Source organism: Rhodamnia argentea, chromosome 11, assembly GCF_020921035.1.
Source record: "Rhodamnia argentea isolate NSW1041297 chromosome 11, ASM2092103v1, whole genome shotgun sequence".
In the NCBI taxonomy this organism is placed as follows: Eukaryota; Viridiplantae; Streptophyta; class Magnoliopsida; order Myrtales; family Myrtaceae; genus Rhodamnia; species Rhodamnia argentea.
The window spans coordinates 14,986,179-15,271,559 of NC_063160.1; the positions used below are offsets into that span (position 1 = coordinate 14,986,179).

At 41.1% G+C, this 285,381-nt stretch overlaps 21 protein-coding genes, 5 long non-coding RNA genes and 2 pseudogenes across 29 annotated transcripts; 18 read left to right on the plus strand and 10 right to left on the minus strand.

Annotated features, from left to right (window-relative positions):
* Positions 1-4,839: 4,839 nt before the first annotated feature.
* Positions 4,840-7,456, plus strand: LOC115736401 (subtilisin-like protease SBT1.5). Its single transcript, XM_030668099.2, has one exon. It carries the CDS (start codon positions 4,900-4,902, stop codon positions 7,243-7,245), a length of 2,346 nt encoding a protein of 781 aa, XP_030523959.1. The 5' UTR covers positions 4,840-4,899; the 3' UTR covers positions 7,246-7,456.
* An 18,465-nt stretch (positions 7,457-25,921) lies between these two features.
* On the plus strand, positions 25,922-29,343 carry LOC115736403 (ethylene-responsive transcription factor RAP2-12). 3 transcript variants are annotated; one of them, XM_030668103.2, is made up of 3 exons: positions 25,922-26,399; positions 28,015-28,959; positions 29,065-29,343. In XM_030668103.2, the coding sequence occupies exons 1-2, from the start codon at positions 26,120-26,122 to the stop codon at positions 28,908-28,910; spliced, it is 1,176 nt and encodes a 391-aa protein (XP_030523963.1). In that variant the 5' UTR covers positions 25,922-26,119; the 3' UTR covers positions 28,911-28,959; positions 29,065-29,343. The 3 variants fall into 3 exon arrangements, with proteins under 3 accessions (XP_030523963.1, XP_030523964.1, XP_030523961.1); XM_030668104.2 differs by having other exon boundaries at positions 28,015-28,955; XM_030668101.2 differs by having other exon boundaries at positions 28,015-29,343.
* A 3,004-nt stretch (positions 29,344-32,347) lies between these two features.
* On the plus strand, positions 32,348-33,951 carry LOC115736469 (annotated as a pseudogene).
* Positions 33,952-39,399: 5,448 nt separating this feature from the next.
* LOC115736345 (GDSL esterase/lipase 1-like) lies at positions 39,400-41,252 on the plus strand. The gene is made up of 5 exons (XM_030668000.2): positions 39,400-39,670; positions 39,795-39,916; positions 40,039-40,269; positions 40,490-40,739; positions 40,835-41,252. Exons 1-5 carry the CDS (start codon positions 39,421-39,423, stop codon positions 41,068-41,070), a joined length of 1,089 nt encoding a protein of 362 aa, XP_030523860.1. The 5' UTR covers positions 39,400-39,420; the 3' UTR covers positions 41,071-41,252.
* A 6,200-nt stretch (positions 41,253-47,452) lies between these two features.
* On the minus strand, positions 47,453-53,481 carry LOC125312761. The gene is made up of 2 exons (XR_007196809.1): positions 53,342-53,481; positions 47,453-47,696 (listed from the first exon to the last, which is right to left on the minus strand). It is a non-coding gene; the product is annotated as an uncharacterized LOC125312761 (long non-coding RNA).
* Positions 53,385-55,501, plus strand: LOC115736343 (GDSL esterase/lipase 5-like). Its single transcript, XM_030667998.2, has 5 exons — positions 53,385-53,643; positions 53,774-53,895; positions 54,009-54,239; positions 54,712-54,961; positions 55,106-55,501. The coding sequence occupies exons 1-5, from the start codon at positions 53,385-53,387 to the stop codon at positions 55,348-55,350; spliced, it is 1,107 nt and encodes a 368-aa protein (XP_030523858.1). The 3' UTR covers positions 55,351-55,501.
* A 1,377-nt stretch (positions 55,502-56,878) lies between these two features.
* LOC115736346 lies at positions 56,879-67,044 on the minus strand. Its single transcript, XR_004014893.1, has 3 exons — positions 66,972-67,044; positions 66,674-66,730; positions 56,879-56,889 (listed from the first exon to the last, which is right to left on the minus strand). It is a non-coding gene; the product is annotated as an uncharacterized LOC115736346 (long non-coding RNA).
* On the minus strand, positions 62,323-64,528 carry LOC115736342 (GDSL esterase/lipase 1-like). Its single transcript, XM_030667996.2, has 5 exons — positions 64,221-64,528; positions 63,981-64,102; positions 63,634-63,861; positions 62,745-62,994; positions 62,323-62,603 (listed from the first exon to the last, which is right to left on the minus strand). Exons 1-5 carry the CDS (start codon positions 64,516-64,518, stop codon positions 62,359-62,361), a joined length of 1,143 nt encoding a protein of 380 aa, XP_030523856.1. The 5' UTR covers positions 64,519-64,528; the 3' UTR covers positions 62,323-62,358.
* Positions 65,786-79,848, plus strand: LOC115736341 (GDSL lipase-like). The gene is made up of 6 exons (XM_030667995.2): positions 65,786-65,793; positions 76,779-77,122; positions 77,205-77,326; positions 77,405-77,635; positions 79,133-79,382; positions 79,459-79,848. The coding sequence occupies exons 1-6, from the start codon at positions 65,786-65,788 to the stop codon at positions 79,701-79,703; spliced, it is 1,200 nt and encodes a 399-aa protein (XP_030523855.2). The 3' UTR covers positions 79,704-79,848.
* Positions 71,911-74,426, plus strand: LOC115736344 (GDSL esterase/lipase 1-like). Its single transcript, XM_030667999.2, has 5 exons — positions 71,911-72,313; positions 72,398-72,519; positions 72,617-72,838; positions 73,561-73,810; positions 73,953-74,426. Exons 1-5 carry the CDS (start codon positions 72,061-72,063, stop codon positions 74,195-74,197), a joined length of 1,092 nt encoding a protein of 363 aa, XP_030523859.1. The 5' UTR covers positions 71,911-72,060; the 3' UTR covers positions 74,198-74,426.
* Positions 79,849-86,993: 7,145 nt separating the features above from the next.
* On the plus strand, positions 86,994-88,748 carry LOC115736470 (GDSL esterase/lipase 1-like). Its single transcript, XM_030668187.2, has 5 exons — positions 86,994-87,270; positions 87,468-87,589; positions 87,761-87,991; positions 88,171-88,420; positions 88,504-88,748. Exons 1-5 carry the CDS (start codon positions 87,009-87,011, stop codon positions 88,746-88,748), a joined length of 1,110 nt encoding a protein of 369 aa, XP_030524047.1. The 5' UTR covers positions 86,994-87,008.
* A 1,198-nt stretch (positions 88,749-89,946) lies between these two features.
* LOC115736471 lies at positions 89,947-91,366 on the plus strand (annotated as a pseudogene).
* A 3,588-nt stretch (positions 91,367-94,954) lies between these two features.
* LOC115736284 lies at positions 94,955-104,697 on the plus strand. Its single transcript, XM_048273030.1, has 11 exons — positions 94,955-95,342; positions 95,557-95,678; positions 95,785-96,009; positions 96,197-96,446; positions 96,548-96,762; positions 96,956-97,024; positions 100,300-100,579; positions 100,707-100,828; positions 100,962-101,183; positions 103,983-104,232; positions 104,438-104,697. Exons 1-11 carry the CDS (start codon positions 95,075-95,077, stop codon positions 104,680-104,682), a joined length of 2,268 nt encoding a protein of 755 aa, XP_048128987.1. The 5' UTR covers positions 94,955-95,074; the 3' UTR covers positions 104,683-104,697.
* A 1,238-nt stretch (positions 104,698-105,935) lies between these two features.
* On the plus strand, positions 105,936-107,900 carry LOC115736286 (GDSL esterase/lipase 1-like). Its single transcript, XM_030667906.2, has 5 exons — positions 105,936-106,260; positions 106,386-106,507; positions 107,016-107,246; positions 107,362-107,611; positions 107,761-107,900. The coding sequence occupies exons 1-4, from the start codon at positions 106,017-106,019 to the stop codon at positions 107,587-107,589; spliced, it is 825 nt and encodes a 274-aa protein (XP_030523766.1). The 5' UTR covers positions 105,936-106,016; the 3' UTR covers positions 107,590-107,611; positions 107,761-107,900.
* A 10,886-nt stretch (positions 107,901-118,786) lies between these two features.
* LOC115736282 (phosphoinositide phosphatase SAC2-like) lies at positions 118,787-129,708 on the plus strand. Of its 2 annotated transcripts, XM_030667902.2 has the most exons (16): positions 118,787-119,238; positions 120,447-120,651; positions 120,726-120,891; positions 121,519-121,741; positions 122,023-122,099; positions 122,280-122,467; positions 122,570-122,667; positions 122,791-122,924; positions 123,014-123,142; positions 123,333-123,681; positions 124,799-124,920; positions 125,049-125,162; positions 125,534-125,713; positions 127,335-127,511; positions 128,354-128,447; positions 129,315-129,708. In XM_030667902.2, the coding sequence occupies exons 1-16, from the start codon at positions 119,149-119,151 to the stop codon at positions 129,417-129,419; spliced, it is 2,451 nt and encodes an 816-aa protein (XP_030523762.1). In that variant the 5' UTR covers positions 118,787-119,148; the 3' UTR covers positions 129,420-129,708. The 2 variants fall into 2 exon arrangements, with proteins under 2 accessions (XP_030523762.1, XP_030523761.1); XM_030667901.2 differs by having other exon boundaries at positions 122,280-122,667.
* Positions 129,709-130,351: 643 nt separating this feature from the next.
* Positions 130,352-132,695, minus strand: LOC115736285 (40S ribosomal protein SA-like). Its single transcript, XM_030667904.2, has 5 exons — positions 132,438-132,695; positions 131,420-131,682; positions 131,090-131,287; positions 130,734-130,941; positions 130,352-130,649 (listed from the first exon to the last, which is right to left on the minus strand). Exons 1-5 carry the CDS (start codon positions 132,589-132,591, stop codon positions 130,549-130,551), a joined length of 924 nt encoding a protein of 307 aa, XP_030523764.1. The 5' UTR covers positions 132,592-132,695; the 3' UTR covers positions 130,352-130,548.
* A 4,143-nt stretch (positions 132,696-136,838) lies between these two features.
* On the minus strand, positions 136,839-138,133 carry LOC115736382 (17.4 kDa class III heat shock protein). Its single transcript, XM_030668074.2, has 2 exons — positions 137,814-138,133; positions 136,839-137,407 (listed from the first exon to the last, which is right to left on the minus strand). The coding sequence occupies exons 1-2, from the start codon at positions 138,021-138,023 to the stop codon at positions 137,147-137,149; spliced, it is 471 nt and encodes a 156-aa protein (XP_030523934.1). The 5' UTR covers positions 138,024-138,133; the 3' UTR covers positions 136,839-137,146.
* Positions 138,134-144,409: 6,276 nt separating this feature from the next.
* On the plus strand, positions 144,410-145,022 carry LOC115736486 (auxin-responsive protein SAUR78-like). Its single transcript, XM_030668214.2, has one exon. It carries the CDS (start codon positions 144,482-144,484, stop codon positions 144,887-144,889), a length of 408 nt encoding a protein of 135 aa, XP_030524074.1. The 5' UTR covers positions 144,410-144,481; the 3' UTR covers positions 144,890-145,022.
* An 8,410-nt stretch (positions 145,023-153,432) lies between these two features.
* Positions 153,433-157,157, plus strand: LOC115736485 (chaperone protein DnaJ-like). Its single transcript, XM_030668213.2, has 7 exons — positions 153,433-153,862; positions 154,224-154,317; positions 154,560-154,627; positions 155,624-155,680; positions 156,250-156,489; positions 156,806-156,891; positions 156,939-157,157. Exons 1-7 carry the CDS (start codon positions 153,758-153,760, stop codon positions 156,964-156,966), a joined length of 678 nt encoding a protein of 225 aa, XP_030524073.1. The 5' UTR covers positions 153,433-153,757; the 3' UTR covers positions 156,967-157,157.
* Positions 157,158-164,754: 7,597 nt separating this feature from the next.
* On the plus strand, positions 164,755-166,152 carry LOC115736323 (dormancy-associated protein homolog 4). The gene is made up of 3 exons (XM_030667961.2): positions 164,755-165,267; positions 165,368-165,467; positions 165,666-166,152. Exons 1-3 carry the CDS (start codon positions 165,006-165,008, stop codon positions 165,691-165,693), a joined length of 390 nt encoding a protein of 129 aa, XP_030523821.1. The 5' UTR covers positions 164,755-165,005; the 3' UTR covers positions 165,694-166,152.
* A 205-nt stretch (positions 166,153-166,357) lies between these two features.
* On the minus strand, positions 166,358-167,177 carry LOC125312843 (acyl carrier protein-like). Its single transcript, XM_048272465.1, is given in 5 exon segments — positions 166,358-166,429; positions 166,431-166,481; positions 166,613-166,732; positions 166,846-166,947; positions 167,036-167,177. Coding segments are annotated over 5 exon segments (444 nt in total). The 5' UTR covers positions 167,135-167,177.
* A 3,838-nt stretch (positions 167,178-171,015) lies between these two features.
* Positions 171,016-175,670, plus strand: LOC115736321 (translation initiation factor eIF-2B subunit delta). Its single transcript, XM_048272463.1, has 8 exons — positions 171,016-171,044; positions 171,090-171,594; positions 172,258-172,392; positions 172,745-173,115; positions 173,854-174,598; positions 174,698-174,794; positions 174,908-174,962; positions 175,203-175,670. Exons 2-8 carry the CDS (start codon positions 171,111-171,113, stop codon positions 175,263-175,265), a joined length of 1,950 nt encoding a protein of 649 aa, XP_048128420.1. The 5' UTR covers positions 171,016-171,044; positions 171,090-171,110; the 3' UTR covers positions 175,266-175,670.
* Positions 175,671-177,050: 1,380 nt separating this feature from the next.
* On the minus strand, positions 177,051-178,800 carry LOC115736322 (transmembrane ascorbate ferrireductase 2-like). Its single transcript, XM_030667960.2, has 4 exons — positions 178,447-178,800; positions 178,041-178,089; positions 177,615-177,814; positions 177,051-177,511 (listed from the first exon to the last, which is right to left on the minus strand). The coding sequence occupies exons 1-4, from the start codon at positions 178,588-178,590 to the stop codon at positions 177,194-177,196; spliced, it is 711 nt and encodes a 236-aa protein (XP_030523820.2). The 5' UTR covers positions 178,591-178,800; the 3' UTR covers positions 177,051-177,193.
* Positions 178,801-191,556: 12,756 nt separating this feature from the next.
* LOC125312817 lies at positions 191,557-192,388 on the minus strand. The gene is made up of 2 exons (XR_007196887.1): positions 192,224-192,388; positions 191,557-192,064 (listed from the first exon to the last, which is right to left on the minus strand). It is a non-coding gene; the product is annotated as an uncharacterized LOC125312817 (long non-coding RNA).
* A 26,581-nt stretch (positions 192,389-218,969) lies between these two features.
* LOC125312763 lies at positions 218,970-234,497 on the plus strand. The gene is made up of 5 exons (XR_007196810.1): positions 218,970-218,980; positions 223,182-223,186; positions 228,358-228,495; positions 231,151-231,157; positions 234,486-234,497. It is a non-coding gene; the product is annotated as an uncharacterized LOC125312763 (long non-coding RNA).
* Positions 234,498-252,015: 17,518 nt separating this feature from the next.
* LOC115731053 (MDIS1-interacting receptor like kinase 2-like) lies at positions 252,016-253,398 on the plus strand. The gene is made up of 2 exons (XM_030661677.2): positions 252,016-252,495; positions 252,759-253,398. The coding sequence occupies exons 1-2, from the start codon at positions 252,016-252,018 to the stop codon at positions 253,002-253,004; spliced, it is 726 nt and encodes a 241-aa protein (XP_030517537.1). The 3' UTR covers positions 253,005-253,398.
* A 2,323-nt stretch (positions 253,399-255,721) lies between these two features.
* LOC125312937 lies at positions 255,722-258,924 on the minus strand (the record flags this gene model as incomplete). The annotated part of the gene is made up of 8 exons (XM_048273031.1): positions 255,722-256,340; positions 256,799-256,838; positions 256,943-257,056; positions 257,830-257,914; positions 258,019-258,139; positions 258,220-258,345; positions 258,507-258,607; positions 258,753-258,924. Coding segments are annotated over 8 exons (912 nt in total), but the record flags the coding sequence as incomplete, so codon positions are not given.
* A 3,910-nt stretch (positions 258,925-262,834) lies between these two features.
* On the minus strand, positions 262,835-263,595 carry LOC125312764. The gene is made up of 2 exons (XR_007196811.1): positions 263,445-263,595; positions 262,835-263,274 (listed from the first exon to the last, which is right to left on the minus strand). It is a non-coding gene; the product is annotated as an uncharacterized LOC125312764 (long non-coding RNA).
* Between the last annotated feature and the right edge of the window lie 21,786 nt (positions 263,596-285,381).

The following is a 285,381-nucleotide window of genomic DNA, read 5'->3' on the forward strand; positions in this document are numbered from 1 at the left end:
TGAATAAGAATGCCCCACAATCTAAACGTTTAGCAGATAGAAATAGTGACTTGATTTACTCCCCTACTAGTCCAAAGCAATAGCGAATTAAACAACCCCGGCATAATCAATCCCATCCCTATTATGAGGATACTAATTTGGTATTAAGCCTTTCAATTTTGTCAATTTATTCATAAATTTTTGCATGAAATGTTAATGTACTCATTCCGGCAAAATTTTCGACGAAAAAAGGTGACGCGATTGTCTATTATTCATCGTTGGTCGTTCTAAGCGACACATCGCCACGTTAGCGACTTCGGACGTGAGTTGGTCGAAATGATTATATTGAAATTTCGCGCAAAAGCTTAGGTTAAATTGGCAAAATTGAAGTTAAAAAACTAAATAGACATCTGTACAATCCGATTAGGACCGATTGCATAATTTCCCAAATAACCAAAGTACGTTGCCCTCTTCAATCCAATGTCCCTACCCTTCCCTTATTTGCTTCCTTTCCTTTCCTTTTCCTTTTTTTTTTATGGGCCCCTACAAATGTTATTCATGTGAAATTCAACATATGGACCCACAAATATTTTTCAGGATGACAATATGACCCACAATTTCTTTCTTTTGTTTCTTTTATTTCTCAAGTGTCAAGAGCGATGGCGATAATGATGACTATAGTCTATTGCATGGAAGTGGAGTTTTTCCCCCATATAGGGCAGAGGCAATTGTGGGCCCACCCCTTCCAAAGTAAATGCAGACCGAATGATGAAACGAGATCATGGACAACTGTCCTGCCCATGCGCAATGACTCCCACCGGATCCGACGAACTCTTCTCCCACGTTTGACGTCCGATTTACTAAAAGTTGCCCATCAGAAAACATCGAGGGCTACCAAACTTAATGGATTTTGCCGACTCAACTCTCTTCAGAAATTACCGAGCTCAACTTGGGTTTTCGTTTTTTTGGACCAACTTCTTCTCCGATCAAGTCGTCGACCGAGCTCCAAGTTACCGGCTGTCCGATTCAATTCGCGTTTATTTCCCTCGACTACCGTTTCACCGGCTCAAGTCGAAACCTTTGAAGGGCTGCTGTGCACGAGATGATGGTCAGAAGCACAGTGAAAGGAGTATGTACGAGTGCGCGCAAACCGTCTCGAAAGTTTCGAAACTTTTACCCCTCCTTTGAAATTCAACGTGTGGTTCAAAGGAAAAGAGTGGAAAGAGTCAAAATTGGGGCGGGTGAAATTCCAATCGAGTAAAAGTGGAAGGAAGAAAAAAAAGAGGAATGTGATGGCCAATTTTATATGATTTCGTCTCTTCTTTTGGGAGTCTTCATGATTTGATTATTTGGAGTTTTGCCATATCTCGATTGGATCGGCGTAGGTACGTCATTTTTCTTTAGTGCATACTTAGGGGATGCGATTCATTGAATACCCACGAGTGGGGAGTGGCCATACCCTCGCTTACATAAGAATTCGAAAGCATTGCATTCATCATTGGCTCTCTTAGCCAAAAAAGGGCACAAAAAATAAAAAATAAAATCAGTGATGTATTTAGATGAAGAGCGCCGGAAAATTGTCCAATAAGTCATAAGCTTATTGTACAGATACCAATTCTATCCTCAACTATTTAGATTTTTCAATTGAATCCTAAACTCTTGCTCGGTAGTCTAGTACAGTCCTTTCAATTAGTTTTCATGATTTGATTATTTGGAGTTTTGCCATATCTCGATTGGATCGGCGTAGGCACGTCATTTTTCTTTAGTGCATACTTAGGGGATGCAATTCATTGAATACCCACGAGTGGGGAGTGGCCATACCCTCGCTTACGTAAGAATTCGAAAGCATTGCATTCATCATTGGCTCTCTTAGCCCACAAAAGGGCAAAAAAAATAAAAAATAAAAAAATTCAGCGATGTATTTAGACGAGGAGCGCCGGAAAATTGTCCAATAAGTCATAAGCTTATTGTACGGATACCAATTCTATCCTCAACTATTTAGATTTTTCAATTGAATCCTAAACTCTTGCTCGGTAGTCTAGTACAGTCCTTTCGATTAGTTTTCGCCGAAAAGGATTAACGTTGCAATCCAATCATTGGCTAATCGTCTTACGTGGAGCATTGCTAACGTTGGCGATTTTCGGACAAATTTAATCGGAAAGACTACGTTGAAATCTCGAGCAAATATTTAGTACTCAACGTTAGATACTTTAGGACCGACTTAGCATCCATAACAGGTTCGGGGTTGATCGGATAGTTTCTCATATTGCTAAATACACAAACAATGAGATGTTTCAATCCACTGACTTCATGTGTGTGTAATTATTTAGTTAACATTTATAGATCAAATAGATCGTGTAAGTGTTTATGATTATGTAATATAGCGTTAAATACGCAAGTAGCACCCGAACTTTGGCCCGTGTGTAATATGGTTCTTAAACTTTAAATTAGTTCAATGTAATCCATGAACTTTAACCTAATGTACAATGTCTTCTCTAAACTTGCAATTTGTTTAACGTGATTCCCAAATTTTTTTATACATGTTTAGTTTGATTCTTGAACTTTATGAAAAATATCCAACATCATCCTTCCATTAATTCTAATGGAGGGACATCATTAAACATTTTCATACATTTTTGAGACTAAATTAAACATATATCAAAAGTGTACAGACGACATTGAATAAATTTAAAAATCGGAAACGATATTGCAAATTGGGCGAAAGCTAAGAGATCGGGAGATTACGATAATCAGGAACAGCTCTAAACCCCGTAATCCGACAATCATTCTTTCCGATGGATCTCCCAAATAACTGGCGAACGAGATCAGGGTCGCCACCTCCAAAATGTTTCATGAACGACCAGACCCATGACGTCATGCTTCCGCAGAAAAAATGTTGGGGAGTGAAGATTGTACTTCGAGTTTTACTTACGCGGTGACAAATAATTGACATTATTGTAGCAAACTCGCAATGCGCATCCGCACGTGCCAAGTGACCAAAAAAAGAAAAAGAAAAAATCTTCATGTTTCTGGCGCGTTGCATCGCCATACGGGGAATTAAGATTAATCAAAACGAAGCTCTACAATTGACAACATAAAGTACGTGTGATTAAATTAAATAAAAAAAAAAGTTTCACGCGTTGGTCGGCTTCAGTTCGGTCCACTGACACTCCCAAAGGAATCATCGAATTAGCACGAGCATGTTAACACTTCTGCTTTAGAGATCAATTTCTAGTTAGAGATTGATTTTTTCACTTTTGCTTTCGAGAGAGAAGTAAATTTTTTTTTTTTACTTCTTCAAATGGTTCCAAAATTAGTTATGGAATAAAAAAAAATATCAACAAGTAAAAAAATAAAATTATATAATCAGATGAATTTATGCTCCAAAAGAACTTATGAAATATAAATTCTACTTCAAAAGTGTTGTCGTGCGCGTCCTTATTTATTGAAAAATTATGGGGCATTTTTTTTTTTTTCCTGTCAGTGGACTAAAGTGCCTATGCATAATTGATTAATTAAATATACTATAATATATTTCGTTTTAATTTTATTTTATCTAATTTATGTTTTCCTAGGTCAGGAGGAGAAGGCGAGGCGAGACCGTATTTGAACGAGAAGATGGGAAATGAGAATTGTGGGGGGTCTGAAAAGGACAGACGCAGAGGGAGACAGAGCAGAAATTGAATTCGCTTTTACACGTGGGGCCGAGTCAGAGTGTCTTCCTTCTTCCTTTGATGCTCGTGCCGCGTCTGACATTGCAATAAACGACAAAGTGATAGTTAAGCACCCCTCCCCGGCAGCATTAGCGAAATTAAACGCTGTAATTATCGAGTCAATCGCACTACAAGAGCACGGATTAGAAAAAAACAGAAAAAAAAGGATGTTTGTGATCGTCTAAACCTTTTGGAGCCCTCTTCTTAGTTTGAACACGAGAGGCGATAGTTGATCCCATTAAACGCGGAAAAAAACATAGACGGTGTCGAAAGCGCGAAGAGAAAGAGATCGCTAATAACACGATCATTGTCTTTATCGAAAAAAGCGATCTTGTTGATATGTGAATTTTTCGTCTAAAGATCGTTTTTCTTTTATGTCGGAAGAAAAAGAAAAATATTTTATGTTGCATTCTCGCAAATTTTTTTGGCCTTATTAGGGCATTCGATTGAGCTTAAACAAATTGGAGCTAGATCTCTTAAAATTTACTCTTGAAACAAAAGAACGCTTGATTGAATTGACTGCATCATCTTAATATCCACGTCGTCTATTCTCGACATATCAACTTAATATAATGCCTCGCGATGAATTCGATATTTTGTTACCCAAAAAATGTTGTTTCTAAAATTTTCGAAAACATAATCGATTTATCTTAAACAGAAGAGGAATCTTTTCCAGTGACGAAAGATGAATGTTGAAGGGGAGGCTTGCCAAGCAACTAGTTAGTTAAGTAAATCGCATAATTTTCATGATTATAATTGTTGTGCTAAGTATATACTCGGATCCTTTCACGAATGTAGGAAAATTTACTTGCTGACTTGGTTAGCAGTAGCAGTAGCAGTAGCAGTAGCAGGTGCGGAAACAAAACAAGAATCCCGTCTCTGAATCTTCCCCGTCCATCCACCACCACCATCTCTCTACTGCAACACTACTCTCAAGTCTCACGCACACTTCCCCCTCCGCCGCTGTATTCTCTCTCTCTCTCTCTCTCTCACATCCACAGTGGCAGCCAACTTGGGCACCGCCACCGCACTCGCTCGTCCCGGGCAGGTCCCGCCCCCCCACCACCCATCTTGCTTTCGCCCCCAAAAATCTCTCCTTTTTATACTTTCGATGTTTCAAATCTCACTCGCCCAACACCACCACCACCACCACCACCACCACCACCACCATCTCTAAGCTCTCTCTCTCTCTCTCTCTCTCTCTGACATGGGTTTGTCTTCCCTCTTCTTCATCGTCCTCGCCATACTCCCACTCTCTTCTTCTTCTTCTTCTTCTCCTTCCTCGGACCACAAGACCTTCATTGTCCAAGTCCAGCAGGACGCCAAGCCTTCCATCTTCCCCACCCACGCCCACTGGTACGACTCCACTCTCTCCTCCCTCTCTTCTTCTGGCTCTCCCTCACCCGGCCCGACCCGGATCATCCACACTTACTCCACTGTCTTCCATGGCTTCTCCGCCAAGCTCTCCCCTTCCGAGGCCCTGAGGATCCAGTCCCTCCCCCACGTGCTCGCCCTCATCCCCGAGCAGGTCCGCCAGCTGCACACCACGCGCTCCCCCCAGTTCCTCGGCCTCAAGACCGGCGACAGCGCCGGCCTCCTCAAGGAGTCCGACTTCGGGTCGGATCTCGTCATCGGGGTCATCGACACCGGCATCTGGCCCGAGCGGCAGAGCTTCAACGACCGCGACCTCGGCCCCGTCCCCTCCAAGTGGAAGGGCCAGTGCGTCGCAGGTAAGGCCTTCCCTTCCACTTCCTGTAATCGGAAACTGATAGGGGCCAGGTTCTTCAGCAATGGGTATGAGGCCACCAATGGGAAGATGAACGAGACGACGCAGTTCCGCTCGCCTCGGGATTCCGACGGCCACGGCACCCACACTGCGTCGATCGCCGCGGGCCGCTACGTGTTCCCCGCCTCGACGCTGGGGTACGCGCGGGGCGTGGCAGCTGGCATGGCACCCAAGGCCCGCCTCGCCGCCTACAAGGTGTGCTGGGACTCTGGCTGCTACGACTCCGACATACTGGCGGCCTTCGACGCTGCTGTGGCCGACCGGGTCGATGTCATTTCCCTCAGCGTTGGCGGTGTGGTGGTGCCGTATTATCTGGATGCCATCGCGATCGGCGCCTTCGGGGCAGAAGACGCAGGGGTCTTCGTGTCAGCCTCCGCAGGGAACGGCGGTCCTGGGGGGCTCACGGTCACGAATGTCGCGCCGTGGGTGACCACTGTAGGCGCCGGCACCATAGATAGGGGTTTCCCTGCGGATGTGAAATTGGGCAATGGGAAGATGATTCCGGGTGTGAGTGTCTACAGCGGCCCGGGATTGACGCCAGGTCGGATGTATCCATTGATTTATGCCGGGACTGAGGGCGGAGATGGGTACTCCTCATCTCTGTGCATGGAGGGGTCCTTGGATCCGAGTCTTGTGAAGGGCAAGATTGTTTTGTGCGATAGGGGGATCAATTCGAGGGCTGCCAAAGGTGAGGTAGTAAAGAAAGCAGGCGGGGTCGGAATGATCTTGGCGAACGGGGTTTTCGACGGCGAAGGATTGGTGGCCGATTGCCACATCCTGCCCGCGACAGCAGTTGGTGCATTGGGTGGCGACGAGATCAGGAAGTACATCGAGGTTGCGTCCAAGTCGAAGTCGCCACCCACAGCCACGGTGATCTTCAAGGGGACTCGGCTGGGAGTCCGGCCTGCTCCTGTCGTGGCTTCTTTCTCTGCTCGGGGTCCCAATCCGGAGTCCCCCGAGATCTTGAAGCCCGACGTGATCGCTCCTGGATTGAACATACTCGCCGCTTGGCCCGATAACGTAGGGCCTTCTGGCGTCGCCTCGGATAAGCGCAAGACGGAATTTAACATACTGTCGGGTACCTCAATGGCTTGCCCTCATGTTTCGGGCCTAGCCGCGTTGTTGAAGGCTGCTCACCCCGAATGGAGTCCCGCAGCAATAAGATCTGCGCTGATGACGACTGCTTACACCGTGGACAATCGGGGAGAGACGATGCTGGACGAGTCTTCGGGGAACACTTCAACGGTCATGGACTACGGGGCCGGTCACGTCCATCCCCAGAAGGCCATGGACCCCGGGTTGATATACGACCTCACCCCGTACGACTACGTAGACTTTCTATGCAACTCGAACTACACGGTCAACAACATCCAAGTCGTCACTAGGAAGAAAGCCGATTGCAGCCGAGCCAAAAAGGCTGGCCACTCTGGGAACTTGAACTACCCGTCCTTGTCGGTGGCGTTCCAGCAGTACGGGAAGCCTAAAATGTCGACCCACTTCATCCGCACGGTCACCAACGTCGGGGACCCTGAGTCGGTATACCGGGTGAGCGTGAGGCCCCCCCGCGGAGTTTCGGTCACGGTGCGGCCGGAGAAGCTGGCGTTCCGGAGGATCGGTCAGAAGCTGAACTTCCTGGTGAGGGTCGAAGTGAGGGCGGTGAAGCTCTCGCCTGGAGGGTCCAGCATGAGGAGCGGCTCGGTGGTATGGTCGGATGGGAAGCACACGGTCACAAGTCCGTTGGTTGTGACATTGCAGCAATCTCTGTAGTTGCGTTTTGAAGTTGTAGGTTGTTTGTCTCTCCTGTAATTTTCCCATTTTGCTATGGCATTAATACTCTCTTCTCTTTCCTTAAATCTCTATGAAATGTATAATGAGCAACGTCGGGGTTGAGCTTTCTGGCTTAGAAAGCAGGCGGGAGTGGGTGGTGGTGTATCTTTGTCGTAAGATCAAGAATCAAGAATCAAGAATGTTTGCAGAATTGCTGTGTCGAGAAAAGTCAAAGTGGCCATGGATGATGGAAACATGTCTTTTTTTTTGGTTTTTTTTTTTTTTTGGGTATGTTTTCTTTTCGTAAGTTGTAATGTGATGGATTCTGACTCGTCCAAGCATTGATTTGGAGTGATGTTAGAGGGGGAGAGCATGTGCCTAGTGCACGTGACATTTGTGCTTTGGAGATTGGGATGTAACTTTCATGGTCATACATCTTAATATCAGAAATTCGTATTTGGGAGCGATCTACTTCAGGAAAGAGACGGCCCCATATGGACAAAGGCCAGAAAAAGAATATCTTCAAACCGAGGTTTTACATCTCAAATTTCAAATTGCATCAACTAAAACTTTCATTTCGAGAGTCACGAGATTTGAAGAAGGAAAGGGCTATTGTCAAAGCTGGTCCTCGTACTCCCTCTCGGTCGATATATAGTTTGATTCTTGAACTTCGATTTCGTCCATTTTGATCCTCTTTCTTGAAAGCAAACTGCCTTGGTAATATTAGGATCGAAACGAGGTAGACTTTATGTCGGTTATCGCATTTTGTAAACGACTATAATGCTAATTGTTACACATCACGTATTTTTAATAGAATCAATTACATGAGGAGGGTGACCCCGCTCGTGAGCTCATGTCCTTAGTCATCCGGGGCTACATCTTTGCCAAAGCTTTAAGAGAAGGACATGCAATTACATGAGCAAGCCCATCATTGATGTTTTGTCTAACTTTTTCCATAGAGAAAGCCAAACCCCAATTGGAAGAAGCCAACTTACGTAAAGCCTTGAAAAGAACAGGTAATGATGTGGAGGATGCTTTTACAACTTTTGCCCAATCGTGTCATGATAGTGTTGAGGTTCTTAGCTTCATCTTACTATTCTTTTTCACTCTCATCCCTAGCTATACTCCAAGAACAATGGATTCTCACTTTAAATCCCAATTTGATCTTTGTTTGGTAGGAGGGGACTAGAAGAGAAGAGAAAGGACTCTAAAAACGCGGTTCTCGTTCGAAAGGAGGGGAAAAGATTACGAGGATTGACACGGTCGATTCCATATGGCATTTTAGATCCCTGTGGATCCATCCAAGCACATTTGTTACATCAATAAGCGAAGACTTTCTTCTTTCCGACTTGTAACGTTAGGTGTAATGTTAGATGTACTAAGACAGGTGTCACTCAATTGGTTTATGAAGCTACATAACAAATCAAACATAGGTTTGGTCTTGAAGTCATCCTCGGGCTCGAGGATGGCCTTTCGGATAATCTAGGGCCCGGCCCGAATGCCCCATTTGGACCTACGCATTTAGGAAGGCCTGGCCCGAGCTTGCTGGTCCTGGGCCTTCTCTCCACAACATGGATAGTCATACGTTAGGCCTTCATTTTCTTTTTGTAATTGATGCATTTTCAAAGGAACCCAACCAATTGTGTGGTTGTGGCAGCTCACGTAGCGACAACGTGGCATTTGGAAAATCAGTCGCGCGTCTCTTGATCGGGCCGATCGTGTTTGTGTCTCTTGTCGACCTGGGGGCATACTAGAAACAAACAAGATCGATACGGACCCGATGGATTAATGGGGCCGATCCACAATACATAGATAGACATGATCTGATTATTAACGTTGGCACGACACCACCTAAGCAACACGATCAGATAATGGAAGGACAGGTGAACCCAAATGCTCAACTCGCGTGGCTCAACTTAGAAATGGGTACGGGTGAGCATGATTTTAGGGTAGAATTGGGAATCGAAGAATCGGATCAGCAACCTACTATGTTGTTCGATTTCCGACGGACGGGGATTGCTACAAAATCTTAAAATAGAAATTGACTTATACACTTTGGCTTTCCCATTCTACAAACCTAATCTTCCTCTCCTTGAGAGTGACTCCTTGGCTTTCTTCTTCTATGAGAAAATTTTCTTCCACTCCTCAATTTTTAATTATTTTAGTTTAATCAACACTAAATTTAGAAATTATTATTAAGTGATTAACTATATTTTTTGTTTCTTTTGATTTCATATGGTTAGAATTTGAAGTAATTTTTCATGAATGATTGAGGATTGAAGTTCTATAATTTAGGTTTTACGTTGCTTGGATTGAACTTTTTATGATTTATTTTATTTTATATGTTCATCTTTTATGCATTGTTGCTATTAACAAATAGGAAATTTTAATTTATATTGGTGCGTTCACTTTCATTTTGCTCACATAAAAATGAAACTAAAAAAATGGAATTTGGCCAATTTCCAAGTAGACCTTGGAATCGACCCTAGAAAATAGGGTGGATTCCAAATTTTAGGTTATGTAAGGCAGGTTCCAAAAAATGGGGAATAGATTTCCACGGACAGGTTGTAGGAACCTAGAACATGGATAGACTCGAAACTGCTCACCCCCTAAAAACGAGGTTCAATACAATTTCTTGACCAGCCATGCCACGAATAAACTAGCCAACCCAGAGAACCTAATATGGAATTGTCTCAGTACCTCATGCAAACACGTTTTAACCTGTAAATAATGCATCATTAAACCAAGCAAACAACTCGTTTACGACACTCAACCATAAAATGGGTCGTGACATTAAGTCCATTATGTCCATGGCCACGTCCGATCCATATAATCAACCGATCAACAAATATGACTATTGACATCACTTCATAAACTTCACACATCACCAGAAGTCTAGAAATATTGTTGGAAAACTTGTCCAAAAAGTCCTAAAACATATTGTATGGCTGCTAATTCGGACCTAGACATTTTAATCGTATCAATTTAGTTCCAAACCTTTTGTAAATTTACCAATTTAATCGTAAAATTTCGAGTTTCAATGACAAATTAGTTTTAAATCTTTTGACGATTTGTCGATATAATCGTTTTGGCCAATTGCCCTAATAATAGGTTTATGATTTAATTGACAAAACTTCAAAAGATTAAGGACTAAATTGACACAATTGAAGAATTTAGGACTACATTGGCATAATTGAAAGGTTTATGACTGAATTAGGCATTGCACAATAATAGGTTTATGAATTTTTAGACAATTATCCCAAATATTCTCTCAGCCAAAATAAGGCAAGAAAAATCCCCAACAACACATACTGTCAAATCTAAGCAGCAATTTCAATTGCATCCTCCGATGCCTCCAATGCTCTATAGGCCTCAACTAAGCCTGTTTACAACATGAAAGAACAACTTGGCATGATAGGACACATGCCATGTGATGCTCTCGGACCAGCTACCGATCATCGCCTTAGTAAGCTATTGCCTCACCAGTGCCAATTTGAGGTCACACCCCGAGCATGGCATAGAACAAGACTGTAACTTCTTTACCAAATGCCAAAATCAGGAGATACGTCAAGGACAATGTCGATTTTCTGTTTAGACACATGGAGTTCATGGTCGTTCGGGTCGTCTTTTGATCTTAAGAACAGTTCGCGGGTACAGGCTCCGTCGTCATCAATTGTAACTCCATTGGCGCGATGCCCGACCTCATCCGATTGCTGGCGGAGAAAGCGACCCTCCATTAACTTTTGCACATGCAATTTCAGGAAGGACTACAATTTGGTCATCTTCTTAGGCAAGCACTTTGGCCCCGTCTTGCTTCGTATGATGCGAATCGCTCCAACTTTGGTCCCAACCCAACGCAATACCATATCGATATTCTCCAACCCTGCCGGCTTCATTTATTAGTTCCTCATCGTCTTCCACCCCATGAAACATCCCCCCCACCAACAACCACCCCCACCCACCCCACAAAAAAAACACACACCTAAAAAAAGGACTGTCATAAAAAATCTCAAACAATACTTATTGTGACACAGTTACTTTAAACTTAATTATGTCTATTGTTATACATTTACCCATTGTCAAGATTTCGTTAGATGATTTTTTAGCCAAAATAATGCCGTTTTCATTTCACTTAAATCTCGTAGGTGCTATGTTAATACCGTTCACTTTCTAGAATCCATGTAGGTAGGAAGGTCTTCATAGACAGATTCTTGATGAAGGATAAATGAGTCACACGGGTATAAGTTTGGAATTTTTTGTGTCACAAAAAAATTTGGATAAATGTGTCACAACTTGCATAGTTTTGGGGTTTTAGTGGCTTTTTCAAAAAAAAAAAAAAAATCGATTAACTGCTTTTTTTTTAATTACATAAATCACTTCCATCTCTTTTGGAGATCGAGATGATTATTAATTTTTGGTTGATTTAAATCGGTAGAAGGACATTAGAAGCGCTAAAATTTATTTACGGCGCTCATTTTAGTACTAATTTTTTTGAAAAACTATTATTTGAGTGCCAATTCCGGTGAGCTTTGCTGGATATCTTACGTGGCATTTACATGGCTCGTCGAAAGATCCCAATCAACAATAAAAATGCTAAAAATTAATAAAAAAATTTCACAAAATATTAACAAATTAAAGAATAAGATAAAAAATAAAAAATAAGCTAAAAACTAAAAAAAAAAAAAGAAAAAAAAGAAATAGAAGTTGCGGTATCAAGAAGGGCTTCCTGGCTGCAAAGATGCAATGGAAAATGAGCTAAAAATAAATAAAATAATAAAATAAAATAAAAAAAGGGTTTCAGCTAGCGGGAAGGGCTTGAACAGCCCTCGTTGCCATCGCCCCACCGTTGCCGGCAATGGTTGACGATGGGTGGGGCTACTCACTGGCAAGGGCCAGCGAGCCTTGCATAGATCTGGAGAGGGTCGCTGGCCCCACCCAGGCCTAGCTGAGGGCCACCACTGGCAGGGGCGGCCTCTTCTTTCCCTGGACGATGCTCAAGAGGGTGGCCACAAACTGCGAGTCCTCCTCATGGTCGCCGGGTCCTGGGAAGGCTTTCTTGCAAGAGGGTCTCGATAGGGCCAGAAAGCCGAGGCTGAAAAGGCGTTTCTGCAAGCGAGCGAACTTCATTTTAGTGCATTGATGGAACGAAGAGCGTGAGCCATTAACGGAGATGCACGAATGAGCTCTTGGGATCTGCTCGTGTTTGCGCAGGTGGAGAAGAAGAAGAAAACCCACGATCGACTCACCGAAGGCGAAGTTGAAGCGAAACGAATTCGTGGGATTGAAACTGAACCTGATTTCTGGGTTTCTTGTGCGAGGTTCACCATGGCAGGGTCTGCTGCCAGTGGCGGAGAGAGTCACCCAGATCTGGGAGAGGGCTTGCTAGCACACGCCATCAGTCAGTGGGGGTTGCCGGCCACTGACTGAGGCTCGGCAACCCCCGGAAATCAGCCCCCATCCATCGCCGGCGATGCTGGGGCAACGATGGCGGGGGCTGTGCAAGCCCTCTTCGCTGCCAATTTTTTTATTTTTACTTTTTTTTAGATTAATTTTGAGTTTAAGACTGAATTTAATAATGAAATTGCCATGTGGCTGATTTTTTTTAAAAAATTGCCATGTTGACTTATAAATGACGAGGCACTAAAATATGTTAAATATAAATGCTACATGTAATTTTTTACCGGAATCTCTTGTTGTTGGCACTTAAGTGATTTTTTTTTTCTTCGATTTGGCACATAAGTGAGTCGGTGAGAAATTTTGGCACCAAAATAAGCGTCTTACATAAATTTTGGCACTTGAGGTGTCCTTCTGTCGATTTAAATCCAACGTTTAGAATATTGACCTGCAAATTCACATGTATGTTGTCTATATTGTTGTTTGAAATTTGAATAAAATTCTGAATTTGTCGGAAAGGAAAAAAAGTTGGTTTTTGCTCTCGCTTAATCTTGAACAAACAGGCTCTAGATTTTGTAAGAACTAACTAGCTAAAGTCAATAATGATAGAAGGTAACTAGTGTAAGATAAAACAAAGATTACAAGGCTTCCATTAAATTTATTCTTTCGGGGTCAAGTGCCATCATCTATAAATCCTCGTGTACCAAAACAAATCTACTTATCTAGTCTAGTCAACGGCGGACGTCCGATCGCGTTAGGATGACTAGAAAATTGGCAAGTGTTAGAACATGATATCGAACCCTTTTCAAGGTGCATTGCAGAGAGTTGCAGACATTTTATCAATCGGATCGGCGCGCGATTTCATGTTACGAAAATAATTGATTTTTGTTCCTTGCGGAAGCTTGAATTTAAATTTCATGGTACCAAAATTGTGTGCACACCATTCGTTATGTGCGTGCTGCCTACGTTTCCCAATTCCCTTCTTTTTAAGATTTTAAAGTAGCAAAACTTCTCTGTCCAAAAAAAAGGCTACGTGACTTGTATTTGTTCCTCTTCAGAAAGTTTAAGACAAAAGTCAAATGAGGAATTTTGTGTTTTTCCTGGCATTTGAGTCGCTTTTGTTCGCTATACTGTCGATGTGGTAAAATTGAACTTTACATCTCACAATTTACGACTTGATTAGCTGAACTGGATAAACAACCGCAAGTAGCGTCAAAATAAAGCAAAAAAATCCCGGCAAAAAAGAAAGAGAAACAACTATTTATGAATAACAAATAGGTTAATTAAGTATGATTAATAATAGATAAATATGTACAGAGGATAACATGGTGGATTCAATGTGGCGGTATAGATTGTAAAATATTCACAAATTAATTCGAGTGTATATGAAAGAATTCAAAATCCCGCAACGAAATGAAACCAAGTGAAAGTAGGGAAAAGTACCAAAAAAATCATAATCCTATTTTATTGGTACCAATTTAGTCCTAAACTTTTTAATTGGATCAATTTAGCCCTAAATTTTTTTGCTTTAATATCAATTCGATCCATCCGGCCAATTTATGCTGGAAATCGCCGACTTAGGGCGCGCATGATAACACTTCAAAAGCAAAATTTCAGCTTCGGAAGTGCTTCTGAAGCTAAAATCCGTTTGGTAAAGACACTTTAAAAGTACTTCTGAAACCGAAATCCGTTTGGTTAAAAATATTGACTTCTAGTAGGAATTTCTACTTCTGAAAAAGATTTCTACTTCTGGTTGGATTTTTGGCCAACTTTGAGAAGTAAAAAACTTTTACTTCTCAACTTCGTAAATCACTTCTTCGACTCCGTCGACCAACACCTGCCTCACGGTCACCGACCAACGCCCGACCTCCGGTCGCCACCCGCCGCCGACCGCCGGCCACCGACCGCCGCTTGCCGGCCAGCGATCGCCGGCCGCCTCTGCCGCTCGACGGGCATCGGTTGCCGTCGCCGCCGCTGCCGATCGCCGCCGCCGGCGGTATTTGATTAAAAGTAGAAATATCAAAAGCAGAAATTTTATCAAACGTCTTTTTTTTATCAGAAATCAACTTTTGAAACAGAAATAGAAAAATCAACTTCTGCTTTTGATAGAGAAGTTGAAAAATCAACTTCTGCTTCTGATGGTGTTTCAGAAGCAGAAGTGTTGCCATGCGCGCCCTTAGATGCCGGTCGACCCACGTGGCACCGCCTGCACCGACGTGTAATTTTTGAATTTTTTTTCCTTATTTCTGTTTTTTCTTTCCTCTTTTTTGTTTCCCTTGTTTTATTGTAGTAGCCGGTGAGGTCCCCTCGCCAGATCTGGCGAGGTCGACCCTCGCCCAGTCAAGAGCGGCCTCACCGAGCCTTGCCAAAACTCGCCCTGGCATCAGGAGGCTTTTCACAAATGGTGGAATGAATGTCCGTAAAGCTGTCAAAGAGGAATGGACGTGTATTGGGTATCTGGGTGTGATGGGAATTAAAGCAAGATCATCATCGTATATTAACGTTATGGATTACGTGTGATTTCATTCCGAAGTTGCTGGGGATGCTGTTGGGGGAATGATCGGAATTCGTCAGATTATTGAAGCGAGGAGAGAAGTCAAAGAAGAAGATGAAGAAACGGCGCCGGGCTACGTGACTTCAGGGGTGGCTTCGCAGTCCTTCACCGGCAGAGTCTCTTCGTATTCCATCAGCAAGTTGCTTTGATCCTGCCTTCTCCTCCCACTTAAGCAATTCCTATTGCTTCTTCACGCTCAGGTAACGCGACCCTAAAGCAAAGCGTCCCCATTATTTGTTGCCGGCGAGGTTCTCCCTGACCTGGGCGAGGTCCGGCCAGGGGGGCCTCGCCAACCCTCGCCGCCCACTGGCAGCAAAACAGTGGAAACGAAAAAAAAGGATAGAAAAACAAAAGTAAGGAAAAAATAATAATAAACTGAAAAAAATATTAAAAGTATAAAAAAAATTACAAGTAAGCGCCGGCAGTCCTACGTGGCACCGCCAACGTTCACGTAAGTGATTTTAGGCTGAAATTAATCGGATGAAATGAATTGGTACTAATACAAAAATGTTTAAAAATAAATTGATTTAATTGAAAGGTTTAGGACTGAATTGATACCAATGCACTAGGTTTATAACTTTTTTGGTACTTGGCCTAGTGAAAATACAATCCATAGTCATGATTCGAAATAATAAAAATATTTACATGTCAAATTGTCTATTCTTTTCGACCAAAAAAAAATTGTCTATTCTTATCTTCTTTGTTTCACGACACCCCGTGCAAATGAAACGCAAATTACCATCATGCTTTGAGTTCATATTAACTTTTAAATCCTTTAATCTTTTTTTTTCCGGAAATTTTTTTACTAAAATATGATGCAAATTTATAGCTATTCGTAACTCATTCTTTTTTGAATTTTATTTTTTGATATATTCACTAGAAGTCTTAAAACTTATCACTAAAGTACAATTAAGTCATAAAACTTTAACAGAATACAATAAAGTCATAAAACTTGGCAAATTGGTGCAATCGAGTCCTTCCATTAATTTCGTCCAATTAGGCTAACGAAAAATGCTAATGTGTCGTTTCTGTTACTTTCTCTCTTCTACCCGGTGCTAACGTGATTTAAACAAGAAAAAATGTCGTTTTGGTCTAAATTTGAGCTGGCGTGACTAAAACAAGAAAAATACGTTGTTTTGGTCTAAATTTGATTTTTAGTATAAAATTTTCAGCCACGTCGGTGCCAAGTAAGAGAGAGAAAGTAATAAAAAATTTCACGTTATCATTTTCCGTTAATCAAAATAGATGGAGTTAATGAAAGGATTCGATTGCACCAATTTATTAAGTTTTAGGACTTAATTATACTTTCTAAAAATTTTAGACCTCAATTGCACTTTGATGACAACCTAAAATTTTCAGCCGCGTCAATGCCAAGTAAGAGAGAAAGTAATAAAAATTTTCACATTAGTATTTTTCGTTAGTCAAAATAGACGGAGTTAACGGAAGCACTCGATTGTATCAATTTTTCAAGTTTTAAGACTTGATTGCATTTTTTAAAATTTTAACATTCAATTACACTTTGACGGCAAGTTTTAGATTTTCTAACACACATATCTTTTTTTTTTTTTTTTGCTTACTCTTTTGAATATCGTGCTCCACTCCTCGTGAACAAAAGCAACGCAATCCGACATGGCAGGACTCAGTGGCCACCCGCTTGCCCCTCTTGCCTGTCGACAATGTCATGCCCCGAATTATCTTCGCGCTTGAAACCATTTTAAGTGGAAAGGAATTAAACCCTCGATTAGTCAGAAATGTTCAAAGTTAACATACCAATTATTTATTCAATTTTTTTATTGAGATATTATCTCTTCTAAATCTCGAATTATTTTCAATAAACATAATACAATTGGATATCTAATCGATCATCTTCTGAGCCCAAAAAAATAAATAATTATTCCCTTCATTCCCTCAAGATAATACACAAGTTGATACAAAAAATGTGTCCTCCCCCATCATGCAAGAGTAAATTGAAGCTAATAATAATGCAGATATCATATTGTTAATGAAACATAATATAAATGGAACTAGTGGTGATTCGATCATCAATTATTGCTTGGACGATGCAACTTTGAATATCCCACGGACCCTTAATTTTTCGGTAACCCGTAATGAAAATGATAGATAAGAGAATGTGAATTTGAATGTGGCTGAAACTACAAGAATATTTATCCATGGCCAAGATAATTAGGGATAGTGATACAAATGGTCCATGAACTTTACTTTTATTTAATATGATCTCTAAATGTTTACCTAATATTCAATGTGATCCCTACACCTTTAATTTGTTGGATGTTGTCCCTGAACTTTTGGTGCATATTCAATTAATACCCGAACTATATGAAAATGTTCAATATTATCATTCCATTAACTTAAGATTAGGGATAACACTTAATATAAACATGAAAAGTTCGAGGAATACACTAAACAAGTTAAAAAGTTCATGGATCACATTACGTGGATCGCGTTGCATAAATTAAATGTTCGGGGATCATATTGCATATTGAACCAAAGTTTAGAGATTACTCATGTCATTTTCTCAGATAATTAATATTTATGGCTAAACAGAGAAAGAGTGGGTCAACATAGTAATGATTTGTTGAGGCACCAGTAACTGTACAAAATAAATATAATAACACCGTCATGGATAAGAACAAGAACGATGTCGACGGATCCGATCATGAGGCATTAGAAATGTTCGACAACTTGGGCGTCGCATCTGCCTAGCAGCTCGGAGATTCGTGTAGAAGAATCATGAGCGACACTTGGAGAAATTAGCTGCAGCCAATGGGAAGATTGCTGGCCGCAAACACCCTTGAAAATACGTGAAATGGCAAAGGAATCGATCATCTTGACAAGTTGGCTTAGTTAATTAAGCTTTAGACAAGCTGGTAATATTTGTCTTTAACGAAGAGGCAAACTTACCTGGCAAGCCCAATCCTTAAGGCATCTGCGACTCCAAATAGATGTTCTTGCCGGCAATGAAAGAAGAAAATATGTTAGGTTTATTTCCGTTTGATTGGAGCATAGGCTTCTTGCAAATTGAATTGGTACTTTGTTATGGTCCAAACGAAGTCGAAATCTCATGCCCCATAGAAACTCGCAATAAACATGGGCAAAACGAACACCTAAGTAACCCTTGTACATTTGAATTACTGGTAAATATGCAATGTATTGAGGAGCTGTCCTAATCCAACTTGGGTGTAAATTAAGGAATGGAGATATGTCCGAGGGCGAGATCAGGATAGAGATGAAGTACAGAAGAAGCGAGCAGCTAAAACCTACTCCAAAAAACAAATGCGAAGGCATCATCTCTCAAGTCAAGCAACTTGGATTAGTTTAAGCATATGATTCTTCCATAGGGGATAATTATGAAAATTTTTATTTCCTCCTCGGCTCATCTAGTTGTTGTGTGATTATTATTATGATAAATATTTTCAAGAACTGAGAGGCAAAAAATAAATAAATTTTCTAACACTCCCATTTACATGCAGGCTGAATTTTAACTTCTGGGCGAGTGTGGAAATTTATAATAATGAAGATAAATATGAGATCTGGAAAAATTTGAAGTCAATACTTCTTACTATGATACCATGTGAAATTTTGTAGGACCATCAAAACTTGATAGTGACCTCACCAAATTTTATAAAACTAGGGGCTTAATTAGATGAGCAACTTTTATTGTAACGACTCATTCGGATGAGGAGATAAGTAGGGTTGAGCATAGTTCCGGGGTAGAACTCGAAACCCGGACCCAGGCCCACGGAGAACTTGTTCGGTTTCGGGTTTCAAGGTATGCGGGATAAGCTCTAGATTCTAAAAGTTTGGAAACCTGTTTCAACGGGTGAGTTTTAGGTTCAACTTATAACCTAGAACCCGAAACTTGTAATCAGTAACAAGTTTTTGTGTATTTCTTGGTATATATCTTGGTGTCATCCTACAGTATTTCATGATATCCGATGATGAATGTGCAATATGAAACCACTAGTTTGAATTTCCATTTTCGATGATATTTATGACCAAGACTTTTGATTTGTAAAGTTTCATATTATTCATTTGTCTAGATATGATTTGTGGTGAGTGGATTGTAGCAGTAAATGTTAGTCATTAAATGTGATGATTCACTCAAATCATTTAATTAAGAATATAGGTGGAACTTGAATAAACATTGAAATCGACCTCGGAGCCTGTGATAGGGTAGGTTTTAGGTTTCATGGTATGTAGGATAAGTTTCAGTTTTCAAAAAAAATTAAGAACGTGTTCTGACGAGTAGGTTTCACATGGAACTTATATGGAACCCGGAATCACTCACCCCTAGGAGTAAGGAAGGGGAATGTTCGCCGAGCCATAAGGTTTGAATAAGGAGTTACTCTTGACAAGCTTATAAGATAACGATTGGGGCATACATAAATCGAATTATGCGCCGAATGTTGGAAACCGTTCTTGAGATGTGCATGCGATACTAGATTTAAACTCAGGAGACTTGCTTTTTGACATAATGGGAAAGCATCAATCTATACACCAAAGAGAGAAAATCGTGATAGTTGGTATGTTAAGGGTCAAATGTGAAAAATACCTCAAGTGATAACCTATACATGTGACTTGCCATCAAGAAAAGAATTGTAATAACTAAATGATCGATCAACCATAGACTCCCAATTACTAGATCTAATCATCCTCGAAAAGTAAGAAATTTTGCATGTTTTGACCAATTCAAGGTAAAAAATGGGGTTGCTCCCTCGGCAAAACTAGGATAAAGTTGAGCCAAAAGATCTCGATTCAAGATAAACAAAGGCATCACGTTTATAGCTCCGTCATCACAAAAACCCCCCAAATCGACACACTTGTGATAAATTTACCTTAAATTAAATTTTTGACCACTAAAATTTTCAAACTAGTATACATGTGACAAATTTATCCTCCGTTAGTTTCCATTAAATTATGTTAATACCATGAAAAAGCCTAAACTACGGATGATAAGAATCCCAAATCGGTACACCCCTCATCACCGCCATACGTCATCTAAATAAGCAAGTCGACGATAAAATTTAATAAAAATTAATGGAAAATAAATTTGTTATAAATGTATCGGTTTGAGTTTCTTATGGTGAAAAAATTAATTCGGCATAAATTAATAATAAGTATACCAATTTGAGATTTCTTGTGATATTAATCTTTTTTTTTTTCTTTACTCTTTTGAATATCATGCTCCACCTTCGTGATCACGAACCACCACCGTCGGATTGGCCAAAATGGACAACTATTGGTCAACAAAAGCAACGCAATCCGACAAGGCGGGACTCGGTGGCGACCCACTTTCCCTGCTTGTCCGTAGACAATGCTGTCCCCCCAAATTATCTTGGCGTTTAAAATTATTTTGAGTGGAAAGAGATTAAGCACTCGATTAGTCAGAACTGTTCAAAGTTAATACACCAATTATTTATTCCATTTTTTATTGAAATATTATCTACTTTAAATCGCGAGTTATTCTAATCGAACATCTTCTGACCCCAAAAAAATAAATAATAATTTCCTTCGTTCCCTTAAGATAATGCACAAGTTGATACAAAAAGCGTGTCCTCCGCCATCACGCAAGAGCAAATTGAAGCTAATAATAATGCAAGTATCGTACAATCTAATGAAAATTAATATAAATGGAACTAGTGATGATTCATTCATCAATTATTGCCCGGACGATGCAACTTTGAGGATCCTAGGTACCCTTAATTTTTGTGTAACCCCGTGATGAAAGTGAGAGATCGGAGAGCGTGAATTTGAATTTGGCTGAAACTACAAGAATATTTATCCAGACCTAAGATAATTAGGGATAAAAACACAAATGATCCATGAACTTTAAATTTATTCAATGTGTCCCATGAACTTTTACCTAGTGTTCAATATGATTATTGGACTTTTAATTTATTCAATGTCGTTCCCGAACTTTTGGTGCATGCTCAATGTAATACCCGATTTATATGAAAATGTCTAATGTAGTCGTTTCGTTAATTTAAGATCAAGGACAACATTAACTATGAACATGTACAAAAAGTTCAAAAATCAAATTAAACAAATTAAAAGTTCATGGATCACATTGCAACGTATATTTGCTGAAGTTCGGGGACCGTATTGAACAAATTAAAAAAAAATCAGGAATTATATTGTCCAAAGCCAAAGTTCATAGACTACTTGTGTCATTTTCTCAGATAATTAATATTTATGGCCAAATAAGAAAGAGTGGGGTCAACATAGCAATGATTTGTCGACTGCAATGTAATTACCAGCACCAGTAACTACACAAGTAGACATAATAACATCATTAAGGATAAGAACAAGATCGATGTCCAGGCATTAGAAGAAACGTTCGACAACTTAAGCGTCGCATCTGGCTAGTAGCTCGTAGATGCATGTAGAAGCATCTCTAAGCTACTGTTCAGTCGATAAGTACATCACAATTTTTGAATTAATTTAGGATTTTAGTGACAATCGTGATTCTCCAGCGACACTTGGAGAAATTCGCTGCACCCAAGGAAAAGATTGCTAGTAACAATCGCCCTTGAAAAAAACGTGAAGGGCAAAGGAATCGATCATCTTGACAAGTTGATTTAGTCAATTAAGCTTTAGACAAGTTGGTCATCTTTGTCTTCAACGAAGAGGCAAACTTACCTGGCAAGCCCAATCCTTGAGGCATCTGCGACTCCAATTAGATATTCTTGCCGACAATGAAAGAGGAAAATATGTTAGGTTTATTTCCGTTAGATTGGAGTATAGGCACCTCGCGAATTGAATTAGTACTTTGTTATGGTGCGAACCGCGTCGAAATCTCACGTGCGGAAGAATCTCGCTGTAGACAAGGGTAAAACGAACACCTTAGTAGCTCTTGTACATGAAATCGCCAATAAATTTGGCAATGTAATGGGGAGCTGTCCTAATCCAACTTGGGTATAAATTAAGGAATGGAGATACGTCCGAGGGCGAGATCAAGATAGAGATGAAGCACCGCAGAAATGGACATCTAAAACCTATTCATAAAAACAAATGCAAAGGCGTCATCTCTCAATTCAAACAACTTGGATTAGTTTAAACATATGATTCTTGCACAGGGGATAATTATGAAAATTTTTATTTCCTCCTCAGCTCGTCTAGTTGTTGTGTGATAATTATTATGATAAATGCTTTCAAGAACTGAGAGGCAAAAAAATAAATAAATAAAATTTCTAACACTCCCATCTACGTGCGGGCCGAATTTCAACTAAAGGGCAAGTGTGGAAATTTATGATAATGAAGATAAATATGACATCCGGAAAGATTTGAACTCAATAATTCTTACTATGATATCATGTGAAATTTTATAAGACCACCGGAACTTGATAGTGGCCTCACCAAATTTTATAAAACTTGGGGGCTTAATTAGACGAGTAGCTTTTATTGTAACAACTCGTTCGGATGACGAGGTAAGTAGGGGCGAGCATGGTTTCAAAATAAAACCTAAAACCCGGAATCGGGCCTGCGAGAGAACCCGCATGGTTTTAGGTTTAAAAATATGTACGATAGATTCTAAGCTCCAAAAATTTGGGAGCTTGTTTCAACGGGGTAAGTTTCGAGTTCAACTTGTTTTTGTGTTTTTCTTGGTATATATCTTGGCCCGATTCTTCATATTCTATGATGTCCGATAATGAGTGTGCAATCTGAAACCGCTTGTTTGAACTTTCATTTCCGATGATATTTATGACTGATATTTTTAATTTGTTGATATTTTATATTTATTCAAGTGTCTAAATATGATTTGCAATGAGTGGATTCTTGCAGTAAATGAATTAAGAATACATGTGGAACCCGAATAGATCTTGGAACCAATCCTGAAGCTTGTGATATGGTAGGTTTTAAGTTTTAGGGTATGCATGGTAAGTTTCAGATTCCAAAAAATTAAAAACCTGTTCCGATGGGTAAATTTCAAGTGGAACTTGTACGGAACCCGGAGCCGCTCATCTCTAAAGGTAAGCGAGGGGGATGCTCGCCGAGTTATAAGGTTTGAATAAGGAGCGATTCATAATAGGCTTATAAGATAACGAATAAGCTATGAAAAAATCGAAATTTGCGCTGGACATCGGAAAATATTCTGGAGATACGCATGCAAACTAGATTTAAAACTCGGGAGACTCGCTTTTTGACATAACAGGAAAGTGTCAATCTGTACATCTACGAGACAAAATCATGAGGTTTGGTATGTTACGGGTCAATTGCGAAAAATACCTCTAGCGACTCAATTTAGAGCCGTCACGTTTACAGATCCGTCTTCGGAAGAGAGAGAGAGAGAGAGAGAAGGGAGGCGTAGAAATCGAAAACTAGCTCTGATTTTGATGCCCGCGATTGACGAAGATAGTGGCGTCATCATGTCATGTCCTCCCCCCAATTCGATTGGAGCCACCCCCCCCACGATGCATCTTTTGCCTCCTGAAATCAAATGAATTTCTTCACCCTTTAGGGATACAATTGGAATTTAAAAAAAAATTAAGTTCACGTCAAAAAGGAGATTAGCGTGTGGGATTAGGAATCAAATCAAAACAAATCAGTACGACTGTACGAGGCGATAGAGAGAGGGAGAGAGAGAGCCACTGGGCCACGGACCAGGTCGGCTCGAGCCCAATTATTATTCACGTGTCGTCTTTTGTCGTAACCCTCCCCAACCGGGCCCCACCCCACCTCTGGGCGGCCGGGGCCCCACACCCTGTCCCATCCTCCCATTCCATCTTTCCGAGGGTTTTTCTTTTTGTCGTGTTCCTCCGTGTTCGCCGCCGATTCCCGGTGCGGTGCATGCACCTCTCCTCCTCCCTTCTTTACTTTACCCCGCAACTTGCCCAAAAAAAAAAAAAATGAAAAATCGAAAGACAAAAAAAAAAAAAAGGTTCGGCGAAGGAAAAACGTTTTGACTCCCTCGGCTGACCTCCCGGGCTGCGCGGTATTACGGTTTTGCCACCGGCGAGCGGGACCTCGCTCCTCTTCCTGTTTTGGCGGCTTTCGCGGTCGCGATTTTTAATTTTAATGATTTGCTGACACGAGTGGGTTGGTGCCTTCCGACCCACCCACCCCCTCCCCATTTCACATTTTCTTTTTCATTTTTTTTTTGGGATTTCGGAAGGTGTCGATAGAAAATTTTTGGAGAGTTCGGTTTTCGACGGGACTTACCAATTTACCACGCATCAACGTGAAGAGTATGAGACGGAAATTAGGGCACTTTCTTTACCGTATGCGCGAGAGGCACTTTGCTTGTTGTCACCACAATCTTCTCGTGTCCTCTTCTTTAAGCTTTTGTATCGCTTCCCGCTTATCATAAAGCAAGTACCTTTTGATTTCGCGTGACGGATCAAATAACGTACGATGAAAAATCAATTCTTATTACGATCAAAACGATTATATGAATCGACTGTCGTGTAGTTCTGATTCGTCTAATCATCTAATCTGGACTTAGAGAGTAAAACATGACTGACATTTTCAATAAGACGTTGATGCTTAAACCGGTGGGCGCATTTTGTTTCTATTAAATTATGAAGTAGCTTTCTTTTAGGGCCCAATAAATTAAATGCCTTATTATTCTATATCGAGGACAGAGAAGAGCCAAACTAAAAGCTAACGCCTTCCTAACTTTAAATCTCCTTTTCATGTTGTTGTTTTGATCGAAGATGGACGCGAAAAATAATTACTTTGAAAATTTCAATCGTTCCACGTATATTGCAGAGAGATCGAATGTCACAATCTATCACACATAAAACGGAACTGTCTTCCTAGATACTTCCGACTATGAACTAGAAGTGATAGAAAACTTTCTTGAATCTTCATCTTAGTTTTCCTCTCGAGCCTTCGAGTCGATGATAACGAAGTGCACGGTTAGAGAAGCATTCAAAGGGGCGACGTCGTGACTTTCGAGAAAGCCATTTCCATTTTCTTGATGCACGTTGAATTTAGCCATGGACGCTTCTGGTCGGGAAACTATTGATCGGACCTTTTACTAATCAGCAGATGCGAAGTGGACGGTAAGGAATTGATCCTCGGGTGCAATGAACGAAATTCAAGAAAAGTTAGGCGATTCGGTTCGTACAGTTGGGTTTGGTCAAATCGGGTGAAACTACTCCTCTAAAAAGATTCGGTGAGGTGAAGAGGTGGACCGGCTGAAAAAAGAGGTGGACCGGCCACGTGCGAAAAATTATTCGACCCGAATTAATCTCTTCCTCTCCCATCCCTCACATATGTCGGCAAAAAATAAGCGACATTACATACGTTAAATTTTCGAAATTCTGAAAAATTATGGAAATTATGAAAAAATAATTGTGTTTTGATAAAAAAAATTATTGAAATTCTGACAAATTAATTGTGTTTTGATCGAAAATTATCGGAATTGATCCCGTCACATGAAATTTAACATGATCAAATATGAATTAAGCAGAAATTTAGTCGCCGCATGATTCGAAATTGTGATTTCTGGAAGGACAAAATGATGGAGCTTGTGATCTACCGACAAGACAACGTTACAAGAGTAGAAATCGAAATCCTTTTGCAATTACTTTGACTAGGCTTTATTACTTTAATGACCGCGCGTAAATTCACTGCCCAAGGAAGGGCATTGTAGTACTTACACGGAACCGGCAGCAATTACCGACCTCACCGGAGGGCAAATCGGTAAAACCGCCCCCCCATTTGCTGCAACACTTGCACTTAAAACAATACACGATTCCCCCACCGCCAAGCCAATGTTGGTTGAAACAAACCCTGAAGAACGAAAACCATCTCCCATTTTCTGCGCAACGTCAAACCCACTCCCTCTCTATCTCTCTTCACAACTCGATCGATCGATCTCTCACCGATTCGAAGCAAAAGCTCTGATCGTCGCCAGCTTCATCCGCTTCTCCTGATACTTCGTCTGGTCCTGTTTCAGCAATGTGTGGAGGTGCCATTATCTCCGACTTCATCCCCAACCCGAAGTCTCGCAGACTGACCGCGGACTTCCTATGGCCCGATCTGAAGAGATCGCCGGGCAAGCAGTCGAGGAACCCGGCCAGATCGGAAGTCGTCGACCTCGTGGACGATGATTTCGAGGCCGATTTCCAGGGTTTCAAGGACGATTCCGACGTCGAGGGCGATTTCGACGATGAGGTCGGTGCTGATGTCAAGCCCTTCGCTTTCTCTGCTGCTGCTTCCAAGCCTCGAAGCTCTAATGGTAACGTAGTCGCCACGACTCCTTGTAGCTCTGAACCTGATCTTTCTTCTGAAAGAGTGCTTTCCTTTCCGTGTTTTTTACGTTTTTTCTTCTGGGTCAAAAGTGTTTTTGCGTTGATTGTGCTCGTTTTTGTGAATACTGGCTTTAATTTGCTTGTTATCGACTTAGAAAACGGGTTGTATTGTTCTTGTTTGATTTTTTTTTTTTGCGGGGTTGATTTTGGTCGTTCTAAACAAGAGGGTTCGTATCCCACCCTTTTGGCGAAGCACCTTGCCCCTTGCCCCAAGATGTTTCCTTTTTTGGGGGTCTCTTTTGCTCAAAGCATTCGCGTGTTTCGCGACATTCTTTTTCCTGGAAGATTTTTTTTTTTTTTTTACTGTTTGAAATCGTTTTTACCCTCAAAGTTCTAAGCCTACTAGTAGTATGATCTTTCAGGGATCTTGGTTTGGTGATTGTAGATCGTCCTCGGCGATCGTTTACTCATTAACTGACCATATTTCGATTGGTCGATTTGCTTATTCTTAGAAGAAATTTCGTCGGTATTTAGGCTTACCCTTTTCAACGTTAGTCCTACCATCACGAAGGAATAGATCTGTTTCGGTATTTTAAATCTTCTGTGAAGAACTCTCATTTTTCCCTTTGTGTTATCGGTCACGCTTCGGGTCTCTATTAAAGAGATGATACATGCAAATTCGTTGTCAGCTTCACGAAATCATCCTCCCCCTGCCATCTTACTCCTAATCTGCACTTAAGATAGATCGGAGCCCTTTTGATCGCGAGGGATATGGCTACCCATTGGCTTCCGTCCAATTATATCGGGTTTGATTTTTGATACACAATTAGGATGTTTTGCGTTTTGGTCGTAGGTGACATGGTGAATAGGATATGTAGCGAGGTGTAGAGCGAATAAACTGCAGATGCTCTGTATAGAGTATCTCCACTAGAGGAGCTTTCTTTGTTGAATTAGCTCGTTAGTAGATATATAAGTTTGTAGTCTGCTGTATAATTCAGAGTCATTGGACCTGCAACTCCGTTGGTGTTAACTTTTGTGGTAAATTACTTTTGGCTTCATGTGCTCTCATCAGGTCTGAATTTGGCTCCCACTTGTGTAGTTTGTGGGAAACTTTAGTACTATAATTGACCGAAAGACATAATTGTCCACAGATAGTACTTCTCATCTCTTAAGACCTTCAGTTGAAAGATTGTTCTGTCAAGTGTACATCTAATGATCTGATTCTGGCGACTTACTCATGGGTAATATGGGAAAGTGATTGTTCTTTTGGTCGATGGTTCATGATAATATTTTGATCTGATTTGTAGTCCACCAGGATTTCTATGTGCTGGCATTTGCTACTATTTAGGGTTCTTTTGTTTTGAGAAATCTGGCATGTGTGTGTTTTTATCTTGCTTTATTGTTACTTGAATGGTGTTGATCTTCTAATGTGAAAGACTTGTCATTGTCAATTACATTTAAATGGAGTTGGATAATGCTGAACAGAGTACTAGTTATAGCTCAATCTCCCGGTTGGTTTGCTGTAGCTCTATTGTCCAGCGTGTGTTATAGCAGTGTCTTCTCTTTATCATTGTGTGATGTTTCTCTCTTCCGACTCTGAAGGCTCTTCAACCACCAAAACTGTGGAGTATAATGGGCAAGCTGAGAAATCTGCCAAGAGAAAGAGGAAGAACCAATATAGGGGAATCAGGCAGCGTCCATGGGGAAAATGGGCTGCTGAGATCCGTGACCCAAGGAAAGGGGTCCGAGTTTGGCTTGGGACATTCAACACAGCAGAAGAAGCTGCCCGAGCTTATGATGCTGAGGCACGGAGGATTCGTGGCAAGAAAGCTAAAGTGAACTTCCCTGATGATTCTTCCAACTCATCATCAAAACGCTCTGTGAAGTCAAATGCTCAGAAACTTCCCAGGACAGCAACAAACAACTCCCAGCCAAATCTGAATCAAAATTTCAATTACGCGAACAGCTCTGATGAGGACATTTACGGTTCCATGTGTTTCGTCGAAGAAAAACCGCCTACTAACCAATTCGGATACATGGATGCTTTTAATGCCCAAGGGGTTTCTGCACTGAAATCTCTTGCCCCTGCTGACAATGCCCCCTTGTGTTTCAATTCAGACCAGGGAAGCAACTCATTCGATTGTTCTGACTTCGGTTGGGGTGAAAATGGCCCAAAAACTCCAGACGTCTCATCTGTACTTTCTGCCACTCTGGAAGTTGATGAATCTCAGTTTGAGGATGCTAACCCAAGTAAGAAATTGAAGTCTGCTTCTGACCACATTGTTTCTGATGAGGAAAACACTGATGCAAAGTCATTCTCCGAGGAGCTGTCTGCTTTTGAATCCCAGATGAAGTTCTTCCCGATGCCATTTTCGGATGGTGGCTGGGATCCGTCAGTGGAAGCCTTATTTGGTGGAGAGACGACTCAGGATGGCGGAAATGCGGTGGATCTCTGGACCTTTGATGACCTCGCCCCGATGATGGGGGGAGTCTTCTAAAAGGAGTTACCATTGGCTGGTGTTTTTATGTAAATAAGGCTACATGTTAGTAAGCCCTCGACTTTCTGCCTGTCGTATTATATTGAGTTTTCCGATGTTGATTATCCTAGTCAATGAGAAAGAGAGCTTGTTCCCTAATAAGCTATGGTTTCAGGAATGGTTGTCTGCTTTGATGGAGGAGTACAAACGGTTGAACATGGTTGAGCCTCGGATGAAGTGTGGTTTCCCAGGCAGATATATGCTATATTGAAGTATGCTGCTGACTAGGCTTCGTTTCAATGTCCAGACCTTATTATTCGAATTTTGAACTTATGTCTGTAATTTGATGATCATGTATGGTAAATGCTGAAACTTTGATGACAGCAAAAGCTTGTTCTGTTGGCCAGTGTGCTTCCCTTAATAATTGCCAGGGCCTGTGCAAATTTTTGTGGCAGTGGATTGGATTGGAATTTTTCTCTTGTATGCTACCTAGGTACTTTAGGCAGTGACACAGATCTCTAGTTCACGCTTCAGTGGTGGAGAAATCGGCGAAAAGGATCACGGGCTCAATGCCACTCTCTCTCTCTCTCTCTCTCCCACATATTGTTTTGTATAGTTTTCACATCTGCGTCGAGTCAGTCACCCTTTGGTCTTTTGGGTTAGACGCTCCTTGGGTCGTCCTCTTGGGTAAACTTCTTCTCATTTCTTTCCCTGGTACTTTTTGGGTTCTGCAAGATGTAGGAGCTTGGCTTCTGGTTCTACTCTGCCCGGGAAAAAAAGTTCTCTCATTTAAGTCGCTGGTAATAGTTGTAAATATTGAACTCAGGCCTGAATTATATCTCGGGATGTGTTTGCTAGCTACATAATCCTTTTCGTTCGTGTAACATCGAAGTTGCTACAGCAACTTTTCTCGATGGCGAGGATGGGGAGCAAAAGAAGAGAAGAAACTTCATTATTAGCAAGTGGGGTGGTCTCTGTCTTTTGGAATCGTAAGCAGAGGCTGCTTCTGTCCTCGACAATGCCGTGTGATGGTGATGGGCACCCACCGTGGTGGGGGATGACTGAGTTCGAGTCACTGACGGGTCACTGATGAATGGTAGGTGAAATGGTGAATGGGGTGGGGGGGGGGGTGGGGTGGTGTGAGTCGGACGGGGACGTTTCTTTTTCCCTTTCTGTTTTGAAGCTAAATTGCATTGGGAGGTGAACCTTCTGCTGCGACTCTGAATCTAATCTTTAGAGACAGAGGAAAGAGGAGAGAATCTTTCTTATGAGGAATTGAACGTGAATATTGACTATGGTCCAGGCAAGAGCGGCGATCATTATATACGTTGGGATCGAATTTGTAAAGTTAATATGTTCACCAACTTGCCTTTTACTGGGTATTAAGATGACTCGTTTGTATTCACTTATGTCTGCCGTATCATGTATCTTTTGATGTCAGTTTTGAGATCAATTTTGAGCTGAAGACTGGCGTTCATATGTGCTCCGCCCGTCACAACCAGCAGATCCTGTGAGTGCCTTCCGTTACGATGCAGTGGATCTCGAATAAATTCGAGGGGTTCAGATGATATGACACAAATTTTATAGTGAACTCCCCGTTTACATGTGTGCCAATGTTTTTTAGAGGGGTCCGGATTTCTTGCAGGAATGATTTCGAAGATCCAAAATCAAAAATAAGGAAGTGCGACAAAGCACGATCAAGTCAATACGTGATAAATATTTTTTCAACAAGTGACACTGTGCTTCTCTTCCTCTCTGCTAGGATTTGCCTCAACATCCTAATGGAGAGAGGGGGGCTTTTCTCTCTCACTCCCTCCCCCTCTTCTTCTCCTTCTTCCTTTCCTTCTCTCTATCTCTCTATATCCTTATCTTCACGACTTCTTCATTGATTTGCGAACAACGCCATCAACTTACTCCATGAAAGTTGAGAGTTTTGTCCTACGAGCACAGAAGTTTGAAACGCGAGCGACTCGGAAAGAATCTCCGGCTCTGATGCTTGCTCCATATAGTTGAGTGTTCCGCAAGCCTTCGAAGCTATTCCGCTGCTACCTTTAGCGTTCGATTTACCTGAAAGTGATTTTGTGATCAACTTGTATCTTCTTTCTTGATCTTCTCTCCCGATCTAGAGCAAAATTAGATTTGGGTGCTCTTTTATTCCAATCTGAAAATGGATCCGGGATTTATAAAGAGTTTTATGTATTCATTCAATATGTTTGTATTGTGGTTATCTCTGTACGGTGATGGTGTTGGGACGTCGTATCTAAGTTCGCACTATCTTTTGCAAAATCGTAGCTATTGGAGAGGAAAATCTCGATATGTGCTCATCACGGATGTAGCTGTGAGATCAATGATCGACCATCGGTTATGCTATGGTGCTATGATAGACTCATCTTTATGGAATGAGCGAGTCTCTATATAATGTATCGAGTTGATTTATCTTTCGGATTTATTTACTTTGCTAAGTGTGCATTTTTATCTTGAAGTCATATGCCTCTCTTTCGTGTGAAATGAAAATTTTCTTTTAAACCAAAAAAAGAAAAAAAAGCAAACAGTTACGTGATAAATAACTCCCTATAGAATTGTATTAACTCAACATTTGTTTGTCTACACTCAAAATTAAGTGAAATTCGATAAACTTTTCCCCCCTTTTCATGCGTAATTGTGGATAGCCAATATCGGTCTCCCTAGACAGAGAGGAACCTCTCTCTCCCTCCCTCCCTCCCCTCTCTCCCGTCTTGTTTCCCACTTTCCTTTTTGAAGCTTTCCTTTCGTGTGCGTGAATAAATTTCTGTGGCTAATTTTGGGTGAACGTGGAGTTTAGTTCAGTCATTCGTCCAGTTGACAGCCGCCAAGGAAGATGTTCATAATGTGGTTCCATAATCTCTCCTTAGATTAGGCTACTTTCCCTTCCCGACTTAGATTGAGGTCAAGATTTGCGGATTTTACTCTTGCGAATTAAATTTAGATATAGATTTGTGAGTTACCTATAAATATTTGATTTGTGTTCTTTCAACAAATTGATGTTGGTGTCTCTTTACGGCGCTGGTGATAAGGACGTTGAAGTTAGACGCACACCGCAATCCGTTGCAAATAAAGGGGGAGATCTCGGAGTGTGTTCATCACCGTATCTGGTGATCGGTTGTTGAAGTTTTTTTATGGTAGATTTGTTACGGACGGATGAGAGTACGCTTCTAGGTGCAAACTGTGCTTTGTTATTTGCTTTCTAACTTTTACCTTGTTCGGCAATTATTTGGAATTTGCTAGATTTGAAAGATATAACTCTTGACCATTGTTATGATATATGAAAGACATCTTTCTTTTGAAAAAAGAAGAACAAGAAAATATCGGTCTCCCTACAATCAAAAGAACAGATTTCCTGCAATATCGGCAGAAAGATGCTATGTATAGAACAAAAGCTTCAGACAAAAATCATTCAACATTTTTCTGGGTCAATGCATAGAAAAAGACTGGGAAAAACGGGGTTATGATCGCCAGACTTCCAACCGGAAAGGAAGAGACACGAATCTTAAAACAGAGGAAACATGGAAGCATTGTCCGAACAAGATCACGATGTTGACTCCGGCTCTCAACCCAATTTTCTCGGCCACTCTCGCAAGCCTATTCATCGCGATTCGCTGCAACAATCCATTGCCAGGAAATGTTGCTCTGTTCATCTTTGGGGACTCCATCAACGACGCAGGAACCAACAACTACATCAACACCATCGTAAACTTCAGAGCCAACTTCTTTCCCTATGGAGAGACGTTCTTCCATTATCCCACCGGCGGATTCGCCAATGGCCGTCTTATTGCCGATTTTTTCGGTAAATTTTCTCTTTGAACTCATGTTCAAAGTGCTCGTTTTCATTTGATTTCATAGATGGTTGTTTTTTTTTTTTTTTGCCATTTCATGATACAGCTGAATATGCAAAGCACCCGCTGATTCCTCCATATCTCCAAATGAAAGATGATGAATTCATGGGAGGGGCGAATTTCGCATCTGCTGGAGCTGGTGCTTTGATCGACACTTACGAAGGATTTGTACGTGATTATGTCATCTCTCTTGTATTTTCCGACACAAGTCCTTATTTAATGTTAACCTTTTCTTGTTGGCTTTGTTTTTTTTTGGTGGTAAGTTTCATGATGCAGCGAAAGCAATTTGAGAAGCCAGAGAAGAAGTTAAGAAAGAGATCAGGGAACGAGGAGGCGAAGAAAGTGATTTCGGAGGCTGTCTATTTGATTAGCGTCGGCAACAATGATTACTTGATGCCAATATGTCGCGATCTCACTCTGTTTCGGCCCACCTCGAAGGAAGAACGCGTTGGGATGGTGATTGGAAACTTCACCGCAGCACTCGAGGTTAATTTCTCGATCCAGTTAAGCAAATGCAAATTTTCCCCTCTAATTTGGACTTAATTTCCAATGATTTAGTATCTGAATTCTTCTTCTTCTTCTTCTTCTTCTTTTTTTCAGGGGATTTATAAAGTTGGAGGAAGGAAATTTGGAATGATTGGGATTAGAAATATCGGGTGTCTCCCATCCATGAGAAAATTAACCGGGAATGTTTCTTGCTCAAAGGACTGCCAATGAGCTTGCAAAGATTCACAACAGAGCTCTCGTTTCAATTCTCACGAAGCTAGAGACTCAGCTACGAGGATTCAAGCACTCCTGCTTCGACTTCTACAATTCAGCCCGGGATAGAATCCGAAACCCATCAAAATACGGTCGGTCATGCAAGTCTTTCTAACCTTAACATATGCTAACATCTTTCTGTAAGCGATGAAAGGTGAAGGGATCTTGTCTTGTAAGATTAATTTTCGGGCTTCGAGGAGGCGAAAATGGCATGCTGTGGTTCGGGTCCATATAGGGCGAATCCGAGTTGCGAAGGCAAGAGAGGAGTGAGAGAATATTCATCTTGCCGTCGTCCCGAGAAATTCTTGTTCTTCGATAACCATCCGACCGAAAGGGCTAATCAACAGTTTGCCCAATTGATGTGGAACGGAAGCTCAAGCATGACCGGGCCATATAATGTAGAAGACTTGTTCAAAGTTGGGCGTACTTGAAGTTTGTCTTGGATCCTTGAGGAAATAAAAGACACTTGAGCGCCGATAGTTGAGATAATTAGATCGATGGATCACTTGATTCTATGCTTTTAGTTGCATTTGGGGCGACAAGACATAGGTATCACGTTTCTCATTGCATTTAACTGGTTAAGAAAAAGGACGGCAAAAATGCTAGAAAATTCCTAAGCCTATTATAATTGTGTCAAGTTAGGCCTAATCTTTATTGTTTTTGCCGATTCAGTCTCAAATATTGTGTAATCGTGCCAATTCAGTCCATACGGCCACTTTTGACCGTCTGGAACTCACATGGATGCCGGCCGTCCGGTGACATAATATTTTAATATTTTTATTTTTTACTTTTTTTCTTCTTCCCTCTTCTTCCTTAGGTCGACGAGACCAACCTAGCCCAGCGCCCATGAGGCTCGCGACATAATATTTTATTATCTTTTGATTTTTTTCCTTTTTTTTTTCTTCCCTCTTCCTCCTTAGGGCAGCAAGGCTTGACCTCATCATGGACGGGCGAGGTGAGTCTCACCAAGAAGAGGGAAGAAAAAGAAAATAAAAAAAGGAAACGAAAAAAGAAAAGAAAAATTAAAAATTTACATCGTTGGCGACTAAAATTGACTGAATGGTCCGAATTGATTTAATTGCAAAAGATTTAGGATCAAATTTGTAAAAAAAAGTTTATGACTGAATTGACATAATTGCAACAAGTTGAGAACTTTTTTGGTAATTCCCCCCAAAATGGTTGAGGATGGAAAGTTACTGTATTGCTGATGGGTTTGATTATGCAGCCCACTAAATTATATGCGAGCTTGATCAGCCGTCGGTCGTCAAGATGGACGGAGCCCGAGCCCAAGTTGCCATGTCTTTGATTCCACGTTGTGGGAGCACGAGCTGTTTCATTGGTGAATAACCGTAACGCTACCTCCAACTAGCACAAAGTGTCTTGAATCGGTAGGACGCTGCCTAGCAATCATCAAGAGCGCATTTCATCGCGCTATAGAGGGATTCGAGTGTGAGCCGTCGACAGTGGTATCAGAGCCAGAATGAGGGTGCTTATCGATTTTAGATATCCGACCACACGATGTCTGTATACAGCTTGTTGTGGTGACAGATGAGTCTCGCTCGACTTTTATATAGACAAGGCACATTGCATGATGTTAGGGCGCGAGTGAGCCATGATCTGGGCAAGGTCCGGGTGAGGCGGCCCCGAGATTGTGCTAGGCTAACCCGTTTTGAATCGTATGAGCATGTGATTTAGTAAAGTGGGCTTCTGGGCTGCTAAAAGTGATTGCAAGTTGGTTAGGGAGAGTCCCCTTAAGGAGAGCCGTGTGGGCTCAAGTGATGCCGGCGTCGGCCACAGTGAAATAAAAAGTTCATAAAAACACGTGTTGTACTGCGACTAGCTCAGACGTATCTCCCAAGCACTGACATCTTAAGATTCATGACAGGTAAGTGGTCGCTTTCAAGACGCAACTGAGATTTAACTGTTTATGCGAATCACATCTCGCGTCTTAAGACACAAGATATTAGGGAGAAAAGTATAAAAACAATCTTAAATTTTTTGCTTTTGCACTGCTATTAATTCAATCTTACATATATTAATAGGATCAGTTCATTCATAAAATTTTTGTATTGATATCAATTTAGTCCATCCGGTTAATTTTGATTGAAAACCTCGAATGTGATCTCTAACTATCTTATGTGGGACATTTTTTTTTAACAATATTTCGAATTTTTTTAATATATTTTTGGTTTTTTTCTTGTTTCCTTTCTTTTCTATTTTTATTTTTTTTTGGGCTGCAGGCTGGCACTGGTCGTCTGTTGATCCACACTCGATCTAGGTATCGTGGCCCTCGCTAGATCCGGGCGAGGGTCAGCCACTAGAGCCGGCAATATGTGTCATGTACCCATTTTATAACTTAGTTTGAGGTGGCCCCATTCTACATGGGTAACTCGCTTTTTTCTAAAATGAGCTAAAATGGGTTGTAAAAATCCGAAGCTCAAAAAACAGGTTAAAATATGTGTCACTTCATTGACCCATATTTTAACCCACTTTTCAACTCTGCAAGGCCCGATGACTAATAAGGGGGAGGCTACTTTAACTTGTTTTCTGGGCAAACTTCATCACTTCAACACAGACACGGTCTGGTGCTAGTTTCATATGCATATGTACGTATGCGTGTGTAAAGAGATGGATCCCGAAGACAATCGAGAGCCCGAAAACATTCGCACCTTCAAGACGGCGGGTCCTCCACTGTAAGACTCTCACCGTACCTAGTGAGTCGTCGGCTTTGTCTCTGCCATTTTCGATCCCGAAGCTCCCGGAATCACGTGAAGATCTAAAGAGCAAGAGAACGAGAGGCGGGTAGAAAGATTGTTTTTGTGGCATGAAACGAAACCGGGACCGTCCGTTCGAAGGCGAACAGGTTAAAAAACTAAGCGTCTGGCTGCTGCTGTCGGCACTTGCGGGGGGAGCTTCATGGTGCGGAAGAACAGCTTGAAGGTGAGCATCCCGAACTCGATGAGGGGCATGTACGAGTTCGTAATAGGGAACTTCAGCGTCCCGCAGTACACGGGGGATGCTTGTTGGCACCGTGCTTTACCCGCATGTGAATCGGAAGGCATGCAAATGCTTTGACGAAGTCAACGTCAGCTTCAAGTCTAAGCCCGGTGGATTTGGCCCGGGGAACGGGATCCGGTGAGCCTCGAGCTCGTTGGAATGCGGGGAATGCCCGGCTCGGCGGCCTCGAGTGAACTCGTGTTCACTTGGATCGGCCGAGCTGTAGTCGCCGAGACAAGACCAGTTGTTGGGGTGCCGGCCATCGCTGAAGCCCCGCAATCGGCGGACGGAAGAGGAGTTGCAGACGGAGGAGGGACGACGAAGGAGCAAAAAAGAAAAATAAAGAAAAAGGAAACAAAAGAAAGAAAAGAAAAACCTGAAAAGAAAAAAGAAAAACGAAAATAAAAATATCTTTAAAAAAGTTCAAAATTTTTACTAAATTTATATTTCATAAAAGCGTTTTAGCAATATTATTTTTTGTATAAAATTATTAGAATAAATATGATTTGATTTAGTTAAATATAGAAATGTTTAAGAAATATGGGTCGGATATGGATCGGGTATGGGTCGGGTCGGGTATGAGTCATTAAATTTGTACTATATAAAAATGGGTCAAAACGGGTTAAATGAGTCAATATAGGTCGGACCATATTCGACCCGACCCAAACCCGACCTGACCCACCCGTTTGACACCTCTATCGCCCATCAACCATCGGCAAAAAAATAAATAATAAAGAAAGTAAAATAAAAGAAAACAAAACAAAACAAAAAAAATAATTAAAAAATTATTTATATGAGTGCCGGTCATGCATGTCACGTAGGATGACGACTACCACTTAGCGATTGCAGTCAAAATAGATGGGATGGACTTAATCTGTACCAATGCAAAAAGATTAGGATTGAATAGATATCAATTCTATAGATTTAGAATTTTTCAAATACTTTTCTCGAATATAATGCTTGGCAAACAAAGCACGGCGCTGCATACCATGACTTCATGAGTCCTGGTAAATGCGCGGGGACAAGAGTTCGTGACAAATACTATAATCGCCACGTTTTAGAGGACGAACGTCATCCAAAACACACGGGAATCATCATGCGGACTCCGACTTTCCACCTCATTTTCTTCCCCGTGCTCGCAAAACACACGGGAATCATCATGCGGACTCCGACTCTCTACCTCATTTTCTTCACCGTGCTGGAAAGCCTCCTCGTCTCCGCTTGCTGCGGTGATCAATCTCGGAAAGATGTCGCTCTGTTTGTCTTCGGCGACTCCCTCAACGACCGGGGCCAATGCCTATCTAAACACCACTGTGGTTAATCGATCAAATTTACCTCCTTATGGTGAGACGTTCTTCCACCATCCCACCGGCAGATACTCCGACGGTCGTTTGATCGTTGATTTCATCGGTAACTTCCCTCTTTTTTTTTTTTCCTCGGTTAACTTGTACGTAAATTCTGTGGAGGAGAGAGAGGAGTGAATAAATTTTCATTATGCTGTCATCCTGAGAAGCATGTGTTCTTTGATGCCTTCCATCCAACTGAGAGGGCAAACCAGCAATTTGTGCAATTGATATGAAGCGGGAGTCTCAATATAATCAGACCTCACAACCTGAAAGCATTGTTCATACATGAAGGTGCTTAAATTTCTTTTTCTTCCCAAAATCATTGGTAAATAACCACATCCCATTCGAACGTCAAATTTTGAATGACGAGGCATGATGTTGGACTGATTGTATGGTTGCACTGGTGTCCAATAAAGGGTATGTTCAAATGAGCCATAACATTGTTAAAACGTCGCAAACTTGAATGCCTTAAAAGTTTTGGAAAAAGTCCAAAAAAAATGAGATTGATTATTGCTTGATTCTATGGTTTTAAATGCATGTTGAGGCCCAAAAAACGCGAGCATTCTTAAGATGTGGTTAAACAACAAAAGAACTGATATAAGAAGAATTAAGAATGAAAAAACTCAGGAAAAAAGAAGGGGAAAGGCAGCCGATTGCATTATGCAGCCTAAAGTCTTGCATTAGATATAGGATGATGTGCTAGCAGTTAACTCTTGTACGACCTTAAACTAAATAGATCCTTATTACAACGTCAGGGTGCAAGCGAACCGCGATCAGAGCAAAGATTGAGGTGAGGCTATCTCCCGATTGTGTTAGCCACTGGTGTGCTCTAGTGCGGACATGAAGAACCCGTTTTGAATCACCATAGCTAGATCCATCAACATGGGTTACAAGTCCATTGTTTAATCAATATATGATAGAGCGAGTTGTTATATGAGTTAGTTATATTCAATAAATGAATTTAAACATAATACGAGTGTTAAATGAGTCATAAATAGGCCGTACATGAATTTGCAAGTGCAACTTACTTAGATCCAACCCATCTCTATGACTCTCTCTTCATTCTTTCTTGCTCTCATTCCATCTCGCGTTCATTCATTCTGCACTCTCATCTTAATGTGGTATGAGTTTTTCTAGATTGGATTAAATACGAAAATGCTTTAGGAATATGGATCGGGTTGGAATTTTTTTTTTTTGGTTGACTATGAGTCATTGGATTGTTGCAATATACGAGTCATAATCAGGTCAAATGGGATGTTACTAGACCAGAACCACCCTTTTGACGGGTTTATTCATAGCATATGATACATCAAAGTGGGCCTCTGGACAGAACTAGAAGCGATCATAAATGGGTTTGGAAGGTTTTGAACTAGTCGGCCGAAACAACGTAAGACCACCACGACTCGTTCGGACGTATTCCCCACGTTGGTCCAACGTATCTCCCGAGTTGCTTGAGTCCTGGTAAGTGCGCGGGAAGAAGACTTTGTGACGACGACTCTGGTCACCATCTTGTCCATATATATGATATGTGGCGAGTACATTCTCACACACAGTTCCATGATGTGGACTCCGACCCTCCGCACCATTCTCTTCGCTAGTCTTGCAAGCCTCTTCGTCTCCGCCCGCTGCGGCGATCAATCTCGGGAAGGCGCCGCTCTGTTCATCTTCGGCGACTCCCTCAACGACGCTGGGACCAACAACTACATAGACACCATCTTCAGAGCGAACTTTACTCCGTATGGTGAGACGTTCTTCCACCGTCCCACCGGCAGGTTCACCGACGGTCGTTTGATCGTTGATTTCATTGGTAACTTCTTTGTTCCACTCCTTTGGGTAACTGGGTACGAGAATTCTATTCGTTTCCTTCATCAGTTACTGCTCAATTCACTTATTGTTCTACTCTGTTTTTCTTTTTGTTTTCGGGTATGCAGCTGAATATGCAAAGCTGCCGCTGATTCCGCCATATCTCCAAATGAAAGGCGATGAATTCATGGGAGGGGCGAATTTTGCATCCGCCGGAGCTGGTGCTTTGGACGAAACTTACAGAGGATTCGTACGTCTCTTATTTATCTATTCATTCTTTCGGCTCGAAGCTATAATTAACATGAACGTTTCCACTTTTTGAGCCTGCAAGAAAGATGGGAAATGAACAAGTTCGTGTTGTTGACTTATCAGGTGGTGGGCATGGAGACGCAGCTGAAGCAGTTTGAGCAGCTAGAGGAGAAGCTGAGGAAGAAGATGGGGAGTGAGAAGGCGAAGAGGATAATCAAGGAGGGCGTTTACTTCTTTAGCATCGGAAACAATGATTACTTCATGCCTCTCACTTTTAATCCAGATCTGTTTCAGTCCGTTTCCATGGAAGATTACGTGGGGATGGTGATGGGAAACATCACCACCGTGCTCAAGGTATAATAAATTCTATCTAACCTCGCAATTTTCAGGCACAAATCGACCCGATTCAAGTATAGAATCGCGCGAATATTTGGGTGCCTGTTATCTAATAGTTAGGTGTTATCCGAGCGTATTCGATAGAGTTCATCTCCTGAGCGATCTTAAAGGCGCACTCCTGTTAATTGTTTTGGCATTTTCAAAGGACTGATTTGACTTTCTGATGTTTCTTTTCCAGGGAATATACAGAGTAGGAGGAAGAAAATTTGCAATGATGGGACTAGGGCCAATCGGGTGTGTGCCGGCCATGAGAGTATTGACCAAAAATGGTTCTTGCTTAGGTGAAGCCAACAAGCTCGCCAGGCTTCACAACATTGCTCTTACTTCAATTCTCACAAAACTGGAGACCCAACTGCCAGGATTTCAGTACTCCTACTTCGACTTCTACACCACAGGCAGTGATAGTATCCAATACCCATCAAAACATGGTAAGTTGTTTTGGCTCTTGTGGATTCACACTTGTTACATCGCCTTGCATACTAAATAGAAGTTCCTTACCTTTGAAATGCGAAAATCGATCTAGGTTTTAAGGAAGCGAAAACGGCGTGTTGCGGCTCGGGTCCTTTTAGGGCGTATCCGACCTGTGGAGGCGATAGAGGAGTGGAGGGTTATTCATTATGCCGTCATCCCCAGAAGTTCGTATTCTTTGATGCCAACCATCCAACTGAGAGGGCTAATTGGCAAATCGCGCAGTTGATGTGGGATGGGAAACTCAGCGTAATCTGGCCTCGCAACCTGAAAGCATTGTTCGAGCATTAGGGTGTTTAATTTTTTTTTCCTGGAATTATAGGTAAATAATCACATCCCACTTAACGTCAAATTATGAATGACGACGCATGATGTTGGATGGGTTGTACGGTTGCACTTATGTTAAAGAATAACGACGTTTAAATGAATCCTAGTATTGTTCGAACGTGGAAAGACTTGAATGCTTCAAAAGTCTCGCGAAAAGTCTGGAAAGTGAGATTGATTATTGCTTCTTGATTCTATGCTTTTAAATGCGTTTTAAGGGGCCAAAACACGGTGAGTGTCCGTAAGACGTGGTTCAACGATAAAGAGCTGATATTAAGGTTTCCGTGTGTTTCGCAAAAAAATGTTCTTTTTTCGTTTTTCTTCATTTGAATCGCTTAGCAAAATGAGTCGACGAAAAAATTAGGCTTAAAATCAGGAAAAAAATGTTTTTTCTCTTGAAAATTAAGAATGAAAAAACTCAGGACAGCCCATTAAATTATGGGCTAGATTGATTATCCGTTCATTTCTCAGAGATGGACCTAGCCCAATCCTACCGATGTGTTTAAAAAATCCATGCGCCCTACGGATAGAGGGGGCCATTTGGGCCCGTGGGCCCGGAACCGGCCTGTTGACCGGCCCGTTGACCGGGCCCACGGTTCCGAACCGCCAAAAAAAAAAATAAATAAAAGTGGGCCCGGGGCGGAGAGTCGTTGGGCTCTCGCCCGGACCCCCCTCTCCTTTGGCTTTGGGCCGTTGCCAACGTGCAACGGCCAAATTGGCGGTTGCTTTATATTTAAAAAAAAAAAATAAAAAAAAAATAAAAATGATTTTTGCCTGTAAATGCATATGCTTCCCCTTTCATTTTTGTCACAAATTCTCCGAACAATCTCTCGAATTCTCTCTGAAATCCTCTCAAATCGCTCAAATTCTCCCAATTCTCTCAATCCCGACTCAATTTTCTCAATCGGATTTCCGATCAATTCTCTCAAAAATGGCAAGTGGAAGCGGAAATGCTGACAATGGCAAGATGGCTATGGGAGATTCCGAGTATCCCATTCATGAATACGATCCTCGTGAGTATGCAAGTTGGGAAGACGACGATGATAATATCAACTATGTCCCGATTCCGAACGTCGAGCACATCCCAACACAAGAAAGTCTTCATCCTCCCACCGGTGTCGAAGAAACGTCAACGGCAAATGAGCCGGAATGGAAGGGCCGAGATAATACATCGGACTTGTGGCTACACTTTGACAAGGTACGTGATGAAGTCGAAGGTAAGTATAATGTAAAATGTAAATATTGTTCGCAAACTTATAAATTCACGAAAGGAGACGGTTACGGAACATTCCGTCGGCATTTGACGAAAAAACATCCAACGCAAGCGGGGATCGACAATACGCAACAACAAATTTCCGGGTACGCCACTTCTAAGCCTCATCCTTTATTTCGTTTCATTGAAGCACTTTATAAACAAACATTAGGTGAATATGTTGCCCTTGATCATGCTCCGTTTAATACTGGTGAAAATTTTAATATGAAATATTTGATAAATACTGCGTTGGTTCCGCATAGCGCCAACTATTCCAAAAAATACTCTTAAAGCGAAGTTTTTCATCTTTATAAAAAAGGAAAAAAAATCTTTAGGAAAATTTTTTGCGGAATTCAATGGACGTGTGCATATAGGTAGCGATATTTGGAGTGATCCTTGGCAAATTCATTCTTATATGGGTGTCACGTGTCATTGGATAGATGACAATTGGATGATTCAAAAAAGACTTATTGCATTCCGAGTTTTTGATGAAAGCCATTCGGCTCATAATATTTATAGAATAATTAGACAAGTTTTAGAAGAATATAATTTAATAAATAAAGTATTTTCAATTGGTTTTGATAATGCCGCCGCAAATATTGCTTCTATTCCCGAATTAGAAAATATTTGCAAACCCACTTTTGGCGGACAATTTTTTCACATTAGATGTGCTTGTCATGTTTTAAATTTATGTGTACAAAATGGTTTACGAACTCTTGACACTTCTCTCGCCCCAATAAAAAGTGCAATTAAATTTTTATGGAGTCGTCCCCAATGTATGAAATCATGGGGAAAATTTTGTAAACAAAATGGGAGAAGGCCAAGAAGATTTCCAAAAGATATTTCGACTCGTTGGAATTCTACGTACGAGTTGCTTCGGCAAACTTTTGAATATAAAGATTTATTATGTATGTTTATTTCACAAAATATTCCCGAAATTACTTTACTTCCTCAACATTGGGACGTTTGCAAGAAAATTTTAGATATTTTGAAAATTTTTAATGATGCTACTAAGACTTTATCTGGTATTTATTATCCTACTACGCATTTATTTTTAATAGAGTGTGTTAATATTAGTAGTGTTTTTAGTGAATATGAAAAAGATACCGAATTAGGTCAAACTATTTTAGTAATGCGAGAAAAATGGTTGCATTATTATTTGCAAATTCCTCTTGTCTATTTAGTTGGTATTGTTTTTGATCCACGTATTAAATTAGACGGTTTACAAGATTATTTGAATGTGTATTATCATGATTGTTTACATTTGGAAGATTCAATAGATATTTCAAATATATTAGGACATGTTAAAGAATCTATAATAGCATTATATGGAGAATTTTGTAGTAGATATGGTTTAAGTGATTCTGGATCTTTACAATCTACTGCCTCACGTAGCGAAGGTGGTAGTTCACTTAGTAGAGGGTATAATATGCTTAAGAGTAGGCAAAAAAAAACAAAAAGGGGCAACAGGTAATATTTCTGAATTAGAAAAATATTTAACCACTCAATTTGAGTTTCGTGATGCAGAACATAGTACAGATTTCGAAATCCTGAAGTGGTAGAAGAGTCACCAAATCGAGTATCCAGTTCTCGCCCTCATCGCTCGTCAAATATTAGCAACCCCTTCTTCAAGGGTTGCAGTTGAACAAGCATTTAGTTCTGGAGGATTAATTTTGGACTCTCGCCGTTCAAGATTAAGCCCGGACTGTGTGGAAGCTCAAGCTTGTGTCGGCGATTGGACGAGGGCAAAATATCGACACCAAGAGTTAGATCGTGAACACGAATTTTTTAGCGATGATGTTGGAGATACCACCGCCATGGGTACCACAACGGGTAGCGACGATTGACGATGAGGTAAGTTGGGGTTCTCAAAGGTAAAAAGAACTACATGGGCTTTGATTCTTCTATCCCCAAGAAGATATGTAGGCCGCTTAATGATAATTCATTAAGTTCAAGCCCATTCCTTCTTTTTTTTTTCCCATATTTTATTACAATGTACAATTTAATTGTATTTTATAATTTATAATTTATTATATTTATTTTATTATTTATTATTTTAAAAATTATTATTAAAAATGAATCGGAATGAACCGGAACCGGCGGTTCCACCGAACCGGCCGTAACTAGGCTACGGAGAAACAATAAGTATTCAAATCACTTGCAAAATTAATATACTCGATCCGTCCGTTTCGCGAAGAATAAATGGTTTAAAATATATATATATTTAAAAATAATCTTTTATTTCTTTTATAAAAATGAATGAACAAAAAATATATTCATCGTTTCCCGAAAATATTTGGATACAAATTATTGGCACTAGTGAGAATATTTTCTATTCCCTAATTATTCTAAGTGATACAAGCGATTATTTTTTGAAAAATATTTTCTAAATCATTCATTTTTCAAAAAATAAACAGAGCCTAAATGATGAGAGAAATTTTTATTGGGTGTCGAATGTGCGACCTCTCTTTGATATATCGATCTTGTAGACTAGTTTCAGCTTGCTTAGTGTTGCTCTTCCGAAAATGGTGGGATTTTTAGTCCTTCTTCAAACTAGTACCTTTATCTTCTTCTTTTTTATGGGCCAGAAATTAGAATATGTATCTGATTTCTTATACTTTTGTAGCTTTTTTATTATATTTAGTTTCCAGAATTTTATGCGGATATTATAGTTGCTGTTAATAAGAGCTAAATATGTCTTTAATCGTTTTTCTCATTGGTTTATTTTTTTTTGTCATATATTGAAACTCTATAGCCTTTCTGCCCCTTTTGCCAATATTGTTTTAGCCTTCGTTTCATGGAAAATAAAAAAAAAATGTGGACAAAAAAAAAATCAGTGCAAAAATCGTCCACCTCAATGCTAGTCAGCCACCAAAGTAGGCAACGTTGAAAATCAATATTGATGGAATTTACTTGGATGGTACAAATGAAGGCACTGTGGCTAGAGTTTCCCTATTCTGGTGGCATCAGAATAGGGAACATTTAAAAATGTCTAAGTCAGCGCTATGTGATACAAATGAAGGCACCGTCCTATGTGGCACCGCTACTATCCACTTTAGCGATTTTCGGCTAAAATTGGTTGGATGTATTGAATTAGTACTAATGAAAAAAGGTTTAGGACTAAATTGGTCCAATTGAAAAACGATTAATGATATATTTAACTAAGTCGGCGCTATGTGCTACAAATGAAGGCATCGTTCTATGTGGCACCGCTACCGTCCACTTTAGCGATTTTCTGTTAAAATTGGCTGGATTGATTAAATTAGTACTAATGAAAAAAGGTTTAGGACTAAATTGGTCCAATTGAAAAGTTTAGGATTGAATTAGTGCCAATGCAATAGGTTTAAGGCTTTTTTAGTACTTTTCCCTAGGGGTGCCAATGGTTCAATTTAGTTCGATTTTTTGAAAAATCGAATCGAACTGAATCATTAGGAAATATGCTTGAACTAAACCAAATCTCGTCTCGAACCGAACTGAAAAACTCAATTCGGTTAGGTTCGGTTCGGTTTTCGGTTCGTATTTCGATTTTTTTTTTTTTTTGCTCCATACCTCACCCTTTACAACCTATGTACTATTGAAATCCAAGTGAATAATCTGGAGTTATTAATTAATTACTGAGTATTAACATGTTTTTTTACATCTCATATGGCTAGCCTTTTCGGAAAATCTCACATAATTTTGCAAGAAAATTTTGAAGCTCCCAACAACTTGTTGGGACTATCATCCTGGATATTGGTATCATGCACAACAGATTTAACATCATCACCAGTTCACTTTGCAGCAACATAAAGGTCGAAACCGTCGGAACTTGGAAGTGACCACTCCTGAATCCCTCAAGATGCACATGCTTAGCATGTGAATCAATTGGAGATGTAACTTGGATGTCATGGGTGAAGGTTGTTTTTGGGACTTGAGGAATATAAACATTCAAATGACATCAGACTAAGACCCCATATCCATCTTCCAGATTTGCGTGAATTCGAAAAGATGTTTACAATAGCAATCAATGTTCCCATTTAGCGCACCACCATCTCAGACCCGCAAGTCGCAAGTACTCGGTCAATTTGGGAGAATCACGACATAAAACCTTCTTTGAGACTACAATCCATCAAGAAAATTCATGAAACTGAATACTTATGCTAATGAGGAGGTCCTGATCAGATTTTATAACAAGTGAGAAGTAACATCCTCAGTCCTTCCAAGTTCCGATACGATTGAACCTTCCCAAGATAAACATCCAGCAATGCAAGGAAAAGCCTACATTGACAGTTTCTCCATAGAACCACAACAGCTTCTCCATAGAACCAATTCTTCTCTCAAAATCTCAATAAGAAAATGGTTTAACAAGTACCAATCTCCAAGTTTGTCAATCTCAATAAGAAAATGCTTCAAGCATCTCCAAACACCGGAACAGTGACCCCTTAACCCCGATAATAAGCAGAAGAAGCAGCAAAACCAGTATAAAGAGGCTTCGGAGTATGCTTAGGATAACAAATATAATGTATGGCTTATATCCAAAATGGACCAAATGACGAGCAGCTACCATTTCATCACCACCATTGTTCCCACGTCCACATATTGCAAGAACACGCTAATGCTCGCTGGCTTTGTAGACCTGCCAACCCATCAGATTTCACAATTAGCCAGACATTACAACAACCAAAATACTAAATGCAAAGAAACCTAAGTAGATTTCAGCCAACAAAAGTTGGAGCAGTAACCACATAATTCCACCCAAAGTTCTGGTGGTAATGTCATGGCAGGTAGCAATGTACTTCTCTTGACCAACAGAAAGAGAAAAACAGAACTGGCAATCTACCGTTAGACTGATCAGGACATTTAATTCTACAGTTACATTATCTCCCAAAATTTTTTTTTTCCAGAATCACAGAACGGACAAGCATCCTGCATACTTCGGATGCTCATAATCCAGTAAAGTGAGACTTCCACATCAACACCATAAGATATGCCGCTTAAAAGGCATTCAAGTCACGAGTGGAAACGAAGCACCAACCTCCAAGTTCATCAATCATTACGAGAAATCAATATCGAGTTAAGCTTGATGGCCGTAGTTGACAAATCTGCATTAAATTCACATGAGATGAATGAATGTCATTCAGATGAATACGAAACATTCTGACCCCCTTCATTCGAATCACCCACGAAACAACTAAAATGCATGAACGATGCACGGATTTCAGAGAACATGAGGGGCTATGAACAGCGAGCAAATAAGATTCAAAGATCAGTTACATATTAGTTAAGACTTCAGAAGCAGTAACTGCAACATCTCCGTGTTTCCTCATCACTGACGGCTCACTTTCACCTGCATCTTCATCATCTGTGTAAGGAGAAAGTACATGGGATAAAGCATTGACATAGGTATCGAGATTATGGTGCTTACTAGATTCTTGTATTTGCTCTCTCCTTTTCAAGAATCTGTTTCTCTGAGACAACCAATCTTACCCCAACTCCATCGACTCGTACCTGCTTATCCCGATGGAAGACCTGCCAATCGGCCACGGGCTCAGGCTCAATGATGTTGACACCATTCCTGTTTGACGTTTGCCGACTCCGACATTCATCCAAAAACTTGTCCTTTAAAAAGCTACCAATCGGGCGTGCACAGCAAAGGTCTCTGATTTCGACAACATTGTCAGTATGTCGGTTTTCCTTCGTATGCATTGGAAATTGCTTGCTCGAAGTAAATTCTTCGCCACTGGGAGGACTGTGAGGATTCTTCCCCCAGGAAGCAGGGAACAAGGATAAAGAAAAAGAAAAAAGCAAAAAGAAAAGTAAAAAAGACTAAAAATTTAAAAAAAATCGAAAAAATTGTTAAATACTGTTAAGAATTGTTAACGTTAGCACCAACTGTACCATGTATGATGATTATCGTCCATATGATCGATTTTTGGCTAAAATTGAACGGATGGACTCAATCGGCAAAACGTGAAAATATTTAAAACTCAATTTTTGCAAAACTAAAAAGTTTGTGACTGAATTGACAAAAGTACTACATGTTTACGACTTTTTGAACAACTTTTCCCATCGGAATACGGTCAGTAATACAAATCTTTCTAACCTTGATTGTGCTTTACGTATTTCAAGCTTCAATGAGCCAAAAATGGCATGTTGTGGTCCGGGTCTATATGGGACAAACCCGAGTTGTGGAGGCAATAGAGAAGTGAAAGAATATTCGTTGTGCCATCGTCCTAAAAAATTCTTATTCTTCGATAACCATCTGAATGAACGGGCCAATCAACAATTTGCCCAATTGATATGGAATGAAGGTTCAAGCACAATCGCGCCTTACAATGTAGAAGAGTTGTTCAAACTTGGGCAAACTTGAACTTTTTCTCGGACCCTTGAGGGAATAGAGGTACTCGAGCGTTGACAGTTAAATAAATTGGACCGATTTATCACTTGATTCTATCCTTTTAGTTCCATTTTGAGGTGACTAAACATAGGAACGATCTAAAATGAAATGTCAGTAATTTATCTCATTGCGATGAATACTCAAGAAAAAAAGATAGGGTATCGGGACGCTAATAGAACGAAGCATTTTAACCCATTAGGCCTCAGGTTAGTAGTGATCAGAAGCGCTCTATATGGCGCTTGAGACGGGTTTCGATCAGGGGCCGCCTTCTGCGGTACCGGAAGCAGAGCAAGGGGTGGTCATCGGTTTTACATACTCCGGGCCCGTCTTCTAGATATAGGCTGTGTTGAAATATGTCTCGAATTTTAGCCCATGAATGATATGAGATTATTAAAGAAAAGTCAAAAATCGAGCAAAGGAAAATATATACGAAATCGAATTATGTTAAAGTTGATGGTGCATTGTGTCTTTGCTCAAGAAATAGAAAAGCCCAGTTGGACTCGATCAACCGAAGATAAAAAGATAAAGGGACACGGAAGTTAGTTACACACGCAAGAATTATCGGCCAAAGAAAGAAAATAAACAATATAAAAGGAAATCATTTATCTTGGAAAAGTTGACTAATGCCACAACATTGACTGTTAGGCCAGCGCCTTTATTTAGGCCTGATAATTTCATTTATTGGGCTCTTTGCTCATTCTTTTATTTTCAGAAAATTGAGATGGATGTGCCGTCCGCCTAGGGGTGAGCATGGTTCCGGGGTAGAACCGAGAACACGGAACCGGAACCTGTAGGATCCGGTCTGGTTCCAGGTTTCAAGGTATGTAGGGTAGGTTCTAGGTTCCAAAAATTTAGGAACCTGTTCTAATGGGTAGGTTCCGGGTTCCACTACTTGGAACCTGGAACCTGGACTCTAGATTTTAAAATAATTTTTTATATTTTTCTTAGTATATATTTTTGCATGATCCTACAATGTTCTATGGCGCCGGATGATGAGTATATAATTTGGAGCCAAACAAAATTTTAGGTTTCAGATTCCAAAAAATGATAAACGTGTTCTAATGTATTGGTTTCGGGTTCTAAATGTAATCTGTACGGAACCTAAAACCACTTATATCTACTTTCTCTTAGATGTTGTAGCGTTCATTCTTATTTTGCTTAACTAAAAATGAAAAAATAAAAGAAATTGATAGGTTCTCGGGTACCCTGGAACCGACCCTAGAACCTGTGACATGGTAGGTTCCAAGGTATGATGGGTAGGTTCCGGGTTCCAAAAAAAAGAGGAACCTGTGCGGATGGGTAGGTTCCGGGTTCCAGGTGGAACCTGTGAGGAACCTGGAACCGCTCATCCCTACGTTCGCCCCACTCTTTGGTATGCCTACTCACTTAAAGTTCTCCCATCGTGATGTAGTGGACGTGGAGAACAATACTACGTAGATTAGAGTCACGATTGTTGTATGGATAGATACTGGAACAGCAAAGACGGTTCCCCTTGCCTTTGTAGCCTTACATCAAAATATTGATGGCGCACTTATGAGCCCTCTATGCAACTTTGATGGGCCATCGGGTTTTCAAGTCGGAATGATGCCTTAGAGTGGAGGTTGAACCGGGGAGGAGGAGGAAAAGTCCAATAAGGGGTAACGGTAGCGATAGGGACAGAATCGTAGTCACTAGTTCCACCTTCCGTAAATTTGATCGTATATAAGATCGGAGGTTAGGTTGTACTATGAAAAATATGTCACATATAATAAATAGTACGCGTGGTTGTAAATGTTTCAGAAGCTGTTATGTCTGCTTAGTTGGTTGCTTTTACATTGCGTTTTTCGTGTTTCGGGAAAAAAAGAGAAAGAAGAAAAATGCGTTCGTGAGGTGACGTGCCTGGGACTTCACAAGATCTCTCCCTCTCCTTCCCTCCCCTCCCCCCATTTGATGAACCGTTTTTTTTTTTTCAATCTGATCTAGATCTAGAAGTTTCTCTCTCGTTTTGGCAAGTTTTCTTATTATATGTTTTCGAGGTTTTGTTTCCCTTGGATTTCGTTAGCATACAAGTTCGGTTTCAAAGGAGATTGGAAGAGTTTCGTGAAGGTTTTATTCTCGGTATTCAATCTGTGCTCGTTCAACCTTTTTATACTGCATGGCGATGGCATTGTGGATACCGAACCTAGGCGTTCACTGCCGAAAGGCAAACTCATAGCAAGATATGAAGATTTCGATATGTGCTCATTGCTGAAGACAGATTCGATGATCAGCCGCCGATCTTGATTTAAAGAAGTTATAGATTTGTTTTTTGAGTATGATAGCCCTATCTTTGTTTTGGTGATTCATCTTGTTATCTGCAATTTGTTTTGGGTTGAAGTTGTAACAATTGGATTGCGATGTTTCGCTTTTTTTTTTTTTTGGCGAATATGAATGAAATGTTATTTCGGGGAAAAAAAAAAAGACAAACATGATACCGCAAATTGGCATCTTGTATTGACACTTACCGCAGTCAGATTTAGTTTTGAAAAATAATCATTCTCGAAGCACACTGTGTCTAAGACGTAAATCTTTGATAAGGCAATGCGTTGGTTTTTGGTGAAGCGAGTATGCTCTCCACCCATCACCCCGAGAACCAGAAGGCGATGCGTCGGTTTCCATCAATTCTTTAACTTCATGCGAATGAGCATGCCTTTTGGTACATATGATGACTTTTGGTTGTAAAGAAACTGAATATTCACGTGTAACTCAACATTATATGGTCAAGTGCTACCTTAAAGTTGCCTTCCCGTTCAAGACATAACTTTTTACTTATCGCCAACTATAACATCCTCCACGAGGAAACCTCCTCGCCTTTTATCAAATTACCCACGATGTTGGAGCAAAAAGATTTCAAGCTCAAAATCGTGCATATCATCGCTGAGAATGAATGGTTCCGAAAGCATCATTCCGAATGTGATCGCTTGCGCCGCTCAAAATAATTAGCTAATAAAAAATGGTGTCTAGACGTTTCCGTGAACCACGAAAATGTTTTTCCGTCCACTCATTTCGGGAAGCATATGAGTGATCGGTTTCAAGAAAATGTTCTCCGAGTTATTTATCTTTTATGAAATAAACGGAGCCTTCGAATGCGTTTGTTTCGCGAAAAGTTCGAGATTTTGGGAGACATTTTTTTTGAAAAACGATGGCTCATATCGCATATGAAGATAAATGAATGAAAATATATTTATTATCCATAAAAATAGCGAGACATAAACTGTCATCAATGCTGAGAATATTTCCCGTTGATTAAATTTTTTTTAATCGACGTTTGACAAGAAAAAAAAGAACGTTTTTGATCGACGTAATTTAATCATCTAGCCATCAAATTGCGCTCGTTTTGTGAATCCCACCACCGTCTAGCCTAGGGTATCTTAGAAGAGGGGTTTGGTGCCAAATTCGGACCCAACAAAATTATCTTCCCATGTATTTCTCCATTTGCAATGTCGCGTAACTTGTACGGGAGTGCAATTCTTGCTAATGTGTTGAAAAATGTCCCTTGGATCACGATTCCTGCCACGGTTTCGTCCTTATCTACGCTGGCCCTCACTTTTTAAGTTAGAAAGCTTCGTTTATTTTGTAAAAAATATTTTTTAAAAATATATACATTTTTTAGAATTTTTGATAGTTAATTCGTGTAAAATAAGCTAATCCCAAAAAATAAACATAAATGACCCAGTCGTTTTCCTTTTATATTGTTTATGTCGTGGAAAATCCAGCCGTAGAGTTGACTTGGACTTGCGTGTCAGAGAAGCAAGGAAATAAAATAAGGGAATTGACTCCTTGTTTGGGTCGGCAAAAGGTTGACACGGTTTTGCATATATATGTGATTTTGTGCGTTGATTCGGAGAGAGTTATTGAAGCGCCGCGCGAGTGCTTGGAAAAGTTTTTTTTCTCGGTGAGTTATGTTCATGATATTACATCAAAAATTCAAGTGTCGAAGCCGATTAAATCTTGAAGTTAGATTTGTATACTTCCTTTGAGAGATTGAGAGATTATTTCGTTAGGAATTGGAGGTTAAATACTGTGTGAGTTCTTAGATGTAATTGGAGCTTAAGAAATACTGAAAGTGTTTGAGTAACTCGAGTGCGATTTGTAATCTCCGTGTATCGCTTGATCTACAGTGAAATTTGTTGCTGCTCTCCCCGTAAATGTAGGTATCTACAATCGAACCACATACATCCGGTGTTCGATTTATTTTCCTATTCTGTTTATTTATTATTCGATTGCTTATTCCGCACAACAGGTGTTATGCTGGTGAATAACTCAAGATGGCGTGTTAGCCAGAAGTGTGCTCTGGTGCTCACACGCAGAGCTCCATTTGAATCATCTAAGCCTATGATTTGTCAAAGTGGGCTTCTGGATAAGTAGTAGAAAGCGACTCTAAATTTGGTCAGACACGTCTCCTTGACGAAAGCCGCCTTGCGCTTCCAAGTGTTGAGCTTAGGCGGCCGAAGTGGGAATAAAATAAGAACACATCGTCGGACTCCGACTTGTCCAGGCATATCTCCCAAAGTTTATCCGAGTCATGGTCAATGCAAGGGCAGAAGACTTTGTAACAATTACTTCTATCACCATACTTTTCCCATATATACGTACCAAACTGAAGAGGACGAACATCGTCCAACACTGTTCGTCATGCTGACTCCGACTCTACACACCGTTCTCTTCGCTGTTTTCGCAAGCCTCTTCGTCTCTGCTCACTGCGACAATCGATCTTGGAAAGATGCTGCTCTGTTCATCTTCGGTGACTCCCTCAACGACGCCGGAACCAACGCCTATCTATATCTAAACACCACTGTGGTTAGTCGATCAAATTTTCCTCCTTATGGCGAGACATTCTTCCACCATCCCACTGGCAGATACTCCGACGGTCGTTTGATCGTTGATTTCATCGGTAACTTCCCTCTTTTTTTTTTTTTTTTCATCGGGTAACTTGTACGCAAATTCTATTTGTTGCCTCCATCGGTTACTACTTAATTCGTTCGCCGTTGTATTTGGTTTTCTGTTTTTTTTTGGTTATGCAGCTGAACATGCAAAGCTGCCACTGATTCCGCCGTATCTCCAAATGAAAGGCGGTGAATTCATGGGAGGGGCGAATTTCGCATCCAGTGGAGCCGGCGCTTTGGTTGAAACTTATAGAGGATACGTATGTCCATTTTCACCTTCCTTTTTTTGGCTCGAGGCTTTTAAATATTTTCATTTTTTGAGACTGCAAGAAAAAAGGGAAATGAACAAGTTCGTGTTTTTAAATTTTATCAGGTGGTGGACTTGAAGACGCAGCTGAAGCAGCTTGAACAGCTGGAGAAGAAGCTGAGGAAGGAGATGGGGAGCGAGAAGGCGAAGAGGATAATTAAGGACGGTGTCTACTTAATTAGCATCGGAAGCAATGATTACTTGTTCCCTCTCCTTTATAATTCCACTCTGTTTCAGTCCATTTCCATGGAGGATTCCGTGGGGATGGTGATTGGAAACATCACCAACGTGCTCGAGGTACGAAACCAATAAGAATTCCCATTATCCGCCCTGCTCTCCAGAAAAGTATTTTCTAGTTTCACTTTGAAAAATAGATTTTGACGAACCTTGTGATTTCTTGCGATTTCCCGGCACAAAGCGACAAATCCTACAGATATATAGACACAAGCTGATGTAATTGGCAAATTCGAAGATGGCACGAGTTCACACTACATTGTCAAACTTGAGTATATGATCCAATGTTGATGATCATTTGTTTAAATCGCTAGGCCGTGATTTGATATTCCACAAAAAATCTGTAATATCACTTAGCTAATTATAAGTTACGTAGCGCCGTGGGTCGTGCAAGTAAAGAGTTATGCAAATATTTTGGGGCCTTATTATCTAATAGTCAGGTGGCATCTTGAGTGTATCATGATTAGTTCACCTCCTTGAACGATCTTAAGTCGCGCTCTTCGCGTTGATTTGGCTTTCTAATTTGTCATTTCAGGGAATGTACAAAGTAGGAGGAAGAAAGTTTGCAATGATAGGAATACTTCCATTTGGGTGTGTGCCAGGCATGAGAGCATTAACCAGAAATGGTTCTTGCTCAGGTGAAGCCAACAATCTGGCAAAGCTTCACAACATTGCTCTTACTTCAGTTCTCACTAAGCTGGAGACTCGTCTTCAAGGATTCGAGTACTCCTACTTCGATTTCTACACGGCCACCAGGGAGAGAATCCAACACCCATCCAAATATGGTGAGTTGTTTATGCTCTCTGTGCACTTAATTTTGATTGAGTTTTAAGCATCATTGCTCCTATAACACCTGTGGATTTGCACCTTGTTATATCCCTCGTGTGCTGAATGGAAGTCCTTATTCGCAATTTGTGAAATTGATTCAGGTTTCAAGGAAGTGGAAACCGCGTGTTGTGGTTCGGGTCCTTATAGGGGAAATTTCACCTGCGGAGGGAAGAGAGGAGTGAATAAATTTTCATTATGCCGTCATCCTGGGAAGTACCTGTTCTTTGATGCCTTCCATCCAACTGAGAGGGCAAATCGGCAATTTGCGCAGTTGATGTGGAACGGGAATCCTACTATAATCAAACCTCACACTCTGAAAGCATTGTTCAAGCACGAGGGGATTTGAATTTCCTTTTTCTTCACAAAATCGTAGGTAAACAACCACATCCCACTCCAACGTCAAATCTTGAGTGACGGAGCATGATGTTGGACCGATTGTATGGCTGCACTTTTGTTAAATAATGGGGATGTTTAAATGAGCCATAGTGTTGTTAGAACGTCGCAAGCTCGAATGCCTTAGAAGTTTTGGGAAAAGTAGGAAAAAATGAGATTGATTATTGCTTGATTCTGAGCTTTTAAAAGCATGTTAAGGGCCCAAAACACGGTGAGCGTTCTGAAGATGTGGTCAAACGATAAACGAACTGATATAAGAAGAATTAAGAATGAAAAAACTCAGGAAAAAGAAGAGGGGAGATAGTTGATTGCATCAGGCAGCCTAAAGTCTTGCATTAGATATAGGATGTTGTGCTAGTAGGTAGAGTTGTCAATGGTTAATTCAGTTTGGCTTTTTGAAAAAAATGGGCATACTTGAACTTTTTCTTGGACCCTTGAGGAAATAAAGGTACTCGTGCGTTGACTGTTAAATTAATTGGACCAATTTATTACTTGGTTCTATCCTTTTAGTTTCATTTTTTTTTGGGTCAAGGTAGCATTTCATTAATATCCACGATAGAATACAACTTCGAAGCAAAACAAGATCCAGATAACAAATAAATCTTCAGAATAATGATGGGAGTCATGTGCTCAAAAAGCAAATTTATGACTTTTTCAAAACGAAATTGATGGCCGATCACCGAATTCGTCTTTAGTAATTAGCACACATTGAGATTTTTATCTATTTTTACAGCTTTTCCTTTCGACAGTGTGCGTTTAGGTTCAACATCCCCAACACTATCGCCATGCAGAATATAAAGGTTGAATGAGCACAGATTTGATAGTGAGAGTAAAACCTTCACGAAACTTTTCCGATCTCATTCGAAACTAGACTTGTACGCTATTGAAGTCCGAGCAAAGCGAAATCTCAAAAACATATACTAAAAAACTCTCCGAAACGGGAGGGAGAAACTATGACTTCCTGAAAATTTTTACCATACCTTATATTGTGTAGAAATTCGTAGGCGAGAATTTAAGTTGGGTGACTTGCATAGTTTAGTGGAGACACGAAATATATTTCAGTGTCTGATTCTCGAGAAATATACTTTGATTACTCGATATTCGTTTCGTATTAATTTTATAGAATGTTGACGAAATACGATTGATTATTAATAGAGATCGATACGCTGCGAGTTTACGTAGTTGATTTCAAATTTACTAATATATATAATTATTTACATCCAGTAAATTTTGCCAAAACGTTTTGATAGGTTTGAAATATTTTTTTTAATGTATCTATGTTTGAAACTGACACCAATTTTTGTTTATGTAGCGATTGTTCTTTTGCCACCCGGTGAGCACTTCATCCCTTAGCTTGCCGATGCAGCTTGGGAGAGATGAGGTCATATATTGTCTCAACTAATTTCTTTAGTCCATAAATGCACCTAATGATTTATCCCAAAACTTGGCCAACGGATAACCATTTCTTCCTTCATTTCATCAAAATATCCCACTTGTAGCAAGTGAAGATGAAGCTACATGCCCTACCTATAAACTTAGAGGCCACTTGAATCGATCCTATTGGGCCACCTGCCCTTGCAATCATTATTTTAACTCCAAGACAATTAATTACTTTAACTACGGTTAAGTCCCCTTCATTCTTCACTTGCCGAATGGACAAGAAGCTTTCTATATAAAAGGCACTGAGGTCTCCACTCATTCACTGTACTTAATAGCTTCCATTCACTCTCTCCACTCTTTCGCTTCCAATTCTATGAATAGAACGAAGGTCCCACGATTGTGTTACTAAAAGTTTCTGCCTTCGTCGTTCGATTTCGGACGAGGTATATTATTGGTTGTTATAACTTTCTATTAAAGAGTTTTTGTCGTTTTCAAAATAAAACGTACATTGATTTTTGGCTTTGTTCATTTAGTTTGAAGGGAACTAAAGCGCTAATTTTCGGCTCAAATCATTTTAAGGTAAGTGAAAACTCTAAGCGCTAAGTTAGAATGATTTACTTGGTGCTCTGAACTTGGTTCTTGTTGCTGGTTAGCTTAGTTACATTTGAAGGTATACATGAAAAAAAAAAAAGGAATAGATTTAGCAAGTAAAGTTAATATACTGAATTATTACGTTTTGATTGAATAAAAATGGGTGTTGGACTGTTATATTTTTTTTAGAGTCGGCAATACGTTGGTGGAAAGAGTGAATATATATATATATATATATATATATATATATATATATGGGTAGTTATTAATTTTATTGTTGATATGGGAATGAAATACCGAAACCTTTTGAGTACCAAAGTCACTAAAGTTCTACATAACAGTTGTTTATGGAAGTTACCGAAAGGGATTGATGGGGTTAGGAAGTCACCCAACTAGATTTGGTGAGGTATGAATTTTTTTTGCTTGGAGGGAGATTTTTCTTTCATATCTTTCGAGATGGCAAGAGCTCGTTTAACTTGAATATCATAAGGAATTTGATCAACCCTAACTTAAATCTTACTACAGAAACTTGATATCAAAGAAGAGTTCGACCCAATGCCTTATTTCTGTCCTAGTTTTCCTTTCCAAGTGAAATCTCCTAGTATATGAAAGCGATCTAAGATTTCAATTCTTCCATGTTTCAGCAGTAGCACACTGTTCCGTGGAGCTACCATGAAAGATATAGTCTGGAGTTTTCTATTCTTCTGAAATAAAAGGAATTTTTTTATAATTTTCTTCTCTTTTCCTTATTTACATTTTCCTTTTCTTTTTTCATTTTCATTTTTCCCTCTTTCCCTCCGCCGGCCACCTCGTCGATGGCTGGTGGCTGTTGTCGGCTTCGTTAACTCATTTTTCTAAGTGAACCAAAGCATCATAAAATGAGTAAAATGTTTTCTTGAAAAATATTTTTCATGAAACAAATGGAGACTTAGGGCGCGCATGGTAACACTTCAGAAATTCCATTTCTTTGCTAGAAGCCCATTTGGCGGAGAAATGTGTTTGATAAAAACCCGATCGAAGTAGAAATCCGTTTGGTAAAAAAATTGACTTATGGTAGGATTTTTCACTTCAAGCAAGATTTTTCACTTCTAATAGGATTTTTAGCCAATTTTGAAAAGTAAAAAATTTTAATTTCTCGACTCCCGAATGACTTTTTGCACCACACCCGCCTCCGTCGATCACCGTTGCTATGACAGCCGACCACGGCCGCCGTGGCCGCAGCCGACCGCCGACCATAGCCACCGCAGCCGCCGCCGCCAACCCAAACCGCCTCCGTCAACCACCGTTCACGTGATTGCCGGCCGCCGACCACAGTTGCCGTGGCCGCGGCCGACCGCCGACCATAGCCGCCGCCGCCAACCATAGCCGCCTCCGTCAACCACCGTTACTGTGATCGCCGCCGCCGACCACGGCCGCCGCCGGCCTCTGTCCATCGCAGCCTCCGGCTGCCGCCGACCGCCGCCACCGCCCGCCGCCGACCATCGCCGTCGCAGCCCACCGACCACCGCCAACCCCTATTGATCGCCGCCGCCGCCGACCACCACTGCTGTCCGTCGCCGCCCGCCGCCTCCGGCAGCCACCGACCGCCGCCGACCGCCGACCATTGCCGACCACTGCCGCGGCCGCCGACCACCGCTACCATCGACTATCGCCACCGAAGATTTTGTTAATAATGTTTCAAAAGTAGAAATTTTCAACCGTTATCAAATGAATTTTTTTGATCAGAAGTCAATCTAGTGCATAAGTAGAAAAATCAACTTTTACTTTTGAGGAGGAGTAGAGAAATCAACTTCCGATCGGAAATTGATTTCTCATGCAGAAGTGTTTTCATGCGCACTCTTATAAACTTGTGAGATACGTTTGAACTAGATGTGACCGATTTTAGGAAAGGAAACCAACAAGGAACTGCCCACTAAGGGCCACTTCCACAAGATGGGAATCGAGAATCACCCGTTGGTTTTGTGGATCTACTCAGAAGCCGGTCTCGAGTGGATTCATGTAATAGATCTAATAGCCAAAGTAGTGTAGGTGAATGGCTGCTGTGTCCGAACAAGTGAACTTTTTGGAGATATTTATTGTACACGTATGTTGAGCAGACACAGTATAGACAAGACTGATTTTCTCCTCTCTTTTTCGCTCCCCTAGGGTCCCCCCCCAAACCACCGCCAAGCCCCTTGCAGCAAATTTTGAGGGAGATAGAGGGATCATTCTCTGTCCCTCCCCCACCCCTCATCTTCTTCATTTTCTTTTTGTTTTCTTATTTCTCGTATCCTCAACTTCCTTTTGCAGTTTTTTTAGTTGATTTCGAATAATCCCGTTGACTTCTTCCTTGTGAAGAGTTTTGTCCAATAAGCTCAAAAGTTCAAAGCGTGAGCGTTTTGAAAGTATTAGCTATTCTGATTCTGCTTGCTCATTTTGGCTTCGGTACTTACTCCATATAGTTGAGCACGGTTTCCCTCTACTGTTTCTGCAGTTGGCTTATTTGAAGTAATTTTGTGATCGGTTGGTTTCTTTTTTACAAATCTTCTCACTCAATCTAAAATTAGATTTATATTTGGACGCTCTTTTATTCCGATCTAGAAATAGAACGGGAATTTATAAGGTGTTTTCTGTACTCTATCAACCGATTAGTTTTGTTCTTATCTTTATTTAATGATAGTGTTGGGGACGTCAAACTTAGGAGCACACTGCCTTTTGGCAAAGCTGTAAGTGAAGAAGCATATCTCGGCATGCGCTCATCATTAGTGCGAGATTCAGTTGGCTGCCATTTGGGATTCGATGCTATGACAGACCCGTCTTTGCCTTTGTGGTGGAATGAAGAATCTCTGCAGATCGTATCGGGTTGATTTATTTTTCAGATTTACTTGATTTGTTTATTTTTCATCTTTGTCTTGAAGTCACGTATCTCTTTTTCAAGTGAAATGAAAATATTGCTTCCAACAAAAAAAGAAAAAAGAAAAACAGACACAGCAAAGAAGGTAGTGAATCGTATTTCTTGAACACCCAATTCATAAAAAAGAAATGAAAGGGAAAAATAAAATCACCACACACCCACAAATCATTAAGGCCAACTCTATCTAATACAAAAGCAAAATTGTCGCCTAAGACGAGATCAAGCAATCATGATTCGGACAACAATCGAAACGTGCGAAAATCACTGCCAAGCGAGGTTGCGACTGCAGAAAGTCACGACAAGAGAGCAGTGAGTCAGGCTGTAACTACAGATCTGCGAGAGAGGCATGAGACTTGAGTGAAGAAATGAAAAGGGGGAAAATAGCATTAATTAGGGTTTTCAACTCACAGAAAGGGAGCGACAACCGACGAGGCTGGTGGTGACAAAGAGCGAGAGGGGGAGGCGAGGCAGTGATCGCGAGGGACGGTCGAAGGCGCGTCCGAGTTGGGACGAGAGAACGAGATGAGAGGGAGCCGGGACAGATCGCGAGAAAGGGTCAAGACAGAGTTTGAGAGTATGAGAAGAGAGCGAGATGCAAGAGTTAATAATTAGTAATTAGGGTTTTCATTTTTTAAATATCGAAAATTTTAAAATATATTTCTATTACCAGTTTGGTCTGGGTGGCAGAATAGCCCGCCCCATGGGAACTGCCGATTCTAGACCGATGCGGTCTGAGTGGTTCCTGATTCTTTTGCACACTCCTAATTTGAACAACTACAAGTTCCCTTCTCCACTTTTTTATAAAAGCGAGCGGTTTGATTGTTCAAGATAGTTTCCAAAAATTTTGATCATTCAACAAGTATGTTAATAAGGCAAAGGGAAAATTCTAATTAAAGGCCCGAATTGCCTTCGTTTTCTCAAATAAGGATATGAAATGGTCATTATTTTAAATAAAGGCATAAAGTGCCCTCCTTATTTGAAATAAGAGTTTGAAGTGATTATACATGTTTTAAATAAAGGCCTGACCTCGCCGTGCCCGCCAAATTTTTTGGCCTGTCAAGGGCATTTTTAGCAAAATACAATTTTAATATAATTTTAGTTAAGTTAAATAAAAATTAAAAATTAAAATTAAAATACATAAAAAGAAAAATAAGGCCCTCTCGCTTGTGTTTACTTTTTTTTACTATTTTTTTTTGTTAGAAAACCAAAAAAAAAAAAGAAGGAAAAAAAAGAATTTTTTTTAAAAAGTAAATGACGAAAATGGCCCTAACTAACTGGTGAGAGGTGCGACCAAAAAAAAAAATGGCAAGAGGTCTTTTTTTTTAGACTAATATAGTCACTTCAAAGCCTTATTTGAAATGATAAGGGCACTTAAAGTCCTTATTTGAAACAAGTTCCACTTCATGCCTTTATTTAAAATTTTCCTTACAGCGAATGATGATGATGATAATAATAATAATAATAATACGGTGAATGATGAAAAAAAAATATCCAATGAAACATCAAAGTAAAAAATGATCGACATACTAAGCGGGTCACAAGTGTAAGGCATCAATTCAAAGAGGATTATAAAGCCCAACATTTTCAGAAGAGCGATGCTAGGCAACCTAAACCTAGTCCACGGGACAGACATCCTAAATGGTTCACACATTCAGTGTCCAATAACAGTCTGTCTTGCCGATTAGCCTTTCCGAGAGAGCCTGTAAACTTTCTAAAATACATTGGTAGGCATGGGCTTCGTACATCTCATAGGAATGAATGGATAATCAATCTGGCCCATCATTAATAGGCTGCATAATGGAATCGAGTCTCTCCTCTCCTGTTTCTTACTTTCAGTTCTTTCATGTTTGACCTAAAATTAAAGTTAAAAAGCACAGAACCAAAGCGATAATGAATCTCATTTATTCGTACTTTTCCCAAAACATTAGAGGAATTCAAGTTTGTCGACGTTTGAGCTATACTAGGGCTCATTTGAACATCCTTCTTATTTAACATAAGCGCAACCATACATTCAACCCAACATTATCGCTCGTTGTATGACATTCTAGAGGGATGTTGCTATTTAAGTACTATTTCAAGAAAGAACAAAATAAAGATTCAAGCACCCTCATGCTTGAAAAATGCTTTCACATTGCGAGGTCCGACTACACTCAGATTCCCATTCCACATCAGCTGCGCATACTGCCGATTAGCTCTCTCGCTCGAATGGCCGGAATCGAAGAAGACGTACTTGTCAGGATGGTGACACAATGAATATTCCTTCACTCCTCTCTGTCCCCCACAGGTGAAATTTCCCCTATAAGGACCCGAACCACAACACGCGATTTGCCCTTCCTTAAAACCTGAATCGATTTCAACGTATCGAAAATAAGGACTTTTAGTCAGCAAACCAGTGATGAAGAGAACAAATCCACAGGTGGTATAGAAGCAATGATGCTTAAAAACTCAAGCAAAATTAAGTGCGCAGTACATAAACAACTCACCATATTTTGATGGGTACTGGAATCTCTTACTGCCTGAAGTGTAGTAGTCGAAGTAGGAGTACTCGAATCCTTGGAGTTGAATCTCAAGCTTAGTAAGAACTGAAGTAAGAGCAACGTTGTGAAGCTTTGCTACATTGTTGGCTTCGACTGAGCAAGAACCATTTCTTGTTGATGCTCTCCCGCTTGGCGCACAGCCAAATTGCCCCACTCCAATCATTGCAAATTTTCTTCCTCCTACTTCATATATCCCCTGAAAAGGAAACTCAGAAAGCCATATCATCCCCTTGAAAAGGACATGACAATTACCATATGTTTGGCAAGTCTGATTATCCGAGGCCAGAATGACGAGGCGCGCCCCCTTAAAATCTCTCGGAATGATGAATTAGTCGAGGTACGCTCGGATACCAACTTACCGCCGACTAAAAAGACGCCAAAATATTCGCATTCTATGCTTGTGCTACACAGGGAGCTATATAAGGAACAAATAACTAAGTGACATGATAGAGTTGGATATCAAATCATGACATATGGACAAGGGAATGAGAAAGAACTACTTTTAGTACTCACTTGCCAGTTCGGATTAAGCACACATGTTTAGTCATGTCAACACCAAAGAACATGTAATGTGAATTCCTTTCATTTTGGAGTTTATTTTGATATACATTAGCTTTTGCACGTAAAGCTGTCGAATTGTATCCACTTATATCAGAAATTTCAGGATATCACAAGGTCCATAAAAATGGGGAAATTACCAAAAAATTCTATACCATTGCAATTGTGTCAATTCAGTTCAAATTTTTTTTTTAACTAATTGGATCCGAAACCTTTTGCAACTAGAAAATACTTTATTGAGAGTGGGTAGATATTGGAATTCTTGTTAGTTTCGTACCTTGAGCACAGTGGTGATGTTTCCAATCACCATCCCCACGTAATCTTCCATGGAAATGGACTGAAACAGAGCTGGATAAGAGAGAGGCATCCCGTAATCATTGGTTCCGATGCTAATTAAGTAGACACCGTCCTTAATTATCCTCTTCGCCTTCTCGCTCCCCATCTCCTTCCTCAGCTTCTTCTCCAGCTGTTCAAGCTGCTTCAGCTGCGTCTTCAAGTCCACCACCTGATAAAATTTAAAAACACGAACTTGTTCATTTCCCATCTTTCTTGCAGTCTCAGAAAATGAAAATATTCATGTTAAATAAAGCTTCGAGCCAAAAAAGTAGGTGAAAATGGACATACATATCCTTCAGAAGTGCCAACCAAAGCGCCGGCTCCGCCGGATGCGAAATTCGCCCCTCCCATGAATTCATCATCTTTCATTTGGAGATATGGTGGAATCAGCGGCAGATTTGCATATTCAGCTGCATAACCAAAAGAAAAACAAGAAAAAACAAAATAGAACAACACATATATTAAGCAGTAACTCATGAGGAAATAAATAGAATTTGTGTACAAGTGACACGGCAAAGAAGAAGTTACCGATGAAATCGACGATGAGACGACCATCGGAGAATCTGCCAGTGGGAATGCGGAAGAACGTCTCGCCGTAAGGAGGAAAATTTGCTCTGAAACCTGCAGTGGTGTTTATGTAGTTGTTGGTCCCCGCATCGTTAATGGAGTCGCCCAAGACGAACAGAGCAACACCTTTCCAAGATTGATTCTCGCAGCGAGCGGAGACGAAGAGGCTTGCAAGAACAGCGAAGAGAACAGCTTGGAGAGTGGGAGTCGACATGATGAACAGTGTTGGACGATGTTCGTCCTCTTCAGCTTGGTACATAAATATATATCGGAAAAATATGATGACGGAAGTATTTGTTCCAAAGTCTTCTGTCCGTACATTGACCAGGACTCGTGAACTTGGGAGATAAGTCTGTACAAGAAAGAGTCCGACGATGTGTTCTTACTTCTATTCTCACTTCGGCCGCCTGAGCTCAACACGTGAAGCGCAAGGCGGCTTTCGTCAAGGAGACATGTCTCTAACCAAATTTAGGGTGTGTTTGTTTTACTGAAAACGTTTGTCTGGAACTGGTTTTTCGAAAAATAATTTTTGGGAAATAATTTTCGAGGAAAACGGTTTCTTTTCCTTTGTTTGGTGATATGTGATGGAAAATATTTTATGATGTTTGATTTTCATTTGGAAAATAATTCCACTTTAATTACTTTATCTTAGGCAAAAAGAAAATCAAATTTTTAATTCTACATTCTATATATTATATATTATATTTTTTCTTCTCCTTCTTCCTTCTCTTCTCCTTCCTTATTCCTTCTGCAACACCTGCCTCCTTCCTTCAGCGATGCTAATGGCCTTGGGCGAGCTCGAGCTCGCTAGCGAAAGGCGAGGTTGAGCTCGCTGGCGGATCTGCCTTAGGCGGCCGGCAAGCCTCGAGGCCGCTAGATCCAACGGCCTCGAGTCTTGCCGGGACTAGGCAAGCCTGGCCAATGGCCTCGAGACTCGCCGGTGGCCGCTGCTGGCCAGTCGCAACAAGGGAGTAGGAAAAAAAAAAGAAAAAGCATAGAAAATAATATTAAAACATTAAAAATTTTAAAATTTTAAAAAAATTAATTTTAAAAAATGTTTTCACCTCTTTAAATTGAGGAATCCACTTTTTTGATTTTATACATAAACTTTCCATTGGCCGGATCATTTTCCGGTGAACCAAACGGATAAAAGTCTGAAAAATTAATTCTGGAAAAACACTTTTCCCCGAAACTAACACACCTTTAGAGTCGCTTTCTACCTGATGCCCACTTTGACAAAACACAGGCTTAGATGATTCAAATGGAGTTCTTCGTGCGAGCACCAGAGCATACTTCTGGCTAACACACCATCTGGAGTTACACGCCAGCCTAATAGCCTATATCTAGACGACGGTGTCCGGAGTACGTTAAGTCGATGAGCACCCCTCGCTTTGTTTCTGGCACCGCAGAAGGGGGCACCGATCAAACCCATCTCAAGTGCCATAGCGTGCTTCTAATCACAACTAACCCGAGGCCTGAAGGGGTAAAATGCTTCGTTCTATTAGTATTACAATCGGAGGTGTCAAATGGGTGGGTTGGGTCGGGTTTGGGTCGGATCGAATATGATCCAACCCATATTGACCCGTCTAACCGGTTTTGACTCATATCTAATGATCCATATCCGATCCAACAACCCGATCCATTTTGGCCCATATTATCAAGATACATTAATATTTTAGGAAACTTGTACAACCTATTTAACCTACTTTACGCTCGTTTCATATATATGTTACCTAGATAAAAACTTTACATCAAATAAAAGAAGCAAATTAAATAATAAAAAATTAATAAATAAAGTAAAAATGTAAAAAAAAATCTATAAGTTGAAGTACTAATAAAAAATGGCTGCCAAAATGGGTTTTGACCCACATATTTTGTTTTATCAGTTGTGAACCATATTTAATGAGGTCAGTTTCGTACGGGTAACTCGGTTTTTTGTTAAAATTCGATCCAATCTGGTCAAGACGAGCTTATTTCACCAAGCAAATGAAATTTCGCAGTGCTCTTCGATTTCAAGACGACGGGCAGAGAATCCAGCATTTTAAGAGAATGATCAGCAAAATCCATCTGCTCCATTCACGCACATCATCCATCAGATTACATCACGGAGCACTTGAATAGATAGTAGATGCTATGTATAGACAGATTCATGCTCTGATGAAGTGGGAAAGACTAATGCAGTTTCCATGTCTCTCATCCAGGTTTCAATAGTGTACACCTATTGAGTGGCCCTCTCCTGTCATTTTTCGCCAGACCTCGACTTAGGAGTTGTTAAAAATTGATCCAATCTGGTCATTAGATCACAATTTATGACAAGCAACGAGAACACATTTGGCATCAAATGCCCAACAACACAAAACGCAAAGACTCGCCAACTTAAAAAAAAAAAAAAAAAATTCCTCCAACGATTCAACATAATCTGGAATGTTCCTCTCATCCATTTGTCAAGAGCAAGAACGTGCAGCTTCTCCCTTGAGAAACATGAAGAGAGAGCCAAAAATTCAGAAGTCCAATAGGAAGAAGCATTATTTCAAGCTGTTGCTATGGACAATAGAACAATTCACTCATTTGTGCATTGATTACAAGATACCCAATGGGTTCAAGTGCAGACACAAACAACTAAAACCAGACAAAATAACTCTAATGAAGGAAAGCCAATACAAAACCAGAGCACAAATGAGGCAAGTGAAAAGGGAAGAAGAGAGAACTCACGAAAGCAACAAATTCAAGCTTCAATTGAAACCCAGTTCAAAAGGACTCATCAGGATTCAGAGTAGATCTAAGAGGGAGTTCAAGTCCAAGCTCGTCAATGTATCTATTTAAATCCACCTTTACTCAAAAACTTAAGCCAATGAGTTATGGGTCAACTTGGATATATTAACTACTTCACACCATATTAATTCTCTAATATGAGACTTCTCTAACACAACTCACACGTGCATTTTAGAGGTGTGCAACCAGATCGGGTTTACCCGGAACCCGGAACGGCTAGCCTGAAAAACAGGATCGAGAATTGGTTCCTGCTCAAATCGGTTCGGGAATTAGTTTCAATTTTTGGGAACCGGTTGAAACCGGTCCGATTTTCGGTTCTAGGTGAAAACCCACCCAAACCAATTTTAGAACCGATTTTTAGTTACTTAAAAAAAAAAAAAAAAGAACTCCTAGTGTACAATCCAGCGTCGCTTGTCCTTTTGTTGCCTCATAGCCCTCACCTCCTCTCGGTTCTCTATTTCTTTCCATCTCGTCGTATTATCTATTATATTTTGGACTATTACTTTTGGTGGATTGTAATTTTTATTGCTTGTTTCATCGATATCATATTATTTTGATTAAAAAAAAGGAAAACAGGTTATCGGGTAGACCCTAGAACCGGACCGAAAAGTAGGGTTGGTTTCAAAATAGATTCCAAGACAAACAGGATCGGTTCTCGATTCTAAAAATTGAGAACCGATTATAACAGGGTCGATTTCGGGGTCTAGGTCCGGACCCGACCCATCTCATCCCTAGTGCATTCTAACAATCTCCCCCTTACGTGTGAGCTCCAGTATTAGGTTTGCTCTCCCATAATTTAAGTATCCTTATGCACCAACATATCTCAACTTGAATCTCCATTAACGTCATCGGGCTCGCATTGCTACACCACAACTCCACACCGGTCCGGAAATCGCATTGGTCACTAGATTCCTTCCTTGAGATTTTCACCAAACATTGAAACAGATTGGAGACCCACCAATCAACCATCGGCTATGATACCATTTGTTGGGAGTGCGCAGCAGAAGTCAGATACCTTCACCTAGGGGGAGATCACCAAGAGGGAGTCCAAGTCCGAGCCCGTCAATATATCAAATTGAACCCGCCTTTACTCAAAAGCTTAACCCAATGAGTTATGGGTCAACTTGAATATATTAACTGCTCTACCCAACATTAATTCTCCAATATATGACTTTTCTAACACAACTCACACGTGCATTTTAACAAGCATCAGCTGGAACAAAACTGTAGAGAAATTGTGCTGCAAAAGAGGCAATTTGTCAACTAGAGAACACGTGAATTAGAACAAGTTGTAAAAACCGAAAGAAAATATAACATCCCCAATTTCCGTTCCCCTTTAAAAGTCATATGGAAGAATGCTAATTCACATAGGATCTTCGTAGGGTAAACCAAAATCACTAAAATAAACATCATTAAGGTAAAATAGAGACTGTAATCTCTCTCCCGCCACCATATTTACACCCCTTGAGAAGAAGGTAATCAACAATATAGCTTACCACACAGAATGCACATATTGATTCTAGATAGCTTTGACCATTAAGTGAGACATAACAGTTTAACTACGATCTCCTTGGATTTAGCACAACTTTCTCGATTATGTCAGCTGCAAGGCCAATTGACAGATTGTCCCTACTTTTAAGATACCTATGAAAACCTACTGCTCCCATAAGTTATAAACCACACTTCATGATGGTAATATTTCAAACGGGTTGGCATATTCCATTGTTTCCTTGTAAAATAAACACATTAATAACAAATTTGGAGAATCACCCCATGGAAACACCATTACTGCCTAAAGCATTGCTCCAGAATAATTTAACTTATAGCTGATGCCTCCTTGATCGAGATTACTTATAAATCACCAGAAAAGCCAATAAAACACTAAATTCTGAAGGCTTAAGAGCAATGCATGTAGCACATTCTGAAAATTATTGGAGCTGACCTCAAACATATGACTCCAAAAAATGAAATTCAAGGACAGGAAGACAAAGAGATGGAGATGGCTTACTTAGATCAGACTTGAGTGAAGAGAAACGCGAAAGTGGCGCGAGACGAAGTTGGGTGAAACGGACGTGCGGGAAGACAGAGGCGAGACGGAGGTGCAACCCGGAGGCGAACGACGGCTGCTTGCAAGTTGCAAGGGCAAGACTATTTGCGGAAGGCAAAAGCTGCGTGTGTGAGCGATAGCAGGACCCATTACTTCACTTTCTGGACGGGTTGAAAGTGGGTCGAAAATTTGACTCATTTAATTTAACATCAACTTTTTGGACCCATATTTAGTGGGCCCTCTAAAAATTAATAATCCACATATAACTCATTTTACAACAATATGGGTCAAAATTGGGTCATAGACCCATATTGACAACTCTAGTTACAATACTGTACATTCCTCTTATCTTTTTTCTTAAGTATCCATCGCAATGAGATATCATTCCGATATTTAGTCACCTCCTCTCTTCTCTCTCCCATCTCTACACAAGTTCTTTCTTCTTTTTCTGTGGAGGGGAGGGTTTGAGCTCGATCTCTTCGTCCCCTTCCCTCCATAGAGAAAGAAGATCTGGAAGTTTCTGCAACGCCCTAGAACATCACGTGCTACACGTGCTAGTTATATTATTTAATAGTATTCGCATGCGGAAGCATAAATAAATTTTTCACATCATCATCCCCGACACAAGATCACACGAGTTTACTAAATACATATGTATCATTTATTTTGTACCACTAGTTTACCAAATTTACATATCAATTATTTATATTTTACAAACATAGCCAGCACATCATATAATGTAGCATAACATAGACCTAGGAAGGGGTTAGGGACACCTATCTCCTCTACCACGTTCCTTGATCATCAAAAGTCCGCCTGTGTAAACGTTAGACAACAACTACGGATCAACGACTTCACCCGTTGATAGGCCATCGTCACCGAACCCTGGAGGACCATCAAAGCCTCTAATCGGTCCTACTAAATTGCCCTCGACGTTAAAGTACCAGGCCACATAGAGATGAGGGACCCATTGCGGAAGACCCACATCTAGCCATAAGAACGTTGTACACTTAGTATATACTAAAGCTTGCTCGACCACAAAAACATCTTCATAAATATACTCTACATGCTTGACGGCTCCAAAAAGTGGTGGCCAATGATCCATCCTACATATCTAAGAAAATAAAGGGGTGAGTCGAAACACAGTAAATGAAATCTCTAAGTCTAAGGTAAGTGATCTTCTTAATGCTCAACTTGGAATTCACCATCACAAGCATTCAAGTAAAATATAAGAATGTATGAACATTCGCATGACGACATATCATGATATTGTCTATATGATGCAGGTCAATGTCATTATGTCCCAATGCACCAGTATCACCACCTAGTGTCTTATTCACGCAATTAAATGTATAAACGTGAGTATACACCGTTTTTATTACTTCATCTTTCATCCCGAAACTCCCAGGGCTTCCCGACACACGGGGCATCTCAACTCCGAGGCATCCCGCAACATCCGTCCACAAGGCATCCCGACACATGGGGTATCGCCACTCCGTGGCATCCCGAAACAATCTTCGGGGCTTCCCGACACACGGGGCATCGCAACTCCGCAGCATCGTCGCCACCTCAAGTGGACAACAGAACATAATCTTTTACATAATTATCATGCAGAGATGTGCTTATGAAATGCTCGAATCCAATCATCATGCACAAGTACGTTCATGCATCACTTTGTTAAGCATATGCATTTTCATTCATTACTTCGGCAACCCAAGAAATGAGCACATCAAAAACTACAGCTCAATCCTTCACGAAATTGGTAAATTCTCCCTTTTTTTTTAATATTATTTCAATCGGGAACTCTTTGTTCGACGACATCACAGCAGAAAAATCAAGAACTTCGACAACAATCAGCTAATTCATAAGAGCGGCAACTTTACTTGTATTTGATTTGATTTGATTTTATTATTATTTTATGTTATTTTATTCTATTATTTTACTATTTATTATTACTAAATTATTATAATATGATATAATTATTTTAGTAATACAATAGTGATCAGCCTCATAATTCGGTGGCATTGATGCAAATTCGGTAAAATTAGTGGGACTTTCGATCAATAGTGGCTTTTTTTTTTGTTAATCAATTATTTTATTATACTACTAGAATAATTGGGACTCCACGTTCGGCACACAAAAGTCGCACTCTGACACATTCACAGAAAAATCTACACCGGAAACTTCCCTTCTCATTTATATATATATATAAATATTAATTTATTGATATAATAACTTTATTATTATTTTAATATTAACATATTAGAAGCTGTAGCACGCCACAGTAAGTCCATGAAGTTGACCGATGACCAACAATACCGAAAATTCGGTGTCTTCATTCAGTAAAAAATAATAACATTTTATTATTTTATTTTTATTTAATAAAATTTTAAAAATATATTAAAATATTATATGAAATTGTCCACGTCAACACCGGCCGTATCATGGAAGACGACTACCGTTTACGTCAATAATTTTCAGCTAAAATTACGTGAAAATAATTAAAACTCAATTGATAAAATTAAAATATTTAGGATTGAATTGACAGAATTATACTAGGTTGATGATATTTTAGATAATTTTTCTAAGAAAAAGATAGATGAAGATCTATACTCATTGGTCATTATTAAGCTACTGGTAAGTATAGAGACGACAATTTTCCCGAGAAAAAGATGAAGTCTCTGTACAATTCTTCTACTTTATTGTAGGGTCGACTAACAATATTAAGAGTCGAGGCATGCCTTGGCGGGCCAACTATAGATCGGTCCAAGTCAACTCCACCGATAAGATTTACGACCTTCTGCCACCGGATTTCTTTAGTCGGGAACATGCGTAAGATAGTACGCGCATTGGCCAGCCAATCCATACTCCCAAAGCCAACCTTTGACGCTGCTGCCAATCATGGGCTTCGAAAATCCGTCCTAGGAAGTTTCTTATAAATAACGAGCTCGAGACCTTCGAAATCGTCCAACACAGCTCATCATGTCGAGTCCGACTCTCCGCACCGTTCTCTTCGCCATGCTCGCAAGCCTCTTCGTCTCCGCTCGCTGCGACAATCAATCTCGGAAAGATGTTGCTCTGTTCATCTTTGGTGACTCCCTTAACGACGCAGGGACCAACAACTACATAAACACCACTGAAAGTTTCAGAGCAAATTTTCCTCCTTACGGCGAGACGTTCTTCCACTATCCCACCGGCAGATTCTCGGACGGTCGTCTCATGGTCGACTTTATCGGTAACTTAACTTGTACACAAATTCTATTTATTTCCTGATGCGTTACTGCTGAATTTGTTTTTTGTTTTTCTTTTGGTTATGCAGCTGAATATGCAAATCTGCCGCTGATTCCACCATATCTCCAAATGAAAGAAGGTGAATTCATGGGAGGGGCAAATTTCGCATCGGGCGGTGCCGGTGCTCTGGTCGGCACTCACAAAGGATTTGTATGCTCTTTTTCACCTTTTTTGACATGGGTATTTCCACTCTATGAGACTGGAAGAAAGATGGGAAATGAACAAGTTCATCTTTTTAATTGATCAGGTGGTGGATTTGAAGATGCAGCTGAAGCAGCTTGAACAACTAGAGAAAAAGCTGAGGAAGGAGATGGGGAGCGAGAAGGCGAAGAGGATAATTAAGGAGGGTGTTTACTTGATCAGCATCGGAAGCAATGATTACTCCTCTTATAATCCAGCTCAGTTTCAGTCCATTTCCACGGAAGATTACGTGGGGATAGTGATTGGAAACATCACCACTGTGCTCAAGGTACGAAACTAATAAGAATTCCAATATCCATCCACCCTCGAGAAAGTATTTTCTAATTTCACTTTAAATGCAAGAGATTTAGAATTTAATTGGCAAATAAAAAAAATTAGGACTGAATTAACACAATTACAATAGATTTATGACTTTTTTTTTATAATTTTCCCACTTTTATGGACCTTGTGATATCTTGAATTTTCTAGCACAAGTGGACACGATTCGACAACTCATGTACAAAAAGCATGAAAGGATTGACATTACATGATCTTTAAGCAGGCTCAATAGAAATATTTTCCATTGGCACGACTAAACATGTGTGCTTAATCCGAACCGGCAAGTGAGCACGAGATGGCGACCTATAAGTTCATTTTAAAAGTAGTTATTTCTCATTCTCTTGTCCATATGCCATGATTTGATATCCAACTCTATTATATCACTTAGTTAAGTGTTCTTTATATAGCTCCATGTGTAGCACAAGCATAGAACTGTGCAAATATTTCGGTGTCTTTCGATACAATGGTAAGTTGGTATCCGAGCGTATCTCGACTAATTCATCTTTTCAAGAGATTTTAAAGGCGAACGCCTCTATATACATACACCATATAGTGCGTGTTTGTAAGGGAACCATCTCGTTCTGGCCTCGCTATAATTAGACTCGCTAAACATGTGGTGATTGTTATGGCCTTTCAAGGGGATGATATGGCTTTCTGAGTTTTACTTTTCAGGGGATATATGAAGAAGGAGGAAGAAAATTTGCAATGATCGGCGTGGGGCCACTCGGCTGTGCGCCAAGCAGCAGAGCATCAACCAGAAATGGTTCTTGCTTAGTCGAAGCCAACAATCTAGCAAAGCTTCACAACGTTGCTCTTACTTCAGCTCTTACTAAGCTGGAGACTGAACTCCAAGGATTCGAGTACTCCTATTTCGACTTCTACACTACAGGCGGTGAGATAATCCAATACCCATCAAAATATGGTGAGTTGTTGGTGTTCCGTGCACTTGATTTTGCTTCAGTTTGAGCGTCATTTTTCTTCTATGCCACCTGTGGATTTGTAGTTTTTGCATCGTGACGGTTCTGAATGGAAGTCCTTGTTTTCGATATGTGCAATCAATTCAGGCTTCAAGGAAGGGAAAACCGCGTGTTGCGGTTCGGGCCCTTATAGGGGAAATTCGACCTGTGGAGGCCGGAGAGGAGTGAAGGAGTATTCATTGTGCCGTCATCCTGAAAAGTACGTGTTCTTCGATGCCGGCCATCCGAGCGAGAGGGCTAACCGGCAGCTTGCGCAGTTGATGTGGAACGGGAGTCTGAGCGCAGTCAGACCTCGCAACCTGAAAGCATTGTTCAAGCATGAGGGTGCTTGAATCTTTTTTTCTTTTCTTGAAATAGTAGTTAAATACTCACATCCCTCTCGAACGTTATATTATGAATAATAAGGGATGATGTTGGGTTTTCATTGTATGGTTGCGCTTGTGTTAAAGAACGAGGATGTTCAAATAAGCCCTAGTATTGCTCAAAATTTGACAAACTTGAATTCCTTAAATGTTTTGTGGAATGTTGCGAATGAATGAGATTCATTATCGCGTTGGTTCAGTGCTTTTAACTATAATTTTAGGGGCCCGGCGGAGTGAATGCTCTTCGGGCGAGGCCAAACGTGAAAGAACTTAACGTAAGAAAAAGAAGAGGGAGGGGAGTCGATTACATTATGCAGCCCACCAGATTGATTATCCATTCATTCCTACGGGCGCTGCTCCTCTGAAAATGGTGGGCTTTCTGGTCCTCTTCGGATTGCTACCTTGCACCCGTGACTCCCTTAGTATATCGATCATTTTTCTTTTCGGTACTCCATTGGCTTGTTTTTTTTTTTTTTTTTCATCTATTAGCATTGTGGATGGATAGAATTCCTATATTCTAGACTGGCCTTTTTTATTTCTTTTTTTTTTCATATATATATATTTGGGTCCATTGATCACCGACCTCAACTAGTTTGGGATAAAGGTGATATTGATGTTGATTCGTTATATTAACATATTTACCTCACATAACTTGTCGAACGATCAAAATTTATAGAAACTATCTCGAACAGTCAAACCTCTTGCTCTTATAAAAAAGGTGGAGTAGCGATGCGTGCGCAAGGGTCGACGAATACGTTTTGAGTGATTCCGAAAGAAGTGTGAATAGATCAAAGTATATGGTGATGGGTATTGAAGGATGAATGCAAATGTAGGATAAATTACGATCGGATCAAGACCTAAAGGATGCACCACCGGCCAAGAGTCAAGACCGGGATTTGAGATAGAAGGTCACCACCGAGATTTAAGGATAACCACCAACCAAGGCTAAAAGACTTTTGGCTCACCACCGAGGAAGAATCTAATTTTCGGGGCTAAAAATGATCGATATAAGCAATTCACCTCAAGTAGAGGAGTTCTCATTCATTCAATCGGATGTCCGTCTTACAATTGAGAACACTCTTCTATTAATAAAGGGATTAAGACAAAGGAAATAGAAAAGGAATTCAAAGACAAATTCATTCACCAACTTGTCCAACTAATAACAATCTTCAAAGGTCAATTAATATGAAAGGAAATAACTCTAATCAGCCTCCCATTGATATGTCTTAATGCCTTAATTTGGCATAAAATCAGCAACTATTCAAGCAAGATATATTTTGAGTATGGCATCAAATCAACAACTAATTTGGCAAGAGGATATCTTGCAAATGCATGGAATTAGCTATCGATCTGGTGAATCGTTAAATCTTATTAGCAAGGAAAGAATCAATACTTTATTATCGACAATCCTAGTTAAGATTCTTCATGTCAACATGATCCATCGAAGCAAGTTGTGATCGAAATATGCTCCGGCTTGAATAGACACCCATATAGCTTAACTTGCTGATGGAATCATATTGGAACTTTAAATTGTTCTTTAGAATCATTTGCTCTCGCATCATTAGTTGGATTAATCGATGAGGACTAAATTGAGCTTGCGAGTTAAACGATTGAGCCAAATGCTTCTGCATCAAGTACGGAAGTTGGAGTTGTTCAAACATATCTCACCATTTTATAAGGTTCCATTTGTTTTACGAAAAATATTTTCTCATTTTCCAACGTTTGGTTCGCTTAGGAAAATGAGTTAACGAAAAGTGTACCCTAATCAAATAAAACCCATGCTTAATTCAGGGAAACATTTCCTTTTTAAAAAAATTGAAAATCATTTTTTTAAAATATGACTAGGTACTAGTGCTTGACCCAAAACTCTATGCTTAGGTACAAAAACTTCAAATGACCAATTTCCAAGTTCCTAGCACCCAAGACCAGGTCTTTGGCGCTTGGGCTCGTGTATATCAAGGCCAGGCTCGTGAACTCGGTGTTGGTGCCCGAATCCATGGTGCCCGCCCTCGAGTTGTCACCTGAGCACATCAAGGTCGAGCTTGGATCCATAAGGTGAGGCTCCAAGCCCCATTGCGCCAATGCCCCAGCACCCAGGCCTAGATCCACCAAGGTTGAGTGCGGGATCCCGATTCCTGAGCTCGGATCCCCAACACCTGGGCTTGGTTCCACAAGGGCCGTGTCCTAGTCGATCAAGGTATGCCCAAACCTCGGTGCTTGAGCTTAGGTCAATCAAGGCTAGGCAGAGCTCAAGCCCAGGACCCAAGTACTCATGCCGCAATAACCGATGCCTTGGTTGGGGTCCATCGAGGCTGGACTCGAGATTCTAGTGCCCCTTCCCGAATTTGGTCTAAGCGTATGTTACTAGGGCTTGCTGAGCATACGGCCGTGAAACAACACACAGGCCAAATGTGGTGTGAAAGTCACAACGCGAATTATGCCAGCAAACTTCGTTAAATGCCCTAAAAAATTTGACTATACCAACTTATGACATCTCCGACAAAAAAACAACAACTTATGACATCATATGTTTGGCGAAAAAGGCAAAGAGCTATCCCGAGCCTTCCTTCTTCACAAGTTTCTTATTTAAGTGGTACAAAAATCCCAGTACTCGCCGCATCGTCCGACCCAAGATCGCCATGTCGGCTCCGAACATACACATCCTTTCCTTTGCCATCTTCGCCAGCCTCCTCCTCTCGACTCGCTGCAGCATCGATCGGCCCCAACACGACGTCGCTCTGTTCATCTTCGGCGACTCCCTCAACGACGCCGGGACCAACAACTACATAAACACCACCGCGTCTTTCAGGGCAAACTTCCCTCCGTACGGCGAGACTTTCTTCCACTATCCCACCGGCAGATTCACCGACGGTCGTCTTATTGCCGACTTTATCGGTACGACTTCTCCATGTCCTCGCCTTTTCTTCCCACCCATGAATGATCGATTGCGTAATCAAAGTCTTTTCGGGCGATTCAGCTGAATATGCGAAGCTGCCGCTGATCCCACCATATCTCCAGCTGAAGAAGGGCGAGTTTGTGGGAGGGGCGAATTTCGCATCCGGTGGAGCTGGCGTTTTGCCCGATACATACCAGGGGCTTGTACGTCGGGTCTCTTTTCTTTGATGTCTTTCCATGTGCCGCCTCTGGGGTCTTCTTCCTTAGTTTTGGCTTCTGTAGGTGGTGGATCTAAAGACGCAGCTGAAGCAGTTCGAGAAGCTGGTGAAGGATCTGAGGAAGACGATGGGGGATGAGAGGGCGGAGAGAATAGTTTCGGAGGGAGTTTACATGGTGAACATCGGAGGCAACGATTACTTGTCCCCGGTTCTGAACAACCCAGCTCTGTTTCAGTCCATTTCCATGGCGGATTACGTGGGGATGGTGGTCGGCAACATCAGCTCTGTTCTCGAGGTAAAATGTAAATCATTAGTTTCCGTGGGCCCACTTGATTTGGTCTCATCCGTGGAGCCCATATTTTAGTTTTTGGGTCAATATTATAAAAAACTTCAAATTAATACGCATGTTACAAATTTATTTTAAATTATTTTTTTGATCGTAAAAAATCTCAAACTGTTATAATTGTGATAAATTTACTTAAAAATATTTTTTTGATTACCAAAAACTCTAAACTGGTACATTTGTGATAGATTTATCCTAAATTAATTTTTTTTACTATAAAAAATTCCAAATCGATATACCTATAATAAATTTACTCTATGTTAAATTTAATTAATATCACAAAAAATTTCAAACTAATACATATGTGACAAACAGAGGATAAAAATCCCAAGCTAGTACATCCGTCAATTGTCACGTGTTATACAACTTAGCACTTTAACGATTAGATTTAACGAAAACTAACGGATAATAAAATTGTCACAAATTTATCGGTTTTGGTTCAAATTATCATAAGTATACCAGTTTAAGATTTTTTGTGATGAAAAAAATAATTTGAGGTAAATTTGTCATAAATGTATCGGTTTGCGATTTTCTGTGACATTAACCCTTTGCTTTTTTTATCCTATTTTTAACTATCATCTCTTTGACTTTTGCCATGCTGTTTTGTAGAATATGAGAGTCAAACTCCACACCTATGATACTAACATTCTCACTCCCTAATCTCTTTAGCAGAAGGACCGCATACCTATTATTGAGCCCATATTGTTAGACAACTCCCATGCATCCTCTAAAATAGCAATAATTTTTCACCCTTTTTTAAACTTAATTTTTATCGAGCCTTTCCTCTATGTAGAAAAATAATTTGAACATTCAATTTTGAATCATGGACATGCTGAAGGATTTAAATTCAAAACTTATTTGAAATATAAATGTCACTCATTTTCCTTTCGGTCAAAGTACATGTCACTCTTCGACCCATAAAAAAAGAGAGTATATGTCACCGATTCAGTGATGGATTTTCCAGGATACTTCTATGGAAATTGAATATTTAAGAATCATAAAATGGCAAAAAAAAAAAAGAGTTATAAAATGAATTATTGGCTTTATCAGTTCGGTTCGCTGGCTCTCTTATCCGCTTTGTCAATGGGGTCGTCATTATCGGGAGGATTTTGTAGGCCAGGGCATGATCTTGTTTGTAGCTCAGTGGGTCCCTCATTTTTTTGTTTGACCCTCAGCAATTCCTTAGAAAATCTATACCGACAAGTTGCCTTTTCCATTACGATTGATTAAGTTTTTTTTTTTTCTTCTTAACGAGCGCTCAAAGAACACTTGGTGTTCATTATTTGTTTCTAGGTCGTGTATTGTCCAATTTGAGTGTGAGCCTATAAATTTGACCTTTTTCCCTTGGCCGAATGATGAATCCAGATGTGATCATCCCTTTGTCGATTATCACAATTGATCTTTCCAGGTGGATTGTGACAAATGGATGACCGAATTTTCTTTTTCCAGGGAATCCATAAAGTTGGAGCAAGAAAATTTGGATTTTTCGCGATGCCGCCTCTTGGATGCGTCCCATACGTCCGATTGGTCACCGGAAACGGTTCTTGTTCAAGACCAGCCACCAAGTTAGCGAAGCTTCACAATGTGGCTTTTCCCGCTACTCTGGCCAAGCTAGAGACTCAATTACGAGGATTCAAGTACTCTTTCTTCGACTTGTACACTTGTCTTGCTAAAAGAATCCAAAACCCATCAAAATATGGTCAGTCACTGGCATACTTTTTGCACGAGTTAAACTCCTCCCCAGATTTTCGCTGATCGCGCGAGTTAAATTCCAGGTTTCAAGGATGGGAAATCGGCGTGCTGTGGCTCGGGTCCGTATGGTGGGAACTATAGCTGTGGAGGCATGAGAGGGGTGAGAGAGTATTCGTTGTGCCCTAATCCCGGGGAGCACGTGTTCTTCGATTCCTACCATCCGAGCGAGAGGGCTTATCGACAATTTGCACAATTGATGTGGAATGGAAGTCTGCGCACAACCAAGCCTTATAACCTGGAAGCATTGTTCAAACATGGGAACAGCTGATCTCTTGTCCTTTTCAAAGGGTTGGGCAAACGATGGGAATTAAGCTTCATCTCATGAATAAGTGGGGCATATTATCACCGTTTAAATTGGGATTGCATTACTGTTGTAATAATGCGAATGAAGGGAATCAAACTCCATCTAGTGAATGAATTGGATCTGGTGCTTTACGTGAAACTTACCAAGGATTCGTACGTCGAGTCTCTTCCTTGTCTTTCCTGCGATGTTTCTTTATATGCACCATTCGAAGGTACCATGATGTGGCATTGCTTGGCATGATCTTGGGCTTCCACGTGGCATTGATGTTCACGCCTAAGAGGATGACGGGTTTAGAGGTAATGTCAAAAGTAGACTAACAGACTTCAATTGACTGGTTCTCTCAAATTTTTACCTCGCACGACTTTGAGATTTTTCGCATAGGAAAGAATTATGTATGAAGAAGTTGCCACTAATCTTTTGGAATCAGCTACCCAGTGACCACGATGAGGTTCCGCCCAAAGCGCATGGGTCGGCGGGACCGATTGATCGCCAGAGGCTCGCCGATAGGACCAAATAGGTCCTTGGTGTTTGCGTCGCCGGTGACCAGACCTTTGGCGATTTCGTCATGTTGGAGGAGTGGTCGCCCATGCGAATTGGTGCCATCCCAAGGTGCGCCGGGTCGCGCTCCACCATACCCATGGGTCAATTGGACTGATCGGGCACCAGAGGGGCGCTCATTGGACCAATTTGTTGCTGGCTGGTTCGCGGAGAAGGAGGATGCCCATACGACATCGTGCTGGCAGGGTGGAGCGATACCGTTTTGAGCTTCGCAAGGGCGCGAGCAAGACGGTGTCGTTTCCCTCTTCCCGTGACAACGCCGTTTCGTGGGCGCCCTCAATCCCCGTGTGCGACGCCATGTTGGCTTGCAGGAGTGCGCATGAAGCGACGCCATTTCGGGTAGTGCACAGTGAACCCGAAACGACTACATTTTGCATTTTTTGAAATGTAAAATAAAAATATTATTTTCAAAAATCCCAAAAATATTTTAAAATTAAAAAAATCCTAAAAAATCCAAAAGATTTTAAAAAATTAGGAAAATGGATTTCATGACCTTTTTACCCCCATATGAATTTTTCAACCCCGCATGAGCGCTCATTGAAGATTGATGTCTAATTCGATCTGATATTGATATGTTCCGACTAGACGTAGTCGGTTCCGGTTCCACGAAAAGTTGGAACCGGAATCGGCAGTTCCGAGCCGATTCCTTCCGGTTCCGTTTTTTAATTTTAATTTTTAAAATAATAAATAATAAAATAAACATAATAAATTATAAATTATAAAATATAATCAAATTGTACATTGTAATAAAATGTGGGGAAAAAAGAGAGAGATGAGGAATGGGCTTGAACTTAATGAATTATCATTAAACGCCTACATATCTTCTTGAGGATAGAAGAATCAAAGCCCATATAGTTTTTTTATCTTTGATAACCCCAACTTACCTCATCGTCAATCGTCGCTACCCGTTGTGGTACAAGTGGCGGTGATATCTCCACAATCCTCTCTAAAAAATTCGTATTCTCGATCCAGCTCTTGGTGTCAAAATTTCTTCTTTGTCCAATCGTCAACACAAGCTTGAGCTTCAACAGATTCCGGGTTTAATCTTGAACGGCAAGAGTCCAAAACTAATCCTCCAGCACTAAATGCTTGTTCAACCGCAATCGTTGAAGAATGGGTTGCTAATATCCGGCGAGCGATGAGGGCGAGAACTAGGTAATCGATTTGATGACTCTTCCACCACTTTAGGATTTGGAAATCTGTACTATGTTCCGCATCACGAAACTCAAATTAAGTGGTTAAATATTTTTCTAATTCGGAAATACTACCTATTGCCCTTGTTTGTTTGGTTTTTTTTTTTTTTTTTTTTTTGCCTACTCTTGAGCATATTGTGCCCTCTAGTAAGCGAACTACCAGCTTTGCTACGTGAAGCGATAGATTGTAAAGATCCATAATCACTTAAATCATATCTACTACAAAATTCTCCATATAATACTACTATAGATTCTTTAACATCTCCTTGTATATTTGAAATATATATTGAATCTTCCAATGTAAACAATCATAATAATACACATTCAAATAATCTAGTAAACCGTCTAATTTAATATGTGGATAAAAAATAATACCAACCAAATAGACAAGAAGAATTTGGAAATAATAATGCAACTATTTTTCTCGCATTACTAAAATAGTCCGAGCTAATTCAGTGTCATTTTCATATTCACTAAAAACACTACCAATATTAACACACTTTATTAAAAATAAATGCGTAGTAGGATAATAAATACCATATAAAGTATTAGTAGCATCATTAAAAATTTTCAAAAAATCTAAATTTTTTTTGCAAACGTTCCAATGTTGCGGAAGTAAAGTAATTTCGAGAATATTTTGCGAAATAAACATACATAATAAATCTTTGTAATCAAAAGTTTAACGAAGTAACTTGTAGGTAGAATTCCAATGAGTCGGAATATCTTTTGAAAATCTTTTTGCCCTTCTCCCATGTTGTTTACAAAATTTTCCTCATGCTTTCATAAAATGGGCACGACTCCATAAAAATTTAATTGCACCCTTTATTGGGGCGAGAGAAGTGTCAAGAGTTCGTAAATCATCTTGTACACATAAATTTAAAACATAGTAAGCACATCTAATGTGAAAAAATTGTCCGCCAAAAAAAGGTTTGCAAATATTTTCTAATTCGGGAATGGAAGCGGTATTTGCGGCGGTATTATCAAAACCAATTAAAAATACTTTATTTATCAAATTATATTTTTCTAAAACTTGTCTAATTATTCTATAAATATTATGAGCCGAATGTTTTTCATCAAAAACTCGAAATGCAATAAGTCTTTTTTGAATGGTCAAATCGTCACATATCCAATGACACGTGACACCCATATAAGAATGAATTTGTCAAGAATCACTCCAAATATCGCTACCTATATGCACACGTCCATTGAATTCCGCAAAAAATTTTGCTAAAGATTTTTTTCCTTTTCATAAAGATGAAAAAGTTCGCGTTTAAGAGTACTTTTTGGAATAATTGATGCTTGCGGAACCAACACAGTATTTATCAAATATTTCAAATTAAAATTTTCACCAGTAGTAAACGGAGCATGATCAAGGGCAACATATTTAGCTAATGTTTGTTTATAAAGTGCATCAGTGTAACGGAATAAAGGATGAGGATTAGAATTGGCGTACCTGGAAATTTGTTGTTGCGTAATGTCGATCCTCGCTTACGTTGATGTTTTTTCGTCGGATGCCGACGGAATGTTCCGTAGCCATCTTCTTTCGTAAATTTATATGTTTGCGAACAATATTTACAATTTATATTATACTTACCTTTGCCTTCATCACGTACCTTGTCGAAGTGTAGCCACAAGTCGGATGTACTCACTCGGCTCTTCCTTTCCGGCTCATTTGCTGTTGACGTTTCTTCGGCACCAGTAGGAGAATGAAGACTTTCTTGTGTTTGGATGTGCTCGACGTTCGGAATCTGGACAATGTTGATATTATCGTCGTTGTCTTCCCAACATGCATACTCACGAGAATCATATTCGGGAGTGGGATACTCGGAATTTCCCATAGTCATCTTGCCATTTCCAGCATTTCTGCTTCCACTTGCTATTTTTGAGAGAATTGATCGGAAATCCGATTGAGAGAATTGAGGCGGGATTGAGAGAATTTGAGAGAATTATTAAGAGGATTTGTGAGAAAAATAAAAGAGAGAGGATAGATATTTATAGACAAGAATTAAAAACAAATCTTTTTTTTTTAAACCAATGGCCAAATTGGTCGTTGCCAAACGGCTCAAAGAGCCGTTGCTCTTTTGGGCGGGCGGGCCCGGGGAGGGGGGTTTGCGGGGCAAAGAGTTGTGGGCTCTTTGCCCCACGCCCCCACTAGGCCCTTGTTTTTTTTAATTAAACGGGTCGGAACCGGCCCGGAACCGCCGATTCCCACAATTATGGAATTGTGGGCCCGGTCAACGAGCCGGTTCCGAGCCCCGGTTCCAATTTGGCCACATCTAGTTCTGACTTTCGAGTCGATATTGTTTGTTTAAATATGTCCATCATTGAATTGGTTTGCATTGCATTCATTTCAGTCTTTATTTGGCATATTTACTTGATTGAATGTTTACTACAAGACTGTCTTTTCATAAATTTCCTGTTAAACTGCTTTCCTAAAAGCTAGGTAAAGGGTTAAATAGGTAATTACATGAAATGATAGAAAAACATTCATCTTGCATTGGTTAGATACCTAGTAAGCTTAAATGATATTCAAAATGTGTGGTCACCATAGGAATATTAACTAGTTAGCTATCGAAAGGACTCTAATTATTCAGTTAGCGTAAACAAATCCCCAAACCTAGAAACTATGGTTGTGTAGGAATCAATATGACACTCCCATGTCTTGATTGGTTTTTAGCCGACCCCAATAGAATAGTGACAACTCCTAGTAACCTTTTAGGCTGCTAGTCATTAAAACGAAATCCAACGTCACGCAAGATAGGACTTGGGAGAGTCCACGCCATTGATCAATGACAATACCTCTAAACCCGCTGGGACCCTCGGGAGGGGCGAAGGATAGGTCGCGACAAGTGATCATGCCATATTTGTAAGAAAAGTGTCTTATTTGGCAATATAAAATATGTATTGTATATGTGATTGAAATTAACAATTAAGTACTTCTTCATTATAGTAATAAAAAGAAATGCAAACATTGTTCATGTGAGTGAAAAAATTATCGAATGCACCGACCATTAAGGAAGGAAAAACACGTAATTGAATGAAAGTGAATTACAATAAATATGATGCCAATTTAGTACATATCCATTGTCTAAATACAAATCTATCAATCAATCACTCGATATATCATATTTATTTTTTCTGGACATGTCTTTCCACCTAAATAATATGTATATATGCATAGTCACAAACTCAACATTATTGTGTAGCGTATTGTGTTGCTTTCCATCTGACCTGCATGTTTACAATTAAACATCTAATTATCCTCCATTTTCATAATAACTAGGACAATTGTTGGCCCAATGTTTGAACAAAGGCAATATTTCTAATAATTGACAGGGAATTAATCACATGGTGTCGACACTCCCCCCTCTCTCTATCTCTCAAAGCCAAGCTTTACTCGGCACAGGATAAAAATGGCGTCTTGCGCCACACCGTCGTCGGTAGCCCTAGCACGCTTGCCGTCCTCCTCGTTACCCACAGCTCAGGAGCTCACCCCCTCTCTCCTCTCCTTGAGGAACCACCGCTCCTCCTTCCTCTCCCCCTTATTCTCAACTCCCTCAACTTCTGCTCCTTGGATGATTCCAGACCCAGGCACTTCGGCGACTCCGGTCACGGCGCCTCTCTCGGCCTCGCGGTGGCCGCCGTCGTCACTGCCGACGCCGCCGACGCCGAGGTGGCCGACGACGGTGCGGAGGAACCAAAAGAAGGCACTGCCGTAGCCACCGTTGCTCCGCCCAAGCCCAAGAAAGGGAAAGCCGCTTTGCCGCTGAAGAGGACAGAGTACGTGGTGTGGGAGTGGAAACGATCTTGGATTAGATCTCTGTTTTCGTGGAATTTCTGTGTAAAACTCTTTTGCTCTTTGATTCTTTTTATCCCTTATTCTTAACTCCCAGGTAAAAAATGAATTAGCTATCAATTTGGCATTTTTCATCTTTTAACTTTGAGATGAGAAGAAGGTTGTGAAATTATGATTGCCGACAATCCACCTCGATTCTGTCTTTTCTCGTGGCTCTCCTTTGTATGGGCTGGACAACAGCTAAAATTTTCCCTCCCAATTTATAATCACAAGTTTAGCATTGCGAAAAAGTCTTTTCTCATGAAAATCAAAATTGTTTGATAAACTGTAAAAGAAAAATGCATTAGGAAGTAACTTGAAAAAAAATTACATTTGATGGAAACATTTTTGAAAAGTCCTTTTTGTGACCATTTTAAGCTTTTTAATTTTTAATTTTACAAAATTGAAACAAAAATGACTGCAACTTTTATATTTAGTATGTGTTAAGCATAATGTAAGAGAGACGTATCAACAAATTTGTAAATAAAAGAATAACATTTCTTTTTTGACAAAAAATGTCAATCGAAAAAAATATATATATCAAAGAGCGGAAAAAACACATCAAAATGAATTCTTTCCCAATTAAAAAGAGGGTAATCTCATCATAATTCTAGAGAGAGAAACTTGTAGAGAGAAGTTCACAATTTCTATTACTTGTGAGAAGATATACATGAGGGGGAGGGAATCCTATTTATAGAAGGAACCTCTAATTATAACCGTAGATTTCATCTTGATCTTATGGTAGAGATTCAATATCCTCATCTACCAACTACCTACGTTCATTACCAGAATACTCTAGAATAGTGTACCTTTTCCATATCGCCTAAAAAATTTTGTACTCAAGAAACCCTAGGTATCGGCAAAGAGAAGTAGATACACGTTAGCACACCATGCAATTTTGAATATCGAAGGTCAATGAACTCTACTCCCATTTTAAACTTGGACGTAGATATTTTTCCGGGTTATCGTAACACAAATGAAATACAATCACATTTTAGACGCTTATCTGGTTATTGACCTATTGTTTAGTGGTACCTGATTAATTTTTTGACACTGAACAATTCCTTTTGAAAATCTATGATTATGAATTTTTATGTTATTGAAGATATTTTTTTAGTTTCATAATGTGTCATACGGATACAAGTTTGGGATTTTTAGTGTCACAAAATTTTTTTTTAAGGTAAATATATCACCGTTATCATAATTTAAGGTTTGTGGCTTTTACTTTTTTATAAATCACGAAGTGATTTTCCTTTTTATAACAGAACTATATCGACGGAACTTTCATTTTGTGCGAGAGCTTTTCTTCTCCTTGTTGTATAAAGAGGGTCGGCAAACAATCGTGAGAGACGACGCACGCCTTGGCGGGCCGACTATGGTTCCGTCCAAGTCAATTCCACCGAGATGATTTTCTTTAGTTCTGAACAATAACTTATATTTTCATACTATTCTCTCTAGAGCAATCAAAATATAGAACAAAAGATAACCCCCCGAAGTGCTCTACAATACCACTGATCCAGCCGCTGCGAGCATGCGTAAGATGATACGCATGTTGGGCAGACAACACATACTTCCAAAGACAACCTTTGACGTTGCTGCCCATCATGGGCTTCGACAAATCTGTCCTAGGAAGTTCCTTATAAATAACGAGCTCGGAACCTCCGATCCCCGACCCAGATCAAGATGATCATGTCAACTCCGAATCTCCTAGCGATCTTGTTCGCTATTTCCGCCACCTTCTTCGTCTCAACTCGCTGCAATGATGATCGACCCCGACACGGTGGCGTTGCTCTGTTCATTTTCGGGGACTCCCTCGCCGATGCAGGGACCAACAACTACATAAACGCCTCCTACTTCAAGGCTAACTTTTATCCCTATGGAGAAACTTTCTTCCACTATCCCACCGGAAGAGCCTCTAACGGCCGTCTCATCGCTGATTTCATCGGTAAGTTTGTAGCAGTCCCGCTGTGGGTTCGCCGATCGCGTCCCCTTTGCTCAGGGCTTCACGCGCAACTCAGGAAAAAAAATCTTGTTTGGAACCGGTCCATGGTCACTTAACAGTCATCCTCACCTTCCTCATTTCCTTTGTGACGATTTCTTCTTCCTCCTCTCTTGTTTTTCGATTTTCGATTCTTCTTGCAGCTGAATATGCAAAGCTACCACTCATTCCGCCATATGTGCGACTGCAAGAACATGGATTCATGGGAGGGGTGAATTTCGCAGGCGGTGGAGCCGGTGCTTTGGTTGATACTTTTCAAGGACTTGTACGTTCAATAGATTTTTCTCCTCGATCTATTTTTCAGTATATTGCGCGATCTCTTTACCATGTCGATGGACCCGATGCTCAACACACTGCTTTCAAGTGCGCTTAACGTCCTTTCCAGATCAACAAATCGATAAATCACAGGGCGATTCTTCTTTTTCTTATCGGTCAGGTGGTGAACTTGCACACCCAGCTAAAGCAAATGGAAGAGCTGGAGAAGAATTTGAGGAGGGAAGTGGGGAATGAGAAGGCAAAGAGAATAGTTTCCGAGGGTGTCTACTTCATAAGCATCGGAAGCAATGACTACGTGGCGAGGGTTGCTGATAATTCGACTCTGCTTCAGTCCATTTCCATGGAAGATTACGTGGGAATGGTGATCGGAAACATCACCGCCGTGCTCAAGGTACCGACCAAATTTTTCTGTCAATTTTCATGCGGGTCGATTAGTTCATAACTCCAGGCGACCTTAACCGCGCAACCTCACGCCTCACGATTAATTAGATTTTGCTTAAACATCTGTCAATTTCCAAGGCATTTCAAGGGGACGATGAGGAATGGCTTTCTGGTTCTTCTTCTTTCCAGGGAATGTACGAAGCAGGAGGGAGAAAATTTGCAGTGATGGGAGTAGGGCCACTTGGGTGTGTGCCAGGAATGAGACCGTCAACCAGAAATGGTTCTTGCTTAGGTGAAGCCAACAAGCTCGCCAAGGTTCACAACGCCGCTCTTACGTCGATGCTCGCAAAGCTGGAGACTCAACTGCCAGGATTCGAGCACTCCTACTTCGACTTCTACACTTCGCTCAGTGAACGAATCCAATACCCATCAAAATATGGTGAGCCCTTCATATCGGAGTGTGTCCTTAACTGCCTCATTCAAAGCACGTAACAATTAGGACTGATTGAAACTTAATTCCAGGTTTCAAGGTCGCAAAAACGGCGTGCTGTGGTTCCGGCCCATACCGCTCGATCTCGAGCTGCGGAGGTATGAGAGGCGTGAGAGAATATTCACTATGCCGTCGTCCCGAGAAGTACGTGTTCTTCGACTCCTACCATCCAAGTGAACGGGTCAACAAACAATTTGCGCAGTTGATGTGGAATGGAAGTCCAAGCGTAACCAGACCCCGTAATCTGAAAGCATTGTTCGAAAGTGGGCATGTTTGAACCCTTTTTTGTTAGTTTCGTTTTTGAAGTATTGATACAGAATAACGACGCACTGAGCGTTGTATCATGAATAAATGAGTCCTATCTCGGCTTGATTTTATGCTTGCGATTTCATAGTGATGAATGATTATCAAGTTGAGAAGGCAATGGTGATGAAGCAAAACGCCGGTCTTGGCTCTTGATCTTCCCCAATAGTCAATGAAGCTTCAAAGTTTCTTGTCTTCTACAAAAGAGAATTGAGAACGTATGGAAGGCTGCCTCAATACTTGATTAATTTACTTGCTCAACAAGTCAATTGAATTCAGATCAAAAACCAAGCTCAAAGCCCCTCATTTTTCCCTTTGAATGGCCAAAGTTCATGCACAAACATGTTCTTATTCTCCATGCAACAACAACCAAAAGAGGAAAGTCATCTGCTAGAAAGTTCCATTTGACAAATTAAACTGAGTTCGTGATCGAACAGGCTCTTAAACCAGAGCTGCTTGATGAAAATCTGAGTGTCATGTTATTATCGCCAGAGTCAACTTCACTAGAATAAAGGGTTTGCAATTTTTTAGAAAGGAAAAATGGCACAAATAGTCTCTAAACTTTGGCCCAACGTGCAATGTAGCTCCTGAACTTTTAAGTTGACCAATGTGGTCCTTGAACTTTTGGAACATGTTCAACTTAATCCATGTTCAATATAGTCCTTCCATTAATTCAAATTCAAAAACGACATTGGACATTTTCATATAGTTTAGGGACTAAGTTGAATATGTTCTAAAAGTTCGAGGATTACATTGAACAAATTAAAAATTTAAGGACCGCATTGTACATTGACCTGTTCGGGGACCATTTGTGTCATTATCCCTTTTAGAAACTAGAGAGAACATACATAAAATTAGCCGCCCTCATGATTGGACGGAAAATCATAATGAAAACCAATATGGGTATATCTTAATTGCGCAAATTTGCTGACATCATATATGCTTGCTCTGTACCTTAGTGATATGATAAATCAAGAACGTGACTTGATTTTAATTGTGCAACTTGCTAATGTCAAATGCCATGCTCTGTACTTTAACGACTATAAATGGAAAATGGGGATGTAGGGAAGTCTTAACACAAGGTCCACCCAACCTGGTTCAAATGGCAAGCTCAAGTTTGGGCGTTCTGTGCATGCCTTCTCATCCGAAGAAGCCGCCAACATCCTGTCGAGATGCCGAAAAGCCGCGTTCTGCTGTTCGTCCTTGGGGACTCCTTGTTCGACTCTGGGAATAACAACTACATCGACACCAATGCCAATAGCCGCGCGAGCTTCTGGCCCTATGGGGAAACTTATTTCGAGTACCTGACAGGAAGGTTTTCCGATGGCAGTCTGATCCCGGACCTCATCGGTAATTTGCAGATCCTGATCAATGCTTACGCTGTAGAGTCAAGTCATAAGACTTCACTGATCGAAAGTCAAGTAATTATCTATTTGCATCGTAGCTCAATTCGCTAAGCTGCCATTGCTTCCGCCATTCCTACAACCTGGCAATCATGAGTTTAAATACGGGGAGAACTCACTTCTGCTGGAGCCGGAGTGATAAACGAAACTTTCTATGGGTTCGTATAGCCTGATCTTTCAGTTCTTCTTCGTGAAGTGGTTTAGAGTTCAGTCAAGACTTCAATTTGTTTGTATCTGTCTTGCAGGTTAATCATAAGCTTAAAGTCACAGTTAGACAACTTTAGGAAGATGGAAATGCAGTTGATGATGAAATTGGGAGATGCAGAGACCACAAGCCTATTGTCAAGAGCTGTTTACTTGATCAGCATTGGAAGCAATGACTACATGAGCACTTTCATGACCAATTCCAGTGTCCTCAAGACTTAGGCTTGGAAACAGTATGCGGCAATGGTGATCGGCAACTTAACAACCGTGCTCGAGGTAGTGATACACCCAACCCCTTCATCGTGTGCATGCAGTTTTCGTTCTTACCGAATCTGTTGTAAATCCCAAAAAAATGGTGACAGTGTTTTGTTATTGTCATATATGCGATGCTTCAGGAGTCGTATAATAAAGGCGGAAGGAAATTCGGGTACGTTGGTCTGGGGCCTTTGGCGTGTCTACCAGCCATGAAATTGTTCCGACCCGCTAATTCCGGTGAATGCCTGGAAGAGGGAATAACTCTAGCTAAGCTGCACAATAAAGCCCTGGCCAGGCTTCTAGAAAAGCTCCAGATGCAGCTAGAAGGATTCAAGTATGCACAGTCCAACACCTACACTGCAATCATGGAAAGAATCAAGCACCCTACAAAATATGGTAAGCGGACGCACCTCACTACCCGTGGAAACGATGCTTTATCTCATGTTTCGGTCCAACAAGGGGCGGACCTTACCATCGGTTTTTGCAAGTTTTAAGGAAAGCAAAGCCGCATGCTGTGGAGGCGGTCCATACAGGGGGGTTTTCAGCTGCGGAGGGAAGAGGTCGGTGAAGGAATTCGAACTGTGCAAGAATCCAAAGGATTATCCGTTCTTCGATTCTGCTCATCCGACAGAGGCGGCAAACAAGCAGTTGCTCAGCTGCTCTGGAGCGGTAGAGTCCGGATGTCGCCCGGCCTTACAATTTGGAAACTCTGTTCAAGATTTCTTATTGAACCATTTTATGATCTGTCCAATGATCTGAATGACTGAACAAATGGGTGTCAAACCAAACTTTCTATGTAAGAGTATGGATCAGCCAGTGCCTGAATCAAAAAAAGTCCAAGTGTCTTCCCTGAGCTCATGGACTCAACCAGCATGAAACCCTTATGTCAATTCGCCGGTCCTATAAACATTCATCGGTCGCGCTTAAGCCAAGCCCAATGAAGCGGCAAGGCGCCATCTTATGACCGATTAAATGCCAACGTACGTGGACCGAACGTCACAAAACAAATGCCCTCCATCTGTGATTTCGCAGAGAAATGAGAAATTTGAAGAACTGCAACTTAGATCTTGAACTTTTTCCTGGAAGAATGTTGCAGATGCATGCCTTAGCCGCCCATGCATATTGCACCCGGATAACCATAAAGAAAAGCAGCGTCCTCTCCGTAACGTAATGACTCAATTTTGGGGAAAATTATCCAAAAAATCATAATGTTATTGTAGTTTTCTCAATTTAATTATAAACCTTTTAATCGTGTCAATCGAGTTCTAAACATTTTTACGTTTTGCCAATTGAGTCCATGCGACCAATTTTTCTTTTTCTTTTTATCTATTTTTTTTTTTACTGTGGCCATCGAGTGGGCCTTGCCAGCCACAGCAAAGCACAAGTACATGAAAAGAAAAGAAATTTCAAAGAAATAAATTATTACTAAAAATTCTCTCCGTTAGTATCGGTTGTGTCACGTAGAACGGCCGATGTCCACATCAGCAATTTCATATCAAAATTGGCTTGATAGGCTCAATTGGCAAAATGCGAAAAAGTTTGACTCAATTCGTAAAAGTGGAATAGATTTATGACTTTTGAGATAATTTTCCCCACAATCTAACATCTTGTTGTTCATGAGTTAGCGGAATTTCAACTGTAGTCAATAAACTTTGATTTATGATCGCTCGATGCACGGAAGTTTCGAGAGTTTTCCCATGCATTTTGATTGTAATTCAACCAGTTTTCCGGGGAACATGCTAACGTGAAAGCCACGTGGCGAGACACGGCATCCAGAAAAATTGCCCGCGTGTCCACCACGTTAGCAATTTCCAAATAAATTAATTGGATTTCTCCCCTTGTTTTACCTAGGGCAGCCAACCCAATTTGTCTCATTATGCTAGTTAAGGGTGAGCATGAGCCGAGTGAATAGATTCTAGATATAGACCTTGAAATTAATTATGTTATAATCGATTCTAAATTTTTGGAATCTGAAACTTATCATGTTTGTGATGTAACCTGTTTTGAAACCTACCTTATTTTCTCGGTTTGGTTCTAGGGTCTACCCAACAACTTGTTTTTCTTTTTTTTCTTTTAATTTTTTTAGCAAAATAATATAAGTAGCACTAAAACGATTTAAAGTAAAAGATAAATAATAAAACTCACTATCTACCAAAAGCAACAATCTCTAATATGAGCAATAGAAATTACAATCCACCAAAAACAGAGAAGATGAGGCAAGCGAGACTTAGGGTTTTTTTTTTAATAGTAGCTAAAAATCGATTTCAAAACCGGTCCAGTTCCTAGATACTTAGAATTGAGAACCGGTCCGATTCCAACAGGTTCCCAAAATTTAGAATCGATTTGAATGGGAAATGATTTCCGAGCCTGTTTTTCGGGTAGTCCGATCTGGATTCTTGGTAAATCCAGTCTAGTTGCACATCCCCAGTGTTGGTGTCCATTGTTTACGTTATTTTGCGTCGTTGTTAGGGGTGGGCAGTGGTCTTGGCTAGACCCTGGAAACGGATCGGATCAGCACTGTGCAGTCAGGTTCAGTCGGATTCCTATGGAAAACATTCCGATCTTAGGTCCAAAAAATGGGGAAACCAACAATGTGTGGACCCATTCTAGGATCAGGATGTTGAACCGGAGCGGACCAATTCCAAGTTTCAAAATCTTGGAACCATCCCTATGCAGGTAGGATCCAAGTTTCGGGGTTGGATCGGGCCAACCAACCTTGGAATCGCTGGCCCCTGTCCGTTGCCAGGAGTATCCGTGCGTCGACAAATCGTTCCGTTTAGTGAAAACGTTAGCCGCACTTGTCGATTTTGAGTGAGTCGTTTTCGCATGGTTACGGACTCAGATTTTTCTAGACAAAGCTCGATTCGTGTTCGAGTCAAACGTCTTTTTTGTGGATGTCAGGAATTAACCAATGACAATTTAGCTGTGCCCTTCTTTTGCTCCAAACGACGAGGATAAGGAGAGAAATTAGACACGATTGACGGAGACCTTAGAAAAGCTTCAACGTAGCAGGTCGTACTCACATGAGCCTTTGTTCTCATTGTAACAAATGCGAAAGCGAACCCAGAACGTAAAAATTTACGTGGTTCGATTAAGGTGATTTATATACATGGACGAAGCAAAATAAGATTTCACTATAATTAAAAAGAGTACAGATTACAAAAGTCGATCTTATCGATTGTAAAAAAGTACACGGCTCACTAGTCTCTCACATAAGGAAAATCCTTAATACCGATGAAAAAACCCTAACCATAGTATAAGTAGAGCCCAAAAATTTTATCTTGGAGGCGTTGCCTCCAAACCCCTATACAAATTTGTTTGCATTGCAATAGAGATTTGTTTGTTTGCTCCGAGTTGAGCCTATCGGCCCAACTCCCCGCGTCACAAACTAAATCTCAATTTTTTCTCCACTTTTGGGCCTCACAAAAACATGTCAGGTTAGGTGATGAACCGGATCAGGTACATAAAATTCAAGACATATTTAACCATTCTTTTTTGTGTGGCTAGCCTTTGCATGCTCCTCCTCCAAGTCAATGCTTTCCCTCGCACGTCACCGGTGGCGTCATTTTGCCCAAACGCCATGGGAACAGTCTAAATTGTCAAGAATCCTGGTAGTGGTCGGCCGTTGTCTTCTTGTCGGCGAGTTCCGACCAGAGTGAACTGAAGAGGCCAAACGTTGACCGCCGTTCTTCAAAGAGTCCAAAGCCATGCACGTGCTTCATGGCAGGTGCACGTGATCACATCACCCAATAATTACCACCCAAGTCTCGCCTCGAGTCCTCACTTCAAATCGAGGACGGCCACTCTTAAGATCGGTGGTCCCCGTAACTGCCCCACTTTTTCTTGGGAAGTTTACAATTTTGGGGACACCGTCCACCCACGAGTAAAGTCATTCAATTTTAGCTTCCGAAAAGAAAAAAGGATGTATTTTATATACGGACAATTTCTCCCTCACACTCACATCTACCAAGAAAAACAATAAATAATGTACAAAATAATGAATTATTTATAAGATATATGCAGCGGAAACATTTTGGGTAATCGCTAGATTTAAACTTTGTTCCTGCACCGATCAATTCGATTGGACATTCGCCATCCGCAACATGAAAACTAGAGCCGAACACGGAACAAAGATGGGACGTGACATTATGTTTTGAAATATAAGTGAGAGCCATGATGTACTTAATGGTCAGAATATCAAAAGTACCCTTTGGAAGGGGGATAAGCATAAGCCTAGTGGGATGGAATGGGGTGAAATTAGTATTTCTCACTTCATTGGGGGCCGAAAATAATAGGAAAAGAAAAAGCCATGGTCGGAGGTTGTATAAGTACAGAACCGAAACGGAGAAGAACCGAGAATGGCGAAGTGTTTAGAGTGAAAAACTCGGACGCACCCCACTCAGCTCGCCAACCGCTGCCGTCACTCTCGCCTGCAGACATGGCGAAGCGGAGCTGCTCCTGCATTTTCTACGCTGCAGCGTTCCTGTGGGCGCTCCTGCTCGGCCCAGCCGTATGCTCTGCCAAGAAGCACAACACTCTGTTCGTGTTCGGAGACTCCCTCTTCGACCCCGGCAACAACCAGTACGTGAACGCCACTCCCGGCGGCCGCGGCGGCGGCATGGCCACTTCCCTGCCTTATGGAGAGACCTACTTCAAGCACGCCACCGGACGGCTCTCCGACGGTCGCCTCGTCCCCGACTTCATCGGTACAGAAAACAGAAACGCTTCTCACCAGACCAATCGTTCCCTTTTAGTTCTTCTGGGGTTGGCGCTATGTCCAGTCCATTTAGGGAAATAGCAATTTTTTTTTCTCGGATTAAACGACACAGCACACGTGACAGCATCATAGGCCATAAATTTTTAGCGGAATTTCACTTGGTATGTCTATGGACGATTTATTGTGTTGTCTTGAATGTGCAGCTGAGTTTGCTAAGCTGCCTATTCTTCCGCCATATTTGCAACCGGGGACCCAAAATTTGACCGACGGAGCTAACTTCGCGTCAGGCGGAGGAGGTGTTCTGCCCGGCGACCATCCCGGACCGGTGAGTAAATTGTAATGCAGCTTTACTATAGTCTTATGTAATGTGCATAGATACTTAATTTACTGTAGACTTGGTATTAATCTGGTCTAACTTGAATCTGAATCAGATTGATTTGGGAAAGCAACTGGGCTACTACAAGGAAGTGGTGAAATCGCTGAGAGCGAAGCTAGGCGATGCCGGGGCCAAAAGGGTCCTCATGAGAGCCGTCTATCTGTTCAGCATTGGAGGGAACGACTACTTTCGCCTCTACAACACAAAACCAAACGTCACTCAATCTTACCGCCGCGAATACGTATCGATAGTTGTCGGCAACATCACCTCGGCTCTCAAGGTAACCGCAACTCGCTGTTTAGGTCCATAGAGCAGATTAAGAGATGGACAAGCATACAAAGAATCAGTGAACTGATCTTTTGCTCTGATTCCATGTGAAACCAAGCAGCCAACTGATTGCGCAGACAATTCTAATCTTTCTTAGTACTTAACATGTTGTAATGGATGTTGTGATCCATCATATGCAGGAAATCTATGGGCTCGGCGGACGAAAAATCGCGTTCCAGAATGCAGGGCCTCTGGGCTGTGTGCCAAGCATGAGAGCCAGGAGCAACGGAACTGGCTGTGCGGAGGAACTGCAAGCTCATGCCAGACTTCACAACCGAGAGCTCGCAATCGCCCTCAGGAAGTTGAAGACCGAGTTGCCGGGATTCGAATATTCGATCTTTGATTACTACAACTCGCTCAAAGACCGGATCTTTAACCCTTCCAAATATGGTTAGGTGCCAGGACCCAATGTTCCATTGCATCATCACATTGCTTATGGCTCAGGACTCTTTTATGACTCTGAACTTCTTCTCTCTCCCTTGTTTGTGAAGGCTTCGAGGATGGGCAGGCGGCGTGTTGCGGCTCTGGACCATACCGAGGATCGAGCTGCGGGGGGACACAGAAATATGAGGTGTGCAGTGACCCGAGCGAGTACATTTGGTTCGACGGTGGGCACACGACTGAGGCCGCGAATTACCAGCTGGCGCAACTTATCTGGAGCGCGGCAGCGCCCGTCACAGGGCCTTCCAACGTGAGGCAACTATTCGTGCATTAGTATAAGGACGTGTCGGATATCATCGCCTTCGGTAGACTTGTCGCCGACCGAGATTAGCTTGGATATGTGTGTTTAGTGCCAGCTCCGACTGTTGTGGCTGATTTAGAGCGCCTGATGTAATCGATGTTGCTTCTATATTGCGGTTTATGCTTCACGACTTTCTCTATATTTTGTTGTGATGAAGACTAAAGGGAAAGGACATAGTGCACGCTTGATTTTGCAGACCGAAATTTCATTCATCCTTGCGAAACTGGTAAGATATTGGTGCAAAATGGAAGAGCATAACTGCCCGCATATATATAGGGAATTGGCCAAATTTCATGGACACTCCATGTATTTTGTAGTCTCTCTTGTCGGAGATGTCGAACTCTTGGTAGTTCCAATGACAATCAAACGTTGGTCGGCAATGGCAAGTGCTGCAGAGGTGGTGGGGTGTCAAAAATACCCGAACCGAAGACTTCGGGTATTTTTTGTTCGGGTCTCTTTCAGATAAGGTAATAGCTGAAGAACGGGTATCATTATAGTTTCGGAGTACTCAAACCGAACCACGTTCCAAAGACTTTGAAGCATCCCAAAATGTCTCCTTAATTCTCTCTTGTCAAAATTGTATCATTACCGGTTCGGTCTAGCTCAGGTGGTTCCTGGTTCTTCTGCACATCCCTAATTGCCAGTGACATTGGGCACGAGGGAAAAGATGATGGTCAAGGAGAAATGGTTAAGGAGGGAGGAGAGAAATGGGTATTAATTGCATAGAGTAGTGTTAAGATGAAGAAGAAGGAGGAGGAGGGGGAGGAAAAAAAAAAGTGAAGGTATCTAAATGAATCGTGTTTTCGGTTCGGTCTTATTCAATTCAAGTTGCGGTTCGGGACACAAGAAGTACACCACCTTCAATGTTCTATTCTGTTCATGTATCAATGATACCCCGAATCGAACCAAACAATTCATACCCCTAGCTCGTGATCATATGTGTGCTCGCAAATAGAAGATTTCTCGTAAGTCCGAGTAATTTTTGTGATGTGGTTTAATATGAGTCGATCTATCAAATTGATGGTATGTCAACCATTCAAAGGATTGACAATACATTTCAAACCAAATCTAACTAAAAATCAAATGAAGTTAATAATTCAAAGAACAATTAAAACCATCGAAGAATGTTGTCCATTTTCTCTTTGTAAGATCCCGATGGGATATTGGTGCAAAAAGCAAAAGCACAAGTTAGCTACTGTTAGGCCACTGCATTGTATCGAACGCACGTGAGCAAAATTCATGTGCACTGTAACTTTGTTAGATCGTGCGATTTCACTTGAAACTTACCTCATTCGTTGCATGCAAATTTGGCTCACACGTCTTAGGAGCATTTAAGATTTTTTTGTTGTATTGATACTTGTTGGAGTTATCCCACATCAATTGTAAAAGGAATTAGTAGTCGGTTTATAAGTGTGAGAGAAAATTTCATCCTTTGAGATAGCTTTGGGGGTGAGAGAAGCCGAAGACCACCAAATATTAATATAAGAGCCCAGCTTTCCTTTTGATTTTCCCTCTACGTACTCCTTTTAATAATTTATTAATTTTTATTGTTTATTTTTAATTTTATTTTTAAAATTTTGATTATTTTTTGTTTTTCTTTTCTTTTGCCTTCTTCTTCAGCCAATTGCCAGCCACAATGACAGTCGACAATCGGCCACAGGTGAGCTCAAGCTCGCCTGGATAGAGTGACCCTAAGCTGGCCGATTTGTGGGGAGCTCAAGCCCCATTGAGAAAAAGGTAAAAAAAAAAAAGAATTAATTAAAAGGAAAAGGAAAAAAAATTATAAAAATATTTTTCTTGACTCATCTATTTTTCATAAAACGAAAGTCGGAAAATTCAAAAATATTTTCTTGGAAGTTATTTTGCGCAAAACGAACGAAGCATTAATACGAGTCGGGTTTATTAGATTATTGATGAGTCGATCATTCCAAGAAGTGAATTTACATCTCAAACTAAAACTATTCAGAATCAGTTGACACGTAAGCTGATCTAATTTATTTAGTTTTTTCTGATGGAAAAAAATGGAGGCCTAATCTAATTTTGTTAACACAGAGGGCTAATCTAATTCAAACGTGCATTTACCAAAAAATGGAGGTCCATCATGCGCATCAACGGGGCTAGAATGTCCCTTTCTTTCCCGCCAGAATCAGGTGGGTCCCCCCCGACATTATGACGCAACATCAAAAGTGAGGTCGTTGATGACATCGTCTGCTGCTTTTATCGCCTTTCGCTTCCATGCCTTATGGGACCCACTCTAGTCAACGAAAACGCGTGAAATGAAACCGTTGACTCACCGACGCACGCTTTTATCCGCTCTTTCTTTCTTTCTTTTTCTTTTGTTCTTTTGAACTTCATCTTCCATTTGATTGGGACAGCTAAAAATGGATTAAAAAGGATTAAGCAGATTTACTTGGATCAGCCGTTTTCAACCCGGCCCGACTCGACACCGCTCATTTGACGGGTTTAAATATGATCTATATACAGGGAGATTTTCTTCCATGGCCTTGGATTATTCGACCGACCAATTTATAACTACCGATTTTGCCATGTGTTGGTGGTCGACCCCGCAGTGTTGCCGATTACGAAGCACTCTAGGACCAGGCAATCACCACACCTGTATAAGTCTCGAAGCTCACTTTGGGACCAGCAACGTTTAGGTTTAGAAGAAGCTAGCATTGCAGTCGACCATCTTATGCGTTCCCACTCTTTGAATAATTCAAACTTTGATGTAACGTGGAACTCGAAATGATGGCTTTGGTCGATTTGATTCCATCAGGACTACATTTAGCGACAATAACTATTTTTCTTTTCACATTGGTAGATTTAGTAGAAGTTTTCGTTTTTCCATTAGGCGATGTACCGGAAGTTTCAAGTATATAAACTAGAACGAAAGATGAGACCAGATAATTAATCTCACAATCACTTTCGGATACTTCTGCTTTCACGGGAAAATGCTTTCTCTAAGAAAGAATACATGTTTGATTCGTTTAATTTGCACTGTTCTTTTCAAATGTATCCTCAAACTTGTGTAATTTATGTGATCAATCTCTTTAATTTCGGCAAAGTAATGTCCATCTATCTTTCGATGTTAATCGAAAATGCAATGAGAAGGACTCTGTTCCACTGTGGACATTCGATTTGTGCCGATCATACCATAGGAGCCATAATTTTTAGGTATAATTGAGCAAATTTTTTGAATAGCTCTTTATTCAACGTTGAAAATTAATTATTTCAACGTAAGATTTTCCTGCCGACAACTATCGACATGTCCTTGTCCTCACTAGATTGCGATGTCGGCTTCGTCCAATAATTTCTCGCCAAGTGGACACGGACCTACTAGTAGTTATTTCTAGTTGCTGTCCTCCAACTGCAAAATTACTTTTTAGACCATCGCCCGTATCTATAGAAACGAAAATACCTCTTCGGCCTAAATTCACATCAACTGGATCTCCCTTTAACTTTAAGTGCTGTAAAGTAACTCTTGACTCTGCCTTTAGCTAGCAATTCGCCACTCAAATGACCATGCTTCACATGGATAGTTTCCGCTCCCTCTTCCTCACATTGTCCTTCTGCGCAATCCTCCTGCTTCCCCCGAGCTGCCGCGCCGAGCTGCCGGAGAACCACGTCGCGTTCTTCATCTTCGGGGACTCGCTCTTGGATTCGGGGAACAACATTTACCTGAGTGGCGGCGGCGGGGCTGATTCCTTGCCCTATGGAGAGACCTTCTTCAAGCGCCCGACCGGACGGGTCTGCGACGGGCGGATCGTTCCCGACTTCATATGTAAGAGTTGCTCCTGCTAATTACATTTCCCTTTTTCACCCCCTTGATTCTATTCTGCCACCTGACTACTGCTAGTGACGAATGCGGACTCTGAATGATGTGATCCTTCTATTTTCCTTGGCAACAGCTGAATATGCAAAGCTTCCATATATCAAACCGTACTTGGAGCCCGGGTTCACCGACTACACCAACGGGGTCAATTTCGCATCTGCCGGAGCCGGCGTTCTCCCGGAAACTCATCCCGGAACTGTAAGACATCTGCACTTCTCACCGTGCTATTCCGGTTAAGATGTGAAGCTGTTCGTTTTCCGGATTTTCTGGATGCGATAGTTGTTGGACGAGTGAACTGCCTCTGACGGATTGTTTGATTGGCTTTGATCAGCTATACTTTAAGCTGCAACTGAACTATTTCGAGGAGGTCGTGAAGGGGTTGAAGCGACAATTAGGTGACGCCGATGCCCACAAGTTGCTCTCGAAGGCGGTCTATCTGTTCAGCATCGGAGGGAACGATTACAATGCCATTCAGAACAATCCCAAAGCAACTGCATCTTTCAGGAAAATGTACATGACCATGGTCCTGGGCAATTTCACAGCGGGGATCAAAGTATAGGACCATCCTCTGCTGACCCAATTTCGTTCTTTGAACTTGAAAAGAGTGTGGGAACTAACAAGAAGCTGTTTTTTGTTGATGATGATGTTGCAGCAAGTCTACGCGCATGGAGGTAGGAAATTCGCCTTCCAGAATGTAGGGCCAATCGGGTGCATGCCGGCCACTCGAGCCTCGACCGGGTCCAAGGGATGCTTGCACGACCCGACCGTGATAGCGAAGATGCACAACATAGCCCTGTCAAGGCTGCTGAAGAGGATCGAACAGGGGCTACCGGGATTCAAATACGCCCTGTTCAATTACTACACTTCCCTCACCATGAGGACTCTATATAGCTATAAATTCGGTAAGTTCCCAAACCAAAGTCCTCTAACTTCAAACCCGCCATTGAAATCCAAGACGTGGAACAACCGATTCGGATCAAAGCATGATCACTTAGCATAATTCACATTGAATTGGACAATTCGTGCGGCTCATCTTTAGTGCACATGTTTGCTGATGTTCTTGAAATTAACTGGGGATGCTCTTGTTCGGTTGCAGGGTTCAAGGTTGGGATGAGTGCGTGCTGTGGAAGCGGTCCGTACAACGGGCAATTCTCATGTGGGAAAAAGAACGGCACCACAAGTGGTTACACTCTGTGCAGCGACCCAAGCGAGTATGTGTGGTTCGACGCTGCTCATCCGACCGAGACGGCCAACAGGCAACTCGCGTCTCTGCTGTGGGACGGACCCTCTCGCACCGTCAGGCCTTACAATATGAAGATGTTCTTCGAAATGCCATAGTAGTTGTTGTTTCATGTCCTATGTTCTTGTCTACGATTTTTGAGAGACTGAGTAATAAAACGCATAGTTTCTCCGTGGTATTGCTGGTGCGCAATGTCTGCAAAGTCAGGGTCCGATGGATTCTCATTGGCGTCCCGTAAATCTGAGTCGAGGTTCGATGTTAGGCAAAGAATCGCCCCGGCTATTAAGCGACGGTCACACGTCACGCTCGAGTGATGATGTGGAGTCCCATAAACATTGATGGAAATGGAATGGTTCGCTTCATCTCCGAAATCAAAATAAAAATCAATGCTAGTATCGTAAGTGATTGCCAGAGGCTGAATCTTTCACAATGGCGCAGGCCTTCCTCCCTTAAGCACAGTCGAGACCCAGCAAGAGAATCGGGCAAAGCGAGCTTGAAGCTTCGGGTCGGCCAGAGCGAAGTAACGGTGCTCATTGATTTTGATAGACTTCCTCTTCCCACGTTCGCTGCATCGCCGGTGGGAACGGGCTATCTGGCTCCTTGAGAAAACCGGGATGGCGGGCAGTTTAGGCAATCTATACGGCAGGTTCAAGAATCTGAGCGAATGTAAATCGAACTTTCCAAGAAATGAGTATAACTCAAGATGGTCTGACAGGGCTCACTGGCCTTCTCGCATGCAATGAAGCCATCTTTTCTTGGGTTCTCACCATAATAAAAGAAGGGTCCAATCACGACTCGAGTAGAGACAGAGTCGATCCAGTTGACCACCATCTGCATGCCCACCATACATTCAACTCGATGAGAGCATCGATGCAGTTGAGACTAAGGCGCACGTGAGCTCATGAGGAGCGTACCCAACAATGCACTTTGGAACCACATTCGACAATCACATGCAGTTGCGTCGGTTTAGGAATTGTCCTCATTATTTACATTGCTGAGAAACGACGTCATAATTAGTGCAAATTCTGATCTAAGCAAACACAGAGTGATTCTATAAATAGTACCGCTTGGTCCTAAATTCATGTCAACCGTCTCCTTTAGGTGCTCCAAAGCAACTCTGCCATTTCAGCATTCAACGTTCGAAAGTGAATATTGCTTCACATGGATAGTTTCAGCTCACTCTTCCTCACATTATCCTTCTGCACAATCCTCCTGCTTCTGCCGAGCTGCCATGGCAAGCTGCCGGAGAACCATGTGGCGTTCTTCATCTTCGGGGACTCGCTCTTGGACGCGGGGAACAACATTTACCTAAATGGCAGTGGCAAGGCTGATATTTTTCCCTATGGAGAGACCTTCTTCAAGCACCCCACGGGACGGCTCTGCGACGGACGTATCGTTCCTGACTTCATATGTAAGAATTGCTCCTGCAAAGTTTTATCCCTTGTTCCCCTATATTCTATTTTGCCAAATGACTAGCCCTACTGAAGCTTTCAATAGAAGAAACTGTAGCTTGTTCTTAGAATGCGAAAGCTAATTATGTGATCCTTTCTTTTCCTGATGAAGCTGAATATGCAAAGCTTCCATACATCAAACCGTACTTGGAGCCTGGGTTCGCCGACTACACCAATGGGGTCAATTTCGCGTCCGCCGGAGCCGGCGTTCTCCCTGGAACTCGTCCTGGAACTGTAAGACTCGCCGTGCTATTCTGGTTTGACGTAAAGTTGTTCTCTTTTTCGAAAATAAGTATTCAACGAGCCGATTATCTCTGGTGGACTGTCTAATTGGCCTTGATCAGCTATACTTTAAGCTGCAACTGAACTATTTCGAGGAGGTAGTGAAGGGGTTGAAGCAACAACTAGGCAACGCCGATGCCCACGAGTTGCTCGCAAAGGCAGTCTATCTGTTTAGCATTGGAGGCAACGACTACGGTTCCATTCCGAACAATACCAAATCAACTGCATCTTTCAGGAAAATGTACATCACCATGGTCTTGGGAAATTTCACAGTGGGGATCAAAGTATATGACCAGGCTCTACTAACCCAATTTCATTTCTTGAACTTGAAAAGAATTTGGGAACTGAAAGGAAGCTATTTTTATGGATGATATTGCAGCAACTGTATGCACATGGAGGGAGGAAATTCGCCTTCCAGAACGTCGGGCCGGTCGGGTGCATGCCGGCCGCTCGAGCCCCGTCTGGTTCCGAGGGATGCTTGCACGACCCAACCGTGATAGCGAAGATGCACAACATAGCCCTGTCGAGACTGCTGAAGAGGATCGAACAGGGGCTACCGGAATTCAAATACGCCCTGTTCGATTACTACACTTCCCTCACCATGAGGACTCTATACAGCTCGAAATTCGGTGCGTCTCCAGCCCCAAGTCCTCTAAATCAAACCCATCATCGAAATTCAAGATGGTCGTCGGGGACCACAGTTTCCAATGACAGCATGGTCATTCAGTGTCAATTCACTTTGATCATTGAATTGGACAATTCATGTGTCCTCTTCTTTGGTGCAGAAATTTGCTGATGTTCTTGCAATATCTATGATGCTTTTGTTTGGTGCAGGGTTCAAGGATGGGAAGACTGCTTGCTGTGGGAGTGGCCCATACAATGGCCAATTATTCTCATGTGGGAAAAAGAATGGCACAACAAGCGCTTACAATCTATGTAGCGACCCAAGTGAGTATGTGTGGTTCGATGCCGCTCATCCGACCGAGATGGCCAACAGGCAACTCGCGTCTCTACTGTGGGACGGACCGTCTCACACCGTAGGGCCTTATAACATGAAGATGTTCTTTGAAATGCCATAGCAGGCGTTCTGTGCTGTATGCTACATCTGTGAACTTTGAGACTCTTGAGTAATAAAAACGCATAGTTTCTACTGGGAGCGCAATGTCTGCAAACCGGGGTCTATGCACTCACGTGCCGTCATAAATCTGAGCTGAGGTGAGATGTTAGGCAAAGAATCGCCCCGTCATTAGGCGATCGTTGCACATCACGGTCGAGTGAAGATGCGGCGTGCCAGGTGTGGCAACCATTCAAATATCTTCTCCTCGTATCGGGTCAGCGGTTTAAATGGGGTAGATCCATGAGTAGTGTTCCTATTGCGGGAAATACTTCTGATCAGTGTTGGCGTTGAACAGGAGAAGAATTGAATAGACAGTTCTGCTCGCATTCACCGCCAGAGGCGCCGGACTCGTCGGATCTTCATGGCCGACCACCGGTTAAAGCTGAACTTCCTTTTCTTGTATTCTCGCCATCACAATCACTTCAGATCATGAGATAAAATAGATTTTGCAGTTGACTAATTTCCCACGATCCCACCTCGAATCAATCCATGCGAATATTTAATACCTGTGAACTTTGATTTAATACACGCGCATTCATGTGTCCTCCCAGAACACACGCCGGCCCACTTCTATGGTTTCTCTAACCGATGCAAGTCACGTTGCATATTTGATCTACCATGCACAAACTCTGTTTCTGCACATGGGTAAACCCGATTGGAAAGGAAAGATCAGAAGTGGTGTAATCTTCACCGGTCGATGATGGGCGACTATTAACCGCTTGTCACAAGTGTTTTCAAAACTGAACTAGAGATCAGGCCGAGCCGGTCGTCTTATACATGATCGAACCGGTCAAAACCCTTTTGAACTGGTCGGAGTTGGTCGAAAAGACCAATGGAAGCCAGACCGAGAGTTTGGTTGAACTGGCCGGTTTGTGACGGTTTTGTCTTGAAACTGTTACCAGCGCGGGATCCACTCCAAATTAAATTCACTCGCCAAGAACTCCACCACATGAGATGTGATGTCTCATTGATCAATCCGGTCCACGGCGGCCCAAACCTATCCAAGAAATTCAAGAAATTCACGGTTTTGCATCGTTACGACATAGAATCGGCTTTAATTGTGATCAAGAAAATTTCATCGAAGAAAAAAGTGAGTGTGAACTTTTGCTTTTTTGTCAATGCTTAGCATTCACTTTCCTAGATGCCCGCGCATTCAATAGATTCTTGCCGATTCTGAGCCCTGAAACGTAAAGTATGATCGCCTTTAAAGCCATACCTCACATGCCACAGAGTTTCTCAACTACTTAGATTCAAACATTTTCACCTACCACAGCACGGCTCGTATCTCCCTACACCATGCTTCGAGAGGTTATTACATCGGTTGCCGTTTGCATAATCCTCCTCCTTCCGGCCACTTGCCTAAGGCGGTTGCCAGAAAACCATGTCGCTCTCTTCATCTTTGGGGACTCGCTGTTGGACGCCGGGAACAACCTTTATTTGAACACCAGCGCGAAGACGAACTACTTCCCTTATGGAGAGACCTTCTTCAAGCACCCGACGGGAAGAGTTTGCGACGGCCGAATTGTCCCTGACTTCATCGGTAAAACGATGGCCCCGAAATGAATCTTCTTTCAATAAACCGGAAAGTTCAGTGTACTACAGATATGAATATACCTCCTCGACCAGAATAGGTCTTGCGCTTGATTCGTTTTTGTTTTGATGCAGCCGAATATGCAAAGCTGCCGTTGATCAGACCGTACTTGGAGCCCGGATTCAGTAACTACACCGATGGGATCAATTTCGCATCGGCTGGAGCAGGCATCCTCCCAGAGACTCGTCCCGGGACGGTAAGATTCGCAGTCTGAGAGAGTTAACAAAAGGTTCCTTAGTTTGGTAGTTTTCGCAGTCTTAGCTAAATTTTGATGCTTGAAGCTTAAGAGAAGTTTGAATCTGCTCTACAACTTGGAAAAATCAGTTTGAACCTGACTTATACTGGGAAACTCATAGCATACATTAACACATCATCATTAAAAGCAAAAGATTTATACTGCTTGATTTAAAATGTGCCCCGAGGGAGTTAGAAGCTCAGCGTCGGCCCTTTCTTTATGTGTCCATCGCATCATTTTGTGTCCGGTAATCGACGATTTAGAAGGTCTGTTCATGGAGCAACGTTAGCTCCTTGAAACCAGAATATCCGCTAAATCACGGCGAGGAAACAAGGATGTTTTTATTTAATCAACTGAGCGAGAATTTATGATGGAAATGAAACACTGCTTAGATTATTTGGCCGGTAGGAAACGACATGGAATCGGAATCCTTCACCCCATGGATTTCTGATTCATTGATGGGAAACAGATACACCTGAAGCTACAACTGAGCTATTTCGAGGAGGTGGTGAAGCGGCTGAGGCAACAAATCGGCGACGAGGATGCGCACAGGTTGCTGTCCGACGCGATCTACTTGTTCAGCATGGGAGGAAACGACTACATGGCCCTCGCAACCGACCCCAAATCATCTGTCCTCACTGCTGCTTACAAGAAGACATTCATGACAATGGTGCTGGGCAATTTCACAACCGTGATCAAAGCAGGAGCTCTGACCCCGCAATCCTAAGTTCAATACTTAAGTTTACTTGAAGTACAAGGATGGTGGTTTGAAACACTAACTTGTGCTCTTCGTGTGAAATGAATGATTAATGCAGGAAGTATATGCACTAGGAGGGAGGAAGTTCGCTTTCCAGAACGTTGGGCCGATCGGGTGCATGCTGGCCACCAGGGCATCCTCGGGGATCAACGGCTGCCTTCACGACCCGTCCGTGCTAGCAAAGATGCACAACGTCGCTCTGTCGAGGCTGCTGAGGAAGCTGGCATATCAGAAAGCCGGATTCTCGTACGCGCTGTTCGACTACTACACCTCCCTTGCCATGTGAACCCTGTACAGCTCGAAATTCGGTAACGGCCCAAACATTTTGCCAGCGGGATCGCCGCCGACCCTCTTAAAATCTTGGCTACATCATTAACTTATCACGTTTTTCTTGGATTGTGCCATGTTTATTATGTTGGTATGAACCTTCTTGGGGCGCTCTCGTTACTGGTGGTAGGATTCAATGAAGGGAAGAGCGCTTGCTGCGGCAGCGGGGCTTACAACGGGAACTTCACCTGCGAAGGTAAGAACAGCACTGTGAATTACAATTTGTGCGGCGACCCGAGCGAGTACGTGTGGTTCGATCCTGCCCATCCGACAGAGTGCGCCAATAGGCAGCTGGCCGGTCTGCTTTGGAACGGGCCATCTCATGTTGTTGGGCCTTATAACCTGAAGATGTTCTTTTGACGCATCTCCATGAATGGATTCCACATTTTAGAGTTGGCTCAAAGACCCTGTCGCGTCGCGTTCATGAAATGCTTGCTGTCTCTTTGATGGTGACGCGCCAACAATGTCACCGGATCATAAATTCGAGGGACAAGTGCACCGAAAGTTTTAAGACTTGTTAAAAAAATGCAATCGAGCCCTAAATCTTACAAAATAAAATGCAACCAAATCCTAAAATTTGTTAAATTTGTGCAATCAAGTCTTTCCGTTAATTACTATACAACCCGACTAACGAAAAATGCTGACTTGACGTGGCCTTTTTATTACTTTCTCTCTTCTACATGACGCCGGCGTGGCTAAAATATGAAGGATAAAGCTAAAATGACGTCGTTCTGATCTAAACATGAGTTTTGAATCTAAGTATTATTTAAATTCGATTGAAAATAAATTAAAATTATAAGTAAATGAAAGATGAAGCAAAGCAAGGCCTGCAGCCCTCGCCGACCCCCCCTCGCTAGTTTTTCCCTATTGTTATGTTACCTTATTTCTTAATATATTTTTAACAAAACTCATTAAAAATCATATTTGGACCCAAACGATATCGTTTTAGCCACGTTAGTGCCGTGTAAGAGAGAATACAACCAAAAAAGGTCACATCAGCATTTTCATTTAGCTAAATTGGATGGAGTAAATTGGATGAAATTAGCAGACGGACTTGATTACACCAGTTTGAAAAGTTTTAGGAATTGATTGCACTTTTTATAGGTTTTACAACTCAATTATAATTTCATGAGAAATTTCAGAACTTTCAATACACTTATCCCTACGTTTAATGTCCAAGCGAATTGAGTTGGGATGTCTTAGGCAACCGGCCCTATTTATACATATTGTACACTTACTTTGATCCACGTTAACCGCATGCGATGCATGTTATAAATCATCAGAAACACGTTTCGTGTCATGGAATCTTTTGGATAAAATATCCTGTCTTTTGTCGTGTTGTAATTTTTTCACAATGTTTTTTTCTTTCTTTCTTTCTTTCTTTCTTTCTTAAGGTGTCACTTACGTATCGTGCTTGGGTTGATACGCAACAAGCTCTTGCTAATCCGTGACGTAATTTGGTGACGAGCGATTAAGTCTGAACCTACATGCCGAGGCCCACTGGGGGTTAAGCTACCTAATTCTCGAAATAAAACAAGACAAATCATGTGTAGTTAGACCTAATTCCGCGGGCGACCAGAAATTGCATTGATTAGTCCAGCTATTATAAGCAGGGACTATCCCCATTAGGTGCATGTTGTGACAACCTGACGTAGCTCCGGAGGTAGGGCGTTGACTTTTCGTTTTGCATGTGTGTCTAGACGAGAAGCAAGACACGGGACAAGCTCCTCAATGGAGAAAAGGTTTAACCCGCGCCATTTGCTTTGTTTTTCCATGCGTTCCGCCAGAATTTGCGACCGCGTCGAAGTATCTTTCATCGACAATCATCCTTCGATTTCTTATAAGTGATTGCAGGTTCTGTGGTGACTCTAAAGAGGAATTGTCATAGGCCCATGAGGAAGCCGATAATTTCATTTCAAACGAAACTGAAAGTACACATGTTTTGCTGGAATTTAATCGACGATACAACCTTAGGACATAAAGACGCAATGATGGAATTTAATCAACGGCAAAGATCTAAAAACTAATGTTAAGTATTCACGCAGGTTGTTTTTGTCTATTTCCAAATTTTCTAAAATTAGACTAAGTCTAAAGTACTTAAACCTAGGTAAACCATAACCAATGAAATCAAGTGTGCAATCAAGGAATCATGACATTGATAAATTAACTCATAAAATCCTAATGAAGCCCTAAGGGCTTAAAGAAATGTGGTTCGGGTTTATTTTTAAAGGTGTTTATAATTTTCTTTAAAAAAATAAAATCTATGAAATCTAGGGAATCTAAGCCCAAATTTACGAAAATGAGGCCAAACTAGCCTAATCTAAGTTTCTTCTATTTTTAGGGATGTTATGAACTTTTTTTATTTTTTAGAATTTTTTAAAAGTTTTTATTTTTATTATATTTTTTTATTATCTTATATATTTTTCTTTGAAAATGAGACCTTGTTATGCATTTGGTCGAGAGAAAAGTGATAAAATAATTGAAAGGGAAAAATAAGAGATGTGTTCTGTTTTGTGATCTCAAAAGGGATTATTTGTTCAGAGCCAACTTTTTTTTTATTGTTTTTGTTCCAAAACCGATCTCGAAAACGTAAACGTAATCATTGATATTATCAAACATGATTCTCTTTGTTTTTTGTTTCAGGGAACAGAATCAGAGAACCAAAATCGTTGTCATGCAGATTCTAATTCTATAACATATCGAAAATAACCAAAAGTCATCATTTTTTTTTTATGTAAATAAAGGCCCCCGTTTAAAGGAATTCAATAATGCACCAAACATTCGATTCTTTGGAATTAGATAAACAAGAAATATACCTCCTTGCCATTGGCACTTTTTTTTCGAATTTTATTCTTGTCAGATTCATCCTCGAACTCGTAAGTCTCAAGAATTCATTTGTTCCTGGCTCTCCACAATGGGCAATGTGTTTGACGGTTGACTGATAATCTTCGCCAAAAAAAAAAAAAACAGCGAAATGAGGAGTTTTGAATTCTCTTGGTTAAGGTATAGTGTCAACTCAATCAGGATGTGACTTCCTATATAATAGCTTGTGGGAACCTAATTATTGTAATATGAGTTCAACCACTTGATCAAGATTCGCAAGTTGATAAATTTGTGCATAAATCATCGTATTAGGTTGGATTGATATGGATTGATTCGATGTCTCGAGCCTAGAGATGATATCGAGGACCACAATAATGACCATCGGCCTGATCACATCAGTGATGTGTCTCGCTATGTGGTGGTTCACATCTTGTTCTGTTGTTTCTCTAACAACCTCTTCATAGGAGCCACCAAAATGGGGTTTGGTGCTTACTCGTTTGCCTGCTCCTATGTAAAGTGCCATGGGATTTCGACATTGCTCCCTTGGCTTGGCTCTACTGCTGGAGCGATTGAGGTCTCGAACTGGGTAGTTGTAGCGCAGCGTGATCTGGCTCAAGGTGATTTATTATTTTCGACATTATACTTCCTCAAATCGATCACACGAGTTCCACCAAGCATGTCGAAAAGATGTTTCCTTGAATTTGACATCCACGATGAAATAACTTTTACCAAAAATCGTTCTTTGATATTTTCTGAGAGTAGACAGGTTTGTGGTGACTTCGGATAGGAAATATCACAGGTACATAAGGAAAAAGATAATTTCAGTTCAAACGGTATTGGAAGTACATAAATTTTGTTGGAATTTAACCGATGACAAATTTTGAGGACATAAAAATGCAACATAGAAAATTAATCAATCGCGAATATCTGAAAACTATAACTAAGATACAATGGCACAATTTAATCGCCGAGCAAGTATTGGGAACTACAGCCATAACTACAGTACACAAATTGAAAGATAACTAAAAGATAATAAGTTATTTGTGTGTTGTGTCGGAGGTCTCCGAAGAGTATGATATGGCTATTTAAAATCCCCAATTAACCGTTACCAACCAAGGTTACAAACGTAAGTTACAAACGATTACATCGACTTTAGTACTTTAACGGTTCCATGGATTCCACTACGTTAGACGGTTTCTTCGACTCCACCATCTTGACGGATGCTTTATTCACTACGCCGATAGTTACTTCCTTGACAATTGCATCCGAGACTGTCGACTCCACTTTCTGTCTATTCCTTCAAGCTATCGATTTATCAAGTGTTGATAATTATGTTCATAAATTACCAAGGGCTACTGTCATCAACTAAATCTATCGTATGTCGATAACAACCAAGAGGTGATCGTTTTTTAGTGTCAACACCATGAAAATAGAGCAATGGAGCTACCCGATTTCTTTCCTATCAAGACAGAAGTCGAGATTAAATAAATCTATCGAACCGATTAAACACTCCTTCAACAAGCACAGAATTCAAAACCGCCAAAAGTTATCGTCAAATCCCTTTTGAGGGAGACTCTCTGTGTCTTTAGGTAGATGAAACAGCAAAACAGGGGACTCTGTTCTTGTGAACTGTGAGTTCACCTTCGTGCAATCGTTGTCCATCAACCTGTACAACGCGAGTATATGTCGTGTAATTTCTCAGTTTTTTCCAGGGAATTGGAGCTGCTATTTTTTTGTGGACGTTCCCATGGATCCTCCATTATTTCGTTTGTCGAAGACAGAGCATCGTCTTCAGGGGCCCGATGAAAATTCAGTGCACTCTTGGAAAGCAGTCTTCTTTTTACCAAAAAAAAAAAAAAAGGAATAAGAACCAAAAAAAAAAAAAAAATGGATCAGTACCTTTCCACTAATTACTATTTCATCGTATTCCCTATACGAAACGTCTTGCCTTACAAAACTTTCAAAGAGTTCTGATGAGCGATTGGGATCTATTCTTTTGTAATTCAACAATCGGCGATCGTCGACCATCAGCTTATTGAGAATTTGCAGAAGCGTCTTATTAATGATCGGAAAAAGAAGGAAAAAAGGGGTTCGCCAGAGTGCACAAACGACCAAAAAAAAAAAAAAGAGAGAGACTATTTTGGTGCTGTGCATACATAAAATGGACTTTTCAGATATGGAAAGACCATGAAGTGGCAACATAAGTAACCACATATCAGTAAAGACATGTGCCTTTCACGTCGCTCACCCTGCCCTTGGCTGAACATGTCAATCGTCGAGAGAGAGGCTTTCTTGCTCCATTTGGGGTTCACTCCTTTAGACACTTCCCAATCATGTCGTCGAAGGATCGCCATCATGTATTTTTTTTTTTAAATAACGAGATAAAGCTTATTCCAATGATAGGTTTAAATCCGCATGCAAAAGACTTAGATTGAAAAATGAATTTGGTAAATTTCTTCCAACTAAGGATGGGAGCAAATATGGTTCGTGAGGTATATAAAGGGCATAAGCACATTTCAGGTGCCAATATTTATGTACGATACTCATTTTAATGTCAATATTTTTTTTTTTGGATCACTTAAGTATCGAAATCGGATAAAACAAAGATCACTTTAGTGCCAACCGCGAGAAATTCCGGCAACCTCACCGGAGTTGGCACTTAAATAATCGTTTTTCAAAAAAATTAGCATTTAAGTAATTAAAAAATTGATTACTTTAATGTCAAATTGGAAAAAAAAAAACAATCACTTTAGTACTAACGGCAACAAAATTCCGATCTTTTTTTCAAAAAAATTGGCACTTCAGTGATTAAAAAAAAATATTGACATCAAAATAAACGTCGTACATAAATATTAACATTTGATCCGTCCTTTTGTAGTATATAAAGTCATGCTACATTGTGCAAGTATACATGCATGTCTTAAAATAGTAATTGGTATGCCCCCAGTGTGTTTTTCCCTTTTTTCCTCCAAAATCAGATGGGGGCGTGTGCAAATTTTTAGTTTTGGTTTCCGCGAGTACTTGGAGAAACCGAGACGCGCGAGTGGGCAAAGCGCCCGATGCTCCAATAATTGGGTTTGACCTCGTTTAACGAATCCCCGGGACAGTGCAACGTGGCGGTGCTGTCGGCCCCAGGAAGCTTTGGACACATTCACATTCGGGCGCACGGTTCACGTGGCCGAGGGACAACTCCTCAACGTCTCTGTAGTGCCACGTCATGTCGTGGTCCCGCTAATAATACGTGCAGTAGCGAAATGACTTTTATATCCTACCGGGTATACGTCAATCGTTTCCCGTAGACCAGTCAATTTGTCCGACCCAAATAGATGCGCGAGGGATAAGAGGTTGATCTTCACCAAAAGTTACACGTCGATAGAAAGGTTTGGCATCTCGATGTCTGACTTTTAATCTGTTTATGGTCTATTTATTATAATGTAAAATTAGGGACTCATACCTAACCCGACTCGACTCATATGTTTGAAACACTTTCATAAATAATATAACTAGAAAAACTTATATCCAAAGCGAAGTATAAATACGAAGCGAGTGACCACGAGATTGAGTAAAGGCGAGAAAGAATGGAGAGAAAGTTATAGAAGTGATTTAAACTTGAGTAAATTGGAAACTCATTTATGATCAATTTTATCATTCATATTATGTTTAAATCTATTTATGACCAATTTATTGAATATAACTAAATCATATAACAACTCAACTTATCATATATAGGTTAAAAAATAGATTTATAATCAATTTTGACATGTCTACATTCCCATTTACATTCTTGAACATGTGTTGATACATGCAAATAACGACTCGTGATGGTGCAAGGCCTCGCCGCATCTAATCACAGGATGGTGTCATGTCGGACTAGAGCCTCTCCGACGAATTTATTTCCGCCGTTGGCGTGGGAGCCGGATTTAACATGAAAGTTCACATTAATTCGATTCATAGGCTAGATCCTTTTCGGCTTACGAAGATGGCGAATTGGGTCCACAGATCGAATGCGACCAATGAAGGTCAAGCCAAAGACGACACGATTACGAAGCCGCCCTTGCTCAGCCAAATATGAGGAAGGCAGAAAAATTTGTCAAGGACTTCTATGACATATGGCTAGATGATTGAATCTTACTTGCTCTAGACGCCCAACTAAAAGGACAATGACATAAATGATCTTTAAATTATGATTCAACGTATAATATCATCCTTTAATTTCTTCATTTGTGCAATGTGATTATTAAACGTTGGTACAATATGCAATGTCGTCTCTAGATTTTAATTTGTTCAGTATGATTCACAAGCTATTGGTAAATATTTAATTTAGTCCCCGGACTATATGGAAAATATTTAAAAGTTCGAGGACCGCAATGAACAAATTAAAGATTTAAAGATGGGATTGTACATTGGGCTGAAATTCAAAGATCTACATCGAATAAATTAAAAGTTCAAGAATAATATTGTATATTAGATTAAAGTTTGAGGATCATTCTTATCGTTTTGCTTCTTGGCCATTAACTAGCCACCTCATTTGAGCTAATCCACACGGGTCGTTGAGAAGCGAGAGAGACCAAGCTTTTGTGGTCTCTCGTCTAGGGTGACTGTGGCACATCCGCACATCCAAATTTGATACATGACGATGACGGCGACGATGGTGGCGGCGGCAAGCCAAGCCATTGTGAACTTTCATCTTGTGTGCGTTGACGATACTCCACACCCTTATCCCGTGCATTAACTATCACTTGTTTCCCCATCCCTCATTTATGTTTCCCATTCCCAATTCATCAAAAGAAGGTGACCCCAATTTATTGACATCACCCATGATTGGGACATAGTTGTTGTAGGTTGGATTGGACCGATTAGGTCCACGTAAATCGAAAGGGTGAACCCCGTATTCAGAGCCCGCCCCATCATATGCACATGTGCCGTAAGGTAGAGCTGGCCCCGACCATTTGGTGATTCCCCCAACGAGGATCGATTGGCTCGAAAAACGAAAAACCAAAATGAACGGACCTAGGTAAGAAATTCCCTTTGTGTCCCGAATCGCCAATTTTTCCAATGCCCAACCTAACTAAAGCCAATCCCATCATTTTTAGGTAGAAGAATTAGTAATCTTAATTTCCGGCGGGCTGTAGATAAAGGCTTGTAAGCAAAGACCCTCCGGACTAATCGATCGACTCCAGCTATATAGCATTAGAAAAGTTCTTTCGACCACGTGAGGTAATGAGGCAAGGGGACGAATCTCGTGTTATAATCGCGCTGCCTTTTTCCTATCTGGGACGATTTCAAATGACGGCTTCTGCAAGGAATGCACAGAGAGCACTATCATGAACGGACACGGAGCAAAGTTGGGCTTGGAAAAGGCATCCGAAGTTCCCTAGCGACCACGGAGCTTTCAACTTTCTGCCACGTTCACAGACTTCAGTGGGGACTTAACCCTACCTCCGTCTCACCTTAATATTGACAAATCGATGATTCACCATGATTGATTTCTCCCTTGTCTGAACAGTGAACACATGTGGGCTTTGGTCCCCTTCAAAAAAAAAAAAAAATCAAGGGAAAAGAGATTAATTTAATTACTTTCTTAATTGACTTGCGACGATTTGCTCGGTACCTACCCAATCAACCGCCAAGAGACTTAAGCCCACCTCTCAAACGATGCCCTTCACATCTCCGCTCATCGTTTTTCACATGCAAAAAGAAGGGCATTGATTTTCTATGTTTATTTTGGGTTCTTCTTCTTCTTCTGAGGCGGGCTCCACCCATTTCATTATTAATTTTCTACACGGATAATCTTGACCGAAATTACATCCGAAAGAAATTAGCGAGACACTAAGCACGACACCATTTAGGGTTAAGAGCACCGAAAACCCTAGACTTTGCTACCGCGACACCGATTCTTTGATCTTTTGTTGTGTCACCGAAAGCTTTAAGCTATGACCACTGCGATATCAATACTCTAAACTTTCTCTTGTGCCTGTAAAAACCCTTAAATTACGTCCGTTGCGTTATCAATACCCCATTTTTTTCTTTTGTTGTCGCCAAGACTTGCAAATCCGTACTCACGTGACAAAGTACTTCCAAGTCATTTGCTTGAAGTCAGATCCCCTCAAACTCTATTTGCTCGCCGTTGTTTACGCAAGCCATCGTGCCAGATTGTCAATGGCCATCTTGGACGGAACGGGCAATGGAAATTTTTTTTTTTCCTTTCTTGTTATTGGTACGACTTTGGGATATAGAAAAAAAAAAGTTTGGCTTTTGATATCATAGTGGCCAAAATTCACAATTTTTTTTGGTAGATGAATGATATATTTGTCGGATCGATATGAGTTTGTGGCATCGATGACGCGGTAAAAAAGAAAAGCTTGGGTCGTCGATGTCACTTGGACAAAATTTAGTGTTTTTTGTGGTAGACTAGGTGTATTTTTTTTTTTTTTGTCATGCTAGTATAAATTTAGGGGTGGGCGACAGAAAAGAAGTTTGTGGTCCTTCGAGCATCGTTAAGGTTTTTTTTTTTTTTTGTGTGGTATTTTTCCTGCTATTTGTTTTTTGGAGCACTTTTTATTTTTAGCTATTGCCACTTGGCCCGGATTTTTTAACGTGGATGATTAAAAAAAGTGCAAGTGCTTAAAGGACAAGGCTACTGCTTTGCTTTTTCACAACGAACCCCCAGCACAAAAACGTGGGAGTGGAGTTTAGTGAAAGCACTCCGACATGCTTAATTAGTAAATTAAGCATAACACGCTGATTGCTAATTTCTGCATGCTAAAATAATAGGATCTTCCTAGCTATAACGGTGGAATATTAGGGAGGTGGGTCCGATCATGATTACGAAATATTATTTTTTTTTGTCATTTATAAAATTTACGATTGATATTGAACTGTTATACTATTAAACGGTTAGCTTCTCGAGTCCCAAAACAATGTACCGTCTCAAAAACTCATAGCATTTTATGAACATGTTATTGTCGCTTTCCTTCTGTCGTGATCATGAAAACAAAGCAGTGCGTGACAAGAAATCCAAGAGATCACGGAGATCGCTGAATTAAAGGACGAACCCCGTGCAAGTGGCAAAAAGACATGAAGCTAAGTAGTAGCTAATTAATAATACGCTCGTGTTTAGCTAAATACCCAATGGGCATCCAATAATCAGCAACAACGTATGTAGGTAATACTCACGGAGGGTTGTTTTGTTGACATCTGAATATAACGGAGATTCAAATAAACAATATCCGAATAAATATTTGATTTGCAAGGTTAAAATTAAAAATGAATCATGAAAACAAAGCAACCCTCTTCCCCGTGACTTTGACAATGTGATGTTAGGAATACGCAACGTAAAACCCGATACCTTCATCTAGAAAGATTGCTAAGAGGGAGTTTAAGTCCAAACCTGTCAACATATCTAATTACACTTGCTATCTTTCTGCACCAACATAGGAGCACGCAACATAAGCCCAATAGTCCAAATCCGAGTCCGTCAACAAATCCGGTTGGATCCACCTTCACTCAAAACCTTAAGCCAACGAGTTATGAGCCAACTTGGATATATTAAGCGCTCCACATCTCATCAATTATCCGAAGTGGGACTTCTCTACGTGCATCCTAACACGCGAGCGCGCCATCACCTTTTGTGACCTCCCTTTCGCAGCCCTCAATCAATTTGACGGATTTTACCCCGGCCGACTTCGCCACTTGGAGGCGCCCCCGAGTTTGGCTTCTTCACCGAATTTTCGGGGATCTAATCGATGTGGCTTGTGATTTCAACAATGCGATCCCTCTACGCTCGCGATTCACTAAACGCATCTTATAAGTATTTTTTGGCGGTAGAAATCACACACATGTATTTACACTCGATGGTTGACTGAATATGCTTTGAGAAATTTAACACCGCGCTTACAATTTTCGTAATTACGATGGCTAAGCGTTCCCGCCCATTCCTACCGTGTCTAAGAGTGGCGTTAACTCCTTGATTTTCATGGCCAGCTTACGTCAAAAGTCCACTAATTATTGACCATCTGATTGTCGTTGACCGACGCTTAACCGACCAAGGAATTTCGATTGCATTTCATTTCATTTGACATGACAAAAAGAAATTAGGAAGCAAAAGCATCATTAGCCCCGGAGCCGAAGCATAATAATTGAGACATGATTCCGTGCGTAGTTTATGAAACATTAAAATAATCGAAATAATTCATGGGAAGTTTGCCAACCGGGAGAAACGAATACACAGCCCAGCCATTCGCTCCCCATTTCCATTATTGTTTTGCTTTTTATTTTTTCTGTTTTATTTATTTGTTTATTTATTTTTTCAAATTTCGTGTGGACACAGTTGCCGGAGCGCTCTCTCTCTCTCTCTCCAAAGCCTGCGCTCTGCAATTCTGAAGCTCTCAAATCTCTGCATCGGCGCTCGCGCGTACGGAGCTTCGCTTCTCCTGATCACGAGCTCGCTTCCTCTTCCGTCTTTCGCTCTGCGTCTCCTCGCTTTCGTTCCCTCGCGCGAGCGCTTGGTGTGCGCTTGTCGGGTGTCTGAGAGGTCCGGTTCGATTTCGCGCGGGAGTCGGCGTTGTGTGTCACGGATTCGAGACTCGCGAGCGGAGTACGAGCTTGCGAGTGCAACATGTTCGCCTGAGTTTCCGCCGAGCTGTTGCAGAGAGGAGGAGGCCCGAGATTCGCAGAGGCGGCGGTGGCGGCGAGCATGGCGGCGGAGCAGCGTCGCCGGATCGACGACGAGGTCGACGCCGGCGCTTACCGCTTGCAGAAGTTCAGGCTCTACGAGACTCGCTCGGTATGTGAACGCGAGAATATACCGGAACATTTTTTTTTTTTTTTTGCGGGTCCGAGCATCTGCCGACTCGCCGCTTCGGCTGCGCTCTGTATCTGCTTCTCATGGATGAATTGAGTTCGTGGTTTTGAATTCGACAGATCGGTTTTAGGAATGTTGCTTCACTTTGTTGCTCCGGTGCAGTGCCCTTTTTTTCCCGCTCGATTCGGACGTGATTGAATTTCTCTTTTTGCTGATTGCTATTTGCTAGTTTAAATTCTTTCAGTGAATATGAATTGACGATTCCTCTCTTTTTGCGCGTTGAAAGCTTTTTCAGCTCTTTTTCTAGTTTGCGATTGTGGTTTGACCTGTTGGTTTGCTATGATTGATCCACCTCACCTTCGTTCTATTGGTTTACTGTGTCTCTTGTTCCTTCCTTCTCGGGGAGCACTGTGAAAGGGGACTCTTAGTTTCGTTTCCTTTTGGATGGTCGCATAAGATGAGATTTGTCTTGCTTGTGATGCAGATGTCCTCTCACTATTTGCTTAAACGGTGGGAAAGTTCATTAGTTGTGGTTAATTAAAGATTTCGGGAGTTGAGATGGGCAAGATTACTTTGTGGTTACACTATGATTGGATCTCTCAGAATGTACTTCCTTGACTGAGGATTAGATACTCGTCTGCTTAAATTTGTCCTCATCGATAATGCTTTTTAGAAAACATTGCAGTCCGGATTTCACATTGCTGCAAATCGTATATCTATTAAAATTTACCTAAGCTATGTCATGTTTCTTACCGTAAACATTGCACTTTAAGTCTTTAACTCTGATCAAATTTATGGTAGTTATTGTGGAGACCATGTCCCAAACCACTAAATATTTCTAACAATGAAGGAGGCGAGCGGGGTGTATATATGTAAATATCCAGAAGGATATCTCATTTTTCACATTCCTCCCTTTTTATGTTATAAGAGGCGTAGTACTTCCTCGATAAGCTGTGTCATCCTTTCATAGTGTTGTGAACAGATCCAAATCACTTCAGTGTCTTTTTTTGCTGCCGATTAATTTTTGTTATTTGGCGTTTGAAATCTGATGACTCAGTTGATTCCATGCTGATAAGTTCTCAATATGAGAAACTCACCAATAAAGGACTTGCTATACCTGTATGTCTCCATCTCTTTTATAGGTCGTTAGATACGCTAATACATTATTTTTATCCCCATGCATGCGACAGAATTTCTACATGATCGGAAGGGACCAAAAAAGGACATTTTGGAGAGTGTTGAAAATTGATCGATCAGAACCTTCTGAGCTAAACATTCTTGAGGATCCTACCACTTATACAGAGTATGACTGTTGTGACCTGCTAAAACGGATACATGAAGGAAACATTGCTAGTGGTGGCCTTAAGTTTGTGACTGCATGCTACGGAATTATTGGTATGTGGTACCCAAACTTAATCCTTCAGCAACTCATTTTACCATGAAACTCATGGTGTTTCTTCATTGTCTAGGGTTCATCAAGTTCTTGGGGCCGTTTTACATGCTGATTATTACAAAGAGAAGAAAGATTGGTGATATCTGTGGCCATGCTATATATTCAATCAGCAAGAGCGACATGATTCAACTCCCATACTCTCAAGTGCAGACAAATATGGCTTTTTCTAAGATTGAAAACAGGTCTTTTGTCCGTTCTGAGAGTAAATGTAATATATCTTTGGTACTGTTAAGAAGATAACTATGAGATTAGCATTCAGATGTTCATTTTTCCTCTGTACTTTGAAGATTGATTTTATGGTCAAATGTTCTATGTTCTCTTCAGCTTGATTGCAATTATTGGACTTAGAACTTAGAATGAGCAGAGATTACTTCCTTTTTTCTTCTTACTTGTGTAGCGGTGCTACAAGATGAAGAAAATCTCATTTGTCTGGCAACATTCCATCAAAGATAGTGGTATTATAAGATCAAGTTTCTGTTAAAGATGCCTTGTTTCTTCGCTTATGTTCATACATTGGATGGCCAGTTAGTTTGTAGCTGTGGCATAAGGATATCACATTTTATGACTGCATACTATTTAGTGAATGAATTTTCTAGAAGTCATTGCTAGTTTCTTTACTGCAAATGGACAGGGTGAACTGCGTGGCCTTCTTTATCTTATAATGCATAATGAACAAGGTGTCAGCGACTGTCAATTCTTTTTCATTTTTGCTGTTCAATTTGTTGGATTACACTTCTACTTTATGTTCGACCTGTTCTCCTATTCAATGTGTTTTAACCAGATGTTTTGCCTTTTGATCATCCACATAGATACAAGAAGCTGCTGTGTGTGGTTGATCTTACCAAGGACTTTTTCTTCAGCTACTCATACGATGTTATGCGTAGTCTTCAGAAGAACTTGTGTGATCATGAGTCTGGCCAGACCCTCTACGATACAATGTTTGTCTGGAATGAATATCTGACACGTGGAATTCGGAATAACCTCGGGAATACTTTGTGGACAGTTGCATTGGTACACGGGTTCTTTAAGCAGGTATGGATTCTGAAGTACTTCAGTCAGAGTTTTTAACGGATTATTGTTATACATTTAAGTGGATAAGGCTTAGTTTGTTGTTCCATTTAATGAATATTTCAGTCTTGAGCTTACTCATCTATCTGTTTATCAATGAGAACGGTTCGAACTGAAGATAGCCTCATGTAGCTAAGTCAAAAAGCAACCTCATGCATTTCCATGATGGCTTGTGCAAAAAATCATGTACCTAGCTGAGAGAATGAGAGAATGATGCCGTGTTCACCGCTGCTGTGTTGTATCAGGTGAAGCTTTCTGTCTTGGGCAAGCAATTCTGGTTCACCCTGATCGCGAGACGCTCACGGCATTATGCTGGCACTAGGTAATAGATTCTATTTGGTATTCTGAGGAAGAATTCATCTGGAAAATAATGTTTGTCCACACATCTATTTCTATATTCTGTTTTATTTCCTTTATACTTGCCATACTGTTGAAAATAGACCAATCTTCCTCTTTATTTGCTCATCCTATGCCTTATCCTGCTAATTCATCTCTTGTGCAGATACCTCAAAAGAGGGGTCAATGAGAAAGGCAGAGTAGCTAATGATGTTGAGACAGAACAGATTGTGATTGAAGATGTACCTGAAGGATGCCCAGTGCAAATCAGTTCTATTGTGCAAAACCGGGGCTCAATCCCTCTTTTGTGGTCACAAGAAACTTCACGATTGAATCTTAAACCTGATATATCATGTGTGGCTTGTGAATATATGAATTCCATTTTTTGTTTGGTTCCCCATAGCTTTACCAATATCTTCCCATCTAACTCCATCCTTTTTTTCCTTTCTTATCCAGTATCAAATAGAGATCCCAATTATGAAGCCACAAAACTTCACTTCGAAAATCTTGTCAAAAGATATGGAAATCCGATAATTATACTAAACTTGATCAAGGTTTACATCTCTCCTAGTTCCATGTTTAGAAAAGCAATATAACAGCATTTACCGCAACATTTCTGAAGTTTTGTTTAAAGTTAACTTCCTGTTTCTTCCGCTTTTCTTGTTACCTTTTGACAGACACATGAAAAGAAGCCTCGAGAAACTATACTTCGCGCAGAATTCGCAAATGCTATCAGATGTATCAACAAAACCTTATCTGAAGAGAATCATTTGCGGTTTTTGCATTGGGATCTGCACAAGCACTTCAGAAGGTGATAGGTCTTTCCTTTTCCTGTTTATGGGATGTGAAATTATGCTCAAATGATGTTGAAAGGTTGTTCTTGCTTGTCCCGGTTCACAGCAAAGCTACCAACGTATTGGAACTTCTCACCAAAGTGGCTGTCCATGCAGTAAACTTGACTGGCATTTTTTATTGTCAAGTGTCTTCTATTTCAAGGATAGAGGGATCACTGATTTCATCTTGCTTTGGGTAAGTGTTATCGGATAAGCCGCTTGTCCTTGAGTGCGATACTCCATCCTCATTTGGTTGAGCCAAACTATAGATTGACTTTTGAATTCTGGTGATTAGGTAGTTGGATCTTGTCAGATCTTATTCTGATCTCTATACTATTTGCTACATGTTCTCTGCTGGCAATTAACTGACTTATAAAATGGTACAGGAATAGCGATACTTCTGACTGCAGTTCTCTGAATTTCTCCAACAATGGTGATGATGCGGACAGCTTGGAAACAGAAATCAGCAGCAGTAGCAGCTGCTCAAAATTGAAGTTGCCAATGTTTCAGAAGGGGGTTTTAAGGACCAATTGTATAGACTGTCTAGATCGCACAAATGTGGCCCAATATGCATATGGTTTGGTTGCTTTGGGAAGGCAGCTGCACTCAATAGGATATATGGAATCTGAAAACATTGAGTTAGATGATCCTTTGGCAGAGGATTTGATGAGGATTTATGAGACAATGGGTGACACACTTGCCCTGCAATATGGAGGTTCTGCTGCACATAACAAGGTCAATTTTCTCCCCTTGTCCAGGCTCTTATGTCTCCTTGATACTTAGAAAGAATCTATATCGGTGCCTGCATTACAAACCAAACAAACAAAAGTAAAGAAAAGAAAAGGATATCAAGTGAGGTTGATGGTAGAGGTAAAGAAAGTTCATGGTAAATAATAGTGGACACTCTAGCAATATATGGTTTGGATACGGGTTTCTCTTGAAGCCAAAAAAAAGTTTTAAGGATCTACAAGAGACGTCAAAATGAGAGATTCTATTGACTTTGATATAACCATTGACTATCTTTCTGGCGATGATTAGAATGTGCGGTGCAAGAAGTTTGGAATCCAAAATTTCTGCTAAAACTAAGATCTAAATATTCACAAAACTTAGTAATTGGTGACTTTGTGTGCTAAAACTATGCAAGGATAAAACCTTATGATGTTCTTTCTAGAGTTTGCTTAAACTTTAGTTGGGCGTCTCTCTTGCTTGTAACATCTGTACGCCCAAATTTCATTTTGCTTCTATGCTCTGAAGAAGTAAAAAATATTGATCTACTTCCACCTCTTTTGCATAAAGGATTAAATGACAAGAATGAGTATTACCGTGTCAATGTGCTGGGGTAGCATTCAATTTAGGAACTGCTCGAAACATAATTGTTCTTTCTTGCTTTCATTGGGAAATCTGTGCTTGAACCAATGTAATGTTCATTTGTATACGAAACATATGAATGCTACTTTTGTAATGCGAAAAGTCATCACTATGTGGAGCAGTATTTTCTGATCAATTTTAATATCCAGTTGAAGACTCAAATATGTTTAACATTGTGTTTGAATGGCATAAGTTGATTTCTGTGCTTGCTTTTGAAATCTTAGTGGTGGAAATGAGTTGGTTTTGAATTTGGAAGTTGATGAGTTGTGAGATGGATTCATTTTGGTTTGATATGCCAAAACCATGCCCATTGTGTTATGTCAGATTTTTGTGGCATAGAAAATTCATAGCCAATTTGTTTTTGGTATACTCTAATCTGAACTCTGGATCCTAACTGGTGCTACAGTTCTGTTCATCCTTATCCTTTTGCGATTCAGTGGCCTTTACCCTCAACACCTTCATTTTCGTTTTTGATCTTAAACAGATATTTTCTGAGAGAAGAGGTCAGTGGAAAGCAGCTACACAGTCCCAGGAGTTTCTTAGAACTCTTCAACGATATTACAGCAATGCGTATGTAGATGCAGAAAAACAGGATGCCATCAATGTGTATGTAAACTAGCTTTTTGTCAGCAATTATCCAAAGTAGAATTGACAGGATCCTTTTGTGTCGTTTTCTCTCATCATAGCTTAGAGTAATGCATTTGCTTAAGTATACCACTTGACAATTTTTGCAGATTTTTGGGATATTTTCAACCTCAACAAGGGAAGCCTGCTTTGTGGGAGCTGGATTCAGACCAGCATCCCAATGTTGGAAGGCACAGTGCTAACTGTACTCAAGAGACTCGTAGGTACAAAAAGGTTTTTTTCCTTATTTTTGAGTTACTGAAGTTCATCATATCAGATTTAAGGAGCTTATGATTGACCATACGCTGTCTGTAAGTGGCAAATATCTGATCGGAATATAAGCGTTGTGGAGTCCCTCACAGTTAGAGGCATTACTCAATAGAGATACAAAGCTGACAGATTTCGGACTCCCCAGGACCCAGATTACTTCATCTGTGAATATCAGAGAATTTGTGGATAATTCACGTAAAGCACGCTTCTTTGAGAAAAATGAGTCGCACATGCTTGGTTCCTTCCTTCTGGTGCGATGTCTAGAAACAGTCGCATAGAAGCAGGCTCAAGTCCAAAAATAAACTGCTATCTATGTTGTTTGTAGGTCATTTATCAAAAGATCATTCTCTGATGGTAATATTCTCCTGGAAACCAACACTCCAGTGGTGACCAAAAGTCTAGTTCGGAATCAGCCACTATCTGAGATTGCAGAAGGGCCTAGAAAAGGTCTTTCAGAGTTGACGTTCCAGATTTCGGCTTGTGAAAGTGACCTATCTGATGAAAGGTATGGTCGCTTGACATTTTACACTGTTTTCATTTCTTTTTAGGGTTCTCCCATATAATTCCTGTTTCCTTTTTTTTTCATGGGTTGAAGACAGTATTTATGGCAGAGAAATTCTCTTTCTGACAACATCATAAGTTCTTGCCCTACTTGGACAAACACTATCGATACATTGATTCTTCCTTCCTTCTCTTTTTCGAGGGAGGGGGGTTGCCTTGTATTTATACCTGATTTAAACAAGCCACACTTACACAATCAAAAGAGATATAGGCTAATTGTTAAACCCCTCTGAGGCTAGGCCAGCTCATTTTAATATATAAAAGAGAAGAATGTCATATATGGAGTATTGTTTTCTTGATTGTGTAGATCTTTAACATTATATGAAGGGAACGCACTATGTGGACATGAGCGGGTGCAATTGCACCCCCTTAAGTTTTGTTTCCTGTCACTTTTGCCAAAGAGAAACTTTTTGCACATTTAGACTTGTTAATAGTTAGCACATTTAGACTTGCTAATCCACTAAGTTTGAACCCCTGATCCACATATTATTGTTTGAACTCTTAAGATTTCTTGCAAAGATTACAACTAAAGGGGAACTCACGGTAAGAAAAAGAAGCACAATACAAATTACTAAAGAAAAAACTAAACTTCACATCTCCATCATTTGTAATTCGTTCCTATGATATTCTTTGTCCTAAGCGTATGCATTTGTTTCAAAACAGTTGTTCAATTACGTCAAATGAGATAAAGCATTAATAACAGAGTAGGTGAAAATTCCAATCCTAAAAGAAATACATGTACATTAGTTGTAACGGTGAATACTGTACCTTTTTTATTATTTCAACTGTTCACTTGTAATAAGAAATGATTTTTCATTTATCACTATTATAGGTAGGGAAAATGCATCTCCCTAAAGTGGGGCCCGTTTCTTAAGATTCCCTGAATTTGACTTTGTTCTTCCCTAAACATACTCATTCTCAATAACTCCCTTGAAGGGGTGCCGGTTTCTTGAATTTCCGTCCTGACTTGATTTTGTTCCTAAATATCCCAAAGCTTTGATCACTTTGGCCCAATTATCCCTTAAGCTCATTGGTGTTGATAATAATGGCGCCAATGAGCATGTGCTTGTCACGGGCATGTTTTGCCCATGTGAGATTTTGTGGGACCATGCCAACTGTTCTAAAAGCGTTAGCTGTTAGATGAAAGTGATTTAATACTTAAATATTCTACCACTCCCGCTCACGCTTAGTTTGATTTTTTTGCCTAAGTATGGTTTAATATTTAAATATTCTATCAGCCCCTTTCCAAGAGCATTCTAGTAGGGAAAAACATATTTTTCCCATGTTACTCTACATGCACATCAAAAACATTGGAAGAACCCCTGCATCTGCTGGCATCTGCCCGAACTTTATAGATCAGAAAGACAAGGTTATGGTTTCTTAAGCATAGATTGAAAATTTTCGGATGGAGAATCACTACAGATGTGAGATTACTGGGGCCACAAAATCCTGTTTTAGACGTACTAATGATGAAGATTGGCACCTCTAGTGTCGATTTTCATGGAACTGCTTGGCGTTTGCTTGTGTCTTTGACTTAATTAGTGCTTATTTGCAATTTTTTGCAGATGTACACCTTCTCCGGATCCTATACAACTTTTTAAGGATGTAAAAGAGGATGACTGTCCTGAAAGTGATTACATTTGCCTTGACAGACATGGCAATGCATGCAACTGTTCAAACTTTCTGGACGTGGATTGGCTTTCTTCGTCGGGAAATTCCTTTGATGAAGAAATATATGAAAGGTACCCTCTAGAGTGTACTTACATTCTACTTTGGAATCTTTCTGGTGAAAGAGAAGCATTATGGAGTCAATTCAATGGATGTTTTTGGTCTTGCCAAAAATAATAGATGTTAGCCATTCTCTCTGAGGCATTCCTTTTTCTGAGAACATGGTAAAACCAAACCTTCAACTCAAGTACTTCCGACGTAGACCCACAAAGCACCTCGTTCATGCGCATCATAAAAATCCACTGTAGTGTGGTGGACCTGGCTTCAAAGATTATCCCGAGTGGGAGACATTCATGCAAACGCACACATATATACGTATATGATGTTAAGATTCGTGATTGAATTTGGAGATGAGAAGAGCATATCCGTGCCATTTTCACATTGAAAGCTGCTTCTTTTTTAATAGTATCTTCATGGAAACCAACCACTTTCGGTTAATCATACTCACATGGAACCCATTTTTGAGGAATAATGACTTCGTTTGTCGAGACGTCTGCAATAACCGAATTTCACGAAAAGAAGAAGGAAGAAGCGGCAGAAGAAAGGCAAGAAAACAGAGGCACTCTGCTCATCAGGGTAGGAGTAGGAGGAAATAAGCAGCGGGAGGACGTTCCAAAAACGTCTCTGCTTGCTTGCTGACAGAAATCTTTTTTTTTTTTTTTGTGCTTTAGCAATACAGTTTATCTGAAGCAGCTTATTTCTTGATCATTTTCTTCTTAGAGTTTTTAGCCATGTGTCATCTTCATGTCCTTCCTTTTCCTTTGCGCCTTCTAAAGTGTTGTGGGAAATCTGTAAATTTCTCAAATTGTTTATTAGTTGCCAATCTCATATTTGCTTCTCTTTTAAATGGATACAGGTCATCCATCACTGGCGTGCCGCAGGATAATGATGTGAATGGACAAAAATCAGCTTCAACCACATCTGGAAGCAAGTCTTTAACTGGAAGGAAGGTCGGTAGTTTTTACTTATTACTGCTAAGTTTAAAATTCTAGGACTTTCCTTGACATGCATTAATTGGTGTGTGTGGGTTGAGCACATGAAATGAAGGAATTGTCCTCGCCAGTTCTCAATGAAAATGCTTTAGGCCTTTGCTTCTTTTCTTCTTCCTTTTTTTCCTTCAACTCGTTATCTATTGATTTGTAGTGAAGTTGGCGAACATCAATGAGTGATCCATTTGATCACTTATTCCGGTGCGATCCCATTTTCTTATCATGACCAGAGGTTGTGACTCTGCTTGCATATGCTCCTATTAGAAGTGAATGTCCTGATGGAACTTGTGTATCGTGTGTTGTCTTGCTTGTTTCCCACGATCCCACACAGCCTGATGAAACATACCTAAACTTGTTATCCGGAGCAGTTTTGCGCGGGAGATAGCTGCCTTACCTCCCTGAACTTGGTGCCGATTGGGGTTTACATACTTGACTGGGATGGGGTATAACTTACAACCTTCCGTCCAATGAATAGTTTTTGTCCATTTTTGTCCTGATGTTTACGTACAGCATCTTCTGATCTTGTATAGCAGATACTTGGTGCACTACCTAATTAGTTACTAATCAGGTGTCTCTTTCAATGGTCTGATGGTGCGACGTGACGTCTCGATTAACCTTTGAACATGCATTTGCTCTTGTGGGTTTTCTTTTCTTTTTTTGGTCGGAACACTTGCTATCGTGTTTGAGCCCTGGCAAATGTCAGTCTACCTTGACATATATATCAGATTATCAATTCTTCATTTAAAGTCGACAGCTTTTTTGCATCGAGTCTCATTTTCGCTCTGCCTTTTCTAAAATGATTCTTCCCCTCTCTGCCTCTGCTTGTAGGAAAAGAATCATGCAGGAACTCACACAGATCGCGGCAAGACTCTAGCCGAATATTCCGATGACTTCGTCCGTTGGGTTACTGATGGAGAAATGCTGTCCCTTTGATCCTGGCTTTCTGACAAACTTGACATTTACAATATTCATCCGATTCAGACCCGTCCGAAGGACTGGGTTTCTAACACAAGCAATAAAACGGCGCCAATCCCTCTCAAGTAGAAAAAGAGGGTGCCGCATGTAAATACCATGTCGCATTAGTTCGATTTTTCACTCATCCGCAGGAATAAATGGCATCGTCATCTGTATCCCGCCAACAATGCATTGCAGCTTCTTTTCTGCCAATTCTTGTACATAATTTTTTTTTTCTATCATTTGGAATTTGGAGCTTCAGCAAAAATTTGTACTAGAGACTCGAAGGATCATTTTTGCAGCGTAGGAGGCCGCTCATCAGTTCTCCCAAGGTGCTGTACGTGTGATGTATAGATGCTTCCCCGAAACTTTTGTGCATTGCACAGCGAACGTAATACAAACTCTTGTCTATACTTCTCATTGGCTCTTCTTCCCTTTTCGATGATGATTGTCTTTTTTTTTTTTTGGGGGGGGGTGGTGGTTTTGGTGGGGCGGTGGAGGTGTGGGGTTGGTGGTGTGGTTGGGGGTGGTAAAGATCAAGATCTCTCAGCACGTTTAGGTAATTTTCAATCTTCAAAACCGATGCTCAACTCTAACCTCCAATATGCCTCTTCAGCGTTCGATTAACCAGAGTGGATCAACTCCTTTTATGTCGATCAGCACTCGAATTGAATTGAATTGAAAGTCAAGTCACATGCATTGAAGAGAACAAGAACTAGTCAAATTAAAGTTTGACGATGGAATTAAACATCATACATTGGCGAAGGGCCCAAGAGTTAGATTACTTTCGGGATCATTTCTTCTAAAAGTTGCGTTTGGACTTTTGGTAACAAAGTAATGCAAAGTTACTCTGTTATTTTGCTATTCTCTTATTGGTTTTGCAGATTCTTCACCTATGGCACGAGCATCTCGCAAGGTAAAAACGATGCAAAAATAACTATCATAGATAAGAAACCAGTTGAACCAAATACAGCATCACTTGATGGGATAACAAAAACTTATGGCAAAATCTCTCTAAACAGAACTCATCTATAGAACTATGCCCCAACAAGTCCCAAACCCGAAAGATAAAAGAACTGAAGATGTTGCCTGCAGACAGCCAAAATTTTCACTCCCAACCAGCATCATTTGATGGAACAACTGCCGCGCTGGGTGGTGGTGGCGCAGCCGCAATTTCCCACCCGTCAGCCGCCGTAGGTGCCGCAGGCGCTGTTAAAAAAAAATGAAAATTGTTAAGAGTAGGTTGCAAACCAAATATGGATATTAATTACAGGAAATTACTCTGATAAGTACCTGATTCCCATCCACTTGGTTGGACTGCAGGCATGGGTGGGGCAGCTGCTTCACTAGCCCACTGAGAATCGGGGATTTGAGAAGTCCATTGGTCAGGTATAGCTTGTCCAGCAGCGTAATCAGTGATCCCATAATCACCTGCAACAATTCCTTCATCCTCCTCCTGTTGCTTCGCTTCCTCAGGTTCTCTGTAGAAGAACAGATCGACCTACACCCAAGTCACAAGAGCAAGATCGCTATTACATATTAGAAGCATGACATGTCTGTCAAACTGTTATTCCTCTGCTAAGGTAGGATGTGAAGCATAAACTCATTCGGATGAGCAACGAGCTAGTAAAATGAGTGTGACCTCCTACCATCACATCCCACTTATGGCCAGGTGCGATGGTGCCACGCATCTGCAAAACCATCCTTGCCAACAGCCAGAACAGACACCCAATGCTGTGCTTCCCCTTGTTATTCGCCGGGATCCCAATATCAACATACCGCATTGGAGAGTCGGTGTCACAGAAAGCGATTGTCGGAATGTTCCCGAGAGCAGATTCTTTAATCGGCTGCAAGTGTAATAATGACAACACATGAACTGTGAAACATCAGAATTGTAAGAACGAGATCCAGCCACGGCATTAGATTAAATAAGAAGTGCGGTCTAAACTACCAAACCATATCATAAGAAGACAAATCACCTGGTGGTCGGTTCTTGGATCCGTGAGGATGAGAAGACGCGGCTCGCTGAAAGATGTTTGGAGCTGGTTAGTGAATGTACCTGGAGTGTGCCTTCCAGCAATGGCGTGAGTATTGGTGTACTGGGCAAACTTGAGAACAGCTCTCTGGCCATAGGGTCTAGCAGACTGAACAATGATGTCCTGAGGGTTCTCAATAGCAACAATAACCCTAGCTGCCAACTGGAGTTTCTCCCATGTTTTTCCGAGGTTAATAATGTAAATACCTGCAACCAGAGCACTTATGAATCAGCATCAAACAGAGAAACCCAGATGAGGTAACTATCACTGTGTGCTCAATATCTTCGCCACACGAGAAAGAAAAAACAAACCAATTCACATTACTAATAGAATAACTGCCCAAGTAGCTGATGTTCGCACATTTCGACAAGATATTTGAGGACAGGAAAGGTCTATCTGTGATTTGTTATCTATTCAAAGAAACCCGGACCTGAGCCTCAACAGGGAAACCAGGGCCTGAAGATCGATACCAGGAACAAAATTAGCTTCCGCGGGCAACATAAAGGATCAAAAACCAGAATCCAGTGCAGAACCACAACCACTAAGAAGATCATAACTATAGAATCACTAGAAATCAATACACCACTCTCCGCTCGAGCTGAATGACATGAGAAAGAGCAACCAAATACTGCGGGCAATCTCCATCCATTTCCCCAAATTCAGGCATATTACCAGACAACTCCAATTAAATTTACACGCATTGAATCAACAAATCCACCTTACACGACTCAACATCTGAACACAGCCTCCAACAGAACAAGAAAAAAAACCGTCTTAAGTCCCTATAACCTAACCTATTGCGACAAGTTCTACACCACAATCGCCAAACTGTTCCGGCACATTCTCTCGCGCAAGAACAAGAAAAATGAACACTTTACGGGTCTTACATACGCCCGACTCGCGAATCTTTCGAATGAAAAGAGGGCAGATCTGAGAAGGCATTAAGTGACGAGAGACGAACCGTCGTTGCGGCGTTTGAAGACGTAACGCTCCATCTGGAAGTCGCAGTTCTTGGTGCCGAGGTGGACCTCGGCGGCCAACATCATCTGAATGTCGGCCTCCTTCTGCGACAGCTGCCTCGCCGTCGCTGCGGCGGTGGTCGTTCCCGTCGCCATGCCTTTCGCTTCGCGTTCTGCCTCTGTCGCCGGAGGGAAGCACGGGGAGGAGTTGGCTGCGAACGCTTCTGACGACTGAGCAGAGGAGATGAGAATAGAGAGGTTTGGGCGAACCTGCTTCGTGTGCATTTTATATGACAGTGCCAGAGAAACCCTAGTTACTTTCTTGACGGTTTTGTCCCTCTCGTTTTGGCCGTCACAATTTTCTGGGGAAAATTCTGAAAATTCGACTAAAACTTGCAAGCAGTTTTGGTACCACCTAAGTAGAACCATTATCGACACGCGACATGATATATCGACATGTATTTTAAAAAAAAAATAGAGAATTTCGACATATAGATGCACGTTATATACTAAATGTAGGGGTGTCAATAGTTTAGTTCGGTTTAGTTTTTCCAAAAACTAAACCGAATCGAACCATTAAGGTGAAAAGCTTGAACCGAACCGAATCCGCCCGAATCTGAATATGAACTGAACCAAATATTCAATTCAGTTCGGTTCGGTTTGGTTCGGTTTTCGGTTTTTCTTTTTTGATTTTTGGTTTTAATTTTCCCTTTTTTTTTTTTTTTTTGCACAACTGATTCGCTGGCCCATCACCACCGCCCCCAAAATTCAAAGCCCCCACAGCCTCAGGCTTGGTTCAGAGCAAAGAAAACCACTCCACCAGTTCTACCCCGACGCGCCTCCCCACGGTGACTGCAGCCTCACCGGACGCGAGCAGCAACCGACACAGCGGGCAGTTGAAGTTCAAGTGCTGGAGCCACCCGTTGAGGCACTCGAGCTCTCGCAACTGCTCACCCTCCTCCCTCAGCGTAGAGAGGCACACCACGCAGTCGGGCACCCCGAAGCCCCTCGCAGACGAAGGCGAAGGCGTCGCAAGCCCTTGCGGCCCTGACCCACCCTTGCGGTGGTCGGCAAGGGCCTGAGCGACGGCCGTGAGCCCTCTCCTCGCGAGATCTGGCCGCTTGACGGAACGATGATTGGGAGGTTTCACGAGAGAAATTGAAGTCACAGGTGGGTCCTTTCTTGGTGAGGAAACGCGGGCGGTGTAAACTGGGGAGATCCTCAACGAAAATGGAGCTTGTGGTTGTGGTCCTCACCAGACACCAAAACGCGAACGCTCAGTCTCTCTCTCTCTCTACCTTTTCCCCCCTTATAATTCCACTCCACCACCATTCCATCACCATCTCTTCCCTCTGCCTCTCTCCCTCCCCCAAACCCACAATCCCCTGCATCATCGGCTCCCCGGAAGCGCCTTGCAGAGCCTCTGCGATGATGGGGAAGGGAAAGCAGAGAGCGAACTTCGAGGAGAAGGTGAAAGCCGAGCCGGTGGTGGAGTACGAGGACGGCCCCGGCGACGGAGAGGACGACGACGACGACGACGACTCCAGGAAGAAGAAGATATCGTCGTCGAGCGGAGGCAAGCGAGGGAGCTCGAGGCTTGCAAAGCGCCAGTGGGGAGGCTAAACTAAAAGAAAAAAAAAAGATTTTTGGTTCAGTTCGGTTAACCGAACCAAACCAAAATAAACTAAACCAAAAGAAATAAATGGTTATATTTCAATTAACTGAACCAAAAATGCACAAATTTTTGGTTCGGTCCAGTTCGGTTAATAGATCAGGTCAGTTTTTTGGTTAGTTTTGACACCCCTAACTAAATGTACATTTTTATATATAGATGATAAATTATCAAGTATATATAAAAATATCAGAAATGAGCTTTTTGTTTTTCTTCTATTACAATTGTGTTTTTTCTTTTTGGACTAGCTGATTACATTAATTTTAGAGTGGTTGGGTATATTAGATGACTTAAGTATATACATTTTTTATCAATTTATATTTCGATTCCTTATTTATTGAAAATGCTTAAAATTAATCTCGTACGTGTCGAAATGACGAGTCGGAATGCTGGACTCTCGTATCGCTAGCATGTCTAAAGCGCTAACCACGTGTCGATCACATATTAGAGAGTATCAAAATATCGAAAAGTGTCGGACACAACACGACATGAGGAACTCCGAAAAAATATCATTGCTTCCTAGAGTACCATTGCATTAAGAGCGCTATTTTCACATAAACTGTCGCGTCCACGTTTATCGAGTCAAAATAATGATGTGAATTGTCACGACACTTTCTCAAGTTAGCCAAAAAAAAAAAAAAAAAAATTCCATCGTTTGAATTTCCGCTTACTTTTTGAGCCTAGATATTGAGGGAAATACGGCATGGAAGCCACATAAAAGCCACGACACCAGCATGGCAAATCTAACAAGTTAGTAGAAATTAGAGTCATTTCGACTAATGATTTCAAGATCTGTAATGAAATGACTAAGATTGACCCCGATAAAGAAAGTTCGCGTACCACATTGAATATTCAAAAAGAGTCCAGGCACCATCCTATCAAATAATGAATGGCGAGTGGTAATACTCATAACACTTTTTCGAGCTTAAATTAGTATTCTAGTTCGATTGTTAATTTCTTTTTATCGTTAACCTGAATTTGTCGTATTGGATGAAAATATTATTCAGTGTTGCTGAAATTAAGCGAAGATATAATGACACAATAAAATAAGAAAAAGGAAAAAAAATTCAAATAAGGACCTTAAGTGAATCTTATTTCAAATAAGGATTAAAAGTGCTCTCATTGTTTTAAGGGATAAGTGTATTGGAATTTCTAAAACTTATCACGAAAATTCAATTGAGTCTTAAAACTTTCATAATGTACAATAAAGTCCTAAAATTTATCACGAAAGTGCAATCGGGTCTTAAAACTTATCATGAAAGTGCAATTAAGTCCTAATTTTTTTTTTAAAAAAAGTCCAATGTGATAAGTTTTGATGCTTGATTGTATTTTTTTAAAAGTTTGAGGACTCAATTACGCTTTCACGACAAGTTTTAAGACTTAATTGCATTTTTAAAAGTTTCAAAATTTAATTGCACTTCTTGATAAATTTTAGGACTTTTAATGAACTTATCCCCTTGTTTCAAAGAAAGGCACATCTGAAGGACATTTTCGCACTTTATTTTTTATTTTATGCTTTTTCCTCTCTTTTTTCCTTTTTTTTTTTTCCTCTCACGGTAATCTCTTGGGGTGGCTCGCCAAATCCAGCGAGAGCAACTTTCGCTGCATACCTAGCTTCGCTAGCCTAAGCAAGGGCGAGGGCTTTCTTAGCACTCACATCAGCACCGATCGTACTACATGGGATGGCAGACATCCACAAAAAATAAAAAAGTTTGGAACCGAATAGACAAACTTAAAAAGTTCAAGATTGAATTGATAAAAATATAAAAAAAATTTGATATTTTTTTATAATTTTCCCATAATTTAAGATAAGACGCCACAATTCAAAATAACAAGATGAAGAGAACGGCAACCAAAATTAAGAATTAGTGGTTCGATCATAAAGAGCCTCGCCACGCAAACAAAGATTACGATCACAATCGGGTGCAATGCGATCCCTCCCCATGTGTTGGCTGGGTCCGCCTCTCTTGTGGGGCCCAGCTAGCAAGTAATACAAGAAGTAAAATAAACAAAAAGAAGAAAAAGTCAAAAGTCAAAACTTTTAATGTATGATTAGAAAAACTCTCCTACGTACCTATCACTATTCTAGATGATTAGTGAAAATTTTTACACCATCCATAACTTTTTCGATTTGAATTTTCCCCGTAAATCTTAATCTATTGTCTTGATATCATTCCGCTATCGAGACTATAGTTGCTAAATTATATCGATTTAATTTTCAAGACTCTTTTGCTAGATATATATTATTGATTGTTGCTAAATTAAATCAATTTAATTTCGAAAGAAATTATTAATTCTAAATTAACTTAATTTGTGACGAAATACTGCCCGTTGAGATGCCGGCCAAAAGCCAGAATCGTATGTGTAGCCCATGCAACCCTTAGACCTTCACAGAGCATTCAAATTGGGACATCATTATAACAACTTATCCGGCCATTCTAGGCATCTTTGATAGGAAGTGTAGATGATCGAAACGCTTGCCCTTCTCCTAATGCAATTTCTCCTGCGAAATTAGAGCAAAGCTAGCTGCTCCCCCTCCGCTTTGTGAAATTCTAAAGTGCCAGTGAAGGTAATGTCAAGTCATCATATCTCTTATATCCTGAACGACACGCGTGCTACAATGATAAGGACAGAGAGTCACGATCCCACGAGCAGGAGCCGTGATCTTACTCGAGTCAAATAAGCCGCATTAGCTCTTGGGGCTACTACGATCCAGCAAACATTGGACGTGGCGAGAATTGGTCAGCTTCTTACTGGATTTGGATAGGTTTCAACAAAAGTTGGGAGCACGACAGATTTTAGGGACTCCAACCTACAATGCTCTTTCACAAAATAGCACACGCTAGTTGACAAGATGGCCGCGCCGCCGCGTGCGTCGGGACGGAACCATCCCAAAGGCCTATCCTGAGCTTTCAGCATGGTCCTAATCCTAGGAAGTTCACGCATCTACAAGGCTATTATCAAAAGAAGAATGACACCCAACTATGATCTCGCACAGCAGCAGCAGCAGCAGCAGCAGCAGCCGCCAACGGGTCGTCCTCAATTGGTGGCAACCTCCACCGTCTTGGGCTTGGGCGCAGGCAGCTTCTCCACCGTGACGGTCAGCACTCCGTTCTCGCACTTGGCGCTGATGGCCGACGGGTCGGCATTCTCGGGCAGCCGGAACTTCCGGGTCTGGTTCCGCGGCGCCCTCCTCTCCAGCCTCACGTACTTGCAGGCCTCTTCCTCCTCCATGTCCTCGCGCTTCCTCTTCCCGCTGCTCCTTATCACCAGCGACTTCTGATCGTCTTCCACGGTCACCTGCATCAACACGCCGTGCGTATTCAATCACCTCCGCCAGAAATTTACCGGAGGCAAATGACTAGCGTTCTTTCTTTCCAAGGCCTATCTGCCATGGGCTCCCTATATCCCAGCGCCAAATAATCCAAATGAAGCATAGGCCGGCCACAGTTCAGTATTCGAGCTCGACTTGAATACTCAGAACTCGCGCTCGACTTGAGCTCGATCAGTCTTGCGAGCTGCTTTACTTAAGTACTTAGAACTTGCGCACGATCAATTACTTAAGCTTCTCCAGCCCGGATGAATCGTGCCGATCAGTGGATTGAATTCCAGTGGCTCAGCACTAACTTCACTGACTTACAGCCTCTTAACTCTTTCTAGCAATTGGAATAATCAAGAACAGGGGGGATGGGTGATGAGGAGTTACCTGAACGTCGGACTTGGAGAGGCCAGGGACGTCGAAATAGAACACGTACTCCTTCGGGGTCTCCAGGATATCGGCAGGTATGCCAGCCCCGCCCTTGCTCTCGCCGTCGGCCTCGTGCGGGCGAGACGAGAACACGAGCTTCTCGACGTTGTCCGGGAAATTCAACAGGTGGCTCACCAAGTGATCGCCGTCCAACACGACCCGACTCATCGTTGGCGATACTTGTCAGCTATAATCCACGCGACCCGAGAAAGACGGAAAACAGGGGGGGCGAAGTCCCAGGTTATGCTCTGCTGATAGAATGATTCGGTCCAGTGCAGAGAACACGGGAAAGAGACAATGGGAGGAGGGATAAATAGAGAGAGAGAAGCGGAAAGCGGAAAGTTCCAGAGAGGTCGAGGGAGGGGATGACCGGAAAAGACTGGAAAGGTCGTCGGCCACGTGTCGGGCGAGAGGGAAGTGGTGGAATCATCTCTTCGCTTCTTGAGCTGTGACGTGGCAACTCGTCCTTCCGTCTGTCGCGGACAATTAGTTCGACATTTGGAAAGAGCTTTGGAGGAATGCAAATGCTGAAAGCTAATGCTAGGGCTTCTAACATTGGGCTTTCAGCCTTCCCAAGAGGAATATTTGGTCAAATGCTCCTTCGAAATGCTTGCTAAACGGTTCAACATTTTTCAAAGGAGCATTCGGGGCCAAATGCTCCTTCTAAATGTCGAACCAAACTCACCCAAAGTATTGAGCCCGTGATGAGATTGTGCTTTGTCATGAATTTGAATGCGAATTCTTTACGGTCGTCTTCGCTTTTTTTGCAAATTTCAATTTTTCGGTGCATGATTCGGCCCATCTATTTTTTTTTTTTTTGTGTGTGGTCGAAGTCTGCCCGTCTTTTTGAAAGGGTAAGTTTTGGATATGTTTGATTTTGGATACAAGTGAGTCCTCTCAACTGATAAATTTCGGAAGGGTCCGAATAGGGGTGTCCACCGTTCGATTCGAATTGGGTTTTCAAGAGAAATTATCAAAAAAAATGTATTTTAATTTTGTGAAATCAGTCATAAACCTTTTGTAATCGTACCAATTCAATTCATCAAGTTAATTTTGATTGAAAACCGCTCATCAAGACATGAGCAGTGCTGACATTGATAAATTTTAATAATATTTAGTCATTTTGAATTTTTATTTTATTTTATTTTAGTTCTGTTTTCTTTAAAAGTGAGTCGACTAGCCCTCGCCCCTCACCCAGTGGTTGGTGAGCGCTTGTCAACCCTTGCTAGCCATAGTAAGGAAAAAAAAAAAAAACAAAAGGAGAAAATAAATAAATAAAAAAATAAAAAAATATTAATACAAAAATATTTACATCATTGCCAATCACAATAAGTAAGATGGCCAGCATCCGTGCAACACTTTTCGGCCAATAATTGTACAACCGTAAAAGGTTTAAGACTCAATTGGTGAAAAAAAGAGAGATTTAGAACTAAATTGACACAATTACAATATCTTTAGGAGTTTTTTTGGTAATTCTCCCCGAATTTTCACGATAAATGACATTGGCCGGAATCGAACCATTTGAGATGTGGGTTTGTTTGGGCTCTAACTGAGATCCGACCCGAAAAGACGCGGTTCGGATTCTGGACCTTCAACCCGCCCATGCATGAGATCATCGTGGTTATGTCCTAACATGCATCATGGGCTTTTTGACGAGTCTCTGAGTAATGCAAGCTTCTCCAAGTCGGACCCATTTGAAAGCCCGTTGGCTGTGGTTGGTCCTTTAGGTGACAACCTTAGGGATCATTCTCATACCATAATCATATGATAAGCACAAGCACGAACGTAAGCTAAGCTTAAATCTGGGAGAGCAATCACCACCATATCACATTATTCAGATGACGGAATATATTTTCGTTACTAAACGACGGAATATATTTTTCAGTTCATTTCAGATTCCATCCAAACACCGGAAAACATCTCATTTTCCGCGAAATGAACTCAGTCTAAGATCTAAATAATCTACCTAAGAGACTAAGATAACGAATTAAAGCACGCTTTTCAATTTACCGAGAATGTGATAGGGTAACAACCACACGACAAGCGCACAAACACGTCGTGTAATGGGAAGGACCACCGTCCCCGTGGACAATACATGGCCAAAACAATTAAATAGCGTTTCGATGAAGAAGCTCCTTTCGTCTCTTCTGTACCAACATTGGGGGGAGAGCTTGGACCACCCAACAAGCATGTTGGTTTGGATTAATGAAGTGGTTGTTTGGCGGTTCATGTTCATCTGCTGCTTTTGTTAACTCAGACCAGAAAAGCTTCCTCCATAACCCAAAGTGCTCGTTCGGCGGCAGCCATGAACTGTGAATCACTTTTAAAGAAAGGAATGGCGACGTCGACCATTACCCGCGCACTTCCAGACCCTGGCCTTAGCTGTGCGTACGTTGTTTATTCCTTCTCTATCTTACATGACCAAGAGGATAATCTTAATATACAGTGTAAATGTCCAAACTCTTTTTTCTTTTTCTGGTGAGAAGATGGCTGTAGAAGCTATAGAATAGAAGGTGGGTGTCAAGCCCTCTCCTGCGTAGTGTTCCGTGAAAGCTTAGTCTCACGTCGCACGAGAATTCTCGTGCCGGTTGCTAAGATGCATCGACACTCCAAGAGCACCCAATATTTTCTCCGTACGTACATGGATTCTCTATTTTACGGGGTGCTTCTATAAGTGTTTTTTGTCTATCTCAATTGTCGATGCATACTTTGTTTGGAAGGAGTACCAAAAAATCTTAAACCTATTATAATTATGCTAATTCAATCATAATATTTTATTTTCTTATTTTTGTCAATTGAGTTCTAAACTTTTTATATTTGTGCCAATTATGACTGAAAATTGCTGACATAGATGATTTTATTTTTTTCCTTTTTCTTTTCTTTCTCTTTCCTTCCCCTTCTTCCTCTAGGCTGTTGTTGAATCTTGGCAACCGGCACGAGGCAAGGGCCGGCGAGGTTAACCTTAGGGGCGAGTGGTTCCCTGTCTGGTCTGATTTTCCTCAAAAATCGAGAGCCGGATCGATGATCCTGGTTCCCAATTTTCGGAATAGGGGACCGAACCCGATCACCGCTGATCCAACTGCAGAATGGTTCGGACCACTGCCGGTTCGATTCCCGAATGGCTTGGACCACCGCTGCTCCAGTTTCAAGACTGTCTGATTTTCCTCAAGAATAACGGGACCGGTGGTCCCGGTTCTTAATTTTCAAAACCGGGGATTAGACCGGACCATCGCCGCCGATTGAAAGTTTGGTCGAGAGTTTACAACTCAATTAGTAAAAGGAAAAGGGTTTAAGACTGAATTGACATAAATATAAAATGTTTATAACTCAATTGGCAAAATAAAAGGGTATAAGACTGAATTAATACAATTACAATAGGTTTATGACTTTTTTGATAAATTTTTCACCTTTATTCACATTCACCAACGGTTGAAAGTTTGGTCGAGAGTTGAGACACCGATAATAGAACCATGGTGGGCGAGGAGTGTCCAGCAATGTGCTCGATCTCATCTGTCGGGGACGAGACAGGTGCCCAAAACGATCGCAAAAGAGCAGGCCGACCACCCTTCGACAGTGAACTCGGCTTCCATACAAAACCACAGAGAGTTAATGAGGCGGAATCTAGCTAGAGACGGTACAAAATATTCGTTGGAGATCCATACGCATGGAACACATTTGTCCCCGTCTGTCAAGGACGAATACAAAGCTGGTCTCCTCAGAAAAGCGAGCGCGCACGTAAAGACAGGGGAGCGACAACTCTTTGCGAACGTAAGAGGACACCACCAGCTTTAAACTCGCCCTCCGAAAGAAACCAGCTGTGCCCTCTCTCTCTCATTCTCGGAACTGGTGCGACTTCCCATCAGCAACCCACGGTTTTTTTTTTAAATTTTGCCCTCGTTCTTGTCCTCTCGGGTTCTCGCCAGCCCCAAGACTCCTCGTCGTCTTGTACGATGATGCTAACGGAATGAATTGACTAACTAAGGTACCGTGCGTTTTGGCTCGCCCTTTATTGAGTCTTACGATTTTATCTTTTCTCAAGAGATCGCCCATCATGAGGTGGAGAGTACCTCCACCCGAGTTTTAAACTAATCTTGTTATTACGTTAAAAGGCGCCTCTATGAGTTAATTTTAATTTTCACATATATATTCATGAATCGCTCTCTTTCTATTGAGTGCATAGTCCGATTTATTGCTGCTCTCTTTATAATCCTAGAAATCTGTTAGGAATCGCTCCTTGTCCAGGCCTCCTAATTTCGGCGATCGCTCCCCACCCTCATAGGATCGGATTGTTGCAATAACAACAAGAAGCAGACATAAGCCGCATTCTATTCAAAATGCTTAAGCACACGAGAGGGAGAAGAAAGAACACAGCTGGGCCAAGAAGAAGAGAACGAAGGAACAGGTTAAAATAGTGGAAAGAGAGGCATTACAGGAGCTCCCAAGAATTGGTCGTTCGCTTTGGGATTTGTCCCGACAACCATCTTTTAAACTAATGAAGACTAGTTGCAAGTCGTGCATGTTTCGATTAGATAATCAAACCTTTTGGTTACAACCAAAAGGGTTTTCCGATTAGGTTTTAGTGTGGCTTTTGACATTTCAAACACTCGCCATCATGGCTGGCACTCAGCTGCCTCTTTGTTTTGTTTTTTGTTTTTTTTTTTTGGGTTATATAGTCTTTGTTTCGTTATTATATTGTATCTGACATGATATTCTCATAAGAATCCTCACCTATTTGTCCACCTAATCAATAAATTAATTCTACAACCATCAATGGAGGAAAAAAAAAATTGATCAGCTCTTACATGTACATTATCAATGTGAGGGGAAAAAATACCAAAAAATTTCTAAACTTATTACATTGGTGCTAATTCAGTCATAAACATTCAATTGAACCAATTTAGTCATAATCTTTTCACATTAGCATCAATTTTGGCTGGATAACGCCGATATGGATGCCGATCATCTTACATGGCACGGTTGGCACTAACGTGGACATATTAAATAATTTTTATTTTTTCCTTTTCTCCTCTTTTCTTTTTGTCGGTGGTCGGCCACCGGCCATAGGCCATGGCCGACAAGGGCAAGAGCCGGAGAGGTTGACCCTCGCCTGTGGCCAGCCTTAGGTAAAAAGAAAAGGAAAAATAATAAAATTATAAAAATAAAATATATATGTAAAAATACTTTGAAATGTCCATGTAAGTGCCGATCGTGCTATGTAGGGATGCCGACTTCCACGTGAGCAATTTTCGGCCTAAACTGGCTAAATAGACCGAATTGGTACAAGATTTAGAAATAAATTGTTTCAATTGATAGGTTTAGAATTTAATTGGTGTCAATGCAATATGTTTGGATTTTTTTGGGTGCTTTTCTCAAAGATGAGAGGTGTAAGAACGTTCATCAAAGTGCCCATCATATTTAAAAAGTACCCCAAAAGGGAAAAAATACTAGGAGTACGCATGGTTTCGTGGTTAGTCCAATTTAGAGGTTTAGAATTTGATTGGTGCCAATGCAATAAGTTTAGAATTTTTTTGGTACTTTTTCCAAATATGAGAGATGTAACAACGTTTATCAAAGTGCTCATCATATTTCAAAAGTACCCAAAAAGGGAAAAAATATTAAGAGTAAGCATGGTTTTAGGGTAGAATTTAGAACTTAAAATCAATCCAGTTCTAGTTTTCGTGGTACATAGGGCAGACTCTAAATTTCAAAAATTGAAAAACCTGTTACGACGAGTGGAACTTGAAACCTGTAAGAAATTTTTGTGTTTTTCTTGGTATACGTCTTCGTGCGATCTTGCGGTATTCCATAGTATCCGATGATGATAGTTTAATCTGTAATCGCTAGTCCGAGCTTCCATTTTCAGCAATACTTATGACTGAGAATATTACTCCATTAGCGTTTCATATATATATATATATATATATATTTATGTATCTAAATGAGCTGTGATTAACGAATTCTAGCAATAAATGGTAGTTATTTAAATATGATAATTCACTGAAATCATTTCAATGATGTATACATGTCGAACCCGTATAGATACTAGAATCTATGACAAGGTAGGTTTCGGGTTTCAAAGTATGCATAGTAGATTTCGGGTTCTAAAAAATGAATAACATGTTCCTACATGTAAGTTCTAGGTTCCATGTGGAACCTATACAAAATCTCGAACCGCTCACCTGTAAAAAATACATGAAAATGTATGTTAATTGTAAATTACGAGTAAGATTAGACATGCACATACCTTAGAATTTAATGAATGAAAACACCCTAAAAGGAAAAGGAAATTATGGGTTGGGAAGGGGGGGGCCAGGCCATCAGACAATTTCCACACCAACTGCCAAACAAGTCGCAACTTGCTTTATTTCCTTTTTTATTTTTCTCCTTTATTTGGCCCCCCCTCTTTTTTTCTTGCTGGGGACAAACGAAAATATCTAAATTCCGATATAGCTGTTTCTACAAACCTGTGGGCCATGCAAGTCTCTTTGTCCCTCTTCCACTTCTCGCTTATATACGAACCTTCCTCCTCCTTTCTCCTCCCACCTCCGCCACCAACTTTGTCTCTCCAAAACCACCCTGAAACCATCACCACCCCCCCTCTCTCTCTCTCTATCTCTCATCTGAACATGGCGAAAACGGGAAAGCTCACGAAGCTCAAGTCAGCTATCAAAAGATTCCCCTCCTTCTCCAAGCTCTCTCGCAGCAACTCCACCGCCGCTGCCGAAGCGACTGAAGATGATCCCAGGAGCGCCGCCGCCGCCGGCAGAGCAGGCCGTAATGTGAGGGCGGTGTACGTGGGGAAGTCCCGGCGCCGGTACGACGTGAGCGCCGACGTGTTTGAGCACCCGCTGTTCCAGGAGCTGGTCGACAAGTCGTCGTCGTCGTCCTCCTCCCCGCCGTCGAGCGCAGCAGTGGTGTCGTGCGAGGTGGTGCTGTTCGAGCACTTGCTGTGGATGCTGGAGAACACCGCCGGCGGCGGGGACGCGCAGCTGGGGGCCATGGACGAGCTGGTCGAGTTCTACACTACTTGTTGAAATCGAGGGCTTGTGGGTCGCTTCGCATTCTTTTGATCTCATTGTGAGTTTTAATGACGATGACGATGATGATGTTGATGATGAGGACGACGATTAGGAACAAGTGTAAAGAGTTTAGAGAGCTAGATTTAAATAAAAAGAAAATTAAGGTGATGATGAGTGTCTGTTATATTAGAGCCGTTACCCTGATAGTTTGACCGTATGGTCGGTTATTTTTTTACTACGTAATCTTTCAATCAATTAATGTTTTATGCAAAATAATAATGATATGTGAGTCTACATTTGAGATTGTATTGTCCCTTACTGACGGTCATGGACGCATTTCCCTAAAAAGTTAGGGCTGTTCTCGTTAAATGTTCATAGCTTCATTGAAGAATAAATAATCGGCATGTCCTTATGACATGCACATTAATTCTTCTCTTGCTAACCACATAATCAATGCGCATGCATCTTGCTAATTGGCCAATACTCTTCCTAAAGAGCGCAATTTTGCATCCAATTAAAAGAAGATTGGGGGAGAAGTTTACTCATAACATATGTGCATCTAGGAATAATTACGCCAAGTGCTTTGATAGTTTTGACCCTTTTTCGCGATTTCGGTATATTATGGAGAAGATTTCTATTTTGTCCGTCGTTGTAAAATCAACAGAATCGAGATTTTTTTTTTTAACAGAATAGGATTCAAACGACAGGATAATTGTGTCAAATGAGACTGTGCATTGGATAAATATGCTCATGTCTACGTTTTGTTTTGTTTTTTTCCCGTTTTATTTTTGGCTCCCCCGGGTACGAGAGTACTTCCTTTCTGTTCCTAAATTATGACGTACCCTTCGCGTAGATTGTCGTAATATTCCTATGGACAACATATAGCTAGGTTCAGTACTTGGCTCGACAAGTCCAAAAAGGGGAATTTGAAAATCACCTAAGTCTTGTACCATTGTATGTGTACCTTTGATTGTAGTCATTTGTTTCGGACATCACGATTGCGATTGATCGGTTCCAATTATATATGATAGTCTGCATCAGCTGAACAAAGTCAAATCAGAATCCAACCAACAAAAAAATAAAATAAAATAAAATAAAATGAACAGAGTCAAATTAGAAGAAAAGTTGTTGCTTGTCACAGGAAAAAATGAAGAACTGTCTAGAAAATCCTAAATCTATTGCACTTTAACTAATTCAGTACTTAGCCTTTTAATTTTATAAATTGAGTCTTAAACCTTTTCATGTTTTGCCAATTGAGTCCATTCCGTCAGTTTTAATCGAAAATCACCGACATGGACGTTGACCGCTCTACGTGACACGACCACTATTGATATGAACAATTTTTCATATATATATATTTTATGCTTTTTGATTTTATTTTTTTCCTTTCAAGCCTGGTGAGGGTCACTGACCAACCATCACCGGACTTGGTAGAAACAAAAAAAGGAAAATAAAGAAAGAAAAATAAAAACAAAAAGAAAAAAATATAAAATATAAAATATAAAAAAGGAAAATAAAGAAAAACATGTCAGATTGGTCATCCTACATATCCACGTCAGTTATTTCCAATTAAAATTGGCGGAATAGACTTAATTTGTAATATGTGAAAATGTTTAGGGTTAAATTGATAAAATTAAAAAGTTTAGGACTGAATTAGTTAAAGCGTAATAGACTTTGCATTTTTTTGACACAATTTGTCACGGTTTGCGCACCAAATGCCGTAAAAACTTCCTGCCGTTTTCAGTCATTCTCAAAGGTAGTAAAAAACGAAACGTCGCGTTAATTACTGCAACCGCAATTCTCTTGTGTGATTCAAATCGAATAAAGTTAGTGGGATTAGATGACGGCAGGACCGTTTCTATGAGGAAGTTTGAGAAACTCAACTTTCATGAAAGCGGGTGTTAATTAACTTAAACGGACGGTCAAGGGTCAACGATGATGTTTGTTGGGTCGTCCGCTGAGAGGAATAGAATGGTTTGAAGCGGCTAATGATTAGGTAGTTGTGCAGATTAAAAACAGATGTTTTTCTTGGTACGATTTGGATCTAATTGATTTGAATCGGCTTGCGCTTCAAGCCGAAGTCACTTGTAACTCAATCAAATCATCGATTGTTCTAAACCACATAAATGAGGAAGCGTCGCATGATTAAACCGAACTCTGCTAGCCACTATTGATTTTTTCATTCGAGTCACCGTGTTCTACCTGTTCGGGGCGAAATGTATTAAACTGGGTTGGTCTTGGTCCACGGTATAGATAAGAAAAACCCCAGAATAAAATAATTTAAAGAACTTTGATTCATTGAGCAACGCGATGGGTGCATGAATTGTATGTGCCAAATTAGTAGGTGAGGTGACCGTCGGCATGTCTAGTGTCATCGGTTCTAAGCTTAGCTACCAACAAGTAGACCACTGCTTAGAGAACACGATCTTAGCAGATGGACTCAAACTCATTTCGGCTCGCGATAGAAAGAACGTCAAAATTTCGTGACGTAAGTATCGACAATCATGAATATATATATTTTCTGAGCACGTGAATTCGGAAAGATAATTTCGATCACGCATCGGAAAAGAAAGCTTTTGGGTCTTCAAGACAAATTATGCAATCCCTCCTCAATCTGCCGAGAATGTAGGGCTCATGAACCAGAGAGCATCGGCAACATTTGACAAAATTACAGATGGTGATTGATTTGAATCGGCTTGCGGCTTCAAGCCGGAGTCAAATCACTGTGTTACCTGAATAAAATTTATATGTATTCACACTCTACAATGCTCACTTCCGCTTCGTTTTCTTAGCTTACTGAAAACGTACAGCGATAAATGTACACGGGCCAAATGTTGGGTACACTGAACTGTCCATCACATCCTGCAGATATCAAACATGTATGGCCACATCAAATCAAACGTGAGTCGGATTCCCCACCTCCTGGTCAGGACTCGAGCTCAAGTGGCTCATCATATCAGCCACTGTATTGGTGACGTGGCTCCAATACATCTTCGAGATTAGGCTACTTTTCTTTTCCGATTTAGATTTCGATTGAGATCTAGATTTTTCTTTTTCCTTCCGAACTAGATCTAGATTTAAATCTTGATCCGTGTTCTTTCAACATATTGATATTGGCATTTCTGCGCGACAACGATGACGAGGACGTTGAACCTATGCACCCTGCAAATCATTACAAACGGAGTGCGAGATCTCGATATATGTTCATCATTGAATTTGGGATCGGCCGTTCTTAAGAGAAGAGAGCATGCTTTTAACTAGAGATAATGTTTTGTTATTTGCTTTTAGGCATTTGACTTGTTCTGCAGTTATTTGAGATTTGCTAGATATGAGAGCCTACCTTTTGAGTACTATTCCGATTTATAAATGATATATTTCTGTCTATGTACAAAAAAATATCTCAGAAAGCTATCTTGTGCCCTTCAAGCCCCAAACAGCAAATTTTTATTTTTGGTCGGACCAAACAGCAAATTGACGTGATATTAGGGTAAGTTGTTCATCCGAAAAGAAGAAATGCTGGATGGGTATGACTCTTGGTTGGTCCTAGAAGCAAATTAAATAATTTACACGAGAAAACGAAAGGAAAATATCTTCGAGATATGATCCAGTTTGCCCTAACTCTGCTCGGTTGGCCGAGTTAGATACGACTGGCGCTCTCTTAATCACGAGTTTCAATTCTCCGGACGCTCCTCGACCTTAGAAGGTCCGGATTCCGTCGGCAGCGCAGATTCGGCTTGTGCACCACACCTTGGGCAAATCCGGCTTGCTCCCAACTTGCAACTAGTGGTGCGGTGGTAGCGGGCTCGCTCAAAATGAGCGGCGGCAGTTATAACTTAAATTGAATATTCCGATTGTCGGTGCGGCAGTCATAACGACGAATAATGCTTAGACGGGTCGCTGACGCTGGCCGCTCTTTCGTACTCTCTTTGTCAAGCAAGAAAAGAAAAGGTCGGGACTCGGACCCAGATCCAAACCCGGACTTTCGCCGTTGATTCTATGGATCTCACGCATGTAATACATCCCAAGAAGGAAGGGACTGTGATTATACATGATGTGTAACAACAGAAAAATAAGGGCTAACTGCCCATGATATCTTTCCACTATTTTAGTGTGTGTAATTACCCCTCCACTTCTTTGTACGTGCATAGAGAGAAAAAAAAAAACGGAACAATTGTAAGTCATGATTCTCCGAGTTATTCCTCTGTACTTTCTTTGCGTTTCACTTCAATGATGTTTTCGGGATCTAGGATCTCTTGTAAGGGGAATCTTGGGTGTGCAATATCTCCGAATTGTGAGAGTTGCACTGTAAAAAGGTTCGTTGTTGAGAGTGCGACTCACCGTTTGATGTTTGTCGAGTTGAAGGGTGTGCGTTGTAATTTTCTTGATTATCAAAGAGAGTCTCGTGTGATTGTTTCGTGGGCGTACACGGACCAACCTGTTGAACTACGTAAATCTGTGTCTCTCCATCTTACTTTGTTGCATTTGGTTTGTTTATCATTTTATCTAACGCAAGCATCAATTACGAGTGAAGAATTATTGCAACAAGTGGTATTAGAGCCGACGGTTCGAGAAGCCTATGCCACACGTGATCAACGTCAACGCACACGTTTCAGCATTTTGCAATGGCCGTATTGATTTCTACAAAGTTCGGCGTGCCAAAATTCAATGGATCCAACTATCCATTGTGGAAGCTGAAAATGCAAGCTGTGTTTGTGAAAGACGGTTGTGTAGTTGCACTTGCCGGTAAAGATAAAAAGCCAACAGAGATGAAAAATGAGGATTTTGTACAGAAAGATCAAACGGTAATGGCGGACCTACTTCTAGAGTTAGATGATTCTGTCCGCTTTAGTGTATCAAACTACTGCCAAAGGTCTATAGGACAAATTGAAGAATCTCTACGAAGGGAAAACAATGTCAAACGAACTTTTCTTCATTGACAATTATATAGTCTAAAGATGAAGGAAGGCTCCTCTTTCCAAGAGCACCCGAACTAGTTCAACACCCTGTTGAGCAATTTGACTTCCATCGGCGTCAAAATCGAGGATGACAAGAAGGTAACACTTCTTCTGTGTTCTATGCCCGATACATGGGATTCCTTGACTATAAATCTCAGTACTAGAGCGGATCTTGACATGGATTCAATAATAGCTACATTGCCAACGAAAGAGTCTCGTAGAAAAACTCTCGAGAGCACTTTTAGTAATGCTATGATGGCCAAGGGAAGATCCATGGACAAAGGTTCCAGTGGGAGAAAGCAGTCAAGGTCCAAGTCAAAGAGGCGAACGTTAGATCCTTGTTGGAAATGTGGACAAAAGGGTCACATAAGTAATGATTGTAAATCTAAGGAGAATCGGCAAAATTTCAAATCTGATTCTAAAAATGCGTCATCATCAACAAGTTCCCATAGAAACATTGTTGAAAATACAGACTTATCCGAAGATGGCGAGGTGATGTCCACAGATTCAATAAAGAGCATGCAATATCAATGGGTTTTAGAGTTGGGCACTTCTTTCCATATGACATCACATTGGGACTGGTTCAATACATATCGGTCTTGTGATGGAGGTATGGTATACATGAGCAATGATAACTCATGTCATGTTGTGGGGATTGGAGATGTCCATGTTACCATGTTTGATGGCATCATGCATACAATATCGGGTGTACGACATGTACCAGATTTGCGGAAAAGTCTATTGTCATTGGGAAAGTTTGATGAAAATGGCTATAAGATTACTTCGGAAAAGAGACGATCTAAGATCGTCAAAGGAGCACTTATCGTGGCGAAAGGAGAATTGATGGGAGGTTTATATAGGCTGATTAGAGAGACCGTAGTCGGTGAAGCCATAGTCGTCAATGTTGTAACGTAGTCGACAACTATCCGGCACATGCGTTTGGATACATGAGCATGCATGGACTAAAGGTACTTCTTGATCGTGGTTTTCTCTTGGTTTAAAGACTATTAATTTAGACGTTTGTGAAGATTGCCTGTTTAGAAAGTTTCATAGAACTCATTTTCGTCGTTCGAAAGCGAGAAGTCAGAATATTTTAGACTTGATACATTCTGACACTTGGGAGTCTTCTATGAGTCTTTGGGTGGTGCCAAATATTTTATTTCATTTATTGAAGATCTTTCCAGAAATGTTTGGGTTTACATTCTTAAACGGAAAAGTGATGTTTTTGCTTCTTTTAAGAAGTTTAAAGCGTTGGTGGAAAATAAAAAAGGAACAAAAATAAAGTGTTTGAAAACCAATAATGGAGGAGAATATATGTTGCAAGAATTCTTAGATTTTTGCAGGGAGCATAGCATTAAAAGACACTTCACGGTTCCTGGAATTGCACAACAAAATGGAGTGGCCGAGCGTATGAATCATACGCTAATGGATCATGCTCGAAGTATGTTGAGCTGTGCTGGTATGAATTAGAGTTTTTGGGCTAAAGCAGTATGTACGGCGTGTTACATAGTAAATTGTTCCCCAACAACGGCTCTTAATGGACAAGAAGGGTTAGTTTGTAGGCTGAACATGTCGCTTTATGGCTTGAAGCGGGCGCCAAGATGCTGGAACAAGTGATTTGATTCTTTCATTGTGAGTTTGGGGTTCAAAAGATGTGAAGCGGACTATTGTGTCTAGGTTCGCAATCATGGTAATTGTGGCTCTATAATCTTGTTGCTGTATGTCGACGACATGCTAGATGCAGGTACTTCGAAAGAAAGTATCGCAGAAAGACTCGGTTTCTTTTTATCATACTTGTTTCTTTTTGTTTTCCACAAAAATTAAATCATTAAAAAAGAGTACTTCACTCCTTCTTTTCCATTTTACTTCTATTGTTTGTTTGGGTTTGTAACCAATGGAAACGTAAGAGCGGTCAAATGATACGCCATCGGATGATTGTACAAGGAAGGTGGTAGGTTATAGAAAAAACAAGAATGAAAAAGAAGGAGAAAAAAAAAAGGAAAAAAGAAAAGCAAAGGGGTTGGATCGGGAATCCAATTTTGGATTCGGTATGGATAAAAGATCTTCCTATGTTATACTATTCAATTCTCGTTGGCTAGGGAATTCGATATGAAAGATCTAAGAGTCGTAAATCGAATTCTTGGGATGATCGTACTCAAAGATCATGAAAATAGGAACATCTGGATAACTCAAAAGAGCTATGTCGAAAAGGTTCTGCAGAGCTTCAATATGCGTAACGCCAAACCAGTTAATACCCCACTTTCTATTGGTTGTAAATTGTCTTCCGAATAAAATCCTAGCACAGAAGCAAAGAAGATAGAGATGGCTTGAGTACCACATGCATCGGCAGTAGAGAGTCTTATGTTTGCCATGGTCCGCACCAAACCGGACATTGCACAAGTAGTAGAAGCATCCAACAAGTACATGGCAAATTTGGGTCGAGATCATTGGACTATGGCGAAATGGATCTTTCAGTACTTGAAGGGTACCTTTGATATGGCTATTCATTATAGTAGCCAAAATTTACCGTTAGTTGGATTTGTGGAGATTATGCGGAAGATCGTGATAAATGGAGATCTATCACAGGGTATTGTTTCTCTTTAGGCAATGGAGCAATTATTTGGATGTCCAGGTTACAATTTGTGGTTGTGTTATCTACTACAGAAGCGGAGTATATTGCAGCAACTGATTCACGCAAGAAAGGCATTTGGTTGAAGAGATTGCTTGATGAGCTAAGAATCAAACAGAAAGTTATCACTATTCATTGTGATAGTCAGAGTGCGTTACATTTGGCTGTTAATCCAATGTTTCACTTTCATACGAAACACATTAATGTCAAGTATCATTTTATTCGTGATGTAGTGGAAGATGGAGTCATCTCTTTGCAGAAGATTCACACCAACGACAACGTAGCGGTTGTGTTGATGAAGCTCATTGCGAGGGAGAAGTTTATATGGTGCGGAACTTCTCCTGGGCTTGCGATTGCCAATTGTTTGGTGATGGGCAAATCGGAACTGTGAAGCCTATTCGAAAATAGTTTTCAAATGGGAGAATGTAACAGCAGAAAAATAGGGGCTAATCGCCTGTGATACCTCTTCACTACTTTAATGTGTGCAACCACCTCCCACTTCTTTGTACATGCATAGAGAGAGACAAAAAGGGAAATAGTGGTAAGTCATGATTCTCTGAGTTATTCCTCTGTACTTTCCTTTGTATTTTCTTTGCGTTTCATGTCAATAGTGTTTTGGGGATCTAGGATCTCTTGTAATGGGAATCTTGGGTGCGCAAGTTGTGAAAGTTGTATCTTAAAAAGGCTCGCTGTTGAGAGTGCAGCTCGTTGTTTGATGTTTGTCGAGTTGAGGGGTGTGTGTTGTAATTTTCCTGATTATCAAAAGAGAGTTTCGTGAACGTAGACAAGTCAATCTGTCGAATCACATAAATCCGTGTCTCTCTATCGTTACTTTACTACACTTTGTGTTGTTTATCATTTTATCCAAGGCAAATATTGATTATGTGTGAAGAATTTTCGCAACATGATTTATGTAAGGGATGGGAATGGTGCCACGCGAGTTGATCGTTGGCACATAATGGGGAAGGAGAAACACGTTGCAAATAGAGACACGTTAAAAATGGCCGGCTTCTCGAGTGGTCTCGTGTGTTTATGGAGGAGCTCCCCCCTCTTTTCAACTTTTCCTTTTCTCTCTCCTCCGCTTCCCATCCCTTCCGTTCCACGGAAAACAATGCGAAAGCTTCCGTGCAGGATTCCTCGAAACACGTCCTCCAAAGTTCAGAGCTTTTTACCCTCTTATCTGTTGGGTTGGCTCCATTGCCCAATTCGTCGACACCCAAGTTCTGCTTTTTCTTTGGATCGTTAGATTCGTAGAGTAAAGGGTATTCCGCCTGCCGACTGGTTTTGAGGAACCCAAGAATGGCGAATGGTGACGAGAAGAGCGAAAACTTGTACTTAGTTCTGGGGCTGAAAAAGGATTGCACGGCTTCGGAGCTCAGGAGTGCGTATAAGAAACTGGCCCTGGTTAGAACTGCCACGCCTTTTCGGTAACCGACCATCTTCTGCAATTGTTAATGATTTCATCATGTGTGAGACACTGGTTTTTGTTTTTCCCCGACATTGTGTTGTGTTATGTTGCTGATTGGGAGAGGCAAGTCAATCGTGCATACAGTGATTAGCGAATAAGAGAACCCGTAGTTTAAATTTGAAATTCTGTAGACTGTGATCTGTGACATGTGAAGTATCTTTTTAGGCTCTCGTGGTTTCTGACTTCGGGTCGATGCGTTTATTCATCTTGTTTTTTTTAAGAACGCTTGCACGAAGCATTTCCTTTTGATGCGTGGGATGTGCGTGTTAAGAATGTCTTTGTTTCCGGTTGGTTCAGAGGTGGCACCCGGATCGTTGTTCTGCGTCAGGAACTTCAGAGTTCGCCGAAGAGGCCAAGACGAAATTCCAGGAAATTCAACAGGCCTATTCCGGTGCGAGCAATTGCATTTCAATTAAAACTAGTTTATTGTGACGACAGGGCAATGCATGATAATTCTGGAAGGACTACTTGTTTAGAAGTTAGCCCTGTGACAAATGAAAGATGTTGCAAAAGTTTTGCTCTGACATTTCCCCTGTTTTATTCAATCTTGGTTCGATAGAAGATCTCCGTGTAGCTTTTTATATTTATACTGAATGCTTTAGCGGCCGCCCATCTGACTCTTACTGTTTTTAGTTCTATCCGATGTGAACAAGAGGTTTCTTTACGACATTGGAGCCTATGACAATGATGATGACGAAAATGTAAGCTTTTGATACTGTTTTGTGGGGTCTCTCAGTTTGTTTTTTTGTGTATATTACTTTGTTTATGCCTCGAGGGTGGCTGGAGATGTTCTTATTCCTCGGTTTTGTTCTGGTCCTTTTAGATTTTATCTTTATGGGCAGACCATAATCTGGATGAAATTATGTCGAGGCACTTTTGAGTTGTAGGTCTTACATTTTGCTTATGCACACCTGGAAACTAGCCCTCAAGCCTTGCAATTGCGTCTCGATATTGTTCAGATATGCCTTATTTCATGCTTGAGCGGATTTGCACGTTGGTGCTCTGCGCCTTATCATTGCTTGATATATTTGATGCCTGTGATGCAAAAAGGTGTCCATTGAGCAATTATCTACTTCATCAGATTTACTGCAACGTAGAGTATGGAGTGCTGAAATAGCTTAATTGACTATATATTAAAGCAAAGCTCACAAACTTATTCAGTTCATCACTGCAGATATTCGTATGTTCTTGGAGAGAAACTGCATGAAATTGGTTTTAATGAATTAGTGGTTGTTGGACGAATTCTTCCGAACTGCTGAACGGGATACTCCTGCTCAACAGATATTTCGTTATTTTTTTTATTTTCTCCTTTTAGAAAGTATGCAGGAGAGATCTCTAGCCTGCTGTTAACGAATTATGGTCATCACTCTAGGAAGTTGCTAGAGCTTCAGATGGAAATGCTCATAAAGTTGAAGGCAGGAATAGTGCCTGGGGCCAGCGGTCTAGGTTATTTCCTTAGGTTTCATGAAGCAGCACACCAATATTTACTGTTATGGTTAATTCTTTGGAAAGTTCACTGTGAGTTTCAGCGAAGTGCAATAGATGTAATGGTTGCAATTGTGTCGGGAGCATATTGACTGCGGTGTTCTGGTTTCCTTTTATCTTTTAACTTCTATGGCGTTCTCCATCTTTTGACTGCATGGCTGCATTGCTTGGTTATTGGATGGACTGCGAATTAATGTGCGATACACTTGCAGGGAATGGGTGACTTTATGAGCGAGATGGCAGTTCTGATGAGCCAAACAAATTCAAATGTAAGCCATCATATGCCCATTTTCTGTACTATTCAGTGAAATTGCTGATGCATAGAAGAATTGCTCCAAGTGTAGAGTCTAATGTATATCTGCTCGCCGTTTTACAATGTGTGAACCAATCAGCATAAGATCTCTGTGACTAATTCCTAAATATGAATTAGAATTCAGACAGGAAGGATTATTCTTCAGGTCATTCCAATTCTTATATTGCTTAAGGAGCTTCTAAAAATTTATACTTTGCTTGCATTACTACTGCCTGACTATCTCTGATTTTGCTTTTGTGTTGCTTGGTTCCCAAAGTTGTGATAGGAGTAAATTTTACACGAATCGTGTTTTGATGGATGGATAGAAAGCGAAACCCAGGAAGAGAGAGAGTTTGATTCGTTTTCTGATGGATCAGAATGGAACAGATGGATGACCTTCTCTCATAAGATGTCACTCACAGTGAAGGATGTAATACTTATTTTAGTTGTCCGAGACCATTTTTTGTAGCCTGGTGCCCAGATGTGTCTTCTTGTCTCTGGGATGTTTCTGCCGCCCTCGTGACTTGCAACTTTCGTGATCTACAGGAAAGGGGGCAATGGAGCTTCGAAGACTTACAGGAAACATTCGATGACATGTTTCGGAGGGAAATCAAGACGTCTAGATTCGGCTCACAGATAGTGGATACTACTACATCTTTGTCTTCATGCGTTGGTTACTACGAAAGTTCTACTTCCAGCAAGAAGCGCGGTTTCACAGCAATGAACAGCGGCAAGAAAGAGGGTGGCTGTGGCTTTGACTCACACTTTCAAAATTTATATCCAGAGGTGAGCACCTCTCTCTCTCTGTCTCTCGGTTTTGTTTTAGCTTGGGAAAATAGGTCATTCAGATGAATTTCTTTCTTATGCGTTTGCTTGATCAAATTAGAAATAAATGCTTAATCATGTTTAAGGTGTACGTATCATGATGGAACGCATATCGATAGGCATTAGCCTTTAACCATAAGCCAGCATATTAGCCAATGCCAAGTAGGTTATCATCATAATTTTATGCCTTCCTCTAGTTAAAGGGCTTTTGCATGTCGTTTTGAGCTCGTGATGGTTAAAAGGAACGCAAGTTGATTCCTCAATGTCATGGAGACAGATGAAGAAGCCGCGAGATGAAGGGAAAGGAAAGGAGGTAAGAGAAGAGAGACTCGACGCTCGGAAGCGTGGGAGGAAACGGAAGGTCGGTGTCCAATTAGTTCCCTAGGCGTTTAGCCCTGGTGCCCATTTTTTCCATCTGGTGTCCCATTAGTTCCCTAATCCTTGTTTGTAGCATCGAATCACGACTTACGGTCTCGGATTGGAGTAATCAACTGCGGACTGTTTACCCGCAACATTTAATTACCACGGTAAACGTATGTTGGGTTTCTGCATATTTCCTTGTGCTAGTGAGAGAACAGGGAAATTCGAATGTGGTGAAGGCAACATCAAAAGTTGCACCTAACTTTTGATGTTGGTTGATCAAAGTTAGGGCCATGAGATTAGTTGTCCCTGCTCAAGAAAGTGGGAGCAGAGGGAGAAATTTAATAATAGCTTCCAATCACCATCGCACCTTGGCAGCATGGAAGAACATTATTAACGTTAATAATGCGTCTCCCGGGTAAGTGTTCTTCTTCAGCTGTCTCTTTTGTCCAAAGAAGCAAAAGCAAGAAAAAATCTCTTGTGGGGACACGAGCGGCATTAAAGAATAGGAGATAATCCTCCCAAAGCTAAGGATCAAAGGTAATCCTCCGCGCTCTTGTTGGTAGCTTGGGTTCGTGAGCTTGAAAGTTACCTCTTTGAAAGTGTATTTTCTCTTACGGAAAAGAAGGGAAAGGAACGAAAATTAAGGGCGCGCATGGTAACATTTCTACTTCAGAAATTAATTTCTGGCTAAAAGTTGATTTTTATACTTGTGCTATCAAGTAGAGATTGATTTTTTTACTTTTGCTTCAAAAGTTGATTTACGATCGGAGAAAGGCTTGATGACAAGATAAAATTTTTACTTCTAAAACAGAAATTCATTTGGTAATGGTTGAGAATTTCTACTTCTATAACATTATTAATACAAAATCTTCTATGAAAAATTATTGATCATAACCAAAAATACATGTTATTCGAAAAAAGTGAAATGCAAATACTGACAGATTTATATATAATTTATACAAATGTGGGCTAGTTTTATGGGGAAAATTCTATCAATAAATATGATGGCTGAGTAGATATATCCATGCTAAAAGCATAGATAGTTTCGATGCTTTCTTGTCTGTACCTCTAGCGTGGTTTATGTTGCAATGAGCATAGTATATAAACCTTCTTTGTGTCTAAACCGTTTCTAGTTTAAAAGTGCATCATGATACATTTAGTAAATCATACCATTGGATGAGTTCATTTATGACAAGCAACAATTCTATCGTCATAGCTTGAAACGGTCAAAATTTGCTTAGAACATTGTGCTTCACCTTTAAGAACCATCTACACAATATAAATTTCCTATTTAATCCATCACTCCGACAAATTGACAAAAGAAATGCATCTTTAAGTTCTAAATTAAATGGAGAAAATATTACTATATGACCTTGAAAATGTTGGGATCTTTTCGGGGGCCCTTATTGGACCCTAGACAACCCTTGCCCAACACAAGTGCAGGTACCACCGAGAAATTCTAGCAGTTCACTGAAGAAATTTGCAAAGTTAAGAAAACTCAAAAGTCTAGATGAATAAAGTTATGCAAGTAATAATAGTTGGCATTCCATCAAAAATTGAATGGATACACCTATCCAAAGAAAAAAAAAAGATAAGAAGAAAATTGAAAGAAGTATAAGAGTTTCAATTACCTAGCATCAATTATTTTCAACAATTTGGTCTAGCACTTGTTATAAGGAGAAATACAAAGTGAGTGTATTTGAAAATGACATCCACAAATCCCGCACAGTGCTTTGAAGGGTGTGAAGAATATCGATAAATAGAAATATACATGTATTTTGCCTTCTCAACATCAAATTTCCTTACTTTCAAGAATCTGATAAACAAGACAGATGACTTGAAAAGTTTAAAGACGACGATGACGACAACAGTAGTGGAATTGTGTCTTTGTGAAATTGCTCAGTCCACTTTAAAATATTTGTGGGATGCCATTTAACCAACTTAGTCAATTGCTCGGTTCCTTTGGCCATGATTGTGTCTTTATGAGATGCCATTTAACCAAATTATGGAACATCTATTTCTTATAATTCGTTCAAAAATGATATTGCTAAAACACTTTCATGCAATACAAATGTAGTGAAAAATTATTATAATTATTATATTTTTAAAAATTATTTCTTATTTAACGTTCGGAGGAGACCGGCGACAGATTATCTCTTTTTGATTTTAACTTCTGGAGAGAAGTAATTTTTTTTTACCTCTGAAAGTTGCTCAAAAATAACTTCTGAAACAAAAAATTGCTTCAAAAGTAAAAAAAATGAAGTTGCATAATTAAACAAATTTCTGCTTTAGAAATTGTGTTACCAAACGAATTTCTGCTCCAGAAGTGAAGTGTCACTATAGTTGAAATGGGATTTAAGCAAGGAAAATGATATTAAAAGTGAGATAACTTTCGTGCGGTGCTTACTTCAGTGTTAATTTTTTTTTTCCAAATCGTTTCAATATCACTTTTGTGAAAAAATGACCACTTAGCCAATGACGGAGGAAGATATAGCCCTCCAAGCTACTGGTTACGTCTTAATATTTCCCAATTTTGCATGTTTCTCTCAAGTTTGTTTTTTCAGTGGATGGATCATTGTTGGAAGTTATTTACAAAAAAAAAACTTAGCAATTATATGTATTATTGTTCCTCCATTCTTTTGGTTGTGGGGTCGAGTTTGAGCAAGACAATCTCCAAAGGCTACGTTTGGTCGTCCGGATTTCCAATCGGGATATGATTAGATAGGATATGATAAGAAATCCAAAGATTTTGGCATATCATCTCTACTGTTTAATGAACTATGGATATAATTTCGAATACATAGAGACAATGCTCAGCTGGGATCAACTTTGTTTTGCGAAAACATCAGAATACTTTAGAAATTATTCAGTGATAAGTTCAATGAGTGAGTTATTGTTGAGTAGAGGTTTGTGCCATCTAAATTCATCCATGTCGTCGATCGAGTAGACCCAATAGAACTAGACGTCATGATTTAGAGTCGAACACTTTAAAAATTACCTACTGGCCTTGTTCGTTGTCTTATTGAGTAAATAAATAAGTGCTCAACAATGAAATTATTGAGCCTCTTTTCTGAAGTTGAAAATGCATTCATGTAGGTCATATAAGAAAGTTATCTTGAAAGTCGATGATGAGCCTCCAGTTCTTCATAACACATCAAGACCCCTTTCGAATGTTGGAAAGGTTCAAGTGATCAAAAAAATGATGAACATGATCTCATTCATGCCAAACTATCGATTAAAAAACAAAGTCGTGGAGATATCCGGCTTTGCCGTCGGAGACCCCATCTTGGCGCTGCTTAATAGGCGGCCACACTTAATGGTTGCCACCATCGAAGAGGAGGCACCTTGCTAGAGAGGCGACTCAACGAGGCGGAGAGGTCGCCCGGCGTTGAGGAGAGGCGGTGGTTGTGAAAAAACTTGGTTCTCATCGTGTCTACTCTCTTGAGAAATCCTATCTAGGTTTATCCCACATTTTCCCCTAGGATATTTTTATCCGAGTTATATTCCCTTTATATCCCCATTTATACTATTCTAGATATTTACCAAATACAATATATGATAAAATATGTCATATCCCGAGTTTTATCTTGACGATCAAATGCAGCCAAATTGTTCACATCTTCATCTCATTAATTCGCTTATCGGGGCATTGCAGAAATGATGGGATTGCACTATCATACATAGGATTACAAATTCGAGCCATGTTGGAGTGAATCTCTAGTCGATTCGTGCCTCGGGCATTTCATTACCTCATACAAAGAGTCTTCATGTGACGTTCTAAAATTTCGACATCCGTAAGATAACTGGATTCGATGGATTTTAACCACGAATTCCATCATGGTAAATAATATTGGATTTTTGAGGATTAAGTGACAATAATTGGATGTTGATTTATTCGTCCGAAATGGATATTGGATTATCTTGAGACATCGGTCAGAGAAAGTTAAGCTCGAGTAGTCGAGCCGTCGCGTCGTAGTACCAAAATCCTTGTTCCCAAGCCTAGTCCCGACCGAACTCTAGTTGTGAAAATATCAAAAACCCTCAGTTATTAGTATCGGAAAACTAATTTACCCCCCACAAGCCAAATTATCAAAATGCCCTTGCTTTATTCTTATAAAACAAAAGCCATTAATGGAGATTTAACCCGTGAACCCCGCTCCATTAATTACCCATCACCCTTACCATCTTTTCTCTCCCTCTCCTGTCTCCTTCCCCCTTCCCCTTCCCCCTCCCCCACGGCCGAACCTCACTCTTCCCCCCTGTTCTTTTTGCGGCAACCTCCCCCGACACCACCATCACCTCACCTCCACCTCCTCCATTCCGCCATAGCCACCGCCGCTCCTCGCCGCCTTCGTGCCCTACCGTGGACCCGTGGCCCCTCACCCGTGAGTGCCATGCCGTGCCATCACCCATCGCTTGAGCTCCACCAAACCCCGGGATCTCTACCTCACCCCGCGAACCACCCGAGACTCGATTCGCCGTTCACCTGTGAGCCACAACCCTCCAAACCCCACCGCCCGTGCCGTGGACCACCACTTACCCGTGGACCGCCTTACCGAGCCGTGAGCCCTCCCCTACCCACGCCGTTCACCGTGCCGCGTGCCCTCCACCGACCCCAACCGCAAGCCGCCAAATTACCGAGCCGCCCACCGTGCGTCACCCGCACCGCCGTCCTCACTGGACTATTTGTTGTGATTTTACTCCTAATCTCCGATTAGGACATTAATTACGTTTATGAGGTAGACTAGTTTAAGTTAATTGTGGTTAGTTTAGATTAATGATGATTGGGTTAGTTTAACTGTGATTGGGTTAAATTAATTAACCATGGTTAGATTAAGTTAACCTTGATTGGGTTAAGTAACCATCGTTACTTTTAATTAATCATGGTTACTTTAAGTAACCACCATAGTTACTTTAATTTAAGCGTAGTTACTTTAGTTAACTTGGGTTACTTTAATTAATCGTGATCGAAATAATCAACTCAAGTCAAGTTAGCTAATTATTTTGGTATTAATTAACTATGGTTGGGTAAATTAATTGAGATGAGTTGATTGATTATAGTCGGGTTAATTAATTATAATTGGGTTAATTAATTACAGTTATTCTAATTAACCTTGGTTGGAATTATTAATTATTATTAGGTAATTGTGTGTGTGTGTGTGTGTGTGTGTGTGTGTGTGTGTGTGTGTGTGTGTGTGTGTGTGTGTGTGTGTGTGTGTGTGTGTGTGTGTGTGTGTGTGTGTTAATCACTCATGTTGGAGTATCGTGATTAATGGAAAAAGTATGTTCATGTGACCATGTGTGAATATCCCGTTGCATTTTTAAGCATGAAAATGGCTTTGAGCCGAGTTTTGAGCACGACGGTGTTTGCATTGGGCTAAATACGAAGATATGAATTAACATAATTGTCTAATGTGCTTGTGTAGTCACATGATGGATGCTTGATATGTTCGTGCCAACGGGAGTTTGGAATCACATGGCTTATTGGATGCCTAATATGTTCGTGCCAGTGGGAGGTCGGAATCACACGACTTATTGGTTGCCCGACGGTTTGTGCCGGCGGGAGTTCGAAATCACACGGCTGGTCGGATGTGGGTCGCAGCAAGTTGGGGACCGACGCTCCTCATAGAAATGTCTGATATGTCCATGTCGGTGGGAGTTGGGAATCACATAGCTTATTAGTTGTCGTAACGGAAGGAATGTGACGAAGCTCGGTTATGCTGGAAGAGCACCAACTGTCTAGTGTGATGGGGCTAAGTGATCGTTAATAATAGGAACACGTTTGATGCATTGTGCATGAAAGTTTGTGATGAGTGTTACGGTTATGTATCTTGGTTTGTGTGTGGTTGAATACCATGTTGAGTACTGTATAATGTGTGAACTAAGGCCGAGTAAGCTTGCATGTGATTTATGATTGATTGTTGAGTTGCGCCCGATCATATGGTAGCTAGAGTGTTACAAGTCGCACGCTATTGATCCGTTATCAACATTGTTTTGCATGTTTAGGCCACCATGAGCGAATCAATGTCATACTCGGACTTAGGTGTTGACTCACGGAGATTTTATATCTCGCCATTTTTTTCAGGTCCTTAGCTTTGGGTAGCGTTATCTTGGATCCGAGTGAAGGATGTGAATGTTGGTCTTTTTTTGGAGTAGCTTGGAGTAGTGTTAACCCCGACCTCGACCTGGTATCTTTTGTTTGGTTGTAGGAAATGGCCCCGAGGTAGGGCTTGTGTGCATACGAACTTCCCGGGATTAACAAATATATATAAATAAAAATGATTTTTTGCTGATGTTGTGATTTGATTGCCTATGTTATATCCCCTTTGTTTATATTGTTGTTTGGGGAAATAGCACATTCCACATGCGTTTAATCAAAAGATAAAATGAATAGGCCGACGACATGCCTGTGACGTCGCCATTATGATATGAGGCATTTGGTAGGGTTGCTGCGTGCCCAGGGATTGAGGCATGACACTTCACTTCCGACAGGTGAGGGAGATTGTGGTGACAAACTCGTACATCTATGGGGTGAATTGAATAGCTATGATTTAAACTGCGTCTTCCATAATGGATGTGAAATTTTTACCGTAATGCTTACAAAAGGTATTTATGCCGGTTACACCTTGCCACTATTTTCCCCATGAAAATGGTATCTCTAAATTTTTCTTTATCGGGTGGGTCCGAGAGTACATGTACAATTTCTCTTGGAGACACTAGAAGATCTTCAGGGTTTTTCTAACCAGTCTCGATCTGCTGGGCCAACTAGTCGCATCATATGTGCCTCCTCCAATAAAACAGAAGAAGTGATAGATTAATCATCAAAGGTCACGAAAAATTAATGATGATGGACCATGTTATCCTTGACTTTCTCGATGTTGAACCCAAATATCATACAAGCCACCAACACTAATGATGGCGATGGACTGTTGTCTTCAATGATTGAAAAATAAAGCAAGGACCGGATAAAATTAAATGAAAAGCTTACTCTCGTTAAGATAATGGTTCCCAATTATATGGGGGATTTATCCACCCGGTGAAATTAAGAACCGAGAAAGATTACGGCATGTATAATTCAGTCGATAACCTGGAATACTTTCCACGGATTTGATCCATTATTACCATTAACCACTTTACTTTTTCACTTGCCGCAACACAGCAGAAGATGATTTCTTACTTGTAAAATCGAGATATCCGAAATGAAAATTAAAAACTCAAATTTACAGCTCGATCGCATAGCCTATATGTGTTTTTTTTTTTTTTTTGCCTTTTTTCGGGGTCAAATGATAATGATCCCATAACAATTAACATGTCACAAGCACTAACTTGGTAACCGGTCCCGGTGTCTCCGTTGAATTATGAGTTACGCAAAGTAAAGAGAAAGAGAAAGGAAGAAGGAGGATGAACAGCTTGTTAATTTACTCCGAGGCGGGTCCGAGTCAGCTCGTATATCTCCATCCCGCCACGAGAGCCCCGAAGGTGACGTGGAGGTGGATAGCCAAATCGATCTTATCGGCTGGCTGACACGTCACGGATTAATTATTTCAAAGGGCGGGGCCCCCATCACGCGTTTTAAGTTCTAAGTTTAACCCCGTTGACCAAGTCAAACCAGGACATTGCTTTACCCGGCTCGACTTCATCGTCTCCCTCTCGGCTTCACTAAAAGTTTTCTCCATCTTTGGCTTACTTTCTACATTGTCCTCCACTTCCCCCCCGAAAAAATTGATGGCTTATGACCAAGCCATGTTAGCCGGAGCCGTCAATTCACGCCGAGCCATCAATGTTCATCTCTCTCTCTCTCACGCTCTCTCCATGGCTGGCTGGTCGTGTCTATAAGAACCCTACGCCACCATATCAGCAAAGAGATTTTCTCTTCTCATCGGCCCACAAAAAATCTTATCTTTTTTCAAAGTTTGTCGCTCCCAATCTCTTCGTAACAGTCGCATCAGGTCTCCCCACTCCGAAAAAGAAGGCAAAAAAAAAAAAAAAAAACATTTACATCCATTAACACACCATTGAAGCTCAAATCCACCGGCCTCCTTCGGTTGTTACGCACAGAGATCGCTACGTATAATCAGGATCGATCAAACTATCTTTACAAGCCAAACGAAAAGATGGGTTTCCTTCACAAGCTCTGGGACGAGACGCTGGCCGGCCCCGCCCCCGACACCGGCCTCGGCGAGCTCCGCAGGCACCGCTCCTTCTCGGCCACGCGGTCCTCCTCCGCCACCCACCACCACCCCGCTCCCCCTCCTGCTCCCGCCTCGCCGGCGGTCACCCGCAGCATCACCATCGTCAGGACCGCCCCGGCTCTCCGGAGGTCCGTCTCCCTCGACCCGGGGTCGGGCCCGAGCACCCCTGGCACTCCTTCGACGCGTACGTCCGGCTGGAAAAACCTAAGACATGTCTCTGTACTCGTATATCGCGTGTTCGTTGTTTTGGTAAAAATGTTGAGCTCGTATCGCTTTGCATGCAGCTGGGACTCCGGATGGGAAACTGAAGAGATTCACGAAGAGAAAACCGCCGACCGAGGGATCGGACGGCGCTCAACCTAGAGGTCCTACTGATTATGATTGGTAAGGACGAAATCTCTCTCTCTCTCTTTACACGACATTCAACCATGTTAGAGTTGGTGATGGGATCAAAGCAGCTAGCTTTCTATCGCCATCTGCAGAGATCTTTCATCAAGTTTTGGGTTGGAGCAATTAATCAACCTTCGAAGCGCTTATCTGAGAGTTCATTTGGCTGATCTTTCCAGGGTTCTTGTTTTGCAGGATTTTGATTAGCGCTTTGGATCGTTAGACGGAGAAACTGACAATATATCTTCTTGCTGGATTGGCGATTTTACCTCTCCCTGTACATAGAGGAATCAATCTTTTTCGCTGATATCGGCTCGTAAGAATTATATGTATGCTTACATATAGTTATGCTATTAAATAAGATTGTTCATATGAAGAATGGTCAGGTCACAGAGCAGGGACCAAGTCCTTCATGGAGTTTCCGAGAGAGAAAGAGTAGTAGTAGTAGTAGAAGAAGAAGAAGATGCCTTAAGTCCCATCAAACTCTGCCTCAGCTTAACCTTCGAGAGTTTTGGGAGCTTTAGACATTTCTTCTCCAATTGCTTTTTCTTCCCCTTGTGTTCATGTACATAATGATATTTGTCGTGCTTCTTCATTTTTGGTTTTCTGATCCTTTTGTGTATATATGTGATTATGTGTGTAATGGGAAGCTCCTCTTTCAATGAAACTCATATTATATCCAGCCAAAAAGTGTTTGAAGCTGCGGTCATCCTGTGATATCCTGAATTCGATTCGATCAGTGGAGATCCATTTGGAGGAGAAGATGATAACATTTCGATAACTGACTCGAACCGCATAAAAAACATCTCTGGGAAAATTTGGGAAACAAGAGATAGATCAATCACCAAAAGAGAGACCTCGTTCATGGAAATTGACGCTTTATTTGCTCAAGCGGAGCCTGCCTTCACTTTCTCTATCAAATCTGCTGCATCCTGGACGGTAACGATGTTCTCGGCTCCCCCTTCGCATCGAAACTCTGAACGTCTCTTCCAAAGCCATCACGATCTCCACCTGTTTACATGTACCCGTCGAACTGCCAATTTCAGCAGAAGAGTCGCGAATGAACAACACGGCCTCACGAAGTGGTTGGAACCTATGCTGAAATGATCTGTCTGTACAAGTGATTACGAGACTATGCGTACCGTGCCAAGAGAATCGGCGCCCAAGTCGGCAAACTTGGTCTCGGGAGCAACTGTGCTTTCATCGACAGAGAACTGCTTGGCAATGATGCCTTGGACCGTTTTCAGAGTGTCTGGCTTAGCCTAAACATACATGCCAATGTCAAAAACAGAACAGGCAGAAAACTGGAAAATAATCCGTTCCTCGCTAAGTCAACGTATCACTTCACATGAGCTGCTGAGGAACAGGAAATTACGGCGGAGCATGATATCTGATTCCTGGAGAGAACCAGAATAGGGGCGAATGCTATTCCCACCTTCGCGATTGCAATCTTCGGCACGAGTCTAATCTTTCCGCTCTGCAAAAGGTAGAAAAAAAATTGGTACTTCACCAAAATGAACATGCAAAAAAGAAAAACAAAAGAGGGTAATGTAATCGACTCATACAATGGCTGACAGGCTTCCTAATTGACGAGCACCGCCTCTTGCCCTGCGAACGGATTGAAGAGCCGGCAACCGGGGGGTTGAAAGCGAAGCAGAAGCCATTATGCTGTCACTACTTCGCTCTTAATACTGGCGATTACCACGCGGTCTCTCTTGACGAAGAGGTCAAAATGCTAATCTGGGGTTCGCGCTTATATACAGAAGTTTTTTTTTTCTGTCCTGATTCTGAATCTCTCCGCTCCGAGGAAGAAGAAGAAGGAATTCGCAGGTGTCAAAGATGAGAAGACATCGTTCCTGTCTCTGGCCAACGATCGGGCGGACCGTACCATGATCGGCGTCTCTATGTGCTTGGAATGAACTTACATTGGACTTTGGGCGAATGTAATGTTTGAATACCGGCAAGGGCAGACCCATGTCCAATTTCGAGAAATTAAATAGGAAAATAGGGCGAACTGATTACTCTTGAAGAAATAATGAGGATCATAATGGATTCCATTGACAAATAATGTGGAGCCCATTTCCTTTTTTAAGAGATGGATTGTTGGGCCGGATAAAAAAAATGAGCTCCGAAGTCAAACTTTAGTGATTTGATCAAATACGGGAAAAGTATAACGACCAATGTGAAATAAAATGGTGACAAAGGACCACATATGAGTAGTTTATCTCGTTTAGGGGCAAGCAAAAGTAACCGTCTGAATCAAAAACTGTTGGAACCGATGAATATCGATTTGGTTCCTGGCTTCACATGTGAAAGCGCCCATTCGAACCACCTGTACTAAATCGATCGTTTGATTCACATATATATTGTATGTGTAATTTCTCATTCTTTCAGCGTGGTCTGTACTAACACACGCACTCTCTCCCCCCTCCCCCCCTCCTCTGTCTTGCTAGTTCGTTTTCTCAAAATCTGCTTTTTAGTAGGAATGATCACTATCCCAATCTAGTCCGATCCCACCCCGAAATCAAGAACTGGATCGAGAGCATCGATTCCCGAGTAGTTCAATCATCGGACCAGTTGCATTTTTTTTTATTTGCCTTTAAATTTTTCTCATTAACGACATTTTCATTGGACCATCTCACGTTAATTGAATCACGTTATCGCTACACTTGGAAGTTATACTAAGCCTCCTAAGCAACTTAGGTTTAGGTTTAAGTTCACATTTAGGATTTTTTTTTTTTTGAGAAATATTATTCGGTTTGGTCCGGTTCAAATTTTATGAAACCGAGAACTAGACCAAAGCCCCCAGGAACCGAACCTAATCGAGTGGTTTGGTTGATCCATCGTGCTTAGCCCTACTTTTAGACCGTTCCTTCGCAAGCCAATAACCCTAGATCCTTCCCTTGATCACATGGTGACCAAGAAGCACGGGGACTGCCGGATTCTCGAGTCTATGTACTCGATCATCGCTCTTGTGTTCGTGCTGGTCGCTTGCGTGGAGCTCTACGGGGCCGCCACCGTCGTCGAAGCGAATCTTTGCCACACTGTGCTCTTCATCCCCGTTCGCGATTTGCATATCAGATATGTGAAAGGTAGGAACCTTCGTTTTTTTTCTCTGTCTGGCTATCCTGAGGTCACCCTCTCTTGCTTAGACTCGTAGATGAGAGACTCTTTCTTCCTCTCTCTCTCAACTCAATGAGCGGTTGAAAGGAATAGAAAAATAATTTAAGCACCGCTGGTTCCTTGAACACATGGGCCAGTTTTCGATTCGTGATTTCAAGGTGGGAATCGATCCATTCTGAACCGATCACCCCTGATCTCGATGAAGCGCATTTTTAACTTTTTTTTTTTTTTGGTCAAAGCATTTCTAACTTAGAAAGCGGTTATTCCTATGAAAGAAAAATAAAAGTGACTTTTTTATTTTTAATTTGACCAAAAAAGTCATAAATCTATTATATGGATGCTCATTCAGTCGTAAATTTTTCAATTTGACAAATTTGGTCGTAAACCTTTTTGTCAAAATTTGGCTAGAAAGCACCGACGTAGATGTCGGACATCCTATATAAAATGTGCAGCGCTAACATGAACAATTGTTTTTGCAAATATTTCTGACTTTTATATCTTTGTTTTCATTATGGTTAGCCATCATGGAGGCCTCAACGTCCCTCGTGTGGCCATAGTAAAAAGAAAAAAATAAAAAGGGAAAATGAAATTCAGAAATTTATTTAAAAAATTATCCACGTCAATGATTTCTGGTCAAAATTAATCAGAGTAACTATATTGGCAAATTATCGAAATATTTAGGACTAAATTGGCCAAATTAAAAGGTTTAAGATTGAATTGACTGTCGCACAATAGGTTTAAGACTTTTTTGGATAATTTTTCCCGAGCCAGTGTGCGATTCATTTCAAGGATAACTGGAAAGCTTCATCCAGCAATAGCAGTAAAATTTGAAACCTATGGTACCAAACCCTTTTATCATTTCATGGTTAATTTATCACGCATCGAGTCAAGCCTCTCCACACATTGATTGGATCAGGCCTCCACCGGAAGCGGATACGTTTTGTTTTGAACGGAGTACGATAGTGGCGCTTTGCAATTTTTTAACTTGTCGAACTCCAAAATGCCCTGCCAATAGGCATATGGCCCGATGATAAAGGGCTTAGGAGGTGAGGATGCTAGTATGATAAGTATGGGATTCGACTCTCGTACTTTATAAAGAGGTAGTGCAAAAGTCCCTCGGATGCTTAATTTTTGGGATGTACATCACCCAACCCTGGGTCTTTGCTAAATGTGTGGGAATCTGCTGTTAATCAATCTGTCCCTGGCAAATTCAGAATGTCCGCAAGATTGACACTAGTAACGTCAGATAAAAATGACCCTGCCATCCATCTCTAGTCTAAGTCAGATCATGTGAGCTTGTTGGCTCCTAAGAGTTCACCCGAGATCACCTTTGTCGCAGGGGTGTGCAATCTGATCGAGTAAAATTGGCAATTGGACTGATCCCCCAAAAAAATCAATTCGATTCGGTTTCTAGTTTCAAATTTTTGGAACTGGTTTGAACAGGCCTGATTTTTTATTCTAAGTAAAGATTTACTCGGGAATCGGACTGATTTTGGAATTGATTCTTAGCTATAATAAAAACAATACAATTTCTCTACATTGATGATATCCGATCCGCAACACCACATGCTCCATCAACTTCTACGGTTTCGCTAGAAGACATCCTGACAATGCTTTGTGGATGAATGTGGAATGGAGTTTAAAATTTATTTTGATGAATGTGGAACTTAGTTTTATAAATTATGTTTTATGTTACGTATTTGAACATTTTTATTGTTTATAATAATTGTACATGGCTACATGTTTGAACTTTTCATTATTCATAATTATACGTGATCACGTGTTTGGCGGATAGGGATTTATGTTGATCATCTTTTACTTTGAGTCATTTTGTTGCTCGTATTACTTTGTTTTAAAAAAATGAAATAAAAAGAAAGAAAAAAAAATACAGGTTTTAGGGTAGACTCTGAAACTGGACCTAAAATATAGGGTAGGTTCTAGAACCAGTTCTCTAAAAATAAGATAGGTTCCAGCTTCCAAAAATTGAGAACCGTTTGTAGCACATAGGTTTCAAGTTTCGTGTCTGGAACCTACCCATCATAGAACCGATCACCCCTACTTCTTAGGAGGTTGGGAGCACAGATTCCTGCCCTTTCGGAAAAATCCAAGTGGAGTTAGATTGGGCTCGGTTGGTTGGTTCGACTGTTTCGATGGAACAGCGGCTCGGTTTCTCGCTGGTTCATAACCGAACCGAACCGAACCGAACCGAATGCATGTATCAAATGGAAAGCCGGGTCGGCTTTTGGATACTGGTGTGTGAAGATCCTCCCAGAGAGAAAAGGCCCGACTGATAACCATCTCTATTTTCTGGTTTCGGTTTCGGTTTCGGTTTCGGTTTCTCGCTTTATGTCAAGTCATATTCCGCAGCATGGCATCAATTTCTGAGTGTCTTGGAGCATTTTGGGCTCTTCCCGTCCTGGGCTGCTCTCTCCCTCTCTCTCTCTCTTCCTTTTCTGCTTTGTTCTCTCTCTTCCTCTTTCTTCGCACTCACTCTATCTTCATCTCTCTCTCTCTTTCATGGACCCTCGGCGAAACCCTCGCTCTGTCAGCGACCCCAAGGTCCGCCAGGTCGGGTTCTTCGCCCCTCCCCCCGACCGCTCCCAGTCGGGCCCTCCCGACCCGATCTCCTCCGCCGCGTCCTCCCCGCCCCTCTCCTCCGTCTCCCCCTCCGGCAACTCCCTCTCCCCGGTCATGATCCCCCCTCCCCGCCACCACTCCGACAACCTCACCCTCCTCTCCTGCCCCGTCCCTGTCCCCGTCCCCTTCCCCGCCGCCGTCCCCTCCAGCTACACCGCCGCGCCCGACTTCTCGCCCACCACCGCCGCCTCCTCCTCTTACTCTGGGAAGCTCGCGGCTGCTGCGGCCGGGGGCGACGGCGAGCTCGGCGACGACGTGGCCATGTCGCCGGGCCGGGTCGGGAAGGGGAGGGTGATGGCGAGCAGTGTGCCGGCGAGCGGGCTGACCACCGTGTCCGTCGTCACCATGCCTCCTGGTATTACTGGTACGTAAGCTGCTTGTCGTGAATTTCTGCTGTTTGGGTGTAGATTTGACTGGGGGCTTCGATTGAGGTCGTGAATGTAAAAGATGGAATGTGGCAAGCTTTTCCCTTCTTTTTTTTTTTCAAGCTTAAGAGTTCGAATTCTTTTGGGGCTGGGTAAGATTGCTGGGCAGTGAGAAGAATGTTCGGTTGAAAGTAAGAATCATGCTTGGTTTTGGATGAGCGAGTATAGGTCTTACTCGCTTGTTTTCGATTGCAGAGTCGGAAATGATGGGCAATTGCTAAATGTCTTGCTTAGGGAGTGATGTAGTTTGGCCAGGTGGACCTCTTCAAGGAATTTGAATAACTAAGTGGTCATTTGGGAGGATTTAGCAATAATCGTTCTTGAGGATTTTGACCTTATCAAGGTTTATTTGAAGTTCATCTGGAAATTCCTATATACGAAAGAAGACTGCCTTGGAGAATGTAATGCTTTTGGCATACTGCAGTATTCATCCTTCCTTGAGTAGCCTTTCTTGTGGCAGACATTTTCTTGGTGCCTTCATTTAAAGGTGCTTTTCACCATGAAAGTCACGATTACATTCAAATGAAATTTTTGCTGCTTTCTGGAAAGCACTTCCAAGACATGCTTTAGCAAATGACAAAGGGGAAAAAAATTGATTGCAGAGAAAGTTGGGGGAGCCTCGGTGGAAGTGCAGAATGAGCGGCCTGCTAATTCAAAGCCCCAAAAGGAGAAAATGACAAAGGCTGAAAGGCGTGCTCTCCAGGAGGCTCAGCGAGCTGCAAAAGCTGCTGCTAAAGGTGCATGTTATTCTCTTGTTGCTTGGTATGATAAATCCTGCACCTGGTGAAGATTTCCTTAAGCTGCTTGATTTTGCATTTCCTCCGTGAGGTTCATAATCTACTTTAGGTTTTGGCTTTTTAGTACTTTGCTATATGCCCTATCATTGATATTGGCTGTCGTCTTGGAATTACAGATACTTGTTGATGGTGTTTTCTTGCTTTGAGTAATGATATATCACATCATCAACTAGGCGTTTGGTTTCACATTTATGTGCTGCACTTCAGTTGAACTTCAGTTGAACCATCAGTATGTGCCTGCATGCAGATGCGCTTGCACATGTCTTGAACAGTTTGATCTCTGTTTTTCTAGGGGAAGGAAATAAGGCTACTACAGCTGCTCCTGGAGCCGCATCATCCGAAGTCACAAAGCCTAATAAAGTTGTTAAGCCTTCTCAAAAGAAGAGTGATGGTGCTTCAGTTGCACCTTCTGAGAAGAAGGGTCCTGGGGGTGAACGTCCTCCAGAAAAGGAAAGAAAGAAAGATGTCCCGCATCCACGCATGCAGTATGATGATGAAAGCCGAGTGGAGAAGGCTAAAAGGAAGGCAGTTGTAAAACAAACAGAGGCTCGAAACCGAGTTGAATTGTTCAGGCATTTGCCCCAATATGAACGTGGAAGTCAGCTTCCAGATCTTGAGTCAAAGTTTTTCCAACTTGATCTGATGCATCCAGCTGTATACAAGGTGCTAATTTATAATTTTCAAAATGCAATTTTATGCATGCAAACTTGCTGAAGAATTACTTTTTGGCATTCAGTCTGAATATTGTTTTTGTCCCTAAATTCTCGTAGTTGTGCTGTGTATTCCAATTTCAAAACTGCGTGTCACGTGACCTGGTATATAGTGAGTGGTAATCGGACAAGGCATGTTAAAGAGGGTTTTTTTCACTCATAACTTTTAGTTACTCACTTTTTCCTAACCATATGTGGGCATGCTTCCTTTGGTATATCTTCGAATAATAGGGTTAACAGTCAAGTGTCAACATGGTAATCCACTGGCTTGACTAAATTACTTAATTCTGCCACTATGGCTCGAGTTATTCTTGCTTCTTGGCTCAAGTTTGGTTGTGTGACCTTGGTTAGATGAGGAGGAATACTGCCTGTGACTTATTTGAGAGTTCCATTTTAGTTGAGAAGGGTATGGAAGGTAGCTCCTGCAGCAATGCTGATCCTAGGTATCGTGTGGATTGATGGACTGGTGGCATTATTTACTTGTAATTTCTGGAGTTCTCTTGTTGGATTCAGTCACTACTTTTTGCAATTTGTTAGGACGGTCAACTAGTTACGATTATTGCCAAAACAGACGTGCGACCTTTTGGTTAACATAATTAGGTTGGCCAAAACATGCTCAATACAGTTTGATTCTTGTAATAGATGAAATATTGTCTTTTCTGCAGTCTATCATTGCCATCTCTATGTGCAGGTTGGTTTGCAGTATTTATATGGAGATGTATGTGGGGGTAATGCTCGTTGCATTGCCATGCTTAAAGCATTTCAAGAGGTGATTAAAGAATACTCAACCCCGCTGGAGAAGACTTTAAGCAGAGACTTAACTGCAAAAATCAGTAGCTATGTTTCATTTTTCACTGAATGTCGGCCACTTTCAGTTAGCATGGGTAATGCCATTAGGTTTTTGAAAAGCCGAATTGCAAAGCTACCTCTGACTATGTCAGAGTCAGAGGCAAAAGCAAATCTGCAGTCAGATATCGATCATTTTATAAATGAGAAGATTATACTTGCAGACAAGGTCATTGTTAGCCATGCTGTTACAAAGATCCGGGATAGTGATGTGCTTCTTACGTACGGATCACCCTCTGCAGTTGAAATGATACTATTACATGCACATGAGCTGGGCAAACAGTTCCGTGTTGTGGTGGTGGACTCTCGTCCAAAGCTGGAAGGACAACTTTTACTTCGTAGGTTGGTAGGAAAGGGTATTAATTGTACATACATAAACATAAATGCTGTTTCTTACATCATGCATGAAGTTACTCGAGTATTTTTGGGCGCATCAGCAGTATTATCTAATGGAACTGTATATTCACGCGTTGGGACTGCATGTGTTGCTATGGTTGCGCATGCTTTCCGGGTACCGGTCTTGGTATGCTGTGAGGCATACAAGTTTGACGAGAGGGTACAGCTTGATTCGATATGCTCTAACGAGCTCGGTGCGTGTTACTGCTTTCTCTGATTATAGACAAGTTTCGATATATCTAGATAGCTTCTTGTTTGCTTTCTGGCTCAGCTATGTGCAACATTTATTGCAGGTGATCCAGATGTCATTTCAAAAGTTCCAGATAGAGATGAAAGCAACAGTTTGGATGGTTTGCCCAATAGTGACAATCTTCAGCTTCTTAATCTGATGTAAGCTTCCTTTTCTGATGAATCTGATGTAGGCAATATGATTAATTTGGTCAATCACCTCAATCATTGCATCCTTTCTCTAACACGCAATTCTCGGGGATTTTGAATGGCAGATATGATGCAACTCCTTCAGATTATGTCTCTATGATAATAACTGATTATGGCATGGTAAGTTAGACTGTTCTTGGGGCTGTCATGAACTGTGGAATGCTTCTGCCTCTTTGTGCTCGAGTGTCATTTACTCTGAATAAACTTGCCAGTGCAAATGTCTATGGACACTGGGGCCTCAATTCTTGATGGTAGTTAGTCTATATAGGTATCAAATGGGACCATGGAGAGAAGCGTTGCAGAATATATATATCCTATGGAAATTGCGTGTAATGGTTTGTGTTTTCGTGCTTCCTTTAGGTCCCCCCAACAAGTGTGCCGGTCATTGTAAGAGAATATCGAAGGGAGCATCTATGGATATAACTAGCCATCGAATGGATCCTAGAGACAGCTCAAAATTTTGTCCACACTGCATTTGAGTTTTGACACAGCCAATGCAGTCGGAAGAATAAAACGCATTTTTGTGTTACTGATTTGCGTGCTCATTTTTACGGTGCCCAATGATTTTGTGCCTCATTTTGGTGTGGAGAAGAGGATGTGTTTTTATTGTTTTACCTGACTCCGTGAAGAGCGCGATTCTCCGCCTCTCCGGACAGATTTATTGATGCAAACACTTGCTTGTTGTAACGTATCCATGCCCCCTGGGCGTCACATTCGTGCTGTTTAGCTAGATCGGATTTTGAACTTTTTCCCTTCCCTGTTGGTGAAGGTGAATGTGTTCTTCTGTCGAAGTGGATGAGAACAATCACAAGTGAGCACTTGGACATATCTTTGCTGCACTATTCATTACTTTCTGTTCATGCTACTGTTATTGTTGCTTAACAATACCTGATCCTAGTGATGCATCATAGACTGGAGCAAAATCATGAGTTACATTTGCTTAGATTGTGTATTCTGGCAGAGCCAAGGCCGGTTTAAAAAATCAAATTGAGATGAATCCTCTTGTTGGAAACAAGAATAAAACGAATACAGAGCTTGTATGGCGATTTTTGGGCCTTCCCTCCCCTCTCTCTGTCTCTCTCTCATTCTTTTCTGAGAAACCCTCAACGTCATAGGTTATGTATTTACTTCATTGCTCCTAAATCGCTGAGGGGTTAGGTGAACTTTCATCATTGATGGTAGCACTTCCGGTAAAGAAAGATATTCAATCCCTTCGGCTTTACCTGGTTTCTTGGACGTGGTATGCCCTGGCAACTGGCAAGGGAACCATTGAATTGGCTCAAGAAAAAGGAATTTACATGCAAACTTGTGGCATGCTACCTTCCCCGGAAGCAGGATCGACCCTGGCTCTCTGGAAAGCGAAAATGGTTTTCCAATGCAAGGAGGTGCAAAAATATGAAGGAACAAAACTTAGGCTTGATAAAACCAAGTCAAATTCATTCTCTTCAAGACAAGAACGGAAATACCACTCCCGCTCCCAAACGAAGATGAAAAACAAACCGCTGGACCGAGGGTGTGGTGACAATAAAATCCCATCATATTTCGGTGGTCCAACGGTCTTTATACTCATCTCGCTCGTCAAGATATATGATCAGAGAAAGAGTTTGCAGTCCAAAGGCCCAGGTAAGTTTAGCTGTCTGTTGAGAGCTATAGTTAAGCTGTCCTAAGAAAGATGCTGTGGCTCTTTACCATAGAGAAAGAGATAAATTAAGGGTTCAAGAGTTTGCCACCTCGTCCCTGTGGTCCACCAGGTTCACTCATCACGTGATGACGGTTTCAACATTCTCATTCTCTTCAAAAAGACAAGTCCCACAACCAGTTTTCATGTGATGATTCGGCCGGATGGAACATCCGGATGAGGTGGAAGTCTTGGAATATCCAATCATTGAAGAAGGGATGATAATCCAAAGCATTCTGAAGAATGATATGCACTGTAGGTAAGTTGTGAAACATGGCCATGCACAAAACTTTAAGCTTGGACATGCCAGCTATGGATGAGTCGTCAGAGAAGTGTGTAAACAGTAAACGGTTTGTCGACTCTGAGACCAACGAACTAAATTGCATACGGCATCAACGCCATTGTATTTGCCACCTCTCATCCTCACCAATATGATGCAGTGCTTGAAATGAACATCCAGGCTGTTATCCATGGACTAGAGCATCAGCAACATAAATTTTGTCAACAATTTAAGGGATGCAAGTAAATCATTCAGTGCTATCACAATGTTATATCTGCATTATAAAATCAAAATGTTGAGAAAAGTATCTCGGATGCTGTGATATTTCATCAATATCATGTCTAGATTCCACGGTACAGCCTACAATTGATAGACGACTGCAAAACAGAACTTCTAAAGATTGTGCATACTCAACTGAACCTCGGCAGAATCACCCTTGGAATTGGCGGGGGAAATGACAGCGAGGGTCACTAAACCACCCAATACAACCACCAATATGCCCAACGAGTTGACTAGCAAGGCCTCCGATGAATAACGTGATATGATGTGATTCGTCTGGAGGAATGTGGCTTTCTCCAGAAAACCGGTCGCACAAGTAGCAACAGCGAGGGCATAGATATAAACCCCGAAGAAGACGTGCCATGGGAGTAACGTAGCTCTGCTATTCCTTGAGCCTCCTCGGTACCAGAAGGTTGCAAAACCAGTAGCCCACTGAACAAAGTAAGCACACGTCAAAAGGTGCATAGGCGAAGAAGCTAAGCTCCAAATTATGGGTCTAAAGCAACGACCGAGAAAACGGAGGCAAGCAGAGGACCTGGATGCTAAAGAGGGAAAGGCAAGCCAGACCCAACCAAGAATGCAGGCTGTAGAAATTGTCAATACCCTTGTCAACATGGAATTTCCACGCAGCCCAGAGTCCGACAATGCTTAGACATAAGGCTAAAAATTGGAGAGTAAGATGAACTAGTTTTCTGAAGCTCTTCGTCCCTGGGAATGTCTTGTATGCTAGGATGGCTGCAGCAAGGAACATCCAATGCACTAGCCATTATTCATCCAAAACGATCATTTTACCCAAATAGAGTTAAAAAAAAAAAAGTAAAAAAATTAAAAAGCCCACGGCTATAACGCTCAATTTATCAAATCACATGGAGAAAATGGAAAGTTTGTCATGATGCCGGAGAATTTGCCACAGCTAAACCTAAGTATAATGCTAGTTCACAGAGAAAGCAAGTGTACCCACATTCACCATTGAGAAGTATGAGTCCGATCACCATTAGAACAGGGTGGACCTACGAAAAGCAGCAGCATGAGTTAGAAGGGCGCAAAACAACAAACACCAAAGCTGCATGAGGGGCACTATCCCAGATCATCTAAAAAAGGGGAAAAAAATGTGAAGCCTCACTGAACATTCACAAGTCTCTTCAATTTAAGGGCAAGTCAGAAGATATTGATCAGCTTAATCACATGGTCCTCGAAGCTGAGTCAAATCACGACATACAAGGTACCGCCACAAGGAAAACCACCACTGTTTCAGACAATGCCCATTTTCACTTAAAAGAAAACAAAGAACGTATCCCACATTCGCTTGCCAAACGAAATACATTCAACAATTGTCATACGATCAGAGAGAGAGAGAGAGAGAGTACATTGAAGATAAGATCCTTCTTGTCGGAGACCAGAGCCAGACCACCTCGGTACCGCACCGCCCAAATGAGAACCAGAGCTGTGACGGTGACTCCGATCACTCTGATGACGGGGATTATGGAGAATCCAGCTACGGGCGCACCCATTATCTCATCCAGAAAACAAGAAAACAAAAGAAAAGGAAAACGCCCCACAGAAAATTGAAGAGTGAAAGCGAGATCTTCGAACGAAAGTCGAGATCTTGGCTCCCCCGGAGCGAAATCGAAAGCGACTGTAGGGGAAAATGAATGCTGAAGGCGATCTGGATCTTTGGGCCTTCACTTCGGAGGAGAAGTGGGTAGAATTTTCCCTTGGGGAGTAATTAGTCAAACCATCTTCTGGGCCAACAAAAAGTCAAACCATCTTTGTTTTCTTTGTATCGCCAAAAATAAATAAATAATAATAATCGCTTACGAAAATGAACGAAGGAAAAGTATTCTTACCATCCACGAAAACGTTCAAACATAAATTATAGCCCATGATGAAATCATTATCTGTGAAAAAAACATGGCAAGACGTTTACATTATTATGTGTCGAATTCCGATTCGTGATGAAAAATTCATTGAATCCTTTGATGCTTTATTATTTCGTGATACCCTGTTCGACTACGTTTTTTTTTTCGTCTTACCTTGTTCATCACGGGCCGCGTGGCAATGGCGTATTCGCCAGCAATGAGCAAAACTCAAGTTAACCCGGGTGGATAAAACTTATTGAGGCGAGCATAAGAGTATATTACAATCATCAGGAGTGTACATGACAAATACGCCCTTATAATTGGGACCATCAGATTGCCTTAGTTTGATGAGCCATTCCCGGGAGGAGATATCTTGTTCAATTGATCTTCCTTCAATTATTCTTTTCATGGTTCCAGTTTGAGCCTTACCTCATCCTTTTGATCAGCAAACCCTACTGGCATCCCATAGCCTTGACATGTAGTGACAAGGTTATATCCTTCTACTTCACAACCATGATTGCCGGCCCTCACGGCAAGCTGCTCGAGCATGCCCTCATTGATTCCCAGCCAACGGAGCTCGGAGTCGCTCCTCCCCGGGATGTAACTTTGGGGATCTCGAAGGGCATCTCTCAGCTCCTCTCTCGTTAGGAAGAGCTTCCCGCCGTTGCCTTTGCCGGCGCCGCGTCTCTTCTTACGATCGATAATTGCGCGCAACAAGTCATCAAGAGCCATGTCGATCCTGATTTTGATATCGACCCGCACGGTGCAGCCCCAGCCTTGACCCATTCCCTCCTGTAGGAGTAGCCGAAAGACCCTTCCTTTTGAGACTTGATTCCTATGCATGAGCTTAAAAGCTACAAACCTTGCATAAGTATACGTGTTTTAATTTTATTCCCAGTCGCATGAGAATGGGGTTCTCTTCTTGTACTCGATGGAACAGATTCAAATGCCTTATCAATAGCATCAATGGAAATTCCCTGATTTTTCTCTTTCTCCAAGAAAAGAATCGGTGCCCATTCCATGTTCATACCAAGAAGGATTAGGATGCTTAGTTTCATATTGCCTGATTTAGTGATGAAAGGCTAAGAAGCCGGTCAGGTGAGTACACCGGGCGAGTGCAGTATGCATACTAACTTGAATTTGGATCGTTGGTGAGTCTCATGTGCGGCCAATTCAAGTCTCAATAGATCTAATGATTTAGATTCAATCTAGTACATATAACATACTCATCGAATAATTCTCAACCAAATCTCATTAAATTAACCAGAAAGCTAACTGATATTGTTGAAAGAACGAGGGTAGCATTTACTACCCAAAAGGGTCAACTTAAGGGAAGAAGTTTGGCGTGAAGTATTTGTGAACCCGATGAATTTCTTCTATATAATGTGGTTCACTTTTTTTTTTGGTCGAATATGATGGTTCACTTTAACAAGTGTGTTTTAGAGAACCTGTAGTATAGTACAAAAATGTTATTTTATTTAAAAAGGTAGCCACCAGACATTCGTTAAGCAACTCCATAAATAAAATTTCCAACTTTTAATGCAATGCTTTTCGCGTATCATGTCGGAAAGTGTTTTGGAAGTTGGAGTAATTAGAAAATCCTACTAAAAGAAAATAATTGATTAATTTTCAAAGGGGAAAATTACCCAAAAAGTCCTAAACCTATTGCAATTGTGTCAATTCAGTCTTAAATTTTTTTTTTTGGTTGTTTCAATCCTAAACCTTTTACAATTGTGTCATTTCAATCCATCCGGCGAATTTTATCCGGATTGCGCCGACGTGAAGGCTGACCGGTGATAGAATATTTTAATTTTTTTTTATAGTTTGTATTTTCTTTTTTCCTTTTTTCCCTCCCCTCCCTACCTCCAGCTGGTCGCCAAGGTTTGGTGACCAGCCACAGGCATCGCCGGAGAGGCCGAGCCTCTCCTGCCCATGGTGGAAGTTGACCTTGTCATTGTCGGGCGAGGCGGCGGCGGTGAGATCGAGCCCTACCATGGCTGAGCGAGGCTCAACCTCGCAAGCCCAAATCTAGCTAGGCGAGGTTGAGCCCCGCCCGGCCATGACGGGGCCCGACCTAGCCGTCGTTGACTTGACCAACAATCGCGAGGTCTACCCTCGCCATGGCTGGGCAAGGCTAGGGCTCCCCGCCGTGCTTGTGGCCGGTCGTCGGACCTTGGCGACCGGTTGGAGGTAGGGAGTGGAGGGAAAAAAAGAAGAAAAAAAAAAAGAAAATAAAATAAAAATTATAAAAAAATTCAAAAAATATTATAATATTTGATCGCCGGTCGACCGGTGTTCACGTCGGCGCCGGCTGGCCAAAATTCGTTGGATGGTCTGGAATGACACAATTAGAAAAGGTTTAAGACTCGAATCGGCAAAAAAAAAAAATTTAGGACTGAATTGGCATAATTATAATAGATTTATGACTTTTTGGGTAATTTTTCCATTTTCAAAGGATAGATCCCAAATAGGATGATTAGCCAATGCACTGAAAATGTGAAGCCTTTTTTATATTGGTAGTTAACACTTAAAAGACACCCATGGTTAAGTCGTTCATAAAATCTAAATGTAACTAAAAACATTTTCAAGAGTTCTCCTAAGGCACTTTTTAAGTATTGCTAAATTTGCTTTGAAAAGGCAAAACTTTTCATTTAGTTCTAGTGACTTTCTTTGGGAAAACTATCAAAAAAGTCCTAAAATTTCTATAATTTTTCCAATTCAGTCCTATTGACTGAAAAATTCTGACGTGGATGTCGGCCTCTTACGTGGCATCACCATGCTTACATGGATAATTTTTAATAATTTTATCTTTTTCGACTTTTCTTTTATTTTTCATTGTTTTCTTTATTTTTTCCCTTCGGCGTCAAGCAAGAGTTACCCTTGCCGGATCGGGTGAGGGCAACCCTCCTCGGCATCGGGCCAAGGTAGCCCTTGCCAGCGTCAGGCCAAGGTAGCCCCCGCTAGCATTAGGCCAAGGCAGCCCCTACCGGCGTTAGGCAAGGGACGCCCTCGCCTAGGTGGGCAAGGGTTGCCGACCTCATGCAAATCGGGCTGAGGGCCGCCGTTGGGGGGCTTGGTCAGGGGCGGTGGTTGGGCAAGAGGTCTATCGGGGGCGACCTTGCTAGAGACGGCCCTCGGCCCGATTTGGGCGAGGGCCGGCAACCCTCGTTCGATCCGGGTGAGGGCCTGGAGGTCCTCGCCCGCAATTGGCTAGGGTGGCCGGTCCATTGGTCGGGGCCTAGCGACCTTGGTTGACCATTGCCCTACCATACTCGAAGGTGGCGGTGACGGCAGCGAGGGCATGCAGAGCCCTTCTTGGCTTTGGTACTGTTTTTTATTTTTATTATTATTTATATATATTTACAAATTTACTTTATTTTTTTAATTTAATTAATTAGTATATATTGCAATTCAAATTTGGACCAAAATGACGTTATTTTAGACTAATCTTTCTTGTTTTAGCTATGCTTTTCTTTTGAAGTTTTTGCTACGCAATTCTAGGTTCCTCATATAGCTCATTAAGGGGATTCTCCAATCTTGTCGGCTAAGTTCCTAGCCCGAACTCTCGACCTTTTCACTTTCGACCATCATCACCTGTGCCTCTATCGAAGGTAAAGTTCTTGTTTGGGTGATAATATTATCATCTAGTTCCTTCGATATCCGATACCCGGATGCCACTTGAGCTAATTCATTGGCCTCCGAACTTAAGTTAATTTTTTTTTCCTAATATCGACTAAATTTTAGAGGTGAGCGGTTCAGGATTTATTATAGGTACCACCTGAAACTTAAAACCTACCTGTCAGAGTAGGTTTATTGTGCGAAGGGAGTTCAAGAGAAAACCCTTGCCAAGGGTCGGGGGCCCCTCCGGCAATGGGCAACGGCAGCCCCTAGGCTCTCGCCTTTTCTTTTTTGCATTTTTTCTTTTTAAAATAAAATGTTAATTTTATTTTTTATTTTTAATATATTAATCAAAAATAGGATTGGTCAGTTTTTGTGCCAATTTTAATTTTTTATATTTTTTGGAATTTTTTGAGACAATATGCCCAAATGGTCAGAGCTAATAATCGTTTCTGATAGAACGATTTAACAAACAAAACCAAACACTCAGCATGCAAGCAATCAATCAAGCAAATCACGGGCGCACATTCAAATGCCCCGTATAACGTGTTTAACTCGTGCCATAACTTTCAAAACGTTCACTTAAGTGCTATAACTTTCAAAAATCGTTCACTTGAGTGTTACGTCGGGTGCAATATCGTTCACTTGAGTGCTACATCAGCTTTTTCGGCGTGCCACGTCATCTTTCCGGTTGTCATGTCGGCTTTTGTTAGTGCCACGTAAAAGAAATAAAATAATAGAAAATGTCATGTTAGCATTTTTCGATAGTCTAATTGGAAGAAGTCAATGGAACGACTTGATTGCATCAATTTGACAAGTTTTAGGACTTAGTTGTACTTTCTAAAAGTTTTAGGATTCAATTGTACCTTCGTGACAAGTTTTAAACTTTTAGTGCTCATATCTTGAAATTTATATAATATTTATCACACATTAATTATAGTGGACATGTAATAGGTAATGAAAATGACACGGACAATCCATAAACTTTGGCGAGCTTTTAATTTGTTCAATATAATCATTTAACTTTTGGTACATGTTCAATTTGGTCCCTGAACAATATGAAAATGTTCAATTTTGTCCCTAATATTAAACTAATTGAAGGATTATATTGAATATTTTCATATAATTTAGAGATTATATTGAACATGTACTAAAAGTCCAAGCACTACATTAAACAAATTAAAAGTTCAGGGACCATATTAAGCGTTAGCCTAAAGTTTAGGGATCACATTGAATAAATTATAATTTCCGAGACTACATTGAGCATCAGGCCAAAGTTCAAAAACCCTTTGTGTCATTACTCCTAATAGATATTGCATAGCTGAGCTATCTAATAGCTATCATCGCAAGTACAATAATTATGTCATTGAATTATGATGCCCATGAGAAGTTACTGTAACTAACTGTGCCATTAGAATGGGTTCTCCTTTTGTACTCGAAGGAACAGATTCAAATGCCTCATCAATAGCATCAATGGAAACTCCCTGATTTTCTCTTTCACCAAGAAAAGAATCGGTGCCCATTCCATGTTCATATCAAGAAGAATTAGGATGTTTAGGTTTCATATTGCCTGATTTAGTGATGAAAGGCTAAGGGTGCACATGATAACACTTTTGAAAGTGGATTTACGGAGCAAAAATCCGTTAGTAATATAATTTCTGAAACAAAAATCCGTTTGGTAAAAATTTTTACGTCTGAAGTGAATTTCCACTTTTGAAGTTATTTTTTTTTCCAATTTGAGAAGTTAAAAAAATAGCTTCTCCAACTCAAGAAGTACTTCTCGCCTTACCCTCTTTTTATTACGCCCTCTCTCTCTTTTCAATCATACCCACATCTGCCACCGCGAACCGTCGCCGACCGTTGCCCATCATCGACCTCTACCGACCGCCGCCCACGACCATCGTCAATTGTTGACCATCACCTGCTCCCGCCCACCGCAGACTTCCGCCGATAGCCACCTATCGATTGTCGACCTCTGCCGGCGCCCGCCCATCCTTGCCTGCTACCGCCGATCGCCGCTTGCGACAGGTGACCATCGCCGACCTCCGCCGGCTACCAATCGCCGACGTCCGCCCACAACCAACCTTTGCCGGCCGCAATTGCCGCCAACCGCCGATCTTGGCCGACCGCGACCTCCGCCAACAGCCGCCCCCTGTCACCAACCATCAACCACGGTGCTGGCCGTTGCCGCCGAGTCGCCGTCTCTAGCCACTTGAGTAAAAAATAAATAATAAATTTTCGTTTTTAAGAATTAAATAATAATTTGATAATAAAAAATATTTTTAAAGAAATTTAAAATGTTAAAAATAAAGTAGTAATTTTTCAGCCATCGATAATAATTTTTCATAGAATATTTTGTGTTAATAATGTTTCTGAAGGAGAAATTTTTAACTATTACTAAATGAATTTCTTTGATCAAAAATAACTTATGGAATAAAAGTAGAAAAATCAACTTTCGCTTCTAAGGAGAAGTAGAAAAATTAACTTTTGGTCAGAAATTGATTTCTGAAGGCGAAGTGTTACCGTGCCCACCCTAAGAAGTGGGTCGAGTAAGTAAATAGGCTGAGTGCAGTATGCATACTAATTTGAATTTGGATCGTTGGTGAGTCTCATGTGCGGCCAATGCAAGTCTCAATAGATCTGATGATCTAGATTCAATCCAGTACATGTAACATACTTCATCGAATAATTTTCAACCAAATCTCATTAAATTAACTAGAAAGCTAACTGATATTGTTGAAAGAATGAGGGTAGCATTTACTACCCAAAAAGGTCAACTTAAGGGAAGAAGTTTGGCGTGAAGTATTTGTGAACCCGATGAATTTCTTCTATATAATGTGGTTCACTTTTTTTTTTTGTTTTGGGTCGAATATGATGGTTCACTTTAACAAGTGTGTTTTAGAGCACTTCTAGTATACTACAAAAAGGTTATTTTTATTTAAAAAGTACCCACCAGACATTCGTTAAGCAAATACATAAATACAATTTCCAATTTTTAATGCAATGCTTTTCACGTATTTTGTCGGAAAGTGGTTTGAAAGTTGGGAGTACTTAGAAAGTCCTACTAAAAGAAAAGAATTGATTAATTTTCAAAGGATAGATACCAAATAGGACGAGTAGCCAATGCACTGAAAATGTGAAGCCTCTTTCATATTGATAGTTAACAGAAGCCCATGGTTAAGTCGTTCATAAATTCTAAATGTAACTAAAAATATTTTTAAGAGTGCTCCTAAGGCACTTTTTAAGTGTTGCTAAATTTGCTTTGAAAATGTAGAACTTTTGATTTAGTTTTATTGACTTTCTTTGGGAAAATTGTCAAAAAAAGTCCTAAAACTTTTACACTTTTGTCAATTCAGTCCTAAACCTTTTAAGTTTGCCTATTCAATCCAAAACATTTTTAAACTTTTGCCAATTCAGTCCTAATGGCCGGAAATCGCCAACGTGGATGCTGGCCATCCCACATGGTATCGCCAGTGTTGATGTTGACAATTTTAAATAATATTTAAATATTTTTATGAATATATATTTTTATAATCTTTTTTCTATTTTTTCTCTTTTTATCCTCATGATCAAGCAAGAGTCATCCTTACCGGATTGGGTGAGGATAGCCCCTGCCGGCTTCGAGCAAGGGCGGACCCTACTGGCGTCGGAATGGACACCTTCGCCTGGGTAGGCGAGGGCAACCCTCACCCGGATCGGGGTCATCGGCCCTTGCCCAAATTGGGCTGAGAGTCGCTCTTGGCGGGCTAGGTTGGGGAGGGGGGGTGGTTGAGCAAGAGATCAATTGGGGGCGGCCACGCCAACCCAATTTGGGTGAGGGCTGGCAACCCTCGCTCGATTTGGGTGAGGGCCTGCAAGCCTTCTCCTGCGATCTGCTAGGGTCACCAGCCATTAGTCGAGGCCCGATGACCTTGGCCAACCCTTGCCCTACCATTGCTAGAGGTGGGAGTGACCGTGGCGAGGGCTTGCGGGGTCCTCACTGGTTTTGCTGCTATTTATTTTTTTTGAAATTTAGTTTATTTTTTTCATTTAAATTAATTAGTATAAATTAAAAATTAAATTTAGACCAGAATGATGTTGTTTTAGACTTATTTTTCTTGTTTTAACCATGTCAATGCCACGTAGGAGAGAGAAAGTAATAAAAATTACGACTTTAGCATTTTTCGTTAGCCTAATTGAACGAAGTTAACGAAACGACTCGGTTGCACCAATTTGAAAATTGTACTTTCTGAAAATTTTAGTATTAAATTGCACTTTCGTGAAAAATTTTAGGACTTTTAATACACATATCCTAGTATTTATATAATCTTTATTAGACATTAATTATAATGGACATGTAGTAGGTAGGAAAAATGATAGAAATTTGTTTAATTATGTCCCTGGACAATATGAAAATGTTTAATGTATTCCTAATCTTAAACTAATGGAAGCACTACATGGAATATAGTTTAGAGATTATATTAAACATTTACCAAAAGTCCAAGGACTACATTGAATAAATTAGAAGTTTAGGGACCACATTGAATGTTAAGCTAAAGTTTAGAGACCACATTGAACAAATTAGAAGTTTCGGGAGTACATTAAGCATTAGGCCAAAGTTTAGGGACCCTTTGTGTCATTATCCCTAATAGGTATTATATAGCTGAGCTATCTAATAGCTATCACCACAAGTACAATAATTATGTCATTGAATTACGATGCAAATAATAGAGATTACTGTAACTAACTGTGTCATTAGCATTATAGAGATTACTGAACAAGTTGACGTGGAGTCGATAGATAGAAAGAGAATGTTCGAAGTCCAATACAATATAAGCAGCTCATGTCAATTCACGAAACAAATGTTTTTAGAAGGTCCATTATAAACTTCCTAGTGTTATATGTAAAATTTGATGGACTAGTCAAATTACTTCGATATTCCTATTTTATTGGTATTTTCATTTTTATTTTGTTAATTTCGTTTCGATATTATGTTGGGTATATTTGTTCCTCATGGCATGGTTCATATATCATCATATTTTAGAACTTGAAAAAAAAAATGTTTATCTAAGAACAAGAGGTTTACGTTAGCTACTTGCCCAAAGGCGCTCTCAAGTTGATGCACAATCATTAGGCTTCGTTTGATTGGTGTTGGTATGAACTTCAAAGTATGTCTGCTAAGGGTGAGCATGGTCCGGGTGGGTAGATTTCAGACTAGAACTTGAAACCTACCATGTTTAATCAGTTCCCAATTTTTGGAATCTAGAACCTATCATTTTTGTCCTGAAACCTGTTTTGGAACTTATCCTATTTTTTCGGTCCAGCTCTAGAGTCTACTCGAGAACATGTTTTTCTTTTGTTTCTTGCTCTAATTTCATTCTTTCAGCAAAATAACATGAGTAGAAATGAAACGATTCAAAGTAAAAGATCGAATAATGAAACTCACTATTCGCCAAAAGCAAAAATCCATAATATGAGCAATAGAAATTACAATCTACTAAAAATAGAGGATGTGAGGTGAACGAGAATAGTTTTTTTTTTTTTCTCAATAGTAGCTAAAAGCCGATTCCAAAACCAGTTCGGTTCCCGAGTGATTCTTCATTTGAAATCCGGAATCGGACTTGCTCCAATTGATTCCCAAAAATTAGAACCTGCACCTGGACTAATTTAACATGAATCGTTTCCCGGACTTGTTTTTTGGGTGGTCCAGTCCCGTTTCTGGGTAATCTGATCCAGTTGCACACCCGTAATGTGTATTGCCATTTCGGATAGTGTTCTTCTCGGTTATGAACTTCTTCTTCTTCAAGTTGGAAAGTCCTAAATCATCCAAGCCCAATTTTTTTTTCAAACACAAAGATGTTTTACTCAGGGCTTTCTACCGGGAGAATTACTAAAAAAAAGTTCTAAATTTATTACAATTGTACAAATTCAGTCATAAACCCTTTTTTTTATGCAATTAAGTCCTAAAAATTTTGCATTTACGTCAATTTAGTCTATTTGGCCGGCGGCGCTAATGCTAATTGTTTGATAATAATTTTTTGCCCATGTTTTTCTTTTCCAGCGGCCATTGAGGGTTGCCGGGCCCTCGCTAGCAATTGGCGAGGGTCACCACCCATAGCTTAGGAAGTACCGACACTCTCCGGGGGCCTCCGTGTTGTGCCGTGTCGTGTCGTGTCATGTCCAACATTCTCCGGCATGCGATCGACATGTGATCGGCGCTCTAGACAGGCCGGCGACATGCGAGTTCAGCATCTTGACATGCCATTTCGATACGCACGAGGTCAACTTTAAGCATTTTTAATAAATTAGGGGGCAAAATGTAAATTTATCAAAAATATATATGCCTAAATCATATATTAGCCATCCCAAAATTAATATACCCAGCCAACGAAAAAAAAAAGAAACTAATCGTGGCGGATATTGTTATGTATACATGATAATTTATAATGTATATCTAAAAATATACATCTAATATGCAATGTGTTCCAACGTGTCAGAATTCTCTATATTTTTAGAAATGATGTGTCGGCGTGTCGTGTTGTGTCGTATCACGTGTTGCGTGTCGGTATCATGCTACTTAACCCTTAGCCGCCCTTGTGCGGGCCTCCCCCACGGTCACGATGGCTGCGACCCTTGCTAGTAGTTAGGAAAAAAGTGTCAAAAAAGTCCTAAACCTTTTGCATTAGTGCAATTCGGTCCTAAACCTTTCAATTATGCCAATTTAGTCTTAAACATTTTGCATTTACGCCAATCCAGTCGTAAACCTTTCAATTGTATCAATTCAATCCTCAACCTTTTTCATTTATTCCAATTCAATCATAAACCTCTCAATTGCGTCAATTATGTGCTCTTAGTTGCAGAGTGTACTTTGTTATTAACTTTCTGGGTTTTGCTTTGTTATGCAGTAAGCCTTCTTTGTAACTCTCATTCTACTTAATGAATGAAATCTTTTTTTCGACCAAAAAAAGATTGTGTCAATTCAATCTTAAACAATTTGTATTTGTGCCAACCGAGTCCATCCGGCCAATTTTGGTTGGCAATCATTGATGTGGATGCCAGTCATTTGACGTGGCACAATCGGCATTAACATTTATATGTTTTTTTTTAATAAATAATCTTAAAATTTTTTAAATAAAATTTTGATTTCTTAGAATTTTTTTTTTTGTTTTATCTATTTTTTTCACTTCGTTTTGCCTTTGGATAGAAAGTCGGCGATCCTTGCCAGAACTAGGTAAGAGGGCATTATGGCCCTTATCGGACAATGCGAGGGCCGTTGGCCCTCACCTAAAGTTGGCGGCCTCGTCCAATCTTGGCGATGGTCATCAGTCCTATGCCCTAAAAAAAAAAGAAAAAAAAAAAAAAAAAACCAAAAATTGTACTAAAAAATAAAAAAAATATTTAAAAATATCTAGGCCAGTGTAGACAAGAGCCACGTAGGACGATTGATGTCTATATTAGAGATTTCCGGCAAAAATTTGCCGGATGGATTCAATTGGCACAAATACAAAATGTTTATGACTAAATTGGCACAATTAAAAGGTTTAGGACTAAATTGTCATTAATACAAAATGTTTAGGACAAACTGGCACAATTGAAATATTTAGAACTGAATTGGCATCAATACAAAAAGTTTAGGGCTAAATTGACATAATTAAAAGGTTTAGGACTGAAGTTGCACCAATGCAAAACTTTTAGGACTTTTTGAACACTTTTCCCTATGGTTGGCGAGGGCCCTCGCCAAAGAAGAACCAAAATTTCTCTCAACTCTGTAAGCTCTGTCTCTCAACTCAACTTTGTCTATCTTTATATGTGACTAAGGCTATCTACAAGTGTGTGTATATATATATATATATATATATATATATATATAGAGAGAGAGAGAGAGAGAGAGAGAGAGAGAGAGAGAGAGAGAGAGAGAGAGAGAGAGAGAGAGAGAGAGAGAGAAGCTAGCGCCAAAGAAGAATCAGAATTTGACTTGGCCTTTGCTTCAATTCAATCCACACCCTCATAGGGCTAAGAGGACTCAAACTTTGACCAAAAACCTGCTCCGCACACCTGAAGTAATCCCTTGAGTCGGTCATTTAATGAAGCAAATACGACTTGGAACCCTTCTTTTCCTCAAGATGGTAGCTAAACATTTCCCCGTCAAACTTTAATGCCTCTTCTTCGATGTGGAAATATAACCGACTTCAACACTCGAGCAATGGAGCAAAAGGATGTTCTTCGGAGCCCTCGCAAGTTGTGATAGCCACATCGACTTTAACATTTCGTCCTGGTTAGGAAGACTGATTCTACCCTACGCATCATGTTTGCTCGACAATAATTATTGCAATGAGCGCTATTGACAAGAGCCGCAATTGCGATACGAGAATACAAAACATTGCACAAGTTGCCTAGAAGCTTTGCCACAATGATACTTAAGAACTTGTTGACTGGTTAGAAAGGCGTCGAGGAAAGGTATACTCTAGAGGTTAAACCAGTGCTCTTTAAACATATCGTCTCAACCAAGGCTATAGACTCATTCGACGGCAGAATCGGGTGATTGTTGTAGAGTTAGAAATGAAGAGTTGACGAAAAGGGTGTTTCTAGTCCACTGCGGTCGATGTCTCCCAGCCCTTGCAAGTGGCGACTCCAAATCGATTTTGATCCTTCGTCCCGGTTCGCGAAGACTGAGTCAACGCGTGATCTTTTGATAATTCACTTCCAATTTTGGCAAGGCATGATAGTTATTTAAAGATATTATTAATTTCTCATCGAGACCTTGTCAAAACATACATAGCTTGTGATCTCACTTTCTTAAGCCGGAACGACTCATGTAACTGTTGAAATGAAACTTTTCAAGATAAATAATGTTACTTGTTGCCATTCGATTTAATCAAGTAGCATTCAGTTGCTCGGCTATGGAAATCCATTTGAAAAAGATATTGACATGGTGATATTCTTTATGGATAAATATGTACAATCTCGAAAATATCTTTCGGTGGATACAACTGAACTTCATTTCACAATCTTTGGAAGTACGATTACCTTCTCCAACATGTCCCTATAAATAAGGGCGCTCTTCCAGACGAGAAGTCACATACATAAGATATTCAATTACATCTGTGAAAACAGACTTGCCTTAAGCTAACAGATAATGCATTCTATCAAGCATTGATAGCACGCAGACCAGGCTCATCCCTTTATTCAATAACTAGCCGGCAGTCGCTAAACATCCTTAGTAGTACTACATTTTGGAGAGACATAGTGTTGTCACGCAAACTTGCTCAAAATAGACCGACGAAGTGTTTCAAGACCAATGAAAACATAGCAAATGAATTAAGTACTTAGCGCATGACAACGGCTGTCCGAATATGGCCTTCTCGACCTCATGGCACTGTAGCGCCATCAACTTTTGGATTGCAAGTACGCGTACGGACACATGGCGGCTGCTGGTATGCAGGATTTGGGCCACCCCGGTAGGGTGTGCCAGACCTTCCTCTTACACCCGGACCAGGCCATCCTGGTGCGCCTGGCTGAAGGTACCCTCCTGCGCAAAAATGGTTTGGTTTATGCGGTTATTCGCCTCCCGCCGTATTGCGCATGGAAGATGCGAAAGCAAGGAAGGAACGATGGAAAAAAAAAAGACGAGATCATGTTACAGTACAGTAGCAGTTGAAGTAGAATGAAAGGAAGTTAGTGAATTCACCTGTCTGAAGTAGTAGTCTTCCAGCTTCAGCGGAAGGAAGGAAGAGAGGAGTCACGGAGATGAAGAGTATGCAGGCTAGCACAAAAGCGTTCCTCATGTTTGGTGAAGGTTTGATGACTCGCTGTACAGACTCTAGGCTCTCAAGTGTGGCTTATTTATAATGCCTGCCACAGGACTCAGCTAGGTTAAAAAATGGCATTATTTTCAAGAAAAATGACACAAGTAGGCCCATATTTAATATCATCCATGAACTTTTAAATTGTTTTAACATGCTCCCTTGATTTTGGTATATGTTCAAGTTAGTCCATGAACTGTATGAAAACGTTTTAATATTGTTAGGATTCGTCGTACAAGCACAACGAAGTAAAACGTAAAACGAGAAAAAGAGAATTGACACAAGGTTTTATCCTGGTTCACATTTACACGAGGATTATGTTCAACAGATGATTCCACTGTAATTAGCACATCGCACCTTTCGTCACATCATTCAATTACAAGCGAAAAAGAGTATATATAGCAGTAGCTATTCTTGAGCTCAAACTCAAACTACCAATGAAAAAAATATGAGCTTAAACTATAAAAGCCCTCTGATGTTCAGAGGGCAATGTCTCATTAGGACCCACATGCCAACCTATCGTTAGGTTGTATGAACTACACCCCAACAAATATTGTCCTTGAACTTGAATTAATGGAAGGACAATATTGAACATTTTCATAATTCAGGGACAAAACTGAACTTGTATCATAAGTTCAGGAGCCACATTGAACAAATTAAAAGTTCAGAAACCTTCCTGCATATTTTGCCAAAGTTCAAAGATGGTTTATGTCATTATCCCTTATGCTTCACCATAAGAACAGCATGTCGCTTTCCACGGGCCACTGGATGGTCAACATGGACATGCTATGCGGTTTAGTCTTGTCAATTCTCTTAGCCCTTATATCAACGTAATTGAGGGTGGGAATCCAGCTCGTATGATTGTATCCGCGGGTCCACCGCGAGTAATGTCCCCGGCCCCTTGCAAGTTGTGATTTCCGGAATCGACTTTGATATTTCCATCCCATTTGGGAAGACTTGAGTCCACGCGCAGAGTTTTGCTTTTTCTTGTTCAGCTCCAATATTCCAAAGTGAAGAAGAGACATTTAGTCAATCTTGTCATCCGAGAATAATTATTGCAATTACCATCAAATGATAAATTAGGTCAGACTTGCCGCTCAAAGAAAGCCATTCGCAATTGTTCGATGATCACTGAAAAGATAATACTTAGAGGCAAATGATTTCAGATTTTGTACAAATTCCACCTGAAACCTACCCGTCGGAATAGATTCCTCATTTTTTGGAACCCGTAAGCTATCTTGCAATTGCTAAATGATCACTAAAAAGATAATTCTTAAGGGTGAATGATTTCGGGTTTCGTACGGGTTCCACCTAAACCTACCCGTCGGAACAGATTTTTCATTTTTTAGAATATGGAACCTACCTTATCTTAGGTTCCAACGTCGGTTCCAGGTCTACCAAGATTGCACCTGTATTCTTAATTGAGCGATGGTAATGAATCATCACATTTAGCGACCACCATTTGCTGCTACAATCCACTAGCCACAACTCATATGCATACACACAACTAATATGAAACGTTAAAAAAGTGAAAGTCTTAATCATAAATATCACCGAAAATGTATGCTCGGACTAGTGATTCTAGATTACACACTCATCATTAGACGCTATGAAATACTGCATGATCGCTCTAAGACATATACTTAAAAAAACACAAAAACTTGTTTTAGGTTCAACATTCCACTTATTTGGAACCTGGAACTTACTTGTAGGAAAATGTTTCCCAAGTTTTGGAACCTAAAACTTACATATCTTGGAACCTAGAATCGGATTGATTCTCCGGTGATCGGATTCCGGGTTTCATCTAGAGCCATGCTCACCCCTAATAATATAATACTTTATCGATTCAAGTTCTTTGAGATGGTGCTGAGCTAGGATTTTCTCACAGCCTAACATTGATTATCTCCTCCACCCCTGTGCTTCAAGTGAGGAGTAACATATTTGTTTGATTCCCCGTTTCTTTTCATTTCATTTCTTTTTTTCTTTGGGCTTGTCCATGTACCACAAACACATCTCTTCACATTTTGCATTATTGAAGAAATGGACAGGACCCCTCCATTACAATTGTACGCCTTGATAAATAGGATTAATGATAAATAACATTGATATATAGGTATGCATCATTAAAAGGGAAAATTACCAAAAAAGTCATAAACCTATTGTAATTGTGCCAATTTAGTCCTAAACCTTTTTTTATGCTAATTGAGTCCTACACCTTTTGCATTTGTGCCAATACAGTCCATTTGGCCAACTTTGAGCAACGACACCGACGTAGATAATTTTTAATAATTTTTTAATATTTTTTCGAATTATCTTTATGTTTTCTTTTGTTTTTTTTCCTTTTCTGTCTCTTTCCTTTTTTTCCCCTTTCCGACGATTGGACAAAGGCAGGGCCGGAGAAATTGGGCCTCGCCATGGCTGGGCAAGGTCGACCTCGCCTAGCGATTGCGAGGCTCACCCCCGCTAGCCACCGGGTAGGCGAGCCTTGCCAAAGGTCGACAAGGTGGACCTCTATTGTTGTTCTCATCTCTCTTTTCCCGAAGCATAGGAGATAAATGAGTATAGGCCAATAAAATATAGGCCATTTGTGTAACTATCTAATAGATACATCTTTCATTACAATTGTATGCACCATCACAATTGTGCGCTTTATTGTCATTTCTTTATTTATTCGTCGATATAACAAAAGAAAAATATTTCGTTTTTCAACTTTTGAGATGATTAAGAAACAATCACAAAGGAATCCCTATACAACAATTGCCACACCCTCATATGTAAGCCCCTATGCAATAGAATTGTCGTACCTAGAAAAACGAGATGCATATGTATGCATCATTACGAAGTTTTCAAGTGTTCTCTTCAAGAATCAATAATACTGTTCTTAATACATGTCCTTGGGAAAATCGCCAAAAAAGTCCTAAATCTATTGAAATGATACTAATTTAGTCCTAAACTTTTTAATTGGGCTTATTTAATCATAGACCTTGTGCGATAGAAGAACACCATAAATACTAAAATTTACGTACGACGCTCACTTTAGTGTTTATTTTTCTTTTTTGGATCATTTAAGACTTATTTGGCGGGCTGGATGAAAGCAACACTAATCACCTCATCAACGGCTGCTATGGAGCCCGGGCCTCAATTAAGAAGCTCCAGTTGCTTTTAATGTAATAAAGATTGTATCTCTAACGCCTCGCGTTTCTTCCCTCAGAGGCTTTTCTTACTTGCTTCTTTGAACAAAGCACTCAGATAATTCACTTTTGATTTTGGCAAGACATGATATTGATCTGAACATATCATTAATTTCTCATCAGGACCTTGTCAAACCATATAAAGTTTGCGATCCCACTTTCTTAAGCAGGAACAATCCGCGAAAGTCATAACTGCTGTTGACACGAAAATTTCCAAGATAAATAAATTAATGTATTTGATTACCATTTCATTTAATCAAGTATAGTTTGATTGCTTGAGAATGAATATCCATTTGGAAAACATATTGACATGGTGACATGTTTTTATTTTTATTTTTATCATATGTATGTACAATCTCGAGAATATTTTGACATTTGCCAACATACACCTTTTGGGGATACAATTGCAATATGACAACGTAGATATTTTCAACAATATCGGGTGAATTTGATTTCACGAAGTAGGATTTTATTCTTCAGTATGTCCCTATAAATAAGGGTGCTCTTCAAAGGAGAAGTCACATACAAAAGATAGCCAATTATGTGTGCAAAACAGACTTGCCTTAAGCTAACAGATAATGCATTGTAACAAGCATTGATAATACGCAGCTCCGGCTCATCCATTTATTCAATAACTAACCGGCAGCCTCGTGCAGTGAATCGACTAGACGAATTACTTATGTAGCGCATGACAACGGCTGTCCAGAATATGGCCTTCTCGGCCTCACAGTGCTGTATTGCTGCTAGTTTATGGAGGGCAAGTACGCAAACGGACACATGGCGGCTCCTGGTACGAAGGAATTGGGTCGTGTGGTACATAGGGCGTGCCGGGCGATCCTCCTACACCCGGACCAGGCCATCCTGGTGCGCCCACCTGAGCATACCCTCCTGCACAAAATGGTTTGGTTTAGGCAGTTACTCGTCTCCCGTCACATTGAGCACGGGGAAATGCAAAAAGTGACGGCAAAATGATTGAAATAAAAGAAAAGCCGAGGTCATGTTAGGTACAGTAGCAGTTGAAGTAGAATGGAAGAGAGTTAGAGTATTCACCCGTCTGAAGTAGTAGTCTTCCAGCTTCGGCTGAAGGAAGGAAGAGAGGAGTCACGGAGATGAAGAGAATGAAGGCTCGCACAAAAGCGTTCGTCATGTTTGGTGAGGTTTGATGACTCGCTGTACAGACTCTCGCCTCTCAAGAGTTGGCTATTTATAATGCCTGCAACAGGACGCGCCTTTGGCTGGAAGCCTGGAATGTCCCGGTCCACACGCAAATCATTAATTGAGGCCGCGCCTATGGCTGGAATGTGATAAAAAACAAGTCATAGTTACAATTTGTTCAAGGATCATCGAGATGGTAACGTTTTATTGATCCGGGTTCTTTGTCTCCGAAAGCAACACTGGTTACCTCCTCAACCCCCTATTATTGAAAAAAAAAAAATCCTTTATGGCCATTTTTATTTTGCTTTTCCAAGTGGAAGGGAATCGATCCCGATTAACATACACAGTGGATTACACGGAATTAACAAGCCCTAGGATGATTTTGAATCACTGATCATAGAAATACATCACAGAACGGACGTATATCTTTTTTCACAGATTAAATGTCCACAATGCAGCGAGAGAATTCGTCGCCCCTTTGACGTTCCAGAGAGGAGAAGGGAGAGATATCGTCGTCGTCTCTGTTCTATCTCGTTCCTCATTACTTAAAACTGACAGAGAGGGGGGCATATGTATCGACATAAAGACGTCGTTTCAATGATGCCTTTTCAATCATTGACGTGGGGTGTGGTTGCCTACATGGGCGGACTACCGTAAACCCCATGGGCCCCAACATCTCCCACTTGCCCATGAAGAGCAAACAAATCCCACGTGCCCACAGAAGGTCAACTACTCCTACTCACCCACGGAGGGTTAAACATAACTCTTTCTCTTTTCTGCAAAGTTCATATTGACAAATAATCCATGCGACTAGCATATTGCGAGAGCTCGTTGCCATACATCCATTTGGAGTATATAGCAGCTCAAAATAGGCATATTAATTCAAAGTAGATGTAGTATGCAATACCCTAGATCAATCAGTCACATTTACATCATATCTCTCTCGATTTCTTGGAGTACTCAGATATAATACATTGTATTCAAAATCATGACTAAACTCAAATAATCATAATTGGTCAACCTGTGAATACAAAGATTGAATGTGACGTCAAAATAAATTGATCTTTCTCTTCTCTTAAACCTCTCAATATCAATCCAGCTTGCTTTTCTAGAAATGTCCCATTAGATCGAATCAATCTCATGACCATTGGTAGAACCCTAACATAGCGAACATCGAAAAGAAATCTTGAGAATAAGTAAGAGTCATGAGGGGACTAAATTGAGAAACTTTTATCCTCAAGGGTCTCACACGGCTATAGAGTTGAGATCAAAACTCTTGCCAAACTCCTTTTGGTCGGCTCATGCATACGTAATATGAAGTACGTATTATGGTATTCTCTCCTTTCCCATGGAGCGTATGTCTTTCCTCTTAATACCGTATAGATGATAGTTCGGACATACTCAATGTCTAACTTGAGTTCACGAATCTACTCTTTTTAAAAGAATTCATCAAAACTCACATCCGGCATTAAAGACGGATAAAGTGAATTATGTGGGTTATTTCACTTTCGGACATAATAAATATTATGACCTCATGTTAACATTCTGTTAAGGCGACATTTATACTTTAAGCTCGAGCTCTCAATTATCACCTAGATAATGAGCTTAAAATTGTCTCATCTCTATTTATCACAAAGTAAATAGAGACGATTACCCGTGTGAGTGGGCTAATCTCCATCCGTCCGACATACCTTATTAAATATAATGCACTAAGCATCGATATGCATAAATGTCATACAAACTCATTGGCATCAATAATGATAACAAAGACCATTAGCTATGAACTTTGGGAAATATAAATATCTAGTACTCTCACTTCTACGCACTACTAGAGATTTCAATGCGGCGAACTAATCTCTTTGTTAACGCATGACCAAGGAAAATATCTCTAGGAATTAACTTCGTCATAGGATCTGCTATCATTCTATGCGTAGATATGTACTGTATGTTCACATCTTTTCGTACAATCATATCTTTCACAAAATTATATTTCATGACTATATATTTGATTTTGCAGTGGATCCTTAGTGTAGGCTCTTGCTACTTGACTATCACAATTAATCAATAATTGGACTTGTAGCATCCTTAGTCATACCTCATTGATCCAAACATCTCTTAAGTCAAATATTTTCTCGTACTTCTGCTGATAACACCACGGGATCAATTTCTATCGTGGATAAGGCTATACACGTTTGCTTCTTACTACTCCATGATATGGCACCATCGCTAAGTAAGAATGCAATCCTAGAGGTAGATTTCTTGTTATCTAAACCTCTTCCTCATTCAACTTCAGTGTAGCCTTCAAAGCGCAGATCTCTACATTGATAACTCAGCAAAAAATCAGCATTACTTTTCGGATACCTCGAGAATCTCTTGATGGCAATCCAATGCACTTGACCTAGATTGGAGTGGTACACTTACCATTCCAATTGCATAACAAGTATTAGGTCTAGTACACTTCATAGCGTACATTAAGCTTTCCACAGCACTAGCAGATGGAACACTTTCCATTTTTCATTTATTTATAAAGTCTCAAGACACATTTTGTGGCTCGGGCATTCACCTCTTACAATAGGAGTATCTTTGGATTTACTCTCTTGCATACGAAATTATTCAAGAACTTTATCTATATAAGTCTCTTGTGAAAGAGATCACAATCTCTTTGAAAAATATCGTGGAATCTTAACTCTAAGAATGTATGCAGATTCATCCATAACTTTTATTTCAAAATTGGAACATAACCAATTCTTGATTGTATTAACAAACTCCATATTGTTTTTAGCAATTAGTATATCATCAACATATAATGATAAGATCACACATTGATCTTTGGATCTTTTGATATATACGCAATGATTCTCATTAGTCATTACAAAACTATATACCACTATGGCATTATGAAAAAGTATATATCATTATCTTGAAGACTATTTGAGGCCATATATCGATCTCAAAAGTCGATATACGTTCTGTTCTTGGCCTTCTGTAACAAACACAATAGGTTGTTTCATATAGATTTCTTCTACTAATTCTCCATTGAGAATAGCAGTCTTCACATCCATTTGATGCAATTCAAGATCTATACTAATCACTGCCCGAATGAGGTACCATTTCACCACAAGGCGAACATTATATCTCTCAATCGAGCCATCAGCTTTAGGCTTTTTTTTTGAGAACTCATTTACTCCCATTGGCTTTGCGTCCATGTGGAAGATTAATCGGTTTCTAAACTTGATTTGATCCTATTGATTCCATCTCTTTTTCCAATGCTTATATCCACTTTTCCTTCTCGGGGCAAGTCGGAGCCTCATTTACATTCTTTGGCTCATTCTCTTCTTATGGAGCGACCATAAAAGCTTTAACTTCAATGTATAAACATCGATGAGTCGACGGAGAAAGCTTTTGTGACTTGTTCGCCAAATTGGAGATTGTACACTTAGTATTTTATTTTACATCAAGTGGTCGCAATTGAGACTAGTTCGAAACAAATTCTCCACTTCTCACATTGCTCCCACTTGGATGAGATGCTCTAGTAAAATCATTATCACTATCCAAGATTTGAAACAGAGAATAGTTTTTCATTTAGCTCGCCCTTATTTGAAAATTGATTCAATAAGAATGTGACATCTCGTGATTGATATTCAGATATACTTTTACTTTCTTGCTCACCTATATCACGTACCCTTTTGAGTGCTCTCGGTATCTCATGAAGATACTCTTTTTGCCTCTAGGGCCTAATTTTCCATACATGTAGGAGAACTTATGAGTATAGGCAACAGATTCTCAAGGTCTAAGAAAACTCAAATTTTATTATCAACCTATCCACAATACATATGGAGTAGAAGTAACTGATTTAGAAGGCATACGGTTAAGTATCTAGGCAGCAATCAATAAAGCTTCACCCCAAAAGGTGATAGGCAAATTAGCATATGCTATCATAGACTTAAACAGCTCCATGCCCTCCTCTTACATTCATTGAACCACATATGTCCGAATGAATTAACTGCAAAGGAAATTCAGTTCTTGTTTCTTTTCTAAATGATTTCCTCTTTATTTTTCCCGGAAGGCATGCTCACAAATAGGCAAATCGACATTTTCAATATTACCCAATAACCCATATTTGGCTTACATAAACATTTGCTATTGGCCAAAATGACCTAGCCTAACATGCTACATATTCATATCATCACAAAAGATGAAAATAGGGAAAAACTTACATTCACATTATTGTACTTAACAATTAGCACAATGAAACCATCCGGAATCATAATAACTTGTTCCCAACGACAATTCACCACCATCGTTATGAAAGTTCAAACTGAAATCAAGTTTAACCAAAACTAACATGGACATTAAATTCCGTCGAGTTTTTGGAGCATATGATACATCATGTAGGAATAGGGTGCGACCAACGTATATATTCAATTGGCAAGTGCTAATCCCTTTAACTTCTATTCATGAGTTATTTCCCATGTTTATCCACTTTGCTCCAAGTGGAACCCCGTTGAAATTCCACTAAGGCATTTTTTTTTTTTTGCTACATGGCCTGTGGTCTCTAAGTCTATAATCCACAAAGGATGAGATTTAGTTACGAAAACTGAACTGGAGATATATGTATGCTCTTAAGTGTACAAAGGGTTTCTAACTTCTTGGACTCACCACAGTCATGAGCAAAGTGACCCTTTTTGCCACAGTTCAAACATTTCACATTTGATATGTTTTTCTTGAAAGGACGTTTTCCTTTCTAATGTCGGTTAAACTTGGATTTCTATCCGGAAGGATATGTTCCTTTATCCTTTCCACTTCTTAAAGCCACCTTGACGCTTACGCTTGGAGCACAAAGCTCATTTGAACTGGAATTAGCATAACAAATGTTGATTTCACGTTTCGCCACTAGAAGGCGATTAACCTCTAGTTCAAGGCGTCGCATAGTATTCTCAAAAATCTTTAACTTTTATTGTGGATCAAGTGGATATTCATATGCACACAGCTATGAGGTAAAGAATATATTATTGCTTGCACTTGCTACTCATCAATCTTCAAAATATGGTATGTATCTTATAGTTCATTTCTCATGTTTGATAAACACCTCAAAATGTGGTTTCATATTCTACCCATGAGGCATCATATAAGTGTCAAATCTTATAGTGATCTGTCTCAAGTTGGTGACTGATGTCTAACCAAACTTAGTTTTTAATGCCTCCCACTTGACTTTGGCATTTTTCAGAAATGCCTAAACTCACGCAAAAAATCATTCTTCATGCTGCCCAGCAACATAATGCGAGCAATGGAGTTCATCATTTTTCATGTAGCAAATGCTTCTTTTTCCCTTCTAAAATTGTGCAGTATTTCCAGCTTCAGGTTCTTTCATAACTAGGTTAAGAGCTTTTAGTGCTTCTTGCTTTTCTAGCACATATTGGGTCATATTCCAGTTTTTATAATTTTTGCCATTCAATTTTACTCCTTAGTCAATCTCAACTACGATATTCTAAGAAGTTATAGCCACTGTATCCGAACATGAAGTTCTATAGATATATATTCACGAACTATTAATGCCTAACATTTATGCATTTATTTTACACTAACTAATTATATTAATGAATAATTTCACATAATGTCTCGGATTCGAAAGTTCACTATGTTCCCAATCATCATCTAAGAATTCTCGCTTGAAATTATCATTAACATAATCAATTATGTAAAATTGAGTTCACTAAAGTTACTAAAACTTTATAAAACTCCCCACTCGAATAAAGATCATAAATCAAATAATGATCTCCAAATTTTGCAGTCATAATATGGCATAGTACGATTTGAACTTACACACAAATAATTCAAGCATCAAATCATATATAGATTACAGTATACAAATGGAAAGTACTCTAAACATTATACATGTTATCAACAAAATATGCTCTACACAATATGGCTATCTATATCTAAGCCATCCTCCATTTTTTTTAAACACGAAAATTGCCCAAAAAAAATGCATCATGGAGTTTCATATGCATTTTAATAATTTCATATTCATAAAATATGTCCAAATAATATATCAAATCGAAGATAATTTTGAGATGAACGCAACGGTACCTCATATGCCCCAAACGGAGCTCATATGCATCCATACGAGCCGGTCAAAGTTTCTGCTTTGACTAGTCAACGGTCGGTTAACGAGGTCAACATGTAATTTCCCAAAACTCGAGGACCGAATCGCAATTTCCACAAAAATCAGGGACTAAATTGTAATTTCCAGAAAGTATGAGGTCGAAAATCGGTTTTTCACGTTTCAATTTCGTCAATAAAACACAATCAATCCCAATTAACATACGCAGCGGATTACACGGAATTAATAAACCCTAGGATGGTCTTGAATCAACGATCGTAGAAATACATCATAGAATGGACGTACCTCATTTTTCACGGATTAAATGTCCATAATGCAACGAGAGAATCCATCGTCCCTTTGAGATTCTAGAGAGGAGAAGGGAGAGATATCGTTGTCATCTCTGTTCTATCTCGTTTCTCATTACTTAAAAGCGACAGAGAGGGGGGCATATGTATCAACGTAAAGACGTTGTTTCAATGATGCCTTTTCAACCGTTGATGTGAGGTATGGTTGCCTACATGGGCAGACCACCGTAAACTAGGGGTGAGCGGTTCCCGGTCCGGTCCGGTTCCCATAAAAAACCAGGAACCGGATCGGTGGTCCCGGTTCCCACTTTTCGAAACCGCGGACCGGACCGGCCACCCTTGGAACCGGACTGGACCGTCGGTCCGGTCCGGTTCCCAGGCGGTTCCAAGGATTTTCGGTCCGTGGTTCCGAAAAATGCTTCACCCCGTCAACACTAAAAAGACCTCCATGAACCACGAAAACCTTCTCATTTATCACATGCGCCAAAGAAAGACAACAGAACACTTTTGCAAAGAGCTCGACGAATGTTTCGCTCAACTTGGATCGAACTTCTCCCTCAAAGCCATAAATTTTATTCATGCTCTTGCTCTCATGATGTCATGCACACTTTGTAGACGGTGCCAATGAAGTTTGAGGTGAGACAAGCGGTAGGATGACTCAAGACTCGTCTGTGTGGTGAAATAAGTGGAGATTGGTCAGTGGAAAGGTAAGAAAAAATGTTTGCGGCACTGCACTGAAATGAAGCAAAGAAATCTTAAAGGACCTAAACCTAAACAACAAGTAAACGTTAGGTTTATCTTTTAAAAAAATTTTAAAAAAAGAGGACCGGTTCGGTCCGGGCGGTCCGGTCCGGTCCTAGGCTTGGAACCGGGAACCGGACCGCCCGGTCACCGGTTCCAATTTTAGGAACCGGGAACCGGACCGGATCCTCCTAAAACCGGGAACTGGACCATCGGTCCCGGTCCGGTCCGGTCCGGGCGGTCTTTTTTGCTCACCCCTACCGTAAACTCCATGGACCCCAACACATGTTAACAAAGATGTTTCGTTCTGTATTTTTCATTATTTGAAGAACTGCAAAGGACCCATCCATTGCAATTGTACACCTTGATCCATATGGTACTGATGAGTGAAAAAGGATGTACGGACATGCATCATTAAGATTGACGAGTATAGGCCAATAAAATATAGACCACTCGTGTCACCATCGGATTGATCCATCTTCTGCAAACGCCATGTTCAATTGACTCCAAAGACATTGCAACCTGCTTATAATGTCTTGGACCCGAGTTCAGCCGTGAATTGAGCAGAATTGTACCGCTTCGAGAACGGCCATAGTCTTCTTTGACCCGAAAAGGGAAAATCTTCCCTCTTTATTGATAAGATAATTAAATATTAAATCGCGTTTTTATCTAATAAATTTAACTTTTAGAACAATTGATAGAATTTAAATTTTTTTTAAGCCCCTATTTACCTTTTCAATCACAAAAAGGCCAAGAGTAATAGAACAATTAAATATTAAACAGAGCATTCATCTATCGGCTTAAGTTTTTTGAACAGTTAAAGTGGTTCTACAAAATCTCGTATTTATTGTTGAATATTTCAGCAGTTTTGAAGTACTTCTAAAAGCTTTGATAATAGTTATGATCGCCTATAAAGTTTTCATTTTGTAACGATTTTACAACGGCCATATAATGGCTTTCTAATGGTCATATAATAGCTTTACAACGGTCATATAATGGTTCTATAATAGCTTTTTAACGGTCATATAACGGCTTTGTAACATGCGATTTATTTCTTCATAAATCATTCTTTATTGTACAACATCTTTATAACGGTTTCCCAACTGCTCTATTTTTTTTTTAATATAAATTGAACTTCAAGAGACAATCTTAATATACATGGAATTACTAAGTGAATTTCATTTTCCTTCTTGTACTTTTCCTTGTTGGGTTATACACATGACGTTATTCTTGTTCCTTCTAATAGTTAGTGCGGAGTATAAAAGAAGGTATATTGTATGTTAGGAGGATAGCCGCTAGAAGCCTTACACACTGAAGTCTATAGTCCTAAGGATGGAATTATTCTTAAGGATAGTGCTTGACGCATCGGACAATTGTTTCTTAGTTTTCTCGTCTTTGCCAATATTTTTTCTACAATTATTATTTTTCATATTATCTAACATTTTCCCACCATTTATCACATTGATTTAAGCGTCATGCATCGTATTTTAATCTTGCATAGATAAACGCAATACAATTATGGAAGAAACGTACCAATTTAAACTTCTACCCAAAATCATTTGCCTAGTAGTGTAGTAAAATACCACCGGAATTTTCCCACAAAATTTATCATATAATATGACTAGTTTCTGTAATTACTCAATTAAAATTTAGCGAGCCATGTCGTAAAGCAACTCCGATTGAACTTTCTCGAGATACCATTGTTGCATAAACCCAAGGAGGGAATATGGACAAAGCTACTAAAGGAGCAAGAGATTTTACCGAGGTGGAGAAAGCGAGATAGTCAGTATAGTAATACGATACCTTCGGCTTTTTATAAAGAAAAAAGGTGTAAGGACATCACAAGTGTTAAAATTTATGGATGGCACTTTGGTGCCAAAAAAATTTTGTGAATCACTTAAGTGCCGTTTTTTTTAAATGATTGTTTGAGTTCGAACTCTGGTGAACTTTGCTAGAAATCTTGTGTTGCAATTGCTTATTAATAACCTAATCCTACATGGCCTGCTGGAGGATCTCAATCAACAATAAAAAAAACTGAAAGTTAAAAAGTACTGAAAAATAAGACAAAAGGTTGAAAAACTTATAAAAAAAAAAATGGTTACAAGGCAAGGGCCCTGGCTGCTGCAAGACCAAACCTTTTTTTGTAAAAACTTTTTCTATTTTTAGTCTAATTTAATTTTTTATTTACTTTATTTTAAAAAAAATCAGTCCACGTGAACTGAATTTTTTTAAAAATTGCCGCATAATACTAAAAAAAATGCCATGTAATCAGTTTGGTAGAAATATCTCGCCGTTGGCACTTGAAGCTATCTTTTTTCTTCGATTTGGCACTTAAGTGAGCCATACACAAATTTTAATACTTATGGTGTCATTCTGTCCAAGGAAAAGACATAGAATGTGCAAACTATGCCAAAGTTTAAGATATACTTTTCAAATGTCAGAAAAGTATGAAGACATTATATGTACATTTATATATTAAAATGTGTATTCAAAAAAATTCAAAGAGCGTGAGTGCAAGATTTATATTACTTAAGAATTATGAAGTAACAATTAACCCGAGCAAGCTTTGAGGCACATGGAGTTGATTTTCTTTTTTTCAATGCACGCAGTATATGAAGAGGGGCAGCAGTCTACGGCAGCTGAATTACGTGTTTGAAGAGTGTGTCTAGGATTTTGAGTGTTGAGGCATAGAAAAGTGGCAGGTGCAATTTGGGGGAGAAAGTGGCAATTTAATAATTTAAAGGATAAAATTAAAAAAAAAATCCCAACTATATCTACTATGATACATCTATGTTAATTTTTTTGCTATGACACAAAAAATTCTAAACTTTTACATATGTAACATATTTACCCTTCATCAAAATTTTGTGAGAAATTTCAAATAAGGGCTTGTAGTTGACTCATTTTTCTCAAAAGAAAGTCCGAAGTTGACTTTGTTTTAAAAAAAGGGCATGAAGTGACCACTTCGTCTCAAATATGGGCTTTGAATGGTCATTTAGTCTTTCGACAAGAAAAAAAAATGGTCATTTAGTCTGGCATGAACTTGCCAATCGGCTAAATCTTCTCTGTCTGATGAGCAGGTACTTATTCCAGCGACACAACCGGGCATTTTCATCTAGAGAATTTTCTTTCTTTCTTTTTGGTAGAAGGATACATCAAGTAACAATAATTGTGTACAACGCTCATTTTGGTGTGAAAATTTTTGCCAGCTCACTTAAATGCCAAACCAGAGAAAAAACGATTACTCAAGTGCCAACGGCGAAAGATTTTGGCCAAATAGTCCACTTGGCATTTTTTTAATTAATTTTTTGGTATTATGTGGATTTATTTATAAAAGAAAATCAGTCCACGTGGACTGAATTTTTACAAATTAACCTAATTTCTTTTAAAATGTTAAATTAATTTAAAAATAAGCTAAAAAAAAGATTTACTTTGCACAACGGCAAGGGTACCCTCGCCGCTACTACCCCACCATCCCCGGCAATGGTCGGCGAGGGTGGAGGATGTGCCGGTGACCCCCACTGTTAGAAGCATTTTTTTTAGCTTATTTTTAATTTTATTATTGCGTGGAATTTTTTTATTAAATATTATCTTTTTTCTTTTACTAAGTGGGATTCTCCCGTGAGCCATGTAGATGCCATGTTACATTTCTAACAAAGCTTACTAGTGTTGGCACTCAAATAATCCTTTTTTTAAAAAAAAAAATTGACACTTAATTTATCCAAAAAAGAAAATTTGGATGATTTTTGGCAAAGACGAGGTAGTTGTTGATGGTTTATCTAGACTCGGTAATTCACTTTTGATTTTTGGCAAGATGTGATAGTGATTGGAAGAAATTACTAATTTCTTATCGGTACCTTGTCAAAGCTTAAATAGTTTGTGATCCTACTTTCTTAAGCAAGTGGAGTTCACATAACTGTGGACACGAAAATTTCCATGACAAGTAAATTAATTTTTCTCATTACTACTTCATTTAATCAAGTATCGTTTAATTGGTTGATCATGGATATCCATTAGGAAAACATATTGACATGGTGATATACTTACATATACATATATGTACAATCTCAAAAATATTTTGATATTTGCCAAGATACACCTTTTGGGGATCCAATGGAAAGATGACAACGTAGATATTGTCGAAGTAGAATTTTATTCTTCAATATGTCTCTATAAATAAGGGTGCTCTTTCAAAGGAGAAGTCACGTACATAAGATATCCAATTATTTCTGTAAAACCGACTTGCCTTAAGCTAACAGATAATGCATTGTAACAAGCATTGATAATTCGCGGCTCCGGCTCATCCATTTATTCAATAACTAACCAGCAGCCTCGCACACTGTATCGACTAAACGAATTACGTATGTAGTGCATGACAACGGCGGTCCAGAACATGGCCTTCTCGGCCTCACGGCGCTGTATTGCTGCTAGTTTATGGGGCGCAAGTACGCATACTGACACACGGCGGCTGCTGGTACGAAGGAATCGGGTAGCGTGGTACATAGGGTGTGCCGGACGGTGGCTGCTGGTACGAAGGAATCGGATAGCGTGGTACATAGGGTGTGCCGGACGATCCTCCTACACCCGGACCCGGCCATCCCGGTGTGCCCGGCTGCTGGTACGAAGGAATCGGCTGAGGAAACCCTGCGCAAAATGGATTGGTTTAGGCGGTTATTTGTCTCCCGCGATACAACGGAAGATGCAAAAGCGATGACAGAACGACGAAAGGAAAAAAAAAAAAAAACAAAAGGAAGCCGAGGTCATGTTATTTTACAGTAGTAGTTGAACGAGAATGAAAGGAAGTTGGTGAATTCACCTGTTTGAAGTAGCAGTCTTCCAGCTTTAGCGGCAGGAAGGCAGAGCGGAGTCACGGAGATGAAGAGAATGCATGCTAGCACAAAAGCCTTCTTCATCTTTGGTGAGGTTTGAGGACTCTGCTGTCCAGACTCTCGGTTCTCAAGATTGGCTTATTTATAATGCTTGCCACAGGATGAACTCAGCTAGGCTAAGGCTGCTTACGTTTCACGAAAAGTTCAAGATTTAAAAAATATTTTTCAAAAAATAATTATTTATATCATTTAAAAAAACTAATCAACGGAAAAAGTTTTCTTTATGAACAACAATTTATAACTAATCATTTTCATGAGCGATAAACATATTCTTCATTCGCTCATTTTTGAAAAAATAAAAGTGATTATTTTTCGTATCTTGAGTTTTCCGCACCATAAAAATGGCATTATTTTCACTTTAAGAATAATATTGCTGCTTTCCACGAGCCGCTGGATGGTCGATGTGGACATCATATATGGTGTGGTCTTGTGAATTCACTTTGCCCTGTATCAAACGTAATTGAGGGTAGACTGTGATCGGTGTTTCCTCCGGGCCCTTTCGAGCTGTGATATATCCGCACGTGACTTGGATCTTTCATCCCGGTCTAGAGGACTCGGCCCCCCCGCAAAGACAAAGTCATTCACAGTTTGCTCGACAGACTTTTAACTTTTTCTTGTGTGACCAAAGACGAGTCATTCACAGTTTGCCCGGGGATCATCGAAACGGGAACATCTTTTTTGCCTTTTCATGTGAACAAAGATATTTCATTTTGTGTTTTCCGTTATTTGAATGGCTACAAAGGACCCATGCGTTACAATTGTATGTTAGAATATATTTTATATGGACTTTATTAATTATTATTATTATAATTAATTATTGGTCTAATAAAGAAAAGATATAAGATTTTTCAATTCTAGTTGGATATGAGGCTGGATAGTATGAATTGAGTTAAACCTTATCTGTAATGAGGGGATAGGTTACAAACTCTATAAATAGAGCTCACGTCTTTCCTCTTAAACCTTGATGTTTATATAACCTCACATAAAGAGTCGACAGAAAGCTATACGTGATGGGCCTTCTCATTGAAGGCAGTGTTTAAAGAGGGTTCACAGAGAGGGGTTCATAGAGGAGAAGCTTGTGAGTATCAGTTCATCACAATTCCACATCAAGAACGATGGATCTTAAACAAAGTGCGTTAATTCTTCTACTTTATGAAACTATGATTCGCATATCTATATGTGATGATCTTAAGGCACTGCTTAAAGTTATTGTTGTAGCTTACATGTGACATTAGAGCCTCCATGTTTCGGATCCCGAATCACGCTCCGACTATTTGCAGAATTTTATTTTCGGTAAAAGTTAATTTTTATTACATATTTGGAATGTCTTGGTCGAGATGAGAAAAACCGTGCAAAGGTTGTCTTTGGATTCCGTTGCATGCATCGACATGCACCATTACGCATTGACACGTGCCGCCGGCTGTCAAGCGCTTGGCGGCCACACTCATGAAGAAGAACCACGTGCTAGACCTGGGACAGCACATGTTCGGCATGTGCATGGCTGACTTCATCTCGGTCCGGGTACACCCGACGCGACCTGGATGACCCGACCTAACCAGTTGACTGTTGAGTTGGGCCCTTCGGTCAGACCGGTTTTCAAGACTAGTTGAGACTCAAACATGTGCGACGCACATGTCAAATTATGGGGACCACACGCACAAACTCTAATGGGTGCATGAGGGCGCGTGACAGGTCGGAATGAGAAGTTCTAGGTACCAGCATGTTCGTATGATTATGTTCTACCATGTGATATATTTATTTTACATGTTGATGAGTTTATGGAAAAAAAATACGTATGGAACCCCAAATATATGTATTGGTTGGGGTATTTTTTGTATTTTTCGTATGTATTTTTCTTTGATTTGTGAAATATAGGTGCAAGCTCGCATGTAAGTACCACATACAGATATTTGGAGCATAATTTATCAACTACATGTTTATGGTTTAACATGTATTGTTGAGTGTATCAATGTAAATTAGCACGACATGTAATTTTTGTGGCTAATTGACCCTAATTTTAAGTATGAAATTACATGCATACGGTAAATATGAAATATAAAGTTTGTATCCCAACTTTGAAAATTCAATTAGGTTGTGACCATTAGAGGAAAATATTTGATTGGATTTAAGAATTTTTTATTCTTACAAAGTATGATGTCTCCTTTTTTAATATGTAGTCATACTCTCGAAAGCGGCAATTGCAAATTGTTTCGTGGAGTGATGCATGTACAACATATGATTGAGAATTATCTAATCAAAGTATTTTCATACTCCCAAAGGTGGTGATTTAACAAAGTTGAAATAAACTCTCATGGCCGCTGTAATGTAGAGAGTGTACAATTGCATATCATGTTTTATGCCCATAGGTGATTATATGATTATGTATGTAACTCTCAATATAAATTTTTACATTATGTTAATTATAAGCAATGATTACTTTTCGGTGACCTTTTACGTGAACGGTAACTTCATGGCTATTGAGATTCTCACTGGTACTAACTTTAAGAAGTGGAAAGAGGATTTTCTGTTTGGTATTGAACTTGAGGATGTTCATGTTGCTCTTAATAAGGATAAACTAATAGCTCACACCGAGGCTAATACAGAACCCTAGAAAGTACACTTTGCTGCTTGGGAAAAGAGCAATAGGATTTGCTTATTATCTATGAAGTGATCCATACGGGAACATCCGATAAGTGATTTCGCATCTAACATCACTGCTAAGTAGATGATGGAGGCCTTGGTGGCAAGGAATTGCTACTCTCCTAATGTTGAAATTGGGACACATCCGTCGGGGTTATTCAGCTTAAAGTATGATTGTTACGTTGGTAGTAGGGATTATGTCCTAAGGATGGTGCATCTGCAAACAAAGCTCAAGGCGCTTGATATTAATGTTCTTGATGATTGTGTTATGCATCTTGCACTTAACTCTCTTAGACTTGAATTTGGTATTATTCAAACACAATATAATACTGCAGATCAGACATGGTCAATCAATGACTTGATTGCAAGGGTGGTGTCAAAGGAGATAAAGCTAAAGAAAGGTAAAGCGCACATTATTATGTATGCTACCTCCAGTTCCAATATAAAGAAGGGTAAGGTGCATAAAAATTATACTCATAGAGAAACTCATTTATTCGCCGGTCATTCTGACAACTTGGGTCCAAAGAAACCGAACTTTAAAAAAGACGATAACGATAGTAAGGATGGTTTATGTTTCTTTTGTAAGAAGAGAGGACACGTAAAGAAAATACTGTGTTAAATATAAAAATTGATTGCCTAAGCGCGAGCCTAAAGGTAATGATTCTTTAGTATTGATTTGTAAATTTAATCTATTAGAAGCCCTATCATATTTGTGGCTGCTAAATAGCGGTGCAACTAATGATGTTGCATTTACCATACATGGATTCGTAAACCGGAGGAAGCCAAATAAGAAAGAATCAAAGCTCATAGTAGGAACTAACAATAAAGGCGACGTCGAATTTGTGGAAGATGTTATTTTAATTCTAGACTCTTGGTTTTATTTGGATGTTAAGAAATACATTTTATGTTCATTCTTTTAAATGGAATTTAATTTCCATATCAAGTTTTGATATGTGTAGTTACTTTTTTGAGATTTCAAATAATGTAATTTTTATTTCTTTTAATTCAAATAAACTTGGGTATGGACAATTTTTTGGGATACAATGGAAAGATGACAACGTAGATATTATCGAAGTAGGATTTTCTTCTTCAGCATGTCCCTATAAATAAGGGTGCTCTTTCAAAGGAGAAGTCGAATCCAATTATATCTATAAAATAGAGTTGCCTTAAGCTAATAGATTATGCATTGTATCAAGCATTGATAATACGCAGTTCCGGCTCATCCATTTATTCAATAACAAGCTGGTAGTCGCTAGTTTTCAAGCATTGTATCGGCTATGAATTACATATGTAGTGCATGACAATTGCCGTCCAGTATGTGGCCCTCTCAACCTCATGGTGCTGTATTGCTACTAATTGAGAAAAGTACACTAGAAGTGCCATAACTTTTGTACGGCATTCACTTAAGTGTCATAACTTTCAAAACGTTCAATTAAGTTCCATAACTTTTAAAAATCGTTCGCTTGAGTGCCATGTTGATGTGGCAGTCGGAAAACTTGACGTGACGGTCGGAAAGCTGACGTGGCACGCCGGAAAAGTTACTATAGCACGCCGAAAAAGTTAATGTAGCACTCAAGTGAACGATTTTGCTCCGACGTAGCACTCAAATGAACGATTTTTGAAAGTTATAGCACTTAAGTGAACGTTTTGAAAGTTATGGTACTCAAGTGAACGCCGTACATAAATTATGACACTTCTAGTGTACTTTTTCCCTACTGGTTTATGGAGGGCAAGTACATGAATAGACACATGGCGGCCGCTGGTACGTAGGATTTGGGTCGCGTGGTACATGGGGTGTGCTGGGCGATCCTCCTACACCCGCACAGTGCCATCCTGGTGTGCTCGGCTCGAGGTACCCTCCCGTGCAAAATGGTTTGGATTAAGCGGTTATCGTATAATATGCAAAAGCGACAGCAGAACGATGAAAAAGGAGAAACCGGGGTCATGTTACCTTGCGGGAGTTGACGGAGAATTAGAGAAAGTTGGTGGATTCACCCGTCTCAAGTAGTAGTCTTCCAGTTTTGGAGGAAGGAAGAGAAGGGTCGCAAAAACGAAGCAAATACAGGCTAGTATCACGGTCTATTCAATTTTGACAAAAATTTGACCGCGATCCATCCCTCGGATCGACCGACCGATCGATCCTTGGATCATGAGGAAACGTGCCTAAAAGAGACTCGGGATAATCGACTCCATGATCCGGGACAACCAGCGGATCAACCCATGATTGGGGCAGCACAATTGGCGGATTGTGCGGGACGGCCAGCCGGCCGATCCATGAACGACCCCGCACGACCGGGTGATCGACCTGCGGATCATGCGGGGCGGTCGAGTGACCGATCAAGGAACGACCACGCACGACCGGGTGATCGACCCGCGGATCATGCGGGGCAACCGAGCGGCCGAGCGATGAACGACCCCGCACGATCGGGTGATCGACCCGCGGATCGTGCGGGACGATCGAGCCGACGATCGAGTGATCGATCTGCGGATCAATCCCCGGGCCATGCTGAGCGACTAGGCGATCAATCCACGGATCGAGCGGCTTGGTCAGACGGGTGGTCGGATGACCGACCCTCAAGCGACCTAAGGGATCATGAGGAATGATGCATAGGCTGGGTTGGGTGGCCGAGCGGGTAAGCGGATGATTGATCGAGCGATCGATCCGCGAATTGATCCATGGGCCACGAACGGCCGGACGATCGATCCACGGATCGTGACGCTCGATCCCACGATCGACCGGGGGTCGATGCGGGATCGACCGGCGATCGACCGGCGCTCGGCCGGTGCCCGATCAACGCTCGACCAGCGCCCAACCACCGTTCGACCCGGACGGCCAGGCGAACCGGCCCGGCGGCCGCGTGGACTCGCACGGGGCCCACCGACCCACGTGATCCGACCGGTTGGTGTGAGTTGGTGACCGAGGCGATGTGGGCTGGTGGAATTGGCAGCTGACATGGATAATGACTGGATTGAGACGGCTGACACGAGTGGTGACCGGGCCGAGGCGGCTAACGGGAATAGTGTTTGTCGGGCGTGAACAGTGGCCGACGAACAGTAGATGGGATTAGAGCGATTGATCCGTGGGGGCCATTATGGCCGACCCTTTTGTGTATATATGGGGCATGACCCCCTTGTAATTCACACTCGGATTTTTGAATGAGAAAAGCTTCTCCTCACTCTCTCTTGCCTGGTGTTTGTGTGTGAGTTGAGCGTGGGTGAGCGGCGGTTGTGCTAAGGGCGACTCGAGAGCATGTCTTGAGTGCCGCACGGTGTCGGGAGAACGCAAGATAGAACCGACTCGTGACATTTGGTATCAGAGCCATTCGATTCTTGGTGAAATGGCGAAAGGCCAAGGGGGTGCAGGTGGTTCTGCTGCCGATCCGACGCACGAGTCCGAGCAATCTGGGGATGATCGTACCGGACGGACCCTTGAGCCTACTCCAGAGCGAGCTCGGCGTGAACGTGGGGTGTCCGGGGAGTGACGTGAGATATGGAGGCTCGCATGTCCAGGCTTGAGCAAGCCATGGACGAGCTTCGTTCCGACAAGGGTAGCGAGGAGGAGTCGAGCAATAAGGAGGAGGCCACGGCTCGGGAGGAGTTGCGAGACCGGGTGCTCGATCTCAAGGATGAGGTGGCCGAGCTCCGTGGCGAGTTGCTGAGTATCCTCGCTACCAAGACAGACGAACATCGGGAAGCCCTGGAAGCCACGATTATTGGCTTGCGTGCGGAGATAGCAGAGCCGAGAACCAAGACGGCTGTCTTGGAGATGGCGTGTGCAAGTGGTGGGACAACCATGCATGCCGACCTTCGGGTTGATGTGCCCAAGCCGAAGGAGTTCCATGGCTCGAGAGTGGCCAAGGATGTTGATAACTTCTTGTATTCGGTGAACGAGTACCTAGACATCCGAAGGGAGATAGATGATCTTAGGCGGATAAAAACCGTGGCGATGTACCTGCACGATAACGCCTTGCTGTGATGGCGTAATCGGAAGGCAGATCGAGAAGCCGAGTCGATCGTGACTTGGGAATCCTTTGAAGTGGAGTTCCGAAAGCAATTCTACCCCGCCTATGCGGAGGAAGAAGCTCGCGACGAACCGAGGTGTCTCGAGCAAACCGGTAAGATACGTGAGTACATAAGGAAGTTCTCGGAATTGAAGCTTCAAATACCGTCCCTGTCCGAGAATGAGGCATACTACCGGTTCATTGGTGGCCTCAAGCCGTGGGTGAAGATGGAGCTCAAACGGTAGAACGCGACGACGCTTACGACGGCCTTGTCTGTGCCCGAAGGAATCATCGAGTACCGAGGTAACTCGACGGACAAACCAGACCCGAAACCCAGAAGTGGCAAGAGCGCTAGTGCGGGTGATCGAGCCAAGCCACCGCGGTCGACAGCGAACAAGCCGCGACCAACTTACTCGAGAGATCGAGTCGAGTCGAGCCAAGCGAAGGGCAAGAAACTCGAGTGCTTTAAGTGCTCCGACCCTCATTTTGCCCGGGATTGCCCGAACTATGGCAAGGTGGCGGCCTTGAAAACGGTGGAAAAGGGGAAAGCCACCGACGAGCCAAGGGATGAGAGATGACCAACAGAGGAAGTCCGACTCGGATCCCTCAAAATCCCGAGCACCATAAACGTTCAAGAGGCCGGCCCATCTAGAGGACTCATGTTCACCGATGTGGTGGTCGGTGGAGCTAAAATGAGTGTGCTCATTGACACCGGCGCATCCGACTTGTTCATGTCGGAAGAAGCGGCCAAGAAACTTGACTTACGGGTTGAGGAAGGAATCGAGTGGCTCAAAACGGTGAACTCGAAGGAAGTAAAGACGACCGGGCTGGCCCGTGATGTAGAGATTCGACTTGGAGCCTTTCAATGCAAGGACTCGATCGAGGTAATTCCGATGGACGATTATGATCTTGTCATTGGATTGGGATTCCTAGATAGGATCAAAGCCTTTCTGGTCCCGTGTGTTAATAGCATCTATGTGCTGGACCCTCGCGGTCGGTGTGTGGTCCTGGTTCGGCGGGAGTCCGGGCGAAACCAAAAGACCCCGTCGGCGATGCAACCGGCAAAGGGAGTTCGAAGGGGTGAGATGACCTTCTTGGCAACCCCGGTGACCGATGATCTTGAGAGTGTTCGGGAGCAATGGCACGATGGGATAGACAAGGTACTAGCCTTGTTCGATGACGTGATGCCCCCCGAGTTACCTAAAAAGTTGCCGCCTAATAGGGAAGTCGACCACGGGATCGAGCTAGTTCCTGACGCTCGACCTTCGGCCATGGTGCCGTATCGTATGGCCCCGCTTGAACTTGAGGAGATGAGGAGACAACTCAAGGAGTTGCTCGATGCTGGCTATGTTCGACCGTCAAAGTCCCCATTCAGCGCCCCGGTTCTGTTCCAAAAGAAACATGACGGTTCTCTGCACATGTGCATCGACTACCGGGCGTTGAACAAGCTAACGATCAAGAACAAGTACCCTATCCCACCCATCGCGGACTTGTTCGGCCAGCTTGGGAGTGCAAGATGGTTCACGAAGCTGGATTTGCGGTCGGGATACTATCAAGTGAGGATCGCTGAAGGGACAAACCAAAGACCGCTTGTGTGACTCGTTATGGCGCATACGAGTTCCTAGTCATGCCGTTCGACTTGACAAACGCCCCGGCAACATTCTGCACCTTGATGAATAAGGTACTACAACCGTTCCTTGATCAATTTGTGGTTGTGTACCTAGATGATATTGTGATTTATAGCCGGACGCTTGAGGAACACGTTAAACACTTCAAGCGGGTCTTCCAAGTTCTGAGGGAGAATGAGTTGTATGTGAAGAAAGAGAAGTGTGTCTTCGCGCAAAGGCAAGTTCCATTCTTGGGGCACATTGTTGGAGAGGGACATGTGTAGATGGACTTGGCCAAGATCCAGGCCATTGTCGAGTGGGAGCCTCCCACAAAGGTGTCGGAATTGAGATCCTTCCTTGGGCTGGCGAATTACTATCGCCGGTTCGTTCGTGCCTATTCGGAGGTAGCCGTGCCACTCACGGACATGCTGAAGAAGAATCGGCCGTGGGAGTGGACGGCGAAGTGCCAAATGGCCTTCGAACAGTTGAAGAAGAGGATGGTCGAGGAACCCGTGCTGGTGCTGCCCTACTACTCCAAGCCGTACGAGGTGGAGACCGACGCCTCCGATTTTGCTATCGGGGGTGTGCTGATGCGGGAAGGACACCCGGTAGCATTCGAGTCCCGAAAGCTAAATGAGACCGAGCGGCGCTACCTTGTGCAAGAGAAGGAGATGACGGCCGTAGTGCATTGCTCGCGCACTTGGCGTCACTACCTCCTAGGCTCTCGGTTTGTGGTGTGGACCGACAATGTAGCCACGAGCTACTTCCGGACCCAAAAGAAGTTGAGCCCGAAGCGGGCCCAATGGCAAGACTTTCTGGCGGAGTTCGACTATGTGCTCGAGTATAAACCAGGGAAAGCCAATTCTGTGGCCGATGCCCCGAGTCGTCAAGCAGAGCTAGCGGCCGTAACAAGCCGGCCCGATCGTCCATGGACCGAGCGGATCAAGGAGGGATTGACGCATGATCCGACGGCAAGAGCCATTCTCGGGTACACCCGGGCTGGCAAGACAAGGAGATTTTGGTATGAAGACGACCTCCTCTACACCAAGGGACGGCGACTATATGTGCCGCTCCATGGGAACTTGAGGCGGGAGGTACTTCGCGAATGCCATGATACGCCGTGGGCGGGTCATCCTGGGATCCATCGCACGCCGGCACTCGTGGAGGATCGTTACTTTTGGCCATAACTCCGGGACGACGTTGAAGCTTATGTGAAGACTTGATTGGTGTGTCAACAAGACAAGCTAGAACAACGGTCGCCGGCCGGGTTGTTGGAGCCACTACCTGTTCCCGAACGTCCTTGGGAGAGCATCTCCATGGACTTCATCGTGGAGCTACTCAAGTATGAAGGGTGCCAAACGATCATGGTGATCGTTGATCGGTTCTCCAAGTACACGATATTCGTGCCGGCCACGAAGGATTGCCCCGCTGGGGAGGCGGCCAAGCTGTTCATGAAACACATTGTTAAATATCGGGGCATCCCTCGATCGATCGTGAGCGATCGGGATCCTCGGTTCACGGGGAAGTTCTGGTCCGAGCTGTTCAAGTTGCTCGGGACCGACCTCAAATTCTCAACGAGTTTGCACCCGCAAACCGACAGCCAAACAAAGCGGGTGAATGCCATACTCGAAGTTTACTTGAGGCACTATGTGAACGCAACTCAGAGTAATTGGGCAAAGCTGATGGATGTTGCCCAATTCTCGCACAACTTGCAGCAGAGCGAGTCCACCGGCAAGAGCCCTTTTGAGATTGTAATGGGGTAGCAACCGCTCACTCGGAGCATGGTTGCAACGGGCTACAAGGGGAGTAGCCCAGCGGCGTACAAGAGTGCGCAAGAATGGCTGGAACGTGCGGACTTGGCCCGGGCTTGTTTGCAAAGGGCGGCTGAGCGGATGAAGAAGTGGGCAGACAAGAAGCGCCGGCACGTCGAGTACCAGGTTGGTGATCGTGTGCTTGTAAAAGTGCATCAAGTCCTAAGATATAGGGACATACACAAGGTCTTGGTTCGTCGCTATGAGGGGCCGTTCCTGGTGATCAAGCTGGTTGGACCCGTGGCATACAAGCTGGAGCTGCCGGCTAAGCCGAAGGTACATCCGGTGTTCTACGTTTCCATGTTGAAGCCATTCCATGAGGACGAAGCTAACCCCGACCGAGGCCGGTCATCACGAGCGCCTCTCGGGGCGAAAACCTCCTATGAGCGGGAGATAGAAAAGATCCTGGCGGATCGGTGATCCGGAAGAGATATCGGGCACCGAAGCATGAATACCTGATCCATTGGCGAGGTTTCCCGGAGAACGAAGCAAGTTGGGAACCGGAGGAGGCCCTATGGCAATTTCGGGAAGAGATCAAGACATTCCATGAGGAACAAGGCAACGAGGACGTTGCTCGAATTGGTACGGGAGAGTATCACGGTCCGTTCAATTTTGACGAAAATTTGACTGCGATCCATCCCTCGGATCGACCGACCGATCGATCCTTGGATCATGAGGAAACGTGCCCAAAAGAGACTCGGGATGATCGACTCCATGATCCGGGACGGTCAACGGATCGACCCATGATCGGGGTAGCACGACCGGCGGATCGTGCGGGACGGCCAGCCGGTCGATCCATGAACGACCCCGCACGACCGAGTGATCGACCCACGGATCGTGCAAGGCGATCGAGTGACCGATCAAGGAACGACCCCGCACGACCGGGTGATCAACCCGCGGATCGTGCGGGGCAACCGAGCGGCCGAGCGCCGAACAATCCGCGGAATCGATCCCTAGGCCATGCCGAGCGACCAGGCGATCGATCCACGGATTGAGCGGCTCGGTCAGACGGGTGGTCAGACGCCCGACCCTCGAGCGATCCAAGGGATCATGAGGACCGATGCATAGGCCGAGCCGGGCGGCCGAGCGGGCAAGCGGATGATCGATCAAGCGATCGATCCGCGGATCGATCCATGGGCCACGAACGGCCGGACGATCGATTCACGGATCGATCCATGGGCCACGAACGGCCGGATGATCGACTCACGGATCGTGACGCTCAATCCCACGAACGACCGGGAGCCGATGCAGGATCGATTGGCGATCGATCAAGCGATCGGCCGGCGCTCGGACCGCGCCCGGCCGGCGCTCGACCAACGCTTGATCGGCGCTCGACCACCGTTCAACCCGAGCGGCCAGGCGAATCAGCCCGGGCCCGACGTGGACTCGCACGGGGCCCACTAACCCACGTGATCCGACCGGTTGGTGTGAGTTGGTGACCGAGTTGATGTGGGCTGGTGGAATTGGCGGCTGACATGGATAATGACCGGATTGAGACAGCTGACACGGGCGGTGCCCAGGCTGAGGTGGCTGACGGGAATAGTATTCGTCAGGCGTGAACAGTGACCGGCGAACAGTAGATGGGATTAGGCTGATTGATCCGTGGGGGCCATTATGGCCAACCCTTTTGTGTATATATGGGGCATGACCCTCTTGTAATTCACACTCAGATTTTTGAATGAGAAAAGCTTTTCCTCACTCTCTCTTGCCTGGTGTTTGTGTGTGAGTTGAGCGTGGGTGAGCGGCAGTTGTGCTAAGACCGACTCGAGAGCGTGTCTTGAGTGCCGCACGGTGTCGGGGGAACGCAAGATAGAACCGGCCCGTGACACTAGCACAAAAGCCTTCCTCATGTTTGGTGAGGTTTGATGACTCGCTGTACAGACTCTCTGCTCTCAAGGTTGGCATATTTACAATGCCAGCAACAGGATGGGCTTAGTTAAGGTTAACAATGGCTTTATTTTTACCATAAGACTAGTATGCCTGCTTTTCACGAGCCACTGGATGCTCGAAATAGACATCATATTGTGGTGTGGTCTAGTCAATTCACTTTTGCCCTATATCAAACGTAATTGAGGGTACACTGTGATTGGTGTTTCCGGGCCCTCGCGATCCGTCACATCGGCATCGACTTTGATCTTTCGACCTAGTCTGGAAGCCTCAGTTCACGCGTAAATCATTAACTGCAGGCTGCGCTTGTAGCTCGAGAGACTTTACCTTTTTCTGGCATGATAAAAAAACAAGTCATTCATGATTTGCTTGAGGATTATTGAAACGGGAACACTTATTGATCTGGGTTCTTCTTCTCCGAAGGTAACATTGGTTATCTCCTCAACCCCGGAAAAAATTTATATTACCTCTATGGCCATCCTTTTTTGCTTTTCCATGTGAACAAAGATAGTTCGATTTTTGTTTGTCACAATTTGCTTGAGGATCGTCGCGGAAGGTAATACTTAATTGATATGGGTTCTTTGTGCCCGAAAGTAACATTGGGTGCCTCCTCAACGCCCATGTTACTGTAAAATTTATATTTTCTTTATGGCCATCTTTTTTAGCTTTTCCATGTTAACAAAATTATTTCGTTTTATATTTTCCATTATCTGAATAACTAGAAAGGGCTCATCCGTTGCAATTGCTCAATTTGATCTATATGTTAATGATGAGTAAATGAAATATATACAGTTATGCATCATTAAAATTAAGGTTAATACCAAGAAAAACTTTAAATTGGTATATTTGAGATAAATTTACCCTAATTTTTTTTTATCGAAAAAAACTTCAAATTGGTACATATGTAATAAATTTACCTCAAACTATTAATTTGACCACCAAAGCTCCAAACTTATACGCCTATAACAAATTTACTCCAAGCTGATACATTTGTGATAAATTTATCCTCCGTTAATTTTTCGTTATATTTTACCATCAAATTAATAAGTTAGATGACACGTGACAATTGATAGATGTACCAATTTGAGATTTTTATCCTTTGTTTGTTACAGACGTATCAATTTGAGATTTTTTATAGTATTAACTTGAGTTAATAGAAACAGATGAAGGGGAAATTTGTTATATATGTACTAATTTGAAATTTTTTTATGGTAAAAAAAAATTAATTTGGGCTCAATCACACAGTTACCGGTTTGGGTACATTGTGATTGATGTTTCCGGGCCCTCGCGAGCCGTCACATCGGCATCGACTTTGATGTTTCGACTTGGTCTGGAAGACTCGGTCCACACGCAAATCATTAATGCAGGCTGCGGTTGTGGCTCGAGAGACTTTACCTTTTTCCGGCGTGATCAAAGACAAGTCATTCACAATTTGCTCGAGGATCATTGAAATGGGAACACCTTATTGATCTGGGTTCTTCGTCTCCGAAGGTAACCTTTGTTATCTCCTCAACCCCGGAGAAATTTATATGGCCATCTTTTTTAGCTTTTCCATGTTAACAAAGATATTTCGTTTTATATTTTCCGTTATCTAAATAACTAGGAAGGACCCATCCATTGCAATTCCACACTTTGATCTCTATATTACTGACAAATAAAAGAAATATAGGGAAAAGTACACTAAAAGTGCCATAACTTTTATATAGCGTTCACTTGAGTGCCATAATTTTCAAAACGTTCACTTAAGTGTCATAACTTTTAAAAATTATTCACTTAAGTGTCATGTTGACGTGGCAGCTGGAAAAGCTGACGTGGCCGCCGGAAAAGTTTCTGTAGATGTCGGAAAGCTGACGTGACATGTCGAAAAAGTTACTGTAACACTCAAGTGAATGATTTTACTCCGACGTAGCACTTAAGTGAACAATTTTTGAAAATTATGACACTTAAGTGAACGTTTTGAAAGTTATGGCACTCAAGTGAACGCCGTACACAAGTTATGGCACTTCTAGTATACTTTTCCCATAAATATATATGGATAGCCATCATTAAAATTATTGTTCTTTATCTCTCTTTTCCCGAAGCACGGGATAAAAAAACGAGTATAGGCCAATAAAATACAGGCCATCGTGTCCCCATCAGATTGATTCACCTTCTGCAAACACCAAACTCAATTGACTCCAGAGTCATTGCAACCTGTTTATAACGTGATGTTGATGTGTGGTTAATACTCTTCGTTGATAAAAAATTACGGATGTCCCGTTTAAGGATTGAATCCCTTTGCTGGTTGGAGCTCTAATTTAAAGGTGAATCAAGATTTGATTTCCTTTTCTCACTTTTACTCTTTATTTCATTGTGATTGTGCGTCAAATCCTAACACGTGCAACTTAAGTTCAACAATGAAGTGAGCAGAATTATACTCCATCAAGAACGGTTATAGTCTTCTATGACCGCAAAAGGAAAATCTTCATTCTTTACCACATTGATTTAAGCGTCATGCGTGACATTCTAAGTGTAAGTATCTTATTCTTGCACAAATAATGACAATACAACTATGGAAGAAATGTACTAATTTAAGTTTCTACCAAAAATTATTTGCCCAATAATGTAGTTAAATATCACTGGAATGTTTTGACAAAGTTAATCACATAGTAGTCCTAGTTTCTGTAATTACTCGATTAAAATCTATCGCGACGAACTTTCTCGAGATACTATTATTGCATAAATCCAAGGAGGGTATTTAAGCTCCCAAAGGAGCAAGAGATTTTACTGAGGTGGAGAAAGCGAGCTGGTTAGTATCATAGTGCAACGAAGTTAAACCGAGAGTGACTCCCTCTAGACCTTTGTGGTAATGAAGTAGCCTAGATATCATTATAATTTGGGGATGGTTTCGCCTGTTTCCCAACGAAGCGGACTGCAATCCTCTAGAATTCTTATTTGTCGATCCAAGGCCGACCCCCAAGCCCTCCAATCCCTATCAAATTATTTTTTCTTTCCCTGATAGGATGGAAATATCATAAAGTCTTATGAAACTCTTTTAGCTCTTCGTTAAGCCTTTTTAAGTATATGCTCGAGTCCACAACTTCTTATAAGGAAAAGATAGAGACTCTGCAAATATTGCCAAAGTCTAAGATTAACTATTCAAATGTCAGAAAAGTATGAAATCATTATTTTTACATTTATATGCCAACATTTGAGAGTTGTGAAAGATCTAGGAGTTGTGGATTTTAAAAAAAAAATTAAAGAGTGTGAGTGCGATTTAAATTAAGTAACACAGAGTTGAGTTTCTTTTTGGGCGGCACGTAGTATTTGAAGAGGGGCAGCGGCTGCGGCAACTGAATTACGGATTTGAAGATCATGTCTAGGATTTTCTAAGTATAATTGGCATGGAAAAGTGGCAGGTGCAATTTCGGTAAGAAAGCTGGCAATTCGGGTGTGTGTATGGCAACACTTTTCCTCTATAAATTAACTTTTGGATAAAAATTAATTTTTTAACATGAGAAAAATAAATATTTTTTCACTTCTTCAAGTGGCTATAAAAGTAAAAAAATAAATCTGTGTAACCAAACGAATTTCTGTTTCAGAAATTGCATTATCAAATAAATTTCTGCTTCAAAAGCATTTTTAGAGCAGAAATCCTACTTTAAGAGTATCGTCATGCGCAACCTTGATAATCAAAATCACCTGATAATTTGAGGTGAGATGAAATCTTGTATCTAAATACAGAAGTGAGGATCGAATTTGTAGTATCAAAAAGAGATAACAGAGGATAGTAACGGATTGGAAACGCGTGATACTTTGAGTCGGGCGTATACTGTGAAATTTTGTCAATTCACTTGGCCCTATGTCGGGTGAAAAATTGACGAGAAGGATGTTTTCTGGGTCCACTGAGATTGATGTCTCCGAGCCCGCACGAGCTTTCTGTCCAGATCAACTTTGATCTTTCGTCCCGGTTGAGAAGACTCGAGATAAGCCCGTGATTGAAAAAGAGCCAACTCAAAAGTAATTTGTCTACCATATGGCCATGGTCATAGCCCTGCCTGTCTTTTATTATGGCTGCATTCTGCCACAGACTTGATTGATATGCCTTCCAGAACAGAGAACGTCTTACGTGGAAAGATTGAATGATAACGGACGAAATTCGCCAGTAAAACGAAATTCCTGGTTCCCGGAGAACTACGTGCTGCTTTCAGAACCAACTGCAGTTTTTTTTTTTTTTTTTCCGGGAAAGTAAAGTGAACCCTTCTTTCCTTTTCCTCTCCTTTTGATAAGGAGAGATCGCGGCGTCCGTGGATGGAAGCGGTTCGGCCCCGGGTCTCCAAGTTCCAGATCGTGGCGGCGACGTTGGACGACAAAAAGGGCAGTCTTTGAGCTGTAGGGAGGAGATTCGACCCGAGCATATGGCGGCTCGGACGCGTTGCGAGTCATGCACTCTTTGTCGCTCCGCCATGACCGTCCTCCGGTCCGAAGCTTAGTCCTATGGCATGCATCTTTGCAATGAAATTGTCTCACTCGTATATAAGGAGGATATATATATATATCCTGAAGAAAGTTTTTCTTTAATCGCTCTGGCTGTTTGGAAAATTTAAATCATTCAATAAATTCGCGTTTTAGCATTTTAATTACTGTAATAAATTAATCGGACAATAGTTAATTGCGGCAAACAGATTTAGATGATTCATTACATTGGAATTTGAAAGAGAAGACTGAAACCTGAGACAGGCCCCATCTCCATCCCTTCTTTCCTCAAAAGATACAATCTCTAAACTAAACGATTCTTTCATCGCTTTATTCACCTTAAAATACATCATCCTGCATAGCATTCATCCCTGGAAAAAAAAAAAAATTTCGGGGGCGGGAACGAGTCTCCATTGAAATAATCGACTTCACTCGCTCCTTTATTCAGTCGTCACGACAGCGAAGTTGTCAAAACTCTTCATATTACGATGCGATTCGGCTGCCATGAGCAACTTCATTTAGCTTGCTTGTCTCACGGCCCTGTAGGGCTAGCCGGTGGACCGCGTGGAGGGCAATGGTGATTGGGACCACACCTTGCCAGGGATGATGGCAGTCGGCACGGTGCATCTTTGGGCCCATGTCGTCCGCACAGCGGCACCGTCTCTATCGGCCCTGCTTACATTATCAGGGTATAGTTTCAATTCTACTACTTCAGCCAATACAGAGAGATTTTCAGATCATGAAGAGAGAGAGAGAGAGAGAGAGAGATCACCTTTCTGAAGGAGTGCTCGAGCTTCGGTGGAAGGAAGGAAGAGAAGAGCAAAGGAGCTCAAGAGAGCGAAAACAAGAAGAAAGACCTTCCCCATTATTAACGTTGGAGAGGTATTTTTGTAGTTTTGGCGTGGCACATTTTGCTTCCCATCAGGTGGCTATTTATAATGTAGTAAGGTCACAACCTAGGAATTTGATTATGTTAAGTTTATCCTATGCTTGATATGAACCTAACAAGTTATTTCAATTAACATTGCAGGCCCAGAGAGGGAGAGGAAAGAGAAATTTAAAGGAAATTTATGTAACACGTAACGATTTGTGATAGAAGCATGATGCAAATAAAAAGCATTACTATAGCTAATCATACCATTAGCATTATTATAGGGAAAACTATTCAAAAATTTCTAAATCTGTTATACGATGGCCAGTTCAATCATAAACATTTTCAATTACATAGATTTAGTTTTAGACTTTTTTATTATGTCAGTTTACTTCTAAATCATTTTATAATTAAATTGACACAATCGAAAGATTTATAAATAAATCGTTAAAAGATTTAAGATTATATTGATATAATTAAAATGCGTAGAACTGAATAGGCCGTCGTTTCGGGCAATTGTCCTCATTATCACATACGTTGTAAAGACCTCGTTGGCCGGCAGGTTGACTAACCATGCCATTGGCAGCATCATCCTGTGAGGTGTGAAGACCTCGTTGGCTGGCATGTTGACTCCAAGTCATTGCACAGTCAATAAAGAAAGGAAAAAGTTATAAAATCCTAATGCAATATGGGCCACATGTGTCGATATCAGATAGATAGATAGATACATCACATCATCGGCATATGCCAAATTCAATTGACTTCAAAGTCGTGGCAATCTGTTTCTACCCTGGTGACACGAGCCCTGTTGAGATGCGGTTATACTCCCCCATCCATAGTAAATCACGAAAATTTTAACGGGATAGCTTTTTAAAACGCCATAGGACTTTTACGGTTTGAGCCAATATACTAAAATTAGTTTGGATTTAAATTCATGAATATCTACTATATCGCCCATATACGATTTTTCTTTTTATTTTATAATTGAGAGCCGTAACGAAAGTGTAAAAATTGTTAATTACAGTGACATTCTCTATAAGATGTAACCCTAATTTAAGGGTGAACCGAGATAAATCTTGTATTTCAATTTTTCTTTATTGTCTTTACTTTCTATTTTATTGTGTTTGTATGCCTAATCCTAACAAACCCAACTCTCAAGTGAAAAGAACAACACCTCGTCAACATCGCTCGGTCTTCTTTTGCCCCCAATAAGGAATATCTTCAACCGTGATCTATTCGAGTGTGATGCATAAAGCTTTGATGCTAAAAATTGCAATCTTGGATAAATATTACATTTGCAACTACAGAAAACATAGTACTGACTAAAACTTCTACTTTAAATTATTTACCTAGTAGTATAGTAAAACACCACTGGAATAGTGAGACAAAAACTATCGGGCGATGGCCTACTTCCTTTAAATATTCGATTCAAGTTTATCGCGACATGTCATGAAGTAACTCCGAGTGAACTTTCTCGGAACGTAAACCCGAGGAGCTCCTAAATTGAACGAGGGATTTCACTGAAATCTTGCCATCCAATTTGGCACTTTCTTCACTTTTTTCCTCATGTGGCATTGCAATGAAATAGTCTTATCGACGATAAAAGAGGATACATAAGTGTGCAACGTCAAGAATAATGATCTTATTTCTGTTTTCTCAAAGAAGTAGAGAATAATACTTCTTTTTAAGAGTACGGTACCGGCTATTTTAGAAATTCAAATGATTAGATAAATGCGTGATTTGATAATCAAATACTCCGACGATTTTACCGAGACGACAATTGATTGCGACAAAAGAGGACTTCATTGCACATACATCTACATAATTCATTACAAACTTGAAAGGGAAGATGGAAACTTGAGACGGGGCTGTCTCCATTCCTTGTTTGCCGCTTAAAAGACACACAGTACCTTAAACCAAACGGTTCTCCCGTTGCTTTTACGGTTTTATACCTTAAAATGCATCTTACTGTAACATTGTTTATTCGTTAAGCAATCGACTTCACTCGCTTATTTATTCATTAACTAGGATAGTGTTCGCGAAAAATGCTTCGTATTGTGATGCGATTCGGTTGGCGTGAGTGGCTTATTATAGCTCCCCGGTCTCATGGCCCTCTAGGGCCAACTGGCGGAGAGCATCCTCTCCTCTCATAGGGGGAGCACGGAGTTTTCGGCGGAGTTTTCGGCGGTATGCATGGTGTATATCTGCCCCCATGTGATGGTCCTCCACATCCCGTCTGCCCTGGTCCTGCTCACATTAACGTATAGAAGAAGATTCATCGTATTTCTTTGATCGATATACATCGATTCGAAACGAGAGAGAGAGAGAGAGAGAGAGAGAGAGAGAGAGTTCACCTCTAGGGATTGCACCTTTCTGAAGGAGTGCTCGAGCTTCGGTGGAAGGGAGGAAGAGAACAGCAAAGGAGATCAAAAGAGCACAAGCAAGAAGACAGGCCTTCCTCATTTTTTTTTTTTCAATAGCTGGAGAGGTATTAGGTCGTTTTGGCTTGGCACATGTTTTTGCTTTCCCCAAAGGTGGCTACTTATAGTGTTTTTCCTCCCGTTGAAGTGACAAATTGTGAATTTGATTTAGTATCATCACGTAAAAAAGTTATCTTTTTTAACAAACAAGCCCTGTTGACGTCCGGGAACCACACAGGATGTCTTGTCATGAGACCCAATAATTTTCATGTAATAGGTGTTACTAAGACCAGCTATATAACAGCTACAACGTCAAGTTGGAACATATAACGCGGTAATTGATCTTGTGATGGAATTATGATGCAAATAATAGACATTTGCGATAAGTAACTGTGCCATTAGTTTTTTTTTTGGTAAGGTAAACTGTGTCATTAGTGTTGTCCAAAAAAATCATAAATCTACTGTACGACGGTCATTTTGATCATAAACCTTTTAATCGTGCAAATTTAATCCTAAATCTTCTGACGATTTGTCAATTTAGTCCTAAAACCTTTCCATTATAGCGATTTAGTCCAAATTCTTTTGATGTTTTCACAATTTAATCTTGAGTCTATTGACAATTTATCAAAGTAGTTCTTTCAGCCAATTATTCAAATAATAGGTTTATGGCTTTTAAAGATTTAAGACTAAATTAACAAATTATCAAAAAATTTAGGACATAATAGGTCATCGTACAATAGATTTAGAATTTTTTGGATAATGATTCTCATGTTTAAAGGGTGTGGATACCTCATAAATAGATAGACCCCAAGTCGTCTCGAGTCGATAGAGGAGAGAAAAAAGAAAAGAGAGAGAGAGAGAGTTCTAAGTCCAAGTCAGTGGAGGCCATCCGTGTCACGATCGGATTGATACACCATCTAAAAATGCCAAATTCAGTTGACTCCAAAGTCGTTGCGATGCAAAGCGTTTGTACTGTGTGACGCAAGAGTCCAACACTCAAGTGGCCAGAACTGTATACCACCTCATCGAGATCGGTCATAGTCTTAAACGTAAATCCGAGTAGACTTGCTCGGAATATTCACATTGGAGCTCAATTTTATTTTCTCTTTCTTTCACTGTTTTTTAACTTTTCCACTCAATCAATGTAGCCCACGTTAAAAACACGGTGGAAATGCTAAATCTAATGGTGGAAATGCTTTGGGACCATATTGCACATCAATAACATGCTTCACGACCTTGCTCCCGAACCATTTCCACCATTAGATACATGAACCTCTTAGGCATTGACAGAGAAAAGGGAAAAAGAAAAATTGTTTGCTAGATCTAGCAATTGAAATGCGAATTTGGAGTGCAAAGCTTAGCGCCGGATGATGCAGCGAGATGGTAATTCAAGGTAGTTCACTTGGATCTAGTCGAACATAAGCTATCTATACTTTATTGGGGAGGAGCAGTTTCTTCTCAACCGAGAGCCATACAGACGCTACGTCAGCATCGACACATTTTATTGATTCAATAAATGAAACAAGATTAAAAATCAGCATAGCTCGTTTTCATTGCATTAGCTCACATATTAGAGAACGTGGATTATTTTATCAACTTCAAAATCAATCGGGGTTTTTTTCCAACAGCAAGAAGACTTCAAAGTCTACTTGAAGTCTTTCGAAGAACGACACAAAACGCCAGAGAAAAAAGGTAAGACAAAAGAGAAATTGCGGGAAGACTTCAAAGTCTGCTAAATTCAAAGGACTACTTTTCTCAATGACTTGTGATGTGTGATTAGCAAATTGGAGAAAACGCGGTAGAGGCTGAAAGTTTACCCCGAGCACCAATTATAAAGAGAGAGAAGCGGTCATTAGACAAATCGTTTATCTTTAGCCTTTTCAATAAGATTAGAATGAACGCTGGCCGATAAATTGAACTGCTGATAAATTTAAGGGTTTGTAAAAGAGACAAAGAAAAGCCGGGAAAATTATAATAAAAGTTGATAAATTCCAAAAAAAAAAAAAACAAAAAAACAAACAAAGATCAATATATTCATATAAGGGTTGGGAAATTTAAGGGAGCGGTAAGAAAGACTAACAAAAATCAGTAAAAGATAAGAAAAGTTGTTGATTTTGAAAAGAAGTGATGATGATTTATCAGCAAATTATTGAGAAATTAGGTGACTGGCAACTTGATCATCGGGTTTTCGACGCATACCAACTATCCGTGGAATTTACCTCGATTTACGTGGAGTGAAGCTTTGAAAACAACACTTTATATTTTAAATTGTGTTCCTATGAAATTTACGCCACTTACTCATTTGAATTATGGATTGGACGTAAGACTAGGCTAAATCATTTGAAGGTTTGGGGATGCCCCGCATAAGTAAAATTGTATAATCCAAATTTTTAATAAGTTGGACTTCAAAATCACTCGGTGCTATTTCGCGTCTTATACATTTCATTCAAAAGGACATTGATTTTATAATCCCAACAGAGGTATAAGAATTGTGGATTTATAGACAGTGAAATTTCTAGAGTTTGATGTGGTCGAAAAAGGTAATTGCCTACATATTATTGAGGATAATAATACAATGGGTACTTCTATGTCGTTTCTCTACCTACACGGACAATGGTGGAGATTCCTACATCCTGAGCCTATCGAGATTCAAGAACCTACTGTTGAAGCAGTTCCTGATTAAGTTCTTTGAACTTCTCGGGAATAGAATGAGGTTGAAGATACTCCTTTAAGGAGATCCGTTAGGCAAAAACGATTAGCTATACCACCGGACTATATAGTTTATCTAGGAGAGTGGGATTATGATATCGGCTGTGTTGTTGATGAAACATAATGAAGATTGGGGGCTTGTTGAATTGTTTTAAGGTTACAAACCTATCGGCTGTAAATTGGTGTATAAGACTAAGATGGACTCCAAATGAAAGATTGAAAAAATTTAAAGTCAAACTGTAGCCAAAAGATTCACTCGGAGAGAATGAGTAGATTACGAGACATCTTTTTCTCCAGTCTCTTTGATATGGAGCTTTACCGGATGGATGTTAAAACTGTCTTTTTAAATGGAGACCTTGATGAACAGGTCTATATGGAACAACCCGAAAGTTTTGCAACAGATGATTCAGGTAATCTGATTTGTAGATTGAAAAAGTCTATTTATGATTAGAAACAAGCTTCTATACAATAGTACTTACAATTTCACAATGATGTTACTTTTTTTGGGGTTTATCGAGAACAAACTAGATTAATGTATATACTACAAAATCAGTGGAAGGAAATTTATTTTTCTCATTCTTTATGTTGACGTCATTTTGCATGCAAGCAGTGATATTGAATTACTATATAAAACAAAGCGAATGTTATCAAAAAACTTTGATATGAAGGATCTTGGTGAGGCGTCTTTTGTCTTTAGTATTGAAATCCACAAGGATTGTTCTTATCGCATTTTGGGCTTATCTCAAAAGGCATATATTGATCGTATTTTGAAAAGATTCAATACACAATAATGAAAACTAGGAATTGCTCCCTGTCGCAAAGGTGATTAATTCAGTCTTTCACAATATCCTCATTCGGATATTGAGAAAACCCAAATGAAAAATGTACCTTATGCTAGAGCATTTGGTAGTATCATGTATGCTCAAGTTTGTCCTAGGCCAAACATTGCTTTTGCAATAGGACTTTTAGGTAGATATCAATCAAATCCAGGACGGGATCACTGGGTCGTTGTCAAGAAGGTTTTGAGGTACTTAAAAAGGACTAGGGACTATAAGTTGATTTATAGATATATTCAAAACCTGCAGTTAGTATGGTATTTAGATTCGGATTATATTGATTGTCGGGATGACAAAAAGTCAATAACAGAGTATATCTTTATGCTAGCAGGTAGTGCATTATCATGGAAAAGTAAGAAACAAATATTGGTATCATCCTCTATCATGCAATCAGATTTTATAGCTTGCTTTTCGGTTGCTACTCAGGTTATTTGGCTCCGGAATCCCATTTGCGAGTTTACCGTATTTGATTTTGTCGATAGGCCCATACAAATATATTGTGACAATAACTCTGCAGTGTTGTTCATTAACAACAACATAGGTCTCAAGGGGTCTCAATATATGGAGGTCAAGTTTTTTATCATAAAGGAATCCGTATAGAATGGTGGCGTTACAAGAAAGTATATTTTTACAGATGATATGGTTGCTGATCCACCGATTAAAGGTCTATGCCCTTGTGTATTTGATCAACATGTCATTAACATAGGTTTAGAAACATCGTGGGATGCTATTGTTTAGTGGGAGGTCTACAATTTTTGCTCTAATAAAGTTTATATCTGTATTATGTTACATTTATTAACAATTTTGATATGTGTTGACTCTTTTATATTCAATAAAGTGTTTATGAATGTATTATTTTCATTTTGAATAGATATATGTTTAAAATGTCCAGATATTGTGTAAACCTTGAGTGATAGCTGGGGCAATTATTTTTTAGCCATAAACATATATCTTGTTACACATGAAGTATAATTAAAAGGCTTATGACGAAATTGATACCAATACAACATATTGGGGATTCTTTTTTATACTTTTCCCACCAAAGGAGGGTGTCTTGACAAAGCTCCTAAAGGAGCAAGAGATTTTACCGAGGTGGAGAAAGCGACATGGTCAGTAACGCGACAACTTCTTATAAGACATAAAATGTGCAAACATTGCCAAAATTTAAGATATACTCTTCAGATGACAAAAAACTATGAAAATATTATTTGTACATTTATATATCAACATTTGAGTGCTGTAAAAGATTTCAGAGTTTAGATTTAAAATAAATTCAAAGAGCCTGAGTGCAAGATTCAAATTACTTAAGATTTAAAAAGTAAATATCAATCCCAGCAGTGAAAATTATCTAAGAAGTATTAAATATATTACACTTTTTCTAATTCAATCCTAAATCATTTACTTTTGTCAATTGACATCTAAACCTTTTTCACATTTAAGAAGAGCGAGTCATGCCCTCTCTGTCAAGTGCGCGGCTGCTCAAACGCATTGTGAGCATGTCTTCCATACAGAGCGCATTGGTGAGTGGTGGTCGGAGAGGAGCAATTCATGCCCTTTTTGTCGCTCCGCCATGTTAGTCCTAAGCTTAATCCTATTGACTCTTCCTTACAGTTCTACGCATCAGTAGCTTCAAACAGATTGGGAACAAAGCTCGTTTTGCCGTCTCCAATTTCGTGATCACAAATCTCGCAAAGACACCCCACTCGTTACCTCCTCAGTAACCAGAAGTAACACTAATAACCTCCTTAACCTCCTTGCTTCAAGCTAGAAGTTATATTTTGCTTCATCGCCATTGTTTTTGCTTCTCTCTTTGCCCTAAGAAGTAGAGATTTATCTTCTTTTCGAAAGAGATAAGATTCGCAATTTAGCATTTTAATTACTCCAACAAGTTTGTCAAGCAATGGTTGATTGCAGCAAAAGCCCATCATTGCACATACATCTAGATAACTCATTACGTTGGAATTTGAAAGAAAAGATGAAACCTGAACAATTGTTTCATCGCTTTATTTTCTTACACCATAAAATGTATCATCCTAGATAGCATTCATCCCTAGATTTTTTTTTTTTTAAGTGTGGGAAACGGGTCTCAATCAAATGATCGACTTTGCTCGCTTCTTTATTCGGTCATAACGACGTCGTCGTCGTCTTACACTTCATATTACGATGCAATTTGGCTGTCATGAGCAGCTTAATTTAGCTCGCTAGTCTCATGGCCTCGTAGGGCTGGCCGGCGGACCGCGTGGAGGGCAATGGTGCTGGGGACCACACTTTGCCAGGGATGATGGCAGTTTGCACGGTGCATCTTTCGGCCCATATTGCCCGCACGGCGGCACCTTCTCTATCGGTCCTGCTTACATTGTCGTGATAAAGTTTCAGCCATTACACAGAAGTTTCAAATAATGGAGAGAGAGAGAGAGAGAGAGAGAGAGAGAGAGAGAGAGAGAGAGAGAGAGAGAGAGAGAGAGAGAGAGAGTGTGTGTGTGTACCTTTCCGAAGGAGTGCTCGAGCTTGGGCGGAAGGAAGGAAGAGCAAACGAGATCAAGAGAGCGAAAACAAGAAGGCCTTCCTCATTCCTAATATTGGAGAGGTATTTTTGTAGCTTTGGCTTGGCATGTTTTTGCTTCCCATCGGGAGGCTATTTATAATGTTCTGGCCAGGCGAGGGCCACTAGTGACCAGATGTAGCCATAATGAGGATGGACGAGGGCTGCGACGCCTTGCCAGCGGCCGCGAGGGCGTCGCCGCCCTCGCCCGGGAGCGGACGACCCTTGCCGGCCTCTAAAGCCAAAAAGGAAAAAAAATTTAAAAAAACAAAATAAAAATTATAAACTTTTTTATGAAATTATCGAAAATTGTCAATGTCGGCATCAACAGCACTATATAGGCCGACCAGCGTCCACTTCAGCGATTTTCGGCTAATAAGACTGAATTGAAAAAAGATGAAAAGTTTTATAAATGAATCGGTAAACTTAAAAGATTTAGGACTGAATTGGCAAAAATACGAAAGGTTTAGGACCTTTTGTCGATCATTTTTAAGATCAACAAATTTTCATATTAAGGATATTGTATTCTTGATATGAACCTCACAAATGATTTTATTTTAAAATTGCTGGTAAAGAGAGGGAGAGACAAGAGAAATTCAAGGGGGTTTACACGATCACGTGACCATTCTGCGATAGAACTATGATGCAAAATAACAGACATTACCATAACCAATCGTACCATTAGCATTATCTTTTGAGCTGTAAGGACCTCGTTGGCCGGCATGTTGACTCCAAGTCGTTGCACAGTCAACTAAAGAATGATAAAAGTTCCAAACCTTTCAGATAGATACATCACATCCTCTTAAAAATGCCAAATTCAGTTGACTCCGAAGTCAGTTGCAGCCTGTTTGTACTGGATCACACGAGAGCCCTATTGAGGGTGTGGTTCATACTCTCCATTTCTATCGACATGAAGGCGCGGGAGTTTCAACGGGACAGTGCTCCCGCCATGCCAAAGGCTTCTTTAGTTTGAGCCAATGTCTTATAGTTAGTTTGAGCTTAGGCCCATAAATATCTATTGTGCCGCCTATTAGGGTGAGCAAAAAAGACTATCCGGACCAGGACCACCCGCACCGGACCGAGACCGATGGTCCGGTTCCCGGTTTTAGGGAGATCCGGTCCAGTTCCCGGTTCCTAAAATTGGAACCGGTGGCCAGGGCGGTCCGGTTTCGGTTCTAGGGCCAAGAACCGGACCGGACCGGTCCTTTTTTTTTAATTTTTTTTTTTAAAATAGACCTAAAGTTTACTTTTTGTTTAGGTTTAGGTCATTTAGGGTTCGATCTAGAGCTACCAATTGAAGAAGCCTTGACTCCGCCGAATTTGTGGTACATCGACCCTTATTTCCTCGACCTCGAGCTTGATCGCGTCTTCTATCAAAGTGTGTATCCACTTTTTGGAACTGCGGACCGGAAACCCTTAGAACCGCCAGGGAACCGGACCGGACCGACAGTCCGGTCCGGTTCCCGGTTCCGAGGGTGGCCGGTCCGGTCCGCGGTTCCAAAAAGTGGGAACTGGGACCACCGGTCCGGTTCCCGATTTTTTATGGGAACTGGGACCACGGGTCCGGTTCCCGATTTTTTATGGGAACCGGACCGGACCGCAAACCGCTCACCCCTACCGCCTATATATGAGTTTTTTTTTTTTTTTGTAATTGAGGGTTGTAACGGAAGGGTGGGACTTGCTAATTATAGTGGAATTCTTTACTGGATGTAATCTTAATTTAAAGGCGAGCCGAGATAAATCATGTATCTCGATTTCTCTTATTGTCTTTACTCTCTATTTCATTGTGTGTGTACACCTAATCCTAACAAGTCAAACTATCAAGTGACAAGAATGACACCACATCAACATCGCTCAGTCTTTCTTTTCCCCAACAAAGAAAATCTTCAATCGTGATCTGTTCGAGTGCGATGGATAAAGCTTTGATGCTAAGAATTGCAATGTTGGATAAATAATACATTGCAACTGCAGAAAAGATAGTACTAACTTTAACTTCTACTTGAAATTATTTACTTGGTAGTGTAGTAAAATACAACTGGAATATTGAGACAAAAACTATCGCGCGATAGCCTACTTCCTTTAAATACTCGATTCAAGTTTACCGCGACATGTCGTGAAGTAACTCCGAGTGAACTTTCTCGAAACTTAAACCCCGAGGAGCTCCTAAATTAAACGAGGGATTTCACTGAAATAAAAGAGGATACATATATATGCAACGTCAAGAATAATGATCTTATTTCTGTTTTCTCAAAGAAGTAGAGAATAATACTTCTTATCAAGAGTACAGTGCCGGCTATTTTAGGAATTTGAATTATTAGAGAAATGCGTGATTTGATAATCAAATACTCCAACAATTTTATCGAGACGACAATTGATTGCAACAAAAGAGCACTTCATTGCACATACATCTACATAATTCATTACAAACTTGAAAGGGAAGATGGAAACCTGAGACGGGGCTGTCTCCATTCCTTGTTTGCTGCTCAAAAGACACACAGTACCTTAAACCAAACGGTTCTCCCGTTGCTTTTATGGTTTTATGCCTTAAAATGCATCTTACTGTAGCATTCTTTATTCGTTAAGTAATCGACTTCACTCGCTTATTTATTCATTAACTAGGATAGTGTTCGCGAAAAACTCTTCGTATTGTGATGCAATTCGGTTGCCGTGAGCGGCTTAATTTAGCTCCCCGGTCTCATGGCCCTCTAGGGTTAACTGGCAGCCAGCATTTCCTCACATGGGGGGGGCACGCCGGAGGTGGTGGTGGTGGGCATGGTCTATATGGTACCCCAGGTGGTTGTCTTATGCATCCTGACGTCTGCCACCCCGGTCCTGCTCACATTAACGTAGAAGAAGATTCATCGTATTTCTTCGACCGATACACATCGATTGGAAACAACAGAGAGAGAGATGGTGAGTTCACCTGGAAGGACTGGACCTTTCTGAAGGAGTGCTCGAGCTTCGGTGGAAGGGAGGAAGAGAAGAGCGAAGGAGATCAAAAGAGCACAAGCAAGAAGACAGGCCTTCCTCATTTTTTTTTTTTAAATAGCTGGAGAGGTATTAGGTCGTTTTGGCTTTGGCACATGTTTCTGCTTTCCCCAAAGGTGGCTACTTATAGTGTTTTTCCTCCCGTTGAAGTGACAAATTGCGAATTTGATTTGGTGTATCATCCCGTAAAAAAGTTGTCTTCTTTAACAAACAAGCTCTGTTGACCTCGTGGAACCACAAAGGATGTGTTGTCATGAGACCCAACAATTTTCGCGTAATAGGTGTTACTGAGACCAGCTATATAATAGCTATAACCTCAAGTTGGAACATATAACACAGTAATTGATCTTGTGATGGAATTATGATGCAAATAATAGAAATTTGCTATAAGTAATCGTGCCATTAGTGTTATCCAAAAAAGTTCTAAACATATTGTACGGCGGTCATTTCGATCATAAATCTTTTAATTATGCGAATTTAATCTTAAATCTTCTGACGATTTGCCAATTTAGTCCTAAAAACCTTTAATTGTATTGATTTAGTCCAAATTCTTTTGATGTTTTCACAACTTAATCCTGAGTCTATTGACAATTTATCGAAATAGTTCTTTCAACCAATTATTGAAATAGTAGGTTTTTAACTTTTAAAAAATTTAAGACTAAATTGATAAATTATCGAAAAATTTAGGATATAATAGGCCACCATATAATAGATTTAGAATTTTTTGGATAATGATTCCCATGTTTAAAGGGTGCGGATACCTCATAAACCGGTTGACATCAAGTCGTCTCGAGTCAATGGAGGAGGAAAAAAAAAAAGGAGTTTTAAGTCCAAGTCAGTGGAGGCCGTACGTTTCACGATCGGATTGATACACCATCTGAAAATGTCAAATTCAGTTGACTCCAAAGTCGCTGCGATGCAAAGTGTTTGTATTGTGTGACGCAAGAGTCCAACACTCGAGTGACCAGAACTGTATACCACCTCATCGAGATCGGCCATAGTCTTAAAAGCAAATCCGAGTAGACTTGCTCGGAATATTCTCATTGGAGTTCAATTTTCTTTTTTCTTTGTTTCACTGTTTTTTAACTTTTCCACTCAGTCAATGTAGGCCACGTTAAAAACACGGTGGAAATGCTAAATGTAAATGTGGAAATGCTTTGGAACCATATTGCACATCAATAACATGCTTCACGACCTTGCTCCCGAACCATTTCCACCATTAGATGCATGAACCTCTCAGGCATTAACAGAGAAAAGGGAAAAAGAAAAATCTTTTGCTAGATCTAGCAGTTTAAATGCGAATTTGGAGTGCAAAGCTTAGTGCCGGATGATGCGGCGAGATGGTAATTCGGAGTAGTTCACTTGGATCTAGTCGAACATAAGCTATCTATACTTTATTGGAGAGGGACAATTTCTTCTCAATCGAGAGCCACACAGACATTACGCCGGCGTCGACACATTTTACCGATTCATTAAATAAAACGAGATTAAAAATCAGAGTAACTCGTTTTCATTGTATTAGCTCACATATTAGGGAACATGGATTGTTTTGTCAACTTCAAAATCAATCGGGGATTTTTCCCAACAGCGCGAGACTTGTGACGCTTTCTCGACGCAAGAAGACTTCAAAGTCTACTTGAAGCCTTTCGAAGAACAACACAAATTGCCAGAGAAAAAAGGTAAGACAAAAGAGAAATTGAGGGATCCACTGTGTTCCTTCCGGAGGACGACTTTTCTCAATGACTTGTCATGTGTGATTAGCAAATTGGAGAGAACGCGGTAGGGGCCAAAAGTTTACCAGAGTATCAATTATAAAGAGTGAGAAACGGTCATCAGACAAATCGTTTTTTTTTTTTTTTTGGGTCCAATCAGACAAATCGTTTAACTTTGGCCATTTCAGTAAGATTGGAACGAACGTTGGCCGAGGAATTGAAGTGCTGATAAATTTTAAGGGTTTGTAAAAGAGACAAAGAAAAGCCGGGAAAATTATAATAAAAGTTGATAAATTCAAAAAAAAAAAAAACAAACAAACAAAGATCGATATATTCATATAAGGGTTGGCAAATTTAAGGGAGCGGTAAGAAAGACAAACAAAAATCAGTAAAAGACATGAAAAGTTAATGGTTTTAAAAGAAGTGATGATAATTTATCAGCAAATTATTGAGAAATCGGGTGACCGGCAACTTGATCATCGGGTTTTTGATGCAAACAGACTATTTGAGGAATTTATTATTATAATATTTTATAGATAGTGCGATCCCACATTTGATTATTTCATTAACGTTTATTAATCGTATTAACTTAAGTGATAACTGTTCTCGCCAAAGAGTTAAGACGCTCAAAGGTTACAACGTCTTGATGGACGACGTTATCCGAATAGGTGCGAAGGGGAGAATATAAAAGAGTCATCTAAGCCAAACCCTCCGTCGTTAGTTTTTATTCTAACGTACATACGTAACGTACGTTTTTACGGAAAAGACACACCATCGCATAGAGAGGGCAATTGGTTAGAAGCACCCATCGTTGATCGTTTAACGCTCCACAAATTTCGATTTTTCAATCGTCTTCATTAATGGTTGGAGGTAAGTAAAGATTCATTACGTTTCCGCATTCAGCTACGATTATACGTGATTTTGTTCGACAATGTATAATCGGGACATTCAGTCTTTAGATTTTCTTACATTTGGTATCAGAGCATGTAAAATCTCTGCCTTGATGATTAATTATGATTGAATTATTGAGTTTTGGGTGAATTTCGTGGGTTTATGGGTAAATCGTAATGTTGGGGCTTTCCTGTCCGGAAAGAAAATTGCCGATTCCGGCCAAATTCCTGCGAATCAACGCCCTGGTTCGACCAGTAGGGTCGCCCACCCATGGGGAACAAAAGCCCTATGGTTTCTCGGCATTTAAATGTTCGCCGAAGGTGAATTTGGCGATGGAAGTTTGCGGTTAGGGTTTTGCATTCCGAGCCGTTTTCGCTTGACTCTGGGCAAAATACTTCACCGTTTCCGTTGATTCTGGAACCTATGTGGTCGCGCCGGCATGTTACATAAAACCCACCCATTAATTCGGTTTATGATGGGCTGCCGGAGGAGATATGGACAGTGAAATGGGCGGTGAAATCTCGAAGAAAAAGCTTCTGTTCGCTAAAGAAAAATTCGCGTTTTGGGGAAGAGGACAGAGGCACGTGCCTGGGCGGTTATTGGGGCGTGCGGGCAAAATTTAAAAATAATAATAATAATAATAATAAGGGCAGAAACTGTCGCTTGGGCAGTGCGGCAGTCCACGTGTGGGGTAAACCCACGTGCTTTTACCTTTCACCCCATTTTCATTATAAAAAAAAAAAAGGACCTTGTTTTGGGGCAAAGGAGGTTGCCGTGGGGTTTTGTGAGGAGACGGCAGATCTCATGCTCATTTAAAAAAAAAAAAAGGAAAATAATAGTTTTGTCTTTTATGCCCCCACATAAAAAATTACGATTGTGCCTCCTCCTACTTAGATTTACTTTTTGTCCCTGGTTGCGCCAGAAATTTACGGTTGTGCACCTAATTCAGTTTATTTAGAGTTTCACCCCTTCAGTTAATTTACAATTCAGTTCCTGCCCACGTAAATTTATAGATTTGCCGTTATATGTAATATTAAGTACATTTTGCATGAAATTAAATGTCTAGTGATCTATAGACTTTTTATTAATTAGAGTTTAGCCACAGCAACTCTAATAGATTAAAATTATATAGGAAGAGAGAGCCTCTAGATCACATATAGTAAATGGCATTTACTTGCAGTTAATTATATTAATATAGTGAATTTTATCCCACATGAATTTTCATTATATTGATATGATTAATTAGGTTGAAATACCATATCATTTTTCTTAATTTCCACATAGGGATTAGGAAAAAGGAATACAATATAATAGTTTCATCATACGGTTATTATGAATCTATTTAAATTAGAAACTTAGCCCACAGGCAGTTTTTGATGTTATTTGATTCATATTATATGGCATGTTTTGCATTGGTAAAACATGAATTAAGTGAATTTGCCTCAAATATTGTGACATAACCATGTTTATTTTATTTATTATGCAGTTTTACCACCTGTGAATTTTTCTGAATTTAAGAATGATGTTCCCGTGCTGAATGGTGAAAACTACAAAATTTGGAAAGAGTTAATCCTCCTTCAATTGAGGTGCATGGACATTGACTATGCTATAAGGAAAGACAAACCACCTACTCCTACCGATACGAGCACCGTAGCTAAGATAGCCCTTTATAAACGATGGGAGCGATCCAACCGCCTTAGTGCAATGTTCATAAGGACAAAAATTTCTCCAAGTATCCGTGGTTCGGTCTCTCAGCATAACAATGCTAAGGCTTTGTTGGAGGTCATTGGTGCGTAGTTTGAGACTTTAGAAAAGGGGCATGCCATGACCCTAATTATGAAGTTTTCATCGTTGAAGCTCACGAGTGTTAGAGGTGTGCGTGAGCACATCATGAAGATGAGGGACATAGTGGCTCAGCTAAAGAATCTTGAGGTGGATATATCTGAATCCTTCCTTGTGTATTACATCCTAAATACTTTTCCCCAATAGTATGCACCTTTTAGGATCTCTTATAACACATATAAGGACAAGCGGTCAATTAATGAACTTATGACCATGTGTGTTCAAGAGGAAGATAGGCTGCTTATGGAATCGGGAGATAGTGTTCATTTGACAACATAAGGAAAATTTAAGAGGCAGGGCAAGTAGAAGGGAAAGGGTAAAATACCTCCCAAAGCCGACATTAAGAAGGAATCCAAATGCTTCTTCCGTAAAAGGATTGGGCATATGAAGAAGGATTGTCAGAAATTTAAGACCTATCCCGAGAAGAAAGGTAAACCAACCGCATATATTTGTTATGGATCTAATATGATTGATGTGAGTCACAACACTTGGTGGATTGATTCTGGATCTACAATCCACATTTTAAATTCCTTGCGGGGTTTTCAAAACCATAGGAAACCAATAGGAAGTGAACAATGCATCTATTCCGAAAACAAGATGCATTCGCATGTAGAAGTTATTGGGACATGTAGATTAGTTCTCAATAGTGGTTTTGTTTTAAATTTGGAAATGACCTTTTATGTACCAAGTTTCTCTAGAAATTTGATTTCTGTTTCAAGACTATTACCATTTTGTTACTCCTTTAACTTTTTAGACTCGACATTCGGTTTGTCATATAAATCTGAAATTGTTGGAAATGATATTCTGACTGATATTTTTTTTTGAATTAATTTAGAAGACAATGCATTTTATAACGCGATGCATGTTCACGATAATGCTGGCATAAAACGATGTGTTGTGAATGAAGATTCCTCTATGTTGTGGCATCAAAGATTGGGACATATCTCTATAGATAGAATTAAGCGATTAGTAAATGATGGAGTACTCGGTACTTTGGATTTTACTAATCATGATACTTGTGTGAACTGCATAAAAGGAAAGCAAATCAACAAATCAAAGAAAGGTGCCAAAAGGAGCTCGGAAATATTAGAAATCATACATACAGATATCCGTTGTCCAGATATGGACTCACATAGTCAGAAATATTTGATCGCCTTCATAGATGATTATTCGCATTTCATGTATCTCTACTTGCTTCATAATAAGCACGAAGCCTTAGATGACTTTAAGGTATTTAAAGCCGAAATAGAGAAATAAATGCGGTAAGCAAATTAAGATCGTAAGATCGGATAGAGGTGGAGAATATTATGATAGATACACTGAAGATGGACAAGTACCTAGTCCATTTGCGAAGTTTCTTCAAGAGCATAGGATAGTTGCCCAATACACCGTGCCTGGGTCTCCGGACCAAAACGGCGTGACTGAAAGAAGAAATCGAACTTTATTGGATATGGTGCGGAGTATGCTTAGCAGCTCCAAACTTCCTAAGTCCTTGTAGACTGAAGCCCTTAAGACGGCAGCGTACATATTGAACCGAGTTCCGACTAAGGCTGTCCCAAAGACACCTTTTGAGTTATTCAAAGGTTGGAAACCGAGTTTGTGACATTTGCGCGTTTGAGGATGTCCGTCGGAAGTAAGAGTTTATAATCCACAGGAAAAGAAGTTAGACCCAAGGACTATAAGTGGGTATTTTGTTGGATATGCAGAAAAGTCCAAGGGATACAGATTTTACTATTCATCTCATACCACTAGATTCGTGAAATCGAGAAATGCAAAGTTTCTTGAAATGACTTGATTAGTAGGAGCGATCGATTGGAGGACCTTGATCCTGAGAAAGATCGTTCAAATGCTCAACCTTCCACTTCAAGCACTAGAATGCTTGTTGTTCATAACTCTCCTCCAGTCCAACCAGCTATTGAACAACCAATCATTGAGACTCCACAACCTGTTATATTCCTAGTTGTTCAGCAATTACCAGAAACTGTTGAACAACCAATTGAACAACATGTTTCCGAGGAGAACGTTGATGCAATATTAAGAAGATCTACTAGAATAAAGAAATCAGCAATTCCTAGTGATTATATTGTGTATTTGCAAGAATCTAACTATAATGTAAGAGTTGAGAATGATCCCGAAACGTTTCACAAGCCATGAGTTGTGATAAATCCAATTTGTGGTACAATGACATGAAGGAAGAGATGAATTCTATGGCATGTAACGCAGTCTAGGATTTGGTTGAGTTGCCCGATGGTAAGAAGAACATTGGTTGTAAATGGGTCTTTAAAACTAAGAAGGACTCATTGGGCAATATTGAGATATATAAAGCTATACTTGTTGCTAAAGGATTTACTCAAAAGGAGGGAATCGATTACACGGACACTTTTTCTTCGGTATCTAAGAAAAATTCTCTTCGTATCATTTTGGCATTGGTTGCCCATTTTGACATGGAATTGCATCAAATGGATGTGAAAACGGCATTCCTCAATGGAGAGCTAGAGGAAAAGGTTTATATGAAACAACCGGAAGGATTCTCCTCTGATAATGGTGAGCATTTGGTATGCAAATTTAAGAAATCTATATATGGCTTGAAACAAGCATCCCGCCAATGGTACTTAAGGTTGCATGGTGTCATCTCTTCGTTCGATTTTGTAGAGAATGTCATGGATCAATGTAAATACCATAAGGTCGGTGGGAGCAAAATCTGGTTCCTTATGTTGTATGTGGATGATATTTTACTTGCAATCAATGATAAGGGCTTGCTACATGAGGTGAAACAATTTTTCTCCAAGAGTTTTGATATGAAGGATATGGGTGAGGCATCTTATGTCATTGACATTAAGATTTATAGGAATAGAACGCGAGGTATTGTGGGACTGTCTCAAGAAACCTATATTAATAAAGTCCTAGAGAGATTTTGGATGAAAGATTGTTCGCTGAGTATAGCACTTATTGTGAAGGTGTTAACACCTAAATTTTGACTAATCTTTTTCAGTTATTTATGCATAAAAATTAGAACTAATTTTAGTTCTAAACAAAAAAATATCTCTCATATTTAATTTTTACATAAATTGCATTCGCATTTCATTGGGCCGGCAATGTGAGAATAAGCTTAAATTGGCAAATAGACTGATAGTGATCATCATCAATCAAAAGAGGAAGCGGAGTCATGTTTCAGTGGACATAATCATGAAAGGGGAAGAGTATTTGAAGGATTTTGTTTGATACTTTCGGTGAAAAAGTGGGATTCGAACTAAAACCCCGTTGAGTGGAGAATGAGTGCGGGGGACAAGAGTGATTTTCGGACGAAGATTACCACTCAACCACTCTCCCGACACTCTAGAGAGCACGAGAAAATAAGCTAGTAGGCCATAGAAAAAGTAGGGGTGAGCTGGAGAGCATTTCGGGCTTGGTGGACAACAATCCGGAGAGCACGTTGCAGAGGAGGATGTTTTTTTTTTTTTTCTCTCATCTTCGTCCAAGTTACGTAGTGGGGGGAGCTGGAGAGCACTAATCCAAACATGCTCATCATTTTAAAAGACTCTCTAGAGGAAGATAAGAAAAAAGACAAAGAGAGAGGAATCTTGGGGCAAAGGAGTGAGGGAGGGAAGCTTGATGCAAACTTTTCATGGAGAAAAATAGGGAGGCTGATCTTCCGGGAGGATGACTTATTTGCATCTCTATTGATCCTTCCTTTTCCAAGCTTTTGCTCATGAACTTCACTTGCAGAGACACTAAAAGAGCAAGACAATTTTGAAGGCTATTCGTAGAAGATTCATGCAAAAAAAAAAAGGGAAAAGTACACTAGAAGTGCCGTAACTTGTATACGGCGTTTACTTGAGTGCCATAACTTTCAAAACGTTCACTTAAGTGCCATAACTTTAAAAAATCGTTCACTTGAGTGTTACAGTAACTTTTTCGGCGTGCTACATCAGCTTTCCGGCATGCTACATCGGTTTTCCGGCTTCTACAGTAACTTTTCTGACGTACCACGTCGCCTTCTTCGGCCGCCACGTCAACATGGCACTCAAGTGAACGATTTTTGAAAGTTATGATACTTAAGTGAACGTTTTGAAAGTTATGGCACTTAAGTAAACGCCGTACAAAAGTTATGGCACTTCCGGTGTATTTTTTCCCAAAAAAAGAAAAAGAAAGAGAGAAGTGCCCTTATCTTTCTTCACCATATATCCAACATCGAAGGAATGCTCTGTGAGCTCTGGAGACGATTGAAGTGACGAAATGGAGAGCTTAAAGCTCCGGTTCCCGGCAGTTCGGGTGAGGCCGAGCGGCGCCACCACCACTCCGAGTCTCATGGAGTCCAGGTGAAGCCACTATACCGCCTCAAACACATCGACACCCCCGGAAAAAGGTAGGTGTCTTACTCGAAGCTACGGAGGTCCGTGGGTGGCAGACCTCCATTTTTCGAAGTTTCTTCATCATTTTAAGTCCAAGCTTGTTCTGAACATCTACTAAGCGCTTCTATCCTTTTCGTTTTTGTTTTTGACGCATGAAAACCTCGAGTCGACCTCGAACCCCTCCAAGACTATCATGAGCTCATAAGCTCATTTTCGACATCATTCGAAGCGATCGGACCACAAGGTAAGTACCTATGAAATCTGTGGATGCTAGTCGTAGCTTTGATTTGGATTGATATCATGAAAAATATGCACCCGATCGGCACTGCGACCGAACTTGTTGTTGCTATTTCATATAGTTTTCACCATTGGATCGTGCTCATTTTTGGATATGTGATAGCTGATGTTGAGAGGATTCCAACGATACCTAGATCATCCAAATTGGACAAGATCTCACCGTTGATCGTCGCCAGAAAGCCCTCAACCGTCCGTCTGTTTTATTCAACTTGAAGAGGTCTTACCAGTCAACGCCCGTTGATTGGTCAACCATCAATGTGGCGTTGACATGGCGCCACATTAGCAGGGGCTTTTTAAACCCTTTTTTAAAAAAATTCGGATAATTAAATATCCAAAAAATGAAAAATTGTGGAAAATTTAGAAAAAATTGAAAAAATCAAGAAAAATTTGAAAAAAAAAAATAAAAAAATCCCAAAAATTAGGAAATGACCACATTCAACTGGCCAACCCTATTTTTGAAATTTTGCATCCCAATCCCTTCTGAAAATGATGATTTTACCTTTTAAGGGTAAATCGTCCCCGAAATTCCTGTAAATTCCGAAAAATGCCCAAAAAATAGGAAATGATTACGTTCAACTAGTTAATCCTATTTTTGGGTTTTTCGTGTCCCAACTCTTCCTAAAAATGATGATTTTACCCCTTAAAGGTAGATTGTTTCTAAAAATTTTGGAAAATTCAAAAAAATGTCGAAAAATAGGAAATGACCACAATCAACTGGCCAATCCTATTTTCGACGCTTTAGGCTCTTGATTCTTTCAAAAAATAAGGTTTAGACGAGCACCACGAACTCTTCAGATCTTCATTTTATCACCGATCAAGGTCGTCGAATACACCTTGAGCTGTCAAGCTCGTTACCGATGTTATTCCAAGCGATCAAATCATAAGAATCAGAAAGGCTAAGCCTTCTGCTGGTGGTTTGTAAATTTACTTTCAGCAATATATTTTCTATTCATATCCCGGAGTCGGGAAGGTCAAGCCTGCTGCTGGTGGTTTGTAAATTTACTTTCAACAATGTACTTTCTGTTCATATCTCGGAATCAGCAAGGTCGAGCCTGCTGCCGGTGATTTGTAAATTTACTTTTAGCTGTACTTTCTGTTCATATCCTAGGGTCCGGAAGGTCGAGCCTGTTGGTGGTGATTTGTAAATTTACTTTCAGCAATCTGCTTTCTATTCATATCCCGCAGTCGGGAAGATCGAGCCTGCTGTTGGTGGTTTGTAAATTTACTTTCAGCAATCTACTTTCTGCTTATATCCCGGAGTCGGGAAGGTTGAGCCTATTGCTGGTGGTTTGTAAATTTACTTTCAGCAATCTACTTTCTGTTCATACTCTAGAATCAAGAAGGCCGAGCCTACTGCTGGTGGTTTGTAAATTTACTTTCAGCAATTTATTTTCCGTTCATACCTCAAGATTGGAAGATTGAGTTTCCCGCTGGTGGTTTGTGTGAGTTCCGCATATGAATATGTGTGATATATATTTCAAAAATAAAAAAAGGGAAAAGTTCGTTGAAAACTTCCTAGAAAATTTCAGAAATTCTCAAAAATTGAGGAATGGCCACGATCAACCGGTCAATCCTATTTTTGAGATTTCTCATTCCATATGCTCGAAAAGACGATTATACCCTTTAGGGGTAAATCGTTCCCAAAAATTTTCGAGATTTGTGCAAATGTCAAAATTAGGGTTTGGGTCAGGTTAGGTGACTAATCATTCTATTTGGATTTTAGAGTCTCGTCTTTTCTTGCAATGACGATTTTACCCCTCAATGGGTAAATCGCCTTTGATATTCCAATGAGTCATGAAAATTATTTAGAATTAGGGTTTGGGTCAGGTGGGTGGCCAATCCTTTTGTCTGGAACTTTCACATCTCATTCTCTTTAAGAAAATGATGATTTTACCCCTCAAGGGTAAATTGTCCCCAAAAAAATGCCGTAAAATTCTAAAAAATGTCAGAAATTAGAAAATGGGTTAGTTTAGGTGGCCAATTCTATTTTCGATGCTTTTCACTGCAAATCTCATCCGAAATGACAATTTTCCCCTTTTTGGCCAATTGTCCTTAAATTTTTTCAAAATTACGATTTTGCCCCTCATGGGTAAATTATGTCCAAAGCACTCATGTTTACCCTTTGAACTATGATTGGATGTCCTCTAATCCAATAGAGCTCTACTAGGAATGCCATACTGATTTGATGCGATCTATACGCATAATTTGATCCCTTGATTTGCCCACTTTCTTTATTGATTGTGGTTGCTAGGATAGTTATTCCCATCTGCATGAACCCCTAGATTTAGGATTTGTACCCCATTCATTTACATAAAATTCCGAGGTTAGAAAATTCAGTCAACTTAGGTATCGAAAAGGCGTCAACTCTGATAGTTGGCGTAACTAAGTCCCCGATCACATTTCTCTGATTCTCACGGAATCGAATAGAAGCTCCCAACTACTCGATAGGGTTTTCCAATCATACCCTCCAAGAAATGATTGGTGGCGACTCCTTGGCATGCACATGTAGCACATGTCTCTAGACCGCATCGAAGGTCGACCACATTATCCACCGTTGCGATTTGGGTAATGGGCCTTGGGAGAGGCTCGCGTCCGAAGGTCTACATGCGACTAGGCGGGAAAGACGACCCATTATCCCTCACACTTGAGAGCGCTCGAGAGGGTCACAAATGAAGGGTGATAGATTCAATTTGAGTCGGTGCCTAAGGAATGATTTAGAAAGGAAACAAATAAAAGACATTTTATATGCTTATGCTGTCAGAAGCTTGATATATGCTCGGGTTTGCACTCGACCCGACATTGCGTTCGCTATGGGAATGTTGGGAAGATATTAGAGTAATCCAGGTATTGACCATTGGAGAGCTGCAAAGAAGGTGATGAGGTTACTTCAAGGTTCAAAAGGTTACATGCTTATGTATAGGCGGACCGACAATCTGGAGATAGTTGGTTATTCGAATTCGGACTTTGCTGGTTGCATTGATTCTCGAAAATCCACATCCGGATACACCTTTATGTTTGCTGGCGGAGATGTATCATGGAAAAGTGCGAAGCAAACCTTAGTTGCCACTTCTACCATGGAGGCTGAGTTCGTTTCTTGTTTTAAGGCCACCTCGCATGGTGTATGGTTGAAGAGTTTCATTTCAAGGCTTAGAATTGTGGATTCCATTGCTAGACCATTAAGATTGTGTTGTGACAATTCAGCTACAGCTTTCATGGCTAAAAATCACAAGAGTGGTAGTCGAAGTAAGCACATCGACATTAAGTATTTAGCCACAAGAGAACGTGTTAAGGAAAAGAAAGTGGTCATAGAACACATTAGCACCGAATCGATGTTAGCTAATCATTTAACTAAAGGCATGCCACCAATGAGATACAAGGATCATGTGGTTATAATGGGAATAAGTCCAATCATGTAGTTTTTATTTGTATGGACGAATTTGTGAAACTCTTATTTATTTATGATGTTTTTTTCTCAATTTTGGTGTACACATTCATTTATTATGAGAAAAATAGCCATCTTTGATCCGGAATAAACTTAAGGTTTATTCATTAAGTAGACCTAGGATAAACATAGGGTTTATTCATTAAGTTATGTCATCACATATGGGTTGATTTAGATGAGATAAGGTGCATTGTGATACATGGAAGATACTACTCGTTTTAAGAGGACATATTGCCATGATTCATGTGCCTTGTTTTCAACATGAAGTTTTTGTGAACTTAGTTCAATATTTCGTTTGATGAAATGTTGGGATCAAGTGGGAGAATATTATTTTTTATAGATAGTGTGATCCCACATTTGATTCTTCATTTGATTATTTCATTAACATTTATTGATCACATTAACTTGAGTGATAACTGTTCTCGCCCAAGAGTCACGACGCCCAAAAGTTACAATAACGTCTTAATGGACGACGTTATCCGAAGGGGTACGAAGGAGAGAATATAAAAGGGTCATCTAAGCCAAACCCTTTGTCGTCAGGTTTTATTCTAATGTACATACAGAACGTACGTTTCTACAGAAAAGACACACCATCGCATAAAGAGGGCAATTGGCTAGAAGCAACCATCGTTGATTGTTTAATGCTCCACGAATTCCAATTTGTCAATCGTCTTCATCAATGGCTGAAGATAAGTAAAGATTCCTGACGTTTCCGTATTCGGTTATGATTATACGTGATTTTGTTCGACAACGTATAATCGGGACATTCAGTCTTTAGATTTTCTTACATTTATTAGCACGGAAAAAGATCATTTTCCTTTACTTTGCTTTAACTTTATAAGTGCTGTCGTCCCATGAATATGGCAAAACACAAACATTCACAGCAAAAGAAGAGGTCAACTCAAGATGTGTAACGGCCTTGGGTCCCACTTGCACGATATTGTCCGCTTTGGGCTTTGCAACCCGCACGGTTTTATTTTTCTTGGCACACAACCCGAAAAAGGCCTCATGCAAGTCTAAGGGCACTCCAAGGCTTATAAAACCTTCCCAAGACCTCCTCCTAGGCAATGTGGGACTAGGGAGGAGTTGTGACAAGATGAGCATAACCTGCAACATGTCCTTGGTTTTACTGATTACATTGTTGCAGCACCAGCACCAGCCCCTTCTAATAAGTCAGAGGCAGGTGCTTGGGAACCCCACGAAATTGAATTATGTTGATTTAGGTTGGAAACAAGTTTACTGGTCCGATTCCGTCTACTATCGGGAAATGGACGAGATTGACTCATCTCTATTTGCAAGAGAACAGCTTTGCTGGATCTATTCCTCCGGAAATAGGGAACTTGACGAGGTTTGACCCATCTCTATTTGCAAGGAAACGAACTCAACGGATCTATTCCGTCGGAAATAGGCAAATTTAGAGTGGTTGAGTGTGCTGCATTTACGGGAAAATAGATTCGATGGTGCCATCCCATCGGAAATAGGAGATCTATGGAATCTAGATATCCTAGATTTGAGCTCGAACGACTTGGTGGGGGAAAATCTCTGTTGAACTTGAGAATTCGAGCAGGTGAAGCCATCTCGATCGTCACAACAATTCTCTTTCTGGCTCGATTCCCACGTTTAAAAACAGTACTTTCTGAGGTCACCTTGACTTATCACAGAATCATCTCAAGGGCCCAATTCCAGATTAATCTCAGGGCTGCTTTCCCCGAGACCTCTTTCATCGGCAACGAAGGCCACATGAGAAGGTCTAGCGTTCGTCATGGCATGACGCTGTTCATTCCGCTGGCTGCAATATTCATTTGCTGTATAGTTCCTGGATCGTGCTTCCCATTTCGACGTGCCACCAAGAGCGTGCAATCAGAGACTACAGAGAAAAGTGGAAATTTCTTGTCAATATGGAATTATCACGGGAGGATTGTATATGAAGATGTAATTACTGCAACGGTGGACTTCGACATCAAGTATTGCATCGGGACCGACGGCTATGGTAGCGTCTACGGAGCTAGATGGCCTAATGGGAGTGGTGGCACTGAAGAAACTTTTTCGTCTCAAAGCAGAGGACCTGTCCTTCGGCAAGAGCTTTCGGAATGAAGTGAAATGCTTGACGGAAATAAGGCATAGGAGCATACTCAAGCTCCATGGTTTCTGCTTAGATAGGCGGTGCATGTTCTTGATTTACGAATACATGGAAAATGGGACTCTTTCCCGTGCTCTGAGAGATGACGTCAAAGCAGTGGAATTCGATTGGTCCAAAAGAGTCAATCTCGTCCGGGATACCAAACACGTTTTGTCTTACATGCACCATGACTACTCTCGACCAATCGTTCATCAAGACATATCGAGCAACAACATCTTACTCAATGGCAAGATGCAGGCTTTCGATTTTGGCACCGCAAGACTTCTGGATCATGATTCCTCATCTAACTTCACTGCAAATATCCCCGGCACCTATAGATGTATTGCACAAGTCAGATAGTGTAACCGTTACGGTTTAGTTAAACGACATTGTTGAAGTTTCCTCGTCCATGCCCATCAATGACTCGTAGTGTACTAGCCAACAATATCCAAGAATCAGTTGTTCCATGATTAGGGATGGCAAAATGTCACCGTGAAAAAGTTTCCCCTCACGGGGCAGCGACGGCCGATGGGGCAGGGGTTAACGGTGCAGCGATCCATCCGAGGCATCGAACGCCGAATTTCTTATGCCTTTTATATTCTTTTCTTTTGCCAGAGCTCGCATATACTTTGGTCGTTAATGAAAAATGCGGCGTATATAGCTTTGGAGTGGTAGCAATGGAAACAATGATGGGCGAGCATCCAGGAGATAACTGTATCTACGTTGCTGACATCCCTTGGGGAAGATATCATGCTGTATACAATCATAGACCCGCGGTTGCCTTTTTCAAGAGAGAACTCTGTCGGAAGAATTATTGTTCCGATAGTTTCTCTGGCGCTCGCTTGCTTGAGTGCTAACCCAAAGTCCCGACCAACTATGAAGCAAGTCTCGGAAGCTTTTCTAGCTCGAAAGTCACCATTGGCGAAGCCCTTTCATAAGATCTCAATGGCTCAGCTCCGCGATAATAACAGATCATGGTTGGAAGGTGGATCGACAGAAGCTTCATCGGGATTAAGCGATGAGTAAGGGTCATTGAGTGTTTGTCCAGTAAAGAGATAGATTTGATACAATGAAGCTGCAATTTGGTGAAAGTGATTGAGATTATAGAAGTGTATGGGCTTCTGCAAATTATTTAGGTCGTGTTAAACATTTTCCTGGACTATGCTAGAGTAGTGAGAAGCAGTATCCATAGGACAACCGTTTATTTTTCTTATTTTCAGTAAGATTGTAATGCCTGATCTATGAACTTAAGTCCAATGCAATGTCATTCCTGAACTTTTAATTTGTTTAATATAGTCCGTGAACTTTGGTCCAATATTCAATTTGGCCCACAAACTTTTAAACATGTTCATATAGTCCAGGGATTACATCGGGGATCATATTGAACAAATTATAAATTTGGGGACGACATTGCGCATTGGGTCAAATTTCAGGGACCACACTGCACAAATTAAAAGTTCAAGGACGATATTGCATATTGAATCAAAGTTCATGAACCATTTGCACCATTGTCCCCGAATTCTATCTTGAAAAAGGTTAGTTTTTTTTTTTCCTTCTTTTTGTTTGGCTGAGTTGGGAAAGGTTAGGTTACCACTCAAGCTGTCCGTATTTTTTGTGGCCATATATACATGTTAATAAAACTCTTCCAGCAAGAAGGCCACGCGCATGATTTTTGTGGTAGATTGCTAGGAAGGGAAATGACATTAATGATTCTTAATTTTTTGGCTCAATGTGCAATATCACTTTTAATTTGTTAAATATACTTGCCGAACTATTAACAAATGTTCAATACAGTCTTTTCGTTTGCTCAAACGAAAAAATCAAACGTGAAAGAGGAGATTTAAAGAGTCTCACTTGTCTAGATGCGAGCTTTAATGATTTGTCCGAAATAATCCCTGTTGAACTATGAGAGTTTGGTTGAGATGAGGCTAAGCTTAACCTCCTTCACGTGCCCCATACCTCCATCTTTGGCCAATTTAACAAGCTTGACCGTTATTTTGATAAAACGATGCTGCAAATTGGTGAAAGTGATGGAGGATATAAGCTTTCTATGGCATCTCCAATTTAATTGCATAAAAATTTGTCCAAACTAACTAAAGTTATAGGAGTCATGAGAGGCAATTTATATAGATTACTGTACCCAAATACCCCAAGGAAGAATGGTAAGGAAGTGCTGCACAATTATAGCTATGCTATGATCAGAGCTTATTTTACCTAGTACCAGTCATCTTAAAGGCGAGCAAATGAGACAACAAGCGAGTTGTAATCAATAGAACAGTTCCAATAAGGTTGGAATTCATGGTCAATGCAATTTGTTTAATATTTGCACGATGTGTGTTCGTGTTACATGGATCTTTTTTTTTCTAAGTTAGAGGCTTGTTACTCAAAAAAAGAAAGAAAAATTGAGAAAAGTGTTAGAACAGGACTAAACCTATTGCAGTGGTGCCAATTATGCCTTAATCTTTTAATAATGTCAATTTATACCTAAACTTTTTTTTATCTAAAGCCAATATAATCCTTCCGGTTAATATTGGTCGGATATTGCTGAGGTGGACATTAAAAGGCCTACGTGGCACAACCAACGCTAACAAGGAAATTTTAAATAGTATCTTCATATTTTTCTTATTTTTTGTTTCTTTCTTCTTCTTTTTCTCTCTTGTTTTCCCCTTTCCTCCGGTGGCCAGCATGGCCATGGCTAGTGAGGGCTAGCCTCGCCTGAGCAAGGGTGGCCATCGCTAGGGTGACGGCGAACGCCGGCGAGGCTGACAAGCAACGCCGGCCTCGCCAAATCTAACAGGACCGACCGATAAGCATGAAATTTCAACTTTAATGTTTTGTCTCCGGAGGAAGACCGAGTCTACACATGATGTTTCCTTCCATTAATGATAGTTCGTAAGAAAAAAACCAGTAGTCACTTAAAAAGGGCACTCACCACCAAACGTGCCATGAGATTTGACACTTTTGAGTCCTATGTTGCCCGGCAAAGGTAATTAACGTCGAGTTTAGACCTTATCGATCTGCTCAAAGGCAAATCAATCACAATTGCGCGAGGACATTTAACAAGGTAATACATTGTTGATTTAAGTTTATATGAGTTTATATGAGGTTCTTCCGAGATAGGAAATACTTTTGCCACTCGTTAATCGAAGCAACATCACTTCCATGTCCCCTGTGATCGCTCGAGTTATTGTCTACTTTATCGCTATCTCTTTGCTTTTCCATCAATATAACCATAGAAGAGTACTTTTTTCCTGATATCAATTGACAAAAATATAATGTCGTAAGTTACATTGCAATGATAGTTTATGTCACGATTGTTGACCTAGTTCATGTGATTGTGAACAACGTCAACAAATACACTGCAACAGTGAAAAAAGACGTCACATGTGTTGACAATGCCTCTTGATTGATTATTATAATGTACATAAATTCATATCTTGATAATGGCTTTCTATCGATCCCAACGCTATTTCCTCCCGGTAGATGCACGTAACAATCGGATGAAACATGAAGAGTGTTGGGAACAAACATAATAGATCCCCAAAAATAAATCCAAAAGTGTCTAAATACTGTAGATGACGAATATTTTCAATGCTGTTAAGACAGGCTTTAACAAGCAAAACATAATGAAATACACGAGCATACATATGATTCACGAGTAAAATAAGGCAGTTATTTGCCTAGGACATGAATGCGTTTCAGGTTTCATGCCAATCACCAAGAGGAGATTGCAGAGTATGAAAGATAACGTGCCATTTTAAATGACGTCAAGGCAAATTCCAACCTCCAGATTTGGCCTACCGAGCAGATGGATCAAACTCCGACGACAAAGCTATGAGGACATCAGTGAGAAAACAGGACGTGATGGCCCACCAGAACCAATCAAGAATCAAGAACAGGGACACAGTTTCAAAGTATTAATTTCCATCCATCTACAGTTTAGGATGGCTTTCTCAGACATTTATCAGTGTGTCCCCTCCGACGAGTCACCAGAAGTCCTAGCAAGAAAATGGCTCCTCGAGTCTCCTAGCTTTTAGGCACTACCTGAACCACCATCTTTGAGCAGCAGATAATGGAGTGTTCAAGAGGGGAGCATAGTGTTGAATAAGCGGATTTACACTCCTTCCAACCTTAGCCCATGCGCTTTGATGATAGCCCGCAGTTGCAGGGGCATGATACATGAGCTTTAAAAGCTGCAGAGGAAAAAGCAAAAATCCTAATGTCAGAACTCATAAATCTGCAGATAGGCAGACTTTTCATTCTCTGAAGCTCCTTCTCTTTTTGAGGCTTCAAACCAGAAAAGGGAGAGAAAACACCTAATGTTTGGAGTGGCGAAAAGGTCTTTCTCAAGTACTAGAATAACAAAAATGTGGTCCATTCATCACAACCTCCATCTAAAATTCTTGGACTAGCCAAGAAAAGGTTGTTAGTCCTTTCGGTGCCAAAAAAAAAAACATTCTAAACTACTAATCGCATAATACTACGCATGGTTCTGTCAGCGGCATCTCAGGTCATCCACATTCTCTCATCAGCAGCACATTTTTCAAATACCATAAGCGAATTCATAGATTCAGTACATTCTCCTAAAATGGTACTCAGTAGACTGGTCCTTATCAGCTGAAGTAGAAGAAAAAGGGATAATAAGACCTACCTGCCAGTACATGAATGTCTGTAGGATGTTGCGCTGCCACCTGAAGATGCATAAACACATAAAGTCATGTGATCATAAAAATTGACAGTGAGAAAAGCAAGCAGTTCAGTGAGCTTAAAAAAACCAATTCCATAAACAACGTACGATAACAACGAGATAAGTAGCAAAATGCCAACTCCAATCTCAGCTTGGGAGGACAATATGCTGAGTGTAGTTGTGTTCGACTCCACCCATACACAAGGCTCTTCCAAGTATTTTCTATTCAGGAAAATTGAAACAGCAAAGTCAGTTGCAAAGGGGAAAAAGACTACAAACAGAAAGACATGGCCTTCCACTCTGCCTTCCAAACTACAGCGCAGATGAGGAACCGTGCATTTGAGGAGCTTTGTGAATGTTGCTCGCTACTAAAGAATCAAGATATTCTATCCTCTCTGCCTTCCAAACTGTGGCGCAGATGCAGAGAGAGAGAGAGAGCGCACATGGCATTCCACTATAGACATAGCAATCTCTAGAACCCAATATGCAATTAAAGTCAATGGCAAGTGGCCCGGTTAATGTTTATGTAATATTGTAAACAAAACTCAGATAAGTAGAAGAAGAACACATGAACTTGACCTTGTTGCAGCGGATGTATAGCATCCAAATACTTGTTCACATGTCAGAAAATATTCACTTCAGAAGAAAATGATTCCTTTAACCAAGAGGGCTGAAAATTCCCCTTCCTCCTCCACCCCCCCCAAACCACAAAAAAAAAACCCTCCATCCAATATCCACTCTATATCAGGGTACATCTTTATTGTCCAGCAGCAAATATATGATAAGGTAGCGGTGATCTTGACATGACCTTGACATAAGAGAAGTCATCATGGCAGAACGCGAATGTTACGAACTCATTACAAATTTAATAGTGACATTACCAGACAAGAACATAATAAATATAATAGGAAATGAGCAATGAAAATCACTTCAACCCAGATGATCAAAATTACTCGTAAGCCAAATAATTCTAGCAAGAGTTAATCGGCACTTACCTGTACAAGGAAGAACTGCTGAAATTAGACCTAAAAAACTTGGCCACAAGCTCAAGAGTTCGGCACATGATGGGGATTAAAACGACCGAGGCGTAAAGCAATGTCATAAGAAGAGGAGACTTAACAAAGCAGATCTACGAACAGTCAGGAAAAACGAACATAGAAAACTAGAGGCCATGTTCTGCTCACATTTAAGGTAAAGATGTGAAGTGACAAATGTCAGGCTGTAGATGAAGTAGATGAAGTCCTTGGTCACAATTATTGTTTGGAAGTATACTTGCAGAGCTTGCATATTCCGTGCCCTAGGTTTCTGCAATTTGAGTGAACCATTAATGGGAACATAATATAGCAACAGTCTGAATCAGCAGATTAAAGGATGGCTGATCATACCCCATGTAGTGAGTACAGAGAATACACAGAGGAACATGCGGTGCCCAGAAATGAAAGGCGATAGGCCCTATTTGAAAGATTTCGAGGCACGAGCGGGAATATGGCCAGTACAGCCACAACAAATACCTGCCACAAAATGACACAAGATGGCAATCAGCAAGTGCGTGATCAAATACAACAGCTGTTTGACAAAGTTTATCCCATGAAAGCTTTTACAAGGGTATCCTTCAATGGAAAGCACAACATATATGAGCACATATGCAAAATGGAGAGAAATCTCATCGTACCCAAGCATTGACAGAAAATTGTATAGTTTGCCGATCCCAGCGCAAAGAAGTTGGATTTGAAGCAGAAGTTGCCGATGCACTAGAGCTCCTGGTAGAAGACCCTAAACCAAAGGATAGGGCTCAAAATCATCAGAAAGAATTTGAAACTGGTATCTGGTAGTGTATCAAAGTCTATACATATTATAGAATTTCATTGACACATCCAACACCATTCCTATCACAGTGGCCAATGTCAATATAATTTACCTGTGTTACGGGGTCGAGGCTGCTCATTGGTCGTTGATGAAGCTGAGGATGGAGTAGATTGCCTTGCTGACTGAGAAGAACTACCAGAAGACATTGGCTCAACAATGAGATCGGGATCCTGTATACAAGGAGCTAAATTGTCATCACGCAGAACATAACTGAGATAGCCAAAAGAGCAGAGATATCACTGCAGCTAAAAAAAAAAATATTTGTGCTTTAAGCACAATGTCCCATCATCATTACAATGCTTTCTCTCCAAATTATCCACAAAGCCAACGAGGTAAAGCCCAATCATCAAAAAATGTCCTCCTTATCACCCCCATTTAAAGAACAAAAAAGAAGAAGAGATATGCACGCAGGAACCCACTAAAATGGAAGGCAGAAAAGTCTCCCAAAATATAAACGATTGCAGATGAACTTAATAACAAAAGGATTGATCCATCTTCTGCAAACGCCATGTTCAATTGACTTCAAAGTCATTGCAACCTGCTTATAATGTCTTGGACCCGAGTTCAGCTGTGAATTGAGCAGAATTATACCGCTTCGAGAACGGCCATAGTCTTCTTTGACCCAAAAAGGAAAAATCTTCCCTCTTTATTGATAAGATAATTAAATATTAAATCGTGTTTTTATCTAATAAATTTAACTTTTACAACAATTGGTAGAACTCAAATTTTTTTTGGGCCCCTATTTACCTTCTCAATCACAAAAAGGCCAAGAGTAATATAACAATTAAATATTAAACCGAGCCTTCATCTATCGGCTTAAGCTTTTTGAACAGTTAAAGTGGTTCCACAAAATCTCATATTTATTGTTGAATATTTCAGCAGTTTTGAAGTACTTCTAAAAGCTTTGATAATAGTTATGATCGCCTATAAAGTTTTCATTTTGTAATGATTTTACAACAGCCGTATAACGGCTTTCTAATGGTCGTATAATAGCTTTACAACGGTCATGGCTTTTTAACAGTCATATAATGACTTTATAACATGCGATTTATTTCTTCATAAATCAGTCATTATTGTACAACATCTTTGTAACGGTTTCCCAACTGCTCTATTGTGTTTTGAATATAAATTGAACTTCAAGAGACAATCTTAATATACATGGAATTACTAAGAGAATTTCATTTTCCTTCTTTTACTTTTCCTTGCTGGGTTATACACATGATGTTATTCTTGTTCCTTCTAATAGTTAGTGCGGAGTATAGAAGAAGGTATATTGTATCTTAGGAGGATAATCGCTAGAAGCCTTACGCATTGAATTTTACAGTCCTAGGGATGGAATTATCCTTAAGGACAGTGCTTGACGCATCAGACAATTGTTTCTTACTTTTCTCGTCTTTTCCAACATTTTTTCTACGATTATTATTTTTCATATTATCTAACATTTTCCTAACATTATCATATTGATTTACGCGTCATGCACTGTATTTTAATCTTGCATAGATAAACGCAATACAATTATGGAAGAAACGTACCAATTTAAACTTCTACCCAAAATCATTTGCCTAGTAGTGTAGTAAAATACCACCGGAATTTTCCCACAAAATTTATCATATAATATGTCTAGTTTCTGTAATTACTTGATTAAAATTTAGCACGCCATGTCGTAAAGCAACTCCGACTGAACTTTCTCGAGATACCATTGTTGCATAAACCCAAGGAGGGTACTGGACAAAGCTACTAAAGGAGCAAGAGATTTTACCGAGGTGGAGAAAACGAGATAGTCAGTATAGTAATGCGATACCTTCGGCTTCTTATAAGCAAAAAAGGCGTAAGGACATCATAAGTGTCAAAATTTATGTAAGGCACTTTGGTGCCAAAAAAATTTTGTGAATCACTTAAGTGCCATTTTTTTTAAATGATTGTTTGAGTTCAAACTCCGGTGAACTTTGCCGGAAATCTTGCGTTGCATTTGTTTATTAATAACCTAATCCTACATGGCCTGCTGGAGGATCCCAATCAGCAATAAAAAAAATTAAAAGTTAAAAAGTACTGAAAAATAAGACAAAAGGTTGAAAAGCTAAAAAAAAAAAAAATGTTTACAAGGCAAGGGCCCTCACTGCCGCAAGACCAAACCTTTTTTTTGTAAAAACTTTTTTCTATTTTTTAGTTTAATTAAATTTTTTATTTACCTTATTTTAAAAAAATCAGTCCACGTGAACTGAATTTTTTTAAAAATTGCCACATAATACTAAAAAAAATGCCATGTAATCAGTTTGGCAGAAATATCTCGCCGTCGGCACTTAAGCTATCTTTTTTTCTTCGATTTGGCACTTAAGTGAGCCATACACAAATTTTAATACTTATGGTGTCATTTTGTCCAAGGAAAAGACATAGAATGTGCAAACTATGCCAAAGTTTAAGATATACTTTTCAAATGTCAGAAAAGTATGAAGACATTATATGTACATTTATATATTAAAATGTGCATTCAAAAAAATTCAAAGAGCGTGAGTGCAAGATTTATATTACTTAAGAATTATGAAGTAACAATTAACCCGAGCAAGCTTTGAGGCACATAGAGTTGATTTTCTTTTTTTCAATGCACGCAGTATATGAAGAGGGGCAGCAGTCTCGGGCAGTTGAATTACGTGTTTGAAGTGTGTCTAGGATTTTGAGTGTTGAGGCATAGAAAAGTGGCAGGTGCAATTTGGGGGAGAAAGTGGCAATTTAATAATTTAAAGGATAAAAGTCACACAAAAAAATCCCAACTATACCTACTATGATACATCTATGTTAAATTTTTTGCTATGACACAAAAAATTCTAAACTTTTACATAAGTGACATATTTACCCTCCGTCAAAATTCTGTGAAAAATTTCAAATAAGGGCTTATAGTTGACTCATTTTTCTCAAAAGACGGTCCAAAGTTGACTTTGTTTTAAAAAAAAGGGTCTGAAGTGACCATTTCGTCTCAAATATGGGCTTTGAATGGTCATTTAGTCCTTCGACAAGAAAAAAAAATGGTCATTTAGTCTGGCATGAACTTGCCGACCGGCTAAATCTTCTCTGGCTGATGAGCAGGTACTTTTCCAAGTGGCACAACCGGGCATTTTCATCTAGAGAATTTTCTTTCTTTCTTTTTGGTGGAAGGACACATCAAGTGACAATATTTGTGTACAATGCTCATTTTGGTATGAAAATTTTTCGCCAGCTCACTTAAATGCCAAACCAGAGCAAAAACGATTACTCAAGTGCCAACGGCAAAAGATTCTGGCCGAATAGTCCACTTGGCATTTTTTTATTAATTTTTTAGTATTATGTGGATTTATTTATAAAAAGAAAATCAGTCCACGTGGACTGAATTTTCACAAATTAACCTAATTTCTTTTAAAATGTTAAATTAATTTAAAAATAAGCTAAAAAAAAGATTTGCTTTGCACAGCAGCGAGGGCACCCTCGCCGTTGTTGGCCCACCATCGCCGGAAATGGTCGGCGAGGGTGGGAGATGTGCCGGCGACCCCCACTATTAGAAACATTTTTTCAGCTTATTTTTAATTTTATTATTACGTGGAATTTTTTTATTATTAAATATTAGCTTTTTTGTATTACTAATTGGGATTCTCCCGTGAGTGATGTAGATACCATGTTAGATTTCTAACGAAACTCATCAGAGTTGGCACTCGAATAATCATTTTTTTGAAAAAATTGACACTTAATTTATCCAAAAAAGAAAATTTGGATGATTTTTGGCAAAGACGAGGTAGTTGTTGATGATTTGTCTGGACTCGGTAATTCACTTTTGATTTTTGGCGAGATGTGATAGTGATTGGAAGAAATTACTAATTTCTCATTGGTACCTTGTTAAAGCTTAAATAGTTTTTTATCCTACTTTCTTAAGCAGGTACAGTTCACATAACTGTCGACACGAAAATTTCCATGACAAATAAATTAATTTTTCTCATTACCATTTCATTTAATCAAGTATCGTTTAATTGCTTAACCATGGATATCCATTGGGAATACATATTGACATGGTGATATACTTATATATACATATACACATATATGTACAATCTCGAAAGTATTTTGATATTTGCCAAGATACACCTTTTGGGGATCCAATGGAAAGATGACAACGGAGATATTGTCGAAGTAGGATTTTATTCTTCAATATGTCTCTATAAATAAGGGTGCTCTTTCAAAGGAGAAGTCACATACATAAGATATCCAATTATATCTGTAAAACCGACTTGCCTTAAGCTAACAGATAATGCATTGTACCAAGCATTGATAATTCGCGGCTCCGGCTCATCCATTTATTCAATAACTAGCCGGCAGCATCGCACACTGTATCGACTAAACGAATTACGTATGTAGTGCATGACAACGGCCGTCCAGAACATGGCCTTCTCGGCCTCACGGCGCTGTATTGCTGCTAGTTTATGGACGGCAAGTACGCGTACGGACACACGGCGGCTCCCCGTACGGAATCGGGTCTCGTGGTACATAGGGTGTGCCGGACGATCCTCCTACACCCGGACCAGGCCATCCTGGTGTGCCCGGCTCACTGTACCCTGCACAAAATAGATTGGTTTAGGCTGTTATTTGTCTCCCGCAATACAACGGAAGATGCAAAAGCGACGACGGAACACGAAAGGAAAAAAAAAAAAAAACAGAAGGAAGCCGGGTCATGTTCTTTTACAGAAGTAGTGGAACGAGAGTGAAAGGAAGTTGGTGAATTCACCTGTCTGAAGTAGCAGTCTTCCAGCTTTAGCGGCAGGAAGGCAGAGCGGAGTCATGGAGACGAAGAGAATGCATGCTAGCACAAAAGCCTTCTTCATCTTTGGTGAGGTTTGATGACTCCGCTGTCCAGACTCTCGGCTCTCAAGGTTGGCTTATTTATAATGCTTGCCATAGGATGAACTCAGCAGGGTTAAGGCTGCCTTCGTTTCACGAAAAATTCACGATTTAAAAAATATTTTTCGAAAAATAATTAGTTATATCATTTGAAAAAACTAATCAACGGAAAAAGTTTTCTTTATGAACAACAATTTATAACTAATCATTTTCATGAGCGATAAACGTATTCTTCATTCGCTCATTTTTGAAAAAAAAATAAAAGCGAATATTTTTTGAATCTTGAGTTTTTCGTAAGGTAAAAATGGCATTATTTTCACTTTAAGAATAATATGGCTGCTTTCCACGAGCCGCTGGATGGTCGATGTGGACATCATACTTGGTGTGCTCTTGTCAATTCACTTTGCCCTGTAATCGAGGGTACCCTGTGACCGGTGTTTCCTCCGGGCCCTTTCGAGCTGTGATATATCCGCGCGTGACTTGGATCTTTCATCCCGGTCTAGGGGACTCGGCCCCCCCGCAAAGACAAAGTCATTCACAGTTTGCTCGACAGACTTTTTAACTTTTTCTTGTGTGACCAAAGACGAGTCATTCACAGTTTGCCCGGGGATCATCGAAACGGGAACATCTTTTTTGCCTTTTCATGTGAACAAATATATTTCATTTTGTGTTTTCCATTATTTGAATGGCTACAAAGGACCCATGCTTTACAATTGTATGTTAGAATATATTTTATATGGACTTTATTAATTATTATAATTATAATTAATTATTGGTCTAATAAAGAAAAGATATAAGATTTTTCAATTCTAGTTGGATATGAGGCTGGATAGTATGAATTGAGTTAAACCTTATCCGTAATGAGGGGATAGGTTACAGACTCTATAAATAGAGCTCACGTCTTTCCTCTTAAACCTTGATGTTTATATAACCTCACATAAAGAGTCGACAGAAAGCTATACGTGAGGGGTCGTCTCATTGAAGCCAATGTTTAAAGGGCGTTCATAGAGGAGAAGCTCTTGAGCATCGGTTCATCGCAATTCCTCATCAAGAACAATGAATCCTAAATAAGGTGCGTTGATTCTTCTACTTTATGAAACTGTGATTCGCATATCTATACGTAATGATCTTAGGACGCTGATTAAAGTCATTGCTGCAGCTTACATGTGGTATTAGAGCCTATACATTTTAGATCCCGAATCACGCTCCGGCAATTTTCGAAATTTTATTTTCTAGTACATATTTGGAATGTACTCATCGAGATGAGAAAAACCGTGCAAAGATCGCCGTTGGATTCCATTGCATGCATCGACACACACCATTACGTGCCGACACGCGCCACCGGCCATCGAGCGCTTGGCGGCCACGCGCATGAAGAAGAACCACGCGCTAGACCCGGGCTCACGGGTGCTCGGCATGTGTAGGGCTGGCGTCATCTTAGTCCAGGTAGACCCGACCCGAATAACCCAACCTAACCAGTTGACTGTTGACTTGGGCCCTCCGGTCGGACTAGTTTTCAAGACTGGTTGAGACTCAAACATGTGCGATGCACGTGTCAACTTGTAGGGACTACGCGCAGAGACTCTAATGGGTGCATGAGGGTGCGTAACAGGTCCAAATGAGATGTTCGAGGTACCGACATGCTCGTATGATTATGTTCTATCGGGTGGTATATTTATTTTACATGTTGATGCGTTTATGGATAAAAAAAATATGTATGGAGCCCCAAATATATGTATAGGTTGGGGTATTTTTTGTATTTTTCGTATGTATTTCTCTATGATTTGTGAAATACAGGTGCAAGGTCACATGTAAGTATCACATACATATATTTGGAGCATAATTTATCAACTACATGTTTATGGTTTAACATGTATTGTTGAGTGCATCAATGTCAATTAGCACGGCATGTAATTTTTTTGGCTAATTGTCCCTAATTTTTAGTCCGAAATTACATGCATACGGTAAATATGAAATATAAAGTTTGTATCCCAACTTTGAAAATTCAATTAGGTTGTGACCGCCAGAGGGAAATATTTGATTGGATATAAGAATTTTTTGTTCTTATAAAGTATTGGGATATCTCCTGTTTTAATACGTGTTCATACTCCCGAAGGAGGCAATTGCATATTGTTACATGGAGTGATACATGTACAGCATATGGTTGAGAATTACCTAATCTAAGTATTTTCATACTCCCAAAGGTGGTGATTTAACAAAGTTGAAATAAATTCTCATGGCCATTGTAATGTAAAGAGTGTACAAGCGCATATCATGTTTTATATCCAAAAGTAATTGTATGATTATGTATGTAACTCTCATTGTAAATTTCTACATTATGCTAATTATAAACAATGATTACTTTTCAATCACATTTTTTGTGAACAGCAACTCCATAGCTATTAAGATTCTCACCGGTTCTAATTTTAAGAAGTGGAGAGAGGATTTTCTATTTGGTATTGAACTTGCGGATGTTCATGTTGTCCTTAATGAGTATAAATCGACAGCTCTCACCGAGGCTAATACAGAACCCTAGAAAGCACACTTTGCTCATTGGGAAAAGAGCAATAGGATTTGCTTATTATTTATGAAGCGATCCATACATGAACATCTAATAAATGATTTCGCAACCGACATCACTGCTGAGTAGATGATGGAGGCCTTGGTGGCAAGGAATCGCGACTCTCCTAATGCTGAAATTGGGACACATCTATCAAGGTTATTCAGCTTGAAGTATGATGGTTATGCTGGTATTAGTGATTATATCCTAAGGATGGTGGATCTGCAAACAAAGCTCAAGGCACTTTATGTTAATATTCCCGATGTTTGTGTTGTGCATCTTACATTTAACTTTCTTTCACCCGAATTTGGTATTATTCAAACACAGTATAATACCGCAGATCAAACATGGTCAATCAATGACTTGATTGCAAGGAAGGTGTCAAAGGAGATAAAATTGAAGAAAGGTAAAGCGCACATTGTTATATATGCTACCTCCAATTCTGATATAAAAAAGGGTAAGGTGCATAAAAATCGTACTCATAGAGGAACTCATTCATTCATTGATCCTTCTAACAACTTGGGTCTAAAGAAACCGAACTTTAAAAAGAACGGTAACGATGGTAAGGATGGTTTCTATTTCTTTTGTAAGAAGAGATGACCCGTAAAGAAAGACTGCGTTAAATATAAAGCGCGAGCCTAAAGGTAGTGATTTTTTTGCATTGGTTTGTGAATCTAATCTATCAGAAGTTTCATCCTATTTGTGGTGGCTAGATAGCGGTGCAACTAATTATGTTGTGTTTACCATATATGAATTCATAAACCGGAGCAAGCTAAATAAGGAAAAATCAAAGCTCACAGTAGGAAACAACAATAAAGGCGACGTCGAGTTCACGGGAGATGTTATTTTAATTCTAGACTCTGGTTTTATTTGGATAGTAAGAAATACATTTTATGTACCTTCTTTTAGAAGGAATTTAATTTCCATGTCAAGTTTTGACATGTGTGGTTACTTTTTTGAGATTTCAAACAATGTAATTTTTATTTCTTTTAATTTAAATAAAGTTAGGTACGGACAATTTTTGGGGTTACAATGGAAAGATGACAACGTAGATATTGTCGAAGTAGGATCTTCTTCTTCAACATGTCACTATAAATAAGGGTGCTCTTTCACATCAGAAGTCACATAAATAAGAAATCCAATTATGTCTATAAAATGGAGTTGCCTTAAGCTAACGGATTATGCATTGTATCAAGCATTGATAATACGCGGCTCCGGCTCATCCATTTATTCAATAACAAGCTGGTAGCCGCTGGTTTTCAAGCATTGTATCGACTATGAATTACGTATGTAGCGCATGACAATTGCCATCCAGTATATGGCCTTCTCAACCTCACGGCGATGTATTGCTACTAGTTTATGGAGGGCAAGTACGCGAATAAACACACGGCTGCTGCTGGTACGTAGGATTTGGGTCTCGTGGTACATAATAGGGATTTGGGTCGTGGGGTACATAGGGTGTGCTGGGCGATCCTCCTACACCCGGACCAGGCCATCCTGGTGCGCCCGATTTGAGGTACCCTCCTGCTCAAAATGGTTTCGATTAGGCAGTTATCGTAGAATATGCAAAAGCGACGGCAGAACGATGAAAAAGGAGAAGCCGGGGTCATGTTGCACTCCAAGAGTTGATGGAGAATGAGAGAAAGTTGGTGGATTCACCTGTCTGAAGTAGTAGTCTTCCAGCTTCGGAGGAAGGAAGGAAGAGAAGGGTCGCAGAAACGAAGAGAATACATGCTAGCACAAAAGCCTTCCTCATGTTTGGTGAGGTTTGATGACTCGCTGTACAGTCTCTGCTCTCAAGGTTGGCATATTTACAATGCCTGCAACAGGATGGGCTTAGTTAAGGTTAACGATGGCTTTATTTTTACCATAAGACTAGTATGCCTGCTTTTCATGAGCCACTGGATGCTCGAAATAGACATCATATTATGGTGGGGTCTAGTCAATTTACTTTTGCCCTATATCAAACGTAATTGAGGGTACACTGTGATTGGTGTTTCCGGGCCCTTGCGAGCCGTCACATCGGCATCAACTTTGATCTTTCGACCTGGTCTGGAAGACTCGGTCCACGCACAAATCATTAACTGCAGGCTGCGCTTGTGGCTCGAGAGACTTTACCTTTTTTCTAGCACGATCAAAGACAAGTCATTTACGATTTGCTCGAGCATCATCGAAACGGGAACACTTAGGGCCCGCATGAAATCACTTCAGAAATTCCATTTCTCTGCCAGAAGCTCATCTGGCAAAGAAATGTGTTTGATAAAAGTCTAATCGAAGTAGAAATCCGTTTGGTAAAAAAATTTACTTCTAGTATGATTTTTCACTTCTTGTAAGATTTTTCACTTCTGATAGGATTTTCGGCCAATTTTGAGAAGTAAAAAAGTTTAACTTCTCGGCTCCGTAATCACTTCTTGGACCACACCCGCCTCCGCCGACCACCGTTGCTGTGACCACCGGCCGCCGACCACGCCCGCTGCGGCCACCGGTCACCCACCGCCGCCGGCCACCCACCGCCGCCGTCGGCCGCCCATAGCCGCCGCCGCCATACGCCGCCGCCGTGGCCGACCACCGCCGCCTCCAACCGCCCCCACCAACAATTGCCGCCGCTGCCGACCGCAGCCATCGCTAACCACCGCGCGGCCACCACCCACCGCCGCCGCCGACCATCGCCGCAGCCGACTACCACCGCCGCCGTCGACCATCGGCGCCGAAAATTTTGTTAATAATGTTTCAAAAATAGAAATTTTCAACCGTTACCAAATGAATTTTTCTGATCATGAGTCAATCCGGAGCAGAAGTAGAAAAATCAACTTCTACTTTTGAGGAGAAGTAGAGAAATCAACTTCTGATAAGAAGTTGATTTCTCGGAGAGAAGTGTTACCATGCGCGCCCTTAGTGATCTGGGTTCTTCTTCTCTCATGGTAACATTGCCTATCTCCTCAACCCCGGGAAAAATTTATATTACCTCTATGGCCATCTTTTTTTGCTTTTCCATGTGAACAAAGACAGTTCGATTTTTGTTTGTCGCGATTTCCTTGAGGATCATCGCCGATGGTAATACTTTATTGATATGCGTTCTTTGTGTCCGAAAGTAAAATTGGGCGCCTCCGCAACGCCCATGTTACGCTAAAAATTATATTTTCTTTACGGCCATCTTTTTTAACTTTTCCATGTTAACAAAATTATTTCGTTTTATATTTTCAATTATCTGAATAACTAGAAAGGGCTCATCCGTTGCAATTGCAAAATTTGATCGGTATGTTACTGATAAGTAAATGAAATATATACAGATATGCATAATTAAAATTAAGGTTAATACCATGAAAAACTTCAAATTAGTATACTTGCGATAAATTTACCTCAAATTTTTTTTTATCACAAAAAACTCCAAACTGGTACATATGTAACAAATTTACCTCAAACTATTAATTTGACCATCAAAAGCTCCAAACTTATATGCCTATAACAAATTTACTCCAAACTGATATATTTATGATAAATTTATCCTTCGTTAATTTTTCATTATATTTCACCTGACAGTTGATAGATGTACCAATTTGAGATTTTTACCTTTTGTTTGTTATAAACGTATCAATTTTGGGTTTTTTTTTGTAGTATTAACTTGATTTAATAGAAACTAACGAAGGGTAAATTTGTTATATATGTACTAATTTGAAATTTCTTATGGTAAAAAAAATTAATTTGGGGTAAATCACATAGTTACTGATTTGCGTACACTGTGATTGATGTTTTCGGGCCCTCGCGAGCCGTCACATCGGCATTGACTTTGATGTTCGACCTGGTCTGGAAGACTCGGTCCACGCGCAAATCATTAATGTAGGGTGTGCTTGTGGCTCGAGAGACTTGGCCTTTTTCTGGCGTGATCAAAGACAAATCATTCACAATTTGCTCGAAGATCATTGAAACGGGAACACCTTATTGATCTGGTTTCTTCGTCTCCGAAGGTAACCTTGGTTATCTCCTCAACCCAGGAGAAATTTATATGGCCATCTTTTTTAGCTTTTCCATGTTAACAAAGATATTTCGTTTTATATTTTCCGTTTTCTGAGTAACTAGGAAGGACACATCCGTTACAATTCCACACTTTCATCTATATGTTACTGACAAGTAAAAGAAATATATATGGATAGTCATCATTAAAATTAGGGCAAATACCCATTATGACATATTTACCCCAAATTTTTTTTTGTGACACTAAAAATCCCAAACTTCTATTGTAGTGACACATCTACCCTCTATTAGGTTTCCGTTAAAAATCCCCGTTAAAATCTGATGTGGCAATGACATGGCGCCACATTGGATTTTTTTTTAAAAAAAAACCAAAATTTAAAAATACTGTTCATCGTTCATAGTTACTGTTCATCGTCTTCAATCTCGCATGCCTCGGCCAAAGCGCTTCCGGAGCTCGTTCGTCGTTGCCCACCGTCGCCGATGAGGAGCCATCACCGAAGGGGGCGGCAGAGCTTGCCGGCCCCGGGCTAAGGTGGCCGGGGCTCGCCACCCCCGGGCAAGGGTACTCGAGGCTTGCCCGGATCCGGGCGGAGATCTCGCGCTGGACTTAGCTTGGCCTCGAGCTAATTTCTTTCCTTTTACTCGTACCTTTTCTCTCTCATAGCCCATTGACCATAAGATTGAACTAAAATTTCCATGGAGGTTCTGATTGCAATTTGGAGATGATCCATCATTAAGATTGCATTTGATTCCCAAAAAGGTCATTCATGGATAAAAAGGGGACTGATTCAGGTTGCATCTGGTGGTATAGGAGGAGGATGTCAAACCACTTCTCGGGGAAATCGAAGTCGTTCAACAACTTTTTGGAGGTGAATCTGACGGAGGTGGTGAGCAACGCCAAGGATCTAGAGAAGTCGGAGCACCCATTCAACAAGAAGCGGCGGATCCTCCACTGGTCCAAGAACTTCTCTCTCCTGTCTGCTAAGTCGATGCCCCTCTTCCCCATTAGCGAAGAGGACGACGATGCGCCCGATCATTGCAAAGGGGACGACGGCGTCGGCGACGGAGACGGCGAGAAAGGCAAGACCATCGTGGGCCGCCATGGGAGGAAGTGCAGTCTGTTCAAGTCCTCGAGTTGCTTCGCACTGTCAGATCTGCACGAGGAGGACGAGGAAGACGACGAGGAGAAGGAAGAAGATGGGGGAAATCGAGCGCTGGTGCTTGGCTTCTCCGACCCTAAGGTGAGGTTTCTGGATTTTTTTTTTCGCCAGAAGGTTTCTAGATTTGGTTCTGCTAATAATGGTTGGAGGTGCTTGTCGTGTTGGATTTTGCGTCATTTGATTGCCCGAGGCTGGCGAGGCCTCGTCCGGGGTTGGTGAGCGCCGGCCACCCCGGCCTAGGGTCAACGAACTCTGCTGCCCCCTCTGGCGATGGCGCCTCATCGGCGACAGTGGGCGGCGGCGAACAAGCTCCGAAAGAGCTTTGGTCGAGGGATGCGACGTTGAAGACGATGAACAGTGGCGATGAACAGTGACTATGAACGATGAACAGTATTTTTAAATTTTGGTTTTTTAAAAAAAATCTGATGTGGCGCCACATCATTGCCACATCAGATTTTAACGAGGATTTTTAATGGAACTGTAATAGAGGGTAGATGTGTCACTATGATAGAAGTTTAGGATTTTTAGTGTCACAAAAAAAAGTTCGGGATAAATGTGTCACAATACACATACTTCAGAGTTTTTGGTGGCATTTGCCCTTAAAATTATCGTTCTTTATCTCTCTTTTCCGAAGCACGGGAGAAAAAAATGAGTATAGGGCCAATAAAATACAGGCCACTCGTGTCCCCACCAGATTGATTCATCTTCTGCAAACGCCAAACTCAATTGACTCCAGAGTCATTGCAACCTGTTTATAACGTGATGTTGGGGTATGGTTAATACTCTTCATTGATAGAAAATTACAGGGGTCCCATTTAAGGATTGAATCATTTTGCCGGATGGAGCTCTAATGTAAAGGTGAATCAAGATTTGACTTTCATTTCTCACTTTTACTCTTTATTTCATTGTGATTGTGCGTCAAATCTTAACACGTGTAACTTAAGTTCAACTGTGAAGTGAGCAGAATTATTCCCCATCAAGAACGGTTATAGTCTCCTATGACCCGCAAAAGGAAAATGTTCATTCTTTACCACAGTGATTTAAGTGTCATGTGTGACATTCTAAGTGTAAGTATTTTAATCTTGCATAAATAATGACGATACAACTATGGAAGAAATGTACTAATTTAAATTTCTACCAAAAATTATTTGCCCAATAATGTAGTTAAATATCACCAGAATGTTTTGACAAAGTTAATCACATAATAGTCCTAGTTTCTATAATTACTCGATTAAAATCTATCGCAACAAACTTTCTTGAGATACTATTATTGCATAAACCCAAGGAGGGTATTTAAGCTCCTAAAGGAGCAAGAGATTTTACCGAGGTGGAGAAAGCGAGCTGGTCAGTATCATAATGCGACGAAGTTAAAACGGGAGTGGCTCCCTCTAGACCTTTGTGGTAATGAAGTAGCCTAGAGATCATTATAATTTGGGGATAGTTCCGCCTATTTCCCAACGAAGCGGCTGCAAACCTCTAGAATACTTTTTTGTCGGTCCAAGGCCGACCCCCAAGCCCTCCAATCCCTATCAAATTATTTTTTCTGTCCCTGAAAGGATGGAAATACCATAAAGTTTCATGAAACGCTTTTTGCTTTTCACTAAACCTTTTTAAGTACATGCTCGAGTCGACAACTTCTTATAAGGAAAAGATAGAGACTCTGCAAACATTGCCGAAGTCTAAGATTAACTGTTCAAATGTCAGAAAAGTATGAAATCATTATTTTTACATTTAAATGCCAACATTTGAGAGTTGTGAAAGATCTAGGAGTTGTGGATTTAAAAAAAAAAATTAAAGAGCGTGAGTGCGATTTAAATTAAGTAACGTAGAGCTGACTTTCTTTTTGCACGGCACGTAGTATTTGAAGAGGGGCTGCGGCTGCGGCAACTGAATTACGGATTTGAAGAGCGGGTCTAGGATTTTCTAAGTATAATAGGCATAGAAAAGTGGCCGGTGCAATTTGGGGAAGGAAGTTGGCAATTCAAGGTGCGTGTGCCAACACTTTTGCCCTATAAATTAACTTCTGGATAAAAATTAATTTTTTTACTTTTGCAAGTGGCTTTACAAATAAAAAAAATAAAGCTGCATAATCAAAAGAATTTCTGCTCCAGAAATTACGTTATCAAATAAATTTCTGCTTTAGAAGTACTTTTAGAGCAGAATTCTACTTTAAAAGTATTGTCATGTGCGCCCTTGATAATCAAAATCACGTGATAATTTGAGGTGAGATGAAATCTTGTATCTAAACACAGAAGTGAGGATCCGAATTTGTATTACAAGAAGAGATAACATAAGATAGTAACGGATTGGAAACGCGTGATATTTTGAGTCAGGCATGTACCGTGAAATTTTGTCAATTCACTTAGCCCTATGTCGAGTGAAAAATTGACGAGAAGGATGTTTTATGGGTCCCACTGAGATTGATGTCTCCGAGCCCCCACGAGCTGTCATGTCCAGATCAACTTTGATCTTTCGTCTCAGTTGAGAAGACTCAAGATGAGCCCGCGAGTGAAAAAGAGCCAACTCAAAAGTAGTTTGTCTCCCATATGGTCATGGTCACAGCCGGTCATAGCCCTGTATCACGGCCCGTTGAATTTTGATCCAAAATCGATAGCAATACATTCACCGGATCAACCAACGGATCGATTCGTGAGTCAACCAGAATCGGGCCTAAGAGTAGCCAAGCGAATGAAAGATCGACCGGTGGATCGATCCGAGGATGATTCGGGGCAACCAGCGGATCGATGCATGAACGACCCTACACGACCGGGTGATCGACCCGGGGATGGAGCGGAACAATCGGGTGATCAACCCGGGGATCGAGTGAAACAACCGGGTGATTGATCCGCGGATCGTGCCGGGCGACCGGACAAACGACCGAGGGATTGATCCATGGAACGATCCAGTGATGACGCCGCACGATCGAGGGATAGACCCACGAATCGTGGCAGGCGAGTGACGGATCGATCCATAATCGGTGCTACACGAACGGGGGATCGACCCGTAGATCGTGCGGAGCGGCCAAGAGGACGACCCTTGAATCAAGTGGGATGGCCGGGCGGTCGATCCGTGCACGATGACGGATCGACCAGCGACCGACTAGTGATCAACCGGGCGGCCATGCGGGATCGGTGAGCAAGGCCGACGTGGACTGCTTGGGCCCCACAAACCCAGGTGGCTTCCAATTGTCTCCCGAGTAGTTAACACTCGCCCCAAAAGTCTTCTGAGTTAGTGGAGTTGGTAGAGGTGGCTGCTGGCTTGGATGGTGACTTGGATGGGGTTGCTGATGTGAATAGTGACTCGTTAACATGAACAGTGAAATAGTTTTGGTTGTTGAGCGGTTTTGTGATTGACCGATTAACCCGAGGAGACTTGTTGTCTCTCTCTCTCTTGTATATATATATGGGGGGCCGAACCCCTTGTAAAGGATACTCCGAAAATTGAGCAATACAAAGAGCTTTCCTTGCATTCTCTCTCGGTTGTGTGCGAGCCGTGAGTGCGTATGTGAGCTGAATCGTGAAGAAAACCGACTCGGGATTAGATCTTAAGTGCCACACGGTGTTGGGGAATGCTAGATAAACCGACTCGTGACATTTGGTATCAGAGCAATTCGATTCTCGGTGATATGACGAGGAATCAAGGTGCTGACCCAGTGCACGAGTCCGAGCATTCGACGGACGAGTGCGCGGGGCTAACTATCGAGCCAACCTCGATGCGGGCAAGACAAGATCGTGGGGCGTCCGGGGAGGTGAAGCGGGACATGGAGACCCGCATGACCAAACTCGAGCAAGCCTTAGAGGAAATTCGGGCCAACAAGAGTGATGACGAGGCCGAGATCGAGGGCGATGCCATGGGTGAGCGGGAGCTGCAAGCTAAGTTACTCGAGCTCAAGGATGATATGGCCGAGCTTCAAAGCGAGTTGCTCAATACTCTCACCACTACCACGGAGGAGAACCGTGGTGCCCGGGAGGCCATGATCCAAGCCTTGCACATGGAAGTGGCTGAAATGAAGACCAAGGTGGTTGTGTTGGAGGTAGGCTGTGTGAATGGTGTGGTGTCCATACAAGTTGCTCCACGAGTGGATGCACCCAAGCCGAAGGAGTTCGGTGGTTCTCGAGTAGCTAAGGAAGTTAACAACTTTCTTTGATTCTTAAACCAATAATTCGATACTCAAGGAGTGTCCAACAGCGCCTTGTGGATGAGCATGGCGGCCATGTACATGATCGGTAATGCCCTACTTTGGTGGCGTACCCAGAGCGGCGATGGGGAGGCTGAACCCATCACGACATGGGAAGCATTCTAGGCGGAGTTTCAGAAACAATTCTTCCTGGTTTATGCAGAGGAAAAAACCCGGGAAGAGCTTCAACGCTTAGAGCAAAGGGCTGGAATCCGAGAGTACGTGAGGAAGTTTTCGGAGTTGAAACTTCAAATACCGTCCCTATCCGAAACCGAGGCCTACTACCAGTTCATTGGTGGCCTCAAGCCGTGGGTGAAGATGGAACTCAAACGGCAAAACGTGACAACGCTTGCGGGGGCCATGACTGCGGCTGAATCCATCCTCGAGTTCAAGTCAAGCTCGGTGGATAGGTCGGACTCTAAGACCAAGGGTAATAAGGTTATTGGTGCGGGAGATCGAGCCAAGCCGCAACGATCGATGGTGAACAAACCGCGGACGGCCTACATGAAGGATCAAGCTGAATCGAGCTACGTGAAGAACAAGAGAAAGGAAGGCGGTCCCATCGAGTGCTTTGTGTGTTTCGGTCCTCATATGGCCCGGGACTGTCCAAACCGAGGCAAAGTGGCGGCCATAAAAATGGTGGACAAAGGGAAGAGCGGTGAGGAATCGCGAGATGAATCTCCACTCGGATCATTGAAGATCCCGAGCACCACCAACGTGCAAAGGGTAAACCCAACGAAGGGGCTCATGTTTGCCGACCTTGTGGTCGGTGGGACCAAGATGAGTGCGCTTGTTGCCACCGGCGCATCCGATTTGTTTGTATCAGAAGAAGCAGCGAAGAAACTCAACTTGCGGGTTGAGAAAGGGGTTGGTTGCTTAAAACTATGAATTCCGAGGAAGTTCCAATGAGTGGTCTTGTCCGGGATGTGGACATCCAACTCGGACCATTGTTGTACAAGGAATCGATCGAGGTGATTCCGATGGATGATTACGACTTTGTCATTGGATTGGGATCAAAGCTTTTTCGGTCCCTTCTGCTGATTGTATTCGTGTCTCGGACCCGCGGGGTCAATGTGTGATCCCGGTTTGACGTTAATCAGGATGGAACCAAAAGACTATCTCGGCGATGCAAGTCTCGAAGGGAGTCCGAAGAGACGAAACCATGTTCTTGGCGACCTTGGTGGACCAGGAGGGCAATGGTGTCCGGGAGCAAGTTCCCACCGAAGTGGACGAGGTGTTGACCATGTTCGGTGATGTGATGCCACCGGAGTTATCTAAGAAGTTACCCCCGAAGAGGAAGGTGGATCACAAGATCGAGCTCGTTCCGGATGCTCGACCTCCGGTTATAGCGCCATATCGCATGGCCCCTCCGGAGCTCGTGGAAATGAGGAGACAACTCAAGGAGTTGCTCAATGCTAGCTATATCCGACCGTCAAAAGCCCCATTCGGTGCCTCCGTTCTGTTCTAGAAGAAACATGATGGATCCCTCCGCATGTGTATCGATTATCGGGCACCGAACAAACTCACTATCAAGAACAAGTACCCTATTCCGCTTATTGCAGACTTGTTCGACCAACTAGGCACCGCGAGGTGGTTCACGAAGCTGGATTTGCGGTCGGGATATTATCGGGTGTGAATCGCCGAAGGGGATGAGCCAAAGATGTCGTGAGTTACAAGATACGATTCGTACGAGTTTCTAGTCATGCCATTCGGCTTGACCAATGCCCCGGCGACCTTTTGTACATTGATGAACAAGGTATTACACCCCTTCCTTGATCGGTTCATGGTTGTATACCTTGATCATATTGTGATATATAGCCAAATACTCGAAGAGCACATTAAACATCTCAAACGGGTGTTTCAAGTCTTGAGGGAAAACAAGCTTTATGTGAAGAAAGAGAAGTGCGTGTTCGCACAACGGGAAGTTTCATTCCTAGGGCACATCGTCGGAGAGGGACGTGTGCGAATGGACCTGTCCAAAGTTCGAGCTAATGTCGAGTGGGAACCACCCGCAAAGGTGCCGTAGCCGAGATCTTTCGTCGGGCTGGCCAACTCTTATCACCGGTTCGTTTGTAATTACTCTGAGATCGCCATGCCGCTCACGGACATGTTAAAGAAGAACCAACCGTGGGAGTGGACGGACAAGTGCCAAGTGGCATTTGATCGGTTGAAGCGGGCTATGGTCGAGGAACCCGTGTTGGTGCTGCTCGACTACGCCAAGTCGTATGAGGTAGAGACCGATGCCTCCGATTTTACTATTGGTGGTATATTAATGCGGGATGGACATCCGGTAGCCTTCGAGTCCCGAAAGTTAGACGACACCCGTCACGCCCTGATCCCCGGGCCCACAACAACCCTACCAAAAAACCTCAAGTCATAAAAAGACAACGTCCCAGGCACGTCATCGATCCATTATTTTATCTTATTATTAAGCACATATGGAACATGTAACTCCCAAACAATTATAAAATATACAAGGATAGAAAAGCAGGAAATCACTCCAAACAATCTTTTTTATTTATTAACTGTTAACCCAAGGAAGAACGTATATACACAAGCCCCACCTCGGGGCCACTTCCTACAACCCTCAAAAATACTGAATCATGATTATGGGCTAACATTACTCCGTGCTATTCAAAAAGAATCTACGGACACTTACGGCTTCCATAGCTAAGGACCCGAAAAATTGTTAACAATAATGGGGTGAGATATAAAATCTCAGCGAGTCAACGTCTAAGTCCGAGTAGGACATTGACTCGCTCAAGGCATCCTAAGCATGTAATACAATAACGATGGTAAACCAATAGTGTGCGATCCTCGCAACGCTTTACCTATCACGTAATCAAATCCAAAATCAATCCACCATCAAGCACATGCAGGCTTACCCCACCTTGGTCCACACATTAAACAATTCATGTATAACATGCAATCAAATGCATACAACCAAGGCACATAACCGTAACACTCATCATAAATTGCATGCACAATGCACTACACGTGTTCCAGTTATTAACGACCATTCTCGGTCTTAGCAAAACCATGCTCTTCCGGCAGAACTAGGCACCGTTCCATTCCTTTGGCAACGGTAACTAACAAACTATGTGGTTCCAAGTACCCTCGGCATGGATTAACAGTTAGGCATTCTTGTAGGGAGCGTCGGTCCGTCACAAGTCGCGACCGGTATCTAATAAGTCGTGTGGTTCCAAGTACCATCGGCACGAACTTACCAGGCTCGAACCCTCGTACCCGGGGGTCGGCTTCGTCCTCACGTACCCGAGAAGATCGGATCCATTATGTGACCACACATGCACGATAGACAACCAGCCAATTTATATCTTTGCATTTAGCCCAATGCACACTCACAAACAATCATGCTCAAAACTTGGCTTAAGGCCATTTTCATGCTTAAAATGTTAGTCCATAGATGATTACATAAATGCACATATTGTCCACCATACTTTGCATCTATATATATAGGATGACCAGTCACAACAATCAAGGCACTAAACGGTCATCGACAAACTACCCAATAGTAATAATCCAATAATTAATTAACAATTAAATAATTATCACAGTTCTAATTAATTGATTTAATTACGATTAAACTAGCAATTAATAAATCTCGAATATAAATAATTAAATCTATCTCAATTAATTAACCCGGCTTTAGTTAATTAATCCATCTCGATCAATGAATCCAGACTTCGATTAATTGTCACTTTAATATTCAATCGATCCGATTTCGGGCAAATAATGCAATTATAATTAAATAAATACATCCGGCACTCGCTAATTATTTTAATCGCAATCCACATCAATTATTCTAATTCTCGAACGCAGCTTAACGCCCTAATCGAGTTTAGGGATCAACTCACTACTCCGGTGTTCGATGTCGAATCGGGCGTAGCGATGACGAAAACAGCGACACGGTTTGAATCGAGTCTCGGGTTACTGTTCGGGTTGGGTCGGGTTGGCCGTTCGGGTCACGGGTTTTTGGGTCGGGTCGATTTAGTTCGGGTATTGTTCAGGTCGGGTCAATTTAGTTCGAGTACTATTCGGGTCGGGTCAAAGTCGGGTTTCGGCCGCGAGTCTCCGAGTCGGGTCTTCGGGTTCATGGCAGAGGCTCGGGTGGCTAGCCGAGCGGCTGCCGGGATGGCGTGACAAGGCGTCGGGCTGGTCGTGGCGTGGCTGGAGCTCGCAGATCCGGTGGGCTAGGGTTCTCGGATCCCGCGGCTTGGGGTCCGGTGGCCGACGTTGGGGGTTTCGGCGGTTGGGCGGCTCGGATCCGAGTCGCTAGTTGGGGTTTTGGCGACGATGGGACTGGTAGTGCGGCACAGGTTGGCGGCCTACGGGCAGTGCAGAGGAGAGGGCAGATCTAGAGGTGAGGTGGTCATAGGTCCGTCGAAGCTCGGGTGAGGCGACGCGATGACAACCTGTGCTGGGACGACGACGGGCGGTGGTCGGACGAACGGTGGCCAGCGGGATGCGAGCTGGTGCGATAGGGCTGCGGTGGCTAGGTGGTGGGGGCTGGGCGTGGTGGTATAGTCGGGCGAGTTACAGAGAAAAGGAAAAAGAACAAGTACAGTGGGAGGGGGGTGTTCTGGTCGCAGAGAGAGAGAGAGAGAGAGAGAGAGAGAGAGAGAGAGAAGAAAAGTCAAAAAAGCAAAACTTGGGGCAGGGAAAATGTGATGTCAGTAAGGGGAGGGGGTTCACGTGGGCGGCAGGGAAATTGGAAGGGGGGGTTTTGGATGAAAAAAAAAAGAAAATAAAAGAGTGGGGCCCAAAAATCAAAACTAATTAATTATTTTGTCTTATGCCAAAAAAATCTAGGGACAAATTGGTAATTTGGTAAAATGGGTACCGGTAGTCATTTGGCTCAATCGACTAAGGGCAAAATTAGAATTTCGGCATTCGGGGTTCGGACAAGACCGAATTTGCGCGAGAAGGGTCTTGACATTACGAGTCAATGTTTGACTATTCAAATTTGACTTTCTCTGACAGAGGTCCCGGAATTCATAATCATCGTCTCTTAAATCCTCAAAATCCAAATTTTATTTTCCACGCTAGAATTCATAATTTTTCTTACAGATATCAAATTTCCATGACGTCACAATACCGAGCGACAGTATATGGTCCAAGAGAAGGAGATGACGGCCATAGTGCATTGCTTGCGCACCTGGCGTCATTACCTCTTGGGATCGCGGTTCGTTGTGAGAACGGACAACGTAGCTACGAGCTATTTCCAAACTTAGAAGAAGCCGAGTCCGAAGCAAGCACGATGGCAAGACTTCCTAGCGGAGTTGATTATGTGCTCGAGTACAAACCGGTGAAGGCCAACTCCATCGCGAATGCTCTCGGTAGGAAGGTTGAGTTGGCGGTAATGAGCCGACCGAAGTGCCCGTGGACCAAACGAATCAAGGAGGGCTGCAACATGACCCGACGGCTAGAGCCCTCCTTGGATACGCTCGGGAGGGCGGGACCCGAAGATTTTGGTGTGAGGACGATCTACTCTACACAAAAGAGCAGCTATTATATGTGCCACTCCATGGGAACTTGAGACGGGAAGTGTTGCGAGAGTGCCATGATACCCCATGGGCGGGACATCCGGGAATCCACCGCACCATGCCACTCGTGGAGGATCGGTACTTCTGGCCCAGGTTGAGGGATGACGTTGAAGCTTATGTTCGGACTTGCTTGGTGTGTCAACAAGATAAGCTTGAGTAATGACCACCAACCTGGTTGCTGGAGCCTCTTCCTATTCTGGAACATCCGTGGGAAAGCATTTCCATGGACTTTATAGTGGGACTACCCAAAGCCGAAGGGTGCCAAACGATCGTGGTGGTGGTTGATTGATTCTCCAAATATGCGACGTTTGTGCCGGCCACAAAGGATTGCCCAGCAAAGGAGGTGGCTAACCTGTTTCTGAAGCACATCGTCAAGTATTGGGGCATACCGCAATCGATTGTGAGCAATCGGGATCCCCGGTTCACGGGGAAGTTCTGGATCGAGCTATTCAAGTTGCGCGGCACGGACCTCAAGTTTTCCACGAGTTTGCAACCCCAAACCGATGGCCAAACGGAACAGGTTAATGCAATCTTGGAGGTGTACTTGAGGCATTATGTGAATGCAACTCAAATCAATTGGACCAAGCTGATGGACATGGCCTAATTTTCCTACAACTTACAGCGGAGCGAGTCCACCGGCAAAAGCTCCTTTGAGATCATGATGGGGCAGCAACCGCTCACTCCAAGCATGGTTGCAACGGGCTACCGGGGGAGTAGCCCGGCAGCGTACAAGAGTGCGCAAGAATGGCAGTAACGTGCAGATTTAGCATGAGCTTGTTTGCATAGAGCGGCCGAGCGGATGAAGAAATGGGCGAACAAGAAGCGCCGACATGTCGAGTACCAGGTTGGTGATCGTGTGCTAGTAAAAATACATCAAGTCCTACGGTATAGGGACGTGCACAAGGCCCTCGTTCGTCGGTATGAAGGGCCGTTCTTAGTGATCAAACGGATCGGGCCGGTGGCGTATAAGCTGGAACTACCAGCTACATTGAACGTACACCTCATGTTCCATGTGAGCATGTTGAAACTGTTCCATGAGGATAAGTATGATCCTAATCGAGGAGATTCCCAACAAGTACCTCTTAGGGCGAAAACCTCCTATGATCGAGAGATTGAGAAAATCTTGGTTGAACGAGTGATACGGAAAAGATATCGCGCGCCAAGGAAGGAATACTTCATCCATTAGCAAGGTCTTTCGGAGGACGAAGCAAGCTGGGAGCCGAAGGAAGCCTTTTGGCAATTTCGAGGGGAAATCAAGGCATTACATGAAGGGCAAGGCAATGAGGGCGTTGCCTGACTTAGTGTGGGAGAGTATCATGGCCCGTTGAATTTTGATCCAAAATTGACCGCCATACATTCACCGGATCAACCAATGGATCGGTTCGTGAGTCAACCGGGATCGGGCCTAAGAGTAGCCAAGTGAATGAAAGATCGACAGGTGGATCAATCCGAGGATGATCCGGGGCAGCCAGCGGATCGGTGCATGAACGACCCCGCACGGCCGGGTGATCGACCCGGGGATCGAGCGGAACAGCGAGTGATCGATCCGCAGATTGTGCCGGGCGACCAAACGAACGACCGAGAGATCAATCCATGGAATGATCCAGTGACGACGCCGCACGATCGGAGGATAGACCCACCAATCATGGCGGGCGAGCGACGGATCGATTCATGATTGGTGCTGCACGATCGTGGGATCAACTCGCGGATCGTGTAGAGCAGCCAAGAGGACGACCCTTGAATCAAGCGGGATGGCCAGGTGGTCGATCCGTGCACGATAACGGATCGACCGGCGGCCGACCCGCGCTCGACCGGCGGCCGACCAACGATCGACCGGGCGGCCATGCGGGATCGCCGAGCGGGGCCGACGTGGACTGCCTGGGCCCCACGGACCCACGTGACTTCTAGCTATCTCCCGAGTAGTTGAAGCTCGCGCCCAAAAGTCTTCCGAGTTGGTGGAGCTGGTAGAGGTGGCTACCGACTTGGATGGCGACTTGGATGGGCTGCTGATGTGAATAGTGACCCGCTGACATGAACAGGGAAACAATGTTGGCTGTTGAGGGATTTTGTGATTGACCGATTGACTCGAGGAGACTTGTTGTCTCTCTCTCTTGTATATATATGGAGGCCGAACCCCTTGTAAAGGATACTATGAAAATTGGGCAATACAAAGAGCTTTCCTTGCATTCTCTCTCGGTAGTGTGCATTTGTGAGCTGAATCGTGAAGAAGGCTGACTCGGGATTAGATCTTGAGTGCTGCACGATGTTGAGGAACGCTAGATAAACCGACCCGTGACAGCCTGTCTTTTATTGTGGTCGCATTCTGCCACAGACTTGATCGATATGCCTTCCAGAACAGAGAACACAGACTTCTTCGTCGCGTGTTACGTGGAAAGATTGAATGATAACGGACGAAATTCGCCAGTAAAACGAAATTCCTGGTTCTCGGAGAACTACGTGCTGCTTTCAGAACCAACTGTATTTTTTTTTTTTCCGGCAAAGTAGAGTGAACCCTTCTTTCCTTTTCCTCTCCTTTTGATAAGGAGAGATCGCGGCGTCCGTGGATGGAAGTGGTTCGGCCCTAGGTCTCCAAGTCCCAGGTCGCAGTGGCGATGCCGTTGGACGACAAAAAGGGTAGTCTTTTCGCTGTAGGGAGGAGCTTCGAGCCGAGCGTACGGCAGCTCGGACGCGTTGCGAGTCATGCACTCTTGGTCGCTCCGCCGTGACCGTCCTACGGTCCGAAGCTTAGTCCTACGGCATGCATCTTTGCAATGAAATTGTCTCACTCGTAGATAAGGAGCATATATATATTTGTATGCATCTTGAAGAATGTTTTTCTTTAATCTCTCTAGCTGTTCTGAAAATTTAAATCATTCAATAAATTCGCGTTTTAGCATTTTAACTACTGTAATAAATTTATCGAACAATAATTGATTGCGGCAAACACATTTAAGATAATTCATTACATTGGAATTTGAAAGAGAAGACTGAAACCTGAGACAGGCCCTATCTCCATCCCTTCTTTCCTCAAAAGATACAATGTCTAAACTAAACAATTCTTTCATCGCTTTATTCACCTTAAAATACATCATCCTGCATAGCATTCATCCCTGGAATTTTTTTTTTCGGGGGCGGGAACGAGTCTCCATCGAAATAATCGACTTCACTCACTCCTTTATTCGGTCGTCACGACAGCGAAGTCGTCAAAACACTTCATATTACGATGTGATTCGGCTGCCATGAGTAGCTTAATTTAGCTCGCTCGTCTCACGGCCCCGTAGGGCTAGCCGGCGGACCGCGTGGAGGGCAATGGTGATTGGGACCACACCTTGCCAGGGATGATGGCAGTCGGCACGGTGTATCTTTGGGCCCATGTCGGTCACACGGCTGCACCGGCTCTATCGGTCCTGCTTACATTATCAGGGTAAAGTTTCAATTCTACTTCTTCAGCTAATACACAGGGATTTTCAGATGATGAAGAGAGAGAGAGAGAGAGAGAGAGAGAGTTCACCTTTCTGAGGGAGTGCTCGAGCTTCGGTGGAAGGAAGGAAGAGAAGAGCAAAGGAGGTCAAGAGAGCGAAAACAAGAAGAAAGACCTTCCCCATTATTAACGTTGGAGAGGCATTTTTGTAGTTTTGGCTTGGCACATTTTGCTTCCCATCAGGTGGCTATTTATAATGTAGTAAGGTCACAAGCAAGGAATTTGACTATGTTAAGTTTATCCTATGCTTGATATGAACCTAACAAGTTATTTCAATTAACATTGTAGGCCCAGAGAGGGAGAGAAGAGAAATTTTAAGGAGATTTATGTAGCACGTAACGATTTGTGATAGAAGCATGATGCGAATAAAAAACATTACTATAACTAATCATACCATTAGCATTATTATAGGGAAAACTGTCCAAAAATTTCTAAATCTATTGTACGGCGGCTAGTTCAATCATAAATATTTTCAATTGCGTAGATTTAGTTCTAGTCTTCTTTATTATGTCAGTTTAGTTCTAAATCAGTTTAGTTCTAAATCTTTTTATAATTAAATCGACATAATCGAAAGATTTATAAATAAATTGTCAAAAGATTTAAGATTATATTGATATAATTAAAAAGTGTAAAATTGAATAGACGGTCGTTCGGGCAATTGTACTCATTATCACAGACGTTGTAGAGACCTCGTTGGCCGGCAGGTTGACTAACCATGCCATTAGCAGCAGCATCCTGTGAGGTGTGAAGACCTCGTTGGCTGGCATGTCGACTCCAAGTCGTTGCACAGTCAATAAAGGAAGATAAAAGTTCTAAAATCCTAATACAACATGGCCCACATGTGTCGATTATCAGATAGATGGATACATCACATCATCTACATATGCCAAATTCGATTGACTCCAAAGTC

Coding starts and splice junctions, on each gene's coding strand:
- LOC115736401 (XM_030668099.2), top strand. CDS start 4,900: ATGGGTTTGTCTTCCCTCTTCTTCATCGTCCTCGCCATACTCCCACTC.
- LOC115736403 (XM_030668101.2), top strand. CDS start 26,120: ATGTGTGGAGGTGCCATTATCTCCGACTTCATCCCCAACCCGAAGTCT. Junction 26,400..28,014: donor CAAGCCTCGAAGCTCTAATG/GTAACGTAGTCG, acceptor CCGACTCTGAAG/GCTCTTCAACCACCAAAACT.
- LOC115736345 (XM_030668000.2), top strand. CDS start 39,421: ATGATGTGGACTCCGACCCTCCGCACCATTCTCTTCGCTAGTCTTGCA. Junction 40,270..40,489: donor ACATCACCACCGTGCTCAAG/GTATAATAAATT, acceptor TTTCTTTTCCAG/GGAATATACAGAGTAGGAGG. Junction 40,740..40,834: donor CCAATACCCATCAAAACATG/GTAAGTTGTTTT, acceptor AAATCGATCTAG/GTTTTAAGGAAGCGAAAACG.
- LOC115736343 (XM_030667998.2), top strand. CDS start 53,385: ATGCTGACTCCGACTCTACACACCGTTCTCTTCGCTGTTTTCGCAAGC. Junction 53,896..54,008: donor TTGAAACTTATAGAGGATAC/GTATGTCCATTT, acceptor AAATTTTATCAG/GTGGTGGACTTGAAGACGCA. Junction 54,962..55,105: donor CCAACACCCATCCAAATATG/GTGAGTTGTTTA, acceptor AAATTGATTCAG/GTTTCAAGGAAGTGGAAACC.
- LOC115736342 (XM_030667996.2), bottom strand. CDS start 64,518: ATGTACCAAGCTGAAGAGGACGAACATCGTCCAACACTGTTCATCATG. Junction 63,862..63,980: donor TTGGCACTTCTGAAGGATAT/GTATGTCCATTT, acceptor AAATTTTATCAG/GTGGTGGACTTGAAGACGCA. Junction 62,604..62,744: donor CCAGTACCCATCAAAATATG/GTGAGTTGTTTA, acceptor AAATCGATTCAG/GTTTTAAGGAAGGGCAAATC.
- LOC115736341 (XM_030667995.2), top strand. Junction 77,123..77,204: donor TCTTATTGCCGACTTTATCG/GTACGACTTCTC, acceptor CGGGCGATTCAG/CTGAATATGCGAAGCTGCCG. Junction 79,383..79,458: donor CCAAAACCCATCAAAATATG/GTCAGTCACTGG, acceptor GTTAAATTCCAG/GTTTCAAGGATGGGAAATCG.
- LOC115736344 (XM_030667999.2), top strand. CDS start 72,061: ATGTCGAGTCCGACTCTCCGCACCGTTCTCTTCGCCATGCTCGCAAGC. Junction 72,314..72,397: donor TCTCATGGTCGACTTTATCG/GTAACTTAACTT, acceptor TTGGTTATGCAG/CTGAATATGCAAATCTGCCG. Junction 72,520..72,616: donor TCGGCACTCACAAAGGATTT/GTATGCTCTTTT, acceptor TTAATTGATCAG/GTGGTGGATTTGAAGATGCA.
- LOC115736470 (XM_030668187.2), top strand. CDS start 87,009: ATGATCATGTCAACTCCGAATCTCCTAGCGATCTTGTTCGCTATTTCC. Junction 87,271..87,467: donor TCTCATCGCTGATTTCATCG/GTAAGTTTGTAG, acceptor TTCTTCTTGCAG/CTGAATATGCAAAGCTACCA. Junction 88,421..88,503: donor CCAATACCCATCAAAATATG/GTGAGCCCTTCA, acceptor ACTTAATTCCAG/GTTTCAAGGTCGCAAAAACG.
- LOC115736284 (XM_048273030.1), top strand. CDS start 95,075: ATGGCGAAGCGGAGCTGCTCCTGCATTTTCTACGCTGCAGCGTTCCTG. Junction 95,343..95,556: donor CCTCGTCCCCGACTTCATCG/GTACAGAAAACA, acceptor TTGAATGTGCAG/CTGAGTTTGCTAAGCTGCCT. Junction 104,233..104,437: donor TCTATACAGCTCGAAATTCG/GTGCGTCTCCAG, acceptor TGTTTGGTGCAG/GGTTCAAGGATGGGAAGACT.
- LOC115736286 (XM_030667906.2), top strand. CDS start 106,017: ATGCTTCGAGAGGTTATTACATCGGTTGCCGTTTGCATAATCCTCCTC. Junction 106,261..106,385: donor AATTGTCCCTGACTTCATCG/GTAAAACGATGG, acceptor GTTTTGATGCAG/CCGAATATGCAAAGCTGCCG. Junction 106,508..107,015: donor CAGAGACTCGTCCCGGGACG/GTAAGATTCGCA, acceptor GATGGGAAACAG/ATACACCTGAAGCTACAACT.
- LOC115736282 (XM_030667901.2), top strand. CDS start 119,149: ATGGCGGCGGAGCAGCGTCGCCGGATCGACGACGAGGTCGACGCCGGC. Junction 120,652..120,725: donor TGCATGCTACGGAATTATTG/GTATGTGGTACC, acceptor TTCATTGTCTAG/GGTTCATCAAGTTCTTGGGG. Junction 120,892..121,518: donor TTTTCTAAGATTGAAAACAG/GTCTTTTGTCCG, acceptor TCATCCACATAG/ATACAAGAAGCTGCTGTGTG.
- LOC115736285 (XM_030667904.2), bottom strand. CDS start 132,591: ATGGCGACGGGAACGACCACCGCCGCAGCGACGGCGAGGCAGCTGTCG. Junction 131,288..131,419: donor ATCCAAGAACCGACCACCAG/GTGATTTGTCTT, acceptor TTACACTTGCAG/CCGATTAAAGAATCTGCTCT. Junction 130,942..131,089: donor GCCATAAGTGGGATGTGATG/GTAGGAGGTCAC, acceptor ACTTGGGTGTAG/GTCGATCTGTTCTTCTACAG.
- LOC115736382 (XM_030668074.2), bottom strand. CDS start 138,023: ATGAGTCGGGTCGTGTTGGACGGCGATCACTTGGTGAGCCACCTGTTG. Junction 137,408..137,813: donor TCTCCAAGTCCGACGTTCAG/GTAACTCCTCAT, acceptor GTGTTGATGCAG/GTGACCGTGGAAGACGATCA.
- LOC115736486 (XM_030668214.2), top strand. CDS start 144,482: ATGGCGAAAACGGGAAAGCTCACGAAGCTCAAGTCAGCTATCAAAAGA.
- LOC115736485 (XM_030668213.2), top strand. CDS start 153,758: ATGGCGAATGGTGACGAGAAGAGCGAAAACTTGTACTTAGTTCTGGGG. Junction 153,863..154,223: donor CGTATAAGAAACTGGCCCTG/GTTAGAACTGCC, acceptor CGGTTGGTTCAG/AGGTGGCACCCGGATCGTTG. Junction 156,490..156,805: donor TTCAAAATTTATATCCAGAG/GTGAGCACCTCT, acceptor TCATGGAGACAG/ATGAAGAAGCCGCGAGATGA.
- LOC115736323 (XM_030667961.2), top strand. CDS start 165,006: ATGGGTTTCCTTCACAAGCTCTGGGACGAGACGCTGGCCGGCCCCGCC. Junction 165,268..165,367: donor CCCTGGCACTCCTTCGACGC/GTACGTCCGGCT, acceptor CTTTGCATGCAG/CTGGGACTCCGGATGGGAAA. Junction 165,468..165,665: donor GGTCCTACTGATTATGATTG/GTAAGGACGAAA, acceptor CTTGTTTTGCAG/GATTTTGATTAGCGCTTTGG.
- LOC115736321 (XM_048272463.1), top strand. CDS start 171,111: ATGGACCCTCGGCGAAACCCTCGCTCTGTCAGCGACCCCAAGGTCCGC. Junction 172,393..172,744: donor TGCAAAAGCTGCTGCTAAAG/GTGCATGTTATT, acceptor CTGTTTTTCTAG/GGGAAGGAAATAAGGCTACT. Junction 174,963..175,202: donor TAATAACTGATTATGGCATG/GTAAGTTAGACT, acceptor TGCTTCCTTTAG/GTCCCCCCAACAAGTGTGCC.
- LOC115736322 (XM_030667960.2), bottom strand. CDS start 178,590: ATGGGTGCGCCCGTAGCTGGATTCTCCATAATCCCCGTCATCAGAGTG. Junction 178,090..178,446: donor AGAAGGATCTTATCTTCAAT/GTACTCTCTCTC, acceptor TGCTTTTCGTAG/GTCCACCCTGTTCTAATGGT. Junction 177,512..177,614: donor TTTCCCTCTTTAGCATCCAG/GTCCTCTGCTTG, acceptor TACTTTGTTCAG/TGGGCTACTGGTTTTGCAAC.
- LOC115731053 (XM_030661677.2), top strand. CDS start 252,016: ATGGTAGCGTCTACGGAGCTAGATGGCCTAATGGGAGTGGTGGCACTG. Junction 252,496..252,758: donor GCACCTATAGATGTATTGCA/CAAGTCAGATAG, acceptor TCTTTTCTTTTG/CCAGAGCTCGCATATACTTT.